Source organism: Dendrobates tinctorius, unplaced genomic scaffold (assembly GCF_039654945.1).
Source record: "Dendrobates tinctorius isolate UK_male_01 unplaced genomic scaffold, ASM3965494v1 ptg000177l, whole genome shotgun sequence".
Classification (NCBI taxonomy): Eukaryota; Metazoa; Chordata; class Amphibia; order Anura; family Dendrobatidae; genus Dendrobates; species Dendrobates tinctorius.
In genome coordinates this window covers 4376777-4624766 of record NW_027361844.1, presented here as the reverse complement: position 1 = coordinate 4624766, position 247990 = coordinate 4376777, and the positions used below count along the sequence as shown (strand labels likewise).

Sequence of the window (247990 nt, the reverse complement as noted above, 5' to 3'; positions counted from 1 at the left end):
TCCGGGATGGGTGGTTTATTGGAACGACCGTGCATCTATGTTGACTTTTTTCTTCAGCCACTTGTGTCCTCCCTCAATTCTTTTGTAAGGGACTCCACTTTTCTCATCCAACAGCTACGGGATTTTGATGTCCCTCCGAACACCTGGCTTGTAACTACAACCGAAAGAAAAAGCTCCAATATCCAGCTAAGATATCATAGCAGTATAAATTTTATATAAAACAGTACAGTGACTGAAAGAGGACTAAATTGTCACAAAATATGAAGAGGGTTTTGTTAAATAATGTCAATTTTATTACACATATTCAAATATATATAAATCAAGACATACAAAGTGCTTAAAGGTGAGGTAGATGGAACATAGCAGCTAAAGGATAATGGCAAAATACATAGATGATAAATATGGTGCCAAACAGAACAGACGTCTCAGGATAGGTTTATGCATATACCAAGGATCAAAAGGTTAATAATGAAATTCGGATTACATAAATGGTACTGGAATGACAGTAATTTAAGGCCTACATAAAGTGATTCATAACAAGCATCATCTAATGCATGAATATCCAATTTGTCATAAACAATATTATCTAAGCATGCTCCGAGTCCCAATTGTATTTTCTAAATGCAAGCTAGCTGGTTCTATGGCTATATTCCTAATACATTGAAGATATGATAGCCAAGGTCTATATAAGGGGCATAAACGCGGGTATAAGTAATCCAGGAGCTCAAATGTAAACCATATATATTGCTATCATGCTAGTAAATCAAAGAGTGCTGGAAAGTCTTTATATTAGCCCGCAGGTTTCCCGTGTATAAAGCCCCAAAAGTTACAGGGAAGATATACCGACCAGATTAGAATATATAAAGTTAAATACCTTGCGACATGATCCTGGTAATCTGCAGCACCGCCCCTGAGACGTGTTAAAGCCCAGACGCGCGTTTCACCGTCCACCGTCTGTGCCATAGTCACTTTAGACGACCGGTTACTAGATTGAATGGGGGGTACGCTTGATTGGCACGTACCCCTGTGGCAACTGTAACATTTGCCCATTTACCATTGGCTCTAATGTTCTTACCCTACCTGTTTTTCCATTCCAGGTCACTACACGGAGCTATTTTAATTGTAAATCTCGTAATGTAGTATATGCTCTGGTGTGCCCGTGCCCGAGGATTTATGTTGGGCAAACGACGCAGGAATTGAGGAGGAGGATACAACACCATTTCTCGGGTATTACAACAGCCAAAAAGGATTTGGAGAAGGGCAAAACACTCGCTTCGGTAGCATCACACTATCTGGATCTGCATAATTCTCGGTGGAATGGTACCAAAATCCTAGGACTTGAGACTGTTCAAATGGACATAAGGGGGGGAGATATTACTCTTGAACTTTTGAGACGAGAGTCAAAGTGGATCTTCAATCTCGGAAGTCTGACTCCTTCAGGCTTAAATGAGGACTTATTATTCACTAGCTTTTATAAACAGATCTGATCATGCGCGGTCCAGATGTCTTGTTTTTCACCCTGGTCCATGTAAACATCAATAGTATGGCCCATGTCTAAATAACATCTACTTTTTGACTACTTTTCTCTACAGGTTTCCTGTGGTGGCTATATGACAGTGGGGTCTGATTACCCATATCTATCCTTTTTCCGTCCACCCTTAAGATGTTTAGTTCTTGACTTACTATGTGAGGCCTCTACTTTATCAGGGTGATTACTCGCTTAGTATTCCTTACAGGCGTATTTACTCTTTTTTTGGGAGCCCTGGGTGTGGAACTTTCATTCTTCCACGCTGTCTTGATCTTTTGGGTGTGCGTGAGAATAATAATAAAACGTGAACTGATTATGACTATATCTGTTTTACTTTTGCTTGGTCCCTTTATCCTGATTGGGACTAGCGGGACTCTCTGGTACAAGTTGGGTATGGCTGCGCTCATTCTAATGTCGCGATCTCTATCATTTATATGTCGTTACTTGTCCATACTTCTGCACCGTGCAATTGTGCGTTTGGGGATCGGCAGTTTACTCTGTGTTCGACCGGCTTATTGAGCCACTGCCTAGTTGGCTATTTATTTCACCAACGGAGTTATGAGTGATATTATGTATACTGTTTTTTTTGTGCTTGTGACTATTTTTAGTCCAGCACATATAATAATATCTGAGCGCCTGCGCACCATTGATAAGGAGTTCTTTTACCCCTTTATTTGTGGTCGCCGTTACTATAATTACTGATTGTAGCACTGGGACTAACAAAAAGGTCAACAGTTACCTTCTGGTCTCTTTTGTATAAGATTTGTATTAGAGTGTGTTAGCTCCGCCCATTTGGCTGAGTATAAAGATCTTTATCATTTACATACCGTAATTTTTTGTCCGCACTTGCTCACTGGGTATTTGTGTGTCTGGGGACGGGCCGCTTACTTTGTATCTGGTCGGTTTCTCCAGCCACTGCCTAGTTGGCTATTTATTTTATCTACCTAGCTATGAGTGAGACTATGTATACTGCTATTTGCGCAGTAGCGCCTTGTCTCTATTTCTAGAACTGACTACTGTTAGAAATGTGCTTGTGACTAATTTTAGTCGAGCATATCTATTATCTTAGCGCCTGCGCACCAGTGATGAGGAGCTCTTTCATCCCTTTATTTGTGGTCGTCACTCCTACAACTATTGATTATAGCACTGGGATAGACAAAAAGGTCAATAGTTACCTTCTGGTCCTTCTTTTATAAAATCTGTATAAGAGTGTGTTAGCTCCGCCCAGTTGGCTGAGTTTAAACAGTGTCCCGCGTTTGCTCAGCCCAGTTGCCTTTATTTGTGGTTGCCGTTCCTATAATTACTGATTGTATCACTGGGACTAACAAAAAGGTCAACAGCTACCTTCTGGTCTCTTTTTTACAAGATCTGTATTAGAGTGTGTTAGCCCCGCCCACTTGGCGGAGCATAAAGATCTTTATCATTTACATACTGTAACTTTTTGTCCACACTTGCTCACGGGGAGTTTGTGTGTCTGGGGACTGGCCGTTTACTTTGTATCTGGTCGGTTTATCCAGCCACTGCCTAGCTGGCTATTTATTTTATCTACCTAGCTATGAGTGAGACTATGTATACTGCTATTTGCACAGTAGCACCTTGTCTCTATTTCTAGAACTGACTACTGTTAGAAATGTGCTTGTGACTAATTTTAGTCGAGCATATCTATTATCTTAGCGCCTGCGCACCAGTGATGAGGAGCTCTTTCATCCCTTTATTTGTGGTCGTCGTTCCTATAACTACAGATTATAGCACTGGGATAGACAAAAAGGTCAATAGTTACCTTCTGGTCCTTCTTTTATAAGATCTGTATAAGAGTGTGTTAGCTCCACCCAGTTGGCTGAGCATAAAGTGTCCTGTTTATTGAACTGATCATCATGGCAACTGAGCCCCGAACCAGCACGGTCTTTGTATAAGTACAGGCGCTTTAGATCACAGGTATTGCGCTCTATCACTGTTTTCTCCAGCGATGTGCGTCTATTGGTGACTATGGCAGCTGCACGACTAGTAATACAGTGGTTATCTATGTCTCGCTCTGGCTGGGAGCGCCTATGGGGGAGTGTTTTTGGTCATCGCCTACTCAGATAATTATTACTACAGTGAATGTCGCCTTAATTGTGTCTCTTCACCTATTTGTGATGCACGCTTTGTTTATTATACGCCGACGCTTGCGCAGATAATCATCACAGCAAGTGAGCTGTATATCTTTGAGGGTTAATCGGTCACATGACCGCAAGCGTCCCCTTGATTGGTCTTTCTCATTTATTCGTGACGCGCGCTTTGTCTACTATACGCCGACGCCTGCGCAGTAGGCTACTGCAGGTGCCTGCGCAGTAGCAATATTGAGCTCTCTCTCACTTCCTGTATTCAGGATGCGTGCCTTGCCTCCCAGACACCGACGCTTGCGCAGTTGGCATTCTGTGACGTCACATGCCGCTGCTGCGAGCTGTCAGCCATAGCTATGGATCAGTGACTAACTGCTGACTCTCAGGTATATTGGATGTTAACCCTGTCATGGTAAGCAGCAGCGCAGCTTCTCCCTATCTACTAATTATGCAACTATATACATTGACACAGCTGACTGACAATCTGTACCCCTGACGAAGCCACCTAGAGTGGCGACACGCGTCGGGTCTCTGGCTCTACCTGCCCCACTTCACTTCTCATGGGTTTTGTATTGTGCTGAATTGTGTGTGTGGTTATTGTTTGGGGTGGTTATGGAGATTTTCTCTGTCCACTTAGACCCTCTCTAGCCCCTAATGGTCTGGCTGATCTGGTCCTTGATGTTCCCTATGCCTGATCTTGGGCTGGGGTACCTCTACGCATATACGAGGTCTATTTAGTGTGCATTTTTATCTATTTTGTACACCTCATAGTGATCAGCATCTTCTTGGGTTTACATTATCCCTTGTACTGTTTTTTGTAATTATTGGGTTGGAATTGCATCATTCTTTCATTGTATTTGTATTATTGGTGTTTCTGACTCATATGCTCTATATTACCTATGTGTGGGCTTACTAATTCTCCTATTGAGAGTCCTGTTTACATGGACCTAGGGATATATATGCATCATTCTCTGTGAGGGTGATAGTTGGTAGCAGGTGGGTTGCATGAGCATTGTATTATTTTTGTATGTGTCACATTTGTGAACAATTTTAATGTTTTTAAGAATTTTTGCTGTGTTTAATAAAATTTGTAATATATATGCTAAGTCCTATTCAGGGTGATCCCCTGCTCAGGGCCTATTTCTTTCTCTCCTTTTTGTCACACTTAGGAGTCCCTAACCTAACAGCAAAACAGCAATAGCACAATAATTCAAGAATAAAGCAAGAAAGGCAGAAATGCTTACCTGCCCAGGCCTCCAAACAAATGCACTATCAGGATGCAGTGGACCCATATAATTAAGATGGCGGCAACACAGGTGCAAGAATACTGATGAGGCAACCGCTCACATCCTACCAATCCATGGAGGGGGAGGTTGCTTGGTATATAAATGTACAATGAAGACTTGTATGCAGCGCTGTTCACACTATGGCAATGCACAGCTCCCAGGTTAACAGCCTAGTGGTTATACCCTTCTATTACATTAGGCGGGCTGCCCGGCGCTATCAAAATGCATCCCATGCGAACAGACACCCCAGTTTACAAGACCAAATGGGCCCAACTGCACCCTGAAATTATTTTGGCCAAAATATCAGCTAATACTCCACATTTTTTAAGTGTTTTTTGCGCTTTATTTTTCGGGGTGCAGCTGGGTCCATTTGGTCTTGTAAACTGCGGTGTCTGTTCACATGGGATGCATTTTGAAAGCACTGGGCAGCCCGCCTGATCTAATAGAAGGGTGTAACTACTAGGGTGTTAACCTGGAAGCTGTATACAAGTCTTCATTGTGCATTTGTTTGGAGGCCTGGGCAGGTAAGCATTTCTGCCTTTCTTGCTTTATTCTTGAATTTTTGGAGGATTTATAAGTCCTCTTTTTGTGCTATTGCTGTTTTGTAGTATTAAGGAAGCAAAATAGCTCAGTTACAAAATGGCAGGCCATGTGAAGTTACAGAGCAGCATTGCTGAGTATTGAAGTATTAAGACTGTTCTGTCCTCACTAAATGAAGCAGAATTCATGTAGCTATACAGGCAGCTAAACCGCTATATTGTGGGTTGAATCAGTGCTTTATTGAACGTGATGGTATATTAGCACAGTGAAACTACATACAAAAACATATATGCATACAATCAATACTGGGTTCATCAGGGATTCATATATACATTATATATCATATGCACTAATGTATAACCAGGGGAGAACTAACTAAGCAGGCTAGCATGAGACAGGAATTGGATACAGGAAACATAAATACATACCAGCGATGCTGTCACAAGGGGAGAAGAGAAATGAGATACTTCCTGAATGCTGGCAGAAGGAAAATGGTGGACTGGAGGGAAAAAGGGGCTGAACTAACCATAATCCTTTGCAAAAGGCTACCAGGGTGCATTGCAACCTTACCAGAATGCACTGCAAATGGTGGGAAATAGCAAAGTGAATGTAAAACACACAATAACACTGTGTTTATGACTCTGGTCACAAGATGGAGCCAGAAACAATGAAAACAATAGAATCTATGGAAAAAAACTGAACATTCTGCATATTCACTAGTAATCACTGTAAATATTATCAGACAGACAATCAAAGATTATGAATTAAATGTCGGAGACAGAACAGAGAAACTGGCATAGCTACCAGGGGGATTTCAAAGAGAGAGGTTTCTCTGGTTTCTCACTCAGAGGGACCCACCCAGAATAACTGCCACTCTTAATTACATTGGTGTGCTCAGCACAACATGGTCACTCTGTATTACTGGTCTCCATTCTGCAGGCCACAGGTTGCATTAGGTCTGTGGCCTGTGGGACGAGTCCTAAGTGGAGCAATGTGATGACATCATTGAGCTACAACCCTGATGTCTGTCGTGATGATATCACAGTGTCGGTTCACCTGAAACTTGCAGCTGTCTGCTGGTGGCCTTGTGAAGGTTTAGGTAAGTATATGATATTTTTTTTATTTCGTCATACTATGTGGGAGACTACTGTGGGGGCAATCATACAGTGTGGGGGCTACTGTGATGTCATCATAGAGTGTGGGGGCAATCATACAGCGTGGGGACTACTGTGGGGTTGATCATACAATGTTGGAGCACTTATACAGTGTTGGAACTACTGTGCGGGTGTCTTACAGTACAGTGTGGGGACTACTTTGTGGGGTCATTATACAGTGTGGGGACTACTGTGAGGGGATTTATACAGTGTTTAGAATACTGTAGAGGTGTTATTACTGCCAAAGTACATTCACACAGGTAACGTACAAACCAGGGAGACAAATACCTGAACCTGACAGGTCCCTGTTCAGACTAGGTAAAGCCCTATTCTGACACTGTTATGTCCCTGCCTGACCGTGGAGGTTGGCACCCTAAGATAATGCAATAGCACCCCTACTTGATGGCGGCTTACCCTGATTGTCCTTAGCAGCTCCTAAGATAGCTAGAGAAGCAATTCCCTAAGGGATAAAGGAATCGTACACAAAACAACTGCAACCAACATAAACTACAGCCAAGTGAATGAATCCGACAAAGTCTAGCTGTGATGCTGAGTTACTTCTCGTGGTCAAGCCGTGAGACAGGATAGTCAAGTACGAAGAGCATAAGCAGAAGGAGGAGACGAAGGTGCAGTCGGGTAACGTTCTGAGGTCAGAATACCAGGAGGATAGCAGATCAGAGCAGAAGTGGTTAAACAGACAGATGGTCAGAACGAGGTCTAAGGTCAGGCAACAAAAGATCTACAAACAGAACACAAGGCACAGAGAGACAAACCACACAGAAGCTAAATGTATGTCTGGCAGAGATCTGTGAGTAACAGCTCAATTAAGTAGCCTGGCAATAATCTGAGACAATGAACACTTTGAGATAGCCACCACCACCCATTCTCAGATTGGATGGTGAAGCTGTCAATCAACACACTGACAGATCAGCATGCCCCTGCACCAGACTGGACGACTGAGCTGGCAATCAAAGTACTGACAGCTTCAGCACACCCCTGTACCTGATTGGACAGCTGAGCTCTCAGTAACTTCATACATACTGAGGGGTGGAACCATGACACTATCACCAGCAGGAAACCCTGGAATGAGAAGGTATTTAAAGCTGCACCCCAAAAGCGATAGAACAGACAAACAGAATAAATGAAGAACACCTGTGTTAAGCTAGACAAACTGCAGCCGGAATATAAGAACCAAAACATTGAGAGAACAGTTGTGCCTCCATTGGCTTGGCAGAAACAGAAGCCAACCACAGAACAACAACTCAAGAGATTGAATCCAGGAGCATGACAGGAAGCCATCATATAGTGTGGGGGCAACTGCAGGGACCATCATACAGTGTGACGACTACTGTGGGGGGACTACAGTAAGGGGCAATGATCATATAATGTGGAGGCTAAAATACAGTTTTGAAACTGCTTTGCAGGTGGTATCCTACAGTGTGGTGACTACTGTGAGAACAATTATACAATGAAGAGGCTACTGTGGGGGCCATCATACAGTGTGCAGGCTAATATGGGGACAATTGAGTGAGCATCATACAGTATGAGTCCCATCATACAGTTTGGGGGTGGATGAATTAATGGGCATTAAACCATGTTGGGGCTACTGTGGGGGATCTTCATACAATGTGGGGAGCCATTGTACAGTGTAGGGAGCCATTGTACAGTGTAGGGATTACTGTGTAGGCCATCGTTCCATGGGAGAGCTACTATGGGAGCTATGTGAGAACTTTTGTGGGGCCATTATGCAGTATGGGGCTACTGTGGGGAGCCATTGCACAGTGTGAGGGCTTCTGTGGGGAACCATCGTACAGTGGAGGGACTACTATGGAGTCATCATATAATGTGGGGGCTCCTATGGGGGCATCAAACAATGTAAGAACTACTGTGGGAACCATCATACTGTGTGGGTGCTAGGGTGGGGTTCATTGTACAGTGTGCTGGGGCCGTCATACAGAGAGAGTGCTACTGTGGGGTCATCATACCATGTGGGCTGGCTACTGTGGCGATCATCATTATATAGTGTGGGATCTACTGTGGGGACTATCACACAGTGTGGGTGCAAGAGTAAGGGTCTATCATACAGAGTAGGGGCCTGGAACATCTGGGTTTCCTGGACAACTATGCTCACATATAATTTTTGAATTTTTGTATTGAAGATATGTGATTTATAGCATTTATAGGGAAATCTTTCTTTTGTATTAAATGAATATATACTATTGATCTGTACACTCATCTGGGTATGTTTTTTATATATATAATACGTATAAAATATATGTTTAATAGTGGTGGGCTTGGTCTATGTGGTAATTGGTGTGTGTTCACCCACCACAGTTTATAGGTCCACCATTTTGTGTATTGTATGTACTTGAGAAAGACCCACCTGTGATCGAAACGTTGTATTTAGTTTAACAACAACCGACATGTCGGAAATACATATATACTAAACAAGTGCTAATAAATGACAGGTTCAATAGTTAAATAGGTAAATAGTTACTATAACGAATTTTGGAGTATGATGCCCCCCAAAAATGTACAAGCAATAACAACCTTAATGAAAAATTACAAAATGTATTTTATTAAACATAGAGGAAAAACAAGTATAACATTGGAGTAATAGAGATGGCAAGATGGTGACGACAAAAAGGAGACAAAAAGCGGCACCATGCAAATTAATAGCACTGTATACAAAAAGTCTCTATGGCTCACAAATTCAGAGAAATGTGTGTCATATTGTATGTATCAGAGACTGCCCCATTGGAGAATGGGAGTGGGATAGCATATGTGCCAGCAAGAGATGCCAGAAGTCTGAACATTATCTCATAGTACACCCACAATTTCAGTCCAAAATGGAAACAAATATCCGTTATCGAGATGCACTGATCTGAGAAAAAGTGCAGAGTTCCTATTAAAGTGCTAGATACAGTGCTTACCTATATGCAAATAATGTTCCTGCTAGGTCCTTTGCCCCAACACAAATTTCACGCTATGGGCTTCTTCAGGGGGCTTATGTGGGTTGCTGCAGTATGTGGATGTCATCGACGCCGCGTTAATGGAGCACTTGGGGGGCTGGTCTGGGGCCACAGCCACATCACTTCCGTCAATCCCGGCATCGGTGCAAGTCAAGGTAAAAGTTCCTTGACAATAAAAAAAGTAGACAGCGCCCCAGTCGATGTTTCGGTCAAGAGACCTTTCTCTTTTTTTTATTGTAATGGAATTTTTCCAGGTTGGACACCCTGGTATTTGACGTGCGCCTCAGGAACTTTGTCTATAAGATTTTGATATTTGAGAGGTGCAGTTTATCCCTTTTGTTCTAATAAGGAAAAAGTTCCTATAACGTCAGTGACCCGCACCACGCCAATTCGATGCCTTCAGGGATGTGGGCGGAGCCAGGATCAACCGCGCATGTGTGCACCACAGCGGTCATCTTAAATAAGGGATACAGTCTGGACAACAATGTAGTTATGGAATAGATGGTAACAGGAGATATTAATATATTGGCCAAACGTTCGGACATCCACGAATGCACATCAGAGGCCAAAATATACGTGCAGGATGCACAGACAAAACAGTAAACACAGTGCAAAAGATAATATTATTTAGATATAAACAATTCAAATGTCTGATGTCCATGCTTGTCTTCAAAAACGCCTGATACACTGTCCAAATACGATAATGTAGAAAGAGGGCAATTAACCCTGCTGTGGAATCATGGGGTCATATAGACCACAGCACTGAATAAATTGAAATATTTCTAAAACTGGTCAATCTCAGACATTGACCTTCTGAGTATTTTCAAGTAGCATAGGATATGGGTTGAACTAGATGGACTTAAAGTCTTCCTTCAACTCTTAATAACTATATTTCTGCTTATGTTGATGATATTTTGAATTTGTTTTTCAATTTTGTTTCAAAGTTATTTTCAATTTTCTGTGTTTGGAACTCTCCTGACCCTATAGTACCTTTATTGTCTGACACTTTTTTTTAAATATTTTCTGTTTATTCACAGGTTTTGTCATATAATTGTAAATAAACAATGGCTAGACTAGATCTGCATCACTTTCAACCTAGCAGTGTTACAGGACAGCACAAACGGTGCTATGTTTGTCCTCGATCGAAGGACAAAAAGACGAGATTTGTTTGCAATTACTGCAAGAAGTTCATTTGTGAAGAACATGGCACTATGACGTGCAGTGAATGTGACGCGCCCCAGAGGCCATGGGGTACTCGGCACCGGGCCCGTTGATTTCAATGGGAAATGTCACAGTGGCTGTGACCCGCTCCGTGGCCTCAGGCGGTCATGTAAAAGGGGTAGAATTGAATGGGGGTAGAGTTTATGAGATGATTCATGACGCCACCTGTGGTTCCTGGTCAGATTGACCAGCGCTGCAATGTCGTTCTCTGGGACTGATGTTGGGGCGCAGCTGAGTTGTTGAAGCCCTCCAAAGGTAGGGCTGTAGTCCCAGGGCGGTGCTGATGAGTGGTGGATAATGAGATGGTGTGGAGTGGAGGATGTAGCAGAGCCGGGAGAGAGCCGCAGGAAGAAAGTGGAGGACACAGGGGCATGTAGTTACAAAGGCTTTACTCACAGTCTGGTGCGCACACAGATGCCTGCTTCAGTGCTGAGTCCTCCAGGTGAGGGGTCCAGCCAACTTCCAGATAGGATGAAGTGCACCTTACCAGCTCTCCCTGTCAGTGTGTTCCTTCCCTGGCCGTCTCCAAACTATCCGCTGCTTAAACTCCTTCTTCCACTCCAGCACTTCACAATTAGCGCTCCAGGCCAGCAGCTGCGAATCCTTTTCGGGCAACGACTCACCGTCCCCGTGACTCTATATAGCTGCCTTTCCGGTTGGACTAACTGTGGAAGGGGCGATGGTCCATAAAGAAACCAAAGCTATCGGCTTGCTAGTGGCACCGTGAAGAATGCGATCTAGGCTAGGGGTCATTCCCTTTGTGACTAGTCTGGTTCCTTCCTCCACCTGACGACCGTCAGTGTGGAACGGGACCCACGGGATGACTTTCCAACCGTGTCCCTGGAAGAACCGATCTTCCCTCTGAAGAATCTGCTGTTTGTCCAAAACGTCTGGCAACTCAAGGCAGGAGCTGCTCCAGACACATCCTTCTCTTTTCCTCACTCTGAGGGGACTCAACCTACTTCAGCCTAGGATTCTCCCTCCAAAACTATGCTCCACCCACCTCCCAGCAATCTTCATGTTCCAAACAGGGAGCCATAAAGGGTGCTCTGCTACACTACTGGTGTGTGGGGTGTGGGAGTCTGGTCGGGTGCACTCACCTTACCTGGTCGTGGGGTACCACACCTCTGGGTGAGGTGCAGTACCTCTGTGGTGACTGGACTCTCAGGGGCATCACATTCCCCCCGTTAAACCCAGCACGTTCGCGGGCTGAAATAAAGCAAAGTTGTTAAAAAGAGGAACATACAATTTTTTTTTTTCAAACATTACTGCAGTAATTAACAATATGTATCACAATAAAACTTCTTCTCCTAAGAGAGGCATTTTACTTCAAATGTTACCTAAGATAACTTTATTTACCTATGCTACTTAAGTGCTGCCTGGTGACAACTGCAGATCCAGGTTCGTCACCGGATTCAAATTTTTATTTAAAACTTCACATTTTTTAATTAAAATATTACTAGCGCAGCCTAATCTGCAATAAAGTGCTATCACTATCAAAATACTGGCAACATTCTTATTAAGCAGTAATTATTCTTGAGGTAACGTAGACACTGTCCCAGCCGGGGTGTCTTGCAGTGTCTCTTTGCTGGTGGAGGACTTGCCCTAAACCTCCAATGGTGGTCCTGGGTGGGCTGCAAGACTTACTGGTCTTCACTTTCAGACTCAGTGTTCGGCCACACCAGTGAGTTTTCGTTCTGTTCTGAGGTAGTTTTGCTTTGCAGAGGTTTAAGTAAAACCAAGAGGGAGCACCTTAAGAGGTGCAGAACTATTTACAAACAAAGTTTTAGGATCACTCCTTGTCCATGATCTCAGCGGGGTTTTTTTTAACAGATGCCAAAAAACTGGGGAAAAAAACGAGAAAACAATCAACAATGGCAAAACAGGTGGCACAACCGGTGCCAATACCCTCCTGGGTAACCGTTCAGTACTTTATGAGAACTTTCTTTTTAGTTGCCATCACCCCCTGGGATAGATGAAGCAGGTTTCTTACCCTGCTTCCATGGTAGGGCATCCGGGTGGCCACTTCTGGGCGGCATCACCCATCGCCGGTAGTCCTCTGGTGGTGGTTGGGCTCCTCCTGGTGGAGCCAGAATGATGGCTGCCTGAGCTTGTGGGGCTGCAGCCTGTTGGGGGATTGCAGCTGCCTGAGTTTTTGGCCTTACAGCCAGTGAGACCTCTGCCTGGGGGACTGCAGGGGTTGCGACCCGGACCAGTGGATGGCTGACTGCCGTTGACGTTGCCACCTTGGGCCTGGCCGGGACAAAGACGGTGGTGGGAGCCATGTCTGCAGGGGGAACATAGGCCGCCTTTTTCTTATAGGCCTCGATAAACTCCTCTGGGATGCGGCATACGTTGAGGGCGTACCAGCAGGGCTGCCTGTTATGAATGGGTCACCGAGGAGAAAAAAAACAAAACAAGCTAAGCCACAGAAAACCAGAGAAGTTGGTAACTATGCAGATTGCAGATCCCTGGTCTTACCACACAACTAGCAGTAGCCATGGAGCGTGCCTACGATGTTCCTAGACGCCTCGTCACGGCCAGAGGACTACATAAGCCTAAAGCAAGAAAAGGGAAAACTAACTGCCCCAGAGCAGACCCCAAAGGAATAGATAGCCCCCACACATGTATTGACGTTGAAACAAGATGAAGGCACAAACACAGGCAGGAAAATAGGCTGAGCAAATGATGGGGCCCAAACTAACTAGACAGGAAAGGAAAGGCAAGTCACTGTCTGCAACCTGCAAAAAACCCTACAAAAATAATGTCCAACACTTCTGATAGCAAAATTAACCCTGAAGTCACTAGACTTCTCCCACTATATCAGCACTCTGGAATATTCTGAGACAGAGCAAAAAGAGACCGAACTAGTAAGGGACAAAAAAACAATTGGCAAAATACTGATAAATAAGAGTGGAAATTCAGCTCAGCCCCCAGCCGAGGCTGGCAGACCACACAAAAAACTGAATAGACCAACAAAATCAAGTGTGAACATTAGCAGAAAAACTTAGCTTAAATGACTGGAACAGAGCAGAAAACCAAGAGCTGACAAGCCAGAAGGAATCACCAGCAACTGAATAGGGCGTCGGCTGTCTTAAATCCAATCTAAGAATCCTGAGATCCAATTGTCATCCTCATTCTCAGGTGGCAGATCTCCACTGATCAAACCAGCCGCACCACCTCCCGACACCACCAGAGGGAGTCCAGAAGGGGAACCAGAGAATGAACTCACAACAGCTGCCACTAGGAATTTCGGGGCCCCATATTGGCAAAATTTTTGGGGACTCCTTGAGACTCCGCCCATGCTCCACCCCAGCCCCGCCCTCCACCCCTCGAACTGTCCACGGTCCCTCCTCTCTCTTGGAAAAACTCCACGTTTCACCTATCACACATTAACAGTTCCCATTACCAGATCACACATATAGCCAGCAGCTCTTGTTTTGGCCAAAAGATTTTTTAAATCTGCCACCACGACAAGGTGTCTCTCACATTCTGCCCATGTCTTGCATTCTACCCCCATGTCTTGCATTTTGCCCCCGTGTCTTGCATTCTGCCCTGGGTGCCCCCATGTCCACTCTGCCCCTGTGTCTCACATTCTGCCTCATGTCCATTCTGCCCCATGTTTTGCATTCTGCCCCTATGTCTTGCATTCTGCCCCTATGTCTTGCATTCTGCCCCGTGTCTTGCATTCTGTCCCATGTCCATTCTGCCTCCGTTTCTTGCATTCTGCCCCATGTTCATTCTGCCCCAGTGTCTCACATTCTGCCCCTATGTCTTGCATTCTGCCCCGTGTCTTGCATTCTGTCCCATGTCCATTCTGCCTCCGTTTCTTGCATTCTGCCCCATGTTCATTCTGCCCCAGTGTCTCACATTCTGCCCCGTGTCTTGCATTCTGCCCCCATCATGTCTCAGATTCCGCCCCCATCATGTCTCGCATTTTGCCCCATCATGTCTCACAGTCTTCCATGGGCCCCCGGATTGCCGCTTTCAATAAAAAAAGAAAAAAAACAAGTTCTTTTTACCTGGCCGCGTTCCTGCGGCAAAGCTCCCTCCACGCAGCTGAAGCGCGCACTTGCCGGCAACTGACAATGAAGTCTGTCGCCAGCGACGTGTGAGCTGCAGCTGAGGTCAGCTGCCAGCCTCCGATTGGCTGGTGGCTGTTAACTATTGATGTGTGGGCCTGGGCCCGCACATCAATAGCGTTGAACTGCTGCAGCGCCGCTAAGGGCCCGGTTTAGCCTGCCGGTAGGGGCCCGGGGAGCAGATGAGACGGGGCCCGATGCGGGCCCCCTCTGCCCACTGGTTCCCATACGCCAGTCAGGGCAGTAATGCCTTGATGGCGACCCTGCATACATATAAACCATCTGATGAATCAGGTTACTTTTTTCAACCACTTCACAACTTTGGAAACTCAAAGAGGTTAAATAAAGCTGAAGAGGTTGAACAAATGCACAGCAAGTCGTTTTTACATTGTAGTGCACATGTTCATTGTTTTTAACATTTATTTAGCCCTTTTACAGTCATGGCAGGCACCCTACTGATAAAATGTTGTGTTCTGGTGTGGTGCCCAAGTTGCCCAAAAAATTCAGTATAATTAATGCCACAAAAAGAATAAATTGCATTAGAGATGTGCTGGAGCAACATTGTTGGAGGACTTTCACAGTACTTGTTAGATGTGCCAAGTTCTTCAACAGATGCACTCCTTTTAATGAATTTGTTGATTTGGTGCAACTTACTCCAGCATTGACTTTAGTAAGACTGGTGTATTAAAGTGGCCAAAAAGGTTTTCTTTTGTTTTTTTGTTTTTGTTACAATCTTATGGAAAATTTAAACAATTAAAATCTGTACTAATAAACTGGTTTGGAAAATGAAAACAAAGGTTTAAGGCTGGTTTCACATTTGTGTCTGGTGTTGCGCAGTGTTTCATCCAGAAATCCGAATGCGTCATGTTTACCTATCTTTAACCTGGCGTATGCAGGGGCATGCGTTTGCATCAGTTCGCATGCATCAGCGTACGCATGTGTTGTTTTTCGGTGTGCAGCGGGGTTCAGCGAATACAACATGTTGGATTTTTGGAAGCAGCAAAAATCCGTCAAATATGCGCATTCATACACATGCGGATGAGTGCGTCAAATAGAAGCATTACTGTCTATGGTAAAGCATGAGTTGTTCCAGGAAGTGATTCAACCACCTGCTAATTGAGAGCACTATAAAAGGATGTGTGGACACAGCAAGGCCATTACTCTCTGGACTCTGGACGATACCTACAACTTGCAGTAACCACCGATCCACCAAACCTCTGCACGACCAGCTCTATCCTCGCCTACTGTATCCTCACCCATCCCGTTGTAGGTTGTGAGCCCTAGCGGGCAGGGTCCTCTCTCATCCTGTACCAGTTGTGACTTGTATTGTTTAAGATTACTGTACTTGTATGTATTATGTATACCCCTCCTCACATGTAAAGCGCCATGGAATAAATGGCGCTATAATAAATAATAATAATAATAATACCTCAACACTGACTATGTATAGAACTTTAGAAAATGGCTGTCTCTCTTACTGCTGTTTGTACTTTGCACTAATTTTTTTTTTCTGTTTACTTTTAGACATGTCGACTGTCCTGGTGCAGTGGTTGGCTCCTGGTGCAGTGGGTTTCTCCTGTTCGTCTCCTGGTGCTGCTTCTGTCGTGGTGAGGACAACACTGTCTATGTAAGTATAGAAGCTTTGTAAATATCTGTCTCTCTGAATGCTTTTTCTGTTCCTTGTAGAATTGCCAACTCCCTGGTGCTGTGATTGTCTCCTGTTGCTGCCGTCTGTCCCTGGCCTGTGCTGACTGCTGTGCTGTTGGACTACTGCCTGTAATGTAAGCATGTCAGGGTCCTGTCAGTGCCGGCGTGCAGCCTCCGCTGAGCAGGGACTCACCCACACTGTAGGGGGGCCCGGGGTCAGGTACAGCCGAAAAGTACAAACTGGACCTGGGGACGCTGAAGTTTAGCAAACAGTGAAGGACCTACGGTCATGTGACTGCAAGGGGCGGGGCTTAGCATCCTGCTTCCAGAGATGGCAGGACACTAAACAGAAATACTCAGAGTCAAGCAAAACGCAGGTCATACACAGAGATAGCAGTAAAGTACCAGGGATGAGACAGAACTGATAGTCGGGGCCAAGCAGGGGTCAAAACCAAACAGACACAGAAGGTACCAAGCAGAATCAAACAAGCAATATCCAGAGAACAGACCGAGTCATACACAGAGTATCAAGCAACCAGAACACAGCACAAACACACTCAAGGGTCACCACACTATGCCAAGGGTGAAAGTATAATTGACGGGGATGGGAGCTTCATGAGGCTATAAGAAGCCTTCCCAGAACCAAAGAGAGGCCACCATAATAAGTCCCAGGTGTGCAGGTAAGAGTCTGCACTGAGATCAAAACATTAACCCCAGGTCCACCAGCACTGGTATCATGACAAAGTATTTGTGTCCATTTTTTTTGTCTACATTGTTTTTGGAACTTTACAAGTTTAATTTTTCTTCTCTGCTCTTTTCTGTAGTGTTTCACTTGACTGCTGCCTGCTCTTCAAAATGTCCTCAAGAGAAGAACTGACATCTTCCCAGGGTGGATCCGACAAAGATTATGTAATCACATTTGCTATACTGATTGGTATGTATTGACTGGCAAAACTCCACATGTGTTAAATCATTTAATTTCTTTACAGGTACCTGGCAGTGATGAAGAGCAGGATCAGTACAGTGGAGATGATTCTTCCCAGGGTTGTCAGGCTCATGTGTCTCAGGAGGAAAGTATTCTTTTCATTAGAGTTGTAATAAAATTTTTTTTCAGTTTTACTTAAAATTAGTGTTGAGCGATACCGTTCGATACCCAAAAATATCGTATCGGATGGTATCGCCCGATACGAAAAAAATATCGGGTATCGCCGATTCCGATGCCGGAAGTCCCATTCAAGTCAATGGGACTTCCGGTATCGGAATTAAAAAAAGCCCTTTATTTCCTTGTTGGCTAATTCTACATAATTGAAAACAAATAAGAATCATGTAGAATGTATTGTGGGAGGTGGAGGAGACATTAAAAGCATAGTGGTTTATTCAAATCACATGGCATAGCATTAATTCCAATTTTTTTTTTAAATACGTTCGGAGTTAAAAAGATATTGACTATGTTAACCTTTTTTATATTTTGTCAGATATGTATGTTTCACAACTTCCATGCTCTTCACCTTCTTTTGTACTTCTCCCACACTTTCTCCTTCATGATCCGCAGCAGTAGCATTTTTTTCATCAACTTTTTCTTCACCTTATTCATCTTCTTCTTCTTCATCTTCTTCCCATTAATTTTTTTTTCCATTCTTCATATTCTTCTTATTCAGCTATTATTAATTTTAATATGCTATTTCTTCATCTTCTTCCTATTCTTCTTTGTCTTCATTTTCTTATGGTGACAGGCATTCCTGTAGTACTTATCTATAAAAGTTATAAGATTACACCTTACGTTCTGCCTGTCACTAAAGATTTACAACAGGATTTGTCCGCGTTCAGTTTGGCCTGCAGCAGCAGGCATTTTCCAGGGGCACCACGAGGAGGAACGGACTCACCCCCATTTACTGCTTAGTCTTCTTCTGCTTATAATTTTGATTTCTTCTATGCTGATTTTTAGTCTTATGCTTAATGTTCTTCTGCTTTCTGTTCTTCTGCTTTTGCTTCTTCTGCTTCTTGTTCTTCTGTCTTTTGTTCTGTATCTTGGTGGTTGTCTTCATGTTCTTTGTCCTCTTGGTCTTATTATTTAGGGTTATATTTCTGGTCTTCTTTGGTGTGGTCTTCAGGGTGGTCGTCATCAGGGTCGTCGTCATGGAGATCAATAAGGATTACCAAAGACAATTTCAAAAAGCTTGATCTTGGAAATGTAGCAGAAGGTACAAGAAGGCTGAGAAACTGGCGAGAACCAGCAGACAGTGCTGGCACCCGGATGGGTAGCAGAAGGAACAAGAGCCAATGGCACTACCGAGGACCAACTGACGGTGCTGGACCACGGTTACTAAGCAGAAGGTACCTGTGCTAAAAAGCACTACCAAGGACCAGCTGACGGTGCTGGACCTTGGATACCGAGATGGAGGCACCTAGGCCAAAGACTCTGGCGAGAACCAGCAGACAGTGCTGGCACCCGGATGGGTAGCAGAAGGTACCCATTCAAAGCAAAGTAGCCAGGCCGCAAGCCGGCCGCAGTTACCGAAACCCACAGTCCTACAGGGGGTCCATGTCCCATTGGCACTACGGATCCAGCCTTCAGTGCCAGTTCCCGCAGCCCACATAGGAGTCACCTAAACTGCAGGCACCGTAGAGTCGGCTAACCCGGCCGCAAGACGACAGGAAACGGATTGGTGGCATAGTGACCTTGACACTACCCGGAAACAGCAGGCGTGCTGGAACCAGGCTGGGCAACAGGGAGTACCCGTGCCAAAGACACTGCCGAGAACCAGCTGACGGTGCTGGAACCCAGATGGGTAGCAAAAGCTACAAGAGCCAATGGCACTACCGAGGAACAGCTGACGGTGCTGGACCACGGTTACTAGGTACCTGTGCTAGAAAGCACTACCAAGGACCAGCTGACGGTGCTGGACTTCGGATACCGAGATGGAGGCACCTAGGCCAAAGGCTCTGGCGAGAACCAGCAGACAGTGCTGGAACCCGGGTGGGTAGCAGAAGGTACCCATTCAAAGCAAAGTAGCCAGGCCGCAAGCCGGCCGCAGTTACCGAAACCCACAGTCCTACAGGGGGTCCATGTCCCATTGGCACTACGGATCCAGCCTTCAGTGCCAGTTCCCGCAGCCCACATAGGAGTCACCTAAACTGCAGGCACCGTAGAGTCGGCTAACCCGGCCGCAAGACGACAGGAAACGGATTGGTGGCATAGTGACCTTGACACTACCCGGAAACAGCAGGCATGCTGGAACCAGGCTGGGCAACAGGGAGTCCCCGTGCCAAAGACACTGCCGAGCACCAACTGGCGTTGTTGGAGCCCACGGACAATCATGGTGTAGGCCGAGGCCTACTTGGTGGTAGTTTTAGATTGTTTGCAGGCTACAACAGACTGTCAACGTGCTCCAATTAGGCATCTGTCTCCACTCTGTTTCCAGGATTTCACGTGACCACCAACACCGCCAGTTTATGCGTACAGCAGCCGTCTACCCAATCCTTACGTGTTCCTGAGTTACTGGGGTTCTGTAATGTCATCATATCCCCTGATGAGTGTCTGCCAATGTCTCCTGCTCTGTCCACATTCCCACCGCTTGCAGTGGGAAGGTGGACAGCGCAGGAGACAGTGGCGGACACATATTGGGGGATCTGCTGACGTTACAGAACCCCAGTAACACAGGAACACGTGTGGAATGCGTGGACGGCAACTGTGAGCAGGGACTGGCGGTGTTGGAGGTCAGGGGAAATACTAGAGACAGAGTGGAGACAGAGGCCAAATCAGAGAATGTTTAAATCTGAAGTAGTTACAATTTGGAGGCAGCAGCACTTTGCCCTCCACACAGCAGGGGATCAGCTGACGTTACCGACCCCCACTTTCACATGAACAAGTGTTTTTTTCTGTGTGGACAGCACTTCCGAGCAACAACTGACGATGTTGGAGCCCAGGGATAGTCATTTTGTAGGCTGAGGCCTACTTGGAGGCAGTTTAAGATAAGACGTTGTTTTAATTTGGAGGCAGCAGCAGTTTGCCCTCCACACAGCAGGGGATCAGCTGACGTTACTGACCCCCACTTTCACATGAACGAGTGTGTTTTTCTGTGTGGACAGCACTTCCGAGCACCAACTAGCGTTGTTGGAACCCAGGGACAATCAGGGTGCAGGCCGAAGCCTACTAGGAGCCAGGTGTATAGCTGAGGTATTTTGACTTTGGAGGCAGCAGCAGTTTGCCCTCCACACAGCAGGGGATCAGCTGACGTTACCGAACCCCACTTTCACATGAACGAGTGTTTTTTTCTGTGTGGACAGCACTTCTGAGCACCAGCTAGCGTTGTTGGAGCCCAGGGAGAACCAGGGTGCAGGCCGAAGCCTACTTGGTGGCAGTTTTAGATTGTTTGTAGGCTACAACAGACTGTCAACGTGTTCCAATTAGGCATCTGTCTCCACTCTGTTTCCAGGATTTCACGGGACCACCAACACCGCCAGTTTATGCGTACAGCAGCCGTCTGCCCAATCCACACGTGTTCCTGTGTTACTGGGGTTCTGTAATGTCAGCAGATCCCCTGATGTGTGTCTGCCACTGTCTCCTGCTCTGTCCACATTCCCACCGCTTGCAGTGGGAAGGTGGACAGCGCAGGAGACAGTGGCGGACACATATTGGGGGATCTGCTGACGTTACAGAACCCCAGTAACACAGGAACACGTGTGGAATGCGTGGACGGCAACTGTGAGCAGGAACTGGCGGTGTTGGAGGTCAGGGGAAATACTAGAGACAGAGTGGAGACAGAGGCCAAATCAGAGAATGTTTAAATCTGAAGTAGTTACAATTTGGAGGCAGCAGCACTTTGCCCTCCACACAGCAGGGGATCAGCTGACGTTACCGACCCCCACTTTCACATGAACAAGTGTTTTTTTTCTGTGTGGACAGCACTTCCGAGCAACAACTGACAATGTTGGAGCCCAGGGATAGTCATTTTGTAGGCTGAGGCCTACTTGGAGGCAGTTTAAGATAAGACGTTGTTTTAATTTGGAGGCAGCAGCAGTTTGCCCTCCACACAGCAGGGGATCAGCTGACGTTACTGACCCCCACTTTCACATGAACGAGTGTGTTTTTCTGTGTGGACAGCACTTCCGAGCACCAACTAGCGTTGTTGGAACCCAGGGACAATCATGGTGCAGGCCGAAGCCTACTAGGAGCCAGGTGTAAAGCTAAGGTATTTTGACTTTGGAGGCAGCAGCAGTTTGCCCTCCACACAGCAGGGGATCAGCTGACGTTACCGAACCCCACTTTCACATGAACGAGTGTTTTTTTCTGTGTGGACAGCACTTCTGAGCACCAGCTAGCGTTGTTGGAGCCCAGGGAGAACCAGGGTGCAGGCCGAAGCCTACTTGGTGGCAGTTTTAGATTGTTTGTAGGCTACAACAGACTGTCAACGTGCTCCAATTAGGCATCTGTCTCCACTCTGTTTCCAGGATTTCACGGGACCACCAACACCGCCAGTTTATGCGTACAGCAGCCGTCTTCCCAATCCACACGTGTTCCTGTGTTACTGGGGTTCTGTAATGTCAGCAGATCCCCTGATGTGTGTCTGACACTGTCTCCTGCTCTGTCCACATTCCCACCGCTTGCAGTGGGAAGGTGGACAGCGCAGGAGACAGTGGCGGACACATATTGGGGGATCTGCTGACGTTACAGAACCCCAGTAACACAGGAACACGTGTGGAATGCGTGGACGGCAACTGTGAGCAGGAACTGGCGGTGTTGGAGGTCAGGGGATACTAGAGACAGAGTGGAGACAGAGGCCAAATCAGAGAATGTTTAAATCTGAAGTAGTTACAATTTGGAGGCAGCAGCACTTTGCCCTCCACACAGCAGGGGATCAGCTGACGTTACTGACCCCCACTTTCACATGAACAAGTGTTTTTTTCTGTGTGGACAGCACTTCCGAGCAACAACTGACGATGTTGGAGCCCAGGGATAGTCATTTTGTAGGCTGAGGCCTACTTGGAGGCAGTTTAAGATAAGACGTTGTTTTAATTTGGAGGCAGCAGCAGTTTGCCCTCCACACAGCAGGGGATCAGCTGACGTTACTGACCCCCACTTTCACATGAACGAGTGTGTTTTTCTGTGTGGACAGCACTTCCGAGCACCAACTAGCGTTGTTGGAACCCAGGGACAATCATGGTGCAGGCCGAAGCCTACTAGGAGCCAGGTGTAAAGCTGAGGTATTTTGACTTTGGAGGCAGCAGCACTTTGCCCTCCACACAGCAGGGGATCAGCTGACGTTACCGAACCCCACTTACACATGAGCGAGTGTTTTGTCTGTGCGGACAGCACTTCTGAGCACCAACTGGCGGTGTCGGAGCCCAGGGAAAATCAGGTAGTAGGCCGAGGCCTACTTGGAGCCAGGTGTAAATCTGAGTTTGTTTGACTGTGGAGGGAGCAGGACACTTTGCCATACACACAGCAGGGGATCAGCTGACGTTACCGAACCCCACTTACACATGAGCGAGTGTTTTGTCTGTGCGGACAGCACTTCTGAGCACCAACTGGCGGTGTCGGAGCCCAGGGAAAATCAGGTAGTAGGCCGAGGCCTACTTGGAGCCAGGTGTAAATCTGAGTTTGTTTGACTGTGGAGGGAGCAGGACACTTTGCCCTCCACACAGCAGGGGATCAGCTGACGTTACCGAACCCCACTTACACATGAGCGAGTGTTTTGTCTGTGCGGACAGCACTTCTGAGCACCAACTGGCGGTGTCGGAGCCCAGGGAAAATCAGGTAGTAGGCCAAGGCCTACATGGAGCCAGGTGTAAATCTGAGTTTGTTTGACTGTGGAAGGAGCAGGACACTTTGCCATACACACAGCAGGGGATCAGCTGACGTTACCGAACCCCACTTACACATGAGCGAGTGTTTTGTCTGTGCGGACAGCACTTCTGAGCACCAACTGGCGGTGTCGGAGCCCAGGGAAAATCAGGTAGTAGGCCGAGGCCTACTTGGTGGCAGTTTGCGATTGTCTCTAGACTACTACTAACTGTCAACGTACTCCAATTAGGCCTCTGTCTTCACTCTGTTTCGAGTATTTCCTCTAGCTTCCAACCACGCCAGTTGCTGCTCTGAAATGCCGTCTGCACATCCCACACTTGTTCCTGTGTTACTGGGGTTCTGTAACAGCAGCTTCGCCCTAGAGGTGAGTCAGGCAATGTCTCCTGCTCTGTCCACATTTCCACTACAAGTAGTGGGAATGTAGACAAAGCAGGAGACATTGCCGTGCTCACCTCTGGAGATGAGCAGATGTTACAGGACCCAGGTAACACAGGAACAAGTGTGGATTGTGCAGACGGCACTTGAGAGCAGAAACAGGCGGTGTTGTAGGCCGGAGGAAATACTCAGAACAGAGTGGAGACAGAGGGCAAATCAGAGAACATATTAAATCAGAGGTAGTCAGAAGTTGTAGGCAGCAGGAGAGTTTGCCGTACACACAGCAGGGGATCAGCTGACATTACCGAACCCCACTTACACATGAGCGAGTGTTTTGTCTGTGCGGACAGCACTTCTGAGCACCAACTGGCGGTGTCGGAGCCCAGGGAAAATCAGGTAGTAGGCCGAGGCCTACTTGGAGTCAGGTGTAAATCTGAGTTTGTTTGACTGTGGAGGGAGCAGGACACTTTGCCATACACACAGCAGGGGATCAGCTGACGTTACTGAACCCCACTTACACATGAGCGAGTGTTTTGTCTGTGCGGACAGCACTTCTGAGCAACAACGGGCGTTGCTGTAGCCCAGGAAATAAAGTTCAGGTCATAGAAACATGAACACAACAGGAGACCTGGATCCTGTTGCCAGCCAATTATTTATTCTGGAAGAGGACTGGCAAATTCAGGTGAGATCCAGGCCTTGTTCATTTTCAGAAAAGTAAGCCGGTCAACATTATCGGCGGATAGTCGCGTGTGACGGTCTGTTACCACACCACCTGCAGCACTAAAGACACGTTCTGATAATACACTGGCAGCAGGGCAAGCCAGCACCTCCAGTGCATACTGGCTAAGCTATGGAAATGTATCCAGCTTAGAGACCCAATACTTGAACGGGGAAGAGCCGTCTAGGAGAACACTAACAGGGCATGACAAGTAGTCTGTCACCATCTGACGGAAACGTTGCCTCCTGCTGACTGGAGCCGTCTGTGATGGTGTAGCCGTTTGTGGCGGTCCCACAAAACTTTTCCACATTTGGGCCATACTGGCCTTGCCTTGTCCTGCGGCACTGCCTCTGCTACCTCTTTGTGCAGAGCTTCCTCCACTGCCTCTACCCACATGGCTGCTTTGAAAAGCACTACCAGCAACACTTGCGGGGGGAATGGAGAACATGATGGCCTGCACAAGTGTTTCTTGGTACTCCCGCATTTTTCGCTCCCGGTTCAACTGTGGTATGAGGCTTTGTAAGTTGTCCCGGTAGCGAGGATCTAGGAGGGTGTACACCCAATAATCAGCCGTGTGGAGAATGTTGGCGATGCGGCGGTCATTTAACAAGCACTGCAGCATGAAATCAACCATATGCTGCAGACTGCCAACTGGACCGGAAACGCTGTCCCCAGCTTGAGGCAGCATCTTAGCCTGCTCAGCATCACCCCACCCTCGCTGTACACACTGACTACTAGAGCCTTGTGTACCTCCCTCCTCTGGAGAGATGTGTTCCTCCTCCTCCATTGACTCCTCGTCATCCTCCTCACTAAGTGTCCCCTGCCTGGGCCTTTGTGTGGAAGCACGTTGCGCAGACTTGCCAGAAGCAGATGGCATTTCTGACTGCTCATCCGCGACCTCTTCAAAAACCTCCTCACTTAGTGCTTGTAAGGTTTTTTGAAGCAGACAGATGAGGGGGACAGTCATGCTGATTAGTGCATCATCTGCACTGGCCATCCGCGTGGAGTCATCGAAGGCACGCAAAACTTGGCAGATGTCCCTCATAGTGGCCCACTCAGTGGTGGTGAAGTGTGTCCGGCGCACAGTGCGACTTGTTTGCGCCTGATGCAGCTGGTACTCCATTACTGCTGCCTGCTGCTCACACAACCGCTCCAACATATGTAACGTTGAATTCCACCTGATGGGGAGGTCACATATGATGCGATGTTCTGGCAGGTGGAATCGGCGTTGCAGAGATGCAATGCGCGATCTTGCCATGCTGGAACGCCGCAAGTGAGCACACTCTAGGCGAACCTTGTGCAGCAGTGCATCAAGATCCGGATAGTCTCTCAGAAAGCTCTGCACGACCAAATTGAGCACGTGTGCCAGAGATGGTATGTGAGTGAGGTTGCCTAGGCCCAGAGCTGCCACTAGATTTCGGCCATTGTCACTCACTACCAAACCTGGCTGGAGATTCGCTGGCACAAACCACACATCGCTCTCCTGCTTGATGGCATTCCAGAGCTCCTGTGCTGTGTGGCTCCGATTCCCCAAAGAAATTAATTTAAGGACGGCCTGTTGACGTTTGGCCACACCTGTGCTCATATCTGGCCTAACAGGCTCACGCAGTGCTGATTCCGAGGAACTAGAGTAGGAGGAGGACTCAATATGTACAGACTGCATTCCTGCAATCCTTGGAGTTGGCAGAATACGCACAGAGCCACTCTCCAGATCTGTACCCGGCTCCACAACATTGACCCAATGGGCAGTGAGGGAAAGGTATTGTCCCTGTCCATGGCTACTGGTCCACGCATCGGTGGTCAGGTGGACCTTGCTACTGACGGCATTTAGTAGCGCATTTTTAATTTTTCCCTCCACATGCTTTTGCAGGGCAGGGACGGCTTGCCTGCTGAAATAAAAGCGGCTGGGCACATTGTATTGTGGAACTGCAAATGACATAAAGTTCCGGAAGGTGTCAGTCTCCACCAGCCTGAATGACAGCATCTCAAGGGCCAGTAGTTTGGCAATGCCGGCATTCAGAGCCAGTACTTGGGGATGGTTTGCCGAGTATGGCCCCTTTTTCTCCCATGCCTGTGCTACCGATTGCTGGTGAGTGGCCTGGGAGTGTGCTGATGACTGCGAACGTGGTTCAGTGGGTGGAATTTCACTGGGTCTCTGGACAACAGTGGCAGTGGTTCTTCCATGGCGTTCCAGTGAGGAAGCCGAACCAGCTGTGTGTGAGCTGGAGGAAGAGGCCCCAACACGAGCTGAAGAGGTGGTAGGTGCTGCTGAAGGTTGGCCTACATCTTCAGTGTGTCTGTGTAACTCCACCTCGTGCTTGGTACGCACATGTTTCCACATATTTGTGGTATTGAGGTTGCTCACATTTTTCCCTCGTTTCACTTTCTGATGACACAGCTTGCATTTGACAAAGCAAATGTCATCTGCAACTGTGTCAAAAAAAGACCACGCACTGCAAGTCCTGGGAGCGCCCGTTTTGTGTTTTGGAAGAGGATTGCTCCTCACGGGTGCCAAAGTGGAGGCTACAGGCAACCAAGTCTGCCCCCGCCCTCTCCCTCCTCTTTTGGCCGTTCGGGGAATCTCTTCCTCAGAGCTGCTCCCACCACCTTCCTGTGGCTGACGCCATGATGGGTCAAGGACCTCATCATCTCCACTCCCCTCTTCAAGCACCGGCTGGTCCTGGGTTGTCTCGCCAGCACCGTACGCACCAGAAATTGGCAACTGAGTCTCATCATCATCAGATGAGCACTGAGGTGTGCTGACAATAGGCACTGGCCCACCCGCCTCTTCAGATTCAGAGGGACAAAGCAGTTGCGCATCACTGCATACTCCCTCTTCTTCACGCTCTAGAATGCTGCTTGGCTGGCCACCTCTTTCCAAGCCAACAGATTCTGAGAACAGAAGTAAAGATTGAGATGGCTCCTGTCCAGGGCTCTCAGACTGCCTGGGCAATTTGGCAGGTGGTGAAGAGACAGATGGTTGCTCTTCAGTGCTCTGGCCTTGGGAGGATGCGGAAGTCATTGAAGTGGATGCGTTAGCTTCCATCCATCCGACAACGGCTTCAATTTGTTCGTCACGCAGCAGTGGGGTACGGCGAGGTCCTACAAAGCTGCGCATGAAGGACTGTTGCCTGGTAAAAGTGGGGGATGCCGGGTCACTGGTGGCCACAGCAGACACCGAATCCCCACGTCCTCTCCCTGCTGAATCCCCCCGTCCTCTCCCTGCTGAAACTCCACGGCCACGACCACGTGCCTTACTCCCTGCCTTCTTCATCTTGGTAGACTGATAAAGATAGGCAGAAAAGTAAAAAAGGGGTGGCTTAGTGTTCTTATTCCTGAACACCTGCTAACCAGTATAAGAAACACTAATTTGGCTAAGAGTGTGTGTACTACACTTTAATATGATCTAATGTGGCCTAGACAACTGTAAAGTGGAGTGTTTGGTGAACTTTATTTCCTTTTTTTTTTGGGGGGGGGGGAAGAAAAGGATGTGACCAAAGTTTGAAAGCTATAGTATCACAAACTTTTTGGAGCGATTACAATGCAGGAAGCTAACCTACAATGCAATTGATGAGGCTCCAAAAAATAGGGTGATACTAGTCTGGCTGGCCCTGAAGGGCACAAGCCAGCAAAAAGGCTCCTCTATCTAATCCTATATAGTGTTTGCAACCAACCAATGACAATGGATGCGGTTGGAAGCACACTAATATGGGAGCAAAAATCTGGCTAAATTAGCTGCAAAAAAAGGACTATGTATGAGGCAGTGACGCACGCTGAGCGGACTACAGCTAGCGGTGGCTGTAGAACACACTGCAACATGAGCTGCACTCACACACAGAAAGACCTATCAGACAGCCAAAAACAGTGCAGAGAAATGGGCTATAGCACTGAAAGGCTGCTGAAAGGCTCCGCTGTCCATTCCTTTAGTGTTTGCAACCAACGTATATGGATACGTATGGAAGCACACTATACAGGAGAAAAAAAAAGCAGCAATAAAAGAAAAATGTGTATGAGGCAGAGACACACGCTGGGCGGCCTACAAGCAGACGTGCCTGCAGGACACACTACACAGCGTGGGTCTGCACTCACACAGCCCTTGCAGACAGCTGTGAAAACAGCACTGCTAGGGAAAAGCAAGCTACAGTGGTGGTTTATGTAGCCTGGGTTAAGCACTATATGTGTTTTGAGAATCGCTATTTCTAACTGTCCCTCACAGTCTTCAACAGCAGCCTGTCCCTAACTGAATTCACAGCAGAGTGACCAGAAATGGCGGCTGCAGCGGTTTTTATAGTGCATCATGACATCATTTCAGCAGCCAATCACAGCCATGCCAGTAGTTAACATGCCTACATGCCTAACAGGATGTGCCCACACTTCTGAGGATCCCCATTGGCTGAATCAAGTCGAGCGGGCTCCTAGCATTATGGGAACTTCCGATTCCGGTATTCGATATGAAAAAAGTATCAGAACTAAGTATTGGAATTCCGATACAGCTAATATCGGCCGATACCCGATACTTGCGGTATCGGAATGCTCAACACTACTTAAAATTATTTTTCTCTATTTTATCTATAGGTTTTACAACGGGAAGAAGCCACACTGAATATAGACAACGAGCAACTAATCCACCTTGTGCAAAAGTGAGTACCGTTGTGGGACTCCCGTGACCATCAGCACTCCGACAATGTGGTGATTCGACGGCTCTGGGAAGAAGTGGCAACATCGCTGCTGCCTGGTTGGACCGTGCCACGCCGCGTGCTAGGACAGATTTTGGTAAGTATTGCAATGTGGACTGAACCGGCAGTGAACCTGTGAATGGAAAATAGCAAGTGGCACCATTGATATTTGCTTAGACAATCCAAGATTAAATTGCCCCCCAAAAACTGGTCAATGCTTTGATAGCGGCAATAATCAAAAAACCACATTGGAAATAACTTAGCTTGCATAGGATTTGACCAACCAGTGGTATAAAAAAAAAATAATAATCATAATCCTATTTTCATCATGGCATCCGGCATCTGTGGTATCTTCTCTTCTGTATAAGCCTCCTGATCAACTGTTAAGGGCATGTCACACTAAGAGATATCGCTAGCAATATCGCTATAACTTGTGACGTTATAGCGATATTGCTAGCGATATCGCTATGTGTGATACTTACCTACGACCCGCTCCCCCGCTGGTTATCGCTGATCGTGCGAGAACGTCCTGGACTGTTTCTCGTCGTCAGCTTCCTGCGGCGCTTCCTGCTGTGACGACGAGCGACGCGTGGAGCCGGGCGGGAGGACGCAGGATCGCCTGGTGTGACAGGTAAGTAGCGACCCCCGACCCCAGCGATGTCGCAGGTGAGATCTGCCTTGTGGCAGCTCACTAGCGACCACTTAGCGATGTACCAGCGATCCTGACAGCGTCAGGATCGCTGGTCGGGATCGCTGGTACATCGCTAAGTGTGACAGTACCTTTACAGCGGGGAAATGAGTCAGGGCATACACTATGCACGATAAGTGATCTTCAATTTGGAGTTCTGTTTTTGTTGTTATCAATGCATTTACTCTATTGGGCTTGTAATCTTTGAGCCATTTTCATCTCGGGTTTATGATACCACTGGTTGGTCATATTAATGCATGGTAATTTTTGGCCAAAATCCTATGCATGCTACGTTATTTCTAATGTGTTTTTTTGATTATTGCCGCTATCAAAGCATTGACCAGTTTTTTTGGGGCGATTTAATCTTGGATTGTCTAAGCAAATATCAATGGTGCCACTTGCTATTTTTTATGCATGGAAATAGGATGTTTGTTTATCTAAATGATGCAATTTATCCTGCAAACTACTTGCTAGTTTTTCCTTCTGCTTCCTTCATCTCTTCCCTATCAATTATTGTTTTCTCACCTTTTTATTTAGGGTGAGATAGGGGATTGAGGGATAGTCTACTTTGAGTGGTGGCGCCAAAACAGTTTCTTTTAAGGTTGCCAACCTCCACAGCAAGGAAGGTGTCATAATAGGCCTATCATAGGGTTTTGTAGGGCTTTTTTAGGTCTAGGTAATTGTGGAATTTTCCAGTTTTCTTGTTCACTGAGACAGGTTTTTTTTAGTATTTCTATTAAAGAGTATTTTTAAGGGAATAAATGTTCACTCCCATACAGACATTGGGCCATGTCAGATTTTTTTAATATCTGCGAGTCATTTCCTCGTCCAAATGAGCCAATGTCCATGGCAACAAATCTACACTTAGCATCCGCAATAGCCATTGGAACAATGGAACAGTATTTTTTATAATTGAAGTACTCTGTTCCACTTCCAGCTGGTTTCATAATCCTAATGTGTATACCATCCACAGCCCCCACACAGTTAGGAAAATTAAAAATTTCATGGAATTTGGAAGCAATTTCAATCCAGAGTTCACATGTGGGTTGGGGGAGGAATTCTTGCCGCAGAATGCCAACTAAAGCACGACAAGTGTCTGCAATAATCCCAGAAAGGGTGGATACTCCAATCCTGAATTGGAAATGTAATGATGACAATGTCTCTCCAGTAGCCAGGAATCTGAAGGAAAGAAAATGAGAAACTAAAATCAGTACACTGCTTAGGGTTAGGGATAGGGTAGGGTTAGGGTTATTTGTGACAGGAGTTTCTTTTTCAACACTACGTACCTCAGGCTGACCAAGAGACGTTCCTCAGCAGGAATTGCTCGACAGAGATGTGTGTCCTGCCTGGAGATGGATCCTTGGACACATAGCAGCAAGTCATGGAAGCTCTGTTGTGACATCCTCGTGTAGTCAAAAAACTTTTCCTGGTTTTACAGCAGCTCTGTGTACAAAGAGTGGTAGGCTACACGGCTCTCTCGGAGTTCAAGGATGGGGTGTTGCTAATAGCAATGATGACGTCTTCTCCGTCTTTCTCTTATTCTTTGTTCTTGACAAGCAAAAGCAAAGGCAGCAGCCAACTTCAGTTGTAAATCCAAATCTTCTAGGAAGCTGTCCAGGTTAAGATCCATCTTGCAGCTAGATACAGCAGCCAAAGACGAGGATTTCCTCAGTGCAGTGTGTCTATATACTGTATATAGAAATCCCATGAGACATGCCTACTGGGTGTCTGATGTCAAGGAAAAGCTACTGGAAAACATTGGAAATTTCTAATGCATGCGCATAAACAACACAAACGCATGCAAAAACGCATACACGAGCATGCAAACGTTGCTTTTTTTGGTGTCATGGGGAAGATGATGCGGATAAAAAACGCTGCGTAAACATGTGTTTGCATGCATTTTTGTATGCGTTTGGGAAATCGGATGATACGCTGCGGACTCAAATGCAAATGTGAACCTAGCCTAAAGAATTAGAAAACTATATTTATAATTTGATTTAAAAAAACCCCTTCATTTAGGGTCTCAGAGTAAAAATTAGGGAGGAATGGAAGAATTTTTCCCATAATCGTTACATGACAAAAATATTGCATAGACTTAACATCAAAACCAGATTTACCCATCAAGGCTGTAGAATATTTGATGTACCAAGATGAAAAGAAATGTACTCATTCATACCCAGGCTTTTCTTCACCCAATGGAAAGATTCAATTCACCACTCTATCTTTTAATATTGCAAAGTGACGTCATTTACATGGTATTCAGCACCTGGGGCACAAGGCACAGCAACACTATTAGGTGTGTGTACAATCAAATGAAAATATAAGCCCTACTCCAAAAATAAGCCCTAATGGCAGTTTAATAATAAAGTGCCCAAGCAACTAAAAAAGTAAAAAAAATAAAGCAGCACTTTTCATCAAAAAAGCTGATATCCCCAAAAGAATTGCACTCACCAGAGCCCAAACAATTAGAGTTGGAAAGTGTTGATGGTGGATGGGTTCTCACACAGAGATCTGCATAACTACTAGGTCCCTCACTGTTCCAGCTGCATTGCACCACAGCTCTCATACGCAGATTGAGTACCAGTATCCCTCCGTTCTCGAGCATGAACGTTCTTTTTACATCCAGTCACCAGGAGGAGCCAACCGCTGTCAAGGGGACCGGACAGTGACTCAGATTTGTTTGTCAAATTTTAATCTTAATATTGAATAAATTGAATTTTATTTACATTTTTTAATACATTTTCTTTTGGGGATTGTTGTTCATAAAAATATCAAACATACCCTGAAAAGAAATCCTAGCACATCTTTTCGAGCAAAAAATAATATAAAGACACAAATAATATAACGATGAGAAAATGGAAAACAGTCTTAGGAGTGCAGGAAAGAGACTCAGACGAGAGATGAGGTTAAACCACAACGCGTTTCAACGGAGGATCCATCTTCATCAGGTGGATTATTATTAATGACATAGGGGATGGTATATGGGATGGGATATCAGGTATGTGGTCAATAATCGTTAGTTTCAAAGTTTTTAGGAGGAGCTTCTTAATTAAACCATAGGATTTTTTGAATGTGGTAACGAAACTCCATCTACCTAGATCCGTTCCAGAAGAACAAGCAGCTTTATTACTCATAATTCTACTTATACAGTCTTTCTGTGTGAAAGTTTTGGCTCTCTGGAATGCATCTTGGACCAATTTTTTAGGGTACCCTTTCTACTGAAACCGCTGTTTCAAAACTTTTGCCTCATCAATGAAATCAGTATCCTCTGTGCAATTTTTTCGTGTACGCCAATATTGCCCGTATGGAATGTTCTGAATCCACTTGGGTAGATGACCACTTCTGAAACTGAGGTAGCTGTTCACATCTACTTCTTTAAAATGTGTGGTGGTGAAAAACCAGCCCAATTTGTCAACATGTACCAGCAGGTCCAGGAATTGGATAGACGTAGTGGAGGTATTAGCTGTGAAGCGGTGGCCCCAGGTATTCAAATTTAGATTGAAGAGCTTCCTCCTCTGTGCCGGTCCAGATGATGAACAGATCATCTATAAAGCATCTATAAAAGGCTATTTTGCCCGACGCAAGGTACCTCAGTTTCAGCAGTGGTCATCTACCCAAGTGGATTCAGAACATTCCATACGGGCAATATTGGTGTATACGAAAAATTGCACAGAGGATACTGATTTCATTGATGAGGCAAAAGTTTTGAAACAGCGGTTTCAGCAGAAAGGGTACCGTTAAAAAATTGGTCGAAGATGCATTCCAGAGAGCCAAGACTTTCACACAGAAAGACTGTATAAGTAGAATTATGAGTAATAAAGCTGCTTGTTCTTCTGGTACGGATCTAGGTAGATAGAGTTTCGTTACCACTTTCAACCAATCCTATGGTTTGATTAAGAAGCTCCTTACCAAGTACTGTTTTATCCTGAAAGGGGACCCAGTTTTGTCCAAGCATATTCCCCTGATCTAGAACGGTATTCCGCAGAAGCCGCACGTTACGGAACCTAGTTGCACCAAGCAATACCACCTTGAGTTCAGGTTCCCTATCCTCTCTCCCAATTTCTCTGAACCCTGGTTGTAATGCATGTAGAGCCCCCAAATGTCTTTGCTGCACTTCCATTTTAAATGGGGCACATGAATTTAAATCCAACACTACAGGTACCTCATACAAAATCAATTTTCATGTCAACTGTCAATCCATTTTTGTGGTGTACTTGATTGAATGTGGTTGCGGCCTACAGTATGTAGGTCAAACCATACAAACGAGGCATGCTAGAATGAACAAGCATTGACAGAATATCCGAAATGGCTTTCTCTTGCGCAGCCTTTCTAAACATTTGTTAACTGTGCATCAAAAAAATCTAAAAACTTTGAAACTATCGATTATTGACCACATACCTGATACCGTAGCTGATCGCTTCAACAGCTTAATCAATAGAGAAAGCTTTTGGATATTCAAGCTTGGCACTCTTGCTCTTGAAGGTTTGAATTTAACTATTGATAAGGTGACCAGATAACTTTATTTGCCTTTTTTATCAACAGTGCGTTTTATTTATGTGCTATTGTTTACATGCTTTTATTAAGCGGCTTTTTATTATTAATATGGGTTCTCGCTTTTTATTGGTCTACTAACCTGTTATTAATTTTTATCTATTTTTTATCTATATTTATTTTTTGCTCCTTTTTGCATATTTTATACACTTAAAACATGGTTAGCTCATGCTGTTTTATCTTATGCTTTATATGGGTTGTTTTTATCTTCTTTTTGATTGTAATATATGATATCTTTTTTTTGTAACATGTGACTATCATTTTAACATGTGACTGTTGTGACTATTGTGATTGGCTGCTCCTTATTTAAATACCCCATCCCCTATGTCATTAATAAAAATCCACCTGATGAAGACGGATCCTCCGTCAAAACGTGTTGTGGTTTAACCCCATCTCTCGTCTGAGTCTCTTTCCTCCGCTCCTAAGACCGTTTTCCACTTTCTCATCGTTATATTATTTGTGTCTTTATATTAGTTTTTGCTCGAAAAGATGTGCTAGGATTTCTTTTCAGGGTATGTTTGATATTTTTATGAACAACAATCCCCAAAAGAAAATGTAGTAAAAAATGTAAATAAAATTCAATTTATTCAATATTAAGATTAAAATTTGACAAACAAATCTGAGTCACTGTCCGGTCCCCTTGACAGTGGTTGGCTCCTCTGGTGACTGGATGTAAAAAGAACGTTCATGCTCGGGAACGGAGGGATACTGGTACTCAATCTGTGTATGAGAGCTGTGGTGCAATGCAGCTGGGACAGTGAGGGGCCTAGTAGTTATGCAGATCTCTGTGTGAGAACCCATCCACCATCGACACTTTCCAACACTTTCTCATTGCTCCTATCCTCCGTCGGAGGTTTTTGGCTGGAGCTGCGGTAGAGACCTGACATTCTAATATGCCCCTGGGTTGCTTCCTAAGCGCTCCTCTATGACCGCTCATTACTGACTCTAACAAATAATATAACGACACAGTTTTATTTTTGGCAAGTAGTACCACGGAGATACAAAATATATACTGAATAAAAGCAGTAGTTCTTGTTAAGTCATGTCTCATGTTTCTCAATATAACGTTATGAAATAAGTTGAAACATACTGTAACACATTTAAAAGATAGGAAGACAAGACACAAAAGGAAACGGAAAGGACTGCCCTCTGGTTAAATGCCTATCTCAAGGCAGTTCATCAATTTCGGGGCAATCGGGGATAGTATTGACTCCTATTACATAGTGCTTAGGCAGAGGAAACCTCCCAACAAATCCTCTACTTTTACATGGGTGGACATGGACCTCTCTCCAACCATATGTGAAATTATGGTTGTTGTAGCTGTTTTTGTTCTGACTCAATCTCTCAGGGAACTCCCACATACGGATTCCGAATAAGCTGGTTACCACGGCCCCACATTAGGTGCCAAAACTGTTGTAGCTGTTTTCGTTCTGACCCAAAATCAGATGTGCCAGATCACCAGTGAGGCCGAATTAAGAGATTAGGCCCACAGATAACAAGCGCTCGGAGAAAAGAATGCACACTGGTTGTGAGCAAATTACTTTTCTGTTTAATCACCCAAGAATGCAGTATTTTATACCATTTACAGCAATGTAACTCAATGTTACTCAGGTCATGATGATTTTATTTACCATGTACCCAAAACATATTTTTGCAGGCTCTTGAAAACATTACATATGAGATAAAAAAAGTATAAAATCCTTGAATCAGAGACTATGAGGCTACAACAATATATAAAAACAAATTCTAGCAAAAGAAGGAAAAACATTAACCCTTCTATATCAATTTACCCCTTTTGTAAATGGTATATCTCTGAAAGTCAGTACTAGGAAACCGAAGGGAACAGAAATCTAACTACAGTAGTTTGCTTGTCATATTATTAATTTTCATAATTCTATATTAGGCTTTCGTGAGAACCTTATGTGCCTTCCACCACCTAAATAAATGTATAAATTTATAATAGTAAGATTTAACATTTTGTCCTTAGCCAACAGTCACATCTGGGACTTGGTGCCTGAGGGTCCCAAAAACATTTCAGTAAAAGTGAAATACATCAATAGTATAAGTGGCAAATAGATATTAGGGGTCCCGTTATAAATTATGCCTTGAAGTCCAGGGTCTTCAAATTATACCTCTAAAAATGAAGCAAAAACTCAGAATGTTGCTGCATTCTTAAGGCCAAAATCTACTGAGCCACATAGCAGCTATACAAACAATATGAGGTATTGTTTTATTTTGCAGGAAAATACATTAGCATTAACATGTTGAAATAGCACCAATCATATTGAAAGTTGTTTTACAGTGAGTCATAACATTTTTCTAAAGGCTATTTTTCACACATAAGACAATTGGAAGTTCGACTATATAATTTCTGAATTAGCTTCTAATCTTCAATCAATAACATAGTAATGGTTTACTGCATTCAAATAAGTGGTTAGTCAAAAAAAAGTCTGCAATGTATAGGTGACAGTGCTGCAGATTTCATTATATGAATTGGGCCCTAAGATTTGCATAGATTGTTTTCCCATAGAGTAAAAACATGTCCAGCTCACGTTTCTGCATATATGGAGTCCATGGGTAGTGCAAGAATATAAATCTCAGTTGGAAAGGGGTGAATGTATCTCAAAAGAAAGAAAAGAAAATCCAGCACTTTGGTCTCCAATGACGGATAAAAAGTAACACGTATTTGAACATGCGAAGGTAAAAAAAAGTTGTTGTTGTTATTTGATAGGGATTGCTCCAATAAGGGTTACCTTGATGAGGTGGAGTGGCTTGGTATACACTTTTTTTCAAAAAAAGTATCGACTAAATACCCTGTATTTGTTGTCATCTTTTTACCAGCACTTGCTGATTACTGTCATATTTTTTACTGCAGGGTATTTTTTGCACATTAGTCATTCTGTGTTTTCTTTTTGTGTTTCAGTCAGTGGGTGGTGTGAATACTGTCCGACCGACTTGTTCACATTTGTGCATGTCACATGTGTTTTTAATCCATGTTCCTGCACAGTCTGACAGCCATTACACAGTACACAGCAGGAACACATGTATAAGATTATCTCAGCACAGGAACATTTTATTTAACACATCTAGCTGGGGAACTTATTATTCCAAGATGTATTAATTAAAATGTACTTTGATTGTGGGAAAACCCCTTTAAGGCCAGGGTCACACTTGCGAGTGCAATGCGAGAAACTTGCGCGAGTCAAACATGAGATATGGAGGGCACAGCTAACAATAACACGGGTTCACCACGGATGTACAAAAAACATAGTGTAAAAAAGAAGAAAAAAGAGGTACATCCAACAAGGGAACTCCAGTACAAAATATCAAAGTGAAAAGCATGTATAAATTTTATTGAGAGCATGCACACACCACAGCAAGATAAAAACACTTAAAAACACACAAAAAGCATGTCACAATCATATGATGCTGAAAAAGTGACTTTCCCACAAAAGATACCCCTATGAAGCAAAAATCTGATATAGGTATAAGTATAGCAGACAACTGGCCAAAAAGCCAAATGTGAAATATCTATAACGCTCAACATATGAACATAGATAATATATTGTAAAAAAGCCCCAAAAAGGGCAACACATTAAACACAGCACCATGCAGCAAAGGAACCCAATAATTCAGAACAGCCAAAAGATTATATTAAGGCTGTGCAGGGATTGATAACCTTTAAGTTAGAAAAAGGAAAAATGGGAGACCCTTACATATCCAGAGGTGAAGTGTTGACAATGAGCGGTCAAAAAAAGGGAAAGAATAACCCAAATAACAAGTAAAGCCAGTAATCTGCGGGGTAAATCAAAGAGGGAACTGCACCCCACGCGTATCGCCACGTAACGTGTGGCTTTCTCAAGGGAGGATGAAGCACTAATGGTGTGCATGCATTGTCGTTATTATATACACAGAAACATGACTAATTAATGAGCAATCAAAGTTACAAACCTATGAAGCAAGGGAGCACGGTGTGGCAGCGGCCATCTTGTCAGCGTTCCCAGTGTGGGAATAAAGTTGCTGACACCTAATGAAAGCGCAATTGAATACTACTGCGCAGGCGCGATGTAACGGCGGCCATCTTGTCTATCCCCTGTTTTAATAAAGTTCGTGACAAGAGTGACTTTGAGAATAAGCAAGTTTTCCAATGGACTCATCATGGAAATCGGAGATTTGATAGATCGAACAACTTCAGAGCCAGGAATCAAAATTCCATGGTCTCCAATTCGGGGGCAGGCACTGGTGAATCCTCTATGAGTGATTTTTTATCATCAGGAACAAGCGACCCAGAAAGCATACCAGAAGGGGCCAGCGGAAACGTCCAAAACCTCAGAAAGAGGGGACGTCGACATCAGGTCTGGTCACCGACATACAAGAGGCAGCTGAGGCAGCCCAAGCAGAAATAGGAATATCTACAGATGTGGCAAGCATGGATCTTGAGTGTCACAAGGTGGGTACTGCTAACACGACTACTACTGATGGAAACTTACAAATAATCAATTTATTTAGTTATGTTTTGTCGGACATAGAGATATCTGTCTTATCAAAAGGTCTTTCCTTTGCCCCTATGGGAGCTTTGGATAAATTTATTTTAACCAAGGACTTGTATCTTTTTTGCAGACAGCTTTCTTTCAAAATGCTGTATCATCAACCGTCCATACTTGATTCTTTGCCGAGAGACAAGCTTTTAATGACCTTTTGGATTTGTTACAAGAAAATGAGAATCCAAAAAAAGTGTCTGACAAACTGTGGCATCTGCCTTCACAAGCTACCCCATCTTTTGCCTTGTTTCCTACCATCCAAATTTTCTACAATCTTGTTAGCAAGGATATTGCTAAATTGAACACTACCAGCTTACAAGGTGAGAATTTTGGAAAAAAGGAAAGATTAGCGGTTAATAAGCTTAAGGATAATCCCTCCTTTATAATTAAGGAAGCGGATAAAGGTGGGAACATAGTGTTATGGCCTATGGATATGTATTTGAAGGAGGCTAAACGCCAGCTTAATAACATATCTTGTTATCAGGTCTTACCCTCTGACCCTACCAGTGTTTTCAAGAAGAAACTTGACCGGTTTCTTCTGGCTGCCAGACATAATGATATTTTGAGTAAAAAGGAACACACTTTTTTAACCACGCATTATCCTGTTGTCCCTATGCTATATCTTCTTCCCAAGGTGCACAAATCCACCTTGGAGCCACCAGGTAGGCCTATTGTGGCGATACGCGTGGGGTGCAGTTCCCTCTTTGATTTACCCCGCAGATTACTGGCTTTACTTGTTATTTGGGTTATTCTTTCCCTTTTTTTGACCGCTCATTGTCAACACTTCACCTCTGGATATGTAAGGGTCTCCCATTTTTCCTTTTTCTAACTTAAAGGTTATCAATCCCTGCACAGCCTTAATATAATCTTTTGGCTGTTCTGAATTATTGGGTTCCTTTGCTGCATGGTGCTGTGTTTAATGTGTTGCCCTTTTTGGGGCTTTTTTACAATATATTATCTATGTTCATATGTTGAGCGTTATAGATATTTCACATTTGGCTTTTTGGCCAGTTGTCTGCTATACTTATACCTATATCAGATTATTGCTTCATAGGGGTATCTTTTGTGGGAAAGTCACTTTTTCAGCATCATATGATTGTGACATGCTTTTTGTGTGTTTTTAAGTGTTTTTATCTTGCTGTGGTGTGTGCATGCTCTCAATAAAATTTATACATGCTTTTCACTTTGATATTTTGTACTGGAGTTCCCTTGTTGGATGTACCTCTTTTTTCTTCTTTTTTTAAACTTGCGCGAGTCACTCACATCAATACCCGGCACTGCCGCCGGCACTCGGGATCAGTGTGCGGCTGCATGTATTTCTATGCAGCCACATACTCCGGTCCGTGTGCCGGCGGCAGTGCCGGGTATTGATGTGAGTGACTCGCGTGAGTTTCTCGCATTGCACTCACAAGTGTGACCCCGGCCTAAGACTGATTAACATCATTATAACCTTGTAACATTTTACAATTATCTATTTTTACAGTTGGTTTCACACTTCCATGTTTCACTGTCCCTGAGTCTCATGACTCAAGCTCAGCAGCCTGATATACTGTATGCCAATAAGGCTATCGAGTTTGTGTCAGAAAATCAGTAACCAATCCATCATTCCATAGATCTTGATCTGTACTCGGACCATGAAATACCAATGTGTGAAATCAGCCAAATCCAGTGTACATTTGTTACTGTTGATTTGTCTAATTTTAATATTCCATGATGATTTTAGAACATTCTGCTAAGAATAACTAAACTTTTTTTATGTAATAATTGATCAGACTGCAAAAAGGCTTTGTAATATTGTAATCTTTGTAATATACTACATTACCTTATTTTGCTTTCACTGCCAAACACCATCCTGAAAGTGCTACTTTATCTGCCAACTTCATGCTTTTTGTTAATCAACACATTTTATTAATATATTATCAAAAGAAATCCAACAATTGTAAAAGCAGAATTAATATACATCATAAGCATAAGGGTTGAGAGACTAAATACAAAACTTCCAATGTATTATTTTGAAACAGCTTAACCGTTCCCATTCCTTCCCTCCCCCCAGCCTTTCTCGTACCTGATGTGCAACCTAACAACCGCCTTCTGAGTAATAAAGGGAATTTGTCACCCTGTTTTTAGCTAATAATATGGGGATACAGGTTGTATAAAACTGAAACTAGTCATATCTGTGTGCTTCCTGGATGATGCCTTGTTTATTTAAAATCATCTTTTTTTGGGCACATGCTACCCGGAAGATAATCTTGCCTTCTCTCTCATTATACTAGATTTTTCCTCCAACCCTTCGCTGCTTGCCTCTGATGTCAGGTGCATGTCCAAAAATCTCTTGCTTGCGCATTCTGCCTGCCGTTTCTCCTGGGCACTGTCCTGCCCATCTCAGAAAAGTGACTACAATTTTCTTGTGCGCAGGCACAGGAGAGTCACTGTCACTTCCAGTCACAGTGTTCTCCTGCACCCTGAAAACTTGAACATTGGGTGTGATTTGAAGGGCATAAAACCAGCCTGAGTGAATTACCGATGCTATGACCGTATTGAGCCTTGTTGTAAGAACTTAAGGATCTTCACATTGGATGTTAATAATGATATGGGACTGTGTGAGTTTGGGACTCCTTTATGTTTTCCCTCTTTAAGCAACACCACAATTACTGCCTCATATAACGATGTTAGAAGCTCCCCAGATAGGAAGGCATTATTAATCATATCTAAATAGAGTTGCAATAGATCCCCCTCAAACACTTTGTATATTTCTATTGGAAGTCCATCAGACCCAGAAGCCTTGTGATTGGCCATGTGCCCTACTGCTTGTTTGATTTCTTCTAACAAGATCGACATTTCTAGATCATCCTTATCTTTATCCTCCAAAGAGGGGAGACCCATCCACACTAGATATTCAGAAAGGTCCACATGAGAATAATTAACCCTAGAGGAGTATAAGTTAGAGTAGAATCTGTACAACCCATATCATAGTAAAAGTTTGCGTACTAACATTCCCCTCTGAAACCGCTAGATGGAATACATATGTGTAATCTCTGTGTGTCTGTGCCAACATTGTTAATAACCGAACCGTGGTTTCTCCTTCCTCATAAAACTGTTGTTTTAAGAACATACATTTACTGGACCAAGTGGATAACAAAAAGGATTTTAATTGTTTTTAAGCTTCCTCCAATTGTGACGTGTTCTCCAGACATTTATTCTGAATGAAAGCTTGTTTGGTCATGTGAATTCTAATTTGCAACTCCTCCCTCAAACTATCCTTTACTTTTTTTCACTTATTAGCATCCCCCTCAAAAAGGCCTTCATTGCAGCCCAAACTACATTAATGGGTGTAGAGCCCAAATTAGTTTAATATAATTCCCCGTTACTTTTTAATATTTTTGCAATTATTAATTTTGAGTCAAAAAGGATTCAATTTCCACCCCAGTGATAGTCTTGGCCTTGTAGGGTTTTGAAACAGTAGAGAGGAGTGATCTGATAAGGACCTGAGAGAGTATTCTATATTGGACAGAAAAGGTGTGAGAAGAGAATTAAGTCAATTCTTGAAAGAGCTTGACATGTCAAAGAGGCACATGAAAAACCCTAAAAGAGGGAGATCTCTCCCTCTAGTTATCAGATGCAGGTCGCAAATTAGGTGGCAAAAGAGAGGAAATTTGTCCTCACTACCCCTGGATTTTTATCTTAAAAAGGATTGTAGGTATTATTAAAGTTTCAAATAATTATTAAAGGAATATCTGGCTTACTAGAAAATTTCTCTAGTATTTTTTTGAGTGAGATTTTTGAGTTTGGAGGGGGAACGTATCCTACTACATGATACATTCAAAATGAAATATAGTACAACGAACCCTAACAAACCTGCCCCCATCATGCCATAAGGAGTCAATAGATTTGAAAGGGATCTTCTTATGTATAAGAAGGCTAAAGCCCCCGTTACACACTGCGATATCGCTAGCAATATCGCTGTAAAGTCACCGATTTTGTGACGTTACAGCGATATTGCTAGCGATATCGCTGCATGTGATACTTACCTCCGACCGGCTCCCCCGCTGGTAATCGCTGATCGCGTGAGAAGCTGCTGGACCATTCCTCGTCGTCCACTTCCTGCGGCGCTTCCTGCTGTGAGGACGAGCGACGCGTGGAGCCGGGCGGGAGGACGCAGGCTCGCCTCGTCTGACAGGTAAGTAGCGATCCCCGTCCCCTGCGATGTCGCTGGTGAGATCTGCCTGAGTGGCAGCTCACTAGCGACCACCCAGCGATTCACCAGCGATCCTGACCGCATCATATCGCTGGTCGGGATCGCTGGTGAGTCGCTAGGTGTAACGGTACCCTAACTCCTTTGGAGTAACTAGAGTATACAGAATGTAGGCTATAACCCAACTAGGACCTATGTACCAAGTTGATGGGATTAGTTAAATGTTTCTCTTGCAGACCTATGATTGCAAGGTTGGCATTCCTAAAATATTACAAAACTGCGTGCCCTTTAGAGACATCTCTCAAACCCCTGAGACAAGCTTAACCACTAGACCCATTCTTTAATAACCCAACATGGATATGTAAATAACATTAACCCCTTCACCCCGGGCCCTTTTTCGTTTCTGTTTTTCGCTCCCCTTCTTCCCAGAGCCATAACTTTTATTCTACTACTTTTTATTTATTTTTCTGTCAATATGGCCATGTGAGGGCTTGTTTCTTGCGGGATGAGTTGTATTTTAGAACAACACCATTGGTTTAACATGCTGTGTACTCAAAATTGGGAAAAAAAATTGCAAGTGCGGTGAAATTGCAAAAAAAGTGCAATTCCACACAACTGTTTTTTTTTTAGATTTTTTTTTAACTATGTTAACCAAATGCTAAAACTGACCTGCCACTATGATTCTCCAGGTCATTATGAGTTTGTCGACACTAAACTTGTATAGGTTGTTTTTTAATTAAATGGTTACAAAAAATCCAAAGTTTCTAAGAAAAAAAAAAAAAATGACATTATTTCCGAGACTGTAGCGTCTCTAATTTTCCTGATCTGGGGCTGGGTGAGGGCTTATTTTTTATGTGCCAAGCTGATGTTTTTAATTATACCATTTTGGTGTGGATACAATCTTTTGATCGCCCTTTATTGCATTTTAATGCATTGCTGCGACGATCAGAAAAAGTAATTCTGGCGTTTTGACTTTTACTGATCAGATTAATTATTTTATAGCTTGATAGATTGGGTGATTCTGAATGCGGCGATACCAAATATGTGTATATTTTATTTAATTTAATTGTTTTATTTTGAATGTGGTGAATGGGGGATGATTTGAACTTTTATATTTTTTAATTTACTTTAATATTTTTAAAAACTTTTTTATTTTTGCATGCTTCAATAGTCTCCATAGGAGACTAGAAGCTGCAGTTGTCCGATCGTCTCTGCTACACACAGGCGATGATCAGATCGCATATGTAGCTGAAATGCTCACTTGCTATGAGCGCCAACCACCGGGCGGTGCTCATAGCAATCTGGCTATAACAATCTGGCTGTAACTAATAAGTCATGTCAGACTATCTTAATTTCCTTCTATGACAGAATCACTGATTGGGTGGATCAGGGAAATGCTGTAGATATAGTATATCTTGACTTCAGCGAAGCATTTGACAAAGTATCTCACACAATCCTTATTGAAAAAATGGCTAAGTATGGAATGGACAAGGCAACTGTTAGGTGGATTCATAACTGGCTTAGTGATCGGACCCAAAGAGTGGTCGTAAATGGCTGCACATCCAGTTGGAAGAATGTCTCAAGTGGGGTACCACAGGGCTCTGTCCTGGGCCCTGTATTGTTCAACATCTTTATTAATGATTTAGATGAAGGAATTGAGGGTAAACTGATTAAATTTGCTGATGACACAAAGCTAGGAGTGACAGCTAATACTAGAGAAGAGAGAGAGAGGATTCAAAAAGATTTAAATAAACTGGAGCAGTGGGCAGCAACTAACAGAATGGATTTTAACAGGGAAAAATGCAAAGTACTACATCTAGGCAATAAAAAGGAAAAAAGCATATACAGAATGGGAGGAATAGGGCTAAGCAACAGCACATGTGAAAAAGACTTGGGTATACTAATAGATCACAGACTGAATATGAGTCAACAGTGTGATGCAGCAGCAAAAAAGGCAAATGCAATTCTAGGATGTATTAACAGAAGCATACAGTCTAGATCACGTGAAGTCATTATTGCCCTCTACTCCTCTTCGGTCAGACCTCATCTGGAATACTGTGTCCAGTTTTGGGCACCTCATTTTAAAAAAGACATCAACAAACTGGAGCAAGTTCAGAAAAGAGCGACCAGAACGGTGACCGGTCTGCAAACCCTGTCTTATGAGCAAAGGTTACAGGATTTGGGAATGTTTAGCTTGCAGAAGAGAAGACTGAGAGGAGACTTAATAGCTGTCTTCAAATATCTCAAGGGCTGTCACATTGTAGAAGGATCATCTTTATTCTCATTTGCACAAGGAAAGACTAAAAGCAATGAGATAAAACTGAATGGGAGGAGACACAGATTAGATATTAGAAAAAACTTTTTGACAGTTAGAGTGATCAATGATTAGAACATGCTGCCACGAGAGGTGGTGAGTTCTCCCTCAATAGAAATCTTCAAACAGCTGGCTGGACAGACATCTGTCTGGGATGATTTAGCGAATCCTGCTTTTGAGCAGGGGGTTGGACCAGATGGCCCAGGAGGTCCCTTACAACTCTACGATTCTATGATTCTATGATTAAACATGCTGGAGACCTCTGGATGTCATGTCGACCCATTGGTGACCCACGATTATGTGACGGGGTCACCGATGGGTGGGATTAGTGGCGCGCTTCCTGCGAGATTCTACCCGCGGCTTTTGCGGGCACATGTCTGCTGTTCAAAACAGCTGACATGTGCTGGGAAAGATGTGGGCTCAGCGCTGAAGCCCACATCAAAGGGAGGGACAGGACATGTACAGCTAATGTCGTGAAGGGGTTAATAGAACAACGTATATCAGGATACACTTTCTTAAGGTTAGCCAAAAACTAAAACATTAGCACACCAGGAAAACCTACCCCCTTAATCCATCACCAAACCATCCCCATGCCCAACATTGTCTAATCCTACCCTTTTGTCTAAGGGGCACAAGAGCGCACATAACCATCCGCTATGCTCTCCTGCTATATATACTACAACAAATAGCATGTTAATCTGATGAGTGTCAGAGCACAGCCCGAACTATTACTAAAAGAAACCACATGATGTTGATGGGCCAGGTTGGCTCAAGTCTTCTCTGCCCTCGCCTCCTCCCAGATCTGGCGTTCATGGGGGTCCACCCAAGGGCATTCTTGAAAGAATTGAAGAATGTAGTTGAACCAAGTCCCACCACTCTCAGTTTACTAGGGTAAATCATGGAGTATTGTATGTCCAGTGCTCTCATTTTTCTTTTAATGTCCAAAACCATGGAATGTTTGTGGTGAACTTCCACATAGAAGTCTGGGAATAATGAGATCCTTTGCCCGCCAATAATGAGATCCTTTGCGATGCACCAGCGATCCGACCATGATACGACCCGGTCAGGATCGCTGGTGCATCGCTAAATGGTCGCTAGTGAGCTGCCAAATAGGCAGATCTCACTAGCAATGTACCGACGCAGCAGCGGTCGTTACTTACATTTCACATGCAGCGATGCTGACGTCCTCCCGCCTACGTCCACACGTCGCTCGTCGGCGCCAGCAGGAAGTGCCCGACGAGAAATGGACCTGGCCGATCTCACGCGATCAGCGACAGACAGCGGGGGAGCCGGTCGGAGGTAAGTATCACACATAGCGATATCGCTAGCAATATCGCTGCTGCGTCAGAAAATCGGTGACGCTTTAGCGATATTGCTAGTGATATCGCTATGTGTAAAACCCCCTTAATGTCCCGCTTTTCCTGTGCTTTCCTTAGTATAGTGTCCCAGTCTTTATAATGAAGGATTTTGATCAATACATGCCTTAATTGTCTACCCACCAGCCCAAGTCTTGTAGGGACCCTATGAGCCCTTTACACCACAAACAGGGAGTAAGGGCCTCTTTGCCAAAAGTATCTATTAACCATTTTTCAAAAAAGCTGTCAAGGTCCCCTCCTTTTTCCAAATTACGTCTTTGTCGATCTTCTAAATAATTTGTTTTGATTATTAATGCTGCCACTGCCTGTGTATGACTCAGAATGTCTCTACGAATGGGGGGTAGTGCATCCTCCAATTAACGAACTCGACACTAAACTGTTGAAATGCGTTACGCCACTTTTTTTATCAGCCGGACTATGGAAATAGATTCCTGAAAGTCACCTATTTTGCCTGTCAGTACATGGAACACTTATTTACTGCATTTAAAGCATTAAGCAATAAGGGGGATTTCCCCAAGGGCACACCACCAAGAGACCATTCTTTTCCCATGGGAAGACTTCCCACCACAGGGGGGTTTTGTGCAGAAGGCGCCATTTCAGGAGATCCGTCCTCTTCCTCCTCCTGTGCTAAGGCTGAAAAATGGGATCCTGTTGGGGCTCCACTTTGAGGCCCCCGTAGACTTGAACGATCTCTGGCATGTAAGGGATGCATTATGTCTCCTTGCTTTCCTCCATCCCCTGGAAGGAAAGGACTCACCACCCCTTCCACAGCTGTATCGCAGAACTAGAAGTCCCGAGAAGCACCCAAGCCAAGCAAGGAAATGGCATCACGAGTAAGTAGCAGATGGCTGGGCCCGTCGCAGGTTCTCACTCCTCGCCACCTCATACTATCACTGGATGCTAAAATGTCCGCCATCTCCTTCTTTGCTTGCAGCACCCCAGGATTTTTCTGGCCACTCTATGGGAGATCTCAGGCAACGATTGTAGTCCAAGGCAGCTCAGCCCCTGACTTTCACCTTCATAAATATATAATAGAGGTTTGGCCCCCCAAGAAACTGTTTTTTGCAGGATATTTAGCAAGATGAGGGAAGCTCTGCCCACGCACGTCCACTCAGCTCCAGAGCATAGCTGTAAGGAAGACTGGGCTGCGGGCACCTGTACTGTGACGGGTCCGGAACTGTCGAGGCTGTGTCCCAGGTTGTCCGGGGGAAAGAATAGGGAACTGGACAAACCTTGTGACCTGGAATCAGGGGGCGTGGCAAAACGGAAAGTGCACAAAGCGACGGGCAGTTTTCAGCTGGCGGTGACAGAGCAGATGTGTGCGCAGCATGCTCCGCTTGGTGTGAAGTAGCACCGCAACGTACTGCAGGCGGCTTCACATGAGCACGTCGTTGAGACCAGCAACACAGGAAAGGCCGTGGGCTCCGTTAAGCTGAGTTCGTTAAGACTGTTCGTTGTGGCCCTTTTTGCTGGACAGTACACCGCAGATCTCCCTCGACAATAGACTGTACGCAGCTCCCTTGACATTGGCTACACACATTTATGGACTAGTGGCTCAACGGGTAAAAATGGAGACCACCCGTTGCCGCCCGAAAATATACCGTGAGTTGTGGAATCTCCTCTGAGGAGTTTGCATTGGCCGTGTTTGAGGCTTCAACCCTCATGAGATCATCCGCCGCTGAGGAAGCCTCGAACACGATAAGTTTATTGAGTGGACTGCTATCACATAGTTGTTGTCTATTCCTCTATCATTTGCAATTTAACTGTTTATCTCCCTGCGAGGAGTATCTTTACTCTTCAATTAAATTGTTAACCCTTGCTCTGCCTTTCTTGCGTCACTGCATCCTGCAACCTGCTTACATAGCCATGACCCCCGACTTCGTTCTTTTTAAAAGCTGGTTTCAGCCATTGGACTGACAAGAAATCCTGCTAAGTCACTGTTTTCACTGATCCTCCCTATGTGAACTTCTCATTGTCCCTCCCCAATGCTTAGATAGTGAGAGTGTTTGTAGGTTCTGACTACAAATTCTTGCTAGCCCAGCAGATGAAAGCAGTTTCTAAAAAGCATGAACATGGCAGATAAATTAGTACTTTCAGTGTGGCGCTTAGGAGAGAAAAAATACAAATTATGGTAATGGATTATATCAAAAAGATTCATAAGTTTGCACAAGATGATCAATAATTAAATTAAAAAAAGTTTAGTTTACTCATTAAATTACAAGATTAAAAGAATATATTACAAGATTAAAGGAATATTACACTGTAAACTGTTCACTATGAATGAGGTCATCAGCTTGCTTGTAGTCCATTGGATGGGATTGGTAAAATCAGTATTTTACGCAATGTAGATTGATAGGTTGGCATCTGTTTCACATTTAGAAATTGTCCTTTTTTATTTACTTTATACACTTTATCTGCTATCTTCTCCTGCACCTTTGTAAGAATTCTCGTCAAGTCCATTTTGCTTAAAAATGGAGAAAGAATTTGCATGTTAGTTTACAATAATGTCTAAGCAAGAACACAAGAAATTCATTGATAAAGTGGCACTCCCCAAAAACTTTTCTTGCACTACCTATTGCATTACCTATTTGCAATACATGTAATTGAAAAAGTAGTGATACTAATTTCCTCATCTAGTACTTTTAGGTGTCCTGTTTTACTCTCTCTGACATACCATGTTACCTACAGACTTGCTGAATTATTCAGCATCCTAAATGTCAACCAAACAAATCTGTCTCTCTATTTCTATGAGACTCAAAAAAATCTCTTTTAGAAATGAACAAACAAGTCTAATTGACAGTTTGCTTATATATAATTGTCCTGGGCAGCAGATTATCCTGTGTAAACATGAAGTGCCGAGAACAATGCCATTCTATGTGATCAGAATGATAATATTAACAATAAGTTTGTTCACATGAAAGTGCAGTCAGCCTAAGCAGGCTATTAAATGACTGCCATATAACCAGTCAGCAGTTATCTAAGAGCCGTGTTTTACCAGTGTAAATCCACCATTAAGGGCCTGTCACACTAAGTGATATTGCTAGCAATATCGCTATAACGTCACTGTTTTTTGTGACGTTATAGCGATATTGCTAGCGATATCGCTATGTCTGATACTTACCTCCGACCGCTCCCCCGCTGGTTATCGCTTATCGCGCGAGAACGTCCTGGACCGTTTCTTGTCGTCAGCTTCCTGCTGGTCTTCCTGTGGAGACGAGCGACGAGCATGGACGCGGGCGGGAGGACGTCAGGATCGCCTAGTGTGACAGGTAAGTAGCGACCCCCGACCCCTGCGATGTCGCTGGTGAGATCTGCCTGTGTGGCAGCTCACTAGCGACCACTTAGCGATGTACCAGCGATCCTGACCGCGTCATATCGCTGGTCGGGATCGCCGGTACATCGCTAAGTGTGACAGTACCTTTAGATCCATGTACCTTATAGCTGACATCTTGTCCGATTGTACTTGCTGTGAAGAAACCAGATTTTATCTTAATTTCCCAGACAACCATATTTTTGCAAAAAAGAATGACTTGCAACCTGATATATCATATACCATTGTGTGCGTTTATCTTTGACTGTTGATGTTTGTTGATATGCTAATTGTGTATTGTATTCTGGAACCACTTTGTTGACGTCTAAAGTAGATAGGGAAAAGATGTGATGGTGGACTTAAGAACACTGGGTAAATCTAAAAATAGATCACATGCCTTGGGTATAAAAGAGACTTTTCTTCTGGTTGGTGTGACGCTTCAGGATCTCAGCTGAGGGTACATCGGACCCAGCTGAAAGAACACAGGACTGCTCTCGGTTATCTCCCTACACTTGTCGTTATCTCCTCTCTGCGTGGAACTCAGACATAACATTTAGCATTATCCCAGCGAGTCAGAGGAAGGATGAGACCCTGTAAGATGTACCATCTTGGAATAATTGCTGGGATTGTTCTGTTTGCTATTGGGTGTTGTGGTTCAATAAAGTATTGCCACACTGTTTTACCCTAACCCTGTGTGTGTCTGTGTAATGTATTTCCCACAGGGAGATAAAGCTGGCATTCAGTGGTATGAGCCCTGGTCTATGCAGTCTTGCTAAAGACAGTCGGGCAAGCAGACGAGTGCACCCACTGACCCCGTTTCTCCACACTTGCTCACATCCTTTTCTTCTTCATCTGCTCCTGATGCCACAGCTTGTCTCTGAAGATGTCTCTTTTCTCCTGTCTTCTGCAGCACATGCCAACACCATACCTCCCAACTTTTTAACAAGTGAAAGAGGGACAAAGGCAGCGCGCCGCCGCAAATTTTAGGCCACGCCCCAACCACACCCATTTCGTGACTAGTCACACCCACGTCCACGCCCAACTGCACCCATTTAGCACTGCTGATCACACTGACTGGTACTGGGGGCATAGTGGCTGGCATTATGGGCACAGTGATTGGTACTGTGGGCACACTGACTGGTACTAAGGAAAATAAAGAGAGAAAACAGAGAGAGAGAAAAAAGAAAAAAGAGAGAACGAAAGAAAGAAAGGAGAGCGAGAGAGAAAAGAACAGAGAGAGAAAGAACAGAGAGAGAAAGAAGAAAGAAAAGAGAGAAAGAGGGGAAAGAACAGAGAGAGAGAGAAAGAAAGAGGGGAAAAAAACAGAGAGAGAAAGAAAGGGGAAAGAAAGAACAGAGAAAAATAAAGAGTGGAAATAAAGAAAGAACAGAGAAAAAGAAAGAAAGAGAAAGAAAGAACACAGAGAGAAAGAAAGAGGGGACAGAAAAAAAGAACAGAGAGAAAAAGAAAGAGGGGAAAGAAAGAACAGAGCGATAGAGAGAAAGAAAGAGGGGAAGAAAGAACAGAGAAAGAGAGAAAAAAAGAGAAAGAAAGAAAGAAAAAAATGAAAGAAAGAACAGAGAAAAAAGAAAGAGGGGAAAGAAAGAACAGAGAGAGACAGAGAAAGAACAGAGAGAGAGAAAGAAAGAAGTAAAGAAAGAAAGAACAGAGAGAAAGAAAGAAATAAAGAAAGAAGAAAGAAAGAGAGGAAAGAAAGAAAAAGAAAGAAAGAAAGAGGGGAAAGAAAGAACAGAGAGAGAAAGAAAGAACAGAAAGAGAGAAAGAAAGAAAAAAAGAAATTAGAGAGAGAAAGAAAGAACAGAGAGAGAAAAAGAAAAATAGAGGGAAAGACAGAACAGAGAATGAGAAAGAACAGAGAAAGAAAGAAACAGAGAGAGAAAGAAAGATTTTATAAAGATACTATAGCAGCCCGGCTCTTATTGTAATGCCCACTTGAGCCTCCCAATGCAGGACATATCATGATCCGCTCACATGGCCGGCATCCCTGATTGCAAGGTGATCATGCTGTCGGAGGAGGATTGATGGATCTGAAGCATTCCTGGTTCCGTCACAATCTCCTCATGAAATTACCTAATTTCCGGTCAGCTTCCAGTACATCACTTCCGGTGGAATGTCATGTGCGAGTTTTAAAGTGCTCCTCGGTGCTCCGCCGTGTACTCCTGTGTCTGTGGGAAAAACCCACTTTGCATGCCTCGCACACACTTGGCTTCGCTCCGTACACCTCGTACACACGCGGCTCCGCTCCACACACCTCGTACACACGCAGCTCTGCTCCGTACACCTTGTACACACACAGCTTCGCTCCATACACCTCGTACACACACGGCTGTGCTCCGTACACCTCGAACACAAATGGCTCTGCTACATCCACCCTGTAAAACCCTCCTGACCCCACACAGAAACTTTACCTCATCCAGCACCATGACAACCATCAGCACAGCAGAGTCCTGCAGAGTGCACTGCAGACAGACATGGAGTCGGACTCGGAGGCCCCTGATCATGTGACCCCTGACTTCTCCCCTCTCACAGGTCCCATGCGCACGAAACACACAGCCCAGCCACATTATTGCAGGCTGCGGTCGGTGCATGGGGGGGTGTCGGCTCAGTGTAATGCGGGAAAAATAGTGTCCCGGGCGGGACGCGGGAGGGGGTGTAAAAAATGGGACTGTCCCGCGGGAAACGGAACGCTTGGGAACTATGCCAACACAGTACCATTAAAAATAAAAGTGTCATTATAATGCTGCCTGAATAAGCATAGCTGTCCTGGCTGTGCCCTAAATAAGCCCTACCCTGGCCCCCTGAATAAATAATAGCCCCTCATTGTGCTTCTTGCAAAAAAATATACCCACACTATCCCTCTTTTTTGGAATATGTTTGGTGCAACAACTCCATTCCTGTCTATGAGTGTTTAGTTGCTAAATTTGTATGCTGTTCATAAAGTTAGAACAAAAAAAACTCCCAGAGGCTCACACAGAGAGAGCATGTGACTATATTTCCTGTTTTTCCTGTGTCTGTGTATGAAAGATTAAGCAGCCTGCTGTAGATGCTGTACAGATAGAGACACATAATTTATTCCTGATCTATTAAACTTATCATATATTGTTCCTGACTGTAGCTGAAAAAAGAAGCTCTGTTGTCACACACTTGGAGAGTATCGTGAGTAATCCGCTGCCAACACTCTTATTATACATGGCCTTCTCTCCCATAAAATATTGCCTCCACACTTCCACAGTATATACTATAATCACAATCCTTCCCCCCATAAACTATGGCTGCGATCCTCTTTTCTTAAGAACAATAACTATCAAACCACTCCCCTTAACAACTATGGCCTATACACTGTCCCTCCTACACACTGTACCTATGTTATGAACTATAATATCTACACTGTCTCCATCTTCAGTGACCCTCCCCACAATGCCCTCTCTTCATAGTTTCCCCTCTTCACAGTGTACGCCCTTCATATAGTGCCTACACAATGTCCCTCATTTTGTTTACTGCCTTCCTTACTGTGCCCTTACTGAATCTTCAATTCCACTAAGGAGCCCTTACCTTCCGCTCTATCGCACCCTCATTTACCCTCCACATAGCCAGCACCCCGATGTAGCCGCCACACAGCCAGCACCCCATGTACCCACAACACAGAGCCTGCACCCCTATGTACACTCTATATGCAGCTTGCACCGCATGTACTCCAGATATAGAACCTGTACACTATGTACCCCATATACAGCCTGCATGCCATGTACCTCCATATACTGTCTGCACCCATGCACGCCCATATACATCCTGCATCCCCATATACAGATTGCATTCCCCATATACAGCTTGCACCACGAAAAATAGTCTGCAACCCCTATATACAGATTTCACCCCATACACAAATTAAACCCCATTTACAAACATCGCACCCCACATGCAGATTACACCCCCATATACATACATTGCACCCCCCATAAATAGACATTGCGCCCACATATGCAGACTGCAAGCTGCCAAATACATTACTTCATTGTGTGCTCATGCTGTGCTCACCTTTTCAACCTCCACCACCTTCCCGCTCCCATCTCAAATTAAAATGAAGATATTGACTCTTTGCGCCGCCCCATGCAACCTACTGCCCAAGGCACATGCCCTCAGGTGCCTAGTGGCAAGTACTTCCTGGCTCCTATATTAGGGTTTTGCCCTATTGTGGGTTTTTCACTTCCAAGTCACTGTCTCCTCATTACCTCATCTCTTCTGGTATTTTTCCCTCCTCATTTAAGCATGCCATCATACATCCACTACTTAAAAAAACATCCCTCGACCAAAACTGTGCCGCTAAATATAGACCTGTCTCTAATCTTCCCTTCATCTCTAAACTCCTGGAACGCCTGGTCCACTCCCGTCTTATCCGCTATCTCTCAGAAAACTCTCTTCTCGACCCTCTCCAATCCGGTTTCAGCTCTTTACACTCCACTGAAACTGCCCTCACTAAAGTCTCTAATGATCTGCTAACAGTTAAATCAAATGGTCATTACTCCATGCTAATTCTCTTGGATCTCTCTGCAGCATTCGACACTGTGGATCAACAGCTCCTCCTCACTATGCTCCGTTCCATTGGCCTCAAGGACACCGTTCTCTCATGGTTCTCCTCCTATCTCTCCGACCGCTCCTTTACTGTATCTTTTGCCGGTTCCTCCTCCTCTCACCTTCCCCTTACTGTTGGGGTCCCTCAAGGATCGGTTCTAGGCCCCCTCCTCTTCTCCTTGTACACTGCCCCTATTTGTCAAGCAATCAGTAGATTTGGTTCCCAGTACCATCTGTTTGCTGATGACACCCAATTATACACTTCTTCTCCTGACATCACGCCAGCCTTTCTAGAAAACACCGGCGATTGTCTAAACGCTGTGTTTAATATTATGTCCTCACTATATCTGAAACTGAACCTGTCAAAGACTGAACTCCTGGTGTTTCCTCCCTCTTCTAATGTACCTACTGTATACCCAACATTGCCATTCCTGTGTGTGGTTCCACTATTACTCCCCAGCAACAGGCCCACTGTCTTGGGGTCATACTTGATTCCGAGCTCTCCTTTGCCCCCCACATTCGATCACTGGCTCGCTCTTGTCATCTGCACCTCAAAAACATTTCTAGAATTTGACCTTTTCTTACTTTTGACTCTGCAAAAACTCTTACTGTTTCTCTTATTCATTCTCGTCTCGACTATTGTAACTCTCTTCTAATCGGTCTCCCTCTTGCCAAACTCTCCCCTCTCCAATCTGTCTTGAATGCTGCAGCCAGGATCATATTCCTCACCAATCATTACACCGATGCCTCTACCTTGTGCCAGTCCTTACACTGGCTACCCATCCACTCCAGAATTCAGTATAAACTTATTACCCTCACCCACAAAGCCCTCCATAGCTCAGCACCACCTTACATCTCCTCCCTTGTTTCAGTATACCACCCTACCTGCGCCCTCCGTTCTGCTGATGACCTGAGGTTAGCATCCTCAATAGTCAGAACCTCCCACTCCCGTCTCCAAGACTTTACACGTGCCGCGCCAATTCTTTGGAATGCACTTCCCAGGTCAATACGATTAGTCCCCAATCCCCACAATTTTAAGCGTGCCCTGAAAACGCATTTATTCAGACTGGCCTATCGCCTCAACACATTAACCTAATCTATCCCTGTGTGGCACAGCCAAAAGTTTTACCATAACCAGATTTCCCGCATCATGTTCCCACATGCTTTATGCATCCATTAGCCCTCTGTGTTTGTACTGTTACACACTTAACATTATGGCTGGTCCATACAATCAGAGCAACTGTTACCACCCACCTTTCGTGTCTACCTCTTTCCTCATAGACTGTAAGCTTGCGAGCGGGGCCCTCTTTCCTCTTGGTATTTGTTATAATCTACTGTATGTGATTATTGTTATGCTGTAATGTCTATTGTCTGTACAAATCCCCTCTGAAATGTAAAGTGCTGCGGAATATGTCGGCGCTATAAAAATAAAATTTATTATATATTATTATTTATTACCTAGAACTGGACGTCATTCAAAAATTGATGGAAAGACAAGAAGAGTGGTTCAGTAGGTGGCCAAGAAGCCTTCAGCAATATTACAGGAGTTGGAAGGATTTCTGGCAATTACTGGTTTTGTACTGCATGTGACAATTCTCCCGTATTTTTCATATGTCTGGCCTATGGGTTAGGGTGGAGAGACAATAGCTTTACCTTACTAACAATCCCAGCTATGTTTTGCCAAAAGGAGATGCCCTCGCAATATCACAGATTTGGAGCTCTACTACAAGGAAGAGTGGGCAGCGATTGCCAATTCCCAGATGTGCTGTGCTAATAGATTTCTACCCAAAAAAGACTGAATACTGTCATAAATTCAAAGCAAACAAATAAAGTTGCACCCTGTAGTGTTAAAGCATGTAAATATGAACTACCGTATATACTCGAGTATAAGCCGACCCCCTTAATTTTGCCACAAAAAATGGGAAAACTTATTGACTCAAGTATAAGCCTAGGGTGGAAAATGCAGCAGCTACTGGTAAATTTAAAAAATAAAAATAGATACCAATAAAAGTAAAATTAATTGAGACATCAGTAGGTTAAATGTTTTTGAATATCCATATTGAATCAGGAGCCCCACATAATGCTCCATACAGTTCATGATGGCCCCATAAGATGCTCCATACAAAATACACCCCAATATAATGCTGCACAAAGATTAATAATGGCCCCATAAGATGCTCCATAGAATAATATGCCCCATATAATGCTCCATAAAGGTTATGGCCCCATAAGATGTTCCATAGATTATGCCCCATTTGCTGCCCCATGAAATGTTCCATAGAATAGGCCCCATAAGATGCTCCATAGAATAGGCCCCATATGCTGCCCCCATAAGATGCTCCATAGATTATGTCCCCATATGCTGCCCCCATAAGATGCTCCATAGATTATGTCCCCATATGCTGCCCCATAAGATGCTCCATAGATTATGCCCCATATGCTGCCCCATAAGATGCTCCATAGATTATGCCCCCATATGCTGCCCCCATAAGATGCTCCATAGATTATGCCCCAATATGCTGCCCCCATAAGACGCTTCATAGATTATGCCCCTATATGCTGCCCCCATAAGATGCTCCATAGATTATGTCCCCATATGCTGCCCCCATAAGATGCTCCATAGATTGTGCCCCTATATGCTGCCCCCATAAGATGCGCCATAGATTATGCCCCTATATGCTGCCCCCATAAGATGCTCCATAGATTAGGCCCCCATGTGCTGCCACTGCTGCATTTAAAAATAAAAAAAAGACATACTCAACTCTCCATCGCTGGGTGTCAGGTGCCGGTGTCACTGCTGGCAGCTGAGATATTCACCTGTCCCCCAGTCCATCGCTGCTTGCTGCTGTCTGGCACATCATCTGTCAGTGACGTTCAGACTGCAGGGGGCGCGGCGCGCACTAACCATGTCACCATGCCCTCTGCTGTCTGAACGTCACTGACAGATCACGTGCTAGACAGCAGCAAGCAGCGATGGACCCCGGACAGGTGAGTATCGCTATACTTACCCGTCCTGGCAAGGTCTCTGCAGGCCCCAGCTTCTCCGCGATTTCCCTTCCTGCCTTCAGCGGTCATATTCATGAGTTTAATGAGCGGTACCATGTGACCGCTGAAGGAAGGAATATGAAATATGAATGGCATTACTGCTCTAGATAACAAGAAAAAAATGGAAATGGTTAGCACATAATTTGGACAATTCATGCCTATTTCAGCCTGTTAAATTGAGGTGTAATTCTCCCCAATACTATATACACCTTGTACCTTGTCATACACCTGCCTATTTCAGCCTGTTAAATTGAGGTGTAATCTACAGTGGGCCTGAGATAATAGTTCAGCCTCCTAAAAGCTCTAGGGCGCTTCCAATTCTCCGCAATACTATATACACCTTGTACCTTGTCATACACCTGCCTATTTCAGCCTTGTAAATTGAGGTGTAATCTATTGTGGGCCTGAGATAATAGTTCAGCCTCCTAAAATCTCTAGGGAGATTCAACTTCTCCCCAATACTATACACACCTTGTACCTTGTTTTACAGTACCATATAGCTTGTGGTATTTTGGGTACATTTTCCCAAAAATGAGGAAGAATGGTGAAAGAGGCCTTGGAAGTGGGCGGAGTTTGCCAGCTGGTACGGATGGTGGCGGTGGTGGTGCATCTGCTGGTAGTGGCAAAAGCACAATATCACCTAAGGCAGGAGGTGTTGAGCCTGCATCATTGTCTGGCTCCACAAGGCCTCGAAGGCTCCCTTTTCTGGGAGTAGGTAAACCGCTTTTAAAGCCAGAGCTTCAGGAACAAGTTTTGGCTTACATTGCTGACACAGCCTCCAGCTCTATTGCCTCCTCTTTTGAAGTTTCAAAAAATAAAAGCACTGAGTCGTCAGTGGAGGCTCCTGGTCAGGAAGAACCTCTTTCCTTGTGTCCTTCACCCCACCAAAAGTGAATGATGCAGCAGGCCACACTTCACATGGAGTGTGGGTGGCCAGCCAGGGCAGTGGGGTTAATCAGTACCGGGCCGGTGTCTCAGAGGGATGTGTCACGGTGGTGGTGACCAGGTCCGTGGCCCTGGGCGTCCATGCAAAGGGGTGAATAACGTTTATAGGTGAATGATACGTGATGCCACCTGTGGTTTCTGATCAGATTGACCAGCGCTGCAGTGTTGCTTCTCTGGGACAGATGTTGTGGTGCAGCTAAGAGGTAGAAGCCCTGCACAGGTAGGGCCATAGTCACAGGGCAGACGAAAGAGTTGGTGGATGGTGTGCAGTGCAGGGTGTAGCAGAGCCGTGCGTGTTATGAGCTCATTTTCTGCTCCACCAGCTGGGAGTTCTCCTTCCGTTCTCCCTCTGGTGGTGACAGGAGGTAGTGAGGTTGGTTTAATTGGTAATGGTCTGCCACCTGACGAGAAGGATAATGATAGGATCTCTGGAGTATCAGACTGGATATAAGACAGCCGACGCCCTATCCAGTTGCTGGTGATTCAGTCTGCTTCTCAGGTCTTGGACTTCAGCTCTGCTCCAGTCTTCTCAAGTTAAGTTTGTTTTTGCTAATGTTTACACTTGCTCTTGTTGGTCAACTCAGTTTTTTTGTGGTCAGCCAGCCCGGCTGGGCTGTGCTGAACTTCCACTCTTATTTATCTGTATTTGCCAGTTTGCCTTTTTGTCCTTTATTAGATTGGCCTCTTTTTTGCTCTGTCTCAGAATATTTCAGAGTGCTGATATAGTGGGAGAAGTCTAGTGACTTCAGGGTTAATTTTGTTATCAGAAGTGTTGGACATTATTTTGGGTAGGGTTTTTTGGCAGATTGCAGACAGTATCTTTCCTTTCCTGTCCTTAAAAGTTAGTTTGGCCCCATCGTTTGCTCAGCCTATTTTTCTGCCTTTGTTTGTGTTTTCATCTTGCTTCACCGTCAATACATGTGGGGGGCTATCTTTCCTTTGGGGTCTGCTCTGGGGGAGTTAGTTTTCCTCTTTTCTTACTTTAGGCTTATTTAGCTCTTCGGTTGTGACGAGGTGTCCAGGACCATCGTAGGCACGCTCCACGACTGCTGCTAGTTGTGAGTTAAGATCAGGGATCTGCAATCTGCATAGTTACCAACCTCTCTGGTTTTCTGAGACTTAGCGTGTGTTGCTTTTTTTCTCCTCGGTGACCCATTCATAACACGTGCGCCAGGTGCAGGAGAAAGATGACAGACGCAGTTGTGCAGTTCCTTTACCTGTACTTGGTAAGTGCCATCCAGGTCCCAGAGTACAGATGGAGAAGGAGTTGGTCAGCCTGGAATCAAATTAGGAATTCTCTCTCTGCAGATAGGTAGTGTGGCCTCCGTTCTAGCGCTTATCTGATGTACTCGCAGTATTGAGTTCACTGAAATTCCCCCTGTTGACTCTCTTTCGAAACTTTCTCGTATGGCAGGCAGCCGTAGCCTTTTCCTTCTGGCTCATACAAGTCGCTGCTGGGGCCTCCGAGCCTTAGTTGGGAACAGAGCATTTACAGCTGCTACTTCCTCCGGTTTCTGCTGCAGGACCGTCAGTGTCCCTACAAACTCGGAGACCGGAATCCGGACCATGCGCTCCAGCTAGAAGTTAGTCTTAACTCTGCACATCCTCCAGCTCCCCTTCTACAGTCCACACACTTCCCCTTCCCTTCACAGACTGCCCTAACTTCTCTCCTCCCAACCACAGAGAGCAGCTCCTCAGCAGTCAGGTTCAGAGCTCTCCCTGCTGGCCTGGAGTGGGAACTGTGTTGTGTGTTGGTTTAACTGCTAGAGAGATCCTTCGTTGCTCCCAAGCATGACATCACACTCCCTAGGAGGTAGGTACTGCCACTGTGGCGACCCTACTCCTGGGGGTGCCACAAGTGCACTGATGCCCAGCCACTGCTAGATGATTCTGCTGGTACATTGACCCAGACCACTACATTCCCCTCGCACTATGCACAGCCAGAATCTGACCCTGATGAAACTCAGGTTCCCCTTCCTGCATACTACACCACCTTACACGGTGACAAAGAGGAAGGTGCAGATGAAAGTGCAGGTTCCTTGAGCAGGTGGGGGGGCATACTCATGGGCGACGGCACTGGCACAGGGCCCCTCATAGTACGCAAAAGTGTCTCTGCCGGTGGGAGGGCCCACCGCCACCCCCACCCACACCCGCCGTCAGACACACCGCCGTACTATGAGGGGCCCTGGTCCAGTGCCGTCGCCAATGAGTGGGCCCCCCTGCTTGCTCAGGATCACAGCACTTGTAAAGTTGAAATACCTCTCCCTGCTCCACCGCTGTGACGTCTTCCGTGTTTCCTGACAGTGACATTCTGGTCAGAGAGCGCGATGACATCACGTCTATACGCCCTCTGCCTAAACAGTCCAAGTGCAGAGAGATGGAAGATGGGGACAACGAGGAGTCCAGAGAACAGGGATTCCCAAGCGAGGAGACTTATTTAATTGTTTTAAAGGTTGGGAGCAATTTTTGGGGAGCACTATACTCTGGAGAATGACATATAGGGCCCACCATACACTGGAGCATTCCAAAGGTGGACATCAGACAATGGAGCAGCATTTACAGGGCCCATTATACACTGGAGCATTAGAAATGGGGCTCATTATATATGGAGCATTATTTGGGCCCATAAGACACTGGAGCATCATCCATGGGGTCCATCATATACTAGAGCATTGTAAATGGGGCAGATTATATATGGAGAATTATTTGGACCAATCGTACACTAGAGCATCATCTGTGAGGCCCATCATATGCTGGAGCTTTCCAAATGGGGGACATCAGACACTGGAGCATTTACAGGGCCCATTATACACTGGAGCATTAGAAATTGGGCTCATTATATATGGAGCATTATTTGGGCCCATAAGACAGTGGAGCTTCATCCATGGGGACCAACATATACTGTAGCATTATGTGGAGCTCATCATATACTGTATCAAACATTATATGGGATCAATGATTCCGTATGGAGAAAGATATGGGCCTCATTACTCTGTATGGTGCACTATGCGGTGGCCATAATCCTGTATGGAGTAATATACTGTCCGTTTTTGGAGCTATTGGAGAATTTAAAATGGATATCAGTCATGTGATGTAAGAAGTGAAGTATTTTTCATTGTCCTATCGTATCAGAGGATCATGAATTGTGGCATGTGTTAAAGGAGCCCAGTGACACTCTTTGGCCCTGGGCCCACGAAAATCTGGAGCCAGCCCTAGCCCCCCCCAACTTTAGCCAAATAACCCCCAGTTTTCAATGCCTAACTATTATTATAAAGTAAATTAAGGCTGACAAGCTTAAGTAATACGAATTGATGTTTTTGGCATTAAAATGGGCACTGTAGGTGTGTTTCCTGTCCTCCACTCACTGCCGACTTTTCTTCCCCATTGACTTGTATTGGGTTTCGTGTTTCAGTCGGCCTTCGACTTTTCACGTTAATCGGCAAATTTAGTTCGATTCGACTTTTGAGAAAGTCGGGTTTCACGAAACCCAACTCGACCCGAAAAAAGGCAAAGTCGCTCATCTCTATTAACAACCTCTAACGTCATTAATGAGTTTCATATCTCTGAAGATTTTTTTACAATGATGTTTGATTAAGAACTACTATTCTAAAGAGAATCATTCATCAGGTTTTTGCTGCTCCATCTGTGAGCAGCATAATTTGGGAGCAGAGACCCTGATTTCCGCAATTTTTCACTTACTATATTGCTTGCTGTGTTTTTGATAAAATCAGTTTTATCAGGAGATGATTATCACTAAAGGACTAGTAAACCAGCTGCCACATAGTCTTTCTCATTCATGCGCTCTGTGTAACCTTGCCAACACCTCTGATTGGCAGCTTTCTGCCTATGCACAGTGTACACAGAAACTTGCCAATCATTGGTGTGGGCGGGGTTAAACAGAGCTCAGCATTCAGTGAACTGGTTGTTCAGCAGCAGAGAAAACAGTAAGTGTATCAAAACTGCAGCAAGCAGCTCAGTAAGCGATACATCAGTGGAATCATGGTCTCTGTGCCTACATCAAGATGCACTCAAATGGGGTAGCGAAAACCTAGTGACATATGCTTTTTACATGTGTTCCAGATTGTTGTAGCTGACAAAGAAAGTGTTCTTCCCCTTTCATGATATAATGTTCGGGTTAGGACACAAAACTCTTCTTCAATTTCAACACTTAAAGAGGAAATGCTGTTTTATTGTCAAAATATCTTACTGTCATCTCTTGGTCAGCTGCTATAGCCAGAGGTGTATCTAGGCTTTCTGGCACCCGGGGCATGAATTCGGTTCGCCCCCCACATAGCACAAATGTGATTTGCACAATTAGTCATGTACCGACGAACTGCTCTCCCTAATGCTCTTAATGTTCAGTGAAAAACTGAGAGAAGCAGGAAGAGAAGCTCGTTGTCACAGGACTATAAGTATGAAAATCGCATATGAGTGAAGTGTCCATTTGATGACTACTGGAGCCTGCAGCGCTGAATCCTGACATTGCAGGCTTCTGAATTCTCAAAACGAATGCCCTGCAGAACTTTTAGGATTCTCCCTTATCGGTGGCAAGAGTACACGGTCATGTCAGCACCAGCATGTGATTTATATACTTCTGGCCACATTCCAACTAGACGTGCCCGGCCTCGCTCCATTCATTTTCATTGAGTGAGGCCACACATGTCTAGTCAGCATGTTGTAAGGGGCTGACATTGCTATGGACAGCAGTTTTTCCCAGTGAGTGTTTGGAGCTGGGAGTCTGCAGGAGACTGACGTGAGGAGGAAAGCGTGCAGATTAGAACTGACTGAACTTGTGGGATTGTGTATACCCTTCTGGGGATAACAAAGGTGATTTTCCTGTGTTACTGCGAGGAGCCATGAAGAGTTCATCGTTTCTAAGTACAGGCTTGGAATCTTCCCACAAGGACAAGACCACGTTGTACAGAGCTGCCAGGGATGTCGCATCATCTTGCAGAACTGCAGGGGGTCCCCAGGAAGGAACTGAGACACCAACTTTACCGTGAGTGTTAACCCCATGTGCGCACATGTTTAAAGCTTAGGATAGGCTGCAATAGACAGAGCACGGTAGCTGTGCGGCCGAAGTAGCAGCGACCAGTTAGGCTATAGTTAGAGTAGCAGCATACTGTACTTTATTGTATTGTTTTGCCTTTTGAAAGAATACACTGATCTGTAATAGTTGGTGCACAGTGCCATTTGCCGGCCCAGCTAGAGAATATCACTTTTGTAAATTGTTTCATGTCATTGCATACCCGTTTACACTTTCCTAACACTGCATTCCTTGCCTGTAAATAAATTAACCCTTTGTTTCTTGCACCTCATCTTGTGTACCGTAGTCTCCCTGCATTGTGGTGGTCCCCCGGCCATCGCTTCAATGTGACCGCATGTATGTAAATCACTGGCACAAGAGAATCCTAACAGCGATCAGTGAGCACTGTGAGAATTCAGAAGTCTGTAGTCACATAGAATGACTGCAGACTCAGCACAAACCTGGACAATCCATTTAATGCTCCCAACATAAATAAAAAAAATTAGAATAAGTTAGTTTCACAAATAATATTTACATCCAGGTACCTTATAGATGACATCGTCTCTGGAGTCGTTCTCCTTCTTTTCTTCATCTTATCCAGACCCCATGATGAGTTTTCTCATCCGCAGCCATCTCTGCAGACTTCCATCTTCTCCGGTCTTCTGCAGCAAATCTCCACACGATGCCCTTAAAGATAGAAGTGTCATTATAATGCCCACTCACTTCTCTCCCCCCATACTGTCGCCTCACGCTATTCCCCTCCCTCCTCATACTGTCTCCTCTCACATCCCCCTGGTCACCATACTGACTCCTCAAATATTTACCCCCTCACTCTCTATACTATCTGCTCGCACATACCCCTGACTCCCCATACTGTATTTGCACACATCCCATCACCCTCACTCCCCATACAGTGTCCACATACATTTTTCCCATCGCTACGCATATTGTGTCCACATACATTCACCGTTCCCTCCCCATACTATCTGCACTCATCCCCCCACTCACCATACTGTGTCTGCACCCATCCCCGATACTGTTTCCTCATACATGCCCTCATACATACATGCTACTCATTTTATGTCCTCAAATCTCCCCACACATTGAATCCCTCCTTCCCAACTCCAAATCTCCCCACACACATTAAATCCCCCATCCCCACTTCAAATCCCACCATACACATTAAATCCCCCCATCCCCACTCCAAATCCCCCCACACGTTAAATCCCCCATCCCCACTCGAAATTCCCACACACATTAAATCCCCATCCCCACTCCAAATCCCCACACATACATTAAATCTCCATCCCCACTCCAAATCCCCACACACACATTAAATCCCCCCATCCCCACTCCAAATCCCACCACACACATTAAATCCCCCATCCCCACTCCAAATCACCCACACACACATTAAATCCCCCCATCCCCACTTCAAATCCCCCCACACACATTAAATCCCCCAACCCCACTCCAAATCCCCACACACATTAAATCCCCCATCCCCAGTCCAAATCCCCACACACATTAAATCCCCCATCCCCAGTCCAAATCCCCACACATTAAATCCCCCATCCCTACTCCAAATCCCCCACACACATTAAATCCCCCTATCCCCACTTCAAATCCCCCCACACACATTAAATCCCCCATCCCCACTCCAAATCACCCAACACACATTAAATCCCCCATCCCCACTCCAGATCTCCCCTACACACATTAAATCCCCCATCCCCACTCCAAATCCCCACACACATTAAATCCCCCATCCCCAGTCCAAATCCCCACACATTAAATCCCCCATCCCTACTCCAAATCCCCCCACACACATTAAATCCCCCTATCCCCACTTCAAATCCCCCCACACACATTAAATCCCCCATCCCCACTCCAGATCTCCCCTACACACATTAAATCCCCCCATGCCCACTCCAGATCTCCTCACACACATTAAATCCCCTCATCTCCACTCCAAATCCCCCCACACATTAAATCCCCCCATCTCCACTCCAAATCCCCCCACACATTAAATCCCCCCATCTCCACTCCAAATCCCCCCACACATTAAATCCCCCATCCCCACTCCAAATCCCTCCACACACATTAAATCTCCCCATCATCACTCCAAATCTTCCCACACATTAAATAACCCCCATCCCTACTCCAAATCTCCCCACACATTAAATAACCCATCTCCACTCCAAATCTCCCCCACACATTAAGTACTCCATCTTCACTCCAAATCTTCCCACACGTTAAATAGCCCCAATCTCTACTCCAAATCTCCCCACACATTAAATAGCCCCCATCCCTACTCCAAATCTCCCCACACATTAAATAATCCCCCATCCGCACTACAAATCCCCCACACACATTAAATATCGCTACTCCAAATCTCCCCACACATTAAATAACTCCCCATCCTCACTCCAAATCCCCGACACACATTAAATAGTCACACTGTGTCCACATACATTCACCCATTCCCTCCTCATACTATCTGCACCCATCCCCCACTCACCATACTGTGTCTGCATCCATCCCCCATACTGTTTCCTCAATAATGCCCTCATACATACATGCTGCTCATTTTGTGTCCTCAAATCTCCCCACACATTGAATCCCCATCACAACGCCAAATCTTCCCACACACATTAAATCCCCCATTTCCACTCCAAATCCCCACACACATTAAATCCCCCATCCCCACTCCAAATCCCCACACACATTAAATCCCCCATCCCCACTCCAAATCACACACACACACATTAAATCCCCTCATCCCACTCCAAATCCCTCCACACACATTAAATCTCCCCATCCTCACTCCAAATCTCCCCACATATTAAATCTCCCCATCCTCACTCCAAATCTCCCCACATATTAAATAACCCCCATCCCTACTCCAAATCTCCTCACACATTAAGTACCCCCCATCCCCATCCCAAATCCCCACACACATTAAATCCCCCCTTCCCCACTCCAAATCCCTCCACACACATTAAATTCCCCCATCCTCACTCCAAATCTCCCCACACATTAAATAACCCCCATCTGTTGGGAGTTCATTTTCTGTTCTACCAGTAGGGCTCCCTCTGGTGGTAACAGGAGGTAGTGAGGCTGATTTAATCAGTAGAGATCTGCCACCAGATAATGAGGATGACGATTGGACCTCAGGATCTCAGATTGGATTTAAGACAGCCGACGCCCTACTCTGGTGCTGGTGATTCCTTCTGCTTGTCAGGTCTTGGTTCTCAGCTCTGTTCCAGTCAGCTCAAGCTAAGTTTCTCTGTTAATGTTCACACTTGATTTAGTTGTTCTATTCAGCTTTTTGTGTGTTCAGTCAGCCCCGGCTTGGGCTGTGCTGAATTTCCACTCTTATTTATCTGTATTTGCCAATTTGCTTTTTGTCCCTTATTAGATTGGCCTCTTTTTGCTCTGTCTCAGAATATTTCAGAGTGCTGATATAGTGGGAGAAGTCTAGTGACTTCAGGGTTAATTTTGTTATCAGAAGTGTTGGACATTATTATGTAGGGTTTTGGGCAGATTTCAGAGTGTCTTTCCTTTCCTCTCCTTTCTAGTTAGTTTGGGCCATCATTTGCTCAGCCTATTTTCCTACCTGTGTTTGTGTTTTCATCTTGTTTCACCGTCAATACATGTGGGGGGGCTGTCTATTCCTTTGGGGTCTGCTCTGGGGCAGTTAGTTTTGCCCTTTTCTTGCTTTAGGCTTTCCGGCCATGACGAGGCGTCTAGGTTCATCGTAGGCACGCTCCATGGCTGCTGCTAGTTGTTGTGGTAAGATCAGGGATCTGCAATCTGCATCGTTACCAACCTCTCTGGTTTTTCTGGGCTTAGCATGTTTTGGTTTTTTTTTCCTCCTCGGTGACCCATTCATAACAGAATCACCAGCCCTACCGCAGATTCTAGGGTACTCAAAAGCAGGAAAAAGTTGTTTAAAAAAAAAAAGTGTCAGAATTTTTTTATATATATATTTTTTCCTCTTTTTCTCTGGGGCCGTAGGAGGATTTTTTTTCCCTAATGGAGATTAAGCAATTGTCTGATCGTGTGGAGCAACTTACTGCTGAAGTGCAGGGAATTTCCACCTACCTCATTCAGTCACATGCTGCTGAACCTAAGATCCCTGCTCCTGATGTGTTTTCTGGGGATCGGTCTAAATTTCTGAATTTTAAGAATAATTGTAAATTATTTCTTGCCTTGAAGCCTAACTCATCGGGGAGCTCTGCGCAGCAGGTTAAAATTGTCATCTGCTTGCTGCGCGGCGATCCCCAGGATTGGGCCTTTTCTCTGACACCTGAAAATCCTATTCTGACTAATGTGGATGCATTTTTTCAAGCCTTGGGTTTGTTGTATGATGAATCTAATGCTGTTGATCAAGCTGAGAGAACCCTGTTGGCATTAAACCAGGGTCAGGATTCTGCAGAGTTATACTGTCAAAAATTCTGAAAGTGGGCGGTCCTTACTACATGGAATGATAGTGCATTGGCAGCTCTCTTTCGGAAGGGTTTATCAGAGACCGTAAAATATGTTATGGTGGGATTTCCTGTTCCCTCTAGTCTGGATGATTCCATGTCATTAGCCATTCAAGTTGATCGGCGTTTACGTGAACGTAAAACTACACGGGAGGCGCTGCCACCTTTTGAACAAACGTCTGAACCTATGCAATGTGATGGGTTTTGTCTAGGGCACAACGTCAGGAGTTTAGTAGGCGTAATAAGCTGTGTTTTTTCTGTGGAGATGCCTCTCATACTATTTGTCTGCCCTAAACGAGAGAAACGTTTTGCACACACATTTGCTGTGGGCAGTGTACAACCCAAGTTCCTTTTGGCAATTACTCTGATCTGCTCCTTATCCACGTTTTCCACTAAGGCTTTTGTGGATTCAGGAGCAGCGCTGAATCTGATGGATTTGGACTTTGCTAAACGTTGTGGTTTTTTCATGACGCCTCTGCGGACGCCTATTCCTTTGAGGGGTATTGATGCTACTCCTTTGGCGGAGAATAAACCTCAGTTTTGGACCCAGGTGATAATGCAAGTTACCCCAGACCACTAAGAAAATTGTAAATTTTTGGTGTTGCATAATTTGCATGATACTATTGCTCTGGGTTTTCCCTGGTTGCAAACTCATAATCCAGTTTTGGATTGGAAATCTGGGTCTGTGGTGAGTTGGGGTTGTCAGTGTGTTCTTAGGGACGCTCCTGTTTTCTCCACCTCTCCTCAGTCTCATGATATTCCTGATTATCTGGCCGATTTTTCTGATGTATTTAGTGAGAGTAAGTCTGCATCTTTGCCTCCTCATAGGAGTTATGACTGTACAATTGAGTTGATGCCTGGGTGTAAATTTCTCAAGGGTCGGCTTTTCAACTTATCAGTACCCGAACATGATGCTATGCGATCCTATATTAAGGAGTCGTTGGAGAAGGGTCATATTAGACCATACTCGTCACCTTTAGGTGCTGGGTTTTTTTTTGTGGCCAAGAAAGATGGTTCATTAAGACCGTGTATTGATTATCATTCCCTTAACAAGATGACGGTTAAATATCAGTACCCATTACCTCGGATGTCTGATTTATTCTCCAGAGTTAAGAGTGCCTGCTGGTTTACTAAGCTTGACCTCAGGGGGGCGTATAATCTTATTCGCTTCAAGCACGGGGATGAATGGAAGACGGCGTTTAATACTCCGGAGGGACATTTTGAGTACCTGGTGATGCCTTTTGGGCTCACTAATGCCCCTTCTGTCTTCCAGTCCTTTATGAATGATATTTTCCGTGACTTTGTGGATAGGTTTTTGATCATCTATCTGGATGATATTTTGATCTTTTCTAGTGATTGGGATTCTCATGTGGAACACGTCCGGACTGTGTTTCGGATTTTGAGGGAGAATTCCCTGTTTGTTAAGGGATCGAAATGCCTCTTTGGTGTACAGAGGCTTTCATTTTTGGGATTTATCTTGTCTCCATCGACTATTGAAATGGACCCGGCCAAGGTACAGGCCATTTATGATTGGGTTCAGCCTACTTCTTTGAAGGCTCTCCAGAAGTTTTTGCTAATTTCTATCGTAAATTTATAGGTAATTTTTCTAGTATTGTCAAACCACTGACTGATCTGACCAAGAAGGGAGCTGATGTGCTGAATTGGTCTCCTGAGGCAGTCTCAGCATTTCAGGAGCTTAAGCGGAGATTTACTTCAGCTCTACTTCTACGGCAACCTGATGTCTCACTTCCATTTCAAGTGGAGGTAGACGCTTCTGAGATTGGTGCAGGAGCTGTTTTGTCCCAAAAAGACCCTGTGACTTCTAAGATGAATCCCTGTGCCTTCTTTCCTCGAAAGTTCTCCCCATCTGAAAGCAACTATGACGTGGGGAATCGGGAATTGTTGGCCATGAAATGGGCATTTGAGGAGTGGAGACATTGGTTGGAGGGAGCTAGACATCAAGTTGTGGTCCTCACCGATCACAAGAATTTGATTTATCTGGAGTCGGCCAAACGCTTGAATCCTAGACAGGCTAGATGGGCCTTGTTTTTCACGCATTTTAATTTTGTGGTCTCTTTTCTTCCGGGCACTAAGAATGATAAGGCAGATGCCCTTTCTAGGAGTTTCTTTGCTGATTCTCTTAATGTGACCGAGCCTACTACCATTATAGGTGAGGGGGTAGTTCTTTCTGCCATTTTGCCCGATTTGAGATGCGCCCTGGAAGAATTTCAGGAGGATAAACCTGAGCGTTGCCCTATGGGAAAATTGTATGTTCCTGACCAGTGGAGAAAGAGAGTGATGTCTGAAATTCATTGCTCTGCATTGGCTGGTCATCCAGGTATTTTTGGTACCAGAGATTTGGTGAGTCGGTCCTTTTGGTGGCCTGCCTTATCTCGTGATGTCAGGAATTTTGTACAGTCCTGTGGGACTTGTTCTCGGTCTAAACCCTGTTCTCGTTCAAGTGGGTTGCTGATGCCCCTGTCGGTGCCCAAGAGGCCATGGACCCATATCTCAATGGATTTTATTTCTGATCTTCCTGTCTCTCAGAGAATGACTTATCTGGGTGATTTGTGATAGATTTTCGAAGATGGTCCATCTTGTACCACTCCCAAAGTTGCCATCTTCCGCTGAGTTGGTGCTCTTGTTTTTACAACAGGTGGTTCGGTTACATGGGATTCCTGAGAACATTGTGTCCGACAGAGGAGTTCAGTTTGCTTCCAGATTCTGGAAAGCCTTTTGTTCCAGTCTGGGAATTCAGTTATCCTTCTCCTCCGCATTTCATCCCCAGACCAATGGACAGACTGAGAGTACAAACCAGACCTTGGAGTCTTATTTAAGATGTTTTATATCTGCTGATCAGGATGATTGGGTCTCATTTTTGCCCTTGGCCGAATTCACGCTGAACAATAGAGCTAGTTCTGTCACTTTGATGTCACCCTTTTTCTGTAATTTTGGGTTTCATCCTCGATTCTCTTCAGGGCAAGTGGAATCTTCATCCTGCCCAGGTGTGGACACTGTGGTTGAGAGAATGCAGCAGATATGGGACCAAGTGGTGGATAAGTTGTCACTCTCTCAGGAAAATGCCCAGAGATTTTCCAACCGGCATAGGACCAATGGTCCCCGGTTTAGAGTGGGTGATATGGTTTGGTTGTCGTCTAGGAATATTCCTATGAAGGTTGCATCTCCAAAATTTAAGCCAAGATTTATTGAACCCTATAAGATTTTGGAGATTCTTAATCCTGTTTCTTTTCGATTGGCTCTTCCAGTTACGTTCAAGATCCATAACGTATTTCACAAATCTCTGTTGAAGAGGTTTTTTGAGCCAGTGGTTCTTATGGCAGCACCTACTGACCCTGTGTTGGTTGAAGGCAATGTGGAGTATGAGGTAGAGAAAATATTGGATTCTTGTTTGGTTAGACGGAGACTCCAGTATTTGGTTAAATGGAAGGGTTATGGCCAGGAGGATAATTCTTGGGTCTCTACTTCTGATATTCATCCCAATAGATTGGTTTGTGCTTTTCACCGGGCCCAGCCTGATCGGCCTGGTGGTGTGGATGAGGGTTCGGTGACCCCTCCTCAAGGGGGGGTACTGTTGTGAGTTCATTTTCTGGTCTACCAGTCAGGCTCCCTCTGGTGGTAACAGGAGGTAGTGAGGCTGATTTAATCAGTAGAGATCTGCCACCAGATAATGAGGATGACGACTGGACCTCAGGATCTCAGATTGGATTTAAGACAGCCGATGCCCTACTCTGGTGCTGGTAATTCCTTCTGCTTGTCAGGTCTTGGTTCTCAGCTCTGTTCCAGTCAGCTCAAGCTAAGTTTCTCTGTTAATGTTCACACTTTAAAAACATATGCACAAAGGCGCAAGTTGCTACGTAATAGTGCCTGCAGCTGCAAATATGGACAAAAACCACCCAATTTGTCCAACAATAAGAGTCAATTAATAAAAATAAATTATTTGCGCTAGCAGGATAAAAACTGGAAAAAAAGGAAAATATATAGACAAACACAGTGCGCTTCTCCCCTTCTCACACAGAGGATAGCTTTCTGGTCTTTTTTGCGCTCACTAGCCAGTCACGTGGTTCTCCACGTGACCGTGACGTCACGCAAGGTCCTGCACGTTTTGCTACCTTGCCGGCTTTGAATCTATTTGCGCGGTCATATTCGCCGGGTGGCGGCGGTGGTCACACGACTAGACGGACGCTTGCTACCGGCCGGAGCAGCATCCATTACCTGCAGTTTCCAACCGAGCCTCAACGATCTAAAATTTGGCACCTTCAGTACTACCACTGTTCGTATCGCTACTTCTGCACTGGGACCCTGCTTGAGGAAGGAGTTCTCCATCAGTTCATAATTCATTGGAACGAAGGTACCGCTATATACATTTTGTGAACCAGCTTCACTGTGGTCATTTCCTTATAATTTTTGAACGGTACTATCCTCTGTGTGAGAAGGGGAGAAGCGCACTGTGTTTGTCTATATATTTTCCTTTTTTTCCAGTTTTTATCCTGCTAGCGCAAATAATTTATTTTTATTAATGTTCACACTTGATTTAGTTGTTCTATTCAGTTTTTTGTGTGTTCAGTCAGCCCCGGCTTGGGCTGTGCTGAATTTCCACTCTTATTTATCTGTATTTGCCAATTTGCTTTTTGTCCCTTATTAGATTGGCCTCTTTTTGCTCTGTCTCAGAATATTTTAGAGTGCTGATATAGTGGGAGAAGTCTAGTGACTTCAGGGTTAATTTTGTTATCAGAAGTGTTGGACATTATTTTGAAGGGTTTTGGGTAGATTGCAGACAGTGTCTTTCCTTTCCTCTCCTTTCTAGTTAGTTTGGGCCATCGTTTGCTTAGCCTATTTTCCTACCTGTGTTTGTGTTTACATCTTGTTTCACCGTCAATACATGTGTGGGGGTTGTCTATTCCTTTGGGATCTGCTCTGGGGCAGTTAGATTTCCCTTTTCTTGCTTTAGGCTTATTTAGTCCTCCGGCCGTGACGAGGCGTCTAAGTTCATCGCAGGCACGCTCCACGGCTGCTTCTAGTTGTTGTGGTAGGATCAGGGATCTGCAATCTGCATAGTTACCAACCTCTCTGGTTTTTCTGGGATTAGCATGTTTTGGGTTTTTTTTTTCCTCCTCGGTGACCCATTCATAACAACCATCCCTACTCCAAATCTCCCCACACATTAAACAACCCCCATCCCCACTCCAAATCTCCCCACACATTAAGTACCCCCATCCTCACTCCAAATCTCCCCACACTTTAAATAACCCCCATCCTTACTCCAAATCTCCCCACACATTAAATAACCCCCATCCCCACTACAAATCCCCCCCACACAAAGTATCCCTACTCCAAATCTCCGCACATATTAAATAACCCCCCATCCCAACTCCAAATCCCTCCACACACATTAAATCCCTCTATCCCCACTTCAAATCTCCCCACACATAAAATAACCCCCATCCCTACTCCAAATCTCCCCAAACATTAAGTTCCCCCCATCCCAAATCCCCACACACACATTAAATCCCCCCTTCCCCACTCCAAATCCCCACACACATTAAATAACCCCCATCCCTACTCCAAATCTACCCACACATTAAATAACCTCCATCCCCTCCAAATCTCCCCCACACATTAAGTACCCCATCCCTATTCCAGATCTCCCCACACATTAAATAACCCCCATCCCCACTACAAATCCCCCCACACAAAGTATCCCTACTCCAAATCTCCGCACATATTAAATAACCCCCCATCCCAACTCCAAATCCCTCCACACACATTAAATCCCTCTATCCCCACTTCAAATCTCCCCACACATAAAATAACCCCCATCCCTACTCCAAATCTCCCCAAACATTAAGTTCCCCCCATCCCAAATCCCCACACACACATTAAATCCCCCCTTCCCCACTCCAAATCCCCACACACATTAAATAACCCCCATCCCTACTCCAAATCTACCCACACATTAAATAACCTCCATCCCCTCCAAATCTCCCCCACACATTAAGTACCCCATCCCTATTCCAGATCTCCCCACACATTAAATAACCCCCATCCCTACTCCAAATCTCCCCCCACATTAAATAACCCCCCATCCCCACTCCAAATCCCCCCCCACACTAAATACCCGCCATTCCTACTCCAAATCTTCCCACACATTAAATAACCCCCCTTCCCCACTCCAAATCACTCCACACACATGAAATTCTCCCATCCCCACTCCAAGTCCCCCCACACATTAAGTACCCCCATCCTTACTCCAAATCTCCCCACACATTATTTACCTTAATCTTCAGTGGTTTCTTCAGCTCCAGAGTGGAGCACTTACCACGGATGCTCTTCATGCTTCTTGGCGCCAGCGAGTGAGGTCAGCAACGAGATCACATGACCTGATCATGCTGCTGACGTCGCTCTGACCCGGTGATCAGAGCTTCAATAATACTCGTGTCTGTACAGACGCGAGTACAATTGATCTTTGAGAGCCGGTGCGCGGCAGCTTCTCTGTGCCGGCTGTCAGCTTGACAGCCGGCACAGAGAACGTCCGACTACCAGTCCAGGGGGTGGCAAAATGCAGCCACTGGGAGAGACACTGCTTACCGCCGCATTAGGTTGCCCAACTATGCCCCCTGCCGGCTGCGCCCGGGCCACATGCATGCCCCGGCTGACCCCCCTAGATACACCTCTGGCTATAGCCATTAGGTCCTGAATGTGGTTTGTTAAGCAACTGGAGAACATGTGTCATCATAGTTTTCACAGTTTTTCTTGCAAAATACTAGAAATGGGAGAATCAATTTGCAGGACTCCAGTCCATCGGCCAAGTCAGCAAACTCTGACCTCTGAATGGGAGCCCTGCAAATCTCCTTCCTCGCACATTCCTGGCTCTTTTTTGATTATCCGTGCTGGTGCGACGATGTGTGTGCGTCACGCCGCAATTATGACATCATGCCAAGCCAGCTAATCAATAAGAAGAACCGGACATGCCATAAGGTAAGGAGATTTGCAGACCTTCTGCCCAGCAGTCAAAGATTACTGACCTAGCCAAAGGACCAGAGTCCTGCAAATTGATTCTTCCATGTCTACAAAATATTCTCTTGCAATTAATCTTGCTATAAATCTATTCTCCTCACAGCCATACTTGGTTTTGAAAGCCTACAGATTGCATTCTTGCCTTAAATGGTTTGTCATGTGAAAAAAATGCTGCTTAATCAATAGATGATGGCATATTAAGCAGTTTCACAATTGGATGCATTTAAAAAAGTTGCTGTGCGGAAATAAACTTATAATGGTGTCTCTGATTAAGCCTGTGTAATTGCCTATGTCTAACCACTGTGACAAAGTCACTGACAAAGTGCTGGAGAGGAGATAACTTTCACTGAGGCTATTCATTTCAGTGATTTGAAACCCAGAAGTTTCCTCCAGCCTTTACCTTTTGAAAGGGGTGTGGAACGTCGGCTCACTTAGCTGCTCCACAAGGTAGACACAGTCACACGTGGGTTAAAGTCTCTGGGTGGTTTATTTTATCATAAACCCAAAATGGTAAAAGAAAAACAGCCTTTCTGGCTCAAAAGGAAATAAAAAGTTAATAAACAGTCTTGCCCAGCACTTCTGAGCCAACACGTAGCTCTCACAGGAGCGTCAGCCTAGAGGCTTGCTTGCCTCCACACAACACAGACCACAGAAAAAAAAACTGTCTGGACATTTATTTCCCCAGCCACACCCTTGAGGTGGAGATATGGTGAATAGCCATCCTGCCCATCTCTTACCTAGTCACCTAAAAACCCGCCATGGCCGCTTAACTCTTTCAGTTAGGTCCATATATATTTGGACAGAGACAACAATTCTCTAATTTTGGTTCTAGACATTACCACAATGAATTTTAAACAAAACAATTCAGATGCAGTTGAAGTTCAGACTTTCAGCTTTCATTTGAGGTTATCCACATTAAAATAGGATGAAGGGTTTAGGAGTTTCAGCTCCTTAACATGTGCCACCCTGTTTTTAAAGGGACCAAAAGTAATTGGACAGATTAAATAATTGTAAATAAAATGTTCATTTCTAGTACTTGGTTGAAAACCCTTTGTTGGCAATGACTGCCTGAAGTCTTGAACTCATGGACATCACCAGACGCTGTGTTTCCTCCTTTTTGATGCTCTGCCAGGCCTTCACTGCGTTGGTTTTCAGTTGCTGTTTGTTTGTAGGCCTTTATGTCTGAAGTTTCGTCTTTAACAAGTGAAATGCATGCTCAATTGGGTTGAGATCAGGTGACTGACTTGGCCATTCAAGAATATTCTACTTCTTTGCTTTAATAAACTTCTGGGTTGCTTTGGCTTTATGTTTTGGGTCATTGTCCATCTGTAGTATGAAACGACGACCAATAAGTTTGGCTGCATTTGGCTGGATCTGAGCACAGAGTATGTGTTATGAATGGGTCACCGAGGAGGAGAGCAGGTCCAGGCTAAGCCACAGAAAACCAGAGAGGTTGGTACCTAAGCGGATTGCAGACCCCTGATCCTATCCACACAACTAGCAGTAGCCGTGGAGCATACCTACGATGATCCTACAGTCATGTGTAAAAGTTTGGGCACCCCTATTAATGTTAACCTTTTTTCTTTATAGCAATTTTGGTTTTTGCAACAGCTATTTCAGTTTCATATATCTAATAACTGATGGACTCAGTTATATTTCTGGATTCAAATGAGGTTTATTGTACTAACAGAAAATGTGCAATCTGCATTTAAACAAAATTTGAGCGGTGCAAAAGTATGGGCACCCTTATCATTTTCTTGATTTGAACACTCCTAACTACTTTTTACTGACTTCCTGAAGCACTAAATTGGTTTTGTAACCTCATTGAGCTTTGAACTTCATAGCCAGGTGTATCAAATCATGAGAAAAGGTATTTAAGGTGGCCACTTGCAAGTAGTTCTCCTATTTGATTCTCATATGAATAGTGGCATCATGGGCTCCTCAAAACAACTCTCAAATGATCTGAAAACAAAGATTATTCAGCATAGCTTTTCAAGGGAAGGATACAAAAAGTTGTCTCAGAGATTTAACCTGTCAGTTCCCACTGTGAGGAACATAGTAAGGAAATGGAAGAACACAGGTACAGTTCTTGTTAAGCCCAGAAGTGGCAGGCCAAGAAAAATATCAGAAAGGCAGAGAAGAAGAATGGTGAGAACAGTCAAGGACAATCCACAGACCACCTCCAAAGCCCTGCAGCATCATCTTGCTGCAGATGGTGTCACTGTGCATCGGTCAACAATACAGCGCACTTTGCACAAGGAGAAGCTGTATGGGAGAGTGATGCGAAAGAAGCCGTTTCTGCAAGCACGCCACAAACAGAATCGCCTAAGGTATGCAAAAGCACATTTGGACAAGCCAGTTACATTTTGGAAGAAGGTCCTGTGGACTGATGAAACAAAGATTGAGTTGTTTGGTCATACAAAAAGGCGTTATGCATGGAGGCTAAAAAACAGCATTCCAAGAAAAACACTTGCTACCCACAGTAAAATTTGGTGGAGGTTCCATCATGCTTTGGGGCTGTGTGGCCAATGCGGGCACCGGGAATCTTGTTAAAGTTGAGGGTCGCATGGATTCAACTCAGTATCAGCAGATTCTTGACAATAATGTGCAAGAATCAGTGACGAAGTTGAAGTTACGCAGGGGATGGATATTTCAGCAAGACAATGATCCAAAACACCGCTCCAAATCTACTCAGGCAATCATGCAGAGGAACTATTACAATGTTCTGGAATGGCCATCCCAGTCCCCAGACCTGAATATCATTGAACATCTGTGGGATGATGTGAAGCGGGCTGTCCATGCTCAGCGACCATCAAACTTAACTGAACTGGAATTGTTTTGTAAACAGGAATGGTCACAAATACCTTCATCCAGGATCCAGGAACTCATTAATAGCTACAGGAAGCGACTAGAGGCTGTTATTTTTGCAAAAGGAGGATCTACGAAATATTAATGTCACTTTTATGTTGAGGTGCCCATACTTTTGCACCGGTCAAATTTTATTAAAATGCAGATTGCACATTTTCTGTTAGTACAATAAACGTCATTTGAATCCAGAAATATAACCGAGTCCATGAGTTATTAGATATATGAAACTGAAATAGCTGTTGCAAAAACCAAAATTGTTATAAAGAAAAAAGGTTAACATTAATAGGGGTGCCCAAACTTTTACATATGACTGTATATGCCTCGGAAAAGCCGGAGAGCTAACTAATCCTAAAGCAAGAAAGGGGAAATCTAAACTGCCCCAGAGCAGACCCCAAAGGAATAGATAGCCCCCAAACATATATTGTCGGTGAGACAAGATGAAAACACAAACACAGGCAGGAAAATAGACTGAGCAAATGATGGGGCCCACACTGACTAGACAGGAACGGAAAGGAAAGACACTGTCTGCAATCACGCAAAAAACCCTGCAAAAAGTCCAACACGTCTGATGCAAAAACACTGAAGTCACACGACTTCGCCCCCCACTATATCAGCACTCTGGTATATTCTGAAAGCAGAGCAAAAAGAGACCAATCTAACAGGGGATTAAAACTGGCACAAGCAGTAACATATGGGCGGTGATTTAGCACAGCCCCAGGCAGAGCTGGCTGACCCGCACCAAGAAGAGATGGACAAAACCATATCAAATGCAAACAGAATAGCAAATAAACCACTTAGCTGAAAATGCAGGGACAGAGCTGGAAAAATCAGACCTCAGGAGGAACAGGAAGCAAATCACCAGCAGGGATAGAGGGAGTCAGCTGTCTTAAATCCCAATCTGAAACCCCAGATCTTCAATCGTCATCATCATTATCAGGTAGCAAGCCTCTGTCAATCAGAACAGCTCCATTACCTCCAGTAACCACCAGAGGGAGCCCATAAAGAGAACTCGCAACCCTTCTGTCGATCTGACCAGCTCCACTACCTTCTGTAATAACCAGAGGGAGGCCAGAAAGTGAATTCACAACAGTACCCCCCCTGAGGAGGGGTCACCGAACCCTCATCCACGCCACCAGGCCGATCAGGATGGGCCCGGTGAAAAGCACGAACCAATCTTTCGGCATGAATGTCAGAAGCAGAGACCCAAGAATTATCCTCCTGGCCATAACCCTTCAATTTAACCAAGTACTGGAGTCTCCGTCTTGCCAAACAAGAATACAATATTTTCTCTACCTCATATTCCACATTGCCTTTAACCAATACAGGGTCAGGAGGCGCCGCCATAGGAACTACTGGCTCCACAAACCTCTTCAACAAAGATTTATGAAACACGTTATGGATCGTAAACGTAACTGGAAGAACCAATCGGAAAGAAACGGGATTAAGACGCAACCTTCATAGGAATATTCTTTGAAGACAACCAAACCATATTACCCACGTTAAACCGGGGCCAATGGTCCTATGCCGGTTGGAAAACCGTTGGGCTTTTTCCTGAGAGTGGGACAACTTATCCACCACTTGGTCACAAATCTGCTGCATTCTCTCTACCACAGAGTCCACACTTGGGCAGGCCGAACATTCCACTTGCCCTGAAGAAAATCGAGTATGAAACCCAAAGTTACAGAAAAAGGTCGACATCAAAGTGGCAGAACTAGCTCTATTGATTAGTGCGAATTCGGCCAAGGGCAAAAATGAGATCCAGTCATCCTGATCAGCAGATATGAAACATCTCAAATAGGACTCCAAAGTCTGGTTTGTTCTCTCAGTCTGCCCATTGGTCTGAGGATGAAATGCAGAGGAGAAAGAAAACTGAATTCCCAGTTTGGAACAAAAAGCTCTCCAAAATCTGGAAACAACCTGGACTCCTCTGTCCGACACAATGTTCTCAGGAATCCCATGCAACCGAACCACCTGTTGTAAAAACAAGGGCACCAACTCAGAAGAAGATGGCAACTTTGGGAGTGGTACAAGATGGACCATCTTAGAAAATGTATCACAAATCACCCAGATAACAGTCATTCTCTGCGAGACAGGAAGATCGGAAATAAAATCCATTGAGATATGGGTCCATGGCCTTCTAGGCACCGGCAGGGGCATCAACAATCCACTAGATCGAGAACAGGGCTTGGACCGAGAACAAGTCCCACAGGACTGCACAAAATTCCTGACATCACGAGATAAGGCAGGCCACCAAAATGACCAACTCACCAAATCTCTGGTACCAAAAATACCTGGATGACCAGCCAACGCGGAGCAATGAATTTCAGACATTACTCTTTTCCTCCACTGGTCAGGGACATACAATTTTCCCATGGGGCAACGTTCAGGTTTGTCCTCCTGAAATTCCTCCAGGGCATGTCTCAAATCAGGTGAAATGGCAGAAAGAACTACACCCTCATTTAGAATGGTAGTAGGCTCGGTCACATCAAGAGAATGCGCAAAGAAACTCCTAGAAAGGGCGTCCGCCCTAAAATTCTTAGTGCCCGGAAGAAGAGACCACAAAATTAAAACGCGTGAAAAACAAGGCCCACCTAGCCTGTCTAGAATTCAAGCGTTTGGCTGATTCAAGATAAATCAAATACTTTTGGTAGATGAGGACCACAACTTGATGTCTAGCTCCCTCCAACCAATGTATCCACTCTTCAAATGCCCATTTCATGGCCAACAATTCCCGATTCCCCACGTCATAGTTGCGTTCAAATGGGGAGAATTTTCGATAAAAGAAGGCACAGGGATTCATCTTAGAAGTCACCGGATCTTTTTGGGACAAAACGGCTGCTGCACCAATCTCAGAAGCATCTACCTCCACCTGAAATGGAAGTGAGACATCAGATTGCTGTAGAACCGAAGCAGAAGTGAATCTCCACTTAAGCTCCTGAAATGCATAGACTGCCTCTGGAGACCAATTGACCACATCAGCGCCCTTTTTGGTCAAATCAGTCAGTGGTTTAACAATACCAGAAAAATTACTTATAAATTTATGGTATAAATTAGCAAAACCCAAAAACTTCTGGAAAGCCTTCAAAGAAGTGGGCTGAACCCAATCATAAATGGCCTGTATCTTGGCTGGGTCCATTTCAATAGCAGACCGGGACAAAATGAATCCCAAAAATTAAATCCTCTGTACACCAAAGAGGCACTTCGATCCCTTAACATACAAAGAATTTTCCCTCAAAATCCGGAACACAGTCCGGACATGTTCCACATGAGAATCCCAATCACTGGAAAAGATCAAAATATCATCAAGATAAATGATCAAAAACATCCACAAAGTCCCGGAAAATATCGTTCATAAAAGATTGGAAGACAGAAGGGGCATTAGTGAGCCCAAAAGCCATCACCAGGTACTCAAAATGTCCCTCCGGAGTATTACACGCTGTCTTCCATTCATCCCCGTGCTTGATGCGAACAAGATTATACGCTCCCCTGAGGTCAAGCTTGTTAAACCAACAGGCACTTTTAACTCTGGAAAACAAATCAGAAATCAGGGGGTAACGGCTACTGATATCTAACAGTGATTTTGTTAAGGGAACGATAGTCAATACATGCAGGGCCGTAACTACAACCGGGGCAGCCGGGGCACTGCCCCGGGGCCCCAACCACCCAAGGGGCCCCAAACTGATGGTAAAAAATTGTATTTTAATACTTTAATTTCTCATAAAATACCCAGCTCCTATATTATTCGAATTTAAAGTTAATAAAAATAACGAAAAGATCCATGAAAGTGCAAGAGTAAATGTTTTTTGTTCGTTTATACTTTAAACGGGGAAACGCTATTTCGCTTAGTAACAGGAGCTCTATGGCAGAGAGTAGACTGTTAGCTGATAGTGTGGTGTCGCGCCAGGCGGTGACTCAGCCAATAGTTCATAATAATATAAAAACAAGTGGTGTTTACCACGTCCAGGAGGAACAGGCTGCTCTGATATTTTCAACTATTAAGATTATCCTGCGTTACAGCAGCTTTCTGACCATTTGATTACTGGCGCTAGCAGTGAATAACATAAAAAGCGCACTCCTTCAAGCTACTTTCAAACATACTAGCACGTAACTGATGAAGGTCTATATCGACCAAAACGTTTTCTGGTACTACAATAAACTGCCTCACCAAGCATTAAGTTGAGTGCCAGGTTTTCATTTTATCATATATGGTTTGGGAACCTAACTTGGCACCACTACAGTAGTGCACACGGTGTTTTCTACTCAGCCAATAGTTCAGGCAGCGGCCGCGACATGCACTGACACTGAGGTCTTGTTTACCCCAACTGCTGAACTGCTCATTGGCCATTGCTCATCGGTCAGCGACCAGTGTCGGATCGTCAGTGCAGTCTGTGTTGCATATAGTAGTTGTAGTGTGTGTGTAGGTAGATAGTATTTAGTATTACCGTATTTTCCGGCGTATAAGACGACTGGGCGTATAAGACGACCCCCAACTTTTCCAGTTAAAATATAGAGTTTGGAATATACTCGCTGTATAAGACTACCCCTCTTCTACGGTATGATTCCCATTGTGAACCCCACACAGCCCTTCATACAGTATAATGGCCCCTACATCTCTTCACACTGTATTATGGCCGCCACACAGCCTTAAAGGGACACTGTCACCAGGATTTTGCCATCCCATCTGATAGCAGCATAATGTAGAGATAGAGACCCGGATTCCGGCGATGTGTCACTTACTGAGCTGCTTGCTGTAATTTTAATATAATTACTGTTTTCCCTGCCTCATATTTAGCAGTAAATGAATGTGCTGGACTATTTGATTAGCCCTACAATGTTAATCTCAAACTGACTGAACACCGATTTTATGAAAACTACACTGAGCAGCCCAGTAAGTGACACTGGTGACAGTGTCCCTTTAAATCGCCCTCCATAAAGTATAAAGGCTTCCTCATAGTCCTTCAAGTATTATCATGCCCCCCACAGAGCCCTCCCAGTATCATAATGGCTTCCACATAGTATAATTGGCTCCATATATTATAGTGCATCACCCAGTCACCCATTATAATGCACCATCATAGTGCTTCATATAGTATACTGCACCCCCATAGTCCTCCATATACTATAAACATGGAGAGGGGTGATGTGCCAGCATCGTGTGGAGGGGGGTGGAATATGGGGATTGGTATGCGCCAGCACCGTGAGGGGGTAGGTGACATGGAGAGGGGTTTGTGCCTGTGTCAAGATGGGGGGGGGTTGGGGGAGTACAGGGGGCAAACTTTCCTGTCAGACAATGTCACCCGGAGGACATGAGACTCTCATTTCAATAATATCCAGGAGCACTGCCAGCTGTCAATGAATGGAAACCTGCACTGGCCTGAAGAGTCTCATAGCACAAGATATGTAACAATATGTTAGTCTGGAGATCACAGAGAGTAGGCAAGGCAGGCACAGTGCACACTGTAAAAAACTCTCAGCATTGAGAGGAGACAGTCTCAGCAGACACAAATATCTCTGTGACAAACTGTGAGAAGCCCTGCCCCTCTCCAGTCTGCAGGTCTATACTGCTGAGAGGGGGAGGGGAGGAGGTCAGGAGGAAGTCTCCATAATCACACATTCCTCCCGACTCCGGGTCATGCAGTATCTATCTTCTCAGTGTGTCATCTGCCTCTTGTTTTCAATAATCAGAGCTGTGTACAACCCCCACTCAGTCTCTCCTCACAACCAGGAGGGAGCAATAGTGACTGCAGTACCTGTGGTCGGGGGTTGTAGTATTTGATGTCTGGCACCTGCTGGGGGAGGCAGAAATGTCAGCTCCAGTCGCTCTCCTCCTGGAGAGAGCGGCTGAATTTAAAACTTGCATCATAAACAAAATCTATTAAAAGTCTTGTGGAACGTGGTGAAGCCTGTGTGTTGTATACAACAATGCGTAGCAGGCTTCACCACATTCCGCACAACCTCTAGTAATTGAAATGTTGAGGGACCCCACTATGAAGTTTTGCCCCGGGGCCCCGAAGTTTATAGTTACGGCACTGAATACATGGCCTTAATGAACCATCTTTCTTGGCCACAAAAAAACCCACCAGCACCTAAAGGTGAAGAGGATGGTCTAATATAACCCTTCTCCAACGACTCCTTGATATAAGATTGCATAGCATCATGTTCGGGTACCGATAAATTGAAAAGCCGACCCTTGGGAAATTTACACCCGGGCATTAACTCAATTGCACAGTCATAACTCCTATGAGGAGGCAAAGACGCAGACTTACTCTCACAAAATACATCAGAAAAATCAGCCAAATAGTCAGGAATATCATGAGACTGGGGAGAGGTGGAGAAAACAGGAGTGTCACTAAGAACACACTGACAACCCCAACTCACCACAGACACAGATATCCAGTCCAAAACAGGATTATGAGTTTGCAACCAAGGAAAACCCAGAAAAATAGTATCATGCAAATTGTGCAACACCAAAAATTTACAATTTTCTTGGTGGTGCGGGGCGACCCGCATTATCACCTGGGTCCAAAACTGGGGTTTATTCTCCGCCAAACGAGTAGCATCAATACCCCTCAAAGGGATAGGAGTCTGCAGGGGTATCATGGGAAAACCACAACGTTTAGCAAAGTTCAAATCCATCTGATCCAAAGCTGCTCCTGAATCTACAAAAGCCTTAGTGGAAAGTGTAGACAAGGAGCAGATCAGGGTAATCGGCAAAAGAGACTTAGACTGTACACTATCCACCGCAAATGTGTGAGCAAAACGCTTTTCTTGTTTAGGGCAGACAGAAATAGTATGAGAGGCGTCTCCACAGAAAAAACACAGCTTATTACGCCTTCTAAACTCCTGACGTTGCGACCTAGACAAAACTATCACATTGCATGGGTTCAGACGTTCATTCGAAAGGCGGCAACGCCTCTCGTGTAGTTTTACGTTCACGTAAACGCCGATCAACTTGAATGGCCAATGACATAGAATGGTTTAGACCAGAGGGAACAGGAAATCCCGCCATAACATCTTTTATGGTTTCTGCCAAACCCTTCCGAAAGAGAGCTGCTAGGGCATCGTCATTCCATTTAGTAAGGACCGCCCACTTTCGGAATTTTTGACAATATAACTCTGCAGAATCCTGACCCTGGTTCAATGCCAATAAGGTTTTCTCAGCTTGAGCAATAGCATAAGGTTCATCATACAACAACCCCAAGGCTTGAAAAACACATCCAAATTAGCCAGAATAGGATCTCCGGGTGTCAAAGAAAAGGCCCAATCCTGGGGATCGCCGCGCAGCAGGGAAATGACAATTTTAACCTGCTGCACAGAGCTCCCCGATGAGTTAGGTTTCAAAGCAAAAAATAGTTTACAATTATTCTTAAAATTCAAAAATTTAGACCGATCCCCAAAAAACACAGTAGGGATTTTTGGTTCAACAGCAGATGATTGAGCGAGATAGGCAGAAATTCCCCGCACTTCAGCAGCGAGCTGCTCAACACGATCAGACAATTGCTTAGTCTCCATTTAGAAAAAAAAAAAATCTCCTCCTACAGCCCCAGAAAAAAAGAGGAAAAAATATATATATATATATATATATATATATATATATATATATATATATATATATATAAAATCCTGACACTTTTTTTTTCTTTTAATTCTCTCCTTCTTTGGAGTACCCTAGAGTCTACAGTTAGGCTGGTGATTCTGTTATGAATGGGTCACTGAGGAGGAGAGCAGGTCCAGGCTAAGCCACAAAAAAACAGAGAGGTTGGTACCTAAGCGGATTTCAGACCCCTGATCCTATCCACACAACTAGCAGTAGCCGTGGAGCGTACCTATGATGATTCTAGATGCCTCGGCACAGCCGGAGAGCTAACTAAGCCTAAAGCAAGAAAGGGGAAATCTAAATTGCCCCAGAGCAGACCCCAAAGGAATAGATAGCCCCCAAACATATATTGTCGGTGAGACAGCCCCCAAACATATATTGTCGGTGAGACAAGATGAAAACACAAACACAGGCAGGAAAATAGACTGAGCAAATGATGGGGCCCACACTGACTAGACAGGACTGGCTGACCCGCACTAAGAAGAGATGGACAAAACCAGATCGAATGCAAACAGAATAGCAAATAAACCACTTAGCTGAAAATGCAGGGACAGAGCTGGAGAAATCAGACCTCAGGAAGAACAGGAAGCAAATCACCAGCAGGGATAGAGGGAGTTGGCTGTCTTAAATCCAAATCTGAAACCGCAGATCTCCAATCGTCATCATCATTATCAGGTGGCAAGCCTCTGTCAATCAGATCAGCTCCATTACCTCCAGTAACCACCAGAGGGAGCCCAGAACGGGAACTCGCAACCCCTCTGTCGATCTCACCAGCTCCCCTACCTTCAGTAATAACCAGAGGGAGGCCAGAAAGCGAATTCACAACAAGTATGGCTCTGAATACCTCAGAATTCATTCGGCTGCTTCTGTCCTGTGTCACATCATCAATAAACACTAGTGACCCAGTGCCACTGGCAGCCATGCATGCCCAAGCCATCACACTGCCTCCGCTGTGTTTTACAGATGATGTGGTATGCTTTGGATCATGAGCTGTACCACGCCTTTGCCATACTTTTCTCTTTCCATCATTCTGGTAAAGGTTGGTCTTGGTTTCATCTGTCCAAAGAATGTTCTTCCAGAACTGTGCTGGCTTTTTTAGATGTGTTTTTTTAGCAAAGTTCAGTCTAGCCTTTTTATTCTTGATGCTTATGAGTGGCTTGCACTGTGCAATGAACCCTCTGTATTTACTTTCATGCAGTCTTCTCTTTATGGTAGATTTGGATATTGATACGCCTACCTCCTGGAGAGTGTTGTTCACTTGGCTGGCTGTTGTGAAGGGGTTTCTCTTCACCATGGAGACTATTCTGCGATCATCCACCACTGTTGTCTTCCGTGGGCGCCCAGGTCTTTTTGCATTGATGAGTTCACCAGTGCTTTCTTTCTTTCTCAGGATGTACCAAACTGTAGATTTTGCCACTCCTAATGTTGTAGCAATTTCTCGGATGGATTTTTTCTGTTTTTGCAGCTTAAGGATGGCTTGCTTCACCTGCATGGAGAGCTCCTTTGACCGAATGTTTCCTTCACAGCAAAACCTTCCAAATGCAAGCACCACACCTCAAATCAACTCCAGGCCTTTTTTCTGCTTAATTGAGAAAGACATAACAAAGGGATTGCCCACACCTGTCCATGAAATAGCCTTGGCGTCAATTGTCCAATTACTTTTGGTCCCTTTAAAAACAGGGTGGCACATGTTAAGGAGCTGAAACTCCTAAACCCTTCATCCAATTTTAATGTGGATACCTTCAAATGAAAGCTGAAAGTCTGAACTTCAACTGCATCTGAATTGTTTTGTTTAAAATTTATTGTGGTAATGTCTAGTACAAAAATTAGAAAAATGCGAAAAGGAGATGAATCCAGCGAGCCAAGTTTAAAGTACATAAAAAATCTTCTTCTTTATTTCAAACGTAGATTAAAAATATTTATCCATAGCAGCATATTATAAATATAGGCAGAAATAGGAAAAATTACTGCTGTAAAGCGCACGGCAAGACGCTTTTCGGCTAAACCTTTATTATTGCCATAATACACATTGCTATTTTTCTGGGATATAAGAAGGAAAAGATCCTAAGATAGGTGGTGCTATAGTTGATTAAACGTTAATAGATCACACTTGTGAGCATCAACCTATAAGATTAACTATTTAAAAACAAGTGTTAACCCTAACAAAAGCTAATATGCTAGCAGTAATTTTTCCATGTATTTTACAAATATTTTACAATACATGATATAACAGAATATATATACAGAGATTTTTTTCTCATGTTATCCTCCACAATACTTCCATAATATAATTTTTACTCAAAAAATATATATTTATGAACTTAAGACAGAGCAGGTTATAATTATTAACATAAGAATCATAATTTTAGGATTTTTAATATATTCTAATTAAATCTTGTCTATTGTTCAAGCCAATTGGCATCCTAGTTTCCAAAGTAAAAATCCAAGCAGATTCCCTGTTAAGTAGTTTACGTTTTCTATCGCCCCCTCTGGTAGACAGTGTTACTAACTCTATTGCTTTAAACCTGAAGCAATCAAAATTGCCTGAATGATATTGTGAAAAATGCCTGGAGACCGCTGATGGATTGAAGCTGGAGGGGTTAATAGCATCAGAAATGTGTCTTCTGATTCTTTTCCTCAGTTTTCCCGTTGTACAACCTATATACTGTTTACAACATGATGTACAGTCAATCAAATATACTACGTAGGTGGAATTACAGTTCAAAAAACTGTTAATAGGATATTCTTTGTTGCTATGGAATGAGGAAAATTTGTTGATTTTATGTGCATATTGACAACAAGTACATCTCTTATTTCCACTTTTAAAAAACCCCTTTAGATTCAGCCAGGTGTCACTGGTTTCCAGCGAGGAATTCAAATACAGACTAGGCGATAGTTTATCCTGCAAAGTGGGTGCTTTTTTTGCTACGTAAGTAATTTGGTTTTCTGCAATAATTTGTTTTAGTTTTGGATCCTGGCTTAACACTGGAATATATTACTTTATAATAGAGACTATGTTGTTATACTGAAGACTATATGGAGTAGAGAAAAAATTTTTTTTATTATTTGGAAATTGTGATTTTTTTGTTGTTTTTTTATTTATTATTAGATCCTTTCTATCAATATCCTTGACTATTTTGGTTGCTCTCTGTAACATCCAATTTGGATATCCTCTATTTTTTAGTCTCATATTAACTAATTCCTGTGCATTTTTATATGTTTTTGGATCAGTCGAATTTCGTTTATACCTTATAAGCTCTCCTATGGGGATGTTTTTTATCACATGTTGAGGATGGCAAGAATCAGCTGCCAGTAATGTATTTTTGGCAGTGCTTTTGCGGTAGGGGCTAATAAAGATTTTTTTGTTGTCATTTTCATCTACACCTGCTGTTTATGTGACATCTAGAAAATTCACTGAATTTTTATTCCAAAAATGTGTAAAGGCTAAGTTGAAATCATTCACATTAATGCTGTTTATAAAACTGGAGGCTTCCTCCTGTGTTCCTTTCCATATAATGACTAAGTCATCTATATAACGCCCTGTCCACACCAGGCTTTTAGAAAAAAGGTTGGAGTCAGCATATAGGACCAATTCCTCCCATCTGGCCATAACTAAATTTGCCAGAGATGGGGAGAACTTGGCCCCCATGCTGACTCCAGTCTTCTGCAGAAAAAATCTGCTATTAAAAGAAAAATAATTGTGACTGAGTAAAAACCTTACTGCCATTACCAAAAAATCCTTAATTTCTATAGCATAATTACTAAATGTTTCTAAGTGATAAATTAATGAATCTATGGCCACCCCATGAGGGATCAATGGATATAATGAAACCACATCACTTGTAATCCAGGAGTATTGATCATCCCATATAAAATTTTCTATCATGGTAACTAAAGCTTTAGTATCTCTGATGTAACTAGGGATTTCTTTCACCAGAGGCTGTAAGTAATGATCCACCCATTCTCCTAATCTCTCTCCCAAAGATCCAATACCTGCCACTATAGGGCGTAGTGGAGGTGGAAATACATCCTTATGGACCTTAGCGAGGGAATGGTAAATAGGAACAATTGGACAGGTGACATGTAAATAGTCAAATAACCTCTGTGTTAGAGCCCCATTGAATAAGCCCTCCTCTAGCAATGCTTTAAGCTCCCCATTAAATTCAATAGTAGGATCATAGAATATTTCTTGATAGGCATTAGAATTCTAAAGGTCTAATAAATTCAACTTTTCATACAATCCTGCATTAAGAATAACCACTCCTCCCCCTTTGTCAGCCTCACGTACTAACAGATCTTTATTACTTATTAAATCCTTTAGAGCCATTCTTTCTTTTGTAGATAAATTATTTCTATTTATAGGGTTGTTTCTAATTTCTTTATCCAGCTCTATAAGTTCACTTTCCACCAGCTCCTGGAAAGAATCCAGGACTGGTGGTCGTGACCTCAGGGGATAAAATTGAGGATTTTTTGTATGAAAGGTTGAATTCAGATCTATATAACTATCTGTGCTTTCACATTGTAGTTTTTTTTGCAGACAAAAGTGTTTTTTGTTCTTCATAGGACAACATGATATCTTCATCTATAATAGGCATATCATCATATAACTTTGTAACATTATCATCAGAAGAATGACATTTAATGGTAAAATTGCGTGCCAATTTGTTAACATCTAGCAAGGTTTTATACAAATCAAAGTTATATGTCGGACAATAGCCTAGTCCTCTATATAACAAGGAAATTTGATCTTCCGTTAGTATATAACTAGAGAGGTTCCATATAGGAACCTCTAATACCTCCGATTTTTGTTCCTTTGCGGATTTCTTCTTGCTGGCACTATGGTGTTTCCGCCCGCCTCTTTTCCTCCGTTTTTTGAAACCTTTCTAGAATAAAAAGTCCTTTGTTGAATTCCAGGATTGTATACGCCGTCATTTTCTTCAATAGAAGTCAATAAAGATGAAGAATCCAAAGTGTCCTCTGTAGAATTGTATGAAGAGGAATCTGAACTTTTATTCCCATCTGAGAAAGTCACTTTGTTTCTATTCTGTGTATACAGATTTTTCTTTAATGTAGGGCGTGGATAGGATTGCCAATTATAGACTTTATTTTCTTTGTAGTCTTTCAGATCTCTTTCAAACTTTCTTTTCTTAATATCTGTAATATATATTTACTCAAAAAAATATATATTTATGAACTTAGGACAGAGCAGGTTATAATTATTAACATAAGAATCATAATTTTAGGATTTTTAATATATTCTAATTAAATCTTGTCTATTGTTTAAGCCAATTGGCATCCTAGTTTCCAAAGTAAAAATCCAAGCAGATTCCTTGTTAAGTAGTTTACGTTTTCTATCGCCCCCCTTTTGAGTAAAAATTATATTATGGAAGTATTGTGGAGGATAACATGAGAAAAAAATCCCTGTATATATACAGTGCCTACAAGTAGTATTCAACCCCCTGCAGATTTAGCAGGTTTACACATTCGGAATTAACTTGGCATTGTGACATTTGGACTGTAGATCAGCCTGGAAGTGTGAAATGCACTGCAGCAAAAAAGAATGTTATTTCTTTGTTTAATTTTTTTTTAAATTGTGAAAAGTTTATTCAGAAGGTCATTTATTATTCAACCCCTCAAACCACCAGAATTCTGTTTGGTTCCCCTAAAGTATTAAGAAGTATTTCAGGCACAAAGAACAATGAGCTTCACATGTTTGGATTAATTATCTCTTTTTCCAGCCTTTTCTGACTATTTAAGATCCTCCCCAAACTTGTGAACAGCACTCATACATGGTCAACATGGGAAAGACAAAGGAGCATTCCAAGGCCATCAGAGACAAGATCGTGGAGGGTCACAAGGCTGGCAAGGGGTACAAAACCCTTTCCAAGGAGTTGGGCCTACCTGTCTCCACTGTTGGGAGCATCATCCGGAAGTGGAAGGCTTATGGAACTACTGTTAGCCTTCCACGGCCTGGACAGCCTTTGAAAGTTTCCTCCCGTGCCGAGGCCAGGCTTGTCCGAAGAGTCACGGCTAACCCAAGGACAACAAGGAAGGAGCTCCGGGAAGATCTCATGGCAGTGGGGACATTGGTTTCAGTCAATACCATAAGTAACGTACTCCACCGCAATGGTCTCCGTTCCAGTCTAGCCCGTAAGGTACCTTTACTTTCAAAGCGTCATGTCAAGGCTCGTCTACAGTTTGCTCATGATCACTTGGAGGACTCTGAGACAGACTGGTTCAAGGTTCTCTGGTCTGATGAGACCAAGATCGAGATCTTTGGTGCCAACCACACACGTGACATTTGGAGACTGGATGGCACTGCATACGACCCCAAGAATACCATCCCTACAGTCAAGCATGGTGGTGGCAGCATCATGCTGTGGGGCTGTTTCTCAGCCAAGGGGCCTGGCCATCTGGTCCGCATTCATGGGAAGATGGATAGCACGGCCTACCTGGAGATTTTGGCCAAGAACCTCCGCTCCTCCATCAAGGATCTTAAGATGGGTCGTCATTTCATCTTCCAACAAGACAACGACCCAAAGCACACAGCCAACAAAACCAAGGCCTGGTTCAAGAGGCAAATAATCAAGGTGTTGGAGTGGCCTAGTCAGTTTCCTGACCTTAACCCAATTGAAAACTTGTGGAAGGAGCTCAAGATTAAAGTCCACATGAGACACCCAAAGAACCTAGATAACTTGGAGAAGATCTGCATGGAGGAGTGGGCCAAGATAACTCCAGAGACCTGTGCCGGCCTGATCAGGTCTTATAAAAGACGATTATTAGCTGTAATTGCAAACAAGGGTTATTCAACAAAATATTAAACCTAGGGGTTGAATAATAATTGACCCACACTTTTATGTTTAAAATTTATTAAAATTTAACTGAGCAACATAACTTTTTGGTTTGTAAGATTTATGCATCTGTTAATAAATCCTGCTCTTGTGTGAAGTTTGAAGGCTCTAACTTATTTGCATCTTATCAAACCTGCTAAATCTGCAGGGGGTTGAATACTACTTGTAGGCACTGTATTCTGTTATATCATGTATTGTAAAATATTTGTAAAATATATGGAAAAATTACTGCTAGCGTATTACCCTTTGTTAGGGTTAACACTTGTTTTTAAATAGTTAATCTTATAGGTTGATGCTCACAAGTGTGATCTATTAACGCTTAATCAACTATAGCACCACCTATCCAAGGATCTTTTCCTTCTTATATCCCAGAAAAATAGCAATGTGTATTATGGCAATGATAAAGGTTTAGCCAAAACGCGTCTTGCCGTGCGCTTTACAGCAGTAATTTTTCCTATTTCTGCCTATATTTATAATATGCTGCTATGGATAAATATTTTTAATCTACGTTTGAAATAAAGAAGATTTTTTATGTACTTTAAACTTGGCTCGCTGGATTCATCTCCTTTTCGCATCTATTGTTGGCAAGAGCTCCTGTCATTTATCCGTTGCTGAGAGCCTATACAGTATAGCAGCTTATCTTTTGAACCAACTGGGTAAGCTGGCATTTTTTCTTTATTGTTCCATGAGAGTTTTTTTTGCCGTGCCTACCCTTATTAGGCAGAAGATTGTAATGATTGAACTTTAACATGAATGCAGAACAGACAATTTTGGATGTGGATGATTATGCCAATAGACTAGACAGATCTGCACAGATCTTTAAAGCCAGTAATGTGAACAGGGTGCAACTTCCTGATGAATTGTCCACCATTATAAAAATTCTGGAACATAAAATGAGCAAGGAAGTAAAAACTTGGTGGAATCATAACTCTCTAAATGTATATCTTGAAAAGGAGATGATTCCCCGCGGATTAAGATTACGGAAAAAAGCTACAGCTCATTTCAGTGAGGAATTCCAGAGAAAATGGGAGGACATTCTCAGCACATGTTCCTTGAAGCTTATTCAACTGATTATCAAGGAGGAGGAAGTTTAGCTAGCTTCCATACAGACAGATATCAAAGATCTTAAAAATGATCTGGCTAAATTTTCACAACATCTGGACTTTCAAAAATTACAAGACAAAATGAAATCAAACTTGGTTAAATTGGAAAATTCTATTACAGATATTAAGAAAAGAAAGTTTGAAAGAGATCTGAAAGACTACAAAGAAAATAAAGTCTATAATTGGCAATCCTATCCACGCCCTACATTAAAGAAAAATCTGTATACACAGAATAGAAACAAAGTGACTTTCTCAAATGGGAATAAAAGTTCAGATTCCTCTTCATACAATTCTACAGAGGACACTTTGGATTCTTCATCTTTATTGACTTCTATTGAAGAAAATGACGGCGTATACAATCCTGGAATACAACAAAGGACTTTTTATTCTAGAAAGGTTTCAAAAAACGGAGGAAAAGAGGCGGGCGGAAACACCATAGTGCCAGCAAGAAGAAATCCGCAAAGGAACAAAAATCGGAGGTATTAGAGGTTCCTATATGGAACCTCTCTAGTTATATACTAACGGAAGATCAAATTTCCATGGTATATAGAGGACTAGGCTATTGTCCAACGTATAACTTTGATTTGTATAAAACCTTGTTAGATGTTAACAAATTGGCACGCAATTTTACCATTAAATGTCATTTTTCTGATGATAATGTTACAAAGTTATATGATGATATGCCTATTATAGATGAAGATATCATGTTGTCCTATGAAGAACAAAAAACACTTTTGTCTGCAAAAAAACTACGATGTGAAAGCACAGATAGTTATATAGATCTGAATTCAACCTTTCATACAAAAAATCCTCAATTTTATCCCCTGAGGTCACGACCACCAGTCCTGGATTCTTTCCAGGAGCTGGTGGAAAGTGAACTTATAGAGCTGGATAAAGAAATTAGAGACAACCCTATAAATAGAAATAATTTATCTACAAAAGAAAGAATGGCTCTAAAGGATTTAATAAGTAATAAAGATCTGTTAGTACGTGAGGCTGACAAAGGGGGAGGAGTGGTTATTCTTAATGCAGGATTGTATGAAAGGTTGAATTTATTAGACCTCGAGAATTCTAATGCTTATCAAGAAATATTCTATGATCCTACTATTGAATTTAATGGGGAGCTTAAAGCATTGCTAGAGGAGGGCTTATTCAATGGGGCTCTAACACAGAGGTTATTTGACTATTTACATGTCACCTGTCCAATTGTTCCTATTTACCATTCCCTCGCTAAGGTCCATAAGGATGTATTTCCACCTCCACTACGCCCTATAGTGGCAGGTATTGGATCTTTGGGAGAGAGATTAGGAGAATGGGTGGATCATTACTTACAGCCTCTGGTGAAAGAAATCCCTAGTTACATCAGAGATACCAAAGCTTTAGTTACCATGATAGAAAATTTTATATGGGATGATCAATACTCCTGGATTACAAGTGATGTGGTTTCATTATATCCATTGATCCCTCATGGGGTGGCCATAGATTCATTAATTTATCACTTAGAAACATTTAGTAATTATGCTATAGAAATTAAGGATTTTTTGGTAATGGCAGTAAGGTTTTTACTCAGTCACAATTATTTTTCTTTTAATAGCAGATTTTTTCTGCAGAAGACTGGAGTCAGCATGGGGGCCAAGTTCTCCCCATCTCTGGCAAATTTAGTTATGGCCAGATGGGAGGAATTGGTCCTATATGCTGACTCCAACCTTTTTTCTAAAAGCCTGGTGTGGACAGGGCGTTATATAGATGACTTAGTCATTATATGGAAAGGAACACAGGAGGAAGCCTCCAGTTTTATAAACAGCATTAATGTGAATGATTTCAACTTAGCCTTTACACATTTTTGGAATAAAAATTCAGTGAATTTTCTAGATGTCACATTAACAGCAGGTCTAGATGAAGATGACAACAAAAAAAATCTTTATTAGCCCCTACCGCAAAAGCACTGCCAGAAATACATTACTGGCAGCTGATTCTTGCCATCCTCAACATGTGATAAAAAATATCCCCATAGGAGAGCTTATAAGGTATAAACGAAATTCGACTGATCCAAAAACATATAAAAATGCACAGGAATTAGTTAATATGAGACTAAAAAATAGAGGATATCCAAATTGGATGTTACAGAGAGCAACTAAAATAGTCAAGGATATTGATAGAAAGGATCTAATAAATAAAAAAAAACAACAAAAAAAAAAAAAATCACAATTTCCAAATAATAAAATTTTTTTTTTTTCTCTACTCCATATAGTCTTCAGTATAACAACATAGTTTCTATTATAAAGAAATATGTTCCAGTGTTAAGCCAGGATCCAAAACTAAAACAAATTATTGCAGAAAACCAAATTACTTACGTAGCAAAAAAAGCACCCACTTTGCAGGATAAACTATCGCCTAGTCTGTATTTGAATTCCTCGCTGGAAACCAGTGACACCTGGCTGAATCTAAAGGGGTTTTTTAAAAGTGGAAATAAGAGATGTACTTGTTGTCAATATGCACATAAAATCAACAAATTTTCCTCATTCCATAGCAACAAAGAATATCCTATTAACAGTTTTCTGAACTGTAATTCCACCTACGTAGTATATTTGATTGACTGTACATTATGTTGTAAACAGTATATAGGTTGTACAACGGGAAAACTGAGGAAAAGAATTAGAAGACACATTTCTGATGCTATTAACCCCTCCAGCTTCAATCCATCAGCGGTCTCCAGGCATTTTTCACAATATCATTCTGGCAATTTTGATTGCTTCAGGTTTAAAGCAATAGAGTTAGTAACACTGTCTACCAGAGGGGGCGATAGAAAACGTAAACTAAACAGGGAATCTGCTTGGATTTTTACTTTGGAAACTAGGATGCCAATTGGCTTAAACAATACACAATATTTAATTAGAATATATTAAAAATCCTAAAATTATGATTCTTATGTTAATAATTATAACCTGCTCTGTCTTAAGTTCATAAATATATATTTTTTGAGTAAAAATTATATTATGGAAGTATTGTGGAGGATAACATGAGAAAAAAATCTCTGTATATATATTCTGTTATATCATGTATTGTAAAATATTTGTAAAATATATGGAAAAATTACTGCTAGCATATTAGCTTTTGTTAGGGTTAACACTTGTTTTTAAATAGTTAATCTTATAGGTTGATGCTCACAAGTGTGATCTATTAACGTTTAATCAACTATAGCACCACCTATCTTAGGATCTTTTCCTTCTTATATCCCAGAAAAATAGCAATGTGTATTATGGCAATGATAAAGGTTTAGCCGAAACGCGTCTTGCCGTGCGCTTTACAGCAGTAATTTTTCCTATTTCTGCCTATATTTATAATATGCTGCTATGGATAAATATTTTTAATCTACGTTTGAAATAAAGAAGATTTTTTATGTACTTTAAACTTGGCTTGCTGGATTCATCTCCTTTTCGCATTTATTGTTGGCAAGAGCTCCTGTCATTTATCCGTTGCTGAGAGCCTATACAGTATAGCAGCTTAGCTTTTGAACCAACCGGGTAAGCTGGCATTTTTTCTTTTTTAAAATTAGAAAAATGTTGTCTCTGTCCAAATATATATGGACATAACTGTATATCATGCTAAAAAGAAACTTATGGGTTTCTAGATCACAGAGGAAAGCAGTCTCAGTGACACATATATCCCCTCACATATCGTGCCAATGACTCTGTCACAGGGGTTAATCAACCATTTTAAGGGCTGGGTTTTTGTGGGCAACCATAGAGTGAGTGGGAGGTTGTCCACCTTATCTCCACCCCAAGGTGTAAATAGTCGGCCTCCAGAGACATTCAGTCTTTGGGGGGTCTGGAGCCAGCAGCTACAGAGAAGTGTTTTTTTGTTAAACTGTACTGAACCTGGTTGTTATATTCAGAGCAAGCAGTTCCTCCTCGCAGCTGCAGAGACTGTACTCCACTTTGTTTTGCTTTCCTGTTTTGCCCAAAGGGCCGTGTTTATTTTCACTTTGCATTGGTTTATGTCACATGTATAATAAACCAGTGGAAGATTTAAAGGGGTTGTCTGGGCTTTTCACATAATCTCAGTGCATATCTGGGCTGCAGAATGCTGACAATAAGTAATTTACCTTCTGTGGCCAGTTTGCAGAGTTTCCAAGATATCATCTCTTGCTTCTAAGAAAAACGTCCAAGGGGGAGGGGGGTGTTCTGACATTGAAATGAGAACTGGTCGCTTCCTCCTACTCTACTAAAAACATGCCCTCTATAGCAGCAACCCCACCCTCCATAGCAACAGGCCCTCCCCGACCACATGAACAAGCCTATCCCTCCTCACACAGTAACAAATCCTCCCCCTCTAGCAGCCTCAGTGCAGAGAGCACAACCACCCAGCTGCTCCTCCCCCAGTCACCCGCTGAACAGTGATCTATGGAAAGTGAAACTAGTGAGGAGGAAGCGACCAGTTCTCATTTCAATGCCAGAACACACCCCCACTGGATGTTTTTCTTAGAAGCAAGAGATGATATCTTGGAAACCCTGCAAACTGGCCACAGAAGGTAAATTACTTATTGTCAGCATTCTGCAGCCCAGATATGCACTGAGATTATGTGAAAATCCCGGACAACCCCTTTAAAGACACAGTGTACAGTCATGGCCAAAAGTTTTGAGAATGACACAAATATTATATTTTCACATGATCTGCTGGCCTCTGGTTTTTGTGTGTTTGTCAGATGTTTTTATCACAAACAGAAATATAATTGCAATCATATTATGAGTAGCAAAAGATTATATTGACAGTTAGAATGAGTTAATGCAGCAAGTCAATATTTGCAGTGTTGACCCTTCTTCTTCAGGACCTCAGCAATTCTCCCTGGCATGCTCTCAATCAACTTCTGGATCAAATCCTGACTGATAGCAGTCCATTCTTGCAAAATCAATGCTTTTATTTTGTCTGAATTTGAAGGTTTTTGTTTGTCCACCCATCTCTTGATGATTGACCACAAGTTCTCAATGGGATTAAGATCTGGGGAGTTTCCAGGCCATGGTCCCAAAATCTCTATGTTTTGTTCCCTGAGCCATTTAGTTATCACCTTTGCTTTATGGCAAGGTGCTCCATCATGTTGAAAAAGGCATTGTTGATCGCCAAACTGCTCTTGGACGGTTGGGAGAAGTTGCTCTTGGAGGACATTCTGGTACCATTCTTTATTCATGGCTGTGTTTTTAGGCAAGACTGAGAGAGAGGCCATTCCCTTGGCTGAGAAGCAGCCCCACACATGAATGGTTTCAGGATGTTTGACAGTTGGCATGAGACAAGACTGGTGGTAGCGTTCACCTGGTCTTCTCCGAATAAGCCGTTTTCCAGATGTCCCAAACAATCGAAAAGGGGATTCATCAGAGAAAATGACTTTACCCCAGTCCTCAGCCGTCCACTCCCTGTACCTCTTGCAGAATATCAGTCTGTCCATGATGTTTTTCCTGGAGAGAAGTGGCTTCTTTGCTGCCCTCCTTGAGACCAGGCCTTGCTCCAAGAGTCTCCGCCTCACAGTGCGTGCAGATGCACTCACACCTGCCTGCTGCCATTCCTGAGCAAGCTCTGCACTGCTGGTAGCCCGATCCCGCAGCTGAAACACTTTTAAGAGACGGTCCTGGTGCTTGCTGGTCTTTCTTGGGCGCCCTGGAGCCTTTTTGGCAAAAAGGGAACCTCTCTCCTTGAAGTTCTTGATGATGCGATAGATTGTTGACTGAGGTGCAATCTTTCTAGCTGCGATACTCTTCCCTGTTAGGCCATTTTTGTGCAGTGCAATGATGACTGCATGTGTTTCTTTAGAGATAACCATGGTTAACAGAAGAGAAACAATGATGCCAAGCACCAGCCTCCTTTCAAAGTGTCCAGTGGTGTCATTCTTACTTAATCATGACAGATTGATCTCCAGCCCTGTCCTCATCAACACCCACACCTGTGTTAATGGAGCAATCACTGAAACGATGTTAGCTGGTCTTTTTAAGGCAGGGCTGCAATGATGTTGAAATGTGTTTTGGGGGATAAAGTTAATTTTCTAGGCAAATATTGACTTTGCAAGTAATTGCTGTTAAGCTGATCACTCTTTATAACATTCTGGAGTATATGCAAATTGCCATTAGAAAAAATGAAGCAGTAGACTTTGTAAAAATTAATATTTGTGTCATTCTCAAAACTTTTGGCCATGACTGTACCTATGTCTACCACAATGTGCAGCCGATCTACCACATCACGTAGAGCTACTTTAGCTGATGGTTGTGTAGATTCCACAGCTAGTCACTCTACATTATTCACCTATGCTCCTGAGGTCATTGTCAGGGGCTCTTACACTTGCTGAGTTGTGTGATGTTACTCCTGTTTTCTTTTACCTTTCATCTAAGCCTAATAAGCATATCTGCTATATGAATGGAACTTTGAGTTCATCTTAATAAATCACAACATTGCAGTAAAACAAGTTCAGTGGCCAATCATATACGCAGTTTTTTCCATTTATGTGTCCAAATATTGCTCTTGTTGCACTTCACTGAAGTGATTTATTGAGATGACCTCAAAGTTCCTGCAATATATAGTATATACGATAGATTCTTAGATAAAACAAACAGGCAGAGATCCGCAGCATGGAAAAGTCTGTGCCAGTGTAGGGGTGAGGAGGGGACAAATAAGACATTGTGGCAACAAAAGGGTTTTGTTAGGAAGTTTTAATATGGTAATGCTGTTTGTGTGATAAAAGTTATGTTATGTTTCGTCCCTATGGCTGGTTTTGTGTGCTTGATTCTTCTCTAAGCTATCCCTAAGGCCATCTCTGGGAATGCGGGAGGTCTGTCCACTAGGGGAAAAATACAGAAGATAGGGATACAGTTTGCACTACACTAGGGATTAGATAATTAATAGATTGGGATCAGCCCATAGTTTGGGAGGGGTTAGACAGTTAAATGCAAGATCTAGGTGAAGTAAAGAGCAAGCGTAAACATATAACAGTTAGCAGGTTCTAGTGCACTGAAGGGGCAGCAGAGAAGAATGAGTTCAGTCAGTGCGAGTCTCCTAAAAGAGTGAGGGCACATCTCTGGGCACATCTGGACGCTGGGAAAGTCTTGGGCCTAAGGTCCAGAAAAGGTATAGAGAGTCATGCCTCTGTCTCCCTGATGAGATAGATGCAGGTCGGGTCGCGGAGTGGGGTGAAGATGATTGGTCTAAGGTCAGGATGAGAACAAAGACTGAAGAAGCACAAAACCAAGGGAACATCACTAAAAGGAGACTTTGTCTTAATCTGTACACTGCAGCCATGTGTAAATGAATTGCACAGTAAAGTCATGCCTGTTAACCCAGACCCAATGTCTTCTGTTGTAGCCAGATCCGATCCCATAGATGGGGAGGCAACGATGGCTCCCAAAGCAAAAGTGCATAAGGAACGGAATCCACCACACCACACACTCCACCTAGACTTTTTAGAAGAGGGGTTTCAGAGCAACCACAGCAAACCGAATCTGCGTCCCCCTTCACCAGCAGCATCAGTAGATTATATCAACTTATGCCCCCTGCCCTCTACAATCTCCTGTGGGATTAATAGCAACTGCACCCATCACTAGTAGCTAAAGCATCTCTCCATGATTGTCCACAGGCAGTTAAACAGGAAGCATCAAAAGCATCATTATTATAAGTGTATCTCAACTCAGCAACAATTTAAAACAAATCCAATTGTGAAACTGCTTAACTTTCAATTATCTATTGATTAAAGACGACATGTCACCATGTTAAATTGGTTGATACCTATTATTGTGAAAATATGGCTGCAGCGTACAGATTAAGACAAAGTCTCCTTTTAGTGATGTTCCCTTGGTTTTGTGCTTCATCAGTCCTCGTTCCCGTCCTGACCTGAGACCAACCATCTTTACCCCACTCCGCGACACGGCCTGCATCTTCCTCATCAGGGAGACAGAGGCAAGACCCTTTATAAATATCTATCTTTACTCTTTAGCCACTTTTGTCATTTACTTCATTATAACATTTTTTATATCTATCATTTATTTCTTTACTCCCTGTGATGCCCACAAATGAATTGTCCTCAGTGGCGGTGTTGATGTCACTCACTGTTTTTATCACCATGCCCTGTTGGCGATTCGTTTGAAGGAGGTAATAGAAGCTTTGGGGCAGTGCTGCTGTCATAACCCTGCTTCTATCACTGCTCCTTGAGAACATCTCATTTCAGTGAAAGAGACAGTGGTGTCAGAAGCAGGGACTGTGGTGGTGGCCATTGAAGATGCAGGTGGCGGGGACAGAAGTGTGACAGTGGCCAATGAAGATGCAAAGGTGCTGGGACCAGTGAAGTGTGGCAGTTGCTACTGAAGTTGCTGCCACTTCTCAATCACCCCAGTGAAACTGTACATCATCAAGGGTGGCTTGTGACAGTAGCTGGAGTAAGTGATTGCAGCGCTGCCCCTGTTTCAGGCATGGAGATGAAAGCTGTGGGAACTGAGTCATCCACCTGTGATATGCTGTTTGAGACTCCCCTCAAACAAAACATCCCAGAAAGTAAATAAAAAAAGACAGCTATAGGGAATAGGAGGATAGTGAGAGCGGTAGGGAGTTTTGTAACAAAGTAAATTACAAAAGTGGTTAAGGCTTAAAGATAGATATTTATAAATATCATTATAGGTATCGGCCAAGAAAAATAAGTGTCCAATTTTGCTCTTGTTTTATTTCTTCTGAGTATTCCACTTTTTTTTTTTTGTAATCCATCATAAGGTACAAGAGATATTTGGTGATAGTTTTTACCGTCTTTACAAGGGCATTTCTCACATGGTAATAATGCAGAGCAGCCTAAAGCCACATCCACAGAAAATCCAGTGACCCACAGCCCCTTGTAAAGATCATGAAATTAGCAGTAAGTAAAAATGCCCATATCTCTAGAACCTTAGCACTGATGTACAGTGGGTACAGAAAGTATTCAGACCCCTTTAAAATCTTTTACTCTTTGTTTCATTGCAGCAATTTGGTAAATTCAAAGAAGTTCATTTTTTACACTTTGTACTCCATCTTGACTGAAAAAAAACAGAAATGTAGACATTTTTGCAAATTTATTAAAAAAAGAAAAGCTGAAATATCACATGGTAATAAGTATTCAGACCCTTTGCTCAGACACTCATATTTAAGTCACATGCTGTCTATTTCCTTGTGATTCTCCTTGAGATGGTTCTACTCTTTCATTGAAGTCCAGCTGTGTTTAATTAAACTGATAGGTCTTGATTTGTAAAGGCACACGCCTGTCTGTATAAGACCTCACAGCTCACAGTGCATGTCAGACCAAATGAGATTTATGAGGTCAAAGGAAAAGGCCAAGGAGCTCAGAGACAGAATTGTGGCAAGGCACAGATCTGGTCAAGGTTACAAAAGAATTTCTGCAGTGCTCAAGGTTCCTAAGAGCACAGTGGCCTTCATAATCCTTAAATGGAAGAAGTTTGGAACCACCAGAAGTCTTCCTACACCTGGCCGTCCAGCCAAACTGAGCAAACATGGGAGAAGAGCCTTAATGAGAGAGGTAAAGAAGAACCCCAAGATCACTGTGGCTGAGCTCCACAGATGTAGTAGGTAGATTAGAGAAAGTTCCACATAGTCAACTATCACTGCAACATTCCACCAGTCAGGTCTTTATGGCAGAGTGGCCCGACGGAAGCCTCTCCTCAGTGCAAGACATATGAAAGCTCGCATAGAGTTTGCTAAAAAAAACACATGAAGGACTCCCAGACTATGAGAAATAAGATTCTTTAGTCTGATGAGATGAAGATAGACCTTTTTGGTGATAATTCTAAGCAGTATGTGTGGAGAAAACCAGGCATTGCTCATCACATGCCCAATACAATCCCAACAGTGAAACATGGTGGTGGCAGCATCATGCTACAGAGGTGTTTTTCAGCTGCAGGGACAGGATGACTGGTTGCTATTGAAGGAAACATGAATGCAGCCAAGTACAGAGATTTCCTGGATGAAAACCTCTTCCAGAGTGCTCTGGACCTCAGACTTGGCTGAAGGTTCACCTATCAACAAGACAGTGACCCTAAGCACACAGCTAAAATAACAAAGGAGTGGCTTCCGAACAACTCTGTGACCATTCTTGAATGGCCCAGCAAGATCCCTGATCTAAACCCAATTGAGCATCCTGAAGAGACCTGAAAATGGCTGTCTACCAATGTTCAAAATCCAACCTGAAGGAATTGGAGAGGATGTGCAAGGAAGAAGAGCAGAGGATCCCCAAATCCAGGTGTGAAAAACTTGTTGCATCATTCCCAGGAAGACTGATGGCTGTACTAGCTCAAAAGGGTGCTTCTACTTAATACTGAGCAAAGGGTCTGAATACTTATGACCATGTGATATTTCAGTTTTTCTTTTTTAATAAATTTGCAAACATTTCTACAATTCTGTTTTTTTTTTCCGTCAAGATGGGGTGCAGAGGGTACATTAATGAGAAAAAAAAATGAACTTTTTGAATTTACCAAAAATTTACCAAATGACTGCAATGAAAAAAAGTGAAAAATTTATAGGGGTCTGAATACTTTACGTACCCACTGTAAAAAAAACAAAACAAAAAAAACGCCATACTTACACCAGCGGGAATGGAGTAAGAGAAAATATTGGTTACCACTTAAAACAGCTCTTTTGTTTTGTTTGTGGAACAACACCTTTAAGAAAAATTCAAGAAAAATGTATTTGTCTGAAATTTGTGGAGAAAATCTTGCTTTATCAGGAGTATTAATCCATTGCTGCTAATCCATGGTGGGCAGGGGACTAGCAAAAATGAGGCGGGGTGTCCTCTTGTGATAATCTCCTGCTGATAAAATATTGATTCCAGGACAGTAATTAACACATCAATGGAATCAGGCTCTCCCTCCCTACATCATGGTGCTCTCCGATTACATAGAAATAAAACCTGGTGACAGATTCTCTTTAACGACAACAACGGTTATTACCATATTACTTGCTTAAAAGCAAAACCGGCTATCTTCACAAATAATTATAGCATAAAAAATGAATTAACTTTGCAAAGAGTTTGATTATAAATATCCTACGATTCTGTTTTCGCTTACATGGCTCCTAAATAGTGCGCAGTCTGATCAAGCAGTCATACTTTGTTCCACCTCTGGAAGTTAGCAAAAGGGGACTGGAGAAATAGTGTGACTGCAGGACCAGATCACGCATGGTTTGTTGTGTAGTCCGTGTCCATGAAAACACTAAAGCCCCCGTCACCCATAGCGACGCACCAGCGATCCCGACAACGATATGACCTTGTCAGGATCGCTGGTGTGTCGCTACATGATCGCTGGTGAGCTGTCAAACAGGCAGATCTCACCAGCAATGAGGACCAGCAATGGCGCGGGTAACAAGCGAGGGCGTTGCTTAGTTACCCGCTGTGTACCTTAGATACCAGTGCGCTGGTGCAGGGAGCTGGTAACCAAGGAAAACAGCAGGTTTCTTAGCGCCGCGCGGTGCTTAGAAACCCGCTGTTTATCTTGGTTACCAGCTCCCTGCACCAGCACGCTGGTATCTAAGGTACACATTGGGTAACTAAGTGACGCGCAGGCTTAGTAACCCGCAGTTTACCTTTACCAGGCTCCAGCTCGCTGATCGCTGGTCTCCCGCTTGCCACACGCAGCGATGCGTGCTGGCCAGCAGGAGACCAACGATCAAAAAAATGTCCAGGGCCTTCAAGCACGATCAGCGATACCCGGCAGGGGGGGGGCGGTCGCTGATACCTGTCACACACAGCGATATCGCTGGTGAGATCGCTGTTGCGTCACAAAACTTGTGACTCAGCATCGATCTCGCTAGTGATCTCGCTGTGTGTGACAGGGACTTTAGGCTGCATAGGTACCATAAAAAGGGTATGATAAGAAATGTTGAAACAAGACAAATTGAAAAGTTATTTCCTTAGAAATGGTCTTTAGTTTTATTACATAAGTAAGATAATAGTTGCAAATATGTGCACAGCTTTAACCCCTTTCTGCCATGAGACGTACTATCCCGTCCATGTGCCCTGGGACTTAATTCCCAGGGACGGGATAGTACGTCATGGCATTGTCATGATCCAGGACGGGATTTCGCTTTGACCCGTCCTGGTTAGGCTATGGGTTAATTGTGCTGCCTCTCTCTGGCAGAAGGAGGCTATTTAGTGCTCACTGGACCTGGGTCCGGTGTCAGTTATACTCCTGCCCTCAGCTGAGTTTAGTGACCTCTTGTATACGTGTGCCTTGTGCCTGATATCTTGCTTGCTTGTGTGGTTTTGATCTGGTTCTGTCCCTGTTACGAGTTCTGCCTGACCCTCTTGTACTGCGCTACCTCTCGTGTATGACTCTCTGCTTGTGACCAGACTCCTCTCTGCTTGTCCCCTTGGTACCACGTCGCCCTCTTGTGTATGACCTTTGGCTTTGTCTGACTACCCGTCTGTTTGTCCCTCCTGTGCCTCGTTTGCCCGTACTGTTGTGACCTCCGTTTTGCCTGACTGAGTTGTTGTATGGTGTCCTGTCATATCTGAAAGCAGGACGCTAAGCCACACCCCCTTGCAGTCACATGACCATAGGTCCTGTGCAAGCTTGCTCATTTTCAGTGTCCGCAGGTCCCGTGCCTCTTTACTTTCCAGCGCTGACTGGACCCTGACACTATTAGCTTGAAGCACGCCTGGTCACCTCTTCTGCCCTGCTCCCCAGGTAACTTTCAGCACTGCTTCTGTACTCAGGACACGCGCACTGGCTCTAAGAGTAAGTGTAGTGCGGTGTCTCTGACATTATAACTGACCCATACCATTTTTTTTTCCTCTGCTCCCATTCTCCTGTGTATGTGATGGATTCTATGCACACTCTTTCTGAACAGGTTAAGCACCTGACGCAGATGTCTCAGAAACTCCTTGGAGAACAAAGAGTTCTGGCTCAGTCTCAGCAGCTGATCGCTGACAATGTGCAGGGAGTTCTTTCATTGGGGGCTCGGGATGTTACATTAATTTCCCCGGAATCTCCAGTTAAATTACCCGATACCTTTTCTGGTGATAAAAATGAATTCAGAGTTTTCAAGGAGGGCTGTAAGCTTTTTTTTTTTCCTTACGACCACACTCTTCTGGGGATGAAAGTCAGAGAGTGGGGGTCATTATATCCCTGTTAAGGGGAGCCCCCCAAGCTTGGGCTTTCTCCCTTCTTACCACGGCCCCTGAGCGTATGACTGTAGATGCATTTTTTGAGGCCCTGGGGCATATTTATGATGAGCCTGATCGGATGCGTATGGATGAGGACATGTTGATGAATGTTTGCCAGGGGAAGCACTCAGCCGAGTGGTTTTGCTCTGAGTTCAGACGCTGGGCTGCTGAGGTCTGCTGGAACGACGCCGCCCTCCGGGGGTTGTTCAGTAGAGGCCTGTCTGAGCATCTGAAAGACGCCTTGGCTCTCCACCCCCCACCTGATTCCTTGGAGGAGGCTATGACACAGGCTGTCCTGATGGATCGCAGGTTACGGGCAAGGGGAGTGATACAAACCGAGACATCATTATTCTCCCAAGGAAGGGGAGCCAGTTCTACATTGAAAATCACGGAGATGGGAACCATCGACCTTAAGGAGGAAGAAAGGAGACAACGGTGCGTGAGAAAATGCTGTTGTCACAGTGGCGAGTCTGGACATTGGAAAAAGGATTGCCCCTCCCAGCCACTAACCAACAAGCGACTGAGCCCGGGTGATTATCGTGGAGGTCACCCAGGCTCTCAGGTACCCTTTTCTGCCTTCTCTAAAATGTTGTTTCAAGTGGAACTTTGTTGTGGGAGTGTCTCCACATCCACTTCTGCCTTCGTGGATTGCGGTTCATCATTGAACTTTATTGACTCTGACTTGGTGGCCAGGTGTAAGATAGGGACAGTTAGGTTGGAGACTCCGATTCACATTGTTGCTATTGACAAAACACCACTGGTTAAGAATGACATTATGTTTCGTACTGAAGAGTTTCTCCTTAAAGTGAGTTCCTTGCAACAGGAACGCATTTCATGTTTTGTAATGAACAACCTGCCTGCGGCACTGGTGTTGGTGTTCCCCTGGTTACATCTGCATAATCCTGTGATTAATTGGGAAACTCGGGACATTGTTAAATGGGGTCCCTATTGCTCTGAGAAATGTCTTGTGTCTGTGTTGACCGTGGGTCTAGAACGTATTCTGGAGTGCCTGATAGATTATACGGACGTTTTCTCTGAAAAAGAGGCTGAGGTTTTACCACCACACCGCCCATTTGATTGTGCCATTGACCTGGTTCCAGGTGCTAAATTGCCCAAAGCCCACTTGTATAACCTCTCGGGTCCGGAACGGGCTGCGATGAAGGAATATATTTCTGAGAGTCTCCGTAAGGGACATATTCGGCCTTCTGTTTCTCCTGTGGCGGCGGGGTTCTTTTTTGTAAAGAAAAAAGACGGTGGTTTGCACCCATGCCTCGATTTCCGTGAGTTAAATAAAATAACTGTGAGGAATACGTATCCCCTTCCACTTATTCCTGATTTATACAGTTGTCCGGAGCTAAGTGGTTTTCGAAATTAGATCTACGGGGAGCGTATAACCTTATCCGAGTCCGGGACGGAGATGAGTGGAAAACGGCCTCTCTCACTACTGAAGGGTTGTTTGAGAATTTGGTCAAGCCTTTCGGCCTGACCAATGCTCCAGCGGTCTTCCAAAATTTCATAAATCATGTGTTCTCTGATTTGATTGGACGTTTTATGGTGGTATATTTGGATGACATTTTAATCTACTCTCCTGATATACAGTCTCACATTGGTCATGTTCGGGCAGTTCTCCAAAGGCTCAGGGAGAACTGTCTTTTTGCTAAACTTGAAAAATGTTTATTTTTTGTTCAGGAACTGTCCTTTCTGGGATTCATCGTGTCTGCTGAAGGGTATCGCATGGATCCTAATAAGGTGCAGGCCATTGTCGAGTGGGTTCAACCTTGTGATTTGAAGGCTCTGCAGCGTTTCCTAGGGTTCGCTAATTATTATCGTAAATTTATAAGGGGGTTCTCACAGGTGGTTAAACCCCTCACAGACATGACTCAAAAGGGGGCCGATATCAAGAATTGGTCAACCGCTGTGGTAGCGGCATTTCAGTTTTTGAAAAAATGTTTCATGTCTGCCCCGGTTCTTATTCAACCGCACCCGTCTGAACCATTTATTGTTGAGGTAGACGCCTCAGAGGTGGGGGTGGGGGCGGTATTGTCCCAGGGACCCGCCACTTTGACCAATTTAAGACCTTGCGCCTTTTTCTCAAATAAGTTCTCCCCTGCGGAGAGAAACTATGATGTGGGGAATCGGGAACTTCTGGCCGTAAAATTGGCCTTTGAAGAATGGAGGCATTTTTTGGAGGGGGCTGTCCATCCTATAACGGTAATCACGGACCACAAAAACCTAGCTTACATTGAGTCAGCTAAAAGGTTGACTCCCAGACAGGCTAGATGGTCACTTTTTCCCGATTCAACTTCTCGATCACTTTTCGGCCAGGATCCAAGAATATCAGAGCGGATGCGTTGTCACGCAGTTTAGATCCGGTGTCTCCCCCGGAACCCACTGGCGTAGCGTGGGGGGGGCGGGGGGGGCGGTCCGCCCCAGGCGGCATGTGTGTGGGGGCGGCGCGGCACGGCAGCAGCAATTCCACCCTGCAGTGCAGTGCTGCGGCGGGCAGGGAGCGATGCGATCACGGCAGCTCAGCTGCCTGCAAGAGTGAATAGCAGGAGCGGAGCAGCAAGGGTCCGTCCTGCTTCCTGCCCGGAGGCCGCGCTTCCTGTTTCACACAGAGGAGCGCCGCTGAATGACGTCATCATTCAGCGGCCGCTGCTGTGTGAGGGAGGAAGCGCGGGCGATGCTGCGGACAGGTGAGAGGAGAGAGGTGGTGTCTTGTGTATGTATGTATGTCTGTGTGTGTGTGTGTATGATGGAGCAGGCAATGATGGGAGTGATGGTCTAGAAGGCAATGATGGGGTGATGGAGCAGACAATGATGGGGTGATGGAGCAGGCAATGATGGGGTGATGGAGCAGGCAATGATGGGGTGATGGAGCAGGCAATGATGGGGTGATGGAGCAGGCAATGATGGGGTGATGGAGCAGGCAATGATAGGGTGATGGAGCAGGCAATGAGGGGAGTGATGGAGCAGACAATGAGGGGAGTGATGGAGCAGACAATGAGGGGAGTGATGGAGCAGACAATGATGGGGTGATGGAGCAGACAATGATGGGGGTGATGGAGCAGGCAATGAGGGGAGTGATGGGGGTGATGGAGCAGGCAGTGATGGGGTGATGGAGGTGATGGAGCAGGCAATGAGGGGAGTGATGGGGGTGATGGAGCAGGCAGTGATGGGGTGATGGAGAAGGCAGTGATAGGGTGATGGAGCAGGCAATGATGGGGTGATGAAGCAGGCAATGAGGGGAGTGATGGGGGTGATGGAGCAGGCAATGATGGGGGTGATGGAGCAGGCAATGATGGGGTGATGGAGCAGGCAATGATGGGGTGATGGAGCAGGCAGTGATGGGGTGATGGAGAAGGCAGTGATAGGGTGATGGAGCAGGCAATGATGGGGGTGATGGAGCAGGCAATGATGGGGTGATGGAGCAGGCAATGATGGGTGATGGGGGTGATGGAGCAGGCAATGATGGGGGTGATGGAGCAGACAATTATGGGAGTGATGGAGCAGGCAGTGATGGGGTGATGGAGCAGACAATGATGGGAGTGATGGGGTGATGGAGCAGGCAGTGATGGGGTGATGGAGAAGGCAGTGATGGGGTGATGGAGCAGGCAATGATGGGGGTGATGGAGCAGGCAATGATGGGGGTGATGGAGCAGGCAATGATGGGAGTGATGGGGAGAAGGCACAGTGATGGGGTGATGGAGAAGGCAGTGATGGGGAGAAGACAATGATGGGGTGATGGTCGAGAGGGCAATGATGGGGTGGTGGGTGAGAATGCAATGATGGTGGTGGTGGAAAGGGCAATAAATGGGGGTGGTGGAGGAGGAGGAAATGATGGAGGTGGTGGAATGGGCAATGATGGGAGTGGTGGGGGAGAAAGCAAAGATAGTGGTGGAGAAGAAAATGATGGAGGTGGGGGAGAGGACAATAATGGGATGCGAGGGGAGGAGGACAATGAGGGGTGTGGGGGATTGGGATGGGAGGAAGGGGGACTTATAATGGCCTTAGGAACAGGGGGAGGTGGAGGAAGACATTATCGTTTATTATGTCTAACACAGTCCCTTAGTATATAGTGTACTCACTAATTCTGTATAACACCATCCTTAGTTACATAGTTTCTTCTTTTATTATGTATAACACCGCCCCTTATTACCTACCATCCTCTCTAGTTATATATGGTGCCGTCCCTTATTATATAGCTTCCTCTGCTGTTATGTATAGTGCTGTCTCTTACATAGTGTATTTTTGTTATTCACAGCGCCCTCTTTTATTACATGGTCCCCTCTCTTGTTAGATATAAAATGACTGCTGATCGAGGAGCCGGTGACCAGACGACCAGTCCATCAGCTCCTCCATTAGAAAGGAAGCTTTCCCATGCTCCATCAGCCATCATTGCATTATACAGCTAACAAGACAGGACGGTATGTAATAAAAAACAGGGCTCTATATAATCCAATATGTAAGGGACGGAACTGTACATAACAAGAGAAGGCACTGTGTATGGGACAGCAATATACATAATAAAGGAGACTATGTAATATACACCTGTATGTGTGTGTGTGGCTATATAATATCAATAATCTATCTATCTATCTATCTATATATATATATATATATATATATATATATATATATATATATATATATATATACACACACACACACACACACGTAGCTTTGACGCCATAAAAGGAGGGGGGCCCGGACACATTTCTTGCACAGGGACCCCAAGCTGTCAGTGTCCGCCCCCTGTCCGCCAAAATAATTTGTACTTTCTGTTTTTTTTTCTGTCACATTATTAAAAATTATTATTAAAAAAAGCCATTAGGTTTTCATCCAGCATCATCAAGCTAATACATACATATATATAGAGAACTGCAAGAAGTTGAAAGTCTAGAAATTTAGAAATAATAGCAGAGTTAGTAGCAGACTAAAAATTAGATCTTTGAGTGTAGTGTGGGCTCTTCGGATGCTTCCGAATTATCAACGACCAAAGGGGCGGCAAATTTTTCGACCGCCCCGGGCGCCACAAACAGTTGCTACGCCACTGCCGGAACCTCCATGCTCCATTCTTCAGCCTGGGGTGGTGGTGGCAGATGTTTCTAGTGTGTTGGAGCAGGAGATTCGAGAAGCCCAGTCTCTTGCACCTCCAGCTAAGCCGGGGGATAAACTTTTTGTGCCAGCTCAGTTTCGTCTCAAGGTCCTCCAGGAGTTCCATGACTCACTTCTGGGTGGACATCCAGGGATCTCAGCCACCCGGAAGGCCATTGCTAAAATATTCTGGTGGTCTTCTTTAGCCTCTGATGTTGGGGAGTATGTCTCTGCGTGTGAGGTTTGTGCCCGTGCGAAAACTCCCCATAACCGGCCGGCCGGGGAATTGGTACTACTGCCAATTCCTGAGAGACCATGGACTCATCTGTCCATGGATTTCATCACCAACCTTCCCCCCTCCAAGGGTAATACTGTGGTCTGGGTTGTAGTGGACAGGTTTAGTAAGCAGGCACATTTTGTACCTTTGGCAGCTCTACCTAATGCGGAAACATTGTCCAGATTGTTTGTGGAGCATGTGGTGCGGTTGCATGGGGTACCCTTGAATGTGGTGTCCGATAGGGGAGTGCAATTTGTGTCCAGATTTTGGAGAGCTTTTTGTAGAAGGTTGGGTATTGGTCTGTCCTTTTCATCCGCCTACCATCCAGAGACTAATGGGCAGACTGAGCGGACCAATCAGTCTCTGGAGCAAACTCTGCGTTGTTTGACCTCAGCCCGACAGGATGATTGGTGTTCTATGTTACCATTGGCTGAGTTTGCATTTAACAACCGTATTAACCAGTCTACGGGTACATCTCCATTTTTTTGCAATTATGGGTTTCATCCTCATTTTGGAGAATTTTCCCGCTTGAATTCTGGGTGTCCTGGGGGGGGATGAAACGATCCAGCGGTTGGGGGAGGTATGGCGGGAGGTCCAGAATAACATTACGAAGGCCCAGGACAAATTTAAATTTTTTGCGGACAAAAAACGATCCGTGGGTCCAGTGTTTCAGGTCGGGGATAAGGTATGGTTATCCACCAAAAATATAAGGCTCAAGGTCCCCTCTGCGAAGCTTGGACCCAAGTTTATAGGTCCCTATGAAATTATTGAAGCAGTTAACCCGGTGGCTCCCGCCATCTCTACGGATCCCTAATGTTTTCCATAAGGCCCTTTTGAAACCTGTGAGGTCCGGTGGGGAGGGATCATCATCTTCCCCGCCACCGGTTTTGGTAGACGGGCAGGCTGAGTACGAGGTGGAACGAATTGTCGACTCCAGGTTGGTCTGTCGTGCACTTCAGTATCTGATACATTGGAAGGGCTACGGTCCTGAGGAACGCTCGTGGGTTCCTGCTCGATCAGTTCATGCGGATCAGTTGATCCGAGCCTTTCACGCCAAGTACCCTGAGAGACCTGGGGGTCCGGTGGCCCCTCATTGAGAGGAGGGTACTGCCATGATCCAGGACAGGATTTCGCTTTGACCCGTCCTGGTTAGACTATGGGTTAATTGTGCTGCCTCTCTCTGGCAGAAGGAGGCTATTTAGTGCTCACTGGACCTGGGTCCAGTGTCAGTTATACTCCTGCCCTCGGCTGAGTTTAGTGACCTCTTGTATACGTGTGCCTTGTGCCTGATATCTTGCTTGCTTGTGTGGTTTTGATCTGGTTCTGTCCCTGTTATGAGTTCTGCCTGACCCTCTTGTACTGCGCCACCTCTCGTGTATTACTCTCTGCTTGTGACCAGACTCCTCTCTGCTTGTCCCCTTGGTACCAACGTCGCCCTCTTGTGTATGACCTTTGGCTTTGTCTGACTACCCGTCTGTTTGTCCCTCCTGTGCCTCGTTTGCCCGTACTGTTGTGACCTCCGTTTTGCCTGACTCTGAGTTGTTGTATGGTGTCCTGTCATATCTGAAAGCAGGACGCTAAGCCACGCCCCCTTGCAGTCACATGACCATAGGTCCTGTGCAAGCTTGCTCATTTTCAGTGTCCGCAGGTCCCATGCCTCTTTACTTTCCAGCGCTGACTGGACCCTGACACTATTAGCTTGAAGCACGCCTGGTCACCTCTGCTGCCCTGCTCCCCAGGTAACTTTCAGCACTGCTTCTGTACTCAGGATACGCGCACTGGCTCTATGAGCAAGTGTAGTGCGGTGTATCTGACAGGCATTTAATGCGACATCGCGACTTAAGTCGCGATGATCGCATTAAAATTCCGACGCCATCGTACCTTATTGTAGATGGCCTCGGCATCCTGGGGTCTGTCTCCGCCCTCCTTTCCTCCCGAGCGCTGTGATTGGCTGTTGAAATCGAAACAGCCAATCACAGCACTTCTCATTGTTTCAGCCAATCGGCGTGGCTGAAACAATGATGTCCTAGGCTAGGATTGAGTACCGATGTACTCGATCCTGGATCCGGTGCCTGGCAATGCCAGGCACCGGCAAAACCCCCCCGGATTGGCGCAATCGCATCGATCTCGCCAATCGCAGGGCACAGCGGCGCTATAGCGCTGCTCTGCCCTGCCAGTATCGGTCTGGATAGGTGCCGTATTAGCACCGATCCTAGGCAGGGACCTGATACAGGCCCAGCAGGACCTGCAGGACTGGTTGGCGCGATCGATTACATCGGCGATCGCGCCAACCACAGGGCACAGCTGCGGTCACTCTGTGACCGCTCTGTGCCCTGCTGATGACCTAGGCATGACCTGCCTTTGAATCGGAGCTCTGAGCTCCGATCCTAGGCGGTTGTCATGATCACCAGGCAGTGCAGGGATTGGTGGATCGATGTTATCATTCGATCCCACCAATGACAAGTCACAGCAGCTCTGTGACCTGTTCCTGACCTGCCTGTGACCTGTATGACAGCTCTGCAGGGGGTCCTCACACTAGCTGAGGATTCCCTAGAGAGCGGTCATACGTCTGGATCTCCTGGTGTGCTGGGTATTGTGGTGCCACAGCAGCTTGTAGCATCACAATACCTGCTAAAGAAAGAAGAAAGAAAACCCTACAACTGTAAGTATTGCCTGATCCCCGATCCCTGCCCAATCTAGCTTCACCCCCCAATCTAGCTTCATCCCCCCCAATCTAGCTTCATCCCCCCCAATCCCCCCTTCCCCTACCCCCTCTTTTTACCCCCTTCGCGCCACCTCTGTGCGCACCTTTAGCAGCCGCCGAGCGTTGATTGGTGACGCAGTTCACCAATCAACACTCGTGCTAGCTTTTTTCCCTAAGCCCTTTTGCGCCAGCTCCATATTCGCATCCTACAGCTGCCAAACTTTGATAAGTGACATAGTTCACTTATTATAGCTTGTGCCTGCTGATTTCCTTTTTTTTCACCCCCCCTTTGCCCCACCTAACTACAAGCGTAAGTGCTAATCCCTGATCCCTGACCGATCTCTCTACATCCCCCCTTCCCCCTCTTTTTACCCCCTCCATCCCCCTTTGCGCCGCCTCTGTGCGCACATTTAGCAGCCCCCTTAGCGCCAACTCCTTATTCGCATCCCACAGCCGCCAAACTGTGATAAGTGACATAGTTCACTTATCAGAGCTTGAACCTGCTGATTTCCTTTTTTTCACCCCCCTTGCACCACACCTGTACGCACACCCAGCAGCCGCCACTGAACTTTGATAAGAGACGCTGTTCACTTATCAGAGCTAGGGCCTGCTGTTTTAGACTTTTCTTTTCACAGGTATTTTTCTCCCCATTTCCTTTTAGCTTTTTCTTTACAGGATAGTGTGCACCAATCACTAGCCCCCCACACATACACATAGTTATAAATAAAGTAAACCCAAGCACCACTTTCACAAAAAATGTCCCGCCCATCGCGTTCGTCCCAACAGCGCTATTCAATGGAGGAGGCATATTCTTACCTTGCCTCCGACACTGATAGCGAGGACGAGGATCCGACTTTTTTTTATTTTTCGGATTCTTCATCCTCTTACCCCTCCTCATCTTCCTCCTCGGGTCCTGCGGAATCACCACGCAGACGCTCCAGGACAGAAGATGAAGCAGCGCCCACCATGCCCGAAGCTGATTCGGTAGACCCTGTATGGACTTCGCCCCCCGAAAATTACAAGCCACTGATTCCTGATTTTGTGGCAGAATTAGGAATCAAGTTTGACACCACCGGCCTCACAGAAATAGACTTTTTCAAAGTCTTTTTCTCTGAGGATTTTGTTAATCCCATGGTGGAGCAAACTAATTTGTACGCTCGTCAATTTTTGGAGGAAAACCCGCGTTCGTCATATTCCAACTGGTCTCCTGTGGACGCAGTTGAAATGATGCAGTTTTGGGGCCTGGTCCTCCACGTGGGGATACTGAAGAAGCCGGAAATTCGGCAATATTGGAGTGTTGATATTTTATACAACACGCCACTGTTCCGAATGGTCATGGTCCGGACGCTTTTTGAGGCCATCCACAAGTTTCAACAAATAGTTTGCTGAAGTGTACGTGCCCCAAAGGGAGATCAGCGTGGATGAGTCCTTGGTCCATTTCAAGGGAAGGCATGGATTCCGTCAATACCTGCCCAGTAAGAGGGCCAGGTACGGAATCAAACTCTACAAACTTTGTGAGAGTACCTCAGGGTACACTCACAGGTTTGGAGTCTATGAAGGAAAGGACACCAGGATTGAACCCCCTGAGTGTCCTCCTGTCCTGGGAGTGAGTGGGAAAATTGTGTGGGATTTGGTTCACCCACTGCTGGATAAAGGTTATCACCTCTACACTGATAACTTTTATACCAGCATCCCACTCTACAAATCCCTCTCTGCGCAAGGTCCCGCAGCCTGCGGTACTGTCCGCAAAAATCAGAGCTGCCTTCCGAAGACGCTACTTGGGCAGATGCTCAGAAAAGGTGAGAGCAGAGCCCAATGTAGCGACCACCTTCTGGTGGTCAAGTACAAGGACAAGAGGGATGTCCATCTCTTGACCACCATACACGGTGATGGCAGCACCCTCTGCACTGTACGGGGTACCTCCACACAGGTCAGCAAACCGACCTGTGTCGTGGGGTACAGCAAAAACATGGGGGGCGTTGATCTCTCCGATCAATACCTCCAACCGTACAATGCTCTCAGAAAGGCCAGGGCGTGGTACAAAAAGCTGGCCGTGCACATCGTAAAAATGGCAATGCTCAATGCATTCCTGCTGTCACAATGTGCACGCCACACCGATACGTCGTACCTTCATTTCCAGGAGATAGTGGTTAAGACCCTGATGTTTGGCGCCCAGGAAGGAGCGGGTCCCAGTACTTCTGGAACTGAAGGTGCTCGTATCGTACCAGGTCAGCATTTTCCGGGGGTGGTCCCGCCAACTGGTAGAAAAGGTAAGCCGCAAAAAAGGTGCCGAGTGTGTTACAAAAAGGGAATACGCAAGGAGACCATTTACCAGTGCGACACCTGCCCCGAAAAGCCTGGCCTGTGTATGAAGGATTGCTTCAAATTGTACCACACCTCCATGCACTGCTAATTTACATTAGTTTAATTGGGGGCACATCTAGATTTGTTCTTTGGGGGTCTAGAATACAAAATGATGTCACATGTGGGTTTTTTCCTGTTTAGGCACATCAGGTGCTATGCAAACGGAACATGACGCCAGCAGACCCATCAAAGTCTGCATTCCAAATCGTCACTACTTCCCTTTCAAGCCCCGACATGTGCCTAAACAGTTTTTTCCCACATGTGGGGTACCAGCGTACTCAGGTCAAATTGGACAACGGCTTTTGGGGTCCAATTTTTCCTGTTACTCTTGGGAAAATTAAAAATTGGGGACTAAAAATAATTTATGTGGAAACAAAATAGGATTTTATATTTTCACGCCCGGGCATTATAAGCTTTAGCGAAACACTTGGGGATTCAAAGTGCTCACCACACATCTAGATAAGTTCCTTAGGGGTCTAGTTTCCAAAATGGGGTCACTTGTGGGGGGTTTCCACTGTTTAGGTACATCAGGGGCTCTGCAAATGGAACATGACGCCCGCAGACCATTCTATCAAAGTCTGCATTCCAAAATGTCATTACTTCCCTTTTGAGCCCTGCCGTGTGCCCAAACAGTGTTTCTCCCCCACATATGGGGTATTAGCACACTCAGGACAAATTGGACAACAACTTTTGGAGTCCAATTTCTCCTGATACCCTTGGGAAAATAACAAATTGGGGACGAAGATCATTTTTGTGGAAAAAAAAAAAATTTTTTTTTTTCATGCCCGGGCATTATAAGCTTTAGCGAAACACTTGGGGGTTCAAAGTGCTCACCCAACATCTAGATAAGTTCCTTAGGGGGTCTAGTTTCCAAAATGGGGTCACTTGTGGGGGGTTTCCACTGTTTAGGCATATCATGGGCTCTTCAAACGGAACATGGTGTCCGATTTCAATTTCAGCCAATTTTAGGTTGAAAATATCAAACGGCACTCTTTCCCTTCCGAGCACTGCTGTGTGCCCAAACAGTGTTTCTTCCCCACATATAGGGTATCAGCGCACTCAGGAGAAATTGGACAACAACTTTTAGGGTCCAATTTCTCCTGATACCCTCGGGAAAATAACAAATTGGGGACTAAACAATCATGTTTGTGGAAAAAAATATGATTTTTTATTTTTACACCCGGACGTTATAAACTTCTGTGAAGTCCTTGGGGGTTCAAAGTGCTCACCACACATCTAGATGAGTTCCTTAGGGGGTCTAGCTTCCAAAATGGGGTCATTTGTGGGGGGTTTCCACTGTTTACGCATATCATGGGTTCTCCAAATGGAACATGATGTCTGATTTCAATTTCAGCCAATTTTAGGTTGAAAATGTCAAACAGCGCTCCTTCCCTTCCGAGCCCTGCCGTGTGCCCAAACAGTGTTTTTCCCCCACATATGAGGTATCAGCGCACTCAGGACAAATTGGACAACAACTTTTGGGTCCAATTTCTCCTGATACCCTTGGGAAAATAAGAAATTGGGGACTAAACGATCATGTTTGTGGAAAAAATATGACTTTTTATTTTTACGCCCGGGTGTTATAAACTTCTGTGAAGCCCTTGGTGGTTCAAAGTGCTCACTACACATCTAGATGAGTTCCTTAGGGGGTCTAGTTTCCAAAATGGGGTCACTTGTGGGGGGTTTCCACTGTTTAGGCACATCATAGGCTCTGCAAATGGAACATGGCGTCCGATCTCAATTTCAGCCAATTTTAGATTGAAAAAGTCAAACGGCGCTCCTTCCCTTCTGAGCCCTGATATAAAGTAGACATGTTGGAAATGTTATTTAGTAATTACTTTGTGTCACACATTTCTCTATTTTAAGGGCATAAAAATTCAAAGTTTGAAAATTGCAATATTTTCAAAATTTTGTCCATATTTCTGTTTTTTTCACAATTAAACGCAAGTTATATCAATGAAATTTTACCACTAACATGAAGTACAATATGTCACGAGAAAACATTCTCAGAATCGCCTAGATCCGTTGAAGCGTCCTGAGTTATGACCTCATAAAAGGGACAGTGGTCAAAATTGTAAAAAATGGCCTGGTCATTAACGTGCAAACCACCCTTGGGGCTTAAGGGGTTAAAGTATTTACCTTACCTTTACCTTCTGTATGTAAATCTGTGATTATTTTTGTTTTTTTTCTGTTGAAAATATCTGAACAATATAGAATGAAATAATTTAACACGTAACGTAAGTTGTTATACTTACAAGAATTGGTTATCCTGCAGGACTGTGCACAGCGTCTGAATATACACAGTGCCAGCCGTCTGATCCCTCAAAGATTCATAATCTTTAAAGCAGGCAAAGGCCGTTAAAAAATCCGCCGTTATCGGAAGCCTTCCACCATTTGCATCAGTTACGTACACAAGTTCCATGCTATCGCTGACATAAGTGACGCCTGTATCGGATTGATCTCCTTGGCATGCTTGAATGAAGAAAATTTTGGGTTTCCCGAATAGTGATGGACAATTCTGACCATTAAAGCAGTCAGTTAGGTCTTTGACTGACACTTTCATTCCATCTGTACCAAACACGATCCCTTTATCTCCATGACTGAGTACAAAGCACACAAAGCTGTCTCTTCCAGTGTGATCCTCTTTTGCATAGTTATTTATAATTTTTAGCATTTTTTCGCCAGTAAGATTTTTTTCCTGGATTACTTCATAGCCCCGTGATCTAAAAACTGTCTCTATCGCCTCTATTAAAAAAAGACAAGGAAATAAAAGGCATGAAGAAAATGAAATAAAAAATATGTAACATATGACATTGTGTATCTATTTATTCTTGTATTGAATGGTTGCCTGTATAACCTCTGAGTACTCACTGTATAAAAATACTTTGGCACACAAGTGATAAATGTAGGTAGGATTTTTTTTCCAGAAAGGTGAAATTATTCCAACTGAACTGATAAAAGCCAATGTTTGGGCCAATTAAGGCCTTAGACAAGGTATAGCTAACTATTGGAAAAAAAATAACAGTGGTTTGTACAAAAAATAAATACACATTCAGTGCTTATGTGTCCAGAAAAAGTCATATACAGTATACAATATAGGCAAATAACAACCAAATGAAACTATATAGATGCTAAGGTCTAAGGAGAGAATGACATGCCGGCTCTGGCATGTCAAGGTAAGGAGGCTTATTCGCCATGCAATGCTCATCTGGGAAATTTAATATGCAAACTGTCTATTCAGAGAGGAAGAAGGCTTGAACGTTATAGCGCCAATCTGTTGGAAAGCAGCAATCGTACAAGTCACTATCGACCCTTTAACAAGTCTTGAAATAAGACAAATCAGAATCTCAATTTGCAGACACTGTGTTTCGGTTTATAGATGCTATTAACAGTATAGCCAAGAAAGTGAGATCATGGGTATAAATTGAAAGTTCCCTGCAGAAAAAGTAATGTTACAAGTACATTTAGTAATCAGAGCCCTTATCATTTCAGTAAGAGGAGGCCACTTAGTGAATGTTTCAATGAAGTAATCAAGCATATCAACTACCTGTAAGAGACAATAAGATTGTTTGTGGATCGCCCTCCCAGGGCTGTGGGGTACTCGGAGCCGAGCCAGGTGGATTTCAATGGGAGTCATCACGGTACCTGTGACCTGGTCCGTGGCCCTGGGCGTCCATTGTAAAAGGGGGATGTTGAGTGTGCAAATGCTGATTAAAGTTTATGAGTGAATGATTCGCGACTCCACCGGTGGTGTTCGGCAATGAAGATGTTAAGCCGACACTGCAGACAGATCCTCTGGGACAGATGGTGTGGTGCAGCAATGATGGTTTGGCCCTCCACAGGTAGGGCTGTAGTCCCAGGGCAGTGTAGGTGAAGAGAGAGGGAGGAGATGTAGATGGTGTGGTGCCAGGCACAGCGATGCAGCAGTGCTGAGTGGGTTGGCGCAGGAATAAGTGGAGGACACCAGGGCATGTAGTTCCAAAGCTTTATTCACAGTCTGTTGTGCATACAGGTGCCCGCATCCATGCTGTGTCCTCCAGGTCAGGAGCCCAGCCAACCCCCAAGCAAGACGAAGCACTCCGTTCCAACACTCCGCCAACATAAGTGCCCTTTCTGAACGTCTCCCTTTTGCGCCTATAGTGAAGTACTCTCAGTACTGAGTTACACTGGAGTTCCTCCTGTCTTATGAACTCTACTTGTACGGCAGACAGCTGTAGCCTGCTTCGGGGACTCCTTGCTACCAAGTCCCAGCTCACTATCGTTGCTGTTGTGCCCCCAAGTCTTGTATGGGAATAAAGTGGTGACAACTTCTATTCCTCCGGTGTCTGCTGCAGGACCATTAGTATCCATACAAACTCGGGGACCGGACCCCGGCCTTGCGCTGTGAACTTGGGAAGGGTTCTGCTCTAACCCTGATCCTTAGTCCTCCTCTCCTTACGTTCCGTACTAATCCTTCCTTCTTATGGAGAGAATCAGGCTTCCCATCAATGTCTCTTTCTTGTGCCAGCGGACCCAGGTCACTGTGGTTGGCTGCAGCACTTCCTTCATCCATCCCACTCAGGGGATCTTCACTCCTCCACTCACTCTGTCTGACTGCCTGAGTCAGACTGACTAAATCCTAAACTCTTCCCGCTCTTTTGTTGCCAACTAACTCCACCCGCCTCCCAGCACGCTTCGTGTTCCAAGCAGGGAGCCACCAAAGGGTGCTTTTCTACACTACTATGTTGTGTGGGATGTAGGTGTTGGAGCGTGGTGAGGTGTCTCCACCTTACCTGGATGGTGGGGTACCACACCTCAGGAAGAGGTGCAGTACCTCTGTGGCGACTGAACCCTCAGGGGCATCACATACCCCCCCCGTTAAACACAGCACGTCCGCGGGCTGAAAGTGAAACAAAGTTAGACAAGCAAAGGAACATACAAAAGTTTTTGGATGCTGATAACCAATTCTTATCTAAACTTCCCAATGTGGGAGGCACTCACTCTTGAACGTTGCAAAACAACTTAACAGACTATCTATAATTACCTAATTTTAAAGTGCTATGGAAATAAACTTACTACCAGTTCAAGTACTATCATCAACATGTTTTCTTCTCTTTATCTTTCACATTTTCTTTTATTGTCTCTGTTAGACATGGGTGACAACCGCTGATGCCTGGTTCGTCACCTGCATTCAAATCTTTATTCAACATTATCAAATTCTGTAAAATATCCATTCCTAATCAAATACTACTATCAAGTAAGCTCTCTATAAAATCTGTCAACATTTTTATAAGACACATAACACAATACTTCACATTAAGACATCAATAATTCTTGTACTTGCTGGACACCGCTCTCAGCCGGGGTTTTCTTGCAGTGTCCTTGGATTGGAGCTATGCTCCATGATGAGGTAGTTCTTATCCATAAAAGATCTATGTAAAACCAAGAAAGGGCACCTAAAGAGGTGCAACTATATACAACACAGTTTGTGGATCACTCATTGTTCATGATCTCTGCAGTTCAGTGGAAATATGCTGCCAACGCAACAAGGCAAAAAAAAAAACTTGTGAAAACATGATAACAAAAAGAAGGCACAACGGTGCAAATACCCACATAGGTAATAGTTAGTTAGTTACTGGTGTGTTTCTTTATTGGGGATCCCCTCCTGGGGTGGTGGAAGCTGGTCGCTTAGGCTGCTTCCAGGGGAGAACTGAAGGGCTTCCTTTTCTTGTTGATTGTCCACAAATTGTAGGTATTCCTTCTCCCAAGGGGTTAATTTGGTGGCTGCCGGTGCAGATGAAATGGCAACGGGAGTAACTGTTGTCTGTGAGTGTAGCTTTTCAGCTGCTGCTGGTGGTAGTTCTGCTGCCAATGATTCCGCAGGGGTTGTAACAGGTACGAATAGATGTTGCTCCCCAGTTTCAGGTGGTACTACAGTTAGCACTGCCGCTGCGGGTACGGCGCAATTTGAGTGCCGCCACTCGATATCCTGGAAATCATGGGTCCATTTCTGTCTAGGGGAGCAGTCCCCAACACCTGGATCATGGCAGTGGCTGTGATCCTACCTAGTATTTCCAGTGGATGTTCCAAGTCTTGCACAGGTGCCATCTGGGGAGCAATGGTAGCGGCAACCTCCGGGGCTGCCTGATAAGCGAGCGGCAGCGGGGTCACCCCCGTACACATTTGCAGTACGCTGGTAGGATCCTGCGCAGCTGTGCCAGGTCCGGTTGGGACCCGGTCCCTGCCCCTCAGCTGGCTCCGGGACTCTCATATACCTCCTCCTGGCAGGCCACATCCAGTGGCAGTATCGACTTGGAGGTGGAGGTGAATGCTGTAGATGGTATCTCAACAGCCATATGCCCCGCAGGGGTTGCTTAGGAGCAAGTCGTTTCTCTCCATTGCATTCTCCCGGCCTCTGTCCTCCTTCCATCATGGCGTTCTTTCTCCTTCCCGGGCTCCTTTCCCGCCACAGAGCTTCGCTCCTCCTTCTGGAGGCGGCGTCTTCTTCCTACTCCTCCATACCACACCAGTATACGAACCCCTCGGGGGTGGACTATGTTGCAGTTGCATAGAAGTTCAGGCAGGGGAGGCCCAGGACAGTTTGCGGTCTTTTCTTAGGAGCACCCATGTTGTCACGCCCTTCTTCACCGCGCCGGCGGCCATTTTGAGAGTCCATTTTACAGTCTATCAATTTGGTTATTCTGCACATTTTCAGCAATGTCTAAGTCCAATAACATTCAGGCACAAAGAACCCGGTGGCACCGGGCTTCGTCATCCTGTTCGTGACGCCAGATAATGGGTCGACCTCCCAGGGCTGTGGGGTACTCGGAGCCGGGCCCGGTGGATTTCAATGGGAGTCGTCACGGTAGCTGTGACCTGGTCCGTGGTCCTGGGCGTCCATTGTAAAAGGGGGATGTTGAGTGTGCGAATGCTGATTAAAGTTTATGAGTGAATGATTTGTGACGCCACCTGTGGTGTTCGGCAATGAAGATGTTAAGCCGACGCTGCAGACAGATCCTCTGGGACAGATGGTGTGGTGCAGCAATGATGGTGTGGCCCTCCACAGGTAGGGCTGTAGTCCCAGGGCAGTGTAGGTGAAGAGAGAGGGAGGAGATGTAGATGGTGTGGTGCCAGGCACAGCGATGCAGCAGTGCTGAGTGGGTTGGCGCAGGAATAAGTGGAGGACACCAGGGCATGTAGTTCCAAAGCTTTACTCAGTCTGTTGTGCATACAGGTGCCTGCATCCATGCGGTGTCCTCCAGGTCAGGAGCCCAGGCAACCCCCAGGCAAGACGAAGCACTCCGTTCCAACACTCCGCCAACATAAGTGCCCTTTCTGAACGTCTCCCTTTTGCGCCTATAGTGAAGTACTCTTAGTACTGAGTTACACTGGAGTTCCTCCTGTCAGATGTTCTTATGAACTCTACTTGTACGGCAGACAACTGTAGCCTGCTTCGGGGACTCCTTGCTACCAAGTCCCGGCTCACTATCGTTGCTGTTGTGCCCCCAAGTCTTGTATGGGAATAAAGTGGTGACAACTTCTATTCCTCCGGTGTCTGCTGCAGGACCATTAGTATCCATACAACCTCGGGGACCGGACCCCGGCCTTGCACAGTGAACTTGGGAAGGGTTCTGCTCTAACCCTGATCCTTAGTCCTCCTCTCCTTACGTTCCGTACTAATCCTTCCTTCTTATGGAGAGAGTCAGGCTTCCCATCAATGTCTCTTTCCTGTGCCAGCGGACCCAGGTCACTGTGGTCGGCTGCAGCACTTCCTTCATCCATCCCACTCAGGGGATCTTCACTCCTCCACTCACTCTGTCTGACTGCCTGAGTCAGACTGACTAAATCCTAAACTCTTCCCGCTCTTTTGTTGCCAACTAACTCCACCCGCCTCCCAGCACGCTTCGTGTTCCAAGCAGGGAGCCACCAAAGGGTGCTTTTCTACACTACTATGTTGTGTGGGATGCAGGTGTTGGAGCGTGGTGAGGTGTCTCCACCTTACCTGGATGGTGGGGTACCACACCTCAGGAGGAGGTGCAGTACCTCTGCGGTGACTGAACCCTCAGGGGCGCCACATTTGTTCCATAGAAAATAAAAATGTATGACCCATAGAAAATAACTGAACTTACTACTACTGAGCAATAAGATGGATACAAAATAGAGGAGTAAAAGAGCAAAAGGAGTATGGAAATGAAATATATGTATTAATGGAAGGGGGAGACCAGAAGTAGGAAAATGTAGTGAGCGAAATAAATAAGTGACCAAGCAGAGAGACCTGAGTTATAAGAAAAATAAAATAAAATCACAAGGTAGGTGAGTAAGGGAGGCAATAACATACGAGTACAGGGTGACAATAATGAACAATGGAGAACAAGCTCAGGGTGGGAGCAACAAACAGAAAAAATATAGTAGAACACCAATAAGGCTATACACAAAATGACTGCTCCCATAAGGACATTGCTTCTCATTAAATTAAACCTATATTTATTAATCTAACTGCTTTGAAACTAAATTGAAGTAATTGGATTACTGATCCATGGAAAAAAAAACACTACACACCAATAAGCGTTTCTGCATAATTCTCTCCATATTGGGATTAAAAAGACAAACAAGCATAGCCTTATGTGTATGCTTCTTCTTTATTGATTCCTTAGATCAGTGGTCCCCAACCTTTTTTGCACCAGGGACCGGCTTCAAGCAAGACCATTTTTCCATGGCCCAGCGGGGTGGAGATGAGACAGGGGCAGGGCTTTGGTCATATGAGGGCGGGATATATAGTACGATCAGCCCACACCTGCAATCCCCCATATTTAGTATGATGGCTCCACACCTGTAATCCCCCAATATAAAGTATGATGGCCCCCACTTGTAATCCCCCATATACAGTATGATGGCCACATATACACAGTATATAGCTTAGCTCGGGGATGCTCACCTACACAATATAAATCTCTGGTTACAGTATATAGCTCTGTTCACAGTATATAGCTCAGGACGGGGATGCTCACCTATACAGCTCTGGTTACAGTATATAGCTTAGCTCAGGGATGCTCACCTACACAATATACAGCTTTGTTAACAGTATATAGCTCAGGACGGGGATGCTCACCTATACAGCTCTGGTTACAGTATATAGCTTAGCTCGGGGATGCTCACCTACACAATATACAGCTCTGTTAACAGTATATAGCTCAGGACGGGGATACTCACCTATACAGCTCTGGTTACAGTATATAGGTTAGCTTGGGGATGCTCACCTACACAATATACAGCTCTGGTTACAGTATATAACTCTGTTCACAGTATATAGCTCAGGACGGGGATGCTCACCTATACAGCTCTGTTTACAGTATATAGCTTAGCGCAGGGATGCTCACCTACACAATATACAGCTCTGTTCACAGTATATAGCTCAGGACGGGGATGTTCACCTATACAGCTTTGGTTTACAGTATATAGCTCTGTTCACAGTATATAGCTCAGGACGGGGATGTTCACCTATACAGCTCTGGTTTACAGTATATAGCTTAGCGCAGGGATTCTCAACTACACAATATACAGCTCTGTTCACAGTATATAGCTCAGGACGGGGATGCTCACCTATACAGCTCTGGTTACAGTATATAGCTTAGCTCAGGGATGCTCACCTACACAATATACAGCTCTGTTAACAGTATATAGCTCAGGACGGGGATGCTCACCTATACAGCTCTGGTTACAGTATATAGCTTAGCTCGGGGATGCTCACCTACACAATATACAGCTCTGTTAACAGTATATAGCTCAGGACGGGGATACTCACCTATACAGCTCTGGTTACAGTATATAGGTTAGCTTGGGGATGCTCACCTACACAATATACAGCTCTGGTTACAGTATATAACTCTGTTCACAGTATATAGCTCAGGACGGGGATGCTCACCTATACAGCTCTGTTTACAGTATATAGCTTAGCGCAGGGATGCTCACCTACACAATATACAGCTCTGTTCACAGTATATAGCTCAGGACGGGGATGTTCACCTATACAGCTCTGGTTTACAGTATATAGCTTAGCGCAGGGATTCTCACCTACACAATATACAGCTCTGTTCACAGTATATAGCTCAGGATGGGGATATTCACCTATACAGCTCTGGTTTACAGTATATAGCTCTGTTCACAGTATATAGCTCAGGACGGGGATGTTCACCTATACAGCTCTGGTTTACAGTATACAGCTTAGCGCAGGGATTCTCACCTACACAATATACAGCTCTGTTAACAGTATATAGCTCAGGACGGGGATGCTCACCAATACAGCTCTGTTCACAGTATATAGCTTAGCTCAGGGATGCTCACCTACACAATATACAGCTCTGTTAACAGTATATAGCTCAGGACGGGGATGCTCACCTATTCAGCTCTGGTTACAGTATATAGCTTAGCTCAGGGATGCTCACCTACACAATATACAGCTCTGTTCACAGTATATAGCTCAGGACGGGGATGTTCACCTATACAGCTCTGGTTTACAGTATATAGCTCTGTTCACAGTATATAGCTCAGGACGGGGATGTTCACCTATACAGCTCTGGTTATAGTATATAGCTTAGCTCAGGGATGCTCACCTACACAATATACAGCTCTGTTCACAGTATATAGCTCAGGACGGGGATGATCACCTATACAGCACTGGTTACAGTATATAGCTTAGCTTGGGGATGCTCACCTACACAATATACAGCTCTGTTAACAGTATATAGCTCAGGACGGGGATGCTCACCAATACAGCTCTGTTTACAGTATATAGCTTAGCTCAGGGATGCTCACCTTCACAATATACAGCTCTGTTAACAGTATATAGCTCAGGACGGGGATGCTCACCTATTCAGCTCTGGTTACAGTATATAGCTTAGCTCAGGGATGCTCACCTTCACAATATACAGCTCTGTTCACAGTATATAGCTCAGGACGGGGATGTTCACCTATACAGCTCTGGTTTACAGTATATAGCTCTGATCACAGTATATAGCTCAGGACGGGGATGTTCACCTATACAGCTCTGGTTATAGTATATAGCTTAGCTCAGGGATGCTCACCTACACAATATACAGCTCTGTTCACAGTATATAGCTCAGGACCGGGATGTTCACCTATACAGCTCTGGTTTACAGTATATAGCTCTGTTCACAGTATATAGTTCAGGACGGGGATGTTCACCTATACAGCTCTGGTTATAGTATATAGCTTAGCTCAGGGATGCTCACCTACACAATATACAGCTCTGTTCACAGTATATAGCTCAGGACGGGGATGATCACCTATACAGCTCTGGTTACAGTATATAGCTTAGCTTGGGGATGCTCACCTACACAATATACAGCTCTGTTCACAGTATATAGCTCAGGATGGGGATGCTCACCTATACAGCTGTTTACAGTATATACAGTAGCTTAGCTCAGGGATGCTCTCCTACACAATATACAGCTCTGTTCACAGTATATAGCTCAGGTTGGGGATGCTCACCTATACAGCTGTTTACAGTATATACAGTAGCTTAGCTCAGGGATGCTCTCCTACACAATATACAGCTCTGTTCACAGTATATAGCTCAGGATGGGGATGCTCACCTATACAGCTGTTTACAGTATATACAGTAGCTTAGCTCAGGGATGCTCTCCTACACAATATACAGCTCTGTTCACAGTATATAGCTCAGGACGGGGATGATCACCTATACAGCTCTGGTTACAGTATATAGCTTAGCTTGGGGATGCTCACCTACACAATATACAGCTCTGTTCACAGTATATAGCTCAGGATGGGGATGCTCACCTATACAGCTGTTTACAGTATATACAGTAGCTTAGCTCAGGGATGCTCTCCTACACAATATACAGCTCTGTTCACAGTATATAGCTCAGGATGGGGATGCTCACCTATACAGCTCTGGTTACAGTATATAGCTTAGCTCAGGGATGCTCTCCTACACAATATACAGCTCTGTTCACAGTATATAGCTCAGGATGGGGATGCTCACCTATACAGCTCTGGTTACAGTATATAGCTTAGCTCAGGGATGCTCTCCTACACAATATACAGCTCTGTTCACAGTATATAGCTCAGGACGGGGATGCTCACCTATACAGCTCTGGTTACAGTATATAGCTTAGCTTGGGGATGCTCTCCTACACAATATACAGCTCTGTTCACAGTATATAGCTCAGGACGGGGATGATCACCTATACAGCTCTGGTTACAGTATATAGCTTAGCTTGGGGATGCTCACCTACACAATATACAGCTCTGTTCACAGTATATAGCTCAGGTTGGGGATGCTCACCTATACAGCTGTTTACAGTATATACAGTAGCTTAGCTCAGGGATGCTCTCCTACACAATATACAGCTCTGTTCACAGTATATAGCTCAGGACGGGGATGATCACCTATACAGCTCTGGTTACAGTATATAGCTTAGCTTGGGGATGCTCACCTACACAATATACAGCTCTGTTCACAGTATATAGCTCAGGACGGGGATGATCACCTATACAGCTCTGGTTACAGTATATAGCTTAGCTTGGGGATGCTCACCTACACAATATACAGCTCTGTTCACAGTATATAGCTCAGGTTGGGGATGCTCACCTATACAGCTGTTTACAGTATATACAGTAGCTTAGCTCAGGGATGCTCTCCTACACAATATACAGCTCTGTTCACAGTATATAGCTCAGGTTGGGGATGCTACACAATATACAGCTCTGAACGGCGATGCTCACCTATACAGCTCCAGTTACAGTATATAGCTTAGCTTGGGGATGCTCACCTACACAATATACAGCTCTGAACGGGGATGCTCACCTCTACACAGCTCTGGTCACAGTATATAGTTCAAGTAGCTCAGGTTGGGAATGCGCGCATACAGCAGCTATCACAGGCGCACGAGTCCGTACTGACTGAGTGCGCTCCTGAATGCGTGCCTTCCATCTTCTAAGCCTGCGCCACGCTGCCTTGATGCACCAATCAACGTCAGGCCAATTGTAGCCTGGCAGCCAATCAAAGCACGGAGCTGCACAGCCAATGAGCGGCTGTATCTCCCAGAGACTGCCACTCCCCTGACACTCTCACTACACAGAGGACCTTCCAAGTGCAAACTCGCACCCTGGCACACGGAAAATTAAGGGACCGGAAGCCGCCGCAGATCACACAGTCAGTGCTTAGTGCTGGTCTGCGGCGGTGGCACAGACCGGCAAAAAACCCAAACGGCCCAGTCCTGTTCCACGGACCGGTGTTTGGGGACCCCTGCCTTATATTAAATTTTTTTTTACCTGCATCCTTTTCTGTTCCATCTCTGTCTTTCACTTGCATTTTATTTGACCTGGCTTCTTTGAAATCATGGTTATTCAAAATGATACACCAACCATGAGGGATTTTCTCCATATCGTATGTTTCCAGTAGCTGCAATAAGAAATACTTTATATGTTGAACAAATTTTTAAGTACTTAAAAAAAAGTTAATAAGTTACAAGATGTTCAGCTTATTTTCTAACAATAAAATAAGGTGTATATTAGATTTTAATATGACTGATCCCTTGGTTCTGCTAGAAGGTAAGCCTCCCTCTTCAAATCAAACTCGGCTGCTATATGTGACGTCCGCCTGCGGTCTGGGCTGCAGCCAGCCAACACCCCGAGAAACACTGATACCCTTTACCCCTATACAGGGATCTGGATTTATAGCAGAGCCCAGGAGGCGCTGTCTGAATAGGAGCAGTGGCCAGAGCAGGACGGTCGCCAGAAAGGTGTTCCAAAACAGGACAAAAACGTAGTGGTATCCGGGTCTAAACCAGTCGGGCAGCAAGGTACAAAAACAGTAGACAGTAGCAGAGTCAGAAGTCCAGGCCAAGGTCAGAGTCAGTCAACTATAGCAATTCACACAGTAACACGCAGGGGAACCAAGAATATATCCGGCAGCTTGCAAGCCCAGTCCCAAGGTATTTGAGGGATCAGGTCATCCCTCACAGGCTCCCGGGCTGATGATGTCATCAGGACCGCCCCCAGGACCAGACCTGATGACGATGCACGAACCCCTTCATGACTGACAGAGGAGCGGAGTCTGCGTCCACTAGACGCCTGCGCAGAAACCCTTTCACTGTTGCCTCCATCACTCGGGCGCGAGCCACGGCGCCTCCTAGTGGCTGAGGACGGAACAGCAGGCCCCGAGTTCGACGACGACATGTCAGTCCGGCGCCTCCTGGTGGCCGAGGCCTGGACAGCAGGCCCTTACGCCCGAGGGCGGCGTGACAGTCCGTCGCCTCCTAGTGGCTGAGGGCGGAACAGCAGGCCCCGAGTCTGACGGCGACGTGACAGTACCCCCCTCTCCAGGAGGGGCCTCCGGACCCTCAAAACCCGGTTTGTCAGGGTGAAGAAGATGAAATCTCCTAATTAATGCCTTGGCATGGACGTTCCCCGCAGGAACCCAGGACCTTTCCTCTGGGCTGTAGCCCTTCCAGTGTACCAGATACTGTACTGAGCCCCTCACAAGGCGGGAGTCAAGGATACCCTGGACTTCATACTCCAGAGCTCCCCCGACCGAAACAGGAGGAGGAGGGGACTGAACAGGGTGAACGGGAGAACGATAAGGTTTGAGGAGAGACCTGTGGAATACGTTAGGCAGTTTGAATGACTGTGGAAGTTTTAAGCAGAAGGCTACTGGGTTAACCACCTCGATAATTTCGTATGGGCCGATGAACCTGGGACCTAGTTTGGCGGACGGTACCTTAAGCTTGATGTTTTTTGTAGAGAGCCAAACCTTGTCGCCAACTCCCAGGTGCTGCCCCTTAGATCGTCGTCTATTTGCAGCCGAAGCCTGTCTAACCTGAGCCCCTTTCAAATTTGAGTTAACCTCAGACCAAATCGTTTTTAGCCGATGTATATTTTGCTCAACCCCAGGGAGCTCCGACATCCTGGCCGAAAACGACCCAAAGCGCGGATGTAGTCCAAGGTTACAAAAAAAAGGGGTAGTTTTAATGGAGTCTTGATATCGATTATTGAGGGCGAACTCAGCCAATGGCAGATGTTCCACCCAATCGGTCTGATGTCCTGACACATAACAGCGGAGGTATTGTTCCAGAGCTTGGTTAGTACGCTCAGTTTGACCATTAGTTTCGGGATGGTATGCCGAGGAGAAGGACAACTCCACACCAATGCGTCTACAGAATGCCCTCCAGAACTTCGAGACAAACTGGGTACCCCTGTCAGACACAATATTTGCAGGAACGCCGGGCAGACGTACAATGTGCAGAACGAACAACTTACTTAAAGTTTCAGAGTTAGGCAACCCAGACAGGGGAATAAAATGGCACTGCTTGCTGAACCTGTCTACCACCACCCAGATACAAGTTTTCCCATCTGATGGCGGCAGGTCTGCAATGAAATCCATGGAGATGTGGGTCCATGGACTCTCAGGGGTGGGCAAGGACTGAAGCCAGCCGGCAGGGCGACTATGGAGGGACTTGGCTCAGGCACAGACTTCACACGCTGAAACATAGTCCTTACAGTCCTTGACCACCGTCGGCCACCAAAAGTTCCTAGTTACCAGCCTGGTGGTATTATTGAGACCCGGATGGCCTGCCAGGACAGAGTCGTGTGATTCTTTTAGAACCTGCAGACGAAGGTTAGCCGTAACGAACAATTTTTTGGGTGGCGTAGTGTCAGGAACTTGCTCTGAAGACCTACGGATCTCCTCCAGAAGGTCCAAAGACACTGCCGACACGACGATTCCATTAGCCAATATCGGGACTGGTTCACAGTCCTTGGTCTGTGTGGGGCAAAAACTGCAAGAGAGGGCATCTGCCCTCACATTTTTAGTACCGGGGCGAAAGGTGATTAAAAAATCAAACCTGGAGAAAAACAAGGCCCAGCTGGCCTGCCTGGGATTTAGTCTTTTAGCTGACTCTAGGTAGGTTAGGTTTTGGTGGTCTGTAATAACAGTGACCTTGTGTTTGGCACCTTCGAGGAAGTGGCGCCATTCCTCGAAGGCCCATTTGATCGCCAATAATTCCCGATTACCGATGTCATAGTTTCTCTCCGTGGCAGAGAATTTGCGGGAAAAAAACGCACATGGGCGAAGCTGAGTGAGGGATGCAGTGCCTTGTGATAGCACTGCTCCCACTCCGACTTCGGAGGCATCAACTTCTACAATAAACGGGCAGTCTAAGTCCGGTTGAATCAGAACCGGGTTGGCCACGAAGCACTCTTTTAGTGTGGAAAATGCCCGAATAGCCTCAGGATTCCAATTAGTCATGTCCGCCCCTTTTCGGGTAAGGTCCGTGAGTGGCTTGGCAATCTCAGAGAAACCCCTGATAAACTTGCGGTAATAATTCGCAAATCCCAAAAATCGCTGCAGCGCTTTCAGCGATTTGGGTTGCACCCAAGCCTTAATAGGTTGAATCTTGGCAGGGTCCATGCGAAACCCCTTGCCTGAGACCATGTATCCTAAGAACTGTACCTCTTCAGCAAAAAAAACACATTTTTCTAGTTTCGCAAACAAAGAGTTTTTTCGCAGTCTCTGCAGTACCGAACGGACGTGTTGAGCATGTGTCACAGGGTCAGCAGAATAAATCAAAATGTCATCAAGATACACGACGACATACACCCCACAAATGTCTCTGAAAATATCACTGACAAAGTGTTGAAATACAGCAAGTGCGTTACTGAGTCCGAACGGCATTACAAGGTACTCAAAGTGACCAAGAGGTGTATTAAAGGCCGTTTTCCATTCGTCACCGCTTCTTATTCGGACCAGATTATATGCCCCCCGGAGGTCAAGTTTAGTAAACCAGCGGGCTCCCAGTAGCTGATTAAACAGATCAGGAATGAGTGGGATCGGGTACTGATTTTTTTACAGTAATTGCGTTCAGCTCACGATAATCAATGCATGGTCTGAGTCCACCATCTTTTTTTTCTACAAAGAAAAACCTAGCTCCTACAGGTGATTTAGAAGGTCTAATAAAGCCTTTACGTAGACTGTCTGCTATGTAGTCATTCATGGCTACACGCTCCGGACCAGAGAGGTTGAATATTCTCCCCTTAGGGAGACGGGCACCTGGGACCAAGTCAATAGGACAATCGTACTCTCTATGAGGAGGTAGTTTTTCAGACTCCACTATGGAGAAGACATCTTCATAATTTCTGAACGCATATGGAATGGAGAGGTTTTTAATTTTAATTTGGTTCACTGACAGTGACATACAGTGATTCTGACACCGTGGACTCCAGCGCACGATATCACCTATGCGCCAGTCAATAACCGGATTATGCTGGTGCAACCATGGCATGCCTAACACAACTGGATTAGATAAATTATGTATAACAAAAAATGACATCTGTTCGTTGTGTAATGCCCCCACTGACATAGCAATGTCTGTAGCAACAAATTCCACTCCACCCTGGATAATGGATGTACCATTAATCGCAGTGGTCTGAATAGGGGCATTAAGTTTTAGCAGAGGTACACCAAGATTTTTTGCAAGCAAAAAATCCATGAAGTTGCCTGCAGAACCACAATCCACATAAGCCTTCACACACAGAGTTTTATTAGAAAACGAGAGAGAGACGGGTAACAAAAGTTTAGCCACATTTGCGGGCAATACCTGAGCCTCTGGGCCAGCACGACCAGAGCTGACCAGAGGCCGACGTCCCAGAAATGTGGATTTCTGACGCTCAGCATTTCCCTTGAAGCTTCCAGGCTGCAGCATGCTGGTGTAGGAAGATGGGAGTGTTCCTTCAGGCTGTGCTCTGGAGCAGGTGTTAGGCCAGGAAATCAGCTTAGTCAGAAGAAGAAAGGAAAAAAAAAATTCAGGAGACTGCTTTTATGTAAGATGGACATATACACAAAAAGCAGTTTGTTTTTTTTTATGGCCGGATATAATGTGACGTCCGTCTGCGGTCTGGGCTGCAGCCAGCCAACACCCTGAGAAACACTGATACCCTTTACCCCTATACAGGGATCTGGATTTATAGCAGAGCCCAGGAGGCGCTGTCTGAATAGGAGCAGTGGCCAGAGCAGGACGGTCGCCAGAAAGGTGTTCCAAAACAGGACAAAAACGTAGTGGTATCCGGGTCTAAACCAGTCGGGCAGCAAGGTACAAAAACAGTAGCAGAGTCAGATTCCAGGCCAAGGTCAGAGTCATAAACCAGGAGGGCAGCAGAGGTACAGAATCGTTAGGCAGAAGCAGAGTCAGAAGTCCAGGCCAAGGTCAGAGTCAGTCAACTATAGCAATTCACACAGTAACACGCAGGGGAACCAAGAATATATCCGGTGGCTTGCAAGCCCAGTCCCAAGGTATTTGAGGGATCAGGTCATCCCTCACAGGCTCTCGGGCTGATGATGTCATCAGGACCGCCCCCAGGACCAGACCTGATGACGATGCACCAACCCCTTCATGACTGACAGAGGAGCGGAGTCTGCGTCCACTAGACGCCTGCGCAGAAGCCCTTTCACTGTTGCCTCCATCACTCGGGCGTGAGCCACGGCGCCTCCTAGTGGCTGAGGGCGGAACAGCAGGCCCCGAGTTCGACGACGACATGTCAGTCCGGCGCCTCCTGGTGGCCGAGGCCTGGACAGCAGGCCCTGAGCCCGAGGGCGGCGTGACAGTCCGTCGCCTCCTAGTGGCTGAGGGCGGAACAGCAGGCCCCGAGTCTGACGGCGACGTGACATTATATATGAATATATATGAAAAAGATTCAGACGACTTTCTGTCAAATGACCCAGACTTTTCAGTTTTCCCCCAAAACAGTAAATGTTATGAGCAGGCAGGCAGGTAGCTCCCTCCCCTGAGGAGCTCAATCACAACCAATAAGTGCCCTTCCACAGAGCTGTCTTACTGATTTTGCACCGAAGCCCAAGTACTTAAAGGGAATCTGTCACCCCTTTTTTGACATATCATATAATGATATCATTCAATTGTGTGTCACATAAGGATTCTCTTAGTACTTTTGCTTCCCCCTGACCCCGCATCTTTCATGCATAAATACCTTTTTTATATCGGTTCAGATGTATGTAAACTGCGGCTGTCTGGTCCGCTGGGCGGGGCTTATTCACCTGTTCCCTCCCTCCCTGTCTTGCTCTACACATTTCTTCTTGTGTAGAGCAAGACAGGGAGGGAGGAGCAAAAGTACTAAGAGAATCCTTATGTGACACACAATTGAATGATATCATTATATGATATCTCAAAAAAGGGGTGACAGATTCCCTTTAAGTTTATGCTTCGATTAAAAGCTTTGAATCACAAGAAAACATGCAAGGGTAAGGCTATACACGTTAGATACTTGTGTGCCAGATAGTTATGTCTCCTGACACTTGTAATACACGCTTATGTGGCTCAGCCCACATGCACATGATATGAGTAGGAAGAGAAAAAAAGACTCTGTCCAACATCTCTTACTTTTCCTGAAAACTAAAGAATTGGGTGTGTTCAAGTTCAACTGCTTGATTTTTCATAGCTTTAATACAGTATATGCCAGGGGGCCCCCATACAGCTTGCAGCTGGAGCATACGCCTTTTGCTTTTTTCATTTTATTGATTTAATAGCGTCCAACACTAAACTCTGTGTCTATTAATTTATGTCCCAAACCAATTCTCTCTTTTTTTTTTTTTAAAACAACACATATGAACTACCATAGATAAAGTGTAGATGGATAAATCTTTGGGCCTGCGCTACTGAACAAGAGCTAATAATGTATAAATTTGAAAGGGTAGGGACGCACCTAATTTTACATAATCAACCCCTAAAATATACCGTAACCTTTAATAAAGATATTAAAAACAAATCCAAACAAAAAATATCACCAAGATAAATTGTGAAGTATGCATCAAAAAACATATATCTCAATGCATAGACTCACTATGAAATCATACCACAACCAGTTATAGTAATTCTCATATAATGATCTGACGTGGCCACATCATTCAAGTGATAAACACACTGACCACTGTCAAAGAGGGCTCTATCGCTGACTTGGGTAAAACAGGTTAGTGGATGTTCACGATAACAACAAATTAGGGACTAATCTTTTCCTGCTTCTACATAGAGCAGAGAAAAGAGACGAATTAGCTGGGTAGAAAGGCAACATGAGCAATTGTGAGTACACAGTGCTATATAATATTATAATGTGATGATTGCAATATATTAACAGGATAAAAACTTTGATTGGAGTGTTTCTTTAAGGTGTTTGCACCTGTTATATACAAACCAATTGGTGGTTGTTTACAGGCTTGTATAGACAGGTCAATCAGAATTCTGTGAGCACAATCGTTCTATTTGCATAGTTTATTATCATTATCGTAAGCACATCTCCTATTTACATATCTTAAAGGTTTACTCTCTAGTTCTTTAAAAGTTAAAATTGCAATGTGAATATAAAAATAAGCAACTTTACAATTTACCGTATTTTCTGAAAACATTCCAGTTTCAACATCAACTGTTTAGAGCCACAGCTGCATGTGTCGAGGCTGTGTAACAGTCACAATACACCCATGGAGAGCCTTTTTGTTGGGCTCTCCATGCACGTGCTATGACTGTGACCTATGGTCCAAAGAGAGAAGTTTCTCATTGTGGGGTGTCATTAAAGTTAGAGGAGACCAGAGGAAGAGATAGCGAGAGCTGGAGCTGAAGTGACTAAGAGACAGAGTGATCTACTGAAGATGGGTCCTGGGAGAGGATGCCTTGCCATGAGGCCCAGAGTTTATAACTACTGAAAGTAACAGGCCTAAACAGGACCGGGGGGGGGTAAGTTCCAGATAAGGAGATAAGTACTGGCCATATTGGCAACTTTAGAAGAAAGAAGATGCGTAACCACAGGACAAGTACATGACTCTTGCTAAACAGGACTGTAGTGTCGAGCTGGGTTGTAGTGAAGTAGTGAAAACAGTGGAACCACACTATAAGTAGAGGGAGTAAAGAGGCAAGCTGAAGATAGAGAACGATAAAGGAAAAAAAAGAAGGAAACTGTGGGGAAAATGCTTTGAGTTGTAGAGGAAATCTTCATAAACCTTTGTACCCGTTATCCCTTGCATATACAGTGGCTTGTGAAAGTATTCACCCCTTTGGCTGTTAACCTATTTTGTTACCTTACAACCTGTGTTTAAATATTTTTGTAAGCTGATTTTTGTGTTAACCATCAGCACTAAATAGTCCATGTTGGTAAAGTGAAGTGATAAAAATATAGGCACAAATTATATTTATGGGATCAAACAACTAAAAATTAACATGTGCATATGTATTCACCCCTTCAGCAATGAAGCCCCTAAAAATATCTGGTGCCAACAATTACCCTTATAAGTCATATGCTTAGTAAAAGGAAGTCCACCTGTGTGCAATCTAAGTGTCACATGGTCTGCCAGTATATACTCTATTCTGAAAGGCCACAGAGGCTGCAACATCATTAAGCATCACTAACCAAACACCACCATGAACACCAAGGAGATCTCCAAACAAGTCACGGACAAAGTTGTTGAGAAGTACAAGTCAGGGTTGGGTTGTAAAAAATTATCTCAATCTCTGATGATCCCCCAGAGCACCATTCATTATCATCAAATGGAAAGAAAATGGTACCACAACAAACCTGCCAACAAAAGGCTGCCCACCAAAACTCTCACCCCAGGCAAGGAGGGCATGAATCAGAGAGGCAGCACAGAGACCAATGGTAACCCTGAAGGAGCTGCAAAGTTCCCAAGCAGAGACTGGAGTATCTGTCCATACAAGTACAATAAGCTGTACACTTCACAGAGGTGGCCTTTACGAAAGAGTGCGCAGAAAAAAATATTTACTTAAACACAAAAATTGGAAGGATCATTTTGAGTTTGCCAAAAAACATGTGGGAGACTCCCCAAATGTATGGATGAAAGTGATGTCAGATGAGACCAAAATTGAACTTTTTGGCCACCAATGTAAACGCTATGTCTGGCGCCAAACCAAAACAGCTCATCACGCCAAAAACATCATCCCCACAGTGAAACATAGTTGGGGCAGCATCATGCTGTGGGGATGTTTTCTGGCAGCAGGGACAGGGAAAATGGTCCCAGTTGAGGGAAAGATGGATGGTGCAAAATATAGGGACATTCTTGAACAAATCTTTTTCAGTCTGTCAGTGATTTGAGACTGGGACGGAGGCTCACTTTCCAACAAGACAATGACCTAAAGCATACTGCTAAAGCAACACTTGAGTGGTTTAATGGGAAATGTGAAAATGTTATGGAGTGGCCTAGTCAATGCCGAGACCTTAATCCAATTGAGAATCTGTGTCCAGAATGGAAGATTGCTGTTTACAAGAGTAAACAGTCTAATTTGAAGATGAAGCAATTTTGCCTCGAGAAATGGGCAAAAATCCCAGTGGCAAGATGTGGAAAGCTCATAGAGAAGTATCCAAAATGACTGGCAGCTGTAATTGCCAGAAAAGTAGGCTCTACAAACTACTGACTTTAGGGGGTGAATAGCTATATACACTGAAGTTTTCAGTAATTTTGTCCTGTTTGTTGTTTGCTTTACAATAAAAAGAAAAACAAATGTTCACAGTTGTAGGCATGTTCTTTACATGAATTGATGGAAACCCTGAAAAAAACAGTGAAATTCCAGGTTGTGAGGTAGCAAAACGCGAAAAGTGTCAAGGGGGTGAATACACATTATTCCTTTCCAGGTTCCCATTAAATAAAAATTTTATTCTTAAATGGTGGTATTCCTCATTGAACTGTCCAGCACCTGATCCTGGCAAACCACCAACATCGGTTATATGCAGCCTGCATGAGCATAGCAGCCTCACAGCTTAAGTCCACACACCCAGCCAGGACCCCCACTTTCATGTAACATATCAGTGAATAATAGACAGGTATCTCGCCCATGGCTGTCGCCCTGTGCCACATTACACATACTCATTGTTTACTACTCTTTGTCAAGGTTATCAACCACCTATGTAGTCTCTCAGCAATGGCCAGTCTCATATGCAAGGAGCACAGTGCTTACAAAATTTTCAATAGCGCTTGTAAATGCTACTTTCTTTGAAGCTGTCCAAATCGCAGCAGAACAAGATTTTGTAGCCTTTGCTCTATCACTGTCAAAGCGGATTAACCGAATGTCCCAATACATATTACCATAGATTAAAATTAATGCAGGTTATTGTATATTACAGTATATACTGCTCTGGTACAATCGATGCAAACCCTGACAGACATAAAGGGTTAATCCCATAATTAAATTATAAATAGAATGAGTGATAGCTTGTGGATTGGTGATCTCCAGCCAGTAGGATTCCCACCATTTTCAAGAATGGAGGCTTTAAAATGCCTGTTGGCATTAGAGCATTCGCACCATAGTTGAGTGCTCATATACTGACACATCAGATTTGAAAAATGTGATGGTGCTTTGAATCCAAAAGTTGGCTGCATCCTTAAAAGAATCACAATGTCTTTTTCAGGTGGATTCCACCTGCAATCCACCTAAATAGCACAGCTCCACATGGCATATAGCACAGCCCCACATGGTATACAGCACAGGCCCATGGTATACAGCACAGCCCCATAGTATACAGCAAAGCACCATGGTGTATAGCACAGCCCCACATGGTATACAGCACAGCACCACATGGTATACAGCACAGCCCCCCATTGGTATACAGCACAGTGCCATGGTATACAGTCCAGCACAATGGTATACAGCACAGCCCCAATGGTATACAGCACTTCCCCCCATGGTATACAGCACTGCCCCCCATGGTATACAGCACTGCCCTCCCATGGTATACAGCACTGCTCCCCCATGGTATACACCACTGCCCCCCATGGTATACAGCACTGCCCCCCATGGTATACAGTACTGCCCCCATGGTATACAGCACTGCCCCCCATGGTATACAGCACTGCCCCCCATGGAATACAGCACTGCCCCTCCATGGTATACAGCACTTCTCTCCCCATGGTATACAGCACTGCCCCCCATGGTATACAGCACTGCCCCATGGTATACAGCACTGCCCCCCATGGTATACGGTACTGCCCCCCATGGTATACAGCACTGCCCTCCATGGTATACCGCATCTTCCCCCCCAAGAATGGCCCCACAGTCACTGTTACATTTAAAAAAAACACTCCTCACCTCGTGCCCGCCCTGCTCCCGGCTGTCTCCTGTCTCCTGTTCTGCCTGGCACACAGTGAGTGCGCGGTGTGATGACGTCATCATGCACCCGCTGTGTGTCAGAGGCAGAGCGGGGAATAATGGGAAAGGGAGCGCCAGCTGATGCTCTCTCCTCCATCAATGCTGTGAACTGTACCGGCGTGTTCAATGCGGCAGCGTGGGGAGTCGCCGTTGGGGGCAGGCGGGCCCCCCTGCCTCACAGGGGCCCCATATCAGCTGCATGATGTGCCGCTAGCTGGGGGCCCCATGGGGAGAGGGGGCCCTAGGCAGCTGCCTGCCCCTAACACCGGCCCTGCCTGTGACACTGCTGTGCATGTGACCCCCGCCTGCTCTCCACTGTATGGGCATCACGGCTGTCAAACTGCTTGTGCATGCCCTTGCGCTTTTAAAGGGCCGCAACTTTTTTTTTAAATAAATTTTCTCCCCTCTCCTGCAAGGGCCCACCGAGTTTTTCCCCGGCACCCTGCCAGGCCAGACTGACCCTGATTTCAAGTGTTTATTTCTGTTAATGTTGATGATTATGGCTTACAGCCAGTGAAAACCCAAAAGTCATTATCTCAGTACATTAGAATATTTTATAACACCAGCTTGAAAAATGATTTTAAAATCCGAAATGTTGGCCTACTGAAATGTATATTCAGCAAATGCACTCAATACTTGGTCGGGGCTCCTTTTGCATCAATTACTGCATCAATGTCGCGTGGTATGGAGGCGATCAGCCTGTGGCACTGCTGAGGTATTATGGAAGCCCTGGTTGCTTTGATAGCCGCCTTCAGCTTGTCTGCATTGTTGGGTCCGGTGTCTCTCATCTTCCTCTTGACAATACTATGGGGTTATGGTCAAGTTTGCTGGCCAAACAAGCACAGTGATACTGTAATTCATGAGACCACTCCAGCTCTGCTGCGCTCTGGGTAGGTACATCGCGGCTCCGGACCATCCCAGCCAAGGCTGTGTTCCCCTGCTCCTGTTCCCTTATGTGCGCTTCGGACCCAATTTCTAAGAAAGTCTTACGCGACCTAGCACACAGGTGCTCCCACAAAGCTTGTTTTAGCGGCAAGTCTCTGAGGCTTGCCACAAACTGGTCTCTTAATATCACATCAGGGGACCCCACTTCAATTACCCCCACATTATCCCGGCAGGTGATAAGCGCTTGTAACTCCTGCAGCGCATTAATGTACTGCGTCATGGACTCCCCCTCGCTTTGGACACGGGGGAACAAGCACATCCGGAGTTCCCCAACATCAGTGGGATCTCCATGCATTTCCTCTAGGTTCTGGAATACTTTAGTCAACGTGTCCCTTTCATGAGGGGGCGGTACATTACAGAATACCGGGTCTCACTGTCTAGGGACATTAACGCTATCTCTGCCTGCAGTGCAGGGGCCATGGGGTACATCCGCAGCATGCTCTTAACTCTTTCAGTCCAGTCCCACAACATCATGTTGCTCCCCGTGAACTTTGGGAGGTAACTAAGCATCGCCCCCAACGGTAAGCTGGCCCTTGGGACTCTCATGACTGCTTGGTCTGCTGCCTCTGCACCTGTGGACTGTATCCTGAAGACTGCACCAAAATGTAAGCAGGTTGCGGGATGCAGTGATGCAAGGCAGACAGAGCAAGGGTTAACAATTTAATTAACAGTAAAGTTACTCCTCGCAGGGAGATAAACAGTTAAATGAGCAAATAGAGACATGAAATGGCAATATAACAACAGTCCACTTAGTTAACTTATCGTGTCTGTGGTTTCCTCAGCCGCAGATGATCTGGTGAGGGTTGTAGTCCCAGCAAAATGTCATCAGATGAAGCTCCACAGCTCAGGGTCCAACTTCTGGCGGCAACGGGTGGTCTCTGGTTTTGCCCACTGAGCCCCTAGTCCATTTAACTGCCGAGCAAAAGAGTAAAGCTCTCCGCAAGGTTCCTCATGGCATGTGTCTCTCTGCCATCATCTGAATGGCTGCTCTGCATGGCTCTGCTCGGTGTATGCTACTCTTTGTGCCAGCCGAAATGAGGATCGCTGCAGTAGTCTCTGTCCCATAAAGGTGCCGCTGTACATCTATCAGTAATGGAGGACGCACCTCAGGGTCCTGCACCTGGCCCCTGTTCCTCTGCTCGAGCACAGCACTCTGACTAGCCAGGCACACGGCGCTCTGCACACACACTGTCTCTCTGGAGCGCTCGCTTAATCACTGCTGCGGCTGGTCTCCGCACTGTCTGTCAAACTGTGGAGCGCACTGCACCCCTGCCTCTGCACTTGTTGCCAGCGAGAAACTAACTGATCTTTGCGCGCTTTTGCCTCACTGCCTGGCTTAGTCACGCCCCCTCTTACTGGGTCATGGGGCCTGTCCTGTCCCCTATTCTTTCCCCTGGGAAACATGGGACGCAGCCTCAGCAGTTCAGGACCCAGCTCAATACAGGTACTCCAAGCCCGGTCTTCCTCCTTACAGCTGTACTGTGCCCCATATCACTGATTGCTGTGATTGGTTTATCAATTCTGATCAGCCAATCACAGTGATGTGACAAAGTTATAAAAAACATGTGACATGCAGTGATCGATGCTGTCTGACACAGCACCAATCACAGCAGTCACAATGGGTGGGGTTATTGCTACGCCACCTCTCATGATTAACCCCCTTGGCACTGTCAATGCAGGAGACATGATGACATTTTGGCTGCATATGGGCATAGTCTGAAAATCAGAGATTCGGAAATACTGGAGTACTAATATACCCAACAGCACACAGGATACGATTTGAAGCAATCCAAAAGTTTTTGCATTATACTGATAATGCACATTGTCCTCCCCGAGACGATTCTAACTTTGACCGTCCATATAAAATTCGGCCAGTAATTGACCAATTCAGCAGAAAATTTGCTGAGGTGTACACATCCCAAAGGGACATCGCTAGATGAATCTCTGGTTCATTTCAAAGGGAGGCTAAAATTCCGACAATACCTGCCCAGTAAGAGGGCCAGGTATGAATTAAACTGTACAAGCTGTGCGAGAGTACCTCAGGGTACACCCACAGATTTAAGGTCTATGAAGGGAAAGACACCCAGATTGACCACCCTGAATGAGATCCTGTCCTGGGGGTGAGTGGAAACATTGTGTGGGGATTGCAACACCTACTGCTGGATAAATGTTATCACCTCTACATTTATAACTTTTACACCAGCATCCCACTCTTCAAGATCCTCTCTGTCAAAGGTACAGTTACATGCAGCACTGTACAAAAAAATCAGAAAGGCCTCTCTAAGCTGCTAATTGGGCAATTGCTGAGAAAGGGCAACAGCAGAGCCCAATGCATTGACAACATGCTGGTGGTCAAGTATAAGGACAAGAGGGATGTCCTTATCTTGACCACCATATACAGTGACAACAGCTTCCCTTTCACTGTCCAAGGTACCATAACACAAGACCCAAAGCCAGATATTATCTTAGATTGTAATAAGTATATAGTTGTTGTAGGTCTCTCAGATGAGGTCCTCATACCACACAGTGCCATGCGAAAAGCTACAGTATGGTACAAAAAAATTGTCCGTGCACATTGTACAGATGGCACTGTACAATGCTTTTGTGCTGTTTCGATCTGCAGGCAATACGGGGACCTTCCTTCAAGAGGTAGTCATCAAGGCCCTAATGTTTGGCACTCAGGAAGGTGAGGGTCCCAGTACTTCTGAAACTGATAGTGCCTGTATCGTCCCAGGTTAACGTTTCCAACAGAGGTTCTGCAAGCAATGAAGAAGGGAAGAACACAAAAAAGGTACACAGTATGCTCCAAGAGGGGAATCCAAAAAGGTATAATTTACTATTGTTAAACCTGCCCTTAGAAACCTGGACTTTGCATTAAGGATTGCTTCAAAGCATACCACACATCCACAAATTCATAAAAAATTGTTTACCCTGTTGTCACAACACAATTTTAGAATCTGATGTGCTCCTACAGCTTACACATAACACCACATTATGAATTCATACACCAGCAAAAGCATTATCATCATTACTATAACTATGAAAAATTCCTTGAAGGGGGTAGTTTCCAAAATGGCGACACTTGTGGGGGATTTCCACTGTTTAGGCACAGTAAGGGCTCTCCAAATGAATCATGGCGCGCGCAGACCATTCCATCAAAGTCTGTGCTTCAAACCATCACTTCTTTCCTTCCGAGACCTGCCATTAGACCAAGCAGCAGTTTTCCACCACATATGGGGTATCGGCGTACTCAGACAAAATTGCACAATATTGGTGTCCATTTTCTCCTGTTACCCTTGTAAAAATAAAAATATTGGGGCTAAAATTACATTTTTGTGGAAAAAATGTGATTTTATATTTTTGTGGCTCTATGTTATAAACTTCCGTGAAGAACCTGGGGTTTCAAGGTGCTCACCACACATATAATTAAGTTAATTGAGTGGTCTAGTTTCCAAAATGGGGTCACCTGTTGGGAGTTTCCACTGTTTAGGCACATCAGGGGCTCTCCAAACGCGACATAGCGTTCGCTCTCTCTTACAGCCAATTTTGCATTCAAAAAGTCAAACAGTGCTCATTCCCTTCCAAGCCCTGCCATGCACCAAACAGTAGTTTTCCTCCACATATGGGATATCTGCATACCCAGGAGAATTTGCACAACAAATTTTGGGGTCAATTTTTTTCCTCGTACCCTTGTGAAAAAATAAAATTGGGTCTAAAGTAACATTTTTGTGAAAAAAATATAAATGTTAATTTTTTTCCTTCCACATTGCTTCAGTTCCTGTGAAGCACCTCAAGAGTTAATAAACTTCTTGAATGTGGTTTTGAGTACCTTGGAGGGTGCAGTTTTTAGAATGGTGTCACGTTTGGGTATTTTCTGTCAAAAAAGTCACTTCAAATACAGTCTGGTCCCTAAAATAGTTTTGTAAATTTTGTTGCAAATATGATAAATCACTGGTCAAATTTTAACCCCTCTAACTTCTTAACAAATCAAAATCATATTTCAAAAATAGCTCTCATAAAAAGTAGACATGTGGGAAATGTTATTAATTAACTATTTGGTGTCTCATAATTCTCTGGTTTAAAGGCATAAAAATAAAAAGTTTGAAATTTGCACAATGTTCAACATTTTTCGCCAAATTCCCAAAATTTTTACAAATAAGTGAAAGTCGCATCAAGCAAATTTTACTAAAGGGGCGCTCTTTGGCCCAGGGCACATGAAAACCTGGAGCCAGCCCTACCCCCCCACAAATTTAGCCAAATTTTTACGCCATTTTTCAGTGCGTAACTAGTATTATGAAGTAAATTAAGGTTGAAATGCTTCAGTAATAAGAATTGATGTTTTTGGCATTCAAAAGGGCACTGTAGGTGTGTTTCCTGTCCTCCACTCCCTGCCAACTTTGCTTCCCCATTGACTTGCATTGGGTTTCGTGTTTAAGTCGGCCTTCGACTTTCACAAAAATCGGCTGATTTCGTTTGACCTGACTTTTGCGAAAGTCGGGTTTCATGAAACCCAACTCGACCCGAAAAAAGGCAAAGTTGCTCATCTCTAGCGGCGACCACAGAGGCCGGTGAGTCAGCTGCGGCGGCCGGCTGCCCGGTTGCAGCGGTGACCTGGAGCGGGGTCGGCATGGCGGCAGAAGCGGCCACGGGTGCTGCCGGGCAGGCCGCGGCCGGCGCCGCGAGTGAACCGGAGGGCCAGGGCCGAAGATGGAGCAGCAGCGACTGTCAGCAAGGAGGCCACGGAGACAAATGGCCCAGTCTCCGCGGCGGACTGAAGCAAAGTCGCGGCAGCGGCAGGCTGAGACAGGTAGGCCGCCGCCGGGGTGTGAAGTGCGGCAGGGATGGCCGCTGGTCGATTCCTCGCTGGAGACACAGAACGAGGTGCCGGATGGCGGGGCGCCAGTGGCGACGGTCGGCCTGGCGGGGACCATGTAGTCATCTGGAGTCGGGGTCACCGAAGAGTGGGATGCAGGGCGGGGAGGCTGAGGGCCGGTGTCGGGGCCCCGAGGCCTGTCTAGTGCACGGAGCACGGGGACGGAATCTGCCTGGGGCGCCCCCGGCAAGGCCGGGGGACCTCTCACCTTCCCTGGTGCCGCGGCTCCCAGCAGGCTCCCCCGCAGCTCCCTCAACAGCCGTGGATCTTCACCCCGCCGTCCGGCAGGGCCAGCCTCCAGGCCCGTCAACTCCGCGGGGAGACTCACTGAAGATTCCCTCGGTGGCTGTCCTCGGATGACAGCCAATAATCTGGAACAGAGCCCCAAATTTGTAATCCACAGGTGAGCAATTCAAGCCCTTTTAGGTTCTTCAGGGTACTTCCGTCGCAGGCTTTCCACTGAGGTTGTAGTATTAGCAGAGGCGATCCAGCCGACTACGCCAAATGTAGTAGGGCCCAGACTGGGGGGTGGTCCACTGCTTACCGCGCACAGCCGACACAGAGACGAGACAGATGCAGATTTCAGTTGCAACAGGTCTGGGTTTTATTGGCCGTCCTCCTGACGACCGTAGCCATACACCGCAGTTCCTTTACAGCCCTCCGTACTCAGGCTCGGGTACCTTCACTTTCCTTCAGTCATAGTGACGTTCCTCGCGGATCTTTCGCTGGGGCTGTCCTAGACCTATCTACCGCCAGGGCTTCACCTGCCCGAGGTCGTCGTCCAATCGGTACCCCCGGGGCCTCGTCTGTCCTGTGGTTCTTGATGTCAGGGCCACCCCCCTAACTGTCTCTTCCCGTCAGTCCCCTGGTCGAGTTCTCCACCGTTGTCAGTCTCCTGCCCCTTGAGCTACTCCCGGGACTAGAACCCTCTGTTCTATTTATATCCCTCCTTGGGAAATCCCCTCCTGGGTTCCTATCTCCCCGCCCCCCATGACTAAGAGGTTTCTATAGCCTTAAGCTGCTGTCAAGTCCTAAACTACGCTCCCCCCTGCCATCTTGTGGTCAAATCCAGGTACTGCACTCCCTTTTCTATCTTCCCCTGTGGTTACCCTTCTGTCATTGCCAATCCCTGTCTATAGGGTACAAACCATCCCCTCTTCCTCCAGTCAAGTCTGTCCGTCAAGTCACCTTCCCCACACAGCAGAGCACCCTTTGTGGCTCCCTGCTTGGAACATGAAGAGTGCTGGGAGATGGGCGGAGCATAGCTTAGAGCGGGAGCAGGATAGAAAGTGAGATCAGATCCCTCTGAGGGAAGGAAAGCAGAAGGACGTGTCTGCAGCAGCTCTTGTAACCAGAGGCTGCTGGACTGATTGGATTACAAGGAAAGCTCCCTAAGGAAGAAGGTTCTTCTGGGACACGGCTGGAGCATACTCCCCGTGGGTCCCTTATGCACGCTGACTACAGGTCAGGTGGAGGGAGAAACTGGTCGCAAAGGGAACGACCCCTAGCCAAGATCGCATTCTTCAGGGTGCCACTGGCAAGCCCATAGCTTTGGTTACTGTATGGACCATCACCCCTACCACAGTTAGTATGACTGGAAAGGCAGCTATATAGAGTCTCAGAAACGGTGAGGTGTTGTCTGAAGATCATTCGCACATGCTGACCCAGAACGATAACTGTGAAGTGCTGGAGTGGAAGGAAGGAGTTTAAGCAGCATTTTGTGGAGACGACAGGGAAAGGCACACACTGACAGAGAAAGCTGGAATGGTGCACTTCATCTTATCTGGAAGTTGTCTGGACCCCTCACCTGGAGGACGCAGCACTGAAGTGGGCACCTGTACCGCGGACAGAACTGTGAGTAAAGCCCATTGAACTACATGCAGTTGTGTCCTCCACATTCTTTCTGCGCCTTTCGTCCAGCACTGCTACATCCTCCGCTCCACACTACATCACCATCTACCAACTCAACTAAACTGCCCTGGGACTACAGCTCTACCTGTGGAGAGCTTCTACATCTCAGCTGCACCACAACATCTGTCCCAGAGAAGCAACACTGCAGTGCTGGTCATTCTGACCAGAAATCACAGGTGGCGTCATAAATCATTATATAAACTTTAATCCCCATTCAATTCTACCCCTTTTACATGATCGCCTGAGGCCACGGACCGGGTCACTGCCACTGTGACATTTCCCATTGAAGTTAACGGGCCCGGTGCCGAGTATCCCATGGCCCCTCGGGCGCATCATTTCTTTTTTTTTTTTTTTTATTTCGTTTATTAAACCATAAACAGCCATACAATACACACACTGGTATATGATGTTGAGCTTGATACAAGATATACATATGCTTCATATAACATGAAAATGTAAAGCAAAATATGCGCATCAGTTGTATACAAATAAAGCAAAACATAATGCTATTTAAATCACAATAGCTTCGTGTTGTTATTCCAGTGATGAAATCTACCTAGCTTCTAAACCATACCTACACCTACAAGGACCTAAACAATTCCGCAGCCTACTTCCACATAATTAGCTATTTACTATGTGACATCTCTACTTTACAAAGTGAGGTGAGAGGAATTCCACCTCTCCCAAATCTTTTCAAATTTACCCGGGCACCCTCTGTTTTGATATAAGGTACGTTCATATGGGATAATCGAATTCACCAAATTGATCCAGGACCCGAGAGAAGGAGATGAACCCCCCATCCACCGTAATGCCATAAACAGTGTCTCCCGTAGAAAAATCTCAGCATATTGACCCCATGTCTCCTCATCCCATACTACAATAGACAGACCAGTGGTTCAAGGGGAACAGGGATTTGTACCAAAGATGTCAGTAGTGATGTCACCTCCCTCCAATATTGTGCAAGTGTGAGGAAGGTGACTTGACGGACAGACTTGACTGGAAGTAGGAGAGGACGATTTGTGCACTATAGACGGAGATTGGCAATGACAGAAAGGTAACAGCAGGGAAAGACATATATACATATATGTATATAGAGAGGAGATGAAACCTTGGGGGCCTTGTGATTTAAGGATCCCTATCAAGGGTAGAGACGAAATAGCATTATTCATATCTATACATCACATGTGCGATTGAAAAGCTGACCTTAGTTGTAAATAACGAAAAAACTGGGATCTCGGGACATCACGATTAACTTGTAATTGTTCAAAGGACATCAAAGATCCATGATCATATAGATCACCTATCATAGAGACACTATACTGAGCCCAAAACTCGGCAGATGGATGTTCAAGTAGCGCCGGGAGGTAGTCATTATTCCATAGGGGCATTTCAGCTATAATATCCCCAAATCCAACCACCCTTTTAATCTGTCTCCATATTGATCGATCGTGCCAGCCGAAGCAGGGGTAACAGTCGGGAGACATTTATTTTCCTCATTTCCAAAAAACCCAGTGGGCAGCTAATTTGTGCAGCATGTAATAGATGATTTTCAGAATTAGGGAGGTGACCTCCAGGCGTCCATGTACTTATGGCTTTAGCCTGTCCAGCCAGATAATACAGGAAGAAGTCGTGCAGCGCTGCCCCCCCCCCCCCCCCTCTTGGGTCTCTGTAGATCTGTAGAGTGGATAGTTTAAGTTTAGGCCTGGTTTTCCCCCATATAAAGGATGTGATCTGGGAATCTGGGAATTCAGATTAGCAAAAAAGGATCTGGGCACCACCACAGCACTATGTTGGAGAAAATAGCTAAGCTAGGGGAGTAATATCATTTTAATTAAATTAATACGTCCAGCTACAGACAGTGGAAGTTTACCCCAAATCGCGAACTTACCTTTGACCATCTCCAGCAATGGATGTAAATTAAGTTGCAAATCAAATTTACTACCCTGAGAAATATGGACACCCAGATATTTGAAACTAGTTACAATGGGCAGTAAGGAGAGAGTCTCAAGTCGTGGCATTGGAGCATGGGAAAGAGGCATCAAGGCAGACCTCTCCCAATTTATATATAGGCCAGAATATTTACTGAATTTATTTATAGTAGTGATCACTCCTGTCAGAGTTTCCTCCGCTTTGTCCATAAATATCACCATATCGTCAGCATATGGGCCTATAGTGTCTGTCCGACCCGCTATTTCTATAGCAGCAATACCGGGGAAGACCTTATACGAATTGCCAGTGCCTCAATAGCAAGAGCAAAAAGGGCCGGGGAAAGGGGACACCCCCGACGAGTTCCTCTATGCAATGAAAATGGCTCAGATATGGAATTATTTACGATGACCTGGGCATTAGGCTTCATGTATAAAACACTGACCCATTTTTGGAATCTATCACCGAATCCATACCTCTGCAGACATGCACGGAGAAAGGGCCATACAAGAGAGTCAAAGGCCTTGGCCGCATCAAGCGATGCCAATGCCCATTCATTATTTGGTACCAGAGAACCATATTGGACCACTGACTGGACTCGTCTAATATTGTTGGAAGTGCTATTACCAGGCATAAAACCAGTCTGGTCAGAGTGTATGAGATCTAATGACTGAGTTCACCCTTTTGGCCAAAATTTTTGTAAAAATCTTATAATCCACATTTACTAGTGATATGGGCTGATAAGATCCACAATCTAAAGGGTCCTTCCCCTCCTTTTTAAGAACTATTAGCCTCATAAAAGGATTCCGGCATGCATCCCCCCTCCCAAATCCCACGAAACACCGTCAACAAAAGGGGGGCCAGTATCTCCTGGTATTTTCTATATAATTCGACAGGAAATCCATCCGGGCCAGGAGCCTTCCCAGAGGCCATATCTTTTATGGCCTCCTCCACCTCCTCTAGAGTAAACTCAGCATCCATAAAGGCCCACTGGGAAGGACTCAGTGTGGGAAACTCTATATCTGAAAGATAATTTAGACACCCCGGGCCATCAACATCAGTCTTAGAATTATATATTGAACCATAATAATCATAAAAGCACTTCAGTATCTCCTCAGTTGAGGAAACGAAAGTACCATCCAAACTGTAAGATTGTGTTAGTTGTATTAGGCTGTCGCACTAAGTAAGCCAAAAATTTGATTGCCTGATTCCCCATCTCAAAATAAGATTGTCGGGCAAAAAATAATTTACGTTTCGTTTTAGTGTCAATATATTGAGTATATAACCTTTGAGCAGTCAACCACTCCACCCTATTGCTGTTAGTTTGATCAGATATATAGGCTGCCTCCAAATCTTTCAGACGTCGCTCCATCTCGCCAGCCTCCTCCGATGTCACCCGTTTAATGTAAGAAATCGTAGAGGATAAACAACCCCTTAGATAAGCTTTAAGAGCATCCCAAAATAAATTAATATTTCGGGGTTCAGGGTGGGACGGGACGAAGCAACGTAACTTATCTATTGTTCTATCGGGCGATGTTATCAACTTCAGCCAAAAAGGGTTCAATTTCCATGTTATCCTATTGGTCGATGGCCCGTATTTAAGTTTAAGAACAACCGGGCTATGATCTGAAATCCCCCTACTTCCATGTTCAACATCATCTCCCCACATCGCTAGGCTGCTGGATCCAAAAATGTAGTCTATGCGAGACAGAAGCGTTTAGTGGAGGAATGGCAAGTATACTCCCTCGCCTCAGGATGGCGAATTCTCCATAGATCCAGCCACCCGCTTCCCGCCATAAATTGTGACAGCTGGGATGTAACCGGGGAGGGGGCCCCACTCTGTACTCCATCGCCTAGTCTCAGTTTATCAAGATAACTATTCATGACCAAATTAAAATCTCCCATACAAATGACGTGTGCATCTGGGTAATTCAGGACGAAGAACTAAAACCTTTGAAAAAGAAAAAACAAAACAAGAACCTAGCAATATAGGAGCACAGTCTCACGCCTCCATCAAAAAATAAACAAGGGGATACCATCACTGAACACAGTGTCTGGTATTGTTGATAACTGGATACTCGCCGAGAGAGCTCCAATTAGACCCTTAATTGAAAGGATTTGAAGCAACAGCCGCCACATCAGGATTCCTTCGCAGGGGATCCCCTTTGGGACCGCAGCCATTCAGTCGCCTCCGCTGGATCTGTGAAAAACACGGAGGCACCTCCATGAACAACCCGAAGTCGGGCCGGATATATCATCGAGTATACAATGTTCCTGTCCCTGAGCCGTTTCTTGACCTCGATGAATTGTGCCCGCTGCTTCTGCAATTCCATGGAAAAGTCCGGAGAGATGGAGATGATAGCATTATTGAACTTGATAGGACTTTTTAGTCGTGCAAGACGCAGAATGGTATCTCTGTCCTTACAATTGAGCAGGCGTGCCAGGAAAGGTCGAGGCGGGGCCCCCAGAGGCAGGGGTTTAGTAGGGACCCTATGTGCTCTTTCAATAGCGAACATTGAGGATAATTCATCTCCCAGGGAGGTCTTAAGCCAATGTTCCAGAAACTGCTCAGGATGCTGACCTTCCGAGCGCTCAGGCAGACCAATGATGCGGATATTATTCCGGCGCATTCTGTTCTCCAAGTCATCCGCCTTCTGCTTCCAAGCATTCATTGAGCCTGCCACTTTCGTTAATTTAGCCTCCATAGGTGTAATGGTATCCTCTACCCTGGACACCCTCGTCTCCACCTCTGTAATGCGTCCCTTCATGGCCTGCATATCCTGACGAAGTCTCCCCACCTCCGTATAAACATCCTCAATTTTCTCCGTCAGGGATGTCCTGGTTAGAGAAATAGCCTGCATCAACTGCTCAGACGCCTGTTTAAGGGTCAATTCCTCCTGTTCCGTCTCTTCTTCACCCCCAGAAGGGCGATTTTTGCGTTAGACTTGAGAGGAAGTACTCCTGATAGGTCGTGCACTTTCAGTAGGGTCCGGTCTGACAAACTCTTTCAGTTTTTTTGCCGCTCCTGACCGCTTAAATTGACTCATGGTTATCTGCAGTGCGGTGCAGTGAAATAGCTAGAAATGTGTGTTTCAGGTATCTTCCACCACAGATGGGGATCACAGCAGGGCTAGTAATGGTTAATTAGAGTTCAGGTCACAGAAGGAGGCCACGTTAATTGTGAGGATGGCAACCAGCACTTATTCAGTACAGTTCCTTGTGGCTAGAGGAGGGGGAGGGGGGCCCCACAGAGACAGCAGCAATGGGGGAGGATGTTCAGAGCCTCCCTTAGTAATGGTGCCAGCCAGCACAGTGAGCAATTGATAGAGAGGAGATAACACGCAGGGCCCAATCTTTCAGGGCACTCACCGTGTGTCTCCTCAGGTCTGTCCTCTGATGTCTTCACTGCCCGGGCAGCGGTGCAGCAGTAAGGGCCGACGCCGCAGCTCTCAGTGGCAGAGCCGCACATCCAAGATGGCCGCCGCCTCGTGGAGGATCAGTCGCTCGCTCCGGTCTCCCCGGCCGCCCTCTCTCAAAAGTCGCCTCACGTCTTGCTGCGGGGTACCTGGGGGATCCCGACGTCCAGGGGGTCCAGGCAGCGCCAAGCAAGCCACAAAAAAAGGGGTCCAGAATCCAGGATCTAGCAGGATATTGAGGAGCTCTCCTAACCAGCGTCCTCTCTCGCTCACGGCATAGCCACGCCCCGGGCGCATCATTTCTGGCGTCACGAACAGGATGATGAAGCCCGGTATCACCAGGTCCTGTGTGCTGAAGATTTATTACATTTAAAATTTCTAAAAATGTGCAAAAGAACCAAAATGATAGACTGTAAAATAGACTCTCAAAATGGCTGACAGAGCAGTGCTGAGGGGTGTGCCATCGTGGGTGGCACCCCAAAAAGAGCGTGAAAAGCCAGGAAACCCCCTTGCCTGCATTACTATGCTACAGTAACATGGCCCACGCCCACAGGAATCCGAGTTTTAGCCTGGTATGGTGGAAAAGGAAAGAGACACCGCCCCCCAGGGGAGGAGCAAAGCTCAGCGGCGGGAAGAGTCAAGAAGAAGCCACAACCCCAGGCAGCCATGATAGAGAGTGGACGGAGGCCTGGAAAGCATGGTGGAGAAGAACACCTCTCCCCTGGCGCAATCGTTGTAGCCTCTGGCCCGCTGGAAACAATGGACCTGGAGCAGCTGGAGGCGGAGATCGCCCAGCTGAATCGCAGCCTGCAGCTGAGGCAGGCTTTGCTGGAACAGCGAAGGCAGCATGCCCAGGAGGGGTCTGCCCTAGGAGAACCCTTACCACCGGTCCCCGCTGACCCTGTCCAGGTACCCCCACCATCGGTATCCGCCGCCACTGCACCAGTACCACCGCTGCCAGTACCCGCTACGGCCACCGCCCAGAACACACCGCCAGAAGCCGCCGCCAACAGCCAGGAGGCGCCACCATCAGCCCCTGAGAGCGGTTCCCCAGCATCGCCTGCGGACTCCCCAGCGTCCCAACCACCGACTTCAGTGGAGGAGCTGAGTCAACGATTCCAGGGTGTTAGGCTGACTGCAGTAGAGAACTGGAAGAAGTCCCTGCTGAAAAGAGCAAAGTTGGAGGAGACGCGTCCCATCCGGCGGCTTCTGATCTCAGCGGAGGAGACTGCCGGTACTGGTATGACATCACCGACAGGTACTGCCGCCGACCCTGCCCCAGTAGTTGAGGAGCTTCCAGTGCGCCCATGTGCAGTGCCAGCAGTATGTTCCTTAACCCCATTAGTACCTTCAGTGGTAACTCCGGCGCCTGGATCATCGGTAGCCCGTAGCGCCACCGCTGCAGCTCTTCCAACGGCAGCAGCCACCTCAAGACCCACAACAGCAGTGACACCAGCTGCACCCTGCCAACAAGCTGCGGGAATCTCAGCACAGGCAGCCATCTGTAAAGCTCCACCAGGAGGAGCTCACCAGGAAGAATACCTCAGATGGGCTATGCCGCCAGGGGGTGGACACCCTGAAAATTTGCCCTGGAAGCAGAAGAGGAAGCCTGCTTCATCTACCCCAGGAGGGGGCCACCAGTAAGAACGTTTTAGAATTATGGACAGTTACCCGGGAGGGTAATGGCACCGTTTGCCTTTGTTGTTTTTCTTTTTCTAGTTTGCCTCAGTTTGGCATAGCCTGCTCTGATACAGATACTGAGCGATCATGAACTTGGAGTGATCCAAAAACTTTCCATTATACATAGTTTGCACCTCATATAACAACAAATAGTCCAGAAAGTGAGCAGGGCACTTCAACCATATAAATACAACCAGTGCCCTTCATAGTTTGCACCTCTTAAGGTGCTCCCTCTTGGTTTTACGTGAACCTCTGCAAAAAAAGGACTACCTCAGACCTGAACAAAAACCTGCGGGTGTTGCTGAAGACAGGGTCTAAAGAAAAGCACCAGTAAGTCCTGCAGCCCACCCAGGACCACCGTTGGAGGTTTGGAGCGGGTCCTCCACCAGCAGAAGGGACACGGCAAGACACCCCGGCTGGGACAGTGTCCAATACTCACAAGAATAATTGCAGTTTAATGAAGCACTTTATACAATGTCTAATAAAAATGTTGATAGCAGTGTATGGCTATAGTATTAGAAACAGATTTTCTACAGAGTATAGTTTGGTAGTAATATTTAATAAAAATGTGAAGTTGTTGAATAAAAATTGAACCAGGTGACGAACCATAGGCAGCACCTAGAGTTATAGGTAGTAAAAATAAAGATATCTTAGGTAACGTTTAAAGTAAAGGTACCTCTCTCAGGAGAAGTTTAATAGTGAAATATATAGTGTTGACTGCAGTCATTATTGTTTGAAAAGAATATATAATTTTGTATGTTCTTCCTGTAACATCTTTTGTTTTACTTGCAGCCTGCGGACGTGCTGGGTTTAACTGGGGGGAATATGGCGCCCCTGAGGGTCCAGTCGCCACAGAGGTACTGCACCTCACCCAGAGGTGTGGTATCCCACGACCAGGTTAGGTGGGTGCACCCGACCAGATTTCAACACCCACATCCCACACACACCAGTAGTGCAGCAGAGCACCCTTTGTGGCTCCCTGCTTGGAACATGAAGAGTGCTGGGAGATGGGTGGAGCGTAGTTTACAGCGGGAGCAGGATAGAAAGTGAGATCAGATCCCTCTGAGGGAGGGAAAACAGAAGGACGTGTCTGCAGCAACTCTTGTAACCAGAGGCTGCTGGACTGATTGGATTACAAGGAAAGCTCCCTAAGGAAGAAGGTTCTTCTGGGACACAGGTGGAGCGTACTCCCCGTGGGTCCCTTATCCACGCTTACTACAGGTCAGGTGGAGGGAGAAACTGGTCGCAAAGGGAACAACCCCTAGCCTAGATCACATTCTTAAGGGTGCCACTGGCAAGCCGATAGCTTTGGTTACTTTATGGACCATCACCCCTACCACAGTTAGTTCGACTGGAAAGGCGGATATATAGAGTCACAGAAACAGTGGGGCGTTGTATGAACAGCATTCGCAGATGCTGACCCAGAACGATAACTGTGAAGTGCTGGAGTGGAAGGAAGGAGTTTAAACAGTATTTTGTGGTGACTGCCAGGAAAGGCACACACTGACAGGGAAAGCTGGAAAGGTGCACTTCATCTAATCTGGAAGTTGTCTGGACCCCTCACCTGGAGGATGCAGCACTAAAGCAGGCACCTGTACCGCGGACAGAACTGTGAGTAAAGCCCATTGAACTACATGCAGTTGTGTCCTCCACATTCTTTCTGCGCCTCTCGTCCAGCACTGCTACATCCTCCGCTCAACACTACATCACCATCTACCAACTCAACTAAACTGCCCTGGGACTACAGCTCTACCTGTGGAGAGCTTCTACATCTCAGCTGCACCACAACATCTGTCCCAGAGAAGCAACACTGCAGTGCTGGTCATTCTGACCAGAAACCACAGGTTGCGTCACAAATCACTATATAAACTTTAATCCCCATTCAATTCTACCCCTTTTACATGACCGCCTGAGGCCACGGACCGGGTCACTGCCACTGTGACATTTCCCATTGAAGTTAACGGGCCCGGTGCAGAGTATCCCATGGCCCCTCGGGCGCGTCACAAGTTACACAAAAAGTATTGCACAGGCAAAGATGCAAAACAAAAAACAGTATAATGCAGTGACAGCCTAACTACGGCCATCATCAAAAGTAAAAAAACGTAAAGGTTCAGCGTATCAGACTCTGGCGTCCGGAGGGAGGTGGTTGGAAGATCCCAGGATGGTACCGCAGACGGCGCGCCACGTTGAGGAAGCGGTCCTGAATGTACCGGAGGCACTTTCTCCCGGTGAAGAGTCCGGGGGCTTTTGGTGGGCCGCTGTACCAGTGGCTGTTGCTTCAGCGTATGAAGCGGAGGGATCCGGTATCAAGGCAGCAGCTGCTGCTGTAGAGTTGAAGTCTCTGACGGGAGCTGTGCACCCTGCGCTGTCAGCGGTCAAGCATTGCATTTCCTGTCTGCTGTCGAGTAGGGTCGACGTCCGGCAACGGTATGTGGTCACTGGTGCTGTTGCTGGATGCTGGGAAGCATGCACTCAAGCGTAGTCTGTCGTCTGTAGGAGTACCCGCAGGGAGGGAGCAAACCTTCACCTGCCGTGACTGCTGTCTTCCCACCAAGAGCCCCAGGTTCCCACGCACAGCCCCTTTTATCACAGACCTGCACCTGGCAGCAGGGGTCACAGGTTTGTACCTGTCAGGTTCCCTGTCCGCCAGCAACACTAGTGGTAGTCCCAATGGTTCCGGCCCAGAGACATCGCAGCCTCTAACGAACCAGTCCTTCCTCCCACAAATACATTACAAAGTTTCTTATAAATCACCTGTACTATTGACTTATGCAGTTTGCTGACAGTACAATTCTGTTTTAAATGTTGTAATAGGAAAAGCATTATGAAAAAGAGTTTCTTACGTTATTTTGCAATGAAGGTCCATTTGATGTATCAGGTTGGATGCTGCCTACATTTATCTCAGCGCCAGACACTTCTACAAGAGAAAAGATAATTGGATAAGTGTGTAACCATCGGGTTCTTTAATGAATTAAGCATGACCCATTTCTATAATACTCTAGAAAAGTGATTTTTTTTAAACCTGTTTCCTGTTTTTTGCAGATTTTTTTCAGCTCGTCTGCTTGAAAAAAACCTGGAAAGTAACTTAAAAAAAACAAAAAAAGAAAAAAAAAAAGAGCAAAGCACCACTGCAGAAAGAGCGCACACTGATACAAAAGTAAATTGCCGCAAATAAGGTGCAAATCCATGGATGCCATGCCCTAGACCATCACCCCACACGTACCGCCGTAACCTGTACGGCTTTGTCAGGGGAAGTGCCGTACGGGTTACGGTGAAGGTCTAGGGCATGGCATCCATGGGTTTGCACCTTATTTGCGGCAATTGATCTCTTTTGGTAATAATTCGTACCTTTTGCTCCCTCCTCCTGCCTTCTTTGGGACTATTAGTGTATTGAAGGTTTGATATTTGCTGTCTTTGGTCATTTTGGACTTATTATGGTCCTAGACTGAATTATACAGTATAACGCAGATTGTTGTGTGGTGTTTATGGGCTGTATTTGGTCCAGGGCTACATAGTCCTCATGATCCTAGGAATAGGGAGAGTATATTATAATGCTGTAATTAGGTCTATATGAGTACATTGTATATGCTTTTGTGCATGATGTTTTTGTATTATTATGGATATCATAGATGCCGTAGTGTTTTGTTTTTATCATGTTTTTATATTTTTTGTATAACTCTGTGTATCTATAAAATTATTTCACTATAATACAATTTACTTTTGTATCATTGTGCGCTGTTTCTGCAGTGGTGCTTTGTTCTTTTTTTTCTGTTCTATACATTATGGCCAAAAGTATTGACACCCCTGCAATTCTGTCAGATAATACTCAGTTTCTTCCTGAAAATGATTGCAAACACAAATTCTTTGGTATTATTATCTTCATTTAATTTGTCTTAAATGAAAAAACACAAAAGAGAATGAAGCAAAAACCAAAACATTGATCATTTCACGCAAAACTCCAAAAATGGGCCAGACAAAAGTATTGGCACCCTCAGCCTAATACTTGGTTGCACAAATAATTGCGACCAACCGCTTCCGGTAACCATCAATGAGTTTCTTACAATGCTCTGCTGGAATTTTAGACCATTCTTCTTTGGCAAACTGCTCCAGGTCCCTGATATTTGAAGGGTGCCTTCTCCAAACTGCCATTTTTAGATCTCTCCACAGGTGTTCTATGGGATTCAGGTCTGGACTCATTGCTGGCCACCTTAGAAGTCTCCAGTGCTTTCTCTCAAACCATTTTCTAGTGCTTTTTGAAGTGTGTTTTGGGTCATTGTCCTGCTGGAAGACCCATGACCTCTGAGGGAGACCCAGTTTTCTCACACTGGGCCCTACATTATGCTGCAAAATTTGTTGGTAGTCTTCAGACTTCATAATGCCATGCACTCGGTCAAGCAGTCCAGTGCCAGAGGCAGCAAAGCAACCCCAAAACATCAGGGAACCTCCGCAATGTTTGACTGTAGGGACCGTGTTCTTTTCTTTGAATGCCTCTTTTTTTCTCCTGTAAACTCTATGTTGATGCCTTTGCCCAAAAAGCTCTACTTTTGTCTCATCTGACCAGAGAACATTCTTCCAAAACGTTTTAGGCTTTTTCAGGTAAGTTTTGGCAAACTCCAGCCTGGCTTTTTTATGTCTCGGGGTAAGAAGTGGGGTCTTCCTGGGTCTCCTACCATACAGTCCCTTTTCATTCAGACGCCGACGGATAGTACGGGCTGACACTGTTGTACCCTCGGACTGCAGGGCAGCTTGAACTTGTTTGGATGTTAGTCGACGTTCTTTATCCAACATCCGCACAATCTTGCGTTGAAATCTCTTGTCAATTTTTCTTTTCCGTCCACATCTAGGGAGGTTAGCCACAGTGCCATGGGCTTTAAACTTCTTGATGACACTGCACACGGTAGACACAGGAACATTCAGGTCTTTGGAGATGGACTTGTAGCCTTGAGATTACTCATGCTTCCTCACAATTTGGTTTCTCAAGTCCTCAGACAGTTCTTTGTTCTTCTTTCTTTTCTCCATGCTCAATGTGGTACACACAAGGACACAGGACAGAGGTTGAGTCAACTTTAATCCATGTCAACTGGCTGCAAGTGTGATTTAGTTATTGCCAACACCTGTTAGGTGCCACAGGTAAGTTACAGGTGCTCTTAATTACACAAATTAGAGAAGCATCACATGATTTTTCAAAGAGTGCCAATACTTTTGTCCACCCTCTTTTTTATGTTTGGTGTGGAATTATATCCAATTTGGCTTTAGGACAATTCTTTTTGTGTTTTTTCATTTAAGACAAATTAAATGAAGATAATAATACCAAAGAATTTGTGCTTGCAATCGTTTTCAGGAAGAAACTGAGTATTATCTGACAGAATTGCAGGGGTGTCAATACTTTTGGCCACAACTGTATATCCACTGCTGCGGCACCTGGTCACATTATTGTTGTTGTGATTATGTTACACAGCTTGGTGTGCCCAAAAACCTACTTTGTGTCTTAAAAAAATAAATGCTTAAAACACTCACCCTATTAAATTCTAAAATAAAACGACTTGCTGTTCATATGTTTAGTCTTTCAATCATTTTTAATTAGCTTCAGGTTTTAAAAAATACCAACCATTTAGGGCTCATTCACACGATAGTCAATTCTCTCATGCGAGAGAATTGGACCAATTATGTCAATGTCACTCAGCTCAAACTCTGTCAGAGTTTCAGGTGAGTATTATATTACTGTGATCTCATTCTCTTGCATTAGAGAATCGTATCAGAGGTGTGGAGAAGATGCCGAACATAATTTTTCCATCTTCTACATTGTCTCTGTGCACTTACATCGGACTGCACTCAGATGTCATTTGTTTCATATTCACCCATAGACTTGTATGGGTCTGCATGTTCAAATTATCGGATGCACTTGCAGCATGCTGTGATTGTTTTCTCCTGCTGAATCGGCATAAGAAGAAAGTTGCAGATCTGCACTGCCCCATAGTATACCATTGGGCTCAGTGCTCTCCAATAAGACAACACACAGCATTCGGACGGATTATATGTTAGTCTGAGCGAGTGTTAACAGGTACACGAATGCAACAGTGCAGACAATGAGAAAACAGTGGTACTTAAACCAACAACTATTTATTCAACTGAAACAATTAAAAGGGTGCGTTTGGCACAAGATAAGAAAATAACGAAAACGGTGAAAAATGAAACACATAACCGTATTTTTATAAGATGCACTTTATTTCCCAAAAAATTTCGGAGGAAAATGGGTCTAAGAAGTAAGGTTTCTCCTTGCGGAGAGTGACATGCCAGCTGTGGCTTGTCAAGGTAAGGAGACTTATTCGCCGTGCAATGCTCCTCTGGGAAAATAATATGCAAATTGCCTCTTCAGAAAGAAAGAGGACTTTTACTCTACAGCGCCACCTATTGGTAGTAGCGATCCTACAAGTCACAATCAACCCTTTAACGAGTCTTGTAGTATGACTTAGGATACAAGCCAAATCAGAATCTCAATTTGCAGACACGGTGTTTCGAGCTGTTGGCTCTCGTCAGTGCAAAGTATGAGATCTGATTTGGCAAGGTGAGAGGCTCTGGACTAGGGTCTAAGAAGTAAGGTTTCTCCTTGCGGAGAGTGACATGCCAGCTGTGGCTTGTCAAAGTAAGGAGGAGCATTGCACGGCGAATAAGTCTCCTTACCTTGACAAGCCACAGCTGGCATGTCACTCTCCGCAAGGAGAAACCTTACTTCTTAGACCCTAGTCCAGAGCCTCTCACCTTGCCAAATCAGATCTCATACTTTGCACTGACGAGAGCCAACAGCTCAAAACACCGTGTCTGCAAATTGAGATTCTGATTTGGCTTGTATCCTAAGTCATACTACAAGACTCGTTAAAGGGTTGATTGTGACTTGTAGGATCGCTACTACCAATAGGTGGCGCTGTAGAGTAAAAGTCCTCTTTCTTTCTGAAGAGGCAATTTGCATATTATTTTCCCAGAGGAGCATTGCACGGCGAATAAGTCTCCTTACCTTGACAAGCCACAGCTGGCATGTCACTCTCCGCAAGGAGAAACCTTACTTCTTAGACCCTAGTCCAGAGCCTCTCACATTGCCAAATCAGATCTCATACTTTGCACTGACGAGAGCCAACAGCTCGAAACACCGTGTCTGCAAATTGAGATTCTGATTTGGCTTGTATCCTAAGTCATACTACAAGACTCGTTAAAGGGTTGATTGTGACTTGTAGGATCGCTACTACCAATAGGTGGCGCTGTAGAGTAAAAGTCCTCTTTCTTTCTGAGGAGGAAAATGGGAGGTGTCTTATAATCCAAAAGTAGCTTACCGGTGGGTGGCTGCATTGGAGTCACAGGAGGCAGGATCGCTGCTGCAGGAGACCAGTGGCAGTAGGAGTAGGGCGATGATGTGGGTCCTGGGCTGGGAGGATAGGGTACTTCGGCAGTGCGAGGCTGCAGGTCCTGGGCTTCTATAAGATGTAGGAGGTGAGTGAGGTGAGTCTTTCCATATATTTCCATAGATTTCTCTTTGGTGGGATTCGGGAAAACGGCTGCTGGAGGCGGTGCATGCGCAAACCGAGATCTCCTGAGATCTCAGCACATCGACAAGAGACCCCCTCTTCCCAGCATGGGGCCTGCAGCCTCACTCCACTCCTGCCACTGCCAGCCTCCTGCAGCAGTGACCCTGCCTCCTGTGATTCTGCTACACCACAACTGCCCCCTAGTAAGCTACTGTATAATCGGACTATATGAAGCACCACCATTTTATTTTAACATTTTTTTTGCTATTTTCCTCCCCAAAATTTGGTATGTGTCTTATGGTCCGGTAAAATACAGTATGTCACAAGGAGAATTCAGATGAGCAGAATATTGACACAGTGCTATTTACACTCTATCATTCTATTATTACCTTTAAGGAACTGTTATTGTCAATGAGGTCTTAAGGCCCCGTCTCATAGCGAGTTCGCTAGCGAGATCGCTAATGCGTCACCGTGATCTCGCCTGCTATCTCGCTACATGTGACACGCAGCGGCGACCGCCCCCCCCCGCTGGATATCGCTGATCGTGCAGGAATGTCCTGGGCCATTTTTTCGTCGTCGGCGTCCCGCTGGCCAGCATGCATCGCTGTGTTTGATCGCTGGATCATTGCTGCGTCGCTGAAGATATCTGCCTGTTTGGCAGCTTACTAGCGATCATTTAGCGATGCACCAGCGATCCCTACCAGGTCGTATCATTGTCGGGATCGCTGGTGCGTCGCTAAGTGAAACGGGACCCTCAGTATTAATACCTTAGCCAAAAGGTCACCAGTCACAGTTGTCATTCTCTAGGCAATGCAAAACATCACACAGGCCCTAACGGGAGGGTCGACGATACTACCCGCTAAGCCGCAAATCCCAGATTGGTGGGTTACTCTGCCCACTTGGCACACTGGCTGCCATCATACCCTGAAGTGTGTGCCCACATAGTACTGTACGTCTTCACTGGAAGCCACAGCTCACATGAACATTCCCAAATCCTGGAACCGTTCCTCATAGGACATGGTTTGCGGACCAGTCACAATTCTGGCCGCACTTCTCTGAACTTGCTCCAGTTTGTTGATGTCTTTTTTAAAATGTGGTGCCCAAAACTGGACACAGTATTCCAGATGAGGTCTGACCAAAGAGGAGTAGAGGGCAATAATGACTTCACATGAGCTACACTGTATGCGTCTGTTAATACATCCCAGAATTGTATTTGCCTTTTTTGCTGCTTCATCACACTGTTGACTCATGTTCAGTCTGTAATCTATTAGTATACCCAAATCTTTTTCACATGTGCCGTTGCTTAGCCGCATTCCTCCCATTCTGTATATGCTTTTTTTCTTTTTTATTGCCCAGATGTAGTACTTTGCATTTTTCCCTGTTAAAAACCATTCTGGTAGTTGCTGCCCACTGCTCCAGTTTATTTCTATCTTTTTGAATCTTCCTCTCTCTTCTCTAGTATTATCTATCCCTCCTAGCTTTGTGTCATCAGCAAATTTAATCAGTTTACCCTCAATTCCTTCATCTAAATCATTGATAAAGATGTTGAACAATAAAGGGCCAATGACAGAGCCCTGTGGTACCCCACTTGAGACATTCTTCCAACTGGATGTGCAGCCATTTACGACCACTCTTTGGGTCCGATCACTAAGCCAGTTATGAATCCACCTAACAGTTGCCTTGTCCATTCCATACTTAGTCATTTTTTCAATAAGGATTTTGTGAGTCAAGATATACTATATCCACAGCATTACTCTGATCCATCCAGTCAGTGATTCTGTCATAGAAGGAAATTAAGTTAATCTGAAATGACTTATTAGTTACAAACCCATGCTGACTCTGGTTAATCACTTCATTCTTATCCAGGTAGTTACATACATGTTGTTTAATAATTTGTTGAAAGATCTTTCCTGGTATAGAAGTCAGACTCACCGGCCTACAGTTCCTTAGGTCCACCTTCTTCCCCTTTTTGAAGCTAGGAACAAACATTTGCTCTTCTCCAGTTTTCTGGGACTTCTCCTGTTCTCCAAGAATTTTCAGTAGTCTCAGTAGTCTCTCTCTCGGTCCTCACTCTGATTACTTGGTTCAGCTCTCTCAGCTCTGGTCTCTCAGGTCTTCACTCAGGTCAGGTCTCTCGTAATGGCAGCTATAAGCCAACTATGCTACTCACACAAACATCCGGCTACAGGTCCTCATCTTCTCTGCCCTCCCAGGCGTTTTATGATTATCAACTGTACCACAGCTGTCACCTGACTCGGCGTCTCCTTCAATCCCTTCCCTGAAGGAACATGCACTTCATGCTTGAGTTCACGTCAATATAATTCTTTCTGCTTTTTCTTTCTCTATCTCCTTTAATCAGAAGATGGCAGTGTTTGCTTGCAGACACTTTGTTAAGCATTAACTATGTGTGTCTTCTCACATGTCTATCTCCTTACACGAGCCCTTAAGGCTATGTGCACACGTCCGGAATTCCCGTGGATTTTATGCGTTTTTGACGCGTTTTTTCGCCGCAAAAACGCTGCAAAAATGCATAAAATAAGCAACCCATTGAATTCAATGTCATTCCGCACATGTTGTGTTAATGCTGCGTATTTTTCCGCGGCGGAATCGCATCGTGGAAAAATACACAGCATGCTCATTCTTTTTGCGGAATCGCGGGAATTCCATACACATAGGAATGAATTGTTTCGCTTACTTTCCGCATGTGGCTATGCCAACAATGCGCAAAGTAAGCGGAAAGTGTGCAGATGGTACCCAGGGTCTGGAGGAGAGCAGACTCTCCTCCAGGCCCTGGGTACCATATCCCTGTAAAAAATAGAATTAAAATAAAAGCGTGTGATATTCTCACCTTCCGGCGTCCCCCAAGCGAGCGTTCCCAGTCCTCAGCGATGCTCCCGCCAAATCCTGTTCCCAGCGATGTCTTGCGACAATGACCTTTGATGATGTAGCGGTGTCGCATAGGCAGCCTTAATAGTAAAAAGTTGGTCACACTAGTCAAACACTATGTTTGACAAGTGTGACCAACCTGTCAATCAGTTTTCCAAGCGATGCTACAGATCGCTTGGAAAACGCTAGCATTCTGCCAGCTAATTACACTTACAAAATGCTAGTTTTTCGCGAGAAATACGCAGGAATTACGCATTCAGAATTCTCAAGTATTTCCCGTGGCAGGGAGTTGTGGAATTGCCGCAGAAATTTCCGTGGGAATTCCGGACGTGTGCACATAGCCTAAAAGAATTGACCTAACCATTCATCTGCTATGAAATTTTTCCATACTTTAAAATAGAAGTCAATAGGAAGGCTACAAAAACACTACAAAGACATATGGGCATTTTTTTTAGCATGTTTTAAGTATTTTTGAGGCATTTTCACCTTATAAAAAACTTACATTATATTGATTGGAGAATCATTGGATGTCATTTATCTCGACTTCTCTAAAGCATTTGACACTGTCCTACATAAAAAATTGGTAAGTAAGATGAGAAAGCTTGGGCTAGGGGAAAATGTGTGTAGATGGGTAGGTAGCTGGCTTAGTGATAGAAAACAAAGAGTGGTTATTAATGGGGCATACTCAGATTGGGCCAGGGTTACTAGTGGGGTACCACAGGGTTCTGTATTAGGCCCCCTACTATTTAATATATTTATTAATGATCTAGTGGATGGCTTACACAGTAAAATATCAGTATTTGCAGATGATACATAACTATGTAAGGTAGCTAACACAAAGGAGGACAGTTTGCAACTACAGACAGATTTGAGTAAATTGGAGAATCAGGCTGAAAAATGGCAAATGATGTTTAACACAGATAAGTGTAAGGTTATGCACATGGGAAGGAGAAATAGATGCTACAATTACTTACTAAATGGGAAACTGCTGGGGAAATCAGACATGGAAAAAGACTTAGGCATCTTAGTCAATAAAAAGCTAAATTGGAGTGCCCAGTGTCAGGCAGCTGCCACCAAAGCAAACAGGGTCATGGGATGCATTAGAAGAGGTCTGGGGACACGAGATGAAAACATAATTCTCCCTCTGTACAAATCACTCGTCAGACCACACTTGGAGTATTGTGTGCAATTTTGGACGCCGAAAGAAAGACATTACTGAACTTGAAAGGGTTCAAAGGCGGGCTACTAAAATGATAAATGGAGTTGGTTCACTACAATACCCAGAAAGGTTATCAAAATTAGGTCTATTTACTCTAGAAAGGAGAAGACTTAGGGGAGACCTAATATATACTGTATGTACAAGTATATCAGTGGGCAAAACAGAGATCTCTCCAATGAACTCTTTGTACCAAGGACTGTGACAAGAACAAGGGGGCATTCTCTTCGTTTGGAGGAAAGACAATTTCTGCACCAGCATAGAAGAGGGTTCATCACGGTAAGAGCAGAGAGGCTCTGGAATTCTCTTCCTGAGGAAGTGGTGATGGCCAACTCACTGAATGAATTTAAGAAAAGAATGGATGCTTTTCGTGTGAATAACAGTATAGAAGGTTACGAATAACAGAATATTATAGGTAGATGGTTGACCCAGCTTAGGGGAAGGAATTTTTTTCCCTATGGAGAAAATTGGCTTCTACTCTGTGGGTTTTTTGCCTTCCCCAGGATCAACAATGCAGAACAGCTGCACTAAAAATAGGCTGAACTAGATGGACATAAGGTCTTCCTTCAGCCTTCAAAACTATGTTACTATGTTACTATGATTGCTTAATGACTTTCAAAAGAAGATAGAAAATTGCCCACAGAAATTTACTAATAACATCTAGAAACTGCACAAAAACATTTACAGAAAACATGTCAGGAAAATTTTAATAAAAAGGAAAATTTCCTGCAGCAGTTTTTGTTTGAAAAAAATGTTTTTGACCATTTAAAAAACACTCCATGTGCACAAACCAATGGACCGTTTGCAGCGTTGACCAACATTCCACTGTGGAATTTATTGATTCTATGTCCAACTGGGTTAAGACTTGGAAGTCAGTAAGTGAGAGAATCAAGTTTTAGGCTAACTTCCCACTATCAGTATTTCACATCAGTATCTGTAAGTCAAAAACAGGAGTGGGTGATAATACAGAAGTGGTGACATGTTTCTATTATACTTTTTCGCTGATTGTTCTTCTCCTGGTTTTGACTTACAATTACCGATTTAAAATACTGATGTGGTACTAGCAGGTACGCAGGCAGGATGCAGTGACGAGCCGGAGACAGAGCAAGGGTTAAACTCAACTTTTATATATAGTGTAAGGTAGCGCTCACTGAGTGTATTGCGGAACATTCACTTGGCAGCGGATTCACGTCACACAGGAACACTGTCCGTTAAACAGTCTATGTGGTTTATTAAACAGCATAAACCATGTTAGGCAACACAAAGAAAACAGTCTTGCATCAGACAGATTAATCCTTAATGTCCATAGTAGAGCTTCGCTCTCTCAGTCCTGTGGCCATTCAGGATGTGCCATGTCCAGTAACAGGCTCTATTGCCTCAACACAGTTTTTTCCCCCCTGTCCGGGGTTACCTCTGAGGAGCTCCTGCTCCAGACACCGAATCTTGGTTAGTCCTTTCTCCAGGGGAAGCAGCCGCACTGGGCTCACCGATCCGGACACTGCCTTATTCACTAGGCCATCCTACGGTTCCAGAACCACAGCTGGGCAGGGGCTTCCCCAAACGCAGGCCGTCACAGACTCTGCTCACACACGTGGCCGGTCCAGGTGCTGTTCAGGGATCCGACCCTACTCCCTGGGTCTCCCAACACCCTGGCCTTACCAGGTCCAGGGCCTCAGAGGATGCTATTCAGGACGTTCGTCCCCTCCTGAGACCGTCCAACACTCTCGCTTCACCGGGTGCTATTCAGGGATCCGTCCCTACTCCCAGGGACTCCCAACACACCGGCCTCACCAGGTCCAAGTTCGCAGCAGGTCCTATTTAGGAAGGCAGCACACCTTCCCACGCCTAGACTGTTGTGAATTGGCTTTCTGGCCTACCTCTGGTTATTAGTGAAGGTAGTGGAGCTAGCTATATTGACAGAGGGGTCGTGAGTTCTCTTTCTGGGCTCCCTCTGGTGGTTACTGGAGGTAATGGAGCTGATCTGAATAACAGAGGCTTGCCACCTGATAATGAGGAGGACGATTGGAAATCTGGACTTTCTGACTGGCTTTAAGACAGCCGACTCCCTCTATCCCTGCTGGTGATTTTTTCCTGCCTCCTGAGGTGTTAGTTTCCAGCTCAGTCCCTGCATGCTCAGCTAAGTGTTGTTTTGCTATTGTTCACATTTGATCTGGTTTTGTCTATTTCAGTTTTGTGTGGTCAGCCAGCTCTGGCTGGGGCTGTGCTGAATCTCCATCCATATGTTACTGCTTGTGCCAGTTTGTTTTTGTCCCTATTAGATTGACCTCTTTTTGCTCTGCTTTCAGAATATACCAGAGTGCTGATATAGTGGGTGAAGTCGTGCGACTTCAGTATTTTCTATCAGACGTGTTGGACATTTTTTGCAGGGTTGTTTGCGTGATTGCAGACAGTGTCTTTCCTTTCCTGTCCTGTCTAGTTAGTGTGGGCCCCATCGTTTGCTCAGTCTATTTTCCTACCTGCGTTTGTGTTTTCATCTTGTCTCACCAACAATATATGTTTGGGGGCTATCTATTCCTTTGGGGTCTGCTCTGGGGCAGTTTAGATTTCCCCTTTCTTGCTTTAGACTTATTTAGCTTTCCGGCTGTGTCGAGGCGTCTAGGATCAGCGTAGGTATGCTCCACGGCTACTGCTAGTTGCGTGGATAGGATCAGGGTTCTACAATCCGCTTAGTTACCAACCTCTCTGGTTTTCTGTGGCTTAGCTTGGTCTTTCTCTCCTCCTCGGTGACCCAATCATAACAAAATCACCAGCCTAAACCGCAGATTCTAGGGTACTCAAAAGCAGGAAAGAACAGTAAAAAGTGTCAGAATTTTTTTTATTTTTTATATTTTTTCCACTTTTTCACTGGGGCCGTAGGAGGATTTATTTTCTATAATGGAGATTAAGCAATTTTCTGATTGTGTTGAGCAGCTCGCTGCTGAAGTGCGGGGAATTTCCGCCTATCTCGCTCAATCATCTGCTGTTGAACAAAAAATCCCTACTCCTGATGTGTTTTTTGGGGATTGGTCTAAATTTTTGAACTCTAAGAATGATTGTAAACTATTTTTTGCCTTGAAGCCTAACTCATCGGGGAGCTCTGTGCAGCAGGTTAAAATTGTCATCTCCTTGCTGCGTGGCGATCCCCAGGATTGGGCTTTTTCTCTGACACCTGGAGATCCTATTCTGACTAATGTGGACGCATTTTTTCAAGCCTTGGGGTTGTTGTATGATGAACCTAATGCTATTAATCAAGCTGAGAAAACCTTATTGGCATTGAACCAGGGTCAGGATTCTGCAGAGTTATACTGTCAAAAATTCTGAAAGTGGGAGGTCCTTATTAAATGGAGTGACAATGCCCTAGCAGCTCTCTTTTGGAAGGATTTGGCAGAAACCATAAAAGATGTTATGGTGGGATTTCCTGTTCCCTCTGGTCTTGACGATTCCATGTCATTAGCCATTCAAGTTGATCGGCGTTTACGTGACCGTAAATCTATACGAGAGGTGTTGCCACCTTTTGAACTAACGTCTGAACCCATGCAATGTAATAGGGTTTTGTCTAGGGCGCAACGTCAGGAGTTTACAAGGCGTAATAAGCTGTGTTTTTTCTGTGGAGACGCCTTTCATACTATTTCTGTCTGCCCTAAACGAGAAAAACGTTTTGCACACACATTTGCCGTTGGCAGTGTACAGCCTAAGTTCCTTTTGGCAATTACCCTGATCTGCTCCTTGTCTGCATTTTCCGCTAAGGCTTTTGTAGATTCAGGAGCAGCTTTGAATCTGATGGATTTAGACTTTGCTAAACATTGTGGTTTTCCCATGATACCCCTGCGGATTCCTATCCCTTTGAGGGGTATTGATGCTACTCGTTTGGCGGAGAATAAACCCCAGTTTTTGACCCAGGTGATAATGCGGGTCGCCACGGACCACCAAGAAAATTGTAAATTTTTGGTGTTGCACAATTTGCATGATACTATTGTTCTGGGTTTTCCCTGGTTGCAAACTCATATTCCTATTTTGGATTGGAAATCTGTGTCTGTGGTGAGTTGGGGTTGTCAGTGTGTTCTTAGTGACACTCCTGTTTTCTCCACCTCTCCCCAGTCTCATGATATTCTTGATTATTTGGCTGATTTCTCTGATGTATTTAGTGAGAGTAAGTCTGCGTCTTTGCCTCCTCATAGGAGTTATGACTATGCAATTGAGTTACTACCCGGGTGTAAATTTCCCAAGGGTCGGCTTTTCAACTTATCGGTACCCGAACATGATGCTATGCGATCTTATATCAAGGAGTCGTTGGAGAAGAGCCATATTAGACCATCCTCTTCACCTTTAGGTGCTGTTTTTTTGTGGCCAAGAAAGATGGTTCATTAAGGCCTTTTATTGACTATCATTCCCTTAACAAAATCACTGTTAAATATCAGTACCCGTTACCCCTGATTTCTGATTTATTTTCCAGAGTTAAAAATGCCTGCTGGTTTACCAAGCTTGACCTCAGGGGGCGTATAATCTTATTCGCATCAAGCACGGGGATGAATGGAAGACGGTGTTTAAAACTCCGGAGGGACATTTTGAATACCTGGTGATGCCTTTTGGGCTCACTAATGCCCCTTCTGTCTTCCAATCTTTTATGAACGATATTTTCCGGGACTTTGTGGATAAGTTTTTGATCATTTATCTGGATGATATTTTGATCTTTTCCAGTGATTGGGATTCTCATGTGGAACATGTCCGGACTATGCTCCAGATTCTGAGGGAAAATTCCCTGTATGTTAAGGGATCAAAGTGCCTCTTTGGTGTACAGAGGATTTCATTTTTGGGATTCATTTTGTCCCCGTTGGCTATTGAAATGGACCCGGCCAAGGTACAGGCATTTATTATTGGGTTCAGCCCACTTCTTTGAAGGTTCTCCAGAAGTTTTTGAGTTTTGCTAATTTCTATCATAAATTTATAAGTAATTTTTCTGGTATTGTCAAACCACTGACTGATCTGACCAAAAAGGGCGCTGATGTGGTGAATTGGTCTCCAGAGGCAGTCTCGGCATTTCAGGAGCTTAAGCGGAGATTCACTTCTGCTCCGGGTCTACGACAACCTGATGTCTCACTCCCATTTCAGGTGGAGGTAGATGCTTCTGAGATTGGCGCAGGAGCCGTTTTGTCCCAAAAAGATCCGGTGACTTCTAAAATGAATCCCTGTGCCTTCTTTTCTCGAAAATTCTCCCCATCTGAACGTAATTATGACGTGGGGAATCGGGAATTGTTGGCCATGAAATGGGCATTTGAAGAGTGGAGACATTGGTTGGAGGGAGCTAGACATCAAGTTGTGGTCCTCACCGACCACAAGAATTTGATTTATCTTGAATCAGCCAAACACTTGAATCCTAGACAGGCTAGGTGGGCCTTGGTTTTCATGCGTTTTAATTTTGTGGTCTCTTTTCTTCCAGGCACTAAGAATGTTAAGGCGGACGCCCTTTCTAGGAGTTTCTTTGCAGATTCTCTTATTGTGACCGAGCCTACTACCATTCTAAATGAGGGGGTAGTTCTTTCCGCCATCTCACCCTATTTGAGACGTGCCCTGGAGGAATTTCAGGAGGACAAACCTGAACGTTGCACTATGGGAAAATTGTATGTCCCTGACCAGTGGAGGAAGAGAGTAATGTTGTGAGTTCATTTTCCCCTTCGTCACTGGGGTCTGGTGAACTCCCTATTCTGGTGAAGGAAGGTAATGAGCCTGATTATCAGGCACCTGAGTCTAATGAGGATGACTGACTGAGTGGAGTCACGGACTGGATATAAGGCTGCCGACGCCCTTCTGCCCTGCGGGTGATTTCTCTGTGGACTTCTAGGACACCAGTCTGATTCCTGCTCCTCTAAAGCTAAGTTTCTGTTTTGCCTGTTAGCTTTTTGTTTTGTTTTTTGTTTTCCTTGCTTTTCAGTATTCTGCCATTCCCTGCTGGGGTGAGTTGAATCTCCTTTTGCCTGTAGCTCTGTCTTCAGTACATTCCTGAGTACTGACATAGCTTTTTTGAAGCCTAGCGTCTTCAGGGCCTTTTTCACTGTCAGTCTGTTGGCTCTTATTTGCACGGGATTCCTGAGAACATTGTGTCGGACAGAGGAGTCCAGTTTGTTTCCAGATTTTGGAGAGCTTTTTGTTCCAAACTGGGAATTCAGTTATCTTTCTCCTCTGCGTTTCATCCTCAGACCAATGGGCAGACTGAGAGAACAAACCAGACTTTGGAGTCCTATTTGAGATGTTTTATATCTGCTGATCAGGATGACTGGGTCTCATTTTTGCCCTTGGCCGAATTTGCACTAAACAATAGAGCTAGTTCTGCCACTTTGATGTCGCCCTTTTTCTGTAACTTTGGGTTTCATCCTCGATTTTCTTCAGGGCAAGTGGAATCTTCGACCTGCCCAAGTGTGGACACTGTGGTAGAGAGAATGCAGCAGTTTAAAGTGGGTGATATGGTTTGGTTGTCGTCAAAAAATATTCCTATGAAGGTTGCGTCTCCAAAGTTCAAGCCAAGATTCATTGGACCTTATAAGATTTTGGAGATTCTTAATCCTGTTTCTTTTCGATTGTCTCTTCCAGTTACGTTTAAGATCCATAATGTGTTTCATAAATCTCTGTTGAAGAGGTTTGTGGAGCCAGTAGTTCCTATGATGGCGCCTCCTGACCCTGTATTGGTTAAAGGCAATGTGGAATATGAGGTAGAGAAAATATTGGATTCTCGTTTGGCTAGACGGAGACTCCAGTACTTGGTCAAATGGAAGGGTTATGGCCAGGAGGATAATTTTTGGGTCTCTGCTTCTGACATTCATGCCGATAGATTGGTTCGTGCTTTTTACCGGGCCCATCCTGATCAGCCTGGTGGCGTGGATGAGGGTTCGGTGACCCCTCCTCAAGGGGGGTACTGTTGTGAATTCGCTTTCTGGCCTACCTCTGGTTATTAGTGAAGGTAGTGGAACTGGCTATATTGACAGAGGGGTCGCGAGTTCTCTTTCTGGGCTCCCTGTGGTGGTTACTGGAGGTAATGGAGCTGATCTGAATAACAGAGGCTTGCCACCTGATAATGAGGAGGATGATTGGAAATCTGGACTTTCTGACTGGATTTAAGACAGCCGATTCCCTCTATCCCTGCTGGTGATTTTTTCCTGCCTCCTGAGGTCTTAGTTTCCAGCTCAGTCCCTGCATGCTCAGCTAAGTGTTCTTTTGCTATTGTTCACATTTCATCTGGTTTTGTCTATTTCAGTTTTGTGTGGTCAGCCAGCTCCGGCTGGGGCTGTGCTGAATCTCCATCCATATGTTACTGCTTGTGCCAGTTTGTTTTTGTCCCTTATTAGATTGGCCTCTTTTTGCTCTGCTTTCAGAATATACCAGAGTGCTGATATAGTGGGCGAAGTCGTGCGACTTCAGTATTTTTCTATCAGACGTGTTGGACATTTTTTGCAGGGTTTTTTGCGTGATTGCAGACAGTGTCTTTCCTTTCCTGTCCTGTCTAGTTAGTGTGGGCCTCATCGTTTGCTCAGTCTACCTGCGTTTGTGTTTTCATCTTGTCTCACCGACAATATATGTTTGGGGGCTATCTATTCCTTTGGGGTCTGCTCTGGGGCAGTTTAGATTTCCCCTTTCTTGCTTTAGGCTTATTTAGCTCTCCGGCTGTGTCGAGGCGTCTAGGATCATCGTAAATACGCTCCACAGCTACTGCTAGTTGTGTGGATAGGATCAGGGGTCTGCAATCCGCTTAGTTACCAACCTCTCTGTTTTTCTGTGGCTTAGCTTGGTCTTTCTTTCCACCTCGGTGACTGAATCATAACACTAGACCTTCCAGGACCTTACACCCTGAACCATTCAGGTACACACTCTCTCCCCATGTGATCAGACCTCAGGCACCTTATATGTCCATAACCACAACCAGAGGTGAGGTATGGATCACATGGTTATGACATCACTAAAGGTCTTCTTTCACACAGCCACCCACAGGCTTTATCCTGGGCGTTCAGACACACGCCCGTAGGTGCGTTTGTAGGGGACTGGTCCCACCCATCTCACCAAGTCACCTGAAAGGTTTCCCTGATATACTGCAGCAAACCCTCAGCAGTACCTCTGCTGATCAACACACGTTCCAGCTTCCATCACAAGGCACCCACACTTGTGATACATATCGGCCATTCACAACCCTGCCGGTCACCATTTTCCCTATTACAATGAAGGAACGCCTGCAAGCATGTGCCATACAGCGCCCCCCTATCTGTCACAGGGGTCACTGCATCACAATAGATAAAGGATAAAGCTGACAACGGTTTTCCACGCAAACACAAATACACAAATAACACAGCACTAAACGGTACGGCGAGAAGTGATGGCTATGTGGCCATGGTATAGCTGGCTAAAGACCCTTGGACTAAACGGGGATATGAACAACGGAGTGTCACTTACCGGTCTCTGACGTCCTGCAGAGTTGGTGTCCGGGGAATGTCCGGGCTGCACCTTAGCTGCCGGGTCCAGCCAAAGAACAGTTGCCAAAGGCTTCAGAAGTTCCTGCGCTCTGGTGCTGGGTGGGCGATATAGGCCCCGTGCCATTCCCTCAACGCCGGGGTTGTCTCGTAGGGAGGCGAGGTGGCCGCAAGTCTCGCTGTACAGGTCGCAGCCACAGTATGGAGCAGGACAGAGGCGGCCATGGGTCACGCTGTACAGGCCGCAGCCGTGGTATGGAGTGGGGCAGAGGCGGCAACGGGTCTCGCTGTACAAGCCGCAGCCGCGGTATGGAGTGGGGCAGAGGCGGCCGCGGGTCTCGCTGTACAGGCCGCAGCCACGGTATAGAGCGGGGCAGAGGCGGCCGCGGGTCTCGCTGTACAGGCCGCAGCCATGGTATAGAGCGGGGCAGAGGCGGCCGCGGGTCTCGCTCAGTATCCTCCTCACGCTGCTCAGCACCTTTCACTTCCCTTGTCAGGTGGGCCCCCGTCACTGCTGTCCCAAAAGTGCTGACTCACTCTCGTTCCTGGACGCCACTTAGACTCCTCCCTCCTGTCTCTCGTCCCTCTCTCTGCTGAGTTCCGCCTGCTGGTCTGCACTGTTCGTTTTATAGTCGCTCCGCCCCCTTTCTTTGACCCGCCTCCACATTACCTGGTCAACGGTCGGTCCTGGCCTGTAATTGTTCCTCCAGGGAACGTACCCCTCGGGAACTCAAGTGACAGCCCTCCTAGTTCCGGCCCGGACACACGTTGGGCCCTTTTCCCGGGGCCCTCTCCCCTACACTCCTCCACCCTTTTCGCTTGCCAGTCTACGGGCGAGGGCTTTGTGGGGTCTGTGCACCTGTCCTGTCGTTGGAGATGTGTTTGCCATACAAACTGGTCTTGTTCGTAACGTTCGGGGGGTTTACCAGCTGTAGACCGCTCGGAGCATTGCAGTTGGTGTAGTGGAGTCATCTGGGATGGTGGAAGGCGGTTGGATAGCTGGGGTCACGGGAACATTGACCCTTGGTGAATCGGCTTTTGCTGTTGGGTAGTCTTCATCTTCTTCATCATCCCAGACTGCTGGTGCTAAATCCGGGGCCTCCGGAGGGATTTCAGATTGCTCGGGGTCCGTGGATATACAGGGCCGCAGCATGTTGCGATGGACTGTTCAGATAAGTAATTTCCCTTCTTTTTCAGACCAGTGCTCCAATTTGTTCTGGGGGCGTCCCTCCCGTATGAAGACGCGATCCCCCACTTGGAATTCTGTTGGCTACAATGTGGCTTTTCCTGGGTGCTCGAGGTCTCGGAGCCTTGTTTGTCCTAGCCTGTGTAGAGTCTGTAGATGATACCGGTGATCCCGGACCCACGAGGAGACCCCTGCCCACAGTAATTTTTCGTCTGGGTCCAACTCTACCTCGGTGATCCCTTTTCCTTCTCGGCCGAAGAGTAACGAGTATGGAGTGTAGCCGGTGACCTGATGAACCCGGCTATTGTATACCCAGACCAGCTCAGGGATGTACTCGGGCCAACGGGTCTTTCGGTCGTCTTCCAGGGTACGCAGCATTTGGATTAGGGTCCGATTAAACCATTAGCAGGCCCCGTTTCCTTGCGGGTGGTATTGTGTGGTCCAAGATTTGTCAATGCCGTACAGACAATATAACTCCTCCATTACTTTTCCCAGGAAGCAGGCACTCTGATCCGAGTGAATACGTTAGGAGCAGCTATAGACTTGAATAAAGTTCTTGCAAATGGCATAGGCAGCAGATTCCGCCGTTTGGTCTCTGGTGGGGGTCACCAAGGCAAATTTGGTAAAATGGTACACCCTAGCTAGGCAGTGCTCATATCCCTGGTGGGCTGGGCCGATGGTCAGGTAGTCTACCATTAATAGCTCGAGGGTTGCCATTGTTATTATCGTCTGTATAGGAGCTCTTTGCTCCTGTGGTTTAGTCAGTTCGCATTGACGACATTTTCTGCAGATCTCTTCCACTTCGGTTTGTAATTGGGGGTGGTAGGCTATCTGCTCCAGCCATTGGAAAGTCTTTTGAGCCCCAAAGTGAGCCCCTTTTTCATGGGCTTCTCGGGCAATTTTAGCCAGCCGGGCTCCCGGTACTATCACTTGCTAGGTGACTGTTGGCTCCGCTCGCAATTCCACTTTTCAATACAACAGTCCATTTTTGATCGCCAATCTCTCCCACTAGCGTAGCATTAGTAACAGGGGCTGGACTACCACAGTCGCAGAGGTCTCAGCTGCGACAGGGCCCAGAGTCATTAGGGGCCCGATCACGGAGCTGAAGCGCTGCTCATTGGCTGTGTAGCTCCATTCTTTGATTGTCTGCCAGGTTGCATTTAGCCTGATGATATGGCTGTTCTGTGGCACAGGACCTGTGATGAGGTCACAGGAGGGGAAGAGTCAGGGGTCCCATGATCAGGGGCCTTGATGTATGCAGGACTCTACTGTGCTGGTTGTCATGGTGCTGGTTGGATGAGGGTAAGTTTCTGTGTGGGGTCAGGAGGGGTTTACAGGGTGGATGAAACAGAGCCGTGTGTGTACGAGGTGTATGGAGTGAATATGTATGTGCATGGGGTGTGCAGAGTGGAGCCATGTGTGTACGAGGTATACGGAGCAGAGCCGTGTGTGTACGAGGTGTACGGAGCAGAGCCGTGTGAGTACGGGGTGTATGCAGCAGAGCTGCGTGTGTACGAGGTGTGCAGAGCGGAACTGTGTGTGTACAAGGTGGACAGAGTGGAGCCGTGTGTGTACGAGCTGTTCGGAGCGGAGCCATGTGTGTACAAGGTGGACAGAGCAGAGCTGTGTGTGTACAAGGTGGACGGAGCAGAGCCGCATGTGTACGAGGTGTACGGAGTGGAGCCACATGTGTACAAGGTGTGCGGAGCCACGCGTGTATGAGGTGTGCGGAGCCGCGCGTGTGCGAGGTGGATGGAGTGGAGATGTGCATGTATTTTGGCATTGGGGGGGCCATTTGAAAGTTCGCACCAGGGCCCATAACTTTGTAGTTATGCCACTGATTAGTAACATGTCCCGAGAGAGTGTCATTAACGTAAGGGGCAATTTCCCCATCGTCCTATTGCAGGCGTACTCATTTGTCTCTGGACTGCTCCAGGATGCCCCTTGTCGGTCGCTCACGGGACTGCTCTCTTGCAACCACCACTGTTGTGAGTTCATTTTCCCCTTCACTACTGAGGCCCGAGGAACTCCCTCTTCTGGTGAAGAAAGGTAGTGAGCCTGATTGTCAAACACCTGGGGCTGATGATGATGACTGGCTGAGTGGAGTTAATGACTGGATATAAGGCTGCCGACGCCCTTCTGGCCTGCGGGTGATTTCTCTGTTGACTTCTAGGAAACCAGTCTGATTCCTGCTCATCTAAAGCTAAGATTTCTGCTTTGCCTTTTTGCATTAGTGTTTTGTTTTCCTTGCTTTTCTGGATTCTGCCATTCCCTGCTGGGGTGAGCTGAATCTCCTTTTGCCTGTTGCTCTGTCTTCAGAATATTCCTGAGTACTGACATAGCCTTTTTTGAAGCCTAGAGTCTTCAGGGCCAATTTTACTGTCAGTTGTTGGCTCTAATTTTCATAGGGTTTTTCACGGATTGCAGACAGCAGCCTTCCTGTCCTTTCCTATCTAAGCTAGCTGGCCCCATCTTTGGTTTTCCACGCAGGGAAGCCAAATATAAATACACAAATAACAGCACTAAACGGTACGGCGAGAAGTGATGGCTATGTGGCCACGGTATGGCCGGCTAAAGACCCTTGGACTAAATGGGGATATGAACAACGGAGTGTCACTTATCTGTCTCTGACGTCCTGCAGAGTTGGTGTCCGGGGAATGTCCGGGCTGCGCCCTAGCCGCCGAGTCCAGCCAAAGAAGAGTTGCCAAAGGCTTCGGAAGTTCCTGCACTCTGGTGCTGGGTGGGCGATACAGGCCCCGTGCCATTCCCCCAACACCGGGGTTGTCTCATCGGGAGGTGAGGCAGAGGCGGCCGCGGGTCTCGCTGTACTGGCCGCAGCCGTGGTATGGAGCAGGGCAGAGGCAGCCGTGGGTCTCGCTGTACAGGCCGCAGCCGCGGTTTGGAGCAGGGCAGAGGCGGCCTCGGGTTTCGCTGTACAGGCCGCAGTCGCGGTATGGAGAGGGGCAGAGGCGGCCACGGTCTCGCTGTACAGGCCGCAGCTGCAGTATGAAGCGGGGCATTGACAGCTACGGGTCTCGCTGAGTATCCTCCTTGTGCTGTTCGGCATCGTCCACTTCCCTTGTCAGGTGGGCCCCTGTTCCTGCTATCCCAAAAGTGCTGACTCACTCTCGCAACTGGACGCCACTTAGACTCCTCCCTCCTGTCTCTCTCTCCGCTGAGTGCCCCCTGGTGGTCTGCACTGCTCGTTTTATAGTCACTCCGCCCCCTTTCTTTGACCCGCCCCCACGTTTCCTGGTCAACGGTCGGTCCTGGCCTGTAATTGTTCCTCTCGGGGACGTACTCCTCGGGAAATTGGGTGACAGCCTTCCTAGTTCCGGTCCGGACACACGGCGGGCCCTTTTTCCGGGGCCCTCTCCCCTAACCTGACATGCTCCTGGCATGTGCCTCATAATGAATCAGGAGCCCTGTACTCCACAGTAGTACCAAGATGGCAGCAAAGCAGCCCTTCAGCAAGCCTCTGGCTGTCATGATAATCCAACAGTGTGTCATGATTGCCTTGCAAAAAGCAATGGGACCATTCAATTTAATTTCCATTGTCAGAGACTGACAGCAGTATTTAAATAGTTAACAGCATCGATCGGAGAGCTGCTCCGGCCACTGATGTTAGTGACAGATGACAGTGACTATGCAACATAACTGGCTTATACTGCATGTGGTGGGAGCTCAGCTATTGAGCCCCCTCCACACACAGTGATCCAAGTGCTGATGCACATGTATATTATTTTGTGCTAAGGGGCTACAAAACTCACCATTTTATGCTTCTATAATGTTTGGCTTTTATTTACACCACAATTTCCTCTAAAAACCTCAAAAATATGAAAACTTATAAACAATGAAGCCACGAACACTGAGCTTTGATCCAAAAAATACATCCTTTATCATGAAAATAAATCATGAATATTTCTAACCTGAAAGTATGGCAGTTTTTCAATATATACAGTATATATATATATATATATATATATATATATATATATATATATATACAGTATATATATATATATATATATAAATAAATGAGTGTATGTGTGTGTGTATCAAGCCATGCCCACTCCACATAGCCCCGCCTACTCTGCATAGCCACACTCACTCCACACGTAAAGCCCTGTATAATAAATATCATATATATATATATATATATCATATGCACATCTTCTTGACCACAACAGGTTACATTGCCTGTGTTGCTCTTAGACACCAATTACTAAGCATCTTTCATTTCACCAGAGCTGTTTAAAAGATGAAAGCTGAGCTGTGATTGGTTGCTAGGAGCAACAGTTTTCCTTGTAGAAAGATGTGGTAACTGAGGCCTATTATTCTTACATTTCTATGGTGTTATCGTTCTTCTGTAAAGCTGGAAATAACACAATTTATTACCGTGCCAACACAGACCACCCTCTGACATAGACTGCAGGGGGAACCCAGAATCAGGAAGCATGAAGCATCCTCATTAACTTAAAAATTCAAACACAGATTAAAAAAAGAAACATAAGACATATTTCTCCAACTCAGGTATCATTTTAATCGGTGTAACAGCGCCAACGTGACAATGTTGGTTCTGACTGGATGATGTGGGATATTAGGGGTAGTAGTCCGTTGGCTCTGACAGGATGATGTGGGATATTAGGGGTAGTAGTCCGGTGGCTCAGGCTGACAGGATGATGTGGTATATTAGGGGTAGTAGTCCAGTGGCTCTGGCTGACGGGATGATGTGGGATATTAGGGGTAGTAGTTCAGTGGCTCTGGCTGATGGGATGATGTGGGATATTAAGGGTAGTAGTCCAGTGGCTCTGGCTGACAGGATGATGTGGGATATTAGGGGAAGTAGTCCGGTGGCTTTGGCTGACGGGATGATGTGGGATATTAGGGGTAGTAGTCCAGTGGCTCCGGCTGATGGGATGATGTGGGATATTAGGGGTAGTAGTCTGGTGGCTCTGAAAGGATGATGTGGGATATTAGGGGTAGTAGTCCGGTGGCTCTGATGGGATTATGTAGGATATTAGTTGTAGTAGTCCGGTGGCTCTGGCTGATGGGATGATGTGGTGGGATATTACGAGTAGTAGTCCAGTGGCTCTGGCTGACGGGATGATGTGGGATATTAGGGGTAGTTGTCTGGTGGCTCTGGCTGACGGGATGATGTGGGATATTAGTGGTTGTAGTCCGGTGGCTCTGACGGGATGATGTGAGATATTAGTGGTAGTAGTCCGGTGGCTCTGGCTGATGGGATGATGTGGGATATTAGGGTTAGTAGTCTGGTGTCTACTGATGGGATAATGTGGGATATTAGGGGTAGTAGTCTGGTGGCTCTGGCTTACGGGATGATGTGGGATATTATAGTGAATGTGGCTATGCGGAGTGGGCGAGGCTCTACACTCAGCTTTATATATAAATATAATCACTATAATTTGTTATAACTAACCACAGTTAGTTAGTATGCCTGGGCAAAGCCAGGTTCTTCAGCAAGTAATAAATATGCTCCAATTTCCGAATATCAGGGTGTCCATTTACTTATGGGTTGTCGCAACATATACATACCTTGAATAGCCATTTTCTGAAATTTAACGTCTAAACCTTTTCTTTGATTATCTGCAATATGTGAAAAGTAAAATCACTCTAAAGCACTGACATTCACAAAGGGTTCTACTACACATCATATTAAAGTAATATTTGATTTTTAGATATGCGCCATAATGTCTGGTAAATGCAGATCCCACCTCAGGGATCCACACCATACCCCAAATCAAGGGCCCTTAAGCCCTCTCCTATCTGGTGAGAAGACCATTGACCTCAACATCAATGTGGAGGATAAATCAAAACGAACACATCCAGCCCATGAACAGCAGCGCTTCCCAGGACTCCCATCCAAGGATGATATATTGATTTTTTCTTTTTTGTTATTTGATAGCAGGAGATACAATATGTTTCGGATACAGTATATATCCTTCTTCAGGTATCATAAAAATACAATACATTTGTCTGTTCTTCTCTCCCAAACAGGGTTTTTTTTGTTTTTCGATCAATGTGGAGGATGGATGGAGAGGTGGCTGTGCATGTGCACCTGTCTTCATTCACTTTTATGGGGGTCATGGGAACAGCTGAGCATGCTTCCTAGGCTAGCACTGCGTTCACATTCTATCCAATGAGAGAAGCACCAGAAGCAGAACGTGTGTAGAAGCCACATAGGCTAAGTTCCCATGATGAGCATTTGGAGCGTTTTTGAAGCTGTGTATTTTTAGTACAAGTACGGGAAAGTGGATGGTGTGTATAGAAATCTCATGCCCACTGGGCTTTTTTTTTCTTTTTTTTTACACAATGCAAACTGATCTATGTTGTGCTTTTGAAATCTGATATACGTCAATTTCTCTTGCGATAAACATGCATTTTATCTTTTTGGATTTTCTCTATAGACTTGAAAGAGAGGATGATAATCCGCAGGTAGAAAAACACAAATGCATTTTTAGATGTCAAGGGAAGGGGAGAGGGAGTCATCAGGGGATCATACTGCAAATATGCGAGGATCCATTTTAGTGAAAATGGCTTCTGGCGGGTGTCGTGCCTGCTATTAATTACAGCTTGAAGGACTTGGGGAAAGAGGTAGTTTTACAGAACCGTCCAGATAAAATTAAATTGTTTTTACTGAAAAATTTAAAACGTGGTTAAAAAAAGAAAACACCTCATGGCCTGACGCATTTCTAGCGTACTGGGACTTCCTTAGTCATAGGATATCACATTGAGGTAATCACAAGATATATAAAGATACATTAATCCTATCACTATTGTGTGTATTAGTCATTATAATAACCATCAGGTGTGTTTGCCTCAAAAGAAAATGTGGTTTCCAATGCAGTTAACCCCGTTAATGCTGTATGTATGAGCGTGCATATGCAAGGGTGTGGCAGGTCCCCTCAGCTGCGCCCTCTTCTTCTCAGTGTGGCCCCCGTGCACCTTATATAAATGTATTCTGCATGTGTTGTATATGTCATGCCATGTAAATCAAATTGTCTTATATTGATGTGTTATGTCTTATATTGTATTGTGATGTTCCCCTTTAAATGACTGTATGAGTTAGAGACAGTCAACAGTTAAGATTATGGGCTGGGCCAGCAGCAGAGCGGGAACAGGAAACTGCTGATTCCAGTTTAGTGAGAAGAGAAGGTAACCTGTGGGGAAAAGCTGTGTCGGCCTCGTCTATCTATGTACAAGGGACTGGGGGTGCTCGCTGACCGTTTGCTCAGTGGACTCTGTCTATGTACTGTGCCTATAAACATCTCGGCCATAACTACCCCCGGTTGTCCTTGTTACACATACATGTAATAACTTTAACAGCATTTCCAATACGCAAGAGGAAAAACAAAAAAAACCTAAGTGTGGAAAAACAAGGCAAATTTTAGTTAAAGACAGCAAGTGGTGCCTGCATACTGAATCCTGACTCCAGATTCTGATATTTTGAAAACCTTGCAGAGGCTAAAAATAAAGATGAAAGGCATGCTATGTCACACCCAAAGCATTTCCAAACCCACTGGCACACCACTTCCAAAGTAGATTTCTTTGCAACAAAGCAGTATGTTTGCATAATAAAAACATGCATCTACCCGTATTTCCATAAGCCACACACATATAAGTAATTTGAGGGGTGTGGAAAAAATTACTCATTCAAATATGTTTTTTAACACCTTCCCGACATTGAACGTATCCATACGTCATGGTCGGCTGGTACTAACCGACCTTTGACATATGGATGTGTCATAGCGATCTTCCGAACACAGGGTGCTCTCACCGCTCCCAGAACTTTAACCCTCTGAATGCTGTGATTGATATTGATCGCAGTATTTAGCAGAAAGGGAGCCCCCTCTGCTCTTTGATTGGCACCCGGGCGACGTCTCGGCGAGGGGCCGATCATTGCCATGGTGACCCGATTTCGTCAAGACGACATCCAGGTCTCTAGAGCTAGCAAAATTGATAGATCAAGCTCAGACCTATTTGTTCAAAAATCGTACCAATAAAAACATCAACTCCTCCTGTAAAGACAAGTTCTCACATGATTCTGTCAGACGAAATATGGAAAAATTATAGATCTCAAAATATGGCGATGCAAAAACTAGCTTTCCCCGCCAAAAAAAGTCTTTTAGTGTGTGACAGCAGCCAAACATAAAATAGGATACAAATCTGGTATCACTGTAAGCGCACTAACCCAAATAATAAAGTCGTCTTATCGCTTATACCACACGAGGAATGGTGTAAGAAATAAACAAAACCAATTCTTCACCTGCTGTTGATTTGTTCATTCTGCTTCTCAAAGATCGCATTAAGGCTTGGCACACATTTATCCTGCGTTCTGCATTGATCGCTTACACCGAGGTTTCTGTGTAAATCTCTGAAATAGGTGATTCAGACTGAACCCCTGGTGGAAATGAGGCAGATGCACCGTGGACGACGTCTGACCTGTGATCCGGTGCTGTATGTCTTTTTAAGCATACATAAAAGCAAGGTCTGCCACAGTTTTGTATACTTCTAAAAAAAAACACATTACTGAACAGACACCAGAGGGAGTCCAGAGTAACTCTGTTGCCTCATTAAGTGAATGGATCCTTTCGGGGTTTCATCTGAATCACGTCACTCTGAGATTTAGATGGAAACCCCAAAGAAAGTATCCTTATAATTTCCTAAAAATTATGTGTACTGTATATGTTTCAAAAATTGTGCTGATGTAAAGTAGACATGTGGCAAATGTTATTTATTAACTATTTTATGTGACATATCTCTGTGATTTAAGGGCATTAAAATTAAAAGTATAAAGAAAAAAAATGCCAGCTCACCGATCTTCAGAAAGTGCACGGAACTCCGTCCTGATTAGACACATTCATGTGAAATTTGAAGACCAATTGTTCCAGCTCTTCCATAAAAAAATCCTTTATTTTGCTTGATGTTGTCTAATAAGCTGATCATGTTTTTATCATGATAAAATAAAGGAATTTTTCATGGAAGAGCTGGAACAATTGGTCTTCAAATTTCACATGAAAATTAAAAGTTTGAAAATTACAACATTTTGTAAATTTTCGCCAAAGTTCGTTTTTTTCACAAATAAACGCAAGTCATATCAAATAAATGTTACCGCTATCATGAAGTACAATATGTCATGAAAAAACATTCTCAGAATCAGTGGAATCTGATGAAGCACTCCAGAGTTATGACTTATAAAGTGAGAGTGGTCAGAATTGTAAAATATGGTTCGGTCATGAAGGTGAAAAAAGGGCTTGGTGTTTGAAGGGGTTAAAAAAATCCATATGTTAGTTGAAGGCAGCAAATGGTACCTGTCTTCTGGATTCTGATACCGGATTCAAATATTTGGAAAAAGGAAAATTAATGTTAATAAATGTAAAATACCGTAAGTCATTTTTATAATTGGGATATTTAGTATCCAGTGTCGGGATTCAGTACACTTCATGTAGCGCGAATTACTTCTGCCAGTTGCCACCCCTGACAGGACAGGTTACTTTTTCAATGACAAAAAAAAAGAAAATTAGAAAGATCATACATAGGTATAGGTATCATAAGATCATACATAGGTATGTGAATGGCAGAAAAATGTTTTGCTTCTTTTTAATAACCCCGGTTGTTCCCGATAATATTGGCTGTGTGTTCTTATTCTTGAGTTTTCTAGTAGTATAACCTTGGTAGCAAACTTTACAAGCTCGACATTCAATACAATATATGATCACTATATGATCCAATTCGTAATTGATTAATGACTTGATGTAATATTTCTTATTCTGTCCTGAAAAAAAGAATAACTTTTTGTATGCGTCATAATTACACACAAGGTATCTGTTCCCACAGCTTCTGTAAAACCCTTTTACAAACAACCAAGAGGAGGCAGCTCGAGGTTGGCGTGATAAGCAGTATGTTGTTTGCCAGCCTATTATACAACCCCTTTTGGCTACACATCTGCAACCCCCTTTAATGATGGTTCGTAAAGTATTGTCTTGGTTCACAATAGGGAGATATTTAAAGTTAATGCTTTTGATAACCTTATATTGGGGGCAGTAAGATGTTGAAACTGTAACCAGCGTAGATTCAAAAGAATCATTACCTGCTTGTTTCCCTTGTAGTAAACTAGGACGTGATAGGCTAGCAACCTGTCTGCAAGCATATTTTACAGTTTTGCTTTTGTAGCCTCTATCCAATAATCTTTACCTGATAATGGAAGTCTCAGCCAAAAAACTCTCCTCACCTGAGCATATGCGTCTCGCTCTAGTGAATTCGCCCCTATGGATGGCCTGAATAGTGTGCTTGGGGTGTGAACTAGTGGATAACAGAATTGTATTCTCCTAATTATCCTTTCTGTTAAGGGAAGTGTTAACGCTGCATGTGGTGTTATTTCTGTTTACTAATATGTCCAAAAAGGGAACTTGAATTGAAGGGGTACTGCATGTAAAGCGCAAATTGCATTGGTTGGTATTCAAGAAAATGTATTAAATCCCCTCTCCATGCCAGTAGCATGTCTTCCATATATCTTATGTAACAAATTATGTGTTAAAAAAGGATTTTTATCAGAAAAAAATAAAAAATTCCTCCTGCCATTTACATAAATAATACAGCATCTGCAAAAAAAATTCTTACTGAAAAATGAAAGAATTATGGTGCATTAAGAAATCCAATGTTGATGAAATGAACTTTTTAATGGTATGGAATGAGAACTGTAATTGTCCAGGTGGTATTTTATAGCTATTATAATAATGTAATCATAATAATTTTATTTCTATAGCGCCAACACATTGTGCAGCGCTTTACATTTTAGAGGGGACTTGTAAAATCAATAAAAGACATTGCAGAATAACAATAATCACACAAATCAACAGTTACCAAGAGGAATGAGGGTCCTGGTCACAAGTTTACAATCTATGAGGAAATAGGGGAGACAGGAAAGGTGGATGGTAACAATTGCTTTTGTTGTTCTGACCAGCCATCATGTAATAAATTGGGTGTTAATGCAAAGCTGCAAGATTATGGCTAAAGCATGTGGGATGGACGATTAAAGATTTATAACGTCGCATGTAGTGAAATGAAAATCTTGTTGCCACTGAAATTAATTGAAGATTTTGAGAACTGAAGATGTATCCCTCAAATAAACTGGGGTACGCGGGATAACAGGCTGAAGATGTTCATCTAGCCACTGGCCAATGTTTTCATTAAAAAAAACCCATGTCTGAGATTATAGGACAGATGGGAGGTGGAAAAAAGTCCTTTTGCTCTTTTGGAAGTCCATTTAAAATCAGAGTAATGGGGTGATCAGGTTATAGTCATCTGGCAATTTTATTGGTAATAGCTAGAGATGAGCGATCTCAAAGAGTAAAGGTTGGCGTCCGTACCAAACACCTACTGCTTGGGCACGGAGACCAAACATGGACTTCACCAGGTACTGTAGTTTGTGTTACTGTTCCAGTTCGGGACCCCCAGGGACCGGGTCTTTGTCGCTTGGGTTCCCCTTCAAAGCTGACAGCTGGGGGCTGCAACCCTCACCGATGTTGCGTTTGCAGCCACTCATTCATCAGTGGTTCTCAGCCTTGGCGGTCACATCTTGGCACCGTCCAGGTTGAAAACTAGCAATCTCCAAACATGGATTATGGAGTGGGACAGAACGATGGACAGGAGAGGGATATTGTTGTTTTTTTTTTTTGTTTTATTACAGGAGACTTTGGTTTCAATGGAACGGGCGTTAGGTGAGTATAACTGTTTTTGTTTTTTTTGAATAATTAAAAGGAAAAGTGTATTTTGTTTTATTTGAATTAAAGTAATTTATTCTGGCTGTGCCTTTAATTACCATATATGTAACTATAGGATTAGTAATGGATAGGTGCCTTATAGACGCCTCTCCATTACTAATCCATGGGCTTGATGTCACCGAACAATACAAAGGTGACATCAACCCCACAAATATTACCCCACTTGCCACCGCTAGAGTGCAAATAGGAAGAGCTGGGCAAAGTGCCAGAATTGGCGCATCTAATAGATATACCTTTTCTGGGCAATATCCATGGCCTCTTACCAGCCTGAGAATACCAGCACCTAGCTGTCTGCTTTAGCACGGCTGGTTGTCAAAAATTGGGGGACTCTCATGTCATTTTTTAAAATGATTTATTTAAATAATTAAAAAAACAGCATGGGGCCCCTCTATTCTTGAAAACCAACCTTGCTAATGCTGACAGCTGAGGATTGCAGCCAGCAACTGTCAGTTTTGCCTGGCAAAAATATAGGGGAACCCATGTTGTTTTTTTTAATTATTTCTTTAGAGCGCATGCGCCGACTGATGAATACTCCCATCGGCCACTCCTGCTCTCGCTGTTATTAGCAGCAGCAGGCGTAGACTAATGGGAGCAGTAGTCCCATCAGCCCACACCCATGAACGGAGGTAAACTTTATACCGCCGATCACAGCTGCGGTCTCACGCTGTCATTTGACAGTGTGGGAACCGCAACTGTCTGAATGGCAGTAAAGATTTTACCTCCATTCAAAAGCTGTTTTTGCCATGCTGTCATGCACATGACAGCGCGACAAACACTGGATGTTCTGCCCCCTATTCAAGTGAATTGGGTTGGGTTCGGGTCTGGGTACTGTTCTGGTACCTGAACGTGAACTTTTGAACTATTCGGCCGAACCTGCCGTACCCGAACATCCAGGAGTCCGCCCATTTCAAGTAATAACCCCTAATTAACCTCTAAATAAACGATCATTAACGCAAATGGACAGTTCACATTTAAATGACATAGTGGGATCAGACTTTAGTGATTTGTACGTGACGGGATCTCTGAGAATAGCTAACTGTAAAAACAGTGTCAACTACAGCTACACAACCGCCCTTATCAGCCTGACATATAGTGATGTTATGATTTGCCTCTAAGCTCCTGATGGACTCAAATTGTTCATCATTTAAATTGCCACGGTGTATCAATGAATTTGTTTATTCTCCTGTTCGACGAGACTCTGGAATAAATCCAATGATGGAACTCTGGCTTGTAGTGAGATTTGATGGAATAACTGAAATCCTATAACTGCCCATTCATTATAGGATCCAATTCAAAGTACCGTACCTGTTCTCACCCACAAAGCTCTCCACAGTGCAGCACCCCCTTACATCTCCTCCCTTATTTCTGTCTATCAGCCTAACCGACCGCTGCGCTCTGCAAACGACTTTCGACTAACCTCTGCACTAATCCGCACCTCCCACTCCCGACTCCAAGACTTCTCCCGCACTGCGCCAATCCTCTGGAATGCTCTACCCCAAGAAATTAGGACTATCCACAATTTGCACAGTTTTAGGCGTTCCCTCAAAACGCATTTGCTCAGAGCAGCCTATCACGTTCACTAATCAAAGTCATTTTATGTGTAAGTGTGCATGTGTAGCCCATTCACTATCTCCATCTATTCCTCACTCCCTCAAGATGGCTGGACCATCATTGTAAATACATCACTGTAAATACACACCTGTACTTTGTATCTCCCCCACTTCATTGTAGATTGTAAGCTCTCATAAGCAGGGTCGTCTTATTTTGCTTTAATTATTGTATTGTTAACGTTGTTACTTATGACTTATGTTTTGAAACTGCTAAACTGTAAATCGCTGAGCTATATAAATAAAGATTATTATTATTATTATTAATAATAAATGTCGGAGTCCCTTATCTTATTTGTATTATCTTCAGTTTCTTGAAGTATGGACAGTGTGAGTAAAGCATTATGCGCCACAAATGTTAAAACGCGTCATTTGTTTTAATAGAGACGGGCTTAGATGGAATTACTTCTGCTGTAGAGTGTTCCTCTGAATACTGTCAGAATTCAGTATGCTGCCACCACCTTCTGTTTTTAACTAAAATTTTGTCTTGTCTTTCCGCATTTAGGTGTATTTTTGCTTTTTTTTCTTACATTTTGGAAATGCTGCAAAAGTTATTACCTGTATGCACGCACACACACACAGCATTAACGGGGTTAACTGCATTGGAAACCACATTTTCTTTTGAGGCAAAGACACCTGATGGTTATTATAATGATTAATACACACAATAGTGATAGGATGAATGTATCTTTATATATCTTGTGATTACCTCAATGTGAAATCCTATGACTAAGGGCGTCTGTTGTGAATTCATTTTTCCCTTCACCATTGAGGTCTGATGAACTCCCTCCTCTGGTGAAGGAAGGTAGTGAGGCTGATTACCAAACACCTGGGCAGCTAGATGATGACTGGGTGGCTGGAATTGAGGACTGGATATAAGGCTGCCGACGCCCTTCTTCCTGGCTGATGATTTTCCTGCTGGATTCTTGGAGACCAGTCTGATTCCTGCATCTCAAAGCTAAGTTTTTCTGCTCTGCTTTGTAATCTTCAGTTTTGTTTTAGTTTTGCCTTGTTTTTTAGGAGTTCTGCCATCCCCGGCCGGGGGTGAGCTGAATTCCATTTTTGTCTCTGATCTGTTGATCTTTTGCTCTGTCTTCAGAATATACCTGAGTGCTGATATAGTCTATTGAAGCCTAGCGACTTCAGGGCCTGTTTTTCCTATCAGTCGGTTGGCTCATTTTGATAGGGTTTTTGCGGATGGCAGACAGCAGCTTTCCTATCCTGTTCTATGTAGTTAGCTTGGGCCCCATCATTTGCTCAACCTATCTTTCTATCTGTGTTAGTGTTTTCATCTTGCTTCACCGTCATTATATGTTGGGGGCTGCCTATTGCTTTGGGGTCTGCTCTGGAGCAGTTTAGTTTTTCCCCTTTCTGTCTTTAGGCTATGTAGTTCTCCGGCTGTGATCGAGGGGTCTAGGGCACCGTAGGAACCCCCCACGGCTACTGCTACTGGATAGGTTCAGGGGTCTGCAATCCGATAGCTGCCAACCTCTCTGGTTTTTCTGGACTTAGCTGGTATTTTGTTTTTTCCTCCTTCGGTGACTCATCATAACAAAATCACCAGCCAGGAAGAAGGGCGTTGGCAGCCTTATATCCAGTCCTCAATTCAAGCCACCCAGTCATCATCTAGCTGCCCAGGTGTTTGGTAATCAGCCTCACTACCTTCCTTCACCAGAGGAGGGAGTTCATCAGACCTCAATGGTGAAGGGAAAAATGAACTCACAACAGGGGTCCCAGTACACTCAGGCCATGAGGTGCTTTCTTTTTTAACCATGCTTTAACTTTTTCCAATAAAAGCTATTTAATTTTACCTTTACGCTTGCGCTACATTGCATTTTTAATGCATTTCCACAGTAGAAATGAAGTACAAAGACACATGTAATCCACACATGACTTTATAACTAGTTTTATCAATGCTAAGTAACAGAACGTATACAATATAAAGGAGTTTTATTCAGAACAGTGGAGTCCATAAGTCTAATCTACAAAGACATTAAAATACAGTATGTAACGTATTAAATAATTTGTTTTAAATCAGATTTAAAGAGTAACATTGATTTATGAAATTAAAACTAAAACGATAGTTACACTTTAAATATATATCCAGAAATTATACTTACATTGTTCTTTTACAAAATTGTCTATTTTTTGACAGAGGTCTGCTCTATTAATGGCTTTCAAATATGCATGTAATGTTTTCAGATCTTCTTCACTTAACGTTCCTTTTTTTTCCATTTCAGAAAGAACAACCATCATGCATTTCTTTGTAATAATACAAATGAGAAAACAGCAATTTGTTACATTAGTTCATAAATATGTAAAGAATTTGACATTTTTGTCAACAGGTTCTTGAGATTCAAATTAAAGTGAACCTGTCACCAGGGTTGTGCGCAGTAACCTACAGACAGTGTCAGGTCGGCGCTGTTATACTGATTACAATAATACCTGGTGATGAAATCCGTCTTACGATTGTTGTTTAATCTTTATTTTCAGTAGTCCGTTAATGAGATTCTTGTGCTCTAGGGTGGCCTGTGGGAGACATGTGGGCGGGGCACCACATAAAGCCCCACCCACAAGCCACACTGGAGCACAAGAATCTCATTAACTGAAAACTGAAAATAAAGATTAAGCAACAATCGTAAGACGGATTTCATCAACCAAGGTATCATTTTAATCAGTATAATGGCGCCGACTTGACACTGTCTGTAGGTTACTCAGCACAATCCTACAGACAGGTTCCCTTTAAGCATGACCCTATCCTCAAACTCCTTTCCTACAGCAATCCTACAGCTTTTTATTGAAGCTTTGAAGTGAGTTAACCTTACAATATTCTTAAACAGTACAAAGGAACTAATAAAGCACTCTTACTTTTCTTCATATATTGGAATGTCTGTATTAGGACTCACTCCGACTTGCGATTAAATTGGACAAATGCAATCTGATTGCAAATAAAAAAGGGGAGAAGCCAGCGCTGTCTATGGTTAGAACGCAATACATTAAGTGCATATGCACATATTGAGTTCTAACTTCTTGGCTTTTTTGCTTGCAATCTGATTGCATTCGTACCAATTTAATCCTATGCTGCTGTTCTCAATTGTGTTTTTTTCCTGCTCTGATCGGGTCACGATCAGATGATAAAAAAACACTGTGTGCTGCCATTGTATACTCACCTGTATAAGTCTATAGGTGCGTGTGAAACATCGCACTGCACTCAGATATCACCCGAGTGCAGTGCGATGCGATTCCCGCCAACGCAGGCAATGGAGGAGATGGAGAAATTACTTTCTACGTCTCCTTTACAGCTGTGCTGAGATTCCCTGATGTGATAGAGGATTGGAGCGCAGAGCACTGACACTCGGCTCACACTCGCATCCAATATGATATGCTAATGTGACTCCGGCCTTAGGCTGGCTGTAGATGAATGTAGGAATATTCGCCTGAGCTTCATCCCAAAAAGTCAGACTATTCTCATATGATTTTCATCCTTACGTCTGTTTTTTATCTCTCTGTGACATCTGTGTGTGATCTGTTTTCTAACATCTACATTAAAAAATGTACATGATCACATACAGTTTCCAAGGTTTATAGTAGAAAAGTATCGAATACCACTTGGATTTTCTGTGTTGGATCCGATTTTTTTTACACACCCATAGACTTGAACAGGCGAGTCTCATCTAATATACACACGAAAGTAGTGCATACTGCAATTTTTGTCTCACGGACAGTCGGACTGAGGGAAAAATCATTTATCTGAACATACTTATTGAATAACATGGGTCAATGTGCTGTCTGCGTGCTATGAATTATCCCCTAAGGGGAAAAGTTGAGGGAATAGTTTCATTTCTAGTGTGAATAGAACTGACCTGCAATACCAGACATACGGATAGAGAATTTACATAGTGAACCCCAACGTGGACAGCGCTGATGTCTGTAAAGCGCTGTGGAGTTAATGACTCTATATAACTGAGTAAAGTAAATGCTGTAAATAAACCCTAATTCTAAAAAGTTGGGACATTGTCTAAAATGCAAAGACATCGAGAATGCAATGATTTGGAAATCTCCAACATCCAACTGCTATTCACAACATGACATAGAACACAGATCAGAAGTTGAATATGAGACATTTTTCCATTTCATTTGAAAAAAAATGAACTCATTTAGAAATTAATTGCAGCAACACGTCTTGAAAAAGTTGACACAGGGTTAAAAAAAGGGCTGGAAAATTAAAGGGGTAGTCTGAAATCCAAATGAATTTTCATCCTAATCCTTTTCTATTTGATCTCATAATCTAAACTATTTTCTAATATACTTGAATTAAAAAATTTTTTTTTACGACTTCCTTTTTGATGACTCTTTGAGAATCCTAAGAATCCTAGCACATGCTGAAATGATCAAATGAAGCATCATCGGTGGGCAGAGACTGTGGTCACTATAGCAGGCCCCTGCCTGAAACAAAGCGTAATCAGTCAAGTTCGTTTCAGGAACTGGACTAGCGCCTGCGCGATGTGCACTGTGTGATATGCACAATGACAGCACACTGAGCGCAGGAGAGCGCGTTGTCAGAATACCGGCATGCGAAGATCAGCACCACCCCTGTAAGTGACGTCACTGGTCATTGCAACTCGCTTTCTAGACAGCTCGTTATTGCACATCGCACTGTGCACACAAGTCTAGTCCAGCCCCTAAAACGAGCATCACTGATGACGCTTTGCTTCAGAGAAGGGGCAGGTGCTGCAGCAGTGGCCTCTACCCACTGATGATGCTTCATTTGACTTTCCCAGCATGCACTGAGATTCTCAAAAGAAGCGTCCTAAAAAAAAGAAAAGCAGTTAGACAATTTAGTGAGGGAAGGATAGGGAATTTTTAATTCAAGAATATTAGAAAATAGTTTTGATTATGGCATACAATAGATGGGGTTTAAGAATTAAATTAATTTGGATTTCTGATCACCTCTTTAAGCCATAATGGACAGAAATTGGGTAAAAAAAAAATCTAATATGGGGGTTTAATATCATCTTTTTAATTTGTTATTTAGATTTTATTTGTACATGTCAAAATGTGAATATTGACCTACCAGTGGAACAAAATGTCTAAAAAATCACTTTTACAGCAAAATGGTTAGAGATAGCACATTTCTTTCTATTGCAGGCCAGTGGTTATATTACAAAGTGTAAACCATTTATACAAGCCAGAGCTTATCTGTATTACTGAAGCATTGTAGAAGGCCTATTTCCAGATATTATTGTTACATGCATTGATTTTATTTAAATGTGAATGGAACTTTATAAAACAAAGTTTTAATATCTAGAATATCTTACTTTTCCATTTATTTTGCGAATGTTGTTAATCTCTTGTTCCACCAAATGCATAATGTTATCAGTCTCTGCCTTGGCTATATTTTCAGAAATATCATAAAGCATGGACCTGTTAGTCATAAAAAAATTAACCACTATATAGTTATTAATATAGTTTATCTTGTAATTACAACAATATTACTGATCTGGGTTGATAAATGTAAATAATATTACTAAACTTAGTGGTTTAAATTGTTAAAAGTGGTTAATGGTTATGGTTAAAGAAGAGCTGTCGCTTATTAAAAAAATAAGTTAAATACCTTGCAAAAATCCATGAGCGCTCCCGATTCTTCCTCTCTTTTCTTTTTTTACAGTGCATCGCTCCATTGCAGAGATGTTCACATTTATTTCTTCTAGAGCGCCGTTTGTGAAATCTCTGTTTTGCAGTCCAACTGGGGGTTTCTTCAGAGTCTTCTCTGGTGGAGTATGATTTCACCCTTCCCAGATGCTGTCAATCACAGCTTGGCAGTTCATCAAGCAGTCTATCAATTTGTGATAGCAGTGATGAACAGCATCTGGGAGAGAGGGGTAAAGGAACATGTCAACAGAGAAGACTCTGAAGAAATGTCTCCTGGAATGCAAAGTAGAGATTTCACATACTTAACTCCAAAATTAACAAATGTGAAAATCCTTGCAAAGGATTGATGCAGCACAAAAAGTAAAAGAACTAGAGTCTGGGAAGCTCAGGGAGTTTTACAATGTGTTTAAAGCAATTTTTTATCAAGTAACAAGTCATCCTTTTAATAGTTTCTAGATTAGTGGAGGAAACAAAAATTTATTCACTAAAGGCTTACAGTAGTGAAGAGGAACACTAAATTTAGAAAATAAGTAAAACAACAATTTAAAAGACTAGCAATCTCTTCCTTAAAGGTGTTAAAGGGAAAATAAAGAAATAAATAGCTAAAGTAAATATAATTATAAATAAATCCCTAAATACCTTTAATTAACAAATCCCAATCGTTTTGTCTATGAAAGTAATCACTATAGAATTAAAAAGGCTAATGTCTTTTCACACTGACAGAAACCTGTCCTAAAATGTTAATTTGTGTCATGGGTGCAGGTGGTGCATGTGGTTCATGAAACCACTGTACAACGGGGCTGGGCTTACCTAGGAGAGGCGTATCTAAGCGGCTTTCTGGTGTTTGCTAGAGATCCTGATAGTTGAGTTAGACTTGAGCTGCAGGTAGCTGCCAGGTACTAGTCCTAGGCAGTCCTCGGCACTGCAGCTGCTGACTTCAAGGGTCAGACACATAGACACAGACTCAGACTCGAGCGCCATTCAGATTACACAGGTTATGGAATCTCAGGCAGAGCGATACTGACATGGAGTCATAAATAAGACTGAATTCGGAGACTGATTTTAGCAGTCCAGACATATGAAGTTCATGTTCAGGCACTGGCCATACACAGACCACGGGACGAGGTTCAGGAATGGGCGCATATGGACCAGGGGACCAAGTTCAGGCACTAGCCATAGACCAGGGGAGTGGATTCAGGAACTGGCCACACACAGACCAGGGGTTCGGATACATGACCTGGCCACTCAAGGACCAGGGGACCTAACAAGTCACTAGTTTTATACTAGCTAACTAACTAATGAATCAATGTTGCTTAGGCACTTCACTATTGGGGAGGGTGCCTTTTATACAAGATGCCTCCTAGCTGTTCAGTGCGCCTCCGGAACACAGAAAGCAGAGAGCATAGCAGGGAACATGTCACGTGGCAGGAGCAAGTGAGTATGTCAGCATCCCTGCATGGAAGGGGAAGGCTAACCATGCAGGGACGTCGGCATTAGTGTTACAGTATCCCCCTTACACTCCATTTTCTTCAAGCCTTTGAGGACTCTCTGCAGAGAAATTTGGACCTGACTCATCTTCACGGGCTCCCATGACATTTCTTCAAGACCATGGTCACTCCAATCCACTAGAAGAAAAGAGATATCTCTCACCATCCTCACAACTTCTCCAACAAGTCAACCTCAGAATGAGACGAAGCAGACGTAGTACCAGTAAGGAAAAAAAGGGAAATGTTCCAGCTTCTTAAAAATTGGAAATTCTTTATTTGACAATAATGCAATAATGTTCTTCATAAAAACATCAGTGCTCTGGGACAGATCAGCAAGCAAGACAGGATGACAAAGCGACGCGTTTCAATCACAATAGTGATCTTTGTCCAAGCTTATGAGACATCACAATACTCCACATATTTATACATTTCAGGAACCTATCAGAATTACACATTAAATCACATGATATGCAAAGGCATCAAAAGAAAATATGATAAAAAACAGACATGAATAATGCAAATAATATATATGTATACGAAAAAACACATTAGAAAAAAAAACATCAATAATGAAACATGATTTCAGTTCGTTTGCTCAATCCATCTGGAAACCCTGTGCCCAAGTTATAAATCCAGAATGCTTCTCTGGTCAAAAGACAGCGCTGCATATCTCCACCTGTTAGGAGTGGCGGAAGGCACTAAAAAAAATAAATAAAGTGCCTTCGCCACTCGGGGTCCACCGTGCGGTGGATGGTAAAACCGCTTCTGAGAGAGGCAGAGCACAAATATGCACAGGGTTCTAACACACCCCAAAGCAATCAGGCAAGCTCTGTTAAGGGACACAGAGCTGCAGGGAAAATAATACCAAAATAGCATCGCTGAGCCTGTTAACAGCACAGGATCTCAGCGGCACACGTGTGGTAGCCGGAAACCGGAGTAGTTAAAAAAGATCACTACAACTGATCGGACTTACCGTGTACACGTGTGCTCGGCGTCGCAACTGCGCACACCTGGACAAGCTGCAACCGCATATATCGCAAACGCGATGCAGGACGCTAAGCTGCTGGAAAGATGGAGCTTGTGTGCGCTGGCACTAGCGCAGGTACTGACAAAAAAACCACTCACACACCCAAACGTATTATCAGAGGGAAGGGGTTTCTTAATGAGTCAGTCACCAATCCAAGCATCCATCACCATACACACAGCAGCAGTATGAAAATACTAGCGCATGGCATATCGGCCATGCGCACTTTTTATAGCGCACGGGACCTGCCAGAAATCTCCAGAGCCCTGAGCTAAACCAATGGAATCAGGAGCAGGACCTGAGCACCTGACTCCTGAACTCCAATGGGAGCTCATCCTGTGGGCATGCTCAGAAGCTGGAAAAAAGGACTTAGCCTCTGGAGACAAATGTGAGAATCTGGATTCCCGCACAGGCATCATAGAACCCAGATTTCTAACATTACCCCCCTCCTAGGGCCCCCTCCTCCCTGAACCTTCCAATCCACCAGCCTGTGCCAGACAGCGGCACAGGTCTCAGAATCGTCAAATGGCGAGCCTGATGTCCCGGTAGGTGAAACTGAAAACCAAGACACACGGACGGTATCATGGGAGGCCAGGTCACCAGGTCTCAGGAGGGACACCAGGGAGACAATGGGAGTGGAAGTTTTAGGAGTATGCCGCCGTGTATCGGCGGGCGTAGCCACACTCCATTCGGGAAGACTATCCCGTGCACATAAGGTGCATGCCCGAATGAACTTTTTTACGTCCCGAGCCCTGTGCGGCCACCAATACGTTCTGGCCAGAGACTACGTGGTCTGCATACAGCCACGATGGCCGTCCGCATTGGGCGCGTGTGCCCACGCGAAGACTTTAGGCCGCTGGCAAGGAGGGACAAAAGTCTCGCCTACAGGCTCACAGTCAGAGCATTGCGGGGAACTGTCTTCCTGGGAAGCAGCAAATAGATGGTGACAACCGCTTATTGACTCTTGAGCCGGACATGTTTCAGAAATGGCGCGAGACACCTCCATGGGTTCAGGAGGTAGAACCTCTGGCTCGGGCAGGTCCAGGGACTCAAAAAATTTGGGAGCCGGAGTACCTCTCCGTTTGGAGTGAGCTCGCTCCAAACCACGCTCAGAAAAACAGAGGTCAATCCATGAGGAGATAGATATTAACTCCTCTAGGGTGGTAGGAATCTCTCTCGTGGATAGAGCATCCTTGACATGCTCCGCTAATCCCTTCCAAAATACAGGAATCAGAGCCTTGTCAGACCACTCCAACTCGGACGCCAGTGTCCAAAAACGGACGGCGTATTGGCTGACCGAGAGTGATCCTTGAGACAAAGTGAGCAGTTGGAGAGAGGTGTCATGTGTAACTCGTGGACCGAGAAACACCAGCTTGATAGCAGTTATCACATTAGCTGCAGTCCGGATCTCTGTGTCACCATGCTCCCATAGTGGCGTAGCCCATTCCAGCGCCTTGCCCGACAGTAGGGATATAATAAAGGCCACCTTGGCCCGCTCTGTAGGGAATTGCACAGCCAGCAGCTCCAGGTGAATCGAGCACTGGCTGAAAAAACCTCTACAGGAGGCGCCATCCCCAGAATATTTTTCGGGTAACGGGAGGCAGGTAATTGTTGGCGCAAGGGCAGACATGGACATACACCCAACCGCGTCCGTGAGTGCTTGGACAGCAGCATCTGTGGCCTGCGAAGCTGCGAGAGCTCTCTCAAGGGTAGCCAAGCGAGTCTCGAGCTGTCGCACGCACTGCAGCAGTTGCTGCTGATCTGCCATCTCCAGCCAGACCCTGGAGCTAGTATTATGTTAGGAGTGGCGGAAGGCACTAAAAAAAATAAATAATTAAAGTACCTTCGCCACTCGGGGTCCACTGTGCGGTGGATGGTAAAACCGCTGCTGAGAGAGGCAGAGCACAAATATGCACAGGGTTCTAACACACCCCAAAGCAATCAGGCAAGCTCTGTTAAGGGACACAGAGCTGCAGGGAAAATAATACCAAAATAGTATTGCTGAGCCTGTTAACAGCACAGGATCTCAGTGGCACACGTGCGGTAGCCGGAAACCGGAGTAGTTAAAAAAGATCACTACAACCGAGCGGACTTACCGTGTACACGTGTGCTCGGCGTCACAACTGCGCACACCTGGACAAGCTGCAACCGCAAATATCGCAAGTGCGATGCAGGATGCTGAGCTGCTGGAAAGATGGAGCTTGTGCGCTGGCGCTAGCGCAGGTACTGACTGAAAACCACTCACACAGACGTATTATCAGAGGGAAGGGGTTTCTTAATGAGTCAGTCACCAATCCAATCATCCGTCACCATACACACAGCAGCAGTATGAAAATACTAGCGCATGGCATAACGGCCATGCGCACTTTTTATAGCGTACGGGACCTTCCGGAAATCTCCAGAGCCCTGAGCTAAACCAATGGAATCAGGAGCAGGACCTGAGCACCTGACTCCTGAACTCCAATGGGAGCTCGTCCCATGGGCATGCTCAGAAGCTGGAAAAAAGGACTTAGCCTCTGGAGACAAATGTGAAAATCTGGATTCCCGCATAGGCATCATAGAACCCAGATTCCTAACACCACCATGTGGTAATTTGTTGATTTTTTCAATACCATACACACAAAAAGAAGAAATAGCTCTAGAATTACATGATATAATATGTTTAGCCACAGAAGAAATAGTTCTCAAATTAATCAGAATCTCCCAAATGTTCAGAAATCCTTTGTTTTAATTTACAAACTGCACATCCTATATATGAAATATTACATTTAGTGCAGTCAATTTTATAAACAAAGTGACTTGAATCACAATTAATAAAAAAAAATTATTACATTTTTGTATTTTACTGTAATTTTCAAAAATTTTCAAAAATAAACGTGGTATAAACTGCTTGAGCTATGGCCTCTTTCTTAGGAATAACATCTTTTTCAACTGTTTAGCTAATAGGAGTCTTGTCGTTAACACAATATGAGCCGTTACCACTCTAGAGCATGGGGGGAATGCATGTATGTTTAAGAGGAGGAGCGCCACCTCGGGAGACGGCTGAACGATCTGTCCCACTACAAGTGAAATAAGTCTAAAGGCGTGATCCCACAAAGAAGTTATAAGTGGACAATCCCAAAATATATGATATAAGGACCCCACCTGATTACAGTTTCGCCAACATAGGTGTGAGGTGTTGGGAAACATGGAATGGAGCTTCACGGAGTAAAATACCAGAGGAGTATCAGCTTCAAGTGTGATTCAAAGTGGGACGTACATCTAAAAGTCCGTCCTGCCAGTTTAATTGCTCTTAACCAGTCCTTGTCAGGAAGGGCTTTACCGAGGTCTTTTTCCCAAGATATGAAGGGTATAGATTTTACAAATCTGCTCTTATGTCCCAAGGAATCATAAAGGGGTCTCAAGCCCATATCTAGGGATGAGGAAGATGAGAGGGTCCTAATAATATCACTATTAACCCTATATGGGAAGTTTAGATATTTCTTCAAAATGTATTGTACCCGGAGATATGAGAAATGGTCTTTAAAGGTCAAGCCAAACCTGTTTTTCAAAAGGGCAAAAGGTAAAAGAGTGTGATCTTCAACTATATCGCTTAATACCATGATCCTGCCTATCTTCCAATGGTACAGGTCAAGGTCCTCTGATAACACCTCCAAAAGTTCTAAAGGTGCCTCGAGAGGCAATGCAGGGATGTGTGTCTGAGTGGAGGAGTGAACCTGAAGCCAATTAGACCAGGGAGTGCTTAGTCAGTGGAAGGAGGGCCCCCAGGTTCCGTGGGTCAACCAGAGCTGCCCATAGCACCACCCTGAGATCGTGTTAGGGTGCAAAATGTGCCTCTCTTTGGGACCACCTACTTGGGGGGGGGTCGCAATTCCACCAGTTCTTCAACTGGCTGAGTTGAGTTGCTATATAGTAATCGTTCACACTAGGGAGTCCCACCCCCCACTGGCTTTGCGCGTTGCAACAAATGTCTCGACAACCGAGACTGCTTTCCTCCCCAGATGAAGGCGTTCAGAAGCTTATGAGAACGTTGAAAAAACACCTTCGGAGGTGATATCGGCACCGTGCGAAATAAATATAACATTTTGGGCAGTAATATCATCTTAAACAGTGCAATACGACCCACCCAGGAGACTTCAAATTTTTGGAGTCTGCTCATCTCATTCTCAATATCTGCTAGTAGGGGGAGGTAATTGGCTTTGTACAAATTAGTGGAGGATGATGTTACCAACGTTCCCAGGTATGAAATTTGCTCCATCTGCCAGTCCATCCTCATAATGGCCTTAAGGCGTTTCATCTGCGGTAATGGTATGTTAAGGGGTAGAATTTGAGATTTATTCTCATTAGTTTTGTAGTAAGATAGGAGGCCAAATTTTTCAATAATCTCTAGAGCTGCCGGCAAAGACTCCAGGGGGCGTGCTAACGTCAATATCACATCATCAGCATACAACATGATGCAATGAGATTGTTTCTCCACCTCTATGCCCCAGATATCTGGACTTTGTCTGATTGCTTGGGCAAGTGGTTCTAAAGCTAAAATGAACACTAGGGGGAGAGAGGACACCCCTGCCTAGTGCCATTTGTAATGGGGAATGTCTCTGACATGGTATCATTCACAAAAACCCTGGCCGACGGAGCAGAATACAGAGCTTTAATAGCAGTCAGCAACCGACCCCCAAACCCCATACGCTCCAGAACCGAGAAGACAAACGACCATCTCACTCGGTCAAATGCCTTCTCGGCGTCTAAGGCCACTACCACCCCTGGTGTTCCCCTTCTATTTATTACATCTATCAAATCAATTACTTTCCTGGTGTTGTCAGCTGCAGTCCACCCTTGCACAAAACCAGCCTGGTCTGGGTTAATAAGGGAAGGAATGATAGGCGCCAATCTCAGAGCAATACACTTAGTATAAATTTTGACATCAGTGTTTAACAATGAAATCGGGCGGAGGTTTTGGGGCACCTCCAGTGGCTTTCCCTGTTTTGGGAGTGTGATCACAGTAGCTGTCAGCATTTCTTTTGGGAAGCTCCCTTCATTTGCTACTTATTGTAGGGTTTTGCTTAAGTGCGGGACTAAGGACTCCTGGCAAGCTTTATAGTACAAGTTTGTAAGACCGTCCGGGCCTGGGGCCTTCGCCTATGGGAGAGAGTTAATCACTTTGGTCAATTCAGTCTCCGTCAAAGGTGCGTTTAAGATTTCTAACTGGTCTGGTTGCAAGAGTTGGGAGATTAATGCTTGACAAAAACAGATTTGTATCAGGGGCTGTTGGGCCATGGAGGTCTGCTCTTGGATCTAAGTTATACAAAGAAGCATAGTAATCCTTAAATTTATTGGCGATTTCCCGAGGAGTGTATATCTTAGAATCCGGAGATAAGTTCCTCAAAAAGGGGATTATGTTTTAGAAGTTTTAATTTTCACTCTGAATGCTAGCAGTTTACCCGCTATATTATTTTGGGAGTAGTAATGGGCTTTGGTGATCATAAGATTTTTTTCATAATTGTGTAAGAGTAATTACCGCAATTCCAGTCGGAGATCACGTAGTTTACACATTTGGGCAGAGGATGGGGCTCTTTTATTCTTGTATTCCAGTGAACTGATCGATGCTGTAAGGTCTAATAAGCGTTTTTCTCTTTGCTTTTTAAGAATATGGCCTATTTTAATAAAGTGGCCGCTGATAAACGCTTTATGGGCATTCCATACATGGAAGTAATTAGTGACCGAGTCCGCATTGAGCTCAAAGTATTCTTTAAAAGCTACTTTTGTTTGTGCCACTAAATAGGGGGTTTTTAGAATAAAGAGGTTCATCTTCCACAGGGAGTAAAGGGGGCACTCAGATTCTTCCAGAACAGACATCTTTATGGGGGCGTGATCCGAAAAAGTTATTATACCTATTTCTGATGAGTTGACAATATTAAGGAGAGACCTGTTGACCAAGAATAGGTCTATCCGGGAGTAGGAGTGATGTACCCATGAAAAGTAGGTATAGTCCTTCTCACATGCATGAAGAACCCTCCATATGTCATATAGGTCCTCCCGAAAGGCTAAGGGGGGGAGAACAGGCGGCCCCCTGGAGGTTGGGGTGGAAGAGTCCAGAGAATTATCAAAAACACAATTAAAATCCCCACATATGATTACATGGCCGTGTTTAACCTTATTGATTCTAGTTAATAATTTTTTGATAAATCTAGTCTGCGCTTGGTTTGGAGCATAAATGACGGCTATAGTATATAAAACATTATTTATGGTGCCCATTTGTATGAGGTATCGACCTGCAGGGTCAAGTTGTAGATAAGTCGAGGAGAAAGCAACAGACCCCTTGATAGCTAACATCACCCCTCTCTTTATTTTCGAGAAATTAGATTGGACCACATATGGAAAGAGCCGATGAGACAGTCTGTGGGAGTCTTTCTCCAATAAGTGCGTCTCCTGGGCACAAAACACCTCACATTTAGCTGCGACCGCCTCCTTCCACACATAAGATCTTTTATGAGGGCTGTTTAGGCCTCTAACATTAAGTGAGCATATTGTAATAACCATATTGTAAACATACAGATGTTAGTATGACTAATGGGTTGCCCATTACACCTGTTAGAATTCCCTGCAAAGTGGGAAAATGCTGGACCCGAATAAACCACAGGTATGCAAAAGGATAGAAAAAAACAAAAACCAAACACAATGCAAACTAATAAAATCAGAAGTAAAGTCATGAAACAGACCGAGGACTGCACTTCGGTCCACAAAACGCGGGAGTCGGAAATCCGCAGGGGGTATATCACTGTCCGCACCAACCAGTCAGGATGCCACCCTTGTTAAAAGATAGTAAAATATAGATAATGATTATATCTTCAGCGCCTGTTTCTTTTTGGGAGGACTTTCTGCCATGTTTCCTCTGCCCTTACAGGCGGCTCTCTTTGTTTCTGAGTTTGTTCCTGCACTTGTATATCCCAGGTACGAAGCAAATCTCTTCCTCTTTCATATGAAGAGACAGTATGCTACGATCCTTTGCTGTTAAAGAGCAATTTCTAGGGGTACCCCCACCTGTACGTCACCTGAGATTCTCTGAGGGCTGCAGTGATGGGATTCATTAGTCTACGGAAGCGCAGTGTCTCTGCTGAGAGATCAGCATAAATTTTGATTTGGTGGAAAGGTGAAGGTAGAGATCCTTTCTTTCTGGAATAGGACAGAAGTTCCTCTTTAATATGATAGCAATTAATGCGTGCAACAGTATCGCTCGGAACAGTGTCTGGCAAGTGGCTTGGGCGAGATACTCTGTGCGCTCGATCAATAATTAGTTCATATGGTGAACAGGAGGGGACCACCGCTTGGATTAAATCTTGCACATAACCCCTCAGCTCAGATGGTGTGATGGTTTCTGGTACCCCCTTAATTTCAGGTTGTTCCTGCGGTTACGATCCTCCAAGTCCACAAGTTTATTATATATGGCTTCTATGTCTTCTGCCATGTCATTGTGAGAGTCAATAAGGTTGTTATGGGAAGATGCAAATTCTCCCATTTTGTCCTCCACATGGGACACTCTCTCCTCCACCTCCTGAATGTGAGATGTAACAGGTTTTAACATTAAAGAAAAGTCCTTTAGCATTGCGGTGCTAAACGCCATCAGCATATCTTTAATTAAAGTTCCTGAAGCAGGGAGATCTGTTGTAGGAAGTTGCTGTAATACTGCAAAAGATTTACAATTGTCTCCTCCAGAATCCCCTTTCTCTGCAACATCTCTCTTGTTATTCTGGGAGTGCAGGGGAGGTGTGCATTGCTGCATATCCATCCGCCAGCCTGCTGGAACTACATTTCCCTCGTGTCCCTCCGCAAGTGGGGAAAATCTAGATCCTGCTGATAGACCCAGACCCCGGAGATAAGGTGAGGTGGGTGTTGCCTCATACTGCACCGCAGCGGTGGTCTTTGCTGGGCTCAGGGGCAGTGGAGAAGGAGACTCTCCCGAGGAGCAGGAGACTCTGCTTATTGAGGGGCCATCTTGCCTGGTATCCCTGTTGAAGAAAATCTCCAATTTGCTTTGGTTTTTGAGATTTCTCTTACCCCTTGTCATCTTGCAAGTGATCAATGAGGATTCGGGCAGCCGGGTGGGTTGATTAATATGCAGGAAAGGCGCTGAAATTGTCGCTTTGCAGGGTCTCAGGGAAGGAGCATTCAGCTCATGCAACTGGCATCCTAGGCATCCAGGCCACGCCCCCGTAATTTTCAAAAATTTTAATATTAGTTGACCTTTTACACGTCTTACAATTAGTTTTACCGCACTTATAAAATCCTTTGCCGCTGAGCCACATATTATCTCTCTTCTTAGACATGTATAAACTGGGTGAAATAGTGTTGCCAATAGTAAGCACTCTTCTGGCCACTACATTATAACCAGTTTTCAAAACCGCATCTAGAATCGGATCCTCATACAAAACAGGCAAAAACTTGTGAATAACTTCTCTTATTTTATAAAATTGTGGACTATATTGAAAACAAATGAAAGGTTTATGCCCAAATTGACCAACCACCTTATTATCCTGGGCAGAGGGGGCAATGCAGGAAGTAGTCACCCTAAACATACTATAAGATCAGTACCAGTAGGAGAATTTATTAGGATCAAGCGCAATTGTAGTGATGCACATAAATTGGAGTCTGAGTTGGCGGTGTCAGCATTTAAATTAAAAAGAAGGAATTATCCAGAATTGTCTTTAAACAGAGCATATAATATAATTTCTAAAAGAAATCGTAGTGATTTAATTGCTCCGTCTGCCCAGGATAATAAGGTGGTTGGTCAATTTGGGCTCTTTTTCTATTTCCATGTAGTACTAGGAATCTTGCATTGAGAAGTCTCTCTCTCCGGTGAGACTAGTTACCACCCTGGAGGATTCAAGGACCAACTGAAGTGCCTCTGCTTGGTTGGTGGATTGCAGAGACTACAAAGATGCCACCACCTTGACTTTCTCTTCAATCGGCCACCTAGAAACTGAAGAAACCTCTTCTGAGTCCATCTTCAGCCTAGTCTTTAATATAACATGTCCACGAGGAGGGGAGGTTCCTGGGAGCAAATCATTGGAACAATCATCGGGAGTATATGGGAACATTGTCTCCTCTTCCCTTTCTTGGAAGACACCAGCAAATAGTGAGTTGGCAACTAGCAGACCTTGCAAAGAAGATGACTCAACTGGACGTGTAGGGACCAGACCCTTCTTGCGATTTCATTGTCCCCAATGAAGCACTTTTCAGGATCTCCAGACTAGAACGGGCACTCGCCTTCTCAGCTCTGGACAAACTAGGGAAAGTTGATGGAATAAACCAGACAATACATGGTAGGTGATCTTCACCGTATACAGTGCTCCCATATAAAGCTCAAGATGTTCAAAAGTGACTTGACTTTTTTTGGGGTAGGGCTCTTCCTTCACCCAACAACAGCCCAACTGGATTCTGGAACTCTCGGACAGGAATCTAACACCGATTCTGCATGGCTTGCAGAAAGTGCTTTCCACCCAAACCAAAGCCTCCACTTGCCAGACATAAAACTGCAGTCATAGGAAGAGAGGGAATACTCTCGCTAGGGGTAGCCTCTCCTACTGACCCAAGGTTTTTTAGTTTTTCAGACTTAACATGACAAAGACAGCCAGGATATTCCACACAACTGCAGCAATACCGCAATCCTTTCACACATCAGAGTTCCAGCTGTTGCTCAGCTGCCAAACACTGTCGACCTCCATGGATTCAGTACAGACAGTTGCCTCATGAGGATGGAGAATAGGTGGTCTCTGAAAGGACAGTGCCAGACATGATGGCCTTCTCACACTCTTCATCTCTCTGGTCTACTCCTGGAAGCTGAGAAGGGAAGATTTTGCAAAAAATTCGAGACTCGACTCAATTGAAGACCTTTCGGAAGGCCACCAGAAAGGCCTGAAGGTCCAAGGTCACTGGATCCCCTATCTCCCATAGGTGGTTGGGCCATGCCAGGGCACCCTTTGCTAGTTAGGACATAAGAAATCCCACCTTAGCCCGATCGGAAAGAAAATGATGGCCCAAAAATTCTCCATGCACTACTCTAGGAACCCACGGCACTGCTTTGGATCCCCATTCTACCGTGGCGGATCAGACAGGATGTGTTCCACTCCAGGAAAAGCAAATGTCAGGGCTTTAATTCGGGCATCCAGTGTTTGTAGATAGGAAAAAATGTCATCCTGCTGCTCTTGCCGATGGCTCAACTGTTGATACAACTCCTAGCATAAAGGAAGCCTCGAGATCTGCAGGGCAGATGGCCTAAGTAGATGTGCACAAGGTTCGTGAACCCACTATGCCACAAGACTGGGCTTAGCTATGCCCCTCCTAGGTAAGCTAGGCCCTGTGGCACAGTGGGTCCATGAACTATGTGCACCACCTGGATGTGTGACAATATGACAAGTGCTTTTTTAGCATTTGCAGTGGAAATATCTACCATCTATCTGTTACGGGTACTAAGTTGTGCTCCTAGTGGATACTCTCATTAATTCAGGAGATAACTGTGATCTGAGGTAAGAAGAGGCTGGTCACACTTCTGTCCACCCTGTCTTTATCATCTAATACTGGAGATATAGGAGTGTTGAAGTAAGAAGAGGCTGATCACACTGCTGTTCACCAATTGTCAGTATCTAGTCCTGGAATCTGTTTCTCTTGCCCTTAGACTTGCCCTTAGTTAACATGGATCTTGATGTTTCCACGTCGGCCATCTTGCTTCCTGCCAAAGCTGTATATAAAGCCAGCACCTGCTCTGATTCATTGCTTGTGTATTATGTATTGGACTTTGTGCCTCTGCAGTCCCAAGCCTGGACTTACTATCCCTGTTGGTCCTCTCTTAACGGCGGAGTCCTCTGCCAACCTGCACGTCTGGATCCCTGCCTGCTGACCGAGTGATTGCTGAACACTTGACTTCAGGAACCTCTGCTTGTCTACACCTGCGGTGAAGTAAGAACTCCAGCCAGCTAGTGTGTTCCTCTGCTCTGCAAGAGTTTGTGTCTTGTGCCCGCATTGCTCAGTGACTTTGCATGCTGTGTCGCAGAGTATCAGCTCTGCTATTATCTTTTATCATATTGACTGAAGATTTATCTGGACTTACATGCTATATTGCATTCAGATCATTAATACAATATTGCTTGCACAACCCACTGTGTCTGTAGTCTCTTTGACCTAGCCACTGGTGTCCAGTTGTATCCACTAGTATCGTGACAGGATACACAAGCCTTAAAAATGGATGCCGCTGGGTCAGAGACTTTAGAAGTGCGTGTTAAGAAGCTAAATAATATCACTGCCACTGTACACGCTGAAGTGCAGACATGGAAGAGCAGAATAGAAGGCCTAGAGGGGCAGACTAAATATGATATACAAGTGCTCAGTCAGACCCTTCAGGAATTGCGTGGCCGAGTTGCGGCACTGGAGGCACAATCTCAGGCTTCTGTTCCTACCATCCCCAAACTACCACCATTTAGGTTTGGTGGCGACCGAGACAAGTACCGTGGGTTTCTGAACCAGTGTCGTTTATACTTTGCTGCACATGTCACACAGTTTCCTACAGACCGATCCAAAGTATTGACTATCATCATGTTGCTGACTAATAAGGCCCTTGCCTGGGCAAACCCTCTGATAGAATCACAGGATGCATGTCTGAATGACTTCAATATGTTTATCGCCGCCATGGGGCAGATGTTTGACGATCCGAACCGTGGCCTTACAGCTGAGACGGCCCTGCTGAATTTGCGTCAAGGTAAACGCCCAGCGACTGAGTATGCTATGGATTTTAGAAGGTGGGCTCAGGACACCACCTGGAATAGTGCAGCGAAGTACTCTATATTTAAGAAGGGGTTGTCCAGTTCTATCAAGGACGAGCTTGCACGTGCGGAGGCTTCCACTGCTCTAGGTGATTTCATCAATCACTGTATTCGCCTAGACGCTCGCATCTCCGAACGAAAACTAGAAAGGTGGTCTGAGATGAACCGCAGCAATAAATCGCTTCTTCCTTTCCTTCCTAAGGAGATTCCGGACCCAAGTCCTCAGGAGTCCACACCTGAGCCGATGCAGGTAAATTCCCTACGAAGTCGAGTAAGTGACGAACGGAAGGAATTTCGCTTCAAGGAGAATTTATGTTTTTACTGTGGGAAGTCAGGACATTTTATTATCAACTGCCCCAATCGTTCTTGCAGAACAACCACAGCCGTGGTAGAACGCGACTTCTCTGAATCATACTCCATGACTTCCGAATCAGGGCCACCCGAAATTGCAGCAACCACTCCTGATTATGACTTTTCAGATATGAACTCTGTTACATCCGAAACGATACTACCCATTAATGCTGTTATTCTATCTTCTGCAGTTTCATACCCTTGCAATAAGAAAAAAGATTCACATTGTTACCTTCCTATTAAGATCTGGATTGACTCCCGTTGGGTGAACAGTTCCGCCATGATAGACTCTGGGGCTAGCGGTAACTTCATGGACACTTCTTTTGCTAAGGAATATGGAATCCGATCACAGAGAAGAGTGTCTTCAATTCTGATGGAGACTGTGGATGGGTCCCCTTTGACCTCGGGGCCCGTAGACCAGCAGACTGAACCACTGAAGGTCCTCATGGGAGATGATCACCAGGAGAAATTGCCCTTCCTTCTGATTTCCTCTCCACATTTCCCTATTATCTTGGGTTTACCCTGGTTGCAGGCTCAAAATCCCATCATTGACTGGGAGACTAAGAGATTGCGCTTCCCAGCTAAAGAGGTAACTTCTGAGAAATCGACTGATCCATCTCCGGCCAACCCATCATCGGACCTAGAGTTACCGGCAGTTTATAAAGAATTTTCGGACGTGTGCGATAAAAAGAATGCAGATAAATTACCACCACACCGCTCTTATGACTGCCCAATCGAGCTTCTGCCTGCTGCTACCATTCCTTTTGGTAATATTTATCCATTGTCCGGTCCTGAGCTCAAGACTCTCAAAGAATATATCGACGAGAACCTGTCTAAGGGGTTTATACGCCCCTCATCCTCTCCAGCCGGTGCACCCATCTTTTTCGTTAAAAAGAAGGATGGATCCCTCAGACCCTGTGTTGATTACCGGGAAATTAACAAGGTAACCATCAAGAACCGCTACCCCCTGCCATTAATTCCGGAGCTTCTCGAGAGAGTTCGTCAGGCCAAGGTCTTTTCAAAATTGGACCTACGCGGGGCATACAATCTAGTCCGTATAAGACCTGGAGACGAATGGGAAAACAGCATTTAGGTCTCGATATGGACACTTTGAGTATTTGGTCATGCCATTTGGACTTTGCAATGCCCCAGCAACGTTCCAACATCTCGTAAATGATATTTTCAGAGACATTCTTGATATTTTTGTCGTAATCTATTTGGATGACATTCTGATTTTTTTCTAGCTCCATGGAGGAACATCAGCAACATGTCAAGACTGTCTTACAGCGGTTGAGGGAACACCAGCTGTACATCAAGCTGGGGAAATGCGAATTTCACAAGTCGGAGATTCAATTCTTAGGTTATGTAATTTCTCCACAGGGTCTGAGTATGGATAACAGCAAGATCAAGGCGATTCAGGAGTGGCCAATCCCCAAGAACGTCAAGGAGGTCCAACGTTTCATCGGGTTTGCTAACTTCTACAGACGTTTCATCAAGAACTTCTCTGACATCGTCTCGCCCCACAACCGGTTGACACAGAAGAAGACAGCATTTATTTGGTCCCTTCAAGCCCAAGAAGCATTCTCTCGGCTCAAGTTCACGTCAGCACCAGTACTGATCCACCCTGACCCGGAACTCGCCTTCATTATTGAAGCGGATGCCTCAAACTGTGCCACCGGGGCTATACTGTCCCAAAGAACAGGTGAGAAGAATTTACTTCATCCTTGTGCTTTTCTTTCCAAGCGACTGTCTCCTGCCGAAAAGAACTACGATGTAGGAAATAAAGAATTACTGGCTATCATCGCCGCCTTCAAGGAGTGGAGATATCTTCTGCAAGGAGCCTCACAGCCGATCGTGGTCCTCACGGATCACCGCAACCTTGAGTTCATCAGGTCAGCAAGATGCCTGACCCCACGGCAGGCCCGCTGGAGTCTTTTCCTTAATCAATTCAATTTTACAATCTCTTATAGACCAGGTTCTCGCAATGGAAAAGCAGATGCTCTATCCCGGATGTTCTCCACTGACGCTGTTCCAGATGCTCCACCTAAGACCATACTTTCTGATTGCAATTTTGTAGGAGTCATTCAGAATCAAGATTTGCTGCAGGTCATCAAAGAAGCTTACAACTCTGATCTTTTCCTGTCTCAGCCATCTGATGAGGTAAGCCTTCTTTTTAGGAATGGAGTTTGGACCCGGGAACGGCGCCTCTACATTCCTGAAGCCGTGAGGTTAAGAGTGTTGAGATTGGTTCATGATTCCAATGTTGCAGGGCACAGAGGAATTCAGAAGACTCAAGAATTCTTATCTCGCTTCTTCTGGTGGCCAGGTTTTCGGAAGGATGTCCAGAAGTACGTTTCATCTTGTGAGGTATGTGCCAAATTCAAGGTTCCACGTGCCTCCCCTACTGGTCTGTTACAGCCTTTGCCGGTGCCGTCTCGCCCGTGGGGATCCATTTCTATGGACTTTATTGTAGAACTGCCCCTTTCTGAGGGAAAGAGTACGATTTTGGTGGTGGTCGATCGCCTGACCAAGGCGGCCCATTTCATCCCTTGTTCCGGTTTACCCTCTGCGAAGGACACTGCTGACCTAATTATCCAGAACATCTTTCGCCTGCATGGGGTTCCGGATGAAGTTGTTTCTGACCGTGGAGTTCAATTTACTTCAAAGTTTTGGCGAAGCTTTTGTTCAGCATTAGGCATAGAAGTTAACTTATCTTCTGCTTTCCACCCACAGTCCAACAGGCAGACAGAACGTACCAACCAAACACTAGAGCAATACCTTCGCTGCTATGTTTGCCATTTGCAAGATGATTGGGTAAGGTTACTCCCCTTGGCCGAATTCTCTTATAACAACTCCCAGAGTGCCTCCACCAAACAGTCTCCATTCTACGCTAACCTGGGATATCACCCTAGCATTCTTCCCAGATTACCGGTAGATACATCTTTACCAGCAGTTGCCGACAGGATCTCTTCACTTCAACAGAACCTTGAACTTCTGAAAGAGACTTTGGGTTCCGCACAAGAGAGGTACAAGAATGCAGCTGACAGATTTTGCAAACCAACACCAACATTTAAGGTAGGAGATTTAGTCTGGCTATCTACGAAGAATTTAAAGATGAAGATCCCTTCCCCTAAGTTGGGACAGAAGTACATTGGTCCTTATAGGATCAGTGGTCTGGTAGGTGCTGTTGCATGTCGCTTAAAACTCCCAAGAACACTGAAGATACATCCTGTCTTTCATACTTCCCTACTAAAGACTGTAGTACCAAATCCTTTTCCAGGACGTTCATCTCCTCCTCCCGATCCCGTTCTTGTGGATGGTCAAGAGCAGTTCATTGTTGAGAGGATTCTGGATTCAAGAATCTACAGAAATCGACTGCAGTATTTGATTAAATGGCAAGGCTATTCCTCAGAGGAGAATTCCTGGGAACCCGTGGATAATATTAACACCTCCCGACTGATTGAGCAGTTCCATCAAAGGTACCCTGGCAAGCCTGGTTTAGGGTCGTCCGGAGGCCATTCTTGAGGTGGGAGTAATGTCAGTATCTAGTCCTGGAATCTGTTTCTCTTGCCCTTAGACTTGCCCTTAGTTAACATGGATCTTGATGTTTCCACATCGGCCATCTTGCTTCCTGCCAAAGCTGTATATAAAGCCAGCACCTGCTCTGATTCATTGCTTGTGTATTATGTATTGGACTTTGTGCCTCTGCAGTCCCAAGCCTGGACTTACTATCCCTGTTGGTCCTCTCTTAACGGCGGAGTCCTCTGCCAACCTGCACGTCTGGATCCCTGCCTGCTGACCGAGTGATTGCTGAACACTTGACTTCAGGAACCTCTGCCTGACTACACCTGCGGTGAAGTAAGAACTCCAGCCAGCTAGTGTGTTCCTCTGCTCTGCAAGAGTCTGTGTCTTGTGCCCGCACTGCTCAGTGACTTTGCACGCTATGTTGCAGAGTATCAGCTCTGCTATTACCTTTTATCATATTGACTGAACATTTATCTGGACTTATATGCTATATTGCATTCAGATCATTAATACAATATTGCTTGCACAACCCACTGTGTCTGTAGTCTCTTTGACCTAGCCACTGGTGTCCAGTTGTATCCACTAGTATCGTGACACCAATTCTTTAAAATATAGTACTGAAGATGTCAGAAGTACTGAGGTAAGAAGAGGCCATTCACGGTGTTATCTATCCTGTCTTTTTGGTGTAATACATAAGATATTGGGGTATTGAAGTAAGAAGAGCCTGCTCACACTGTTTTCCACCATTTCTTCCAAGAGATACTGTAACACCCATTGCCAGCGCCCCTGCATCATTCCCTTTCTCCCTTCATGCATGGACGCAGACATAACCACCACCCTGGCCGCAGCAGCATCCTCATTCTCCTCTGTCTCCTTCTCCTGTGCATGCTACACAGACTTTCAGCGGTGCACCGAGTGTGCATTCTCCCCAGCTCTTAAGGATGCAGCGCACACCTGCAAAGATGCCCCAGCCACTAGCTAGAAGGCATCTTGTATAAAAAGCAACCTCCCCATTAGGGAGGTGCCTGAACAACCCTTATACTTTCCTTAGTGGTAGTGCATGTGCAACTGTATGTTGTCATGTCCTCCAACCCCAGTCTCTTATAGTTATTTCCTTATCCACTATCATGACTGTAGTCTTGTGTAGTTTATACGTCATTTATACGTGATCCTGAAGCCGCTCCGGCAGTACATGAACAGTTTCCCAAGACCCGAGCATTTGAACGAAAGCCTATCCCAGAATTCCACGTTGTCTGGACAATCTATCAGTCTCCGAATCCTGCCTATCAGTGAACCCGACAGCTGTGGTGCCGGGGATTGCCTAGATTGGTACCTGGTGGCTACCTGCAGCTCAAGCCTGACTCCACAATCAGGATCTCCAGTAAACACCAGTTCTCCTCAGTTATGCCCTTCTTGGGCAAGCCCAGCACAGTGGGTCCACGAACCACGTGTGTAACCTGCGAGCATGACAGATACCATAAGGTAAGAAGAGACTGCTCACCCTGCTGTCCACTCTGTGTTTCTGATCTATTACTGGATATACCAGGATTGCTGAGGCAAGAGGAGGTTGTTCATACTGCTGCCTTTCTGATCTACACTCTGTCTTTCTGATCTAATACACAAGATAACGGGGTCCTAAAGGGAGAAGAGGCTGCTCACACTGCTGTCCACTATATTTTTCTAATCTAATATAGGAGATACAAGGGGTGCTCAGGTAAAAAAAGACAACACATAATGCTCTCAACCATACCTTTTTATCTAATACTGTAGATACTAGGGGTGCTGAGGTAAGAACAGGCCTTTTGCTGCAACACCTGTGCTATGGTCAAAGTTTGCTAGATGTCAGTGCTACATTGCAGCACTACACAAGTTCATGGGGTCACATAGCGATTCTGAGGGTACTGTGACCATAGTAAGCAAGTCACAAGAAGTCCAATCATATTTGAATTTTTGCGACATGCTTGTCACTGTTGCAGTAAGCTCGGTGTTACAACTTGAATTAGCTGCAATATAGCAGTGACACAGTGACCTAGTTAACTCAAGCCGCACAATAGGTTTCACTGCCAAAGTCGCCATGTAGCCTCTACCTTAGATTTAGGACTATATGAAGTATTTCTGCCAGAAAATTATTGCAATTACACTTGTTTTGTTATACATGTGTTTATTTAATTTGTGTGTATTGGAAGAACACAAAAGTCTGAGGAAAAAAAGGCAAATTGGACATAATTTCACACATAACCCTCAAAATGGGCCAGATACAATTGTTGGCACCCTTAACTTAACATTTGGTTGCACACCATTGGAATAAATAACTACAATCACTTTCTATAATCATCAACAAGCTTCTTACATCTCCCAGCTAGAATTTTGGACCACTCTTCTTTTGTAAACTGCTCCAGGATGCTTATATTTGAAGGGTGCTTTCTCCCAATAGCAATTTTAAGTTCTCTCCACAAGTGTTCAATTGTATTTAGATCCACATTCTTTGCTGACCACTTCAGAACTCTCCACCACTTTGTTTGCATACATTTCTGGGTGCTTCTTGAAGTATGTTTGGGGTGATTGTCCTGCTGGAAGACCCATGACTTAAGATGCAAACCCAGCTTTCTGACACTGGGCACTACATTGTGACCCAAAATCCTTTGGTAATCTTCAGATTCCATGATACCTTGCACACAGTGAAGGCACCAGTGCCAGAGGCAGCAAAACAATCCCTAAACATCTTTGAACTTCCACCATATTTGACTGTAGGTACTGTGTTCTTTTCTTTGTAGGCCTCATTCTGTTTTTGGTAAACAGTAGAATGATGTGCTTAACCAAAAAGCTGTACCTTGGTCTCATCTGTCCACAAGCCACTTTCCCAGAAGGATTTTGGGTACATTTTAGCAAACTGCAGTCTAGCTTTTTTATGTCTGTCAGTATCGGGGTCCTCCTGGGTCTCCTGCCATAGCGTTTCATTCAAATGTCAATGGATAGTTCACACTGACACTGATGCACCCTGAGCCTGCAAGACCGCTTGAAATTCTTTGAAACTTGATTGGGACTGCTTATCCACCATCCACACTATCCTGCATTGCAACATTTCATCAATTTTTCTCTGCAGTCCACATACAGGGAGATGAGCTATAGTGTCATGGGTTGTAAACTTCTTGATCATGTTGCGCATTGTGGACAAAGGAACATCAAGATCTCTGGAGATGGGCTTGTAACCTTGAGATTGTTGAAATTGTTCAACAATTGTAAATCTCAAGTCATCAGACAGTTCTCTACTCCACTTTCTGTTCTCTATAGTGTGACGCACAGGCACAATGCAAAGATTGAGTTTGAACGAGCATCACATGCTTGAAACAAAGTTTTTTTTTTTCAAAATTTTGTCTGGCCCATTTTGTGAAATTATGTCCAGTTTGCCTTTTTTTCCTCATTTTTTTGTATTGTTCCAATACACACAAAGGAATTAAATATGTGTATATCAAAATATGTGTAATAGCAATAATTTTCTTGGAGAAATAGTTCATTTTCTGGAACAATTTCAAGGGTGTCAACACTTTTGGCCAAGACTGTATTGCACCATATGGGCACTGTATGCCATGTTGGTGAGTTGTGCCATTCTAGATAGTGAGATTCTGGGAGCAATGCATTTCAGAGTGATCATGGTTTGGCTTTGTGTATGCAAGGTATGGTACTATATGTGTACTGTTTCATTATATTGACAATTTAAGTCTTCCCAAAAACTTTTGCCACTATTTTGAGTATTAAATTGAGTATTCTGGGAGAAATATGGCATTATATGGTACTACATTACTAACTGGGCAAATAACATCTACATTAACACTGAGTGCCTTAGTGTATGTGCAAACATCAGAATAATACCCAATGTGTATCTCTGCAAAGTCCAAGCCCATATTTTTGCCATGGAATTACTTTCGTTGTGTTTTGGGTATGTGACAACTTCACAGATGATTAGCACAAGGAATATTCCCATTGACAATCAATAAACCAAGACACATAATTCTGCTACACAGCTGGAAATACATACAGAAATGTTCCATTGCATGTGAATGGAGTTGTAGAAGCCCCATACGTATGCATTGGATCTGGATTTGTAGCAAATTTCACAAGGATTTGGATAGAAAATCCACAGCAAAATTTGTGTGAAATCTAACACATGTGAACTAAGTCCTATTTTTTGCTTGTTTAGCCTGAAATGGAAATTGTTTCCTTGGATAAATTATTCTTTTTTCAAAATCTGCATACTAATTTCTTATATTGTTTGTAGCTGAAGATCATTAGTTTTGCATAGTGATAATGTTTACCAGATGTCTCCAAATAGCTTAGAACATTGTTTTACCTGTATGATGAAATGTGCTGGAAGGATCGTTTAAGCTCTTCCATTTCATTTTTTGTTGTATTCAGTACATCTTTTAAGATATCAATTCTGCCTATTCTACTTAGAAGTTCTTTAAGAAAAAGTAAATCTTCTTTCGAATGAAGACCTTTCTTTTCCAGAATTGAAAAGAGTGCAACTCCTTCTGTTATGTTCTCCTTATCTCTTTCATGTAAATTCTTTCCACACAAGAAGATCATCGACAATAGTTCTTCTGTACGTAGCGCATTACTAATCTTCAGCTCAGTTGCCCTGAAAGCTGTGTCCATTTCAAGTGTGAATATAACGCTATGAAAAATAAAAATAATATGCAACATTAAATATTAACATTCCATAAACTAAAATGTATGCTTATATATCATGTATGCTATCAAGATATTCATAAAAAACAAGTGTAAAAACATTGATGTGCAGGTAACAAAAGGAGAAAGAGTTTATCGCACGATCATCAAACTAAAAAATATTGAATCAGAATATATATCTAATAAAGAAGCTAATGATGGTAGAACAACCGTAAAATACATAAACATAAAAGAAACACAAACATAAAAGAATGGTGTATTGACAAAAATTAATGTAATTTGAGAAGTCATGGAATGTGCTTTTTTTACTTGCGGATTTTCTGCATCTAATGTAAGTCTATGGGAAAGATCTGCACATAAAACTTAGCTTACCCGCATGACAAATTGACTTACTGCAGCTTCCACTTTGCTGAAATTGTAAGAAGCTGCGTTTTTGATGCAGTAAATACACGCAGTGTCAAAAGGTTATTATAGCTTATTTTTGATAATGTGCTCTTTAAGGTGCAATTTTTTTATTTATGCCCTTTGTGCCTGCATTAGCAGTGATGCTCTGTTTTCTAATTCTATGTCAATAAGATTTAATATTTAGCTTGAAAAAAACTCTTTTTATCCCTAGTTCTTGCTTAATTGTCTTGATACGGGATGTGGTTGTATTTTGTTGAATTTTGAGCTGGGCTATACTTTTGTGGTTCCAGTGATTAGGGAATTTATTTGTGTTTAAAGTGTCAAACAGTGGTAGCTTTTTATACAGATACCCATTTATGATTATATTCATGATCATTTTATTTCTGTGTTTATATTAAATTACATTTTCAGGTGGAATTATTTGCATATGTCAGTTATATTTTTTATTTACATTTGATCCCAGTTTTTCTCTGTTGGATGTCAGAGTTTGACTTGTGCAATTATTCCAGCAAACATTATTGCTATTTGTAGAGTGGGTTCCAGATCTAATATCTTTCACTATGGCTTCATGTTTGGGATCCCTACGCTGCATATACTGTATTTTTCAGACTATAAGACGCACTTTGTTCCCCTCAAATTTGGGATTAAAATGGGGGGTGTCTTATAGTCCGAATGTATCTGGCTTGCTATGGAGTGGAGTCACAGGAGGCAGGTGCAGGGTCGCCACTGCAGGAAAGCCGGCAGCAGGAGCGGTGAAAATTCATTTCTCCATTAAAGGGAAATTAATATTCATTGCTCCCCACGCCCATAATCCCACCCACCTCTCATCACATAGGTCAGTGATAGTAAATGACTGTGAAGATTTTTACTATCATTGACGCTGACCTTGAGAAGAGGGCAGGATTATGGGCGTGGGGAGCAGTGAATATTCATTTCCTTTTAACGGGGAAATGAATATTCATCCCTCCTGCTGTCACCGGCTTCCTGCAATGGCGACCCTGCTCCTGTCTTCGACACGCCTGTGACTAGGGGAGTATGGCAGTGACTTCATGTGCTGCCTGTCGCTTACACACTGAAGTGGGTTGTCGGCATCAGAAAAGGATGCCACGCTCAGGGGGAGTGGAGGGAAGGTTATTAGAATTGTTTATTTTGTTGTGTGTTAAAAAAAGCAGCATAACGGGAGGCATATATATTAGGATGGGCCCACGATGGGGGACATACAGTATATACCAGGATGAGAGACATATACACCAGGATGGAGGACATATACACCAGGATGGGGGACATGTATACCAGGAAGGGACACAGGAGGGGGGACATTAGTGTAGAATTGGGGGACATTACCCCCATATCAGCGCCAGCAGGAGACTCCCCCCCAATAACAATGCATCATGACCCCATTTTTTGCTTCAATTTTCTTTTTCTATTTTCCTCCTCTAAAACCAAGGGTGAGTATTATGGTCTGCTGTGTCTTATAGTCCGAAAAATATGGTATGTAGGAAGCAACTTGAATTGCTTACATATTTTATTGCGCTGTCAATCCACATAAAAATATAATGTTTTGGTATAAGTATACAAACCTTTACCAAACACTATTGAACAATAAGAGTAAAAAAAAAGTGCCCATTAGTACATGGATAGTTTACTACAGCATTATATAGCTACAAATACGTCAATTATACAAGGTTCCCTATACTGGAACGAAGATATAGGTACATGAACTTAGTGGAAGGGAGTGGACTGTACTGTCACGTTCCTGCCCCTGAAGACACCAATTGTGGCATGTAAATAGTGTTCTGCGTCTTTTGCAAATATTGGGTCATGTATACTATGTCCTAGGGTTTCAGCATATATTGTGCAGTTATGTGACATAATGTAAATTGCCATGTAGTGTTATGTGATAATGCATAGTGTATAAGTAATGTAAAGTTTAATGCCAAGGGGTGTATATCTTATAGGAAACTGTAGTGAGGAATAGCGAGATTCTGAGGAGAGAAACGGATGAGACTCAGAGACTTTCTGTGAGGCGTTCTTGGATAGGTTGCCGAGTCACTAAATACCCAAGAGCTTGCTAGTGCCGAAGATAACAGACTGAAACAGGGCTGGAAGCGTAGGATTATTGAGGGTCCCGAGCGGTGGATCTAGGGCGTTCATAATGATAGGACGCAGAGCCGTTGAATAAGTGGAGAGACCCACAGAACACGACTGTATCGTAGAAGCTGGGTTGTGGCGACGTAAGACAAAACAGATAAGCTGCAGAGCCGTGGAGTAGACTACAGAGGAAGGATACAGTAGGAATGAAAAGGCTTTTTCTGTGAAGGAAATGTGCTTAATACTGTGTATCTGCTATCCCTTGTACACAACTTGTATCAAGTTCAGTAAAGTCCCCTTGTTTGAACGGAAGTCTCTTTTATTGATCTGTGGAGTTCATGGTCCTGGCCAGCAAACAACATCTGCTACAGTTGATGCACTGCCTGTACAGGCATAAGGCCCTTACAACATCAACACCCCACCAGGACCATCTCTTTTCTGTAGCGTGCCAGGGCGTATAAAACAAGTTCCTTGCCCCAGTAGCTGTAGGTGAGCAGCTGCTTCAATATGCCTGGGCACAAGAAAATCGTGTCCATGTCCCAATGTGCACTCAGGTGTGAGGGACATCACATTCACTTGTAGGCCGCAAGAAGATTCTTCTGCTTTCAGGTGTTCATCTTAAGGAGTCAACAAAAGTTTACTGGTTAGTTCATCATAAAGCCATATTGAGCCAAAGCCCAGAGCAAGCCATGAACCCTGGTAGCCAGTCCAAAGTCAGCAACACACCCTGACAAAAGCTGAAATAAAGAAGATCTCAGAGAGCTGCAAGATGAAATATATAGAGGGTTGGCAGAGTCAATTAAAGAACTCCCAGAAACTCACTATCTACAGGTCACTGCGGACGGACGGACTATGCTCTGGCCCCATATCTGGAGAGGTTACATCACCCCAAAGACAGACAGACCCTGAGTCTATACAGACTGAGTGCCCACAGTCTAGAGGTGCAAAAAGGACGGCACCGACAGACATACAAGCCATGGGAGAATAGACTGTGCCAGAACTGCCAGCAGGGGGCACTGGAGGACGAGGCACACTTTCTGCGTCACTGCAATAAATACTCAGCAGTGAGAGCCTCTCACTTCTGGAGACTTTCCATTCACAACCTGGACTTCCCATCCATGGACGAGGAGAGGAAACTGCATCCTACTGGGGGAAGAGGAATCAACAGTGGAGATCGCCGCCCAATACGTTACCATATGTCATAAGCTGAAAGGAACTTAAAACCCCCAAATGGACTATTATTTCCCAAATTGTGCCCCCAACACCCCATTCCCATAATCCCCATTTCCTCCCCTGTCACATCTACAGTTAGGCCCATATATATTTGGACAGAGACAACATTTTTCTAATTTTGGTTCTAGACATTACCACAATGAATTTTAACCCCTTTCCTTCATTGGACATAATATTCCGTCCATGTGCCCTAATTACCAGGAACGGAATATTACGTCATAGCGATAAGCAGCGCCCACATGGTGAGCGCCGCTTATCGCGGCCGGGTGTCAGCTAATTATCATAGCTGACACCCGGAACAATGTGTCAGGGGCAGACACGATCGCGGTGTACCGGGGTTAAAGGGAAGCATTGGCAGGGAGGGGCTCCCTTCGTACTTCCCTGAGCCCCCCACGGCAGCGCAATGTGCAGCGCTGCTGCGGGGGGCTCCTTTCCTGCAGGTCCCCGGATCCAATATGGTGGCAGGGACCTCCGGGGGCCTGCAGGAAGCTGACTTCCTCACTGCCCGCAGAGCGCAGGCATGAGGAAGCCTGCAGCAGTGCCTGTGACAGATCGCTGATCTGTCACAGCGATCTGTGATGTGACAGATCAGCGATCTGTCACATGACAGTTATGTCCCCCCTTAGTTACCCCTTAAGCGAACCCCTTAAAAAATAAAAATAAAAAACAAAGCAAAAAATAATTTATTATCATACTGCCGAACAAAAAGTGCAATAACGCGCGATCAAAAAGACGCATATAAATATCCATGGTACCGCTGAAAACGTCATCTTGTCCCGCAAAAAACGAGCCATCATACAGCATCATTAGCGAAAAAATTAAAAAGTTATAGCTCGCAGAATAAAGCGATGCAAAAATAATTATTTTTTATATAAAATTGTTTTCATTGCATAAAAGCGCCAAAACATAAAAAAACCGACATAAATAAGGTATCGCTGTAACCGTACTGACCCGAAGAAGAAAACCGCTTTATCAATTTTATCGCACGCAGAACGGCGTAAACGCACCACCCAAAAGAAATTCATGAAACGCTGGTTTTTGTAAATTCTGCGTCTCAAAAAACGAAATAAAAAGCGATCAAAAAATGTCACATGCCTGAACATGGTACCAATAAAAACGTCAACTTGTCCCGCAAAAAATAAGACCTCACATGACTCAGTGGGTCAAAATATGGAAAAATTATAGCTTTCAATATGTGGTGATGCAAAAACTATTTTTACAATAAAAAGTGTCTTTTAGCGTGTGACAGCTGCCAAATATAAATACCACGATAAATAGTAAATCAAACCCCCCCCCGTTATCACCCCCTTAGTTAGGGAAAAATAATAAAATTAAAAAAATGTATTTATTTCCATTTTCCCATTAGGGTTAGGGTTAGGGCTAGGGTTAGGGCTAGGGCTAGGGTTAGGATTGGAGATAGAATTGGGGGGTTTCCACTATTTGCGCACATCAGGTGAAAATAAAAAATTGGGGGCAAAAATATGATTTTTGTGAAAAAAAAATATGATTTTTTTATTTTCACGCCTGGGTGTTATAACCTTCTGTGAAGCACTTGGGGGTTCAAAGTTCTCACCACACATCTAGATAAGTTCCTTGGGGGGTCTAGTTTCCAAAATGGTGTCATTTGTGGGGGGATTCCGCTGTTTTGGTACATCAGGGGCTTTCCAAACGCGACACGGTGTCCGATCTCAATTCCAGCCAAAAAACTCAAATGACGCTGTTTCCCTTTCGAGCTCTGCCATGCGCCCAAATAGTCATTTACACACACACATGGGGTATCAGCATACTCAAGACAAATTGCACAATAACTTTTAGGGTCCTGTTACCCTTGGGAAAATAAAAATTGGGGGTGAAAAGATCATTTTGTGGAAAAAATATGATTTTTTAATTGTACCGCTGTACGTTATAAACTTCTGTGAAGCCCTTGTGGGTTCAAAGTTCTCACCACATATCTAGATAAGTTCCTTGGGGGGTCTAGTTTGCAAAATGGGGTCACTTGTAGGGGGTTTCCACTGTTTAGGTACATCAGGGGCTCTCCAAACGTGACATGGCGTCCGATCTCAATTCCAGCCATTTTTGCATTGTAAAAGTCAAACGGCGCTCCTTCCCTTCTGAGCTCTGCCATGCGCTGAAACAGTGGTTCCCCCCCACATATCTGGTATCAGCGTACTCAGGACAAATTGCACAATAATTTTTTGCAGTCCAATTTCTCCTGTTACCCTTGGTAAAATAAAAAAAATTGAACCTGAAGTATTTTTTTTGTGAAAAAAAGTTAAATGTTCATTTTTTTTAAATATTCAAAAAATTCCTGTGAAGCACCTGAAGGGTTAATAAACTCCTTGAATGTGATTTTGAGCACCTTAAGGGGTGCAGTTTTTAGAATGGTGTCACTTTTGGGTATTTTCTATCATATAGACCCCTCAAAGTGGCTTCAAATGTGATGTGGTCCGTAAAAATAAAATGGTGTTGCAAAAATGAGAAATCGCTGGTCAAATTTTAACCCTTATAACTTCCTAACAAAAAAAAAAATTTTGGTTCCAAAATTGTGCTGATGTAAAGTAAACATGTGGGAAATGTTATTAAGCTTTTTGTGTGCCATATCTCTGTAATTTAAGGGCATGAAAATTCAAAGTTGGAAAATTGTGAAATTTTCAAAATTTCCGCCAAATTTCCGTTTTTTTCACAAATAAACGCAAGTTATATGAATTAAATTTTACCACTAACATGAAGTACAATATGTCACGAGAAAACAATGTCAGAATCACCGGGATCCACGGAAGCATTCCAGAGTTATGGCCTCATAAAAGGACAGTGGTCAGAATTGTAAAAATTGGCCCGGGAGTTAACGTGCAAACCACCCTTGGAAGTGAAGGGGTTAAACAAAACAATTCAGATGCAGTTGAAGTTCAGACTTTCAGCTTTCATTTGAGGGCATCCACATTAAAATTGGATGAAGGGTTTAGGAGTTTCAGCTCCTTAACATGTGTCACCCTGTTTTTATAGGGACCAAAAGTAATTGGACAATTGACTCCAAAGCTATTTCATGGACAGGTGTGGGCAATCCCTTCGTTATGTCATTCTCAATTAAGCAGATAAAAGGCCTGGAGTTGATTTTAGGTGTGGTGCTTGCATTTGGAAAGTTTTGCTGTGAAGGAAACATTCGGTCAAAGGAGTTCTCCATGCAGGTGAAACAAGCCATCCTTAAGCTGCAAAAACAGAAAAAAACCCATCCGAATGAATTCTGAGGTATTCAGAGCCATACTGTGTGCTCAGATCCAGCCAAATGCAGCCAAACTGATTGGTCGTTGTTTCATACTACAGATGGACAATCAGTTTGGCTGCATTTGGCTGGATCTGAGCACACATTATGGCTCTGAATACCTCAAAATTCATTTGGCTGCTTCTGTCCTGTGTCACATCATCAATAAACACTAGTGACCCAGCGCCACTGGCAGCCATGCATGCCCAAGCCATCACACTGCCTCCGCCGTGTTTTACAGATGATGTGGTATGCTTTGGATCTTGAGCTGTACCACGCCTTCGCCATACTTTTCTCTTTCCATCATTCTGGTATAGGTTGATCTTGGTTTCATCTGTCCAAAGAATGTTCTTCCAGAACTGTGCTGGCTTTTTTAGATGTTTTTTTTAGCAAAGTCCAGTCTAGCCTTTTTATTCTTGATGCTTATAAGTGGCTTGCACCGTGCAGTGAAGCCTCTGTATTTACTTTCATGCAGTCTTCTCTTTATGGTAGATTTGTATATTGATACGCCTACCTCCTGGAGAGTGTTGTCCACTTGGTTGGCTGTTGTGAAGGGGTTTCTCTTCACCATGGAGATTATTCTGCGATCATCCACCACTGTTGTCTTCCGTGGGTGCTCTGGTCTTTTTGCATTGATGAGTTCACCAGTGCTTTCTTTCTTTCTCAGGAGGTACCAAACTGTAGATTTTACCACTCCTAATGTTGTAGCAATTTCTCGGATGTTTTTTTTTTTGTGTTTTCAGCTTAAGGATGGCTTGTTTCACCTGCATGGAGAGCTCCTTTGACTGAATGTTTCCTTCACAGCAAAACCTTCCAAATGCAAGCACCACACCTCAAATCAACTCCAGGCCTTTTATCTGCTTAATTGAGAAAGACATAACGAAGGGATTGCCCACACCTGTCCATGAAATAGCCTTGGAGTCAATTGTCCAATTACTTTTGGTCCATTTAATAACAGGGTGGCACATGTTAAGGAGCTGAAACTCCTAAACCCTTCATCCAATTTTAATGTGGATACCCTCAAATGAAAGCTGAAAGTCTGATCTTCAACTGGATCTGAATTGTTTTGTTTAAAATTCATTGTGGTAATGTCTAGAACCAAAATTAGAAAAATGTTGTCTCTGTCCAAATATATATGGACCTAACTGTATTTTCCTTGCTTTGGCAACACTAAATGTATTTTGATCCTGCCAATAAAGCCTATTTGAGTTTCAGCTTGAGTTTAGTTCATGTCCTTTAGATTGTAACACGCACTATCGGTCACGGTTATTTCTTATTTCCTTAACACAGCATATTTCCAACATTACTATCGGTTCCTTCTGGACCATCTCTACATTGGCTATTCCTGTCAGCCCCAGGGATCTCCCATCCAGTCCTGCAGTGCACTTGGGATCGGCTGTCTTCCCTTCTTGCGGTTCTGCGTCCCTAGTCCCCTGAACGCCAGATGGTAAGGCACTCACCATAGTACCTGTAACAAGTTTTAAGCTCCAGACATTGCAGGATTGTTCACAGGGGATTCTAGTAAGGCTTCCCAATGCCATCCTTGCTAATGCAAGCAGTCCACTACACTTGAACTTGACCTTAGTTACTGTACTATCTGATCTCTAACATGAAGCAGTACCTTTTTATTGTGAATTATCCCTCCCACTGTGGGCTAGTCCCAACCATTAACTATGGCTTTCCCTATAGTATGTAGCTGGCAGAACTTCCCTAAACGTTATATACTACATCACTATATCTTACCCTACTGTCACTATCTACAGTGGGGAAAATAAATATTTGATACACTGACAATTTTGCAAGTTTTCTCACAAAGAAAGGAGAGTTCTGAAATCAGCAATGCATCAAATACTTATTTTCCTTACTGTATTTCTTATACTATAAGTGAAGATCTGAGGTTGTGGATTGTAATAATCACCTAGACAGGTTAATGATGCAGTTAGCTTTATTTCTTCTGAGCACGGTCATACAGCAACTCCAGGTAGATGGCCAAAATGCAATGCCCTCAGTCCACAAGTTCTCAACCTGGGATTGGTAATTCCATTGCCCCGACACTAGGTGATACCCACTGTCTCCCAACTTCTGGTTGGCCGACAGCTTTTGGTATCTCCTGCTGGTACAGTCTGCAGTCACAGCCTATGTTCCGCCAGACAACGGATATCATGACCGTAGCTTGTGTATACCCTTCCGCCAGCATCAAACCCTCCATTTCCTCATTAGTTATCCTAAATACCCCAAGCTGTCCCTGGAATTCAGCCAGGTCCTAGAGAAACCCCCCTCCCCAAAGCTAACTGTGTACAGGTAGAGGTATTTTCCCCATCACCTGAGACTGCCTGTGAGACCCCCCTGTGGTGACAGCTACATTGGGTTGGTCCATTCTATCAGTCTTCGGAATTTCTTTGTTGTCAGGTCAGTCAGGGGCTTTGTTATGGTACTGTACCTTGCGATGAATTTTTGGTAATACCGGTAAGTATCCAAGAATGCTTGCTCTTGCTTTTGAGTGCGTCACCAGGTCCACTGAGTTATTGCTTCCTCTTTGGCCAGGTCAGGCCAGGCTCCTGACAGCCTACAAGCATGACATCCACCATTCGCTGAAAAGTAGTTGGCGCATTCTTCATCCATAATAGCATGATCGTAATTTGGAACAGACCAAAGGGGGTGAAGAAGGATGAGCGCTCCTAGGCATCCAATGGCAGTAGGCTTTTCTGAGATTTAAGGTAGACACAAATGTTGCTGCCCCGATCTGGACTAACAAATCATCTATTTGGGGCATGGGGTTGGCATTGGTGATGTTTATCTCATTCAGCCTTCATTAGTCCACGCAGAACCTTGTGCTCCGGTCCTTTTTCGGGCTAAGGACTGTGCTAGACTTCAACGGACTGCATGAGAAAACCGCCACTCCAAACTGTAACATTTCATTCATTTCCCTCAAAATCCTCTGTTGAACTTCAGATGCCACTCGATACAGCAGCTGTTAAATTAACCTTACTGTCCCAGTGTCCACCCAATGCTCAGTCACAGTAGTTCGACCAGGCTGGTTATAGAAAACCCACGATACTGGGCTAATAACCCCCATAGTTGACTGGATTGGCCAGGGGTGAGGTAATCCCCTAAAGTGACTTACTTCACCCCTCCGTTTTCTTCGGTGTCCTGTAACAAAGCCAGGAGGAGATCAGGTTCTGAGGCATCAGGAGGAGGACAGCATATAGCTACAGCACATGTATCTCTGGCCTGGTACGCTTTTAATTGGTTAATATGAATCCTTTTGGCTTGGGTATAGTGGGGTCGAATGCTACCTGATAGGTGACTCCCCCCTTTTTGGCGATTATAGTGTAGGGACCCTCCCAGTTGACCTGCAACTTGTCATGGCAGATGGGAGTTAGTACCAGCACTTGCTGGCCCATGGTGAACTCTTGTGGCTGGGTGCCCCTATCATAGTAGGTTTTCTATTGTCTTTGTACCTCGCCTAAGTGTACCTATGCAAGCTGCCCACGGTGTTGTATCCTCTCTCGCAACTGCCTCACATAGTGGAGCACTGGTACCCTCAGGAATCGGACCGCTCTTCTTAGTGTTCTTGCACCAAGTCTAGCAGGCCACAAGGCTGCCTGTCATATAAGAGTTTGAATGGGGAAAAACCGGTAGAGGCCTGCAGCACCTCTCTGTAGGCAAACAGGAGCTGTGGCATAGCTTCTTCCCAGTCCCACCCTCCTTCTCTAAATAGGCACAGATCAACCATGTCAGGGTCCCATTGAACTGCTCACAGGGTCCATTTATCTGTGGGTGGCATGCAGAGGTGAACACTGGTTGGACCCTGGACCGGTTCCACAGAGTACCCAATACCTCACCCGTGAATTGCATTCCCTTATCCGACACAACCTCCTTAGGAAAACCCACCCAGCTTAAGATCTCAACTAATGCACGGAATATCCTCTTTACATCTATTCCTCGGAGAGCTACCGCATCAGCATCAGGGTACCTGGTGGCAAAATCCACAACAATTAGTATGTATCTCTTCCCTGAGCGAACGGGTCGTGGCATGAGGCCTATCAAATCCACCCCCAAACGTTAAAAAGGTTGTGGGTGGATTTCATAAAAAAAAAAGGAATAGGAATTATTTTGCTCTATCCCCCAGAGCAAAAGAATAGGAAGGGGGCAAACAGTTTTTCACACAATGGTGACTTCAGGGGTAGAAATGTGACAGTATAGTCCACCGTGCTTACATTAGCACATTTATACAAAACAGGAAATGAAAATATAGTCACATATTTAGGAACAGATCTTTTTACAATCAGTTTCCATTAACTAGTCCATGAACGTTATGCACTTTTGTCTGGAGGATGATTTTATTAATCATGCTGCTTTACACTGATCTTTAAATGCTATAATACAATAACTTTCATATGTTATACACGTTTGAAGTGCCAAGTACTCTCAAACATATATTTAATGCTTTTAACTTCATGAACTCCCTTAAAACCCCTATAAAGGTTTCCACTTTCCCTTTTCAGCTTTTGTCAATCAGCAACGGAATCATTAGGTAAACTTTACTAGAACAAATCAAAGGAACACAAAAGTATGTAACAGCAATATCTAGACAAAATGATTTTCAGCTCACCAACCTTGATGACAGAGTTCGTCCTGTGCATGGAAGCCCAAAGACAGGACAACAGCAAACTGAAAGCTTTTCATAAAAACATCTAATTTTATTTTAGTATTATAAATCCATATGGTGCCCATTTGTAGGGTCCAGCTGACATGTTTTGGACCACATAAGTCCTTACTCTTGGCTATGTGGATTTTGTGTTGTTCCTTAATCACTGCTATGAGTAAGGACTGATGCAGTCCGAAACATGTCAGCTGGACCCTTCACATGGGCTCCATGGGAATTGAAATTTAGTTTGCATAAAGTTGAGGATTTTCATGAAGAGCTTCCTAGATGAAATATAATAAACATGGGCCAACTCCTCTAAATAAAGGAAGCACAACTGACCCCAGCCACTGCATACAAAGATTTCCATTATTACATTAGGTGAACAGGTATTAAAAGCATTGCATTTAAAATGTATCTTTGTTATTCAATATAAAATCTGTAAAGTACATTTTCTTCCTAGTGCAACGTGCTGTCAAGCTGGAAGTTTCACTTTCTATTTCTAGCACAAATTTTTTTTCTACCTTTCTTTAAGTTAAAGTTAAACACAATCTAAACCTAGAAAAATATGTACTGGATATCATTTCATGACATACATTATATGTTTTGAAACTACTTACTTTTATGACTTTTCTTAAGTGTGGAGAGCGCTTCTTACTCTTTCACTGACTGGAAGTGTGAAAAAGTTAACGTGTGTCAGTACAACTTCAAGGAACCACCCTACCAGCAACCTCCCTGTTCCTCCCTTTTTCAAAGAGATTTTTACTTCCTCATCCTTGCTGCGTGCCGTATAACGGGGGGGGGTATATTATAAATATTATAGAAAAATTGTAATTCATGCACAGGAAGGTGGCTGATCCCTAAAATGATAGCTCAGCAAATGTTTTATTAAATGGGCTTTCTGTGTTAAAGGGGTTGTCCAGGCTCGATGCAAAAGTGTTGAATCGTGACAGGACTTGTATGATTCCCAGGTATTTCCAGTAATGTGACTGTATGTATGTAATTTCAATACTTGCGGTTATGTGCTGACTTGACGGATTTGGCTTCTTTCAACAGAACAAAAAAAGGAGGGGGGAGGAGGTATAATATTTTTTGTGTACAGTGTGTTATTTCATTATTTATAATTTTAATTTTTATTTGGAAATATTGTGAGTATATATTACTACTAGATGTGTGCCTGATGCTATTGCATCGGGAGGGCAGTAACATCACAATGGGGGCAGCTTTGTGGCGCTGGGGGTGGCGGCCCACCCACTTCCGTGCAGTCACAACCGGCAGGAAAGACGGTGTTTTGCGGTCTGTGCTGGAGATGCTGTGCGTTGCCACCAGAGGGTGGCCGCACCCAATCTCCAGCACAGGCCTCAAGCCACGGTCTTTCCTGCCGGCTGTGACTGCACGGAGGTGGGTGAGCAGGCAGCGGCGAGATCCGGCTCGTGTAGTCAGGCAGTGGGTCCTGGCGGGGGTCCGGCGGGGGCATCCCTCTCATTACTCCCCCCTCATTATACCCCCTTTATTACACCCCTCTCATTATATCCCCTCGTTACACTCCTTTCACAGCCTCATGATCGCAGCGGCAGCCTGGATCCGAGCGGCAGCTGAGATCCCAGGGGCGGTTGGAAACGCAGTGGTGGCCTGGATCCGAGCAGCAGCTGGGATCCCAGTGGCGGTTGGGATCGCAGCGGCGTTCGGGATCGCCGCTGCGTCCTGGTTCCGAGCGGTATCACTTGGGTGTACCAAAATGGCGGTGGGCGTACTTCTGGTGCGGCGCAGTGGATTGTGGGATTCGGGGAAATCCAGATGTAAGTGGATGACAGACAATTTAAGGCATTATATATATAGATTACTTATCAGCTTCCTTGTATTATTTCATACTCCAGTGAGCGTCCTTGTTTATGTTTTTTAATTTTTTAATTATGTTTTAATAAGATTTTTTACTCAAATGTTACCAACTACTCCCCCCTCCTTTTTTAGTCTAATTGATACCGACTAACCCTTGTTTTATTTAGTCTGGTCCGCTTGGTCGCTCAATATTGTATTTATGATTAATGATAAATAATATTTGACTTTAGTATAGACGTTGTTTTCCCTTGTTACTCTTTCTTTCAACAGAAGTAAATTGAGAAAAACCAGAAGAGAATGCTAGGCACATCACATACACAGGGTTAAGAGATGACCCACTCGCAGTGGGAAAACAGGGGAATTGTGCCAATGTGGGCATCAGGAACTGTTATGATTCTGATGTCTGCCGGCACACTGTGACTGGGGACCTTTCTCTCAAGCGTGGACAACCTTTAAATGCAACATTTTAATAAAGCGTGTATTTTAATATATATATATATCACCTATTTCATTATATGTGTTCGCTCTGAGTATAATGGGGATATTTTTCTTAATACTCATAGGCTGAAAGTCCATTCATATCATCTATATTACAGAACAGAAATTGTATTACAGTTGGTTGTATTCAGTGTTGGCATATCCTCTCTGAGCTAAATACATCAGCAGCAGATCTTTCTTCTGTACAAGATGTTCGTTACATTTTGGTAAGTTCATACTATTGCCATACTATGTTTTTGTGAAAATAATGTATATAATGCCAGAACAGTGCAAAAGTATGCCAGCATATTGCACAAGGGCTCACACACAAGGCTGTATTATGGCTTTCTTCCGTACTGAGCAATTGTAGGGCTGCAATAGAGGAACAAAAAGTCTGTACCAACACTTCATATGCTCCTGTGTACAATGTTTTTTATAGAATCATAGAATCGTAGAGTTGGAAGGGACCTCCTGGGCCATCTGGTCCAACCCCCTGCTCAAAGCAGCATTCGCTAAATCATCCCAGTCAGATGTCTGTCCAGCCTCTGTTTGAAGACTTCCATTGAAGGAGAACTCACCACTTCTCGTGGCAGCCTGTTCCACTCATTGATCACTCTAACTGTCAAAAAGTTTTTTCTAATATCTAATCTGTGTCTCCTCCCATTCAGTTTCATCCCATTGCTTCTAGTCTTTCCTCGTGCAAATGAGAATAAAGTTGATCCTTCTACAATGTGACAGCCCTTTAGATATTTGTAGACAGCTATTAAGTCTCCTCTCAGTCTTCTCTTTTGCAAACTAAACATTACCAAATCCTGCAACCTTTCCTCATAAGACAGGGTTTGCAGACCGGTCACCATTCTGGTCGCTCTTTTCTGAACTTGCTCCAGTTTGTTGATGTCTTTTTTAAAATGTGGTGCCCAAAACTGGACACAATATTCCAGATGAGGTCTGACCAAAGAGGAGTAGAGGGAAATAATGACTTCACGTGATCTAGACTGTATGCTTCTGTTAATACATCCTAGAATTGCATTTGCCTTTTTTGCTGCTGCATCACACTGTTGACTCATATTCAGTCTGTGATCTATTAGTATACCCAAGTCTTTTTCACATGTGCTGTCACTTAGCCCTATTCCTCCCATTCTATATATGCTTTTTTCATTTTTATTGCCCAGATGTAGTACTTTGCATTTCTCCCTGTTAAAAACCATTCTGTTAGTTGCTGCCCACTTCTCCAGTTTATTTAAATCTTTTTGAATCCTCTCTCTCTCTTCTCTAGTATTAGCTATCCCTCCTAGCTTTGTGTCATCAGCAAATTTAATCAGTTTACCCTCAATTCCTTCATCTAAATCGTTGATAAAGATGTTGAACAATACAGGGCCCAGGACAGAGCCCTGTGGTACCCCACTTGAGACATTCTTCCAACTGGATGTGCAGCCATTTACGACCACTCTTTGGGTCCGATCACTAAGCCAGTTATGAATCCACCTAACAGTTGCCTTGTCCATTCCATACTTAGTCATTTTTTCAATAAGGATTGTATGAGAGACTTTGTCAAATGCTTTGCTGAAGTCAAGATATACTATATCTACAGCATTTCCTTGATCCACCCAATCAGTGATACCGTCATAGAAGGAAATTAAGTTAGTCTGACATGACTTATTAGTTACAAACCCATGCTGACTCTGTTTGATCACTTCATTCTTATCCAGGTATTGACATACATGTTGTTTAATAATTTGTTCAAAGATCTTTCCTGGTATAGAAGTCAGACTCACCGGCCTATAGTTGCCTGGGTCCACCTTCTTCCCCTTTTTGAAGATAGGAACAACATTTGCTCTTCTCCAGTCTTCTGGCACTTCTCCTGTTCTCCAAGAATTTTCAAAGATTATGGAGAGGGGTTCAAAAATTTCTTCTGCTATCTCCATCAGTACTCTGGGGTGTAATTCATCTGGACCTGGAGACTTGAATTCATTTAGGTTAGCTAAGTGTTTCCTCACTATCTTTCTGTTTATAGATATCCTGGATTCTTCTATTCCCTTAATAGGACAGTGAATAACAGTTGGTGTTACATTTCCTTTCTGAGAGAAAACAGATGCAAAATAGGAATTTAAAAGTTCAGCCTTCTCAACATCCTGTCTTACCATTTCATCATTTTCATCCTGTAAAAATCCTATAGCATCTTTGACTTTTCTTTTACTTTTGACATATCCCCAAAATCCTTTATTATTGCTTTTGACATCTCTTGCAAGCCTCAATTCATTTTCAGCTTTAGCTAATTTGATTTGTGCCCTGCAGGTTCTGCAGACAGCATTATATTCTTCTTTAGATATGCCTCCCTCTTTCCATTTTATAAACATTTTTTTCTTCCTTTTTAGCATGTGCTTAAGTTCTGTGTTCACCCATCCTGGTTTCCTTAAATGCTTCCTATTCTTCCCTCTTTTCGGAATTGTTAACAATTGTGCTTTGAGAATTTCATTTTTCAAGATTTCCCATCCTTCCTGGACATTTTTGTCTTTAAGGATATCCAGCCATTGGATCCCTCCAATTATCTTTCTGAATCCCTTAAAATCTGCCTTTCTGAAATCTAACCTTGACGTCTGAGTCTTCACAGGTCTTCCGCCTCTAGTTATCCAAAATTCTAAAATAGCATGGTCGCTACCTCCTAGGGTTCCAGCCACTTTTACCTCCTCAACCATTTCCTCCCTGTTTATAAGGATTAGATCCAAGGTAGCAGTTCCCCTTGTTTTCTCCCCTACCTTTTGGAAGATAAAGTTGTCAGCAAGAGAGGATAAGAATTTCCTTGACCTGTTAGTTTTGCCTGAGAGAGATTCCCAACAAATGTCTGGATAGTTGAAATCTCCCATGACAACTATGTCATATTTTTTGGAGAACTTGGCCATTTGATGCATAAAGAGTTCATCCATATCTTCAGCTTGCACAGGCGACCTGTAGTAAATGCCTACAATGGTGTCCTTTCCATTGTTCTGTCCTTGTATTCTTACCCAAACAGTTTCCACAGAACTCCCAGTCTCTGAAGCTTCAATCTCTGTGCAGATATACGCGTTTCTAACATACAATGCAACACCCCCTCCTCGTTTATCAAGTCTGTTTCTTGCAAATAAGTTGTATCCTTCTAGTCTTGTATTCCAATCATGTGTATTGTCCCACCAAGTTTCAGTGATTCCTATGACATCATATTTCTTTTCCTGTGTTAGTAGTTCCAATTCTCCTTGTTTGTTGCCCATGCTTTGTGCATTAGTATAGAAACATTTTAGTTTGTGATTGGTTTCTCTTTCTCCAATATTTTTATTAATCAGATTCTTTCGTCTTTGTTCTTCCTTTCCACTTCTAATAGCAGAGTTCTCAATAGCATTTGTCAGGTGTATGGCTTTTTCTGGTCTTTTGCTTCCCTTCCCATGTTGTTCTAGTTTAAAGCTCTCCTTACAAGTGTAGCAAGGCGACTTCCAAATACATGCTTTCCAGTGTTCGTAAGGTGCACCCCATCTCTAGCAAGTAGTCCATCGTATAAGTAGTTCACTCCGTGATCCAGAAATCCAAATCGTTGCTGACGGCACCATCGACGTAGCCAGTTGTTCACCTGCAGAATCTTATTCCACCTCCTTGTTCCATGGCCATCCACTGCGAGGATGGAAGAGAAGACCACCTGCGCTCCCAGTTCTTTCACTTCCTTGCCTAAGTCTTCAAAGTCTCTGCAGATGGTTTCCAGGTCGTGTCTTGCGGTGTCATTTGTCCCCACATGTAGTAGCAGGAATGGGTAGTCATCTGTAGGTCTGAAGAGTCCTGATATCCTGTCAGACACATCTTTAATTTTTGCACCTGGAAGACAGCACAATTCTCTTGAAGTTATATCCGGTCTGCAGATAGCGGCCTCTGTTCCTCTCAAAAGGGAATCCCCCATGACCACCACTCTCCGTTTCTTCTTCACAACATTTTTCTTTCTCCATCCAGGAGGACTCTGAAGGCGTACAAGGTTGCTGTTTGTTGGCAAAGTCTTATCCTGATATATTTCTTCATCGTTTTCCTGCGTGAGAGCCTGGTACTGGTTTCTGAGCAGTATGGGTGCTGACTGCCTCCTGATCCTCCTGCTTCTCTGGGTCACATGTCTCCATTCCTCTGTTTCTTCAGGTGCACTTCGAATTTCTTCTCTTTCTGTAACATGAAGAGATAATTCTGCTCTGTCCAAGAACTCTTCACCTTCCTTAATGATCTTCAACATAGCTAACCTCTCTTCGAGATTTTGCAACTTTTCCTCCAACAGGGACACAAGCTTGCATTTGTGGCATGTGAAGTTTGGCTTTTCCACTGGTAAATCTGTGAACATGTAGCAAGAAATGCAGCTCACCAAATGGCTCCTGGCCTCTTCCATCTTGAGATTTCTTAGAAACGATGAAAGATGAGCCAAAATTTGCGCGCCGATAGGCACTGGGAATATGCAAATGATCTCCTCAAGACTCTTCCCCTGGTTTTCCGATTTCCTCTTTTCAGCTGCAACAGCCAAAACCCAGTGATCGTTGAGCTCGAGGAGACTCTTCACTTATCCCAGAAGGCACTGGGAATATGCAAATGATCTCCTCAAGACTCTTCCCCTGGTTTTCCGATTTCCTCTTTTCAGCTGCAACAGCCAAAACCCAGTGATCGTTGAGCTCGCGGAGACTCTTCACTTATCCCAGAAGGCACTGGGAATATGCAAATGATCTCCTCAAGACTCTTCCCCTGGTTTTCCGATTTCCTCTTTTCAGCTGCAACAGCCAAAACCCAGTGATCGTTGAGCTCGCGGAGACTCTTCACTTATCCCAGAAGGCACTGGGAATATGCAAATGATCTCCTCAAGACTCTTCCCCTGGTTTTCTTTAGGATTCTTAACAAATTGAACAGAAAACAAATCGTAGCACAATCTATTGGGTTCTGTATGTATAAAAGTATTCACCTGAGGCACACAGATGGTCTGAATGAGATGACAGCAGTACAAAGTGGCTGTAAAACATCAATTGGATGTCAGAGATTTTTTCACATAAGCAAAAAATGGTCCAAGTGCCGAGCCCTCCGGTGTTCTCGATGAGAGAACTGCGGGCTGATATGTTGACTGGCAGCTTATCTTCAGGACAACAGTGCGATAAGCAGTCCAAAATCGGACCATGTGCAATCCACATCTCAGTCGACTGACACCCCATATAAATTAGACAGTTGTCCGAATGTGTTGATATTGGTAGGTTTGTCTGACATTAGTCATATGTGTATGTGGGCATTTAGGGATGAAAGTGAGCCTGCACTGACATTGTCTGTGCATGCCTTGCATTTGCACACTTGAGGTCACAAAACAGCTAGCCTCATCTAGTTGATCTCAGTTCTCTTCTATTGTGAGAAGCCATTTGAGACTAGTGGATATGTGACTATGTAGAAAGTAGGATCGGTCTGCCAGCGCTGCTGAAGCTCCGGGTCCAGAACTGCTGGGGCCGAACCTCCTGTTACTGGAGGGAATGTGTTTGCAGATGGAGCGAGCTGGTAACCAGGGTGAAGGGGGCATAGCCAGTCATAGTGATGAAAAAGGGGTTGCACGGGAACTGCAGGGGGCTTCCCGACAGAATGCTGAGCAGGAGAGGACCACGGCTGCAGCAAGGAGAGCAGTACGCCTTCACGTGCAGAGACAGGGCGGCCGCTTGAGAGACTCATTCATATCGGCGGGTGCACAGGGGAACATGCGCGAGACAGAGCATCACAGCGTGGACATCCAGGTGTTGGCTGACACACAGAGGAGCACACGCCGGGCAGAGCATTACAGTGTAGCCATTCAGGTTATAGTAGCTACCCAGAGAGACACATGCCGAGTGGAGTCTTGCGGAGAGCACTATCTTTTTGCTCCGCAGTTAAATGGACTAGGGGCTCAGCAGGCAAAACCGGTGACCGCCTGCTGCCGCCAGAAGCGGGTCCGTTTGTTGGGCGGAAATGCCTGAAGACTCTTCACCGACCTTCGCCGGCATCCCATTACCCACCGGACCTCCAGAGAGTGACGGACAGCGGAGCCACGATAAGTGAATCTGTTAACCAAAATACTGTATAGTTAAACAATTGTTGTACTGTTTTATTTTGCATTTCTTTCTACCTGTTATCTTCCTGCGAGGAGTACATCCATGTTGTACAATTAAATAATAGGTAACCCCTGCTCTGTGCATCTGTGTCACTGTATCCAAGTACCTGTGTATTACACTTGGCGTAGTCGACAGGATGCAGTCCGTGGACAAAGAAGCTGCAGACCAGTCCACTATGGGTACTCCCAGGTCCAGTTTGCTGTTGGGGGGGCAATGCTTAGTAACCTCCCAAAGTTAACGGGACACAAAATGATGTTATGGGATTGGACTGAAAGGGTCAAAAGCATGCTGCGGATGCACCCCATGGCCCCTGTGCTGCAGGCATAGATAGTGTTTTTGACACTAGAAGGTGAGGCCCAGAATTCTGTAATGTTCCGCCCTCCACATGAGCGGGATACATTGGAGAAGGTGGTACAGATTTTGAAAGAGATGCACGGGGATCCCACTGAAGTTGGAGAGTTGCACATGCGTTTATTTGGTCGCGTTCAGCAAAAAGGGGAGATGATGATGCAACATATCAACGCGTTGTAGGAGGTGCATGCGCACATTAATAAAAGGGAAGATGCGGGAACCATTGAAGTGGGGCCCCCTGATAGAATTTTGAGGGATAAATTTGTGTCGGGTCTAAGGGACGCACTGCTAAAGCAGGCTTTGCAAGAACACTTGTGCGCTAGCCCACGTATGACCTTCTTAGAGGTGGGAGTGGAGGTGCGCGTAAGAGAGCAGGAGCAGCGGGTGATGGCCCTAGCAAGCATGGTCTGGAGCAGTGAAGTACCTATCCCGCCTGCAACAGAGCCGGAGTGGGCTCAAGAAATCCGGAAAGAGATACAAGAGATGCGGAGTGAATGGTCCAGCTTTCGGAGAGACTCTGTTCCAGCTCAAGAGCCTCTGAGGAGCCCCACAAATAGAGACAGGAGTGATGCAGGATCTTGCCTGCCTTTCTGCTGGACTCCATCATGGAATGAGACCTCTTGGTGCCAAAGGGGTTTAATGTGTTTTAACTGTGGGAAGACACAACATTATGCTCGAGGCTGTGCGAGCCGGAGACGACCCCCTCCAAGACATCCATTAAACTAGTGGGCTCCATGGCTGGGGGACACAGCCTGGAGCCGGGAAGATGACAAAAGGGGAAGGAAGTCCCAAGAATATAGCTTCTGCGAGCCCTACAGTCTGAGCTGAGGTGAATGGGCGAGCTGTTCACTGCTTGATCGAGACCAGGTCACAAGTTACTACTCTGCCGGAAGCCTACTTCAGACGACACTTCCCAGAGTTCTCGTGGCCAGAGTGGGGACCAGTGATAAGATTCACAGCGGCCAATCAATTGCCCATTCCAGTTGCAGGAGCGGTCTGGATGGAGACTAAAGTATGCGAGAAGGATGTAGGCCGCATGGGGGTCGTGTTGGTCACAGGAGATGCCGGTCGGGGACCCGTGATGACTCTTGGAATGAATGTGCTGAAGGAGATTGGACAAATTTTGATTAATGAGCCTCAGCTCAAGCCCAGGAAATGTCGGAAGACAGAAGAGTCTTGGGGAAAGTGATGGTACCAGCGGCTGCGAAGATTACCCTACCGCCCAGCCAGATGGTGCTCACATTGCAAGTTCAAGCTTGTACTCCCCTGGAGGGAGTGGAAGTACAAATCGAGCCAGTGGCGATGGATCAAATACCCCCTGGGTTACTCGTCGCCCGGACCCTAGCCACAGTTCAAGACGGCAACATTGTAGTATGGTGTGTTAACCTGGGGACCGAAAGTCTCATCCTTCTACCCAAGAACGAAGTGGCCCAAATCTTGGGCATGCCGGAGAAGCTAATGCCATCGGAAGCAGTTCAACTGGCTGTTGTGCGAGGGGATCCATGTTACAGCAACATCGGAGTCCCTGCCTGGCAACAAGAGGGTCAGAGAATCTTAAGGGGATGTGGGCTGAATTGACGGGACTATTACCTCAACAAGTGCAGCAAGTAGAGGATGTACTGAAGCGCTATCAGGAGGTTTTTCCCCATCATGAAGATGACGTCGGTTACACTCAGACCAATCCGAAAAATATATAGTCAAGTACCCCCCTCAGATGTACAAGGAGGTGAAGGAGATGCTGGCTCATATGCTGCAAAGTGGAGTAATACGAGAGAGTCAGAGTCCGTGGGCAGCCCCCATTGTACTAGTCCGAAAAAAGGACGGGATCCGCCAGTACTGTGTCAATTACAGGTGGCTGAACGCCTACAAAGTGCGGTACTCTTATCCATTGTCCCGAATTGAGGAATCCTTTTATGCTTTGAGATGGGCGAAGTATTTTTCCACCCTTGATCTGGCCAGCAGGTACTGGCAGGTGCCAATGGCTGAACACAACTGTCTGAAAACAGCATTTGTATTGCCCATGGGACTGTTCGAGTTCAATCGCATGCCCTTTGGCCTAACGCCCCAGGGACGTTCCAGTGCTTGATGTAGGGATGTCGGGGAGACTTGAATTTTGAGGCTACCTTGATCTACCTGGATGACATCATCGTATACGCGCCCACCTTTGAGGAGCACCTCCAGCGATTCGAGCAAGTGTTGAGCTGGCTACAGAGTCATGGCCTAAAGGTGAAGCCACAGAAATGCCATCTCTTCCGTAAGCAGATTGAAAATTTGGGGCATATTGTGTCGAGTGAAGGAGTAAGACCTGCACGAGAGAAAGTGGCAGCGGTACAGGAATGGCCCACTCATACAACGGTGAAAGATGTGCAGGCTTTCTTAGGGCTTACCGGCTACTACCGAAGATTTGTGAAAAACTTCACCGGCATAGCGAACCCCTTGCTGGAACTGCTAAAGGGAGTGCTGGTCGGCTCGAAGAACCGAACCATCCAGTGGGGAAATCGTTAAGAGGAAGCCTTTCGAGCCTTGGAAATGATGCTGACCGAGGCCCCCATACTTGCCTATACCGATTTTTCACAGCCAATCATCCTTCACACCAATAGGAGTCTACACGGCCTGGGAGCAGTCCTGTCACAGGTACAAGGATTAAAAGAACGGGTGATAGCCTACAAAAGACAGTCTCTGCATGACTCAGAGTGAAACCCAGACAATTATAGCTCTTTCAAGTTGGAGCTGCTGGCCCTGGTATGTGCCATGACTGAGAAGTTCGCTCAGTACTTATCCGGATCGGAGGTTCTGGTGAGGACGAATAACAATCTCTTAGCCCACCTCGAGAATGCAAAACTATGGGCCTTGGAGCAACAGTGGGTGGCCCACATGGCGAAGTATCGATACAAGATTGTGTACCGGGACAAGGCCGAGAATACTCATGCCGATGCCCTCTCCAGACACTCGAACATCCTGTCCGTGACCGAGATGAAGAGCTTGAAGCAGAGGAGATCCCTGCATTCCGACACCTGTTTACCTCATTGGTGATGACACAGGGATAGATCGAAGAGGTGTCCGAAGATCAGGTACTGGGGTGGTCCTGAGATGACTGGATCCAACTCCATCAGATGGACAAGGAGACTGCTCAGCTGCAACAGTGGGTGGCATTAATGCAACTTCCTAGTAGGACGGAGGAGAGAAATATGGTAATATGCTGTCCTCAGGCGCCCTGCTGATTCTGGGACAGTGGGAAAGACTCTGCTTGAGAGATGGATTGTTATATCAGAAAGTGCAGCTGTTGCGGGAAGAGAGAGTTACTTGGCTCATGGAGAAGTTGATCAAGATGGTGGCCATGAAGGCTCATAAGCGAGGGGCTCTCTTCGGTGCAGAGAAAATGTTCCGGTGGCTACAGAGATTATTGTATCACCCACGACTGAGGAATGCAGTGGATGATGCTTGCCAACAATGCAGAAGTTGTGAGCTGGCTAAGCCCCCAGAACAGTGGGCCCCAACAAAGACCATTGTGACCTCCACCCCTTTGGAATTCTTGATGATCGACTACCTGACTGTAGGACCAGCGCATCTTGGCTACGAACACTGTTTGGTGATGACGACCACTTGGCCAAGTTTTCTGTGGTAACTCCAACTAGAGATCAGACTGCCGAATCAGCTGCACAGGCCATCTGTCGAGATTTCATCCGTGTGCATGGTTGCCCGAAAAGGATCCATTCCGATCAAGGCTCCTGCTTCCAAGGACGAGCTATGGAAGAACTACACCATTTGTACCGGGTCGGAAAGTGCAGAACTACTCCCTACCACCCTCAAGAGAATGGGGCCTGTGAATGCTTCAATCGAACATTGATACAGATGTTACGCACTTTGGAAGAAGACCGGAAGATACAATGGACTGAATTTGTGGCAGAGCTGGTGTGGGTGTACAATAACCGAGTGCACAGCCTGACAGGGTCCACGCCATACACCTTGTTATTTGGGTGAAAAGGATGAGAAATTATGGAGCTGGACCCGGAGGAGGACTACCCACGGATGGGGGTGTGTTGTGAGTTCATTTTCCCCTTCACCATTGAGGTCTGATGAACTCCCTCTTTTGGTGAAGGAAGGTAGTGAGGCCGATTACCAAGCACCTGGGCAGGATGATAATGACTGGGTGATGGGAATTACTGACTGGATATAAGGCAGCCGACGCCATTCTGCCTTGCTGGTGATTTCTCTGAGGGATTCTAGGAGACCAGTCTGATTCCTGCTCCTCAAAAGCTAAGTTTTCTGCCTTGCTTTTTGCATTTGTGTTTTGGTTTTATTTTGCCTTGCTTTTCTGGATTCTGCCATTCCCTGCTGGGGTGAGCTGAATTCCTTTGTGTCTTTTTGCTCTGTCTTCAAAAAATACCTGAGTACTGACATAGTCTTTTTGAAGTCTAGCGTCTTCAGGGCCTTTTTCCCTGTCAGTCTGTTGGCTCTTGTGTTGATAGGGTTTTTGGCGGATTGCAGACAGCAGCTTTTCTATCCTGTACTATCTAGTTAGTTTGGGCCCCATCATTTGCTCAGTCTATCTTTCTATCTGTGTTAGTGTTTTTTCTTCTTGCTTCACCGTCATTATATGTTGGGGGCTGCCTATTGCTTTGGGGTCTGCTCTGGGGCAGTTTAGATTTCCCTTTCTGTCTTTAGCCTATGTAGTTCTCCGGCTGTGATCGAGGGGTCTAGGGCACCGTAGGAACCCCCCACGGCTACTGCTAGTTGTTGTTGATAGGTTCAGGGGTCTGCAATCCGATAGCTGCCAACGTCTCTGATTTTCTGGACTTAGCTAGCATTTCTGTTTTTGCCTCCTACGGTGACTCGTTCATAACAGAATCACCAGCCATACCTCAGATCCTAGGGTACTCAATAGCAGGAAAGAATTGTAAAAAAAAAAAAAAGTGTATATTTTTTCCTCTATATCTCTGAGGCCGTAGGGGGAATTTTTTTTTTCTCTCAATGGAGATAAAGCAATTGTCTGATCGTGTGGAGCAGCTCGCTGCGGAATGCAGGGAATTTCCGCCTACCTTGCTCATTCACATGCTGCTGAACCAAAGATCCCTACTTCTGATGTGTTTTTTGGGGATCGGTCTAAATTTTTGAATTTCAAAAATAATTGTAGATTACTTTTTGCCTTGAAGCCTAGCTCGTCAGGGAGCTCCGCGCAGCAGGTTAAAATTGTCATCTCTTTGCTGCGTGGCGATCCTCAGGATTGGGCGTTTTCTTTGAAACCAGATGATCCTATTCTGACTAATGTGAACGCATTTTTTCAAGCCTTGGGGTTGTTGTATGACGAACCTAATGCTATTGATCAGGCTGAAAAGACCCTGTTGGCATTGAGCCAGGGTCGAGATTCTGCAGAATTGTACTGTCAAAAATTCCGAAAGTGGGCGGTCCTTACTACCTGGAATGATAATGCCTTGGCAGCTCTCTTTCAGAAGGGTTTGTCAGAAGCCGTAAAAGATACTATGGTGGGATTTCCTGTTCCCTCTGGTCTTGACGATTCTATGTCATTAGCCATTCAGGTTGATCGGCGTTTACGTGAACGCACGACTGCACGAGAGGTGTTGCCACCTGTTGAACAAATGTCTGAACCTATGCAATGTGATTTTTGAGTTTTGTCCAGGGAGCAACGTCAGGAGTTCAGAAGGCGTAATAAGCTGTGTTTTTTTTGTGGAGATGCCTCGCATATTATTTCTGTCTGTCCTAAACGAGAGAAACGATTTGCACACACGTTTTCTGTGGGTGGTGTTCAACCTAAGTTTCTTCTGGCAATTACTCTGATCTGCTCCCTGTCCACATTTTCCGCCAAGGCTTTTGTGGATTCGGGAGCAGCCCTGAACCTAATGGACTTGGATTTTGCTAAATGTTGTAGATTTCCTATGACACCTCTGCGGACGCCTATCCCTTTGAGGGGGATTGATGCTACTCCTTTGGCGAAAAATAAACCTCAGTTTTGGACCCAGGTGGTAATGCGGGTCGCCCCAGACCATCAAGAAAATTGCAGATTTTTTGGTGTTGCATAATTTGCATGATACCATTGTTCTGGGGTTTCCCTGGTTGCAAATTCATAATCCAGTTTTGGATTGGAAATCTGTGTCTGTGGTGAGTTGGGGTTGTCGGTGTGCCCTTAGTGAGGCTCCGTTTTTTTCCACCTCTCCTCAGTCGCATGATGTTCCTGACTATTTGGCGGATTTTTATGATGTATTTAGTGAGAATGAGTCTGCGTCTTTGCCTCCTCACAGGAGTTATGTACCCGAGCACGAGGCTATGCGATCCTATATTAAGGAGGCATTGGAGAAGGGTCATATTAGACCATCCTCTTCACCCTTAGGTGCTGGGTTTTTTTTCGTGGCCAAAAAGGATGGTTCATTAAGGCCTTGTATTGATTATCGTGCCCTCAACAAAATTACTATTAAATATCAGTATCCGGGGCGTGGCATGGCAGGCGAAGAGTGAAGACGCGTTCAGGAGAGCTTCCATCCCCGTACAGATACCCGACCCGAACAGCGCCCTTTACAAATGCCCTCTAACCCGATGACTACCAGGAGGAACAGGGGGACAATATCCGCCGGCCCCGCAGCACCTGACAGGACCTCTCAGAGCATATCCCGCTACCTTACAGCAGCGGGAAGGAAGAAGGCCGCGGGCGCCTTGACAGAGGAGGCGCGCGGAGTACAGCGGGCCCCGCTGACAGCAGGAGACAGAGCACAAGAGGTGAGGGAGCGGCCTGGTGGGACAATGGAGCGTGGGGAGACCCCTCAGAGACCTACCTGTGTAAACGCTGAAGCCCCACGGGTGAATGGATGCTCTCCCCAGGATAAAATCATTGAGCCCCTGGAGGCCTGTCTCTCACAGGGGAACCCTGTAGATAGAGCAGCACAACCACGCTCCACAGCTGCGGGAGGTGACCAGGGTGGGATGTCTACAGAACCCCCCACACCATACTCACGAGGAGACGACGGTGTCCCCCCAGATATCAATCTTGACACCACTGGTGGATCTCCAGCATTAGGGGTTGCAGACCCCATAATAGGAGAACAGGAGGATAACACTGAATCACCTGCATATCAGGCTAGACAGCTGCCTGGCGCGGCTCCCCCACCTGCCCACCGAATAGATGCATCTATAATATCACCATGTGGGACATCGGCGTCTCCATTGACTGGATACTCCGCAGCACCAATAGGAGCTGATCTCAATTTACTATACAATAAACTAAAGGATATTCCAACTAAGCAGGATATGGAGCAGTACATTGCTCGTCTGGAATCATCCTATAAGGCTGAACTTTCTGTACTTAAAGATGACATCCAACAATGTGGCGAGAAAGTGGAATCCCATGACCAGCTTCTATCCTCCCTGAATGAAAGAATGGAGGCTCAGGAAAACGTCACAGCCGCCCAAGCTAGACAACTACAGACGCTAGCAGAAATGCTGGATGACTCCGAGAACAGGGGACGCAGGAATAATATAAGAATACGGGGGTTACCTGAATCTATACCTCCCCGGGAGCTGAATACCACTCTGAGAGGCATTTTCAACACGGTGTTAGACAGGCCTCAAGACACCCCATTTGAAATAGACCGTGCACATAGGGCTCTAGGCCCACGTCCCGGCGAACAAGACCCACCGAGAGATGTGATATGCCGGGTGCACAAGTACCAACTTAAAGATGCGGTCATGGGAGCAGCCAGAAGAGCAAAGCCCATACACCATTTGGATTCTCGCATACAGCTTTTTCCAGATCTGTCCAGATGGACCTTACAGAGACGTAGAGCTCTTCGCCCCCTTTTGAATGAACTGCGGCAGCGTGACCTTCTTTATACCTGGGGATTTCCATTTTGTCTTCGAGTTCAGAAGAGAGGCAGAGTGCATCGATTGAGTCACCCTAGTGGTATTCCAGCTTTTTCAGCTGCCCTCGACATACCTGTGGTAGACATTCCTGATTGGCCATCCTTACCATTATTTTTTTTATCGAATGGAGGACCCCCGCAGAGGCCTGGATCCTCAACAACAGCGCCTTCGTGGAAGATGGCCTAATGGACAGGGACGCATACACCCGGAAGAAGGAGAAGCTGACTGATTATCCTGTATTGTTCGGGCCTTCCCCCCCCCCCCTTTTTTTTTTTTTTTGAAGAGGATAAATCTTAGGGGTCACATCTATAAGTAATACCGAATTAATGTTCATGTATGTTCATGCTA

General features: G+C 44.7%; 1 protein-coding gene across 4 annotated transcripts; it reads right to left on the bottom strand.

Annotated features, from left to right (window-relative positions):
• Positions 1-10531: 10531 nt before the first annotated feature.
• On the bottom strand, positions 10532-231730 carry LOC141054238 (caspase-8-like). 4 transcript variants are annotated; one of them, XM_073551483.1, is made up of 10 exons: positions 231620-231730; positions 219026-219349; positions 196144-196249; positions 192946-193087; positions 182971-183021; positions 159003-159076; positions 130532-130661; positions 119494-119983; positions 95983-96072; positions 48951-49232 (listed from the first exon to the last, which is right to left on the bottom strand). In XM_073551483.1, exons 2-10 carry the CDS (start codon positions 219328-219330, stop codon positions 49058-49060), a joined length of 1563 nt encoding a protein of 520 aa, XP_073407584.1. In that variant the 5' UTR covers positions 219331-219349; positions 231620-231730; the 3' UTR covers positions 48951-49057. The 4 variants fall into 4 exon arrangements, with proteins under 4 accessions (XP_073407583.1, XP_073407584.1, XP_073407585.1 ...); XM_073551482.1 differs by lacking the exons at positions 48951-49232; positions 95983-96072 and adding an exon at positions 10532-13182; XM_073551484.1 differs by lacking the exon at positions 95983-96072.
• Positions 231731-247990: the final 16260 nt, after the last annotated feature.

What these genes read in the sequence shown, in the direction of transcription:
- LOC141054238 (XM_073551482.1), bottom strand. Translation starts at nt 219,330, where the DNA reads ATGGACACAGCTTTCAGGGCAACTGAGCTGAAGATTAGTAATGCGCTA. An exon ending in CAGCACATTTCATCATACAG is followed by an intron (nt 196,250 to 219,025) that starts GTAAAACAATGT and finishes TATGACTAACAG; the next exon opens with GTCCATGCTTTATGATATTT. An exon ending in TCAGAAAATGGCTATTCAAG is followed by an intron (nt 159,077 to 182,970) that starts GTATGTATATGT and finishes TTTCTCTTGTAG; the next exon opens with AAGTGTCTGGCGCTGAGATA.